Consider the following 288,358-nt stretch of genomic DNA (forward strand, 5'->3'; position numbering starts at 1 on the left):
AAGCGCTTGCCTGTGAAGCCTAAGGGCCCATGTTTGACTCCAGATCCGATGAAAGCCAGATGCACAAAGGTGAGGCGAGCACAAGGTTGCATATGCCCACTAGGTGGCGCAAGCCTCTGGAAGTTGATTGCAGTGGCTGAGGCCCTGGTGTGCCAATTTTCTCTCTCTCTAAAAATAAAAAATTTAAAATTAAAAATAAATTAAAAAAAAAGCCCAGCCTGTTGGGCTTGCCTCAAAAAAAAAAAAAAATACACCAACTAAGTCAGTACCTAGTGACATGAGAGTTGAAGCCACTCGGTAGTGACCTTGGACACTCTTCTTGAAGTTGCTCTTGGGAGCTGGCAGTGGGGAGAGGCTGACATGTGCAATGTCTAGTCCATATGCCTAACATTTTGCTCACGTTCAGGACGTGGCTCTGCTCCTACAGATGACTAGAGAAGGGTGTCAGAAGCACCCAACTGAACGTGCCGTCATGACGGGAAGGCCTGTGCTTTGGCCCTCTAGTCAGGGGGAGTGTCACCCGGCCTGAGCAGTCACAGCTAGATGGAGAGGTGTCTGCTGACCCTCACTGCAGCTTTTGGCATGGGTCCTTGTTTTCCCAGTGTGGCATTCCCTGCTAATACTGTCCTGTGTTCTAACAAGACTCTTGCCAGTTACCTGCTGGTCCAAGTGGCTGAGTCCCTTAGTAAGAAGGAGCCTGATTGAGTAGCTCCATATTCTTTTTTATTTTATTTTTTTTTATTTACTTATTTTTAATTTTTTTGTTGTTTTTTTGTTTTTCCAGGTAGAGTATCACTCTAGTTCATGTTGACCTCCTGGAAGTCACTATGTACTCTCAGGGTGGCCTTCAACTCACAGCAATCCTCCCACCTCTGCTGCCTGAGTGCTGTGGTTAAAGGCATGAACCACCATGCCTGACTTTTTATTTTTATTTTTATTTTTTTTAGAGAGAATTGGCACACCAGGGCTTCAGCCACTGCACTCAAACTCCAGAGGCTTGTGCCACCTAGTGGGCATGTGTAACCTCACGCTTGCTCACCTTTGTGCATCTGGCTTACATGGGATCTGGAGAGTCAAACATGGGTCTGTCCCTAGGCTTTGCAGGCAAGTGCCTAACAGCTGAGCCATCCCTGCAGCCCTGTATTCATTTTTTAGGCAAGAATGTGTGCTCTGAACTTCCAGGATACATCAAACTTCCTGCATGGATGGACACAAAGAATCTGATGCTGGTTGTAGCCTAGACTGCTGTGGGCTTGTCCCCTAAAAATAGTACTGTTCTTAAAGATTGACTTAGCCTTCCAAGAACTCATAAAAGGAAGAACAAGCTTCAGCTGAATGACCCTGCTCTAAAATCACAACTCCCTTGCATTTTGTCATTATTTTATTTGTTATTATTATTTGCTTGCTTGCATGTGTGTGTTGGGAAAGTGGTTGTGTACATGTGGTGTGTGTGGTATATGCATGCCTACGTGCCCTTGTGGTGACCCCTGTGCTCACCTGCGGTAGGGTGCACTCTCGCCTGTGGTAGCCAGAACGGATCGTGGGATGTCCACTCCATTCCTCTTCTGCCCATTCTTAGTTGGAGTCTCATGGGATACTGGAACTTGCTGTTTTTTTACAAGCCCAGGCAATCTCCTAGTCTTTTTGTTCCCCTTTACAGCACTGGCTTTACAGGCACACATGGCCATACCCAGCTGTTTATGTGGGGTCTGGAGATTTGAACTCTGGCAGTTCTAAGCCACTGCGGGCCCTCATACTTGCTTAGGAAGTACACTTCACCACTGAGCAATCTCTCCAGCCTTTTTCTTTTTTTCTTTTCTTTTCTTTTCTTTTCTTTTTTTTTTTTTTAGGTAGGGTCTCACTCTAGCTCAGGCTGTCCTGGAATTCACTATGTAGTCTCAGGGTAGCCTCAAACTCACTGCGATCCTCCTATCTCTGCTTCCTGAAGTGCTGGGATTAAAGGCATGAGCCAATACACCTGACTTCTCCAGCTTTTTTCTGTCATTATTAGATGCGTTACATCTGTGTGGGTTAGTCCAGTAGGATATGACATAGTTAGACTATTATATGTATGCGCCCATTCTCTCTTTCTGTCTGCCTCTTTCTCTTTCTGTCTATCGCTCTCAAATAAGTAAATAAAACAAAAAAATTTAAAAATGTTTTATTTATTTATTAGCAAGGAGAGAGATAGAGGGGAGAAGGGAGACAGAATGGCCATTCCAGGGCCTCCAACCACTGCAAATGAACTCCAGACGCATGAGCCACCTTGTGCATCTGCCTTACATGGGTACTGGGGAATTGAACCTGGGTCTTTGGGCTTTGCAGGCAAACTCCTTAAATGCTAAGCTATCTCTCCAGTCCCCTTTTATTTATTTATGAGAGAGAGAGAGAGACTGGAGAGAGAATAGGTGCACCAGGGCCTCAGCCACTGCAAACAAACTCCAGATGCATGTGCCTCCTTGTGCATCTGGCTTACATGTGCTCTGGAGAATTGAACTGGGGTCCTTTGGTTTTACAGGCAAACGCCTTAACTGCTAAGCCATCACCACTAAGCCATCTTTCCGGGCCCCTCTTTAAAAAATATTTAATTTATTTGAGAGAGAGAGAGATTGAGAGAAAATGGGTGGGATACACCAGGTTCTCTAGCCACTACAAACAAACTCTAGACGCATGCACCAAACTTATGCATTTGGTGCCTAGGTACTGGGGAATGGAATCTGGGTCCTTAGGCTTTGCAAGGCAAGGGCCTTAACTGCTAAGCCATCCAGCCTCATGGCAGGAGTTTTTGAAGTTGTCACGCTTAAAGACCAGCTGAGCAAACTTCCACCAGGACTCCGGAAGACGGAAGTGGGAAGAATCCATACTGACTCTTGTTTTAAAATTTTTATTTATTTATTTTAATTTTTTGCTATTTATTTATTTGGGAGCGACAGAGAGAGAAAGAGGCAGAGAATGGGCGCTGCAGGGCTTCCAGCCACTGCAAACCAACTCCAAATGCGTGCGCCCCCTTGTGCATCTGGCGTGCATCTGGCTAACGTGGATCCTAGGGAGTCAAGTCTCGAACCAGGTTTCTTAGGCCTCACAGGCAAGCGCTTAACCGCTAAGCCATCTCTCCAGCCCCTGACTCTTGTATTTCCTCTGTGGGTGATGACAGGCTTGCCCAGTGCCTGTCTGGTTGCCCACGGCAGCTTCATCTCTGGGCGGAAGGGGAACCGTCTTCCAATAATGGAGTGGGGGAAGCACTGGGATCCAGGTCTTCAGCTGTGCATGGCTTCCCAGCCATTTCTTACACTTTAAGACCCTGCCACTGCCCCACCCAGCTGCTTCCTACCGTAGTACAAAGAAGGGGGTGCCCTGAGAGCCTATAGTAGTTTGGAGCTGGGGAAGTCAGGGCATGCGGTGCAGGTGCAGCCTATGGCGGGTGGGCAGTGAGTGGAAGTGGCATAGCTGGCTTAGATGACCCCTAACACTCTTCTTTTTCAGTGGCTGCAGTTTAGTTTGCATAAGGGGGCGGGGCCTGGCACGGAGGGCGGACCCAGCTCGCGGCAGGGGGCGGGGCTGGCACGTGAGAGGGCGTGTCTATCTTGCGGCAGGGGGCGGGGCCTGGCACGTGGCCAGTGCGCAGGCGCGGGGCGTGCGCCCGGGTCGGACTTCTCTGTCGCTGTGGCGATGAAGCGCTCCAGTTGGCGGTTGTTGGTGGCGGCGGGCGCGGTCTTCGCGCTGGCCCTGGAGGCGTTGCCCTGCCTGGTGCGCTGGCTGCTGGCGGGACGGCGGCCTAGGCGCGAGGTGCTCTTCTTCCCTTCGCAGGTGACCTGCACCGAGGCCCTGCTGCAGGCCCCGGGCGCGGCGCCCGCCAGGCCCCCCGCGGGCTGCCCGTGCAGCCTGCCGCACAGCGAGAGCTCGCTGAGCCGCCTGCTGCGCGCCCTGCTGGCCGCCCGCTCCAGCCTGGAGCTCTGCCTCTTCGCCTTCTCCAGCCCGCAGCTCGGGCGCGCCGTGCAGCTGCTGCACCAGCGCGGGGTGCGCGTGCGCGTCATCACCGACTGCGACTACATGGCCCTCAACGGCTCGCAGATCGGCCTGCTGCGCAAGGCAGGTAAACCGCGGCTCCAAGTCGTCCCCGGTGGCCTGGTGACTGGGGGAAGGTGCACGGGCCGAGGAGTCGCGCTCCGTAGAGCAGTCGTCTGTTCTGTGGTGGAGTGCGACTTTTTTTTTTTTTTTTTTTTTGAGGTAGGGTTTCACTCTAGTGCAGGCTAAACTGAAATTCACTATGTAGTCTCAGGTGCCCTCGGATTTATTATGGTGGTCCTCTTACCTCTGCCTCCCAAGTGCTGGGATTAAAGGCGTGCGCCACCACGCCTGGCTGGAGTGTGACGCTTAAGGAGCGTTTAAAGTGGGGACCCCCACCGTCCTCAGGCTCCGATGGTAGCCTTGGGAGGCCAGATGATTGGGAACCCCAGATGAAAATAGCTGGCAGGACTTAAGGCATGAAGCTTTAAAAAGAACGCTGTGGGGAAAAAAAAAACACAAAAAACCCGCTGTGCCCAACCCTTGGCAGCCAGGAGTGAACACACAAGGGAGCCGCAGATGACCAGGGCTCAGTGTCAGTGACTATTGAGCGCCCCCACCCCCCGCCCCAGTGGGGGGCGGTGTTCCCTAATCACAGGAAAGCAGGCCCAGCCAGATAATGAATAAGCACTTGTTTCTTAGCTGCAAACCCTGGGTCCACAGGTATCTCTGCTCAGGCTACACCAGGAACCCCTGACCTAGTCTACCTGTGGCCACTATCCTACCTTGAGTCTTGGGCACTGCTGGAACGCCAATCTTGGTATCTGGATCCTTTAGACATGTAGGAGAACCTTGCATGTCCACCTTTGACCTGGTGGTGACTTGACAGGTGAGGGGAGCCCTTGGGAAGTCTTCAGGTTGCAGAGTGCTCTTAAAGCCCCCATTCCTTTGCCTGGCTTTCTGCTGCCTTGGGATGGTGGAGCTCGCTGGGCCTGCTCCAGGATGGTCAGTAGGTGGCTGTCCATCAACACTCATCAATAGGAACATTGTGTATATGGTAGGGCCAGGTGCTGGGGACAGTAGTGTCATGTCTTTGTGGAGAAATGCACAAAGCTGAAGGGTCTAAAAGACTTCAAAAAGGAGATCATGCAGGAGGAAGGGTGGTGGCCAGGACAACAGTCCAGAGGCAGTGACCTCCCCTGTCTTTATGGATGGAGAGGCATCTTAGAATCTTTTTTTTTTTTTTCTGGGAAAAAGAGATTTATTTTGGCTTATAGGCTCGAGGGGAAGCTCCACGATGGCAGGGGAAAACGATGGCATGAGCAGAGGGTGGACATCACCCCCTGGCCAACAGAAGGTGGACCACAGCAACAGAAGGGTGTGCCCGCATCTTAGAATCTTGAACTAGAGCAGCAGCAAGCGGGCCTTTGTGGCTTGTAAGTGCCAGGTTTTGTGGTGGGTTGAGCAGGGGCCAAAGGACAGTTTGTGGTAGTGGTGGGGGTAATCTGAGAGACCCTGGAGAAGAAAGCAGATGTGGCCCTTGCTGTGGGCCACAAACTAGGAATTGTAGGAAAGAAGTTGAGGGCTGGGGTTGAGGACTTGCTTAGCCCTGTGGAGGCCCTGAGTTTCATCCCTAACACCAGTGCTCCCAAAACATTTATCCCCTCACCCCCAAAGAAAGGAGCTTTCAAAGGCAGGGTTTGGGCGGGGGCAGCTTCTTTTCTGTCAGCTCTTTAGGCACCCTGGGGAGCAAGGCTGCACTCCCCCTGTCTAGGCCTCTGTCCTCCCACTTGTTGCTGAGCGAGATGACAGGCAGGGGGATGCCACATTCCTCTGCCGGGCTGCCTCGGAACCATGGGGGATGTGAAGCTGCATTTAGACTTCAGGCCTAGTGGTGCTGGTGGTGGAGGTGGGGGGTCGGTCCCCAGAGGAAAATGTGTGGTGCCACCCACAACCTATTCTCCTCAGGAGAGTCCCATGTGGGCTGCTTCTTGGATGACACACATTGCTTTCTCCCTGCAGGCCTCCTGGGTTCTGCCTCACAGCACCAGCAGGCCAGGCAGTGGCTGTGCCTGCGCAGGTGTAACGAAGGCTACCTTGGTCCCACAGGTATTCAGGTGAGACACGATCAGGACCTGGGCTATATGCACCACAAGTTCGCCATTGTGGATAAGAAGGTGCTCATCACCGGCTCCCTGAACTGGACCACACAGGCCATCCAGAACAACCGCGAGAATGTCCTGATCATGGAGGACGCCGAGTACGTGCGGCTGTTCATGGAGGAGTTCGAGCGCATCTGGGAGGAGTTCGACCCCACCAAGTACAGCTTTTTCCCCCACAAACAGCATGGTCACTGACTGTGTCCTGGCCAGCTTGCCCTGTCCCTGAGAACGCCCCCTCCCTCCTCTTTGGAGCAGCCTCTTCTGGCTGGCAGGAGCACTGGTCGTGTTGCTGGCCTTACTGCTGCTTCTGCACAGAAACCGGGGAGGCAGTGGCGTGGGTGGTGCTGCCGGCTATCTTAGAGAAGTTGTTTTGATAGGCAGGTTGTCCTCAAGTGCCTTCCTGGCATCTTTAAGACGTTCCTGGTGTTGCTCTTCGGCAATTGGCCTTCTATCTTCCCATGTAGAGGGAAGTACAGATGGCCAGAAGCACCTGTTGTGCTATTTTTTCCCTCCCCACCCTTACTTTTTTTTTTTTTTGAGACATGGTCTCACTCTAGCCAAGGCTGGCCTCAAACTTTCAGCGATCCTCCTACCTCACCCTCCCAAGTGCTGGAATTAAAGGCATGCATCATCCCTGGACTTTTTGTTTTTGACATCCCTCATGTTCATAATCAGTCTTATGTATTTAGAAATGCCCTCAGTGAGTTCACTGAGCAGCTTTCTGTTCATTGCAATGGATCGTGTGCTGTTCACACGGAGAAGTGTGTGGTTGTAACTGGGCATCCATAGGGAGATAAGGGGACCAATCATCTCACATGTTTGCAAAATATTTCAAATAATTTTTTAATAATGTGTATGTTATGTGCAGGCAGCTCAAATGACATTGGAAAGTAGTTTTGTCATCCGTCTGTGACAATTGTGTGGCTATCTTGAGGTCAGTCTGAATGGGCGAGGGTCTCTCCACCTCATGCCACCATTGGGTTGCTCAGTACATGTATTTTCCCTTAATGTGACTTTTGATTTAGTGTTATGCAAGTAAAGCTGATGTTGACTTTGCAAAAGGCAGTATGCACGGAAGTGGTTGCATTAAATACTCTTTTCCACATCTGGAGTCTGTGATTATGTTCTAGAAAGTGAGCAGGGGAATCATTGTCTCATGAGTGACAATGCAGTGGGCTCCTGGCCCATTTGAACAAAAGTTGTTCTGAAATGTGTCTGCTTCTGCCTATTTCATCCAGGGAGTGACTACTCATTGTTAGGGACAGTCAAGGGATAGGCACTGAGAGTCAAGACACAAACCCCTGAAGAGCACCAGCATTGAGTTACTTGGACAATGCATGGATTAGTGGTTCACAGAACATCTCAGCTTCTCTGATACTATTTTCAGACCTGCAAGATAGATGCACAATTTCCAGCCGTTTTTCTCTCTGCCATTCACACTCGCTTTTAGGAGCCTTCATCTTCAATGGAAAAATCCCTAGAACTAAAATGGTTACTTTCTCTCTAAGTGGGCTCTCGGCCTACACATGTCCCCCTAACAGGATCAGTACCAGCCTCCACAGGCGAGTATCCTGAATAAACACTGCTGTTGTGCTAAGCATCAAACTTGACCTGGAATAGTGTGCCTGTATGTGTTCCCCTGGGCTCCTTGACTCTTGTTCCCCACCCTCTGTCCAGAGCTATCAGGAGTAGAATAGCCTAGCTGCTTTCAGGGATATGTAAAGACAATACCTACTGTTTCCACCATCTTGGCAGCAGAAGGGAGTTGAATCTCAGTCTGCAGACACTAGTCTAGTTAAGCTTTCTGAAAAGTTTAAACCTCCTTTAAGGAAATATGGTTGTGTACCTAGGGCTGTTCCTCAGCTGTGGCATCAATGCCCAAGAGCCCTGAGCAGATCAAAGGCTTCAAGCAGAGCACAGAGACCCCCAAGGGTAGTGTCAGCAACAGAAGCCAGTACTTGATTAAAACATCCTTCAGGCAGCAGCAGCTGCTCAGTACTATTCTGGTGACAGCTCCTTGGAGAGAGGGGATACCTGGCTTCTGATCTGACCTACCTAAGGTGGTGACATGACATTCCACATGCAAGAAACTGGAGTCACATTTGAGCCTCCACCTTTGCCTTCAAGATTGTTTACCTTTAAAGAAACTTTAAGCCGGGCATGGTGGTGCACACCTTTAATCTCAGCACTTGGGAGGCAGAGGTAGGAGGATCTCCGTGAGTTTGAGGCCACCCTGAGACTACATAGTTAACTCCAGGTCAGCCTGGACCACAGTGAGACCCTACCTCGAAAAAACAAAAAAAAACTTAAATAACTTCTCTCCCCCAACTCACTTATTAACTTAGTGGTTAGGGCTGTGACCTCCCCCCCCCCCCCCCGAGGTAGGGTCTTACCATCCCAGGCTGACCTGGAATTTACTATGTAGTCTCAGGGCGGCCTCGAACTCACAGTGATCCATCTACCCTTGCCTCCCCAGTGCTGAGATTAAAGGCATGTGCCAGTACACCCAACTTTGTTTTATTTTTGGATGCAAAGTGTCATGTAGCTCAGGTTGGCCTCAAGTTTATTAATAGCTGAGGCTGGCTTTGCCCTTGAACTGTCTTCATCCCCCAAGTTCAGGGACTATAGGGGTGCGCCACCACTGCTAGCTATGATTCTCTTTGCAGTTTGTGAGTGGTGTGAGGTAGGTCTGGTGCATGTCTCAGCACCATTTGTTACAGGATTTCTCCCAGTGGATGGTACTGACTCTTGCTGAAAGTCAACTGACCATTCATTGAAGGCTTGCTATGTCAGTACCACATAATCATTTTGTATGTGTGCTGTGCATGCACATATGTACACATGAGCACATATGTAGGTGGAGGCCAAAGGTCAATGTTGGGTGTTTCCTGTCACTCTTTTCATGCTCTGAAGCAGGGTCTTTTACTGAACCCAGAGCTCATAAATTGAGCTAGACAAACTACCCAGCAAGCCTCTGAATCCTCCTTCTGCCTCATCAGTGCTGAGACTACAGGCATGTCCTACCATACCTGGCTTTTACTTGGGTGCTGGGAGTCTGAAACCAGGTTCTCATACTTATGTGAAGAGCACTTTGCCCAGCTTTCCAGCACCCTGTATCCGTATTGAGACCTGATGGCATTAACTAACCCTTTGTTCATTTCCAACAATGATTTAGATATTCAGGGACCCTTACATCTCCGTATGAATTTCAAGATCAGTACAAGCCAAACAAAAAAAAGCTAGAATTGGTGGGTGTAGCAGCTCATATTTTTAATTCAGGCGTTCAGGAGGCTGAGTTAAGAGGGTCTGCTATTAGTTCAAGGCCAACCAGGGGCTACAGAGTGATCAGGCCAGGGCTTCAAAACAAATGAAAAAAGAACTCTAGGATTTTGGTATGTTGTATTTATAGGTGAAATCAGGCAGTATTACCATCTTAAATCCTCTAGTCTGTGGACATGGGCTGTCTTTCTATTTACTTATACCTTTAATTTTCAATGCTTGTAGTTTATGATTATTGATGTTATTTACTATAAGTGAATTAATTTCAGTTTTATACTTCATAGAGATACAACTGAATTCTGTATCCTAATCTTATATACTGCAAACATTTTTTTTTGTTTGAGGGAGGGTCTCCCTCTAGTCCAGGCTGACCTATAGTCTTAGGCTGGCCTTGAGCTCCTAGCAATCTCCTGCCTCTGTCTCTGGAGTGCTGGGATTAAAGGCATGCACCACCACACCCTACAAAGAGACTCCTGCAATTTTTTTAACGACTTCCTTAGGAATTTTCACACACAAGATGATTTCATGCCAGCTCCCTCCAGCCAGAGACTGACATGAAGCCTTCAGGATCCCACAGTGAATACCATTAACCCTACTGAGGAGGGACCTCAGTGGAATAGGGGTGGGGGAGAGGGAACATAAGAGTACAACCTTTTGTAAAAAATACAATGTAATTTAAAATTTTTATTCATTTTTGAGCGAAAGAAAGATGGGTATAGGGTGGGGGGGAGGGCTTACTAGGACCTCCAGCCACTGTAAAGGAACTCCAGATGCATGCACCTGGCTTATCTGCGAATCAAACCTGGTCTTAGGCTTTGCAGGCAAGCACTTTAAAGGCTAAGCCATCTCTCCAGCCCATAAAATCTAATTGTAAAAAGTCATTTTATTTGTAAGCAAAGTTTTTTTTTTATCCCATCCCCCACCCCCCAGGTAGGGTTTCACTCTAGGCACCAGGACCTCTATCCACTGCAACTCCAATGCATGTACCCCATTGTGCATCTAGCTTTATGTGGGTAGTGTGAATTGAACTCTAGTTGTTAGGCATTGCAGGCAAGTGCCTTAACCACTAAGACACCTCTCCAGCCCTATATTTTATTTTATATTTATTTCAGAGAGAATGGGTGCACCAGGGTCTTTAGCCACTGCAAACAATCTGGAGACGTGAGCACCACCTTGTGCATCTGGCTTACATGGATCCCGAGCAATCGAACTTGGGTCCTTAAGCTTCGCAGGCAAGCACCTTAATGGCTAAGCCATCTCTCCAGCCTTCATTCTTTTCTTTTCTTTTTTTTGAGGTAGGGTCTTACTCTAGCCCAGATTGTCCTTGGAAATAAATTAATATAAATTATGATGGTTGTTATTCTAAAGCCCCTAAAGAACTGGAACACACTGAAAATAATTTTATATTTTAAAATATTTTTATTTGCAAGCAAAAGGAGAGAGAGAGAGAAGCTGGGTGTGGTGGTGCAAGCCTTTAATACCCAACACTCGGGAGGCAGAGGTAGGAGGATCACTGTGAGTTTGAGGCCACCCTGAGACTACATAGTGAATTCCAGGTCACCCTGGGCTAGAGTAAGACCCTACCTCAGGGGGAAAAAAATAAAAATAAAAAATGGGAGGGAGAGAATGGGCATGCTAGGGCTTCCCGCCACTGCAGATAAACTCCAGATGTATGTGCCACTTTGTGCATCTGGCTTTACATGGGTACTAGGGCATTCAACTTGGACCACAATGATTTTCAAGCAAGTACCTTTAACTGCTGCGCCATATCTTCAGCTCCCTATTTTATTTTTACATGTTTTTTTTAAAAAATATTTTATTTATGAGAGAGAAAAAGTAGGCATGCCAGGGTCTCTAGTCACTGAATAAACTTCAGATGCATGCACCATTACATGCATCTGGCTTACATGGGATCTGGGGTACCAAACCTGGGTCCTTAGGCTTCCCAGGATCTTAACTGCTGTCTCTCCAGCCCTTTACGTGGTTTTTAAATGTCCTTTCTGTCCCCTCCCTCCTCGGAGGTAGGGTCTTATTCTAACTCAGGCTGCCCTGGAGTTCACTCTGTAGTCCCAGGCTGGCCTCAAACTCAGTGATCTTCCTACCACTGCCTCCTGAGTGCTGGGATTCAAGGAGCACACCACTATGCCTGGCTTTAAATGTCTTTTTTTAAAATTTTATTTATTTATTTATTTGAGAGAGTAAGAAAGAGGTAGAGAGACATACACACGGAGAGAATGGGTGCGCCAGGGCCTCCAGCCACTGCAAAGGAACTCCAGATGCATGCGCACCCTTGTGCATCTGGCTTACGTGGGTCCTGGAGAACTGAATTGGGATTCTTTGGCTTTGCAGGCAAAGGCATTTCTCCAGCCCTTAAATGTCTTTTTGTTTTGCTGTGTTTAATAATGTCTTTAACTTGGTTTCTAATTAAGAGAGGTTTTTTTTTTTTTTTTTTTAAAGGAATTTACTATGTAGTCTCAGGGTGGCCTAGAACTCACAGTGATCCACCTAACTCTGCCTCCAAAGTGTTGGGATTAAAGGCATATGCTACCACGCCCAGCCCCAAGAGACTATTTTTAAAAAAATATTTTAATTTTATTATTCATTTATAAGACAAGGGAGGGATAGAGGGAGGGAGAATGGGCTTGCCAGGGCCTCCAGCCACTACAAATGAACTCCAGATGCATGTACTGCCATGTGCATCTGGCCTACATGGGATCTGGGAGATCAAACTTGGGTCCCTAGGCTTCGCAGGCAAGTGTCTTAATCACTAAGCCATCACTCCAGGACCCCTTCTCTGTTTTTCTGAATCAAAGATTTATTATTTATTTATCTGGCTTGGAATTCACTATGTAGTCTTAGAGTGGCTTTGAACTCACAGCAATCCTCCTACCTCTGCCTCTGCTGGGACTAAGGGTGTGTGCCACCATGCCTGGCTCTCCCCTCCTTTTTTTTTTTTAAAAAATTTTTTTGTTTTTTATTTGTTTATTTGAGAGCGACAGAGAGTGAAAGAGGCCGATAGGTAAGAGAATGGGCATGCCAGGGCCTCTAGCCACTGCAAAGGTCCCCCAGACATGTGCGCCCTTTGAGCATCTGGCTAACGTGGGTCCTGGGGAATTGAGCCTCGAACCGGGGTCCTTAGGCTTGACAGACAAGTGCTTAACCGCTAAACCATCTCTCCAGCCCTCCCCTCCTCTTTTTAAGACAGTATCTCGTTATGTAGCCCAGGTTAGTCGGAGACAGGCAAGAATGAGGGAGTAGTTGAGCCACCTGGGACTCTGCTTAGGCAGAAAATATGCTCTCTCCTACACAATGCACCTACCAACTTGTTGGGAAGCTGGCACCCCACCTGTACCTGCACTTATACCCTGCTCCATACAATTAACTAGTTTTTCCCCTCCCAGGAGAGACCACTGTTTGTGATAAGAACCTACTGAAGTTTGTTCTTAGATCCAGATCGGAACAGCAGGCCACCCAGTCTGGACTGGTTTTGGATTCATGCATGGTGAGGCAAACTGTGTTCTCTAAGTGAACTTTTATTTATTTTTTTTTAAATTTCTTTTGTTCATTTTTTATTTATTTATTTGAGAGCGACAGACATAGAGAGAAAGACAGATAGAGGGGGAGAGAGAATGGGCGTGTCAGGGCCTCCAGCCACTGCAAACGAACTCCAGACACATGCACCCCCTTGTGCATCTGGCTAACATGGGACCTGGGGAACCGAGCCTCGAACCGGGGTCCTTAGGCTTCACAGGCAAGCGCTTAACCACTAGGCCATCTCTCCAGCCCTCTAAGTGAACTTTTAATGAGAAAACCCTACTTACCATGTTATGCATTAGGTGTCATTTGTGTCCAGCTTACATGGGTAGCTTGGTAATTGAACCCTGGGCTGGCAGGTTTTGCAAGGCAAGCACCTTTAACTACCTAGTCATCTTCCCAACCTATTATTTGTTATTTTACATTTACTCTAACAATAATTTTAATAAACAAACAAGTCTGGACTATGATGTAGAATAGAATGCATTTTCCTTTTAAAACAAAAGGCCTATTTTTATGGCTGAAGATGAGGCCAACCTAAGTATATTTCAGGGCTTTGGGTGCAACTCAGGATTGTCTAGCATCCATGAGACCCTAGGTTCCATCCCCAGTATGTGGGTGTAGTGGCCCACATTAGCCCTAGTTACTTGAGAGGCTGAGGTAGGACTGCTGAGTTTGAGGTTGACCTGGGACTACATGGTGATTTCAAGGTTAGCCTGGACTAGAGTGAGACCCTCACCTCCAAAATACAATACCAAAACTTAAAACAAAACAAAAACACCCCAAACCATAAGAGGACTAGAGGCTGAGGGCCACAGTACCTTGATTAATGAAGGTATCACTATCAGTATTTTAGTCCCTGAAGTTCCAATAATCAAGTCATTGTTTCTTAGATTCTAGATATAAAATATTTGCTGTAGCTGGGCATGGTGGCGCACGCCTTTAATCCCAGCACACGGGAGGCAGAGGTAGAAGGATAGCTGTTAGTTTGAGGCCACCCTAAGACTACATAGTGAATTCTGGGTCAGCCTGGACTAGAATAAGACCCTACCTGGAAAAATCAACCAACCAACCAAACAAACAAACAAAAATTACTATAGCTTGTATGTGAACATGCAAAATGTGTATTTTTAGGTAAAATCTACTAATGCAAAAATGCGGAAAACTAATCCAAAAGTCTGAGAAGCACTAAAAAAAAAAAAAAAAAAAAAAAAGAAAGAAAATAAAAGCAGACTGAGGTGGGGGAATGGCTCAGCAGTTAAAGGCACTTGCCTTGTGGCCCAGGTTTGATTCACCAGTACCCACAGAAAGCCAAATGTACAAAGTGGCACATGTGTCTGGAGTTCATTTGCAGAGGCAGAAGGTCCTGGTATATCCTCTCTCTTATAAAAAAATAAAAAAAAAATAAACCAGCTTACCAAATTTACATAAAACCCAGCTCACTCCACCTAGTATCTCCAGGACACTGACCAGTTTGTGACTCAGGACTTTTAGGTTGAAGTTTGCACCTGTGATTCAACACCCCAGACACAGTGTGCAAAGGGCGATGCAAAAATAGTTTATTATGATATAGTTCATGTAAAATTAGGCAATATTTACACAATAAAAATGGTTAGCTATAGCCATGGGACTCTAGCAAAGTCACACAAAGGAATAAATATTTTGATGTTAGTACTTCAACTGTAGTGAATACTTGATCACAAACTTTGTAGGAAAAGTCACACCATAAAAATCTTGGACTTGAGAGGCAGTCTGAACTGAGCTCAGGACACTGTCTTCAGAAGGCCATACCCTGGGCCCATCATTCCAAGGCATCGCAGAGCTGAGGCCTGACCTGGTCCTCACTGTGCTCACAACCTCCGTGGCTCAGTGAGTCTGAGCCTGGTTTTATTTATTTTTTTCTGCACATAGTTTTTAGTTCAGAGATCAAGACTGATTACATCAGAACAGAAACTAAATTCCAACTATGATGATATAAGCCAGTAACTGCTGAAAGTGAGTGGAGTGGTCCTGTGAGATGTCAAGAGCTTCTATAGATAGGAGCCACCTGTGTTTCTTGTTATTCCTAAGACTGCACCTCCCTGGAAGACAGATGGGCAGCGGATCTGAGCCACTCACCCTGACCAAGAGTGATTGCTGAGGAACTCCTGGGACTGGAATACTGCGTACTTAATACAGTTCACTATGCAAAGCCACACGAGCTAATTACCACAGAACTGGTTCTGAATCCTAGCATTAAGACAGTAGGTAAGTGGTTAAAACCAAAGGCAAATCCTAAAATCATTTTAAATCCATTAACTGAAATTTTGTGGTAGAAATATAATAATGAATTTAGGTTTCCTTTACAATCTATTCCTAGCTAAAATAAAACTAGATATGTGACTAATTTATGAATGAGAAGAGCCAAGAGCACATCACCAGCAGGCTGGTGAGCTGTGTCTGATGACAGCTATGATTCAAGCTACATTTCCTTCTGGTAAACATGAGCGTACTGCTGGGGATGCCTCCCTCCACCATGGCAGCTGCACCCGAGTGCACCCGTGTCCTGCAGGGTGCTGTGGCGCCTCTACGCCCCTCAGTGCTGAATGCTAAGTCTCTTCAGTTCTTCACCTGATGAGCTAGCTCCTCGCCAACACCCACACATTGACAGCCCCTGTGGGGTCCCATGCCATCACCAGATACCTGGAGAACAGTGGCCCAGCTGCTCTGCAGAGCCCAGCTCCACAGGCTGTCACAGCCTGGAACCAGATGAGAAGCTGCCTGTGTCCTTAGCCATCACCCAACCCCTAACCAAGAGCCTAAAGGAGTGCCAAGAAGCAGTCAAATCCCTCACTTTCCTTTTTTTTTCCAAGGCGGGAACACCTGCAAAAAGAACCAGGCAGGGTGTCAGGGCTCGTTGTGACTCAAGACGTAGCACACACTCTTCAGAGCTCTGTTGAGTGACCAAGGCTTTTACAAGATGAATCCTTACTGATGGTCTTCCAATGATTGGGTGGGATACACTGTACCAACACCGGCCTATCCACCTTAAAAAAGTGTCCAGGAAATTTTTACAAATCCAAACACACTTTGACAGGAAACTCCCTGCTGTCTTGGCTCAGTAGTATTTACACTGACACTCTCAACCACATCCAGGAAAGTCTACGGCAGAGAAGTGCAGGTTGTGGGCCACACTGAGCGACCTATAGTGTGGTGAAGCAGCTTGCATTAGAAAGCTGTGTGCCCATGCTCTGGTATAGACTCTTAGGAGCTGGGAAGGCAGATGTTATCCCTTTAGCGTGGCAAGGACAGCCGAGCTTTCCACTCCCTCCTTCAGCAGAAGGTTGGAGCAGTGGCATTACCGAGCCTGCCCCAGGACTCATTCTCAAGATGGCTCAGGTTGGACACTCATAAGAGTGGGGACCCAAGCGTTCCCTGTGCTTCTCCTTGATATCAGACTGCATGGAGCCAAGGGATAGTTGAAGGTCAAGAGAAGAAAGCTCACTTGGTGTCGAGGATGTGTATGCAAGCCCACCTTGACAACTCTGCCCAGGATGCAGGCTGTGTGGTTCCGGCCACAGTGAGGAGCGTGTTCAATTTCAGCACAATTCTCTGTGGATGGAAGTCATTGTACCATCTCCCTTCAAAGGGAAGAAAATGGCAGTGGATGTTCCACCAAGTATCTTTCAAACTACTATTAGCTGTGTTTCCTGGATAAATCTCTTGGGGTTTCTTTTGGGCACAGTCTTAAGTTCACAACTGTGTTCTTCTTCTTCTTCTTGTGTTGCTACGGATTGAACTGGAGGCCTCATACATGCCAGACAGGGGCTTTACCACTGAGCTACACCCTCAGCCCATTTGTATTTTAAGACAGTCTTGCCATGTAGCCCAGGCTGACCTAAAACTGGTAATCCTCTTGCTTCTCAGCCCTGAGAAGTGGGAATGCAGCTGTACATACACCCAGTTCACAACTGTCCTACTTTGAAAGCTGAAACTTCCTCTCTTCCCAAGTCCATCAGTCAGCAAATGAGTGGCTGGATCCAAGGTCATGACCCCAGCAGTTTTGAGTCTACCCTTTCCTCCTAACATAGGCTTCCTGAGTGTTGTCTTCTGATGGGTCCGGGGAAGCTTCAGTTCACAGTTTTGTTCTTACTCAGTCAACTACACATTCCCAGCAGGCTGCCCCAGCTGCCCAAGATGCTCCCTACGTGTCGAGGCCCCAGCATCCTCTGGCCTCCCATTCTGGCCCTGTGGGCACAACTGCACAGACAGGCTATAGTCAGTGGCTCTGCACAACACAGGTGTTCCCTGCTCAAGTGCTGGACCCATGTGAGCAACTTGACCCCAGAAAGTGACTCTTCTGTGTTCAGAGGTACGGGTCCAGAGGCATGCATAGGATGTAATTCATGCAGACGTTCACAAGCACTGTTAGATGAAGCCAAACACTTTCCTCATGATTGGCAACTTGCTTGCAGGTGTTAGCATATTACAAAGGAATATTTACAGGAAAATAAAACTGGGCAGCTTTTTTCATTTTAAAAATATTCTCCCCACAAAGTGGGCAAAGTGCACCACTGCTTGTTTAGCTCCGAACAGCCAAAGACTCCTAGCCTACACAGCCCTATTCTCAGCCCAAGAATCCTTCTTTACTACCACAGGCGGACCCCACCTGCATGTCTAGTGCTTCCTCCTTTCCAAGGGGTGGGATGCCCAGCATAGGGGCTGGTGTGGGAGGGGTGTGCGTGGGGGCTGGACAGATGAAGGTACAAAGCAGCCCCACGCAGGCTCTGGTGCTCAGCCCACGTGGGTACCTAGGACACACTAGGGGCACAGGAAAAAACAGCTTCTTGCCTGGTTCACTACAGCCAGAGGTCACTCGCAGGAAATGCAATGACCCATGTGTTGTTGCTCAGAATTACCTGAGTAGCATGGGTGCCACAGGGAGGATGCAGGCTCAGCATCCAGTCTGTTTCTTGGTAAAACTCATCCACCAGATCAGCCTTAGCACAAGTATTGTGATGAATGAGGGACCTTTGCCAGGAGGCTGTAGTGATGGGACAGCTGCAAACTGGCCCATCTTGTCTTTGATCCCAGACACTGCACTCATTCAGCCCATGTCCTAGGACAGATCAAATGCTTTTCTGACCTGTGGGCACTGTCTGAAGTCTAGTGAAACCAGTCTACATAGCACCTGGGGGAGCACAGGGCAGAAAGCTAACTGCACCAAAATCAGAGAGTCTAAGGGGCAGCAGGAAAATCACAAAGGGAACAGGCAGTGGAGGTGTGGTGTGGGTAGCAATCTCCAGCAACATGAAACTGCAGCACCTCAACCCCAGCACCCATATGTTCCTGTGCAGTCCCACGCTAACAGCTCCAAACACCTCCAGTCTGAACAGTATTTTTATACAGATCCACTCTGCACGTGCCGTTGCAAACACAGCATGAGAACAAGAAGTGGCAAGTGCACGTGAGGACCTTCAAAGCTTATGAAAAGGGGAGGCCCAGAGCTTGAGTGTGTTTCAGTAAGGAGTGTGCATGGGATATTTCACAAAGCAGTCACCTTCAGGGCTTTTGTCCTGCCTGTCTACTTAGAGGCTAGACAGTATCAACTCTCTGGAACTGAGGAGATTCCTACATTTTTACCAACCCCACCGACACTAGGGCCGCAGGGACATTAAGAGTTGGTGGGTGGGGTCTACACAGGTAACCTTGACTCTCCTACCTGGCTCCTGCACGGCTGGGGCTTGACATACTGCATCTTACCTGATGAATGTGAATGGCAGAGTTGTTTTTTTTTTTTTTTTTTTTTTTTGGAAGTGCTGTAGAATGTTGTGGGCAGTGAGGGCCTATGCAGATGGATAGAAAAGCTAACTCTGTTAGCACAGGTTGACTGTAATGGCTGAACCAGAGGCAGACACTGCAAGGGAACTTTGCAGAACTCAGATGATCAGCTCTGAGCCTGGGCTGCTACTGTCATCAGTCCTACCAGCTTCTGACTGTCCTCCTGGCTTCATGTACAGGCCTCCTCTCAGCACTTTCTAAAGCAACTTGACAGCAGCTTCCTTTTCAGAAAGATTCACAACCAGCCATTGTCCCCTCTGGATAATCCCCAGAGGACCCCTCACACCTGGCAATTGGGTCTGATGCCCAAGGTTGCGGGTCACCAATCCCAGCTACCATAAGACCAGGGTGCATAGCAAGTGAGGCGCAGGTGGAGGAAGGAATGAGAGGGGCCGGGGGTTTTGTGCAAGATTTAATAAAAAAACAAACAAAAATAGGAATGGTTGCTTTCAACATTTTCCAGGTTGTGAAAGGTTTGCCAGGACTATCTGGGGCATGGCTCTAAGCTGCATTAGTGTGACAAGTACAAAATGCTGTCTTACTCTTGGGTCAAAAGGCAGTGAGGGCAGGCTGCGACACCACCCCAGACCCCGCCTTCTGCAACCAGGCCTGACTAGAATGGCCAGTGGCTGTGCTCTGATCGGTATGGGTCTGCAACCACCCGGTGCCACTCAGCCATGTGCAGCAGAGCGGAGCTGCAGGCAGGTCCTCAAGTGTGCACTCTGAGGCAGGGCTAGCTTATCAACAGGCTGCTGTGCCTTAATACTGACAGTGAGTGCGATAGGATACAGAGGTCTGCTCAGATGCTGGGCGGAGCAGCCTTCCCTACCCCGATGCTTGAGCTTGACTAATTTCAGAATACTATGGAAAAAAGCTGTGATAAAGACAATGGGCAAGTCAGAATCAACACGGCAGGAAACAGTGCGAACATCCCACACACCAGTCTCTCATGCATCCATACCCACAGTTAACGATGACAATAGAAAACGAAGGTGCAGATGAAAAACCACACTCAGGTTGTGCTGCCGCCAGTCAGGAAGGGGTGCATGTTGGGCGGACAGGACGCAGCTAGTCTTTCTTCAAGTCCCTGGATTCAAAGAGCTTCAAGCGTTCCTGCACCGTCAGGCCTTCCTTCAGACTCTAGTGGAGACAGAGCAGGGGAAAGAAGCAATTAGGTGCTAGGTGAGCAGCAGATGGTAGGTGGGCTTTGGTAGCAGGAACAGACACGAGGCAGAGGGCACGGAAGGCGGGCTCCTGATATTAGTGGGCATGCTAGGGCAGAAGGCCCCTGAGAAGTGGTGTTACTGGTAGAGAATGTTCTCTCCTGCAAAAGCTTACTTGGACAAGAAAGGGGGAAAAAGTCAGAGAAACAAGTTAATGTGTCTAAGTAGCTCAACTCTGCCTTAGGCATCTTCAGACTGACCCAACCAGGAAGCACTTGTGCCAAGAACTGGGTACCTACCTACCTATCACTACCCTGCATGTAGGTTTTATGTAACTGGCTCCTTTGTGCTCATGAACTCACAGCCTTAAGACAGACATTCTGTTCTCGTCGTGTATCCTGCTCTCCTGGCACATTCTGGTGGTGTCGCTGCCTCAGGCATCCCTGATCGGGCCTGCTGGGGCCACTGGATCCAGCTGTCAACACACTGCTGAGTGGGCAAAAGGTAGACCAGATAGCCTTTTACCTGGGATCTTGGTACATGGCATGTCAAGTGAAGGACATTTTACTAATGGGATGGATGATGTTTTACTATTTTCCTCAAAGCTTTCATTTCTGGACAAGAAGAGAAACCTCAGCTTCTCAGAGTGGAGCTGGCAGCTCATGTGAGCCACAGCCTGTCCATACCAGTCAACAGATACAGACAGTCTGAGGCACCCACACTGGATGCTGGCATTATGTGCCTAGAGTATGCTGCGACCTCAATCCTGGGCAACTTGCTGACAACATGGGGCTTCCAAGATTGGGGGCCCAGCCAGCTTCCTCCAGGGCTTGAAGAAAGGGCTGGGCTTTGGGTGGTGTTTCTGCCTACCAACTTCCCCCACAACAGTTAAGTGGCTTTTGTTTGTTTTTCGTTGAGACAGGGTATCACGTAGTTGAGGCAATCCTTGAATGAGTGCTGGTTCATACACTTAAAAGCTATGTGTGTATAAATCCACACCTGGCAGTCAGGGTCCTAGAGGTTCTATGGAGGACTTCTGGCCACCACCTGGCAGGTAGCTGAGCATAGGAGGAGGGTGACAGGGACTGGTGACACTGCCACAACTGCTCTGTTCTAGACTTACTGCCAGGCTGCTTTTAGATCTCTGTGGAAAGTGACACTCTGGGACTGCACTGTGTACCTCACAGGCGAAGTTTCTATGTGACAGCCCAGGCTGCAGCAGACCCTGAATGGCCCCTAACCACCAGGATGCATGTGGGTCCAGCTCTGTACTCCCATTCTCAGGGCAGAGAGCAGGTCAGACCCACTGACTGCCCCTTGTACCCTGGGAAGGGCCATCTCTCAGATGCCATTAGCCTCTCTCCTAGGGCTGCACTAAGTGCAGCCAGCTACCTCAGAGCCCAGTCCCCATCCCATGGAGAATCTTCTCTGCTCTGGGTCTCTTGCACAGCAGAGAGGCCACAGCACAGCACCAAGAAAAGGCTGCTTCTGGCCAACTTCACTTCCTGCTTTCTCCTGGTGGGGCTGGCTGAAGGTCCCAAACACATTCAAGGCAACAGTGTAACACACTGCCACTGTGGTTTGGCTGACCCCAATCTGCTCACTGAAGCACAGGATGTCCAGAGGACATTTGCAAAGCTCAGTCTTTCTGCTGGTCCGAGGCCTGCCCTGCACCCCCAGAAACCTGGCCACACCAATGTTGACAGTATGGCGAGTCCATGAGTCTCCTCCTCCCTCCATGGCTCTAGTGGTCTCATCAGCAGAGTGGCACTCTGGCTTCTCATGCAACCTTTGCACTAATGACTTCCAGTGCAGAAGCCTTCAGTATTTCTCATGCTTGCCTTTGACATAGGGACCCTGTCATCACAGAGGCTTCCCAGTATCACTTCCACCCAGGCCCTTTATGCTGGGCTTTGGGTCTGTCTTTATGTCCTGACATAAAGACACATATATGAGGCACACTCTTAATGTTCAGCTTCCTTGGGGTGCCTCAACCTGATCCAAAAGCCCCACTCACTCACAGTGACTGCCATGTTCCCGACAATGGCGGAGTTCACCCTCAGGTAGGGAGGAACATCTCCCATATGAAAACTATGAGTCTAGACATCTAGACTAATCACTATTTTTCATGCTAGGAAAAAGTTCAAACTATGTTTTCAACTATAACTAAACCATGTTTGTATTTAAGATTGATTTGAGACTGGAAAAAATAAGCACAAACAGATTGAGGTTCAACTCGGGCTTTCTCAGTACTCTTCCTAAGGCAAACCTGTTTCCCCTGAGCCTCAGGCTAGTGGCCTTTGATGGCCACCAGAAGGCCTTGGAAGGTGATGGTGGCTGGGCTCATATGCAATAGGAACTGGAAGTTCAGGAACTGAGCTGTTGTCACTACAAAAGGAAGGTCAACCACACAAGCTCAAGGTACAATGTCACTGGTACCACCCTCAGATGGCCACACCCATCTCCTTTGGTGGGAGAGACAGGCTTCTGTATAAAGAATAGTGTCAGTAGATAGTCAACCTTGTGTGTGAGCTGTAAGGCCCTGAGTAACCATCTTCGAAGATGCTACCCATACTGTATCGGTTGGTTCCATGGGGAGTGCAGCAATGGGGCCTGTTCCAATCTAGATTGGAGGGTCCCCCAAGTAGCCCTGCTACTAACTGGATAAATGAGGTCTTTCACAAGAGCAGACTCTGCTTGCCAGGGTATCTGTCAGCCCCGTCTTGACAGAGAGCAAGATGGCTTGTTTCTCAGAGATAGGGTGTGAGCTCAGTGCCGTGCAAATCACCCAGCATGCATGCTGGCTCATGCCCGCCCACCAAGCTGGGCAGGTCTGGGCAGGCCCAGCTTTGTGAAGAGGTTAGAATGCCGGTCAACACCTAGGACAGTCACTGAGATCTCATATGGACTGTGTGTGTGCTTGCCGGAGCAGGATGGATGGAAATAATTACACAGGCGTGTGCTATGGAGGTGTGAGCAGTGCATGCAGAGCTGCCCTGTGTGGGCAGTGGTGGAGTGAGAAGTGTTTTACCTATGTAACAGGGGACCTGGAAGCAGACGCGAGTCAGTTATCCCATGAGACCTGCTCAATTACGGACTGTCAGAGGAAAGAGCAAAATTAAGACAAACACAAAATCAGTCCTAAATGCAGCATGCTGGACATGCCCCTCCACCCACTCTCCCAGACACTCTCCTATTCTGGAAGCACACTGGGGAATTGGCTACTATGTTCCTGAGAAGGAGGGTAGTGGCTTCATATTTTCAAGGCTGGCAGTGTCAGTATGATGACAAGGTTATGCAGGGAACAGACATACTGTGGAGCTGATGAGAGGCCAGGCTAGGGTAAACCTGGCCAAAGGTGCTAAAGGCTCAATCCCTCCATGCACTGCTTCTTGCAGCCCTGGCCCTTTGTGGTTCATCAAAGAACACGGAGCTTGAAGGCACCAGAATCAGTCACCAGCATGGTGACTACACTGGTAGACTGCTGCCTGCACTGGGCTTGGGCCTTGATTTTCACTATTTATCCAGCATCCTTGAGCTCTCCCCCTCCCCACACAAACCAGAGATTGGACCCTGCTCACTCACCTTGGACCTGATGTTTCTGAGTTGCCGGGTGACACAGGATCTGTCTTTTTTCAGGAAGTCAGGGTTGCTTTTAGATTTCATTATGTCTTAAGGAATAAAAAGACTCATTACTTTTGCTGTGTACAAGCCTCTGAATCAGACTGAATGTGTTCAGTGAGTATCACAATGTTACAGTCAGTAACTGTAAGTCACTGATCCAAAAGCCCCACTCTGTAAGTCACAGTAAATCCTTAGAACACCACAGGCGCCAGGTCACCAGGGCGTCACTGGTAGCTACTGAGTCACATGGAGCTGTCAGCAAGGGACAGGGTCTCTCACTCTTGGGGTGGGCACACCCATGGCCCCATTATTCCTGTCTTATTCCTGACATAAGACCAGCATCAAGCAGAGTCAGAACCCTCCTCATGACCCACTCTAACAAGACAGCAGTCCTTTTACTGTTCTGAACAGATAATCCAGATGTATACTGGGCCTTATCACAGCATGGATCTTGTGCACGGGACTTTCATGTTTTCTCTTGCAAGTTTCATGCTATCTTAACACAAAATATCTCCTTGCTAAGTAAGAACTGCAATCTCTGCCACTGTGCACTGGGTTGTGGTTCACAAAATCCCAATCTGCACCGCATGACGGACTGCTTCTAGTTCCTGTCCTGAATGTTCAGAACCAGGTACACACCTGCTTCTTGAAGCTACCATGACAGGTCAAAGGCATACACATTTCTCCCTAACTTTAGGTCTTCCTCCCGCTGGCACACTTGCCCATTGGTCTTCTTCTGAGGCCACCACTGTCACTGCCATTACCCTTTCAGAGTTAGCAACTGTGCTACATACGCCTGATGACCTGAGAGAGAGAAGTTTGTCTCTCCAGAGTGCCAAAGACTTTTCTGTAGGCCTTGTCAGCTCGGCTGCGAGTATGCTTTCTGTGCTGAATGGTGAATCAAAGTTGAGTTCTTGGATATTAGGGAGCCTGAACAGATTTCATGTTTGTAGGGCTCTTGCAAATTTTATGATAAAGCTATTGGATCAAGGAAGAACTTCTCCTTAGTTGCCTGTTGTTCTAGAAAAACACACCAACAAGATCTACTGTTACTATGAAATAACTTCTCCACAGAGCAGTCAAAGCCCAGGGAAGGAGGTTACCTCTGCCAGGCAGCCTGTGTACGTGCACATGCACGTGGGCCCCAAGAAGAAATGTGGCCAAGGGCACCAGGACTCATCATGAGCAGCATGGAGGACTCACCATATCCTGACACGGCAGTGCCCTCGGGGGATTTCTCGCCCAGTGCCTCTGTGGCTGCTTTCAGCTGCTCTTTCAACCTGCTTATATCACAGTCAGCTTTGGCCTTTGCGATGCTGAGCTCCGTGTAGATGTCTTTGTACTTGTCACTTGCATATTTCTTATCCTACAGGAGAGACAGAAGCAAATGGCAGCTGCGGCTAGGAGAGTGCCGAACGAAGGTCTGGCCCCTTAAGGCTGAAGCACTGGGAGGACTGGCTGTGTCTGGAAAATGACCTCCTCCTCACAGAGGTTCAGACGAGATGGGACATTAGGACACATGGGACAGGCAGATGAGGCAGTGAGGGGGAGCACACAGGGCTCAGCGAACTTGCTGTGATCTTGACACTGTCTCATGGCCTTCAGTCAGGAAAGCTCCCTGTGGTGTGTGTCTAATATGTGGTGTATGTACACACTGAGTATATACACAGGCAAGGTGCTGTGTCCCATGCGTGGACACAGAGGCCAGAGAAGAACGTGGATATCTCTCTCTTATTGCTCACTCATGCTCCCTTGAGACAGGCTCTGTCCCTCAACCTGGAGCTGCTGTCCCTCAGCAGTCCACAGGTAGTTTCTGGATTCTATGCCCCCCACCCTGCAGACTGGGGTTACAGACATGCATGCTTTTTTTAAAAAAACAAACAAACAAACACTATTTATTTGAGAGACAGAAACACAAAGGAAGAAGGGAGGGAGGCAAAGACAGAAAGAGAGAGAGAGAGAGCAACAGCACCTGTGTATGGGCACACCAGGGTCTTCTGCCCCTCCAAACTTCAGACATATGCCACTTTGTGCATCTGAATTTATGTGGGTAATGGGGAATAAAACCCAGGAAATTAGGTTTTGCAAGCAAGTGCCTTTAACACCAGGCCCATGCCCAGCTTTTTCATGTGGGTTCTGGGGAACTGAATTTGGTGGTCTCTGGCCCAAGAGGCCCTCATGCAAAGTAGCAAGTGCTTTTAACCACTAAGCCATGTCCCTAGCCCCAATGTTTTGAATTTTTAGGAGAGAGAGAAAGGAGGAGGAGGAAGAGGAAGGAGGAGAAGAGAAACAGACACAGACAGAATGGGCACACCAGGGCCTCCAGCCACTACAAACGAACTCCGGACACATGTACCCCTTGTGCATCTGGCTTACATGGGTACTGGGGAGTTGAATCTGGGTCCTTTGGTTTCATAGGCAAGCGCTTTAATTGCTGAACCCTCTCTCCAACCCTGTTGTGGATTTTCTAAGTGACCCAAATATTTTATCACTTTCCCTTTCTGGCTCTAGGAAACATGGAGAGGAAATGGTAGACTAGACCCAACTGAACAGCAGAATTCCTCTGGGTATCACTGTTCCTGCTCAAATATACAGAAAATTGGAGAACACTACCACACGTCTAGGCAAGGTGGGTGCTTGCTCACTTCTAAGGTACCTGCTTTGCAGGCTGATGTTTTAGGAAAATCTGATTTTGGAAGCACAATCACCATGACAATGACATCTCCCTCAGAGTGGCAGTGTCAAGCTGAGCCCAGTGATGTCTAGAAAAGCCACCCTATGTTGACCCACCCTGCCACTCAGCAGTAGGGCCATTACCCGAAGTGCTGTCTGGAGCTCGTCCTTGAGAGAGCTGATCTCCTGTTTCAGGTACTGGATTTCTGATTCCTTGACCCGCAACAAGACCTGTAAGGAGAGAGAACACTAGCACCGACTCTCAGGAGCAGGAGAGAGCCCATCCTTGCTGACAGCAACAGAACACACGATTCAAACACTGCTCAAAGCAAAGCTTCCACATTACAAACAGAAATGTGAAGAAGGGAAAAACTTCTGTTCTTCTTCCCAGTCTTGAGAACCCTGGCCTCAGCCTGGGGACCAACGTGAGCTCCGCTACTGGCCTCCTGAGCCGTAGCTGCTAAGGCCTAGGACACAATGTTCCTGTAGAAAACACCTCCCAACCCTACTCAGCCCATTCTACTCACCCCATCAGTCTCACAATACTCATTAGAGAGCCACTTTTATGTAAGGTAAAATCTTAAAAATGGGGGATAATCAATGTGCCTTCTGGAGGCATACTAGAGCCAGTCTTCCCTCTTTCTTTCTTTCCTTCTTTTTTTGGAGGTAGGGTCTCACTCTAGCCCAAGCTGGCCTGGAATTCACTATGTAGTCTCAGGGTGGCGATCCTCCTACCTCTGCCTCCCAAATGCTGGGATTAAAGGCATGCGCCACCATGCCTGGCACTTGCTTTCTTTTTTTAAGACAGTGTCTCACTGTTGCCCAGATTGGCCTGGAATTTTCATACTCAAGCAATCCTTCTTCTTCAGCCTTCCAAGCAATTGGGACTACAGGCACATACCAGTGCAGAATCAGACATCCTGCCAATGTGAATTTAAAAATCTAACAGCCTGAACTCTGAAGTGGGGCATGCTACAACCTCCGGTAGCAGCACTGTCTTTCTAGCCATGAAACAGGACACTGTGAGTCTACTGTCTGTGCTCTGTGTGTAGGGGGAGGGGTGGGAGGCAGAGGAAAGGTGGGGTTGAAAATCCTCATAGCCTCCAGAGGGGCTCCTCCTCTTACTGACTTGCCTGAGGACTTTGGGCTACCTCAAAGTTAACGGCTAGCCTACCATCCAGGGACGGCTTTGGATCTTCTCACACACGTTCATACAGTCAAGCTTCAATGTTCCCCCTCCCGCCCCCACTTTCTTTTCTTTTAGTGCTAGACAGGAACCCAGGGTTTTGTATATGCTAGGCCAGAGCTCTGCCACACTCTAGGCCCTATGTAGCCTGTGTAGCACAGCTAAAAAGGGCAGTGCTTGGCTTATCACAATACCTCTAACTCGTAGGCGTCCTTGCCCTGCGTGAGGGGCAACCCAGCAGCCTCCCCATCACCATCCCCAGTCAGCAGCGTCCGCAACCGTGTGATCTCCGCAGCCAGGCGGTTATTCAGCTCCTGGGGGATAGCAACGTAACAGTCATCCTCCACAGCTGCCTGGGCGTGAAAGCGCATACCTCCTGGGAGGATCATTTCCAGTCAGCAGTGAGCAGAGGACCAAGGATGGAGGCCACAAGCCTTGTGCACACACAGTCCTATGTCTGAGGTAGACATCTGAGGTGGTCACTACCCTCTGAAAGGTACATAAAGGCTACTGTTTGTATGGATTATATAAGGATGATGGCACTAGGGATCTGTGGTGAAAATGGTTCCAGGACCCCAGGAGGCAACAAAATTTGTTCAAGTCCCATTATCATGACATAGTATTTTTCTATAATCTATAAACAACCTCTCTGTGATGGTTAATGTTGACTGTCAACTTAATAGGACTAGCACCACCTAGGACACAAATATCTAGGCCAAGTCTGTGAGGAATTCTAGATTAGGTTCACTGGGGAGAGAAGACCCACCTTAGCCATCAGTGACACAATTTCATGAGCTGAGATACTGGACTGAATAAAAAGAAGACAGTGAACTGAGCACCAGCAGTCGTTGCTCCCTGCTTCATTAAGTGTGGATGCAATGTGACCAGCCAACGCCAGTCCTATACTATGCCCCTCCCTGCTTCTTAGGTGTTCTCCCTTGACCCACAAGCCAAAATTAGACCTTTATCCCTTACTGCCTTTCTCAGGTATTTTGTCACAACAAGGAGAAAAATGACACACTCCCACATACAGGAAATTGTCTCAGGATCATGTCTAATACCCAGCACTACGTTAATCCTAAGTCCTCAGTCGCACTGTACTTAGTGGACAGAAATAAAAATGTTCCACATAGATGCATTTCCCCCCTGAACATTTTCCACTTGCAGGTGGTCAAGTGATGGTAAAGCCCGATGGGGGAGTCGGTGCTATCTACATAGCTGAGTATGATTTCATGGACCTCAACACCTTTCTGTTGTGGACAGTACCGCTTGTCCTACGGTTTCCCCCACTCGAGTTCCTACAGGAGTCATCCTCTTCTGTCCCTCCCACTTCCTGGCATCCTCTCTGGCTGACCAGTGGTCCCCTTGAAGCTACTGCAGCGGCTCACTGGACCAGAGCATCTTCATGGAATTTTGTATGGCATGGCCACGGTGCTGAGGGCCAGGATGAGGCCTGAGGGAGGCTAAAAACAGGGTGCTGCTGAAGAGCGTGTTAGAACTCAGCATCACAACTCAAATTCTTGGGTCAATGATGATTTAAGTATACTGTTTCTTTATTTTTATTTATTTATTTTTTTTTTAATTTTTATTAACATTTTCCATGATTATAAAATATATCCCATGGTAATTCCCTCCCTCCCCACCCCCACACTTTCCCATTTGAAATTCCATTCTCCATCATATTACCTCCCCATTACATTCATTGTAATTGCATATGTACAACATCAACCTATTAAGTATCCTCTTCCCTTCCTTTCTCTACCCTTTATGTCTCCTTTTTAACTTACTGGCCTCTGCTACTAAGTATTTTCATTCTCATGCAGAAGCCCAATCATCTGTAGCTAGGATCCACATATGAGAGAGAACATGTGGCGCTTGGCTTTCTGGGCCTGGGTTACCTCACTTAAGTATACTCAGTTTCTTAAGGAGCACCAAATTCTGAGAATGACCGTACAGAAAACAAGTAAGAGGGTGCCTTCTTGAATTTGGGTAGTGTAATTCAGCACCTATTGATAAACCTGAGTTATTCAGCAGAGGATCAGAGATTTAGAGAAGCCGTAAGAGTCTCAGTCTCAGGAAGGACTGACATGTAGTTCCAGGCTATGCATCGGTGGCAAAGACAAGCTTCAGCACTAGACAGCCACTGTAAGGGTAAGGCCTGGCCCCTCCCTGTCAGGCTCACCTGGTTGTGGGCGTTGAGCTCCTGGTTTTCCCGCTGGCATTGCCGCAGGGCCTGCCGCTCCGCCTCCAGTGCCTGGGCCAGGTGGGCGTTCTCCAGGCACTTCTGGGAGTACTGTTCCGAGAGGACCTCCAGCTCCCGCTGCACTGACTGCAGCTCCTCCCTGTGGAGAGGTAGTACTCAGCACTGCCCATGTTGCAGGCAGGCCACTGTGGCAGTGCATTGTCTGCCCATGAAGTGTCAGGAAACCTTTGCAGAAACGACTTGGTATTTCTCCTGGTCAACCCCCACCCACAGTCACAACTGTATGCTTTGGCGATGCCACTGGGAACAGAACAGCAGCATCTGTTTCTGAGAAGTCAGGCACAGACACTTCACGCTGCAGCACCGTGTCATCCTGAAACAAGCCCTTGTGCTAGTCTCAGCACATGGATCCAGAAGGGCTGGGCCCCCATCACAGAGCCAAGGAGGAGGGCCTTCAAGTGAACAGCCATGCCAGGGACTTGGTCTGAGATGCTGTGGCCTTGACTAAAATTCACTGAGGGCTCCTAAGCCAGGGACCTGGCCGCTGACACATCCCAGAGACCCCAGTAAGGTCTAAGGGATGGATGGCTCTTGAGGCCAATACAAGGGCCCACAGAAGTATCAATCTTACTAAGGGAAAAGCCATTGGGTACTACTCTGGTGTATAGCCTAGGTCCTCCTACTTGTGGAGTCATCACATGTGTGATATTTCAGAACACACTAACCAGGGTCACTCTTACCACATGCAGCCATGGAGCACTGGACTTTGGCTCCTTGCAAAGCTACTAGGACAGCAACATTGGGAGAGAACCACCTACAGAATGGCAGCTGCTGGCAGCCCCAAACAAGCTATACTTTTTTATTTTTGGTTTTTCAAGGCAGGGTCTCACTCTAGCCAGGCTGACCTGCAATTCACTATGTAGTCTCAGGGTGGCCTCAAACTCACAGCAGTCCTCCTACTTCTGCCTCCCGAGTGCTGGGATTAAAGGCATGCGCCACCATGCTGGCCTTGAATTATGGCAATTTTCCTGCCTTCACTTCCCAAGGGCAAGGATCACAAGATTACACCACCATGCCTGGCTTAAAACTATAATTTTGGTTTGTTTGTTTTTTTTTTTTTTGCATCTTTTCTTTTGTACTTTAGTGATTTGTTTTTGTTTGTACTTTCCTTTTAACGGGGGGGGGGGGAGTTATAGAGTTTGAGGTAGGGTCTCACTCTAGCCCAGGCTGACCAGGAATTCACTTTGTAGTCTCAGGCTGACCTCAAACTCAGCAATCATCCTACCTCTCCCAGGAGCTGGGATCAAAGGCATGCACCACCATGCCTGGCTGTCTTTTAATAAAGGAAGCTCTAGGTGGGGATAAGGCAGTGCAGACTGTCTCAGCACCAGTTTCCACTCCTCCCAAGATCAATCACAAGGATGTCACATCCCGGGAAGGCAGAGCTCCCCAACGCAAACCCTCTCCCAAGGGAGCTCTGCAAGGGCCAGGTGACTCACAGGTATTGCCGCCTCAGGGCTTCAATGTCGGAGTTGATGCTGCTGATCTGGGATCGCTGGCTCTTCTCCAACTCCCGCTCCATCTCCTCCCGGTGGGCATTCTTCATGGCTTCGATAGCTGTGGGAAGGACATATAGCCCTTAGTACCAAGGGCCAAGGCTCTAGGCTGACAGCAGCTCTACTACACCACTCTTACCACAGGGCGGAAGAGCACAGGCCAGTGTGACTGGTGCCTGTCCCATGCTGATGCTGACTCCAGCAGCAGTGGACTCCACAGCAGGCTGGCCTGTCACAAACTAGTTCTCTGAGATGGACAAGGGCTAAAAGGAGCCAGGCGTGGGGGCACACACCTTTAATCCCAGCACTTGGGAGACAGTGGTAGGAGGTTTGCTGTGAGTTCAAGGCCACCCTGAGACTACATAGTAAATTCTAAGTCAGCCTGGGCTAAAGAAAAACCCTACCTCAAAAGAAAAAAACAAACAAAAAGGCTAAAAAAAACCCAACAAACCCCAAAACTACTACCATTGGAGAGGGTAAAAAGATATGTATTTGTGTGTGAGTGTGGGCACACGTGTGTCACAGTGGCAGCTTCATGGGCAAGGCTGGCATTGTGTGAAAAGTCAGAGGACCACTTAGGGTTGGCCCTTGTGTGAGGTAGGGTTTCTCTTGCTCTCATTCTGCTTATTGGTCTTTGCTGTGTTTGTCTGGAGCTGCTGAGGAAAATCTCCTGTCTCTGCTTCCCATACTGCTGCCACCAGAATGCTGGGATTATAGAAGCCCTCCATAGCTTCTGGCTTTTTTATGCGGGCTCTGAGGATTGAACTCCAATACTCAGGTTTGAGCCATCTTCTCAGCCCCAGGTGTGTTATTTTTGATATTAAAGAAACTCCTACACTGATGAGGTAAATGTTGATTTATATTCATGCATGAGCCTGTAAAACAAAAGGTACAGGGCTAATTTACTGTCTAAGCGAAGAAAAGGAACCATGCTTCCCGCATCTTCATGCTGTGCTGATTGGGGAGCTCCAGCCAGAGGCCTCACACTGATGGGCACTGTTGGGGGAAATTCCAGCAGTGTTAGGGGCAGCTGGAGCAGTGGCTCTCAGCCTGGTAAGCTCTTGAAGGGCTCCTCATGGCAGACCTTGTCTGAGTTTAAATAATCAAATTAAAATTTTTTTTTCCTGTAAAAGAAGCTTAAGGGCTGGGGACATAACTCAATTGGTAGAGTGCTTGCCAAAAATTGCATACATTCGGTGTAGTGGTGCATGCATGTAATCCCCCAGCACTTGAGAAATACAAGGCAAAACAATCAGACAGGGAGTTCAAGGCCAGCCAGGGCTACATGAGATAACATCTTGCATAAAAACAAAACAAAACTGCCCTCAGGTTCTCAAGTCTCAGGGAAAGGTATTAAGAGGTCAGTCCTAATGAAACACTCAGGAGCCATAGATTATTGCTAGAAAATGTTCAGTGCCAGGGATGGGATACCTTCCAGTGAATTGTTGGCCAGGGAGGTCCCTGATATCCCCAAAACATTATAGGCCATTGCTGAGGCCCTTGGTTTCCCACCAGGTATAGATGGTAAGACCCTATTGGTGAAGACTCCACATACTTAGGCTGCAAGGCCACTGTGAAATCCTGTTAGAACTGAGCTGATAACCTCCTCCATGTAGACCAGCTGACAGAAAGCTGGAAGCCACTCTGCATGCGGTGTAATGGGAGAAAGAGAAATCACCAGTGAAGATACTCAGCAGTGGACACTACAAGCCTTATATTTGGCCAGCCAGGCCAAATGAGCCAACGGGTACAATAGTGGCACATCTATCATGGTGGAAACCAACTGCCCTCTAATTGGACTGGAGGCCTGCTCCATGGGACGAAATACATCCCTGATACTGAAAACTTAAAACGGGTAGTCATGAGCCCTACGGGTGTAATGTCTGCTGCTGTCTGGCTAAATGTATATACTATGCTTATCAAACTGCCCAGTAAGCACTTCTCTTAATGTTCACACCCTTACATTAATGCTATTCTCATTTTTGGTAGAGAATCTTCTCTTTTCAGATGGCAGTGACCTTGGGATGATTCAGAAGGTATCATGGTTCTGGAAAGAAGTGACAGGAGTGCTCAGCACTATAATATCTCTATCACACCTTCCAAGGCTCAAGGCCTATTGCAGAAGAGGTGATGGCAAGACTGTAAGAGCCAAAGGAAGGGTAGGACTCCTTACAACGTGCTCCCTCCAGACACAAAATGGTCTGGATATCCATGACCTCATAGTGCCTGACACTACCTACACAAGACCATCATAATAGGACGAAAAGATCATGACATCAAAATAAGAGAGACTGATTGAGATGGGGAGGGGATATGATGGAGAATGGAGTTTCAAAAGGGAAAGTTGGGGGAAGGAAGGTATTACCATGGTATATTTTTTATAATCATGGAAGTTGTTAACAAAAATTTGAAAAAAGGTCAGTCCTTTTGTGAACTGCAGGACCAGCCCAGGACTGACAGGTCCCCTGTGTCCTCGGGCCTCACCCCACCTGAGATGGTGGCAGCAGTCTCCTCAGCCAGGAGGCGGTCCTTCTCCTCCCGCAGCTTTTCTAGCTCCCGCTGGTGCTGCCTCTGCAGGTCCTCTATCTTCTTCTGGTGTGTCTCCTCCATGGCGGCAAAGCCTCGCTCACATGTAGCCTGGGGAATAAAAAAGGGCCCATGGGTTTCTCTCTGGCTGCACATGGCTGTTGTATGTAATAAGTAAGCTAGCACCCCTGCCCTGTCTAGGCAGTGACAACTGGCGCTCACTATCCATGGCCCATGGTGGAGCCCAGGATCTCTGGATGAAATCCTGTTTACTTCCTGGGGCTCTTCTGAACCCTATTTCTTCATTGGAAAGCTTCGCATTGTGGGTGGGAAGAGAGAGTGGTGGGATGTAAGCTAGCTAGTCTGGACCTATGTGGTGCCACAGCCATGAGACTGCCACTGGGACCACAGAGCACATGTAACACCTGTTTGGTTTGGGAGTGACAGGTGCACTGGGTGCTATCACAAACATGGACAGCTGTGACCATCTGTCAGCTGGAGAAAGTAAAGTCCATCGGGGCAAGGGGTAAGCCAGCTGGTGAATTTAACCTGCCTGGTCTCTGAACCTCAAGGGTGTCCACATGTGAGTCAGTTCTGCCAGCCTGCACCTTCTTCCTCCTGAAGGGGAGCAGAGGCCTAATACCTGAGGGCCTCACCACCTAACCAAACAGAACAGACACAGGTGAGCCCTAATCCCTAATCTTCCAGAGCCATAGGAGACCCAGGCCTGGCCTGTCAGCTGCTCTCCCCACAAAGCAGGAGTGTGCGTCCCATGCTGTGTCAGCTTTGCATAATGAGCACCGTGTCTAGACCCCCTGTGTTATGTACTTCAGGCTAGATTAGCTCTTTCCCAGATTTTGTTTGTTTGCTTTTGTTTTTCTAGCCCAAGCTGACCTGGAATTTACTATGCAGCTATCCTCTCCTACCTCTGCCTCTCAAGTGCTGGGATTAAAGAAAGGTGTGTGCCACCACATCTGCTCCTGATTTTAAAAAATTGGAAGAATGTGGCCATAGTGCATTTCAAATACAAGTAGGTGAAGCTTCCCCATTTAGAGCTCCTTACCTACAGTGTGATAATCTCTGGTTGTCAAAACTTGGCGGGGTTTAGAATCACCATAGAAACAAATCTCTGGTCATGTTGTGAGGGGTTTTCTGGATTAGCTTAGTTGAGGTGGGAGAGCCTACCCAAACTGTGGTGGCACCATCCTATGGCATAGGTTTCAGGGCTCATCATGAACAGTCATCCTCTCTACTTTCTCCCTGCTGAAGGGACAATGTGATGCTGTCTGCAAGTGGCTCTTGTATGTAATAAATACGCCAGCAGCCCTGCCTGTCCACTGCTCTGCCATGCTTTCCATGACAGAGTTCCCCTTGAAACAGGAAGCCAAAATAACCTCTTTCCTTCCCTAAGTTGCTTCTAGTCAGGTATTTGTCCCAGCAATAAGACAACTGGTATACATGGATTCAGGAAAAGACATCAAACATAACAATCATCATACTTCATCATTTTTCTTTGCATCCCACAGTCAGCCAGGGAGGCTTCTGGGAGCCTGTAGTTCAGTACCTTTAGATTCCTGCTAACAGCATGCACTTGACTGCGACCAAGGCACTACTGCTCAACATGAATAGGGCATACTTCCACTTGGGGGCACCACCTGGAAGTGCCTGATTCCTGGCTCCTCTCCTCTTATAGCTCTTACCCCAAGAGCACTGCAGGTTTGGGCCCCAGCTGGGTCTGAAAAGGGAGACACTGTGGAGCACCTTACCCTTGCTTGTTCCTGCATGCAGCTCTCAGTCAACATACTCAACTACAGATGGGCACCCCTTAGCTATGCACATTTTTTACTGTCTTCATTCTGAGATTCATCACAGGATGTCCACTGTGGAATTTATTCCACTTAGGACATTCTGTCGGTGCTCAGAATGCTTTGGATTTTGGGTTCCATATTATGGATGCTAACCCTACAGGAGGTCTTATCCATCTTATTTTAAGTACTCTGACTTTAGAATACATGAAGACAAGGGCCAAAATTCCTACCAAAAAAAAAAAAAAAACACCCACTGAGATACCTTTAAAGACTCTTGCCTCATTAAATGTATATATTTGAAAATGATTAGTTCATAAACAATTTTTGATGTAAATCCAACAGACTGCCTGTTTTAAATGAGACTGTCTCTCTCTCTCTCTCTCTCTCTGGGTGTGTGTGTGTGTGTGTGTGTGTGTGTGCATGTGTGTGTGAGAGAGGGGGGGGGGGAGAGGGGCATGCCAGGGTCTCCAGCCACTGCAACCAAACTCCAGACACATGTGCGACCTTGTTGGCTTACGTGGGACGTGGAGAGTCAACCATGAGTCCTTAGGCTTTGCAGGCAAGCACCTTAACTGTTAAGCTATCTCTCTAGCTCCATAAACAACTTTTTAATTTGTTTACAAGAATCAAAACAAGACCCTCAATGACTAACATGCAGATGCAGACTTGTGGCAGTGAGTAGAACGGTGACTTGTGGGTGTCAGAGGGCAGGGCTGTCGGGCCAACAACTCAGGTTCCTGACCTGGGCAGAAATCTGCAGAAAACTACTAACAGTTGGGCTCTATCAAGAGACAGTCTGAAGCCAGGCATGGTGGCACACACCTTTAATCTCAGCATTTGGGAGGCAGAGGCAGGAGGACTGCTGTGAGTTTGAGGCCACCCTGAGACTACATAGTGAATTCCATGTCAGAGTAAAACCCTACCTCAAAAAACTAAATAAAAAAAGAGGCAGTCTGGTCACACACAAGTTCCAGGTCATTCTGGGCTACAGTGAGACCCTGCCTCGATAACAACAACAAAACCTATTCCCAATGCCCATTCCAATGCCCTTTTGCCTTCAAGGAGCCTCCTCCTCTGGGCAACCTTGGGTCCAGCACAACTCTATAATGTCCTGCTAAGTGGTGATAGGATGCTACCACCCATCCATGCTGACTAACCTGGGACTAGAGCATCCCCCAGTGGAGAAGGCGAAGGGGAAGCAGGCAACCAAAGCCTCAAGTGCCCCAGGCTCCTGCAGGAAAAGCTCTACCAAGTGGGCTTGGGGATGGGAGTCAAAACTAAAGTCTGTACTACTTTCTTTTAAAGGCACACCTCGAGTCATCTGATACTATCTTAGTACACAGAATAGACACTGATGGAAAACTGCTAAAACTTTATCATAATTTAAATACTTGGACAGAGTAGGGAAAAGAATGGTAACAGTGTCTTAGCCATCTAAGAAGACCTTCACTACCGCCCCCCACCCTGCTTGTTTGGCCAGTGGCTATATTGTCCTACAGAGCAATGGCTAAGCCACAGGATGAGCTCTTCTCTTCAGTGTAGAGAAGTGAGGTGTTGGGAAATAGTCATGAGCATTCTGACAAGCAATATCTGTGACAATGTGGCAGGAGCCGTGGCTTGGGAAAAGCATAGCTAGGACCCAATGCATCATGCTCAGGGCCTGAGTACCTTTCAGGGAGGAGAGAAACAATGGCACCATGTCATCTCTATGGCCTAAGGGGTGGTGAGACCCTCCAGGATTATGCCAGGCAGCCACCCACATGATTTGTAGTGCAAAGTCACAAAAGGGTGGCCAGAGAAGCTGGTCCAATTCACCCACCAAATCCTGAGTAGCCCAGGAAGCCACATCTGCAACAAGAGCCTAGGAGAGAGAGGGGGCTGCACTTCTGAGAAAGCTCTTTCCTTGACAGTGTCTACCCAGTGCTAGGACAGGTGAGTTTTGTGAATACTAATACGTTGGGACATTCCCAACCTCACTCTCCAAAGACAATCAGGATGGTGACTGTCCTCCACAGAGTCCCGAATTGGTGACTCAGGTTTAAGGGTCAGAGGGGGTTTCTGGGGGTGGGGAGGTGAGGCTGGGACCCAGGAGATGCTCTAGGGCATGGAAAGGCCAGGGGAAGACAAAATTCTTCTCTTGCACAGGGATGCTGCTTTCCTTCAGCTAACCCCCCTTTCTAGGTGAGACTACTCAGTGGCCAGGAGTAGAGGGGCAGCAGAGTACCAACCCATTATGCCTGCATAGCTGTTGACAGACAAGGACCATCTCTAGCCCCACTCTGAGATTCCACATGCCCACGATGCCCCTCCCTGCATCACCCAGAAGAATCAGCTCTGCAAAGTGGTGAAGACCTTGAGACTCTCAAAGTCCTGCTGGTACTTCTCCCGCAGGGTGGCTGCATCGCCCTCCAGCTCCTTGTGGCCCAGCTCCTCACGCATGAGATCCATCTGAGCCTCCAGCTCCTGGATGCGCTCTCGTAGCCCGCTCATGGATTCGGCCTCACCCTCAGCCACCGGCACATCCCTGGGCTGGGATGGCCTGCAGGGGCTAAGGGCTGACAGGGCTTCGGATTGTGAGGGCTGGCAGAGGCTGAGGGCCCCCCGGAGGCTCCTCACATAGTGCTCCTGCAGTGCCCTCAGCTCCTCCCCGTGGACAGCCTGCAGCTCCCGGACCTTCAGCTGGAACCTATCCTCCAGTGTCTGCATCTGCTGCATGTGCTGTAGCTCCATGGCCTGCCTGTCTTTGACTGAGGCGTCCAGCTGGCTCCGGACCTGGCTGCGCTCAGCCTGTAGTGTGTTCTCGGTGCGACTCAGCTGCTCCACCATGCACCTGATCTCCTCCTCGTACCTGCCCTGCAGGGCGAACATACTCTCGCTGTGTTTGCTTTCTGCTTCTTCTAGGCACCTCTGCTGATGGCCCATCTGGCTCACCTTGGCCTTGAGCTCAGCATTTTCCCTTTCAATGAGAGTGATCACCTCCAGGTACTCACTCTTCTGCTTGTGGAGGAGCTCCTCATACTCCTCCCGTAGGGCCCCAATTGTATGCACCTGCTTCTGGCAAGAGGTCTCCCTGGCTTCCTGACAGGCCTCTTTATAGAACTGAAGCTCCTTTTCATACTCCAGTCGGATTCTGCAGGCTGCGTAGCACACTTGAGCCTGAATAATTGCATCCTGAACTAGTAATGAAGAATACTGACCAAGGCCTGCCAGACAAGCATCATAGGAGAGATGCTGCGACATTTGTAGAAGCCTTTGGCAACTCTTGAGTGGCTCTGTGGGAGGCAGGGCTGGCAAGGCAGCTGCAATCTCCTCAAGGATGCTGGCCTTCTCCTGCAGCTGCCGGGCCAACTCATCCTGAATGGCAGCAAGGGCTCCAGGGCTCTGCAATGTGTACAGGGGTTCTTGGGAGCCATCTGTGTCTGGCCTCAGCATATCTCCTAATGGGCTCAGGTGACACAAAGTCTGTCCCTGGTCCTCCTTGCTTGCTGGATGTCCAAGGGTTTCTAAGACCTGCTGCATGACTCTTGCAAAGTCTGGGGTTTGGTAGGCTCCCAAGATTTTCCCCAGCATGCACTTGTGCTGCTGCAGGGCTGTTTGGGTCCCCTGCAGGGTCTCCTGTACGCTCTGCAGCCTGTGATGAAACGACTCCCTTACTGACTGTGTGGCAAAGCTGAGCTCTGCACGAACCCATGTGGCATCAGCCAGACCTTGAGGAACATATTGCTGCTGCCTGTCTCCTGACACACAGGCTGCTGCTTCTCCCTGTGTCCCCAGGTGTGAACTCAGAGACTCAACCTGGCCCCAAAATTCACCATCTATCAGCACCTTCTTGGCCCAAGCCTCTGCTGGAGTCTCAGCAGAGATGCCAGCATCTCCCTTTGGTGGCCACTCTCCAGAGTGAGTGAGCTCACAGAGAACACGAGACACATTTGAGGTGGTGTTCTTTAGAGAATCGGCTATTTGGCCAATGAGTGAGGCCTCCAGGGCTATCTGAGCAGAAAGCAGCTTCATGTGTTCCTGCTCATTCAACGTGGGCTGGAGGGACAGCTGCACAGAGGATGCCACGCCAGTCTCCACAGGGTGCCCTTCCTCCCGCCCAGGCTGGGTCATGCTGTCTGCAGAGGCTGCCCAGGGTCTCAGGGCTTCAATGCCACTCATGAGCACACTCTCTATGCTGGCCAGGGAGGCTGCACATGCATCCTGCCCATCTTCCTGGCTGGCCCGCGGCAGTGACCTTAGCTGTTCCCAGCAGTTTTCTAAGCATATCAAGGCCTGGCTATTTTTGGCCTGGAAGTTCCCAAGCTCCCCAACATGGTTCTCGATGCTTGCAGCCCTCTCTTGTCTTTCCTGCTCCAGCTGGGAGGCCAGCGCGCCGGCTTGCAACAGGCTAGCTCTGAGCTGCTCTCGCAGCTGTGCCTCGGTGCCGGCCCACTGCTGGTGCAGGGCGAGCAGTGCCTCTTGACTCTGGCCCTGCTGGCTCTCCAGCCTCAGCGTCACATCCTTGAGCTTCTCCTCTGTGATGTAGAGCTTGGTCTCCAGAGAATGGATTATGGAGAGGTATGTCTCAGAATCTGCAGCAGCAGGTAGTGTGCTGGGGGTGGCCTCTGAGGACCCGCTGTCCTCTGATGGTGAGCGGTCCTGGCTAGTGTCTGATGATGTACTACTTGTCCAGGCCTTCGCACACCCCTCAGGGTGGATGTACCTTTGGCATTGAATTGTGGAGAACCGGATTCTCGGCCTTTTAAAAACACCAGTTGCTCCCTGGTCTGGTTTAGTTGTGCTCTGTGGATGCCCCTCCCTGTCAGACATATCCACAGACTTTGGGGACACAGTGTTCTCTTCTCTGTTGGGGCTGCTGTCACCACCTTCTTCTCCTAAGCCAGAGCCCATCATGTCCTCATCCTCCAACTGTGAGTGGGGAAAGACTGGAGGTGCCTTGCTGGCTGGAAACTGTTGGCCCAAGGGCAACATGCTACTGTCCTCTTCTGTTTCCTCTGGGGCACTCTGAGGCTTATCTGTGACCCTTGGAAAACTACTTGTAAACTTCCTTAGAAACTCTTCTTTTGCTTGCAGTTTAATCTCTGTTTCCTCTAAGCTGCTGCCCAACGCAGCCATCTTAACCAATGCTTCATTGAGGTCTTGGTCTTTTTGTTCCAGAACTCGCTTGTGTGCATCCTTAATGTGCTTCAGCTCTTCTTCCTTCTCTCTCAGCAGAGAGCACACACTCTGCAGCTGGATGGAGACCTTATGGTGCAAGTGCTCTAAGCTCTGGTAATCAGTTTCTTTTCCCCTCAGCTTCTCCTGGAGCTCAGCCACATCTCCACTGGATGTGGCCATGCGCTCCATCAGCTCCTGGAAACGCTGTTTGACGAGGTCCCGCTCATCACGGAGGCTCTGCATGTGCTGGGCAAGCTGGCGGAGGCTGGCTTCCCGGACTTCTAGCTGCTCTTCTAGTCGATGCACTTGCTCACTGCTCTCACATGTTGCATTCAGTTTCTCCTTCTGGAGGGCTCCTACCTGCTGTGCATGGCCCTGGAGCTGGTCCTCGTAAGCACTGGCCTTGTCTTCCACTTCCTTCAGGTTCTGCAGCAGGGCCTGCTTCTCCTGCTCGCAGCTCTCCAGCAGTAGCGTGTAGTTCCTCTGCAGCTTCTCTTCCATCAGATGCTGAGCCTGCTCACTGGCACCCAGCTGCTGGCTGAGCTCAGCAATGCGCTCCTGCAGCCGCTGCACCTCCTTCTGTCGGTCGCGCTGCAGGGCCTGTTGAGTCTCCAAGTCCCGCAGCTCCTGTGTCTTCTCCAGCAGCAGGGCCTCTGCACTCTTGAGCTTCTGCTCACTGGCCTTCAGCTGGCCACTCAGCACGGCCTCACTGTGCTGCCATTCCTCCAGTTGCTCGCGGACTTTGCCCTGCTCCAGCTTCAGCTCGCCCTTGAGCTTGGCCAGAGCCTGCTCCTTGATGGCCAGCTCTGCAGTGGCATTGCTGAGCCTCGCCTGCAGGCTCCGGATCTCGGCCTCATGGTGCCGGATCGCATCCTTGGCCTCCCCATAGCTACGTTTCAAGGTCTGAATCTGCTGCGTGATCAGCTCCTGCCGCTGGCACTGGGCTTCCAGCTCACTTTGGAGGTCTTGGTTGACTCTATGGAGCCTCTGCCAGGCACCCGATGGGGAGGTGGCCACTTCAGTCTTAAAAAAACCGATTAAATACTGGTTAGTAACACTCAGGCTACCCTGTTCTGAGTGTCACACCTCTGGCCAGGAACAACCACAGAAAAGCTCCTTGGTGGGTTTGGCTTTTATCCTTTGCACAATGTTTTTTTTTTTTCCCCATATAGAAGAAAAAAAAAATGAAACAATTTTTTGAGGGGGCGGGGAGGATAAGTAGCTGATTTCACGTAAACAGAAAACATGTACAAAAACACCAAAATACAGCTCTAATCACACAGCATCTAGAAGAAATAACCAAACAAAATCGAATAATGGAACACACTGAGAAGTGAAACGGAGACTAAAGGACGAAAGGGTGCTGGAGCGAGATGAGGGAGCACAGCGGCTGCACTGGCTGGTTTTGCAAAACGAGGTGTGTAGCTCTAGACCACAGGTCTAAACAAGCACAGGACAAAAGTTTCAGGGAAGTGATGTCACTTCCTTCCAGGAGAGGGAGAGAAGGAAGGCAGGCAACTATTCAAGATGTCAGTGAAGTAACACTGAAATGTTTCCTTTAGAAAGTGTAGTCACGCCTCCACGGTTAACAGGAAAACTAATCTCTACCTGCAAGAGGACAGAATGAAGGGAATGCAGACCATGGAGCAAAATGTGGCAAGTAACAAGCGAACTCTGGCAGAGGTCAAAATTAAGAGTGAGGCATGCAAAACCCAAAGCAAAACACACAACTTCCCAAACTGAGAGACACGCAGCAGAGACAGAACTGGTAGAAGGCAGAGGAAACAGCATGAACAAGAATGAGAGCACCACCTAGAATCAGGCCAGCCCCAGCTCCCTCAGTCTGCTGGTGGGGAAGCCACAGATGTGACACTCAGTTAGATTCCAGTTCCATGCTACGCTCACTGTTCAAAGCATGCAGGCCCCTCCCAGCAGTTAGCACAGCACCCACCCCAGAGCTTCTATGTATTGACCCTAGGCCTCTGTGTCTCCATTTTGGCTGTAAACATTTCCAAAGCTCAAGGGTGGTGCAGAGTCACTTATTCGATTCAATGGGAAGTCGGCCCAGTGATGACTGACAGGGCCTTTAGCACAGATACACATGATGGTCCACATAAGACACACAAGTTAGCAATGTGCAAAGCCCCTCAACAGTGTCTTTACCATCAGATCAGAAGTCTTGTAGGATGGGGTCCAACAAAGGCTTAGAAAGATGCTCCCCAAAGTAGGGAGGGCCTGCATGAATGACCCAAAGACTGAATAGATTATGTGTAAGGGGGATGTCTGCCATGGTCAGTTCCAGACCCTAGTGTGAACTGGGCGTGGCAGTTTGCTTTAAAGGAGGGGACAAGCACCAGGGAGTAAGTAAGGCCAGGACACGTGCAGCAGTGTGGGTTGGGGTGGACAGGAAGACAAGGTAGGATTAGATGGCAGCCAAACACCTTGGTCCAAATAATGCCAGGGATGATTCAGACTTAAGAAGCCAGTGTACAATGGTCTGCAGATGTGACCATCAACTTGCCAGAGTCCCTCTGAGAGCCAAAGGCCTTTGGAGAGCACTGGATCTAGATCACATAGGCAGAAAGTTGCTGCTGGTGGGGACAGGGACACTTGCTTCTGGGGTCAATGGCAGAATCAAGACTTGAACCCAGGACCCTGATTACAATGCCTCATCCTTGGCCTTTGCTGAGAGCTTCAATTCAGTTCTGGCTCACCATTCCATTGTCCCCAGCACCTACCGATTCTCCACCAGCAGGACCCCACCCTGGGGCAGAGCGTATCTTGTTCATGCCTCAGAGTGAGCAGAGTCTAGGATGCCACAGGACTGCAGTACATGCTGTCTGTTCTTGTGCCTTGTGACACACCAACAACAGGGCCACTGAACCCTGGAGATCCGAATGCAGCAGGACTTTGTGGCAGGCACTTCCAAGAAGGGGACAATGGGCTTGGGCTAGCAGTTTAATAACTAGCTGCCACTCTCTTCATCCCCCTCCTAGTTGGGTGACCATGTCTTCCTGAAACTGCAGCTTGGACAGAAAGTTACAAAGTGGTGACAGCCTAGGACTGCTGCAGGCATTGTAAAGTGGAAATGGGGATTACTTTTAGCTCTGCCACTAACTTGGTATTGGTTTTAAGAAGGCACTTGGCTTGCTCTGTGGTCCAATCTGTACAATGGGCCCAATCCCACTATGATGGAAACAATGAGAAATGGCATACAGGGATATATAAAAACACAAAAGATAGAGAGCTAAAGGGAAAGATCAAATGATTTCATTACAAAATAAAATAAAAGTCTTTAGATAGAGTGATCAATCAGGAACATTGCTCAAAATGTCCTACCTAGTAGCAGTGACAATGAACACAGAGCACCCCGGTTCCATGAGTTCTGGATCCTACTCAGAGCAGCTGAGCTGAGCTCTGCCATGCCTGCACATTGCACATTCCTAGCCTGCAGGCCTCAGCGGGCCCTGGACACTGAAGACCCTGGTGCTTTGCTGACTAGACAGCTGCCTGCCCTACCTGCAGCACGTAGCCCTCCCGGGCACTCTGCTCTCGGCCCAGGGCCACCCTCAGCTGGTCTTGCAGGAGCCGGTTCTGCTCCAGAAGGTCCGAGGCCTCCTTCTGACTCTGCTCCAGCTGTTGGCAAAAAGACAAGACATTCTGAAGCAACATGCTGACAATAAACCAAAGCAGCTGACCACAGCAAGGCTGGAGTACATGGGGTGGGATGCGGCCTAGGACTCGGGGATCTCCACGTGTCAGCGGACAGCTAAAGCACCAGGAACTGGGGGTCCAGCTCAAGCCCTTTAGGACATGAGCACAAGTGCTCCCCTCCAGTGGCTGAGGGACAGGCTTCCTGTTCCTGCCCCAGGCAGCTCTTAGTTCCACAGCTTTCACATCAGTTGCACTATGCAGTAGCCATAGCTCAAAAGGGAGGTCCATGTCTGGGGAGGGGGATGTGCCCCACTGTCAGAAGAAAGAGTACCTACAGCAACCTTGGCATGGCTACACAGGCATGGTGCTCACTCAGGCCTCATTCCAGGCCTTGCTGTGGCTTCTACTCAATCTATTCAATCTGACCAGTTTTTCAAGATGGATTCCACTTAAAGTTCTGTTTGCAAAAAGTGGTTCTGGGTGGGGAGAAGCTCAGTGGGTAAAGTGTTTGCTGCGCAAGCACAAGGATGTGAATGCAGATCATCAGAATCCAAGTTACAAACAAAACAAAACAAAAAACCTGTCAGGTGTAGGGGCACACGCCTTTAACCCCAGCACTCACGAAGCTGAGATAGGAGATCACTGTGAGTTTAAGGCCAGCCTGAGACTACATAGTGAATTCCAGGTCAGCCTGGGCCACAGTAAGACCCTACCTTGCAAACCCCCCTCAAAAAAAAAAAAAAAAAAAAAAAAAAAGCTGAACGCAGTGGTAAGTGGTATGTGCTTACAATCTCAGGGCTAGCAGGGAGGAGACAAGAGAATCTCTGGGGCTAATGGCTACCTTGTCTAGCCAAATGGCTGAGCTCTGGGTTTAGTGAGAGACTTAAAAAAAAAAAAAAAAAAGGTGGAAAGCAATTGAGGAAGACACCTGACACTGGACCTTGGCTTTTATCTGCACATACACGTAGGTGCACCCCCACACATGCACATACATACCTCATACACACACACGAAACAAATTCCTATAGTGTCATCAAATAAGACATGGAAACCTGCGAGTATGTTCTCTATACTCTTGCTTTCAATAGATTCAGTCTCACTCATTAACCCTCCATCTTTTTCTTAAACATTTCCAAGGTCCTCCTTGACGTTTGGCTGTGGGATTAAGGCTCAACCCTACACTGCTATCCAGATACAAACTAACAATTCAACGTGTGGCCTGTAAACTGGAAGGTTAATTTGGTAGCTAAAAGCCATGTGAATTTGCATTATTTTATCTTTCTGTTTTAAAATTGATTAATGAATACAGAAATGGAGAAGTCAAAATGTTGCTAGTGAGTGTCAGACTCATATACTTTATAAAGTAGAAGGGGGGGAAGATGTGGTGAGGCATGCAGGCATTTCAGTGGCTACTATGAAGGGTGTACACAAAGTGGGCAGGGAAAAGGGCAACAATCAGGACCCTGTATAGGCTGAATACCCTTACCCAAAATGCTCCACATGAGAAGTACTTTGATTTTCAAGGTTTTCATTTTTTATTTTGCTTTGCTAGCGTGTGTGTAGTTTGTATGCACCCTTGCAGTACCCCATATGCTCACATGTGGTGATCGGAGTTGAGCATTGGGTATCCCACTCCTTCTTCTACCCGGTCTCATCTCATTTGGAGCCTGCATTGCTCTGTCTCCCCCCTCTAGGTCTGGGGTTACAGACACACAAAGCCACACCCAGTTATTTTATGTGATTTTTTTTTTTCCCTCTTTTTACATGGTAGGGTTTCTCTCTAGCCCAGGCTGGACTGGAATTTACTAGGTAGCCTCAGGGTGGCCTTGAACTCGCAGCAATCCTCCTACCTCTGCCCCCCGGGTGCTGGGATTAAAGGCGTGCACCACCATGGCCGGTTCAACACACCCAGTTATTTTAAACGGGATCTGGACCTTTGAACTTGGACAGTCTCAGGCCCCTCAGGCCCTCATGCTGGTACAGGAAACACACTTAGCTGCTGGATATCTCTTTGGCCGTCAGGTTTAAAACAATTAGAAATAATTTTGGAATAACTGTATAGTAGATAATGAACAATTTGGAGGATGGGACCCAATCGAAACATGAAAACTACCTGTTTCATCTGCACATTACACATGTTGTCTAGAAGTCACTAAACATGGAAATTTTGTTTTGTTTTTTGGCAGTGCCAGGAATTGAACCCAGGGTCTTGCACAAGCTGGGCAAGTGAGCCACACTCCTAACCCGCTACAGTATTTTTGTACATGAAATCAAGTTTATGGTGAAAAATTTTCTGCTTGTGTCATGTTGATACTCAAAATATTTTGGAGAATTCTGGACTTTTCAGACTGAGCCTTTTGTAACTTCTTTGGCAACAGATCTTGCTAAGGAAACAATCAATGTACAGAGGTAACTTGGGACATATTCTGTGAGATCACTAAGCTACAACAGTGGCTGCTGGCTCATACAGCTCTGTACTCAATTCCTAGGATGCCTCCAGCTGAAAATGCCTGCCCTGTCCCAGTGTGCCACAGTGGTTTCACATCCTAAGTGACAGGACCCCGCCTTGGCCCCGTGCTGGCGCCCTGTCCCTCCAGGCCCTGTCCACTCTCAGGATGCTGTGCTAAGTATCGGGCTGTCCTGGCTTTGCTTTAGCCTCACGTAGAACACAATCTGCTTCTGCTCGCGCCTCCCACTCGGCACCTCTAGCTCACACTCTGTCCCAGGGGAATGGCCCGTGGGCCCTGCAACCACCCCCAGCCCGGTACGAAGCCGCACAACACAGCTCAACTCGCACCATGAGCTTCTCTATCCTTTTGGAAATGCCTGCCAGCCCTTCTGGCCACAAGCTGGCACTCTTCTGGGTCTCAGCTTCTGCTTGGATTTGTAGGAACCTGCCCATCCACATGCCCATCTCTCTAGAGGCCCGTTGAACCTAGAGGTTCCAAGGGCAGGTTGGGGATGCACTGGCTGTGTGCAGGACAGGCTGCTGGTAGGAAGGAGCTGCCCCACGTTACCTCCTTCTCCAGCAGAGAGGTGAGCTCACTTGTGGAGAGCCGCTCACTTCCATCCTCAGAGGAAGACAGGTGCAAGGGGGCAATGGGGACCTGCTTCTCCTCCCGGAGAGGAGTGGTCTCCACCTGGTGCCACCGCTGCTCGATTTCCACGTGGACATTCTGTGTCTTGAGGTCAGCGGGCCCTGGCAGCCCCGGGCTGCGGTCTACTTCCATGTGTAGGGTTACATCCTCAGCACCAGGTCCATCCACAGCATCCAGCATCCCAAAGCGCTTGCGGCGCTCTTCTCGTCGTCGAGCACGTTCCCGCTCCAGCTCCCCTGGGTCAGCTTCAGGACACCAAGGGTCACAAATATCAGGGGACGCCATGGTGCTGGCCCTTTCCTGAGCCAGGGCCTGCTGGATAGGGCGGAATTCAGCCCAGTCAAAGGTCTTGGAGCGGCCTTCCCGCCTGCGCTCCCGAGCGCGGCTCCTCTTCTGCTCAGGATCTGGCTCTCCTAGATCAGCCTCTTGCTTCTCCTTTGGCCGTGGGCAGGTCTCAAAAGAAGAACCACTCTTATTCTTTTCCTCAGGCAATGTGCTATGGGGCAGGGGGCAAACACAGCACCGGTTAGAGGGGGTGGATTGGTCACCCTGGCAGATCATGAGGCAGCCCATAACTGTTCTACATCTTTCTTCTGTCGCCAGTGCAGCTTCCAAATGCAAGGTAAAGAATGTTCCACCTGTGCCTGATGCCTCTTCCTCAGAGAACTCAAATCCAATTGAGGGGGAGGGGGAAGGGTCAAAAGAAAGAGCCTCAAGCATTTCTTGGATTTTAGCTCACATCTTTTAGGAAGAAGGCATTGTGGGGGGAATGTCAACATGTGACAGGAGTGTAATAACAGCCCTATCATGAGTGACAGGGCCAAGGGAACTGAGGGATTTCTCCAAGTCCCACAGGTGGGATGGGCTCAGCTCCTGATCAGACACATGATGAGGTTTTGTGAAGCAGACCCACACTGGTCCTCAGAAGGGCTCAAGGATTTCAATAAGCAGGTGACATTATCAATTTTGTTTTACAAACGTACTCTGGTCCCTGACATGACAAATGAGTCAGAGTAAAGGCTGAGACTACTTGTTTGTAAGTCAAGGGGACAAGCCCCCATAACCAAGATCACAACCTAGTAATGTGTCACTGTGATAAGGGAGGTGACCAGAGGTACAGCTGCACAGGCCAAGCTTGCTGATGCCTCGGCCTGCCTAACAGCAACAGGGAGTATGATGGTTGGCCTGAGGTTTTTCTGCCTTTTCCCAATCTGCCCCAAAGAAGCTGGGAATTCCTCTACTCCCAGCATGGGAAGAGGCTAGGATATCACAAATGGCAACATGGCAAGAGGCTAGGAGTGGGCTTGCCAGCAGAAAAGCCCCAGCAACTGTCAGCTAGCCTGAGGCCAGAAGAGTCTCTAACCTTGTTCAAGCCTCAGCAGAGATCTAGAAGTGACCTAGTAATAGAAGGGCCTGAGGGGGAGGACCACACCACCTGTGCTCATAGCTGGGGCACCGAATCTAAAGAAAGGGCACTACAGATAAGAAAAAGTGGCCCCCTTCATCTCGGGTCACCTGTCCTGACAACAAACAGCAAGAACTGGAACACCTCAGGGCAGCAGAATCTGTAACAGTCCAATCTAAGATACATGAACATGTAACTAAAAAATGAGCTGGACCCTGGTAAAGTGGGCACATGACTAACTCAGCATTTGGGAAGCTGAGGCAGGAGGACTGTTAGAAGCCAGCTTGGACTACATAGCAAGACCCTCCCTGCCATAAGGAAAATGAAGACAAAAACAAAAACAAAAATACATGACCCATAACAGGTCTTTCAGAATCATGAGCTAAGAGCTGGCACAGGCTCAAGACTGTGTGGGACACTGGGATGACACGTAGGAATCAGGCAGGAAGCAGGATTTCTAATAGATCCTCCCAGGGAAGAAAGCCACAGCCCAGAAGGCTAGCAGTTCCTTGAGACTTTCACATCTCTAACTATAAGGCAGCAGCAAGAAGAGATGAGACAAGGTAAACTTTTTCTGGCAATGCTGTCTCTGCTTCTAGCACCTTTTGGGTTTGGTTTTGTAAAAGCCATTCAGGTTTCCTCAACTCCTAAGAACTGACTTTAGAGAAACGCAGCCTCTCCCTCACTAAACTATCAAGTTGGGGAAAGGGTATTCTATTAGCTTAAAGTCATACTATATTGTAGATCAGAGTCAGAAAGACAGTGGCCTGCCCACTTATGCATGAAAGAAAATGTGTCACCTAGCCTCAATTACACAATTACAGAGGGACTCAATCCCTTGGTGGAGCGGAGCATGTAGGAAGTGGCCTCCCAGGCCATTTACAAATACATGGTGTACATTAGAGTGCTCTTAACACTGGACACCCCAACGCTGAGTGCTTATAGCTATAACTTTCTACTTGAGCATGAAGCCTGGGCCTTGCAAGAAAGCAGTGGTCTCTTTGTTGGCAGCTGGGCAGGGTAGCTCCAGTGCCTTTCTTACTTGCTGCAGGGCATCCTGTGGGCATTGTGAGAAGCTCCAGGTGCCTGGGGCTGCAAGCTTGGCTCTTGACTCATTAGCCCATTGGCTCTCACAGCTCTGGATAGGTGACAGAGAATCAGTCTCTGGCCACAACCTTCTGCCCATACTGTGTGCTGATCAATGAAGGAATGAACATATGGAGAGGTTGGAAAGGGGCTGAGGAAAAGTTCAGGTTTCCTTTCCTTCCCATTCAAAGGGTGGAATCAGCATTCCAGGAGTCGAAGGTCTGAACCAAGGATAGGCTCAACCGATGCTTCCACAGGTTAAGCATCCTTGGGCCACTGCTGCCTCCACATAGCCTAGCCTAACACCACAAACGCAGTTGGCAGCAACATAACCACCCAGCTGAGAAAGGCACCAACATTCAGGATGAGGCCTCTGCACATAGCAGAGGAGAACTTAGGACCACACAGCAGAGAATGTCCAGTGTTTTGAAGATGAACACTGGCAGGCCTAGAACAGAACCTTCAGGACAAGAGGGGGAGCGTGCGGTGTGTCTCAAAGGATACGCACCACAGCACGTTAACACAGGAGAGAATACACTTTTTCAACTTGGGCTTCAGCACCGACAGTGTCAGATAGAAGCTTTTCCTGGTTATACAGAAACCAAACATGCAGGAGTGCAAAAGTGCAAAGCTACAGTGGCCTGTGCAGCAGCACGGGCATGCCCTCACCAGCTAGGACACAGCCACCAGAGAAAGCCCACAATGAACCCGAGTCCAGACTGAGGGAGAGGCTCTGCCACAGACCCCTGTGTTGACAACAGGCACAATGCTGACCTGCGTGGTTGACCAGGTCACTTTACCAAAGTAAGCAGAGACAGAAAGCCCAAAGAAGCACAGTGGACAAATGCTGCCAGCTAACAGTGGGCCAGAAGGAGGGAAAGCAGCTATGCTGGGGTGTGGCTGACTCAGGCCTCAAGAACATCAGGTACCTTGGGCAGTTTGTAAGGCTCTCTCAGCATGGCTGCCAACTTACCTGGTCACATCAGGGGCAGGGGTTGGATGCACGTGTTTCACGATGGTCTGGATCCAGTTCCGCCGGATGCCAGATGTCATGGCTGACAGGGTGAACTCACCCTCTTTAGTCTACACAAAAGACACCAGTGTCTCAGTGGCTGCCTTTGGGAGTGATTGTTCTGTCCCACTTCCAAAGACAAAAAAGGCCCATGGGAGAAAGGGTGAGGCCAGACAACCTTCCTAGGAGTGCTGTGTGTGCTGTCTGGGACAGACAGGCAAACAAGACAGGCTGCACTCTGAGGGAATGATGAATTGGGCATGTCCTGTCCACAGGGTGGCATGTGCTAGCTGTTATGTAGCAGCTGCAGGCCACACACAGATGGACAATGTCATGTATCCCTTTCTTCCAGGGCTCCTACCAGAAGAGGATCAGGCTGGGCTCCCAGAGCACTCCTCTCACTGGAAGCAGTGGCAGAGCAATACTGTAGCTGAGCAGCAAGGAGCCATACTTCTCTCAGTTCAATAATTCACAAGATTGGGTGAAAAAATAAGCTTGTGAGTCAAGGAATGGATGAAAAGAATATACAAGGGCTGGGGAGATGGCTTAATAGTTAAGACCCTTGCCTGCAAAGCCAAAGAACCTATGTTCGATTTCCCAGGACCCACGTAAGCCAGATACACAAGGAGGTACATGCATCTGGAGTTCATTTGCAGTGGCGGGAGGCTCTGGCGTGCCCATTATCTCTCTCTTTCAAAGAAATACAAATTTTTCTAATACACAAATAAAAACATTTTTCTGAGATTTAAATAGTTAACAAACTCATTCTCATCCCCATACTCTACGTCCTTCCATTGGCCTCAATTCCAGACAAAAAAAGGAAAAGGAGTGACAACTAGCAAAACTCTTCCATGGTCTTGGGAAGGGAGATGCTCATGCCTATGCCTAGCTTTCTGCCTGCAGCACAGGTGGGGGGGATGGGTTGGAAGCCACAGTAGAGAGGTACATGTCACTGCTATCAGGAAAGAGAAGAGTATGGACCACAAACATTAAAAGGCAGGCAGGCAGGCCTGTAGGCCAGGCATGTTGGTGTAGACCTTTAATCCAAAGCACTCAGAAGGCTGAAGTAGGAGGGTTACTGTGAGTTCGAGGGCAGCCTGGGGTTACAGATTGAGTTTCAGTCAACCTGGGCTAGATTGAGACCCTACCACAAACAAACAAACAACCAAAAAACAGCAAACAAAAGTTAGGCTTGCCCAGAGGCAAGCCCAGCCAGGACCAGGACATCAGGCTCTTGGAGACACAAACTTATTGGTCAAGCCCCCCACCAATCCCCAGGCTCACATGTATCTGGAAGCCATAATTTCTCTGGACTGGATATTCTGTGACATCGTAACAAGTGGACAAGTCAATTTCCCCATCTAGGTCAGCTGCCTGCACAGAAACGAGAGTTTATAGATTCAGGGAGGGCTGGCATCTAGGTGAACATATATCCAGGAGTGATGTCTCCAAGGGACAAGACCTTGGAGATCTGTTCCATCACTGCTGGATCCAAGTCCCAACACCTGGGGTTATGTACACCACCATTTCTCCCTATATGTGGCCAAAGAAATTCCATACCAGTGGTTCTCAAATGTGATAGATGATGAAACTCTTACACACTTAAAAACTAAGGAGACTCCCAGTCTCATGCATGTGTACATTATCTATTGGTATTGTCACACTCAATTAAAACTAAACTACTTAAACATTCATTTATTTACTGAAGAATAAAAATTAAAGCTGATCATGGTGGTACACCTATTAATTCCAACACTTGAAAGGATAAGGCAGGAGGATTGCTGTAAGTTTGAAGTCAGTTAGAACTACATTATAGACCAATTTCATTTAAAAATATCTTTATTTATTTATTTATTTGAGGAAGGAGAGAGAGAGAGAGAAATGAATATGAGAATGACACTGCCAGGGCCTCTTGCCACTGTAAATGAATTCCAAACACATGCACCACTCTGTGCATCTGGCTTTACATGGCTGCTGGGGAATCAAACCAAGGCCATACAGCCATTGCAAACAAGCACCTTTAATTGCTGAGCCATCTCTCTAGCCTCAATTTTAAAATTAAAATTTGATTAGAAAAATCACGGTAAGAGGGCTGGAGAGATCTTTAGCAGTTAAAAGTCCTTGTCTGCAAAGCCTGATAGCCCAGGTTCGATTTCCTGGTACTCAAGTAGAGTCAGATGTACAAACTGACACATGTGTCTGGAGTTCATCTGCAGTTGCAAAAGGCATCTTACCTCCTTCCTTCCTTTCTACCCTCTCTCAAATACAGTATTTTTTTAAAAAAAGTATGCTTGTGTACGTCTTTAATCCTACCACTAGGGAAGCAGAGGTAGGAGGATCACTGAGTTCATGGCCAGCCTGGGACTACAATGTGAGTTCCAGGTCAGCCTGGGATAGACTGAGTGCCTACCTGGGAGGGAGGACTAACAAACAAACAAATCACTGGTAAGTATGACAGTGGCTTGAATTTCTGCAAGTTTTACATGCCTGGCTTCAGAGAAGAAGCTGGACTCTTCTATCTGTCCTGAATTCAGTTTTCCAGGTATTATTTTAAATGAAATGTATGAAGACAAGTGGTCTCACACAGATAACAGAGTTGGAAAGGAAAGGGTTATCAGGATCTGGCTGGTCTTCTTGGACAAATAGTGATGTTGTGAAACTCAACTGTGATACTTATGCCACAGTTCTATCAGTGACTTTTCCGCACAGTTACATTAAAACCTATGATTCTTCTATCTGTGATCATTCCTTTCGCCAGGCACGGTTCTGTAACATTATATATTGGTAACTAAGAAAACATCAGAGAACACGTAACTTTCAATGTCCACACAGCAAAATATCATTATTTTAAAAACGACCACGTGTCTCTGTGCAGGTCAAGCGAGGGTGCTTACCTCTTCAGCCATGGAGTCCCTGTAGTATCTCAGGCTCTGATCAGCCAAAACAAACCAGTGCTTCTTCCACTAAGAGGGGGGAAGAGATAAACACGTAACTACACAGGAGCACACCTGCTGCCTCAGGGTAACCCCAGCAGAGTCCAGGCATCCTGAAGAACACAGGTAAAGCAGGTAGCTCTAGGAGCCATGCCCTCCTAACCTTAGGGAGGTCCTGGTAAGCTGCACTCCAGCCAAGAGGGAGCAGAGAGTTGTGGGCCTCAGCTGGCTCTGGAACCTACCGTGCATGGCTGGAGATCCTGCTGTGCAGGACTCCATCTAAACTCCAGAGGCTGCAGACAATAGCTGGGTCCACTGCATGCAAAGGGTGCTGTAAGGAGGGCACTGGGCACCACAGCCACCTGACTAGCTCACGGGATGGGCGAATTTTAACGCCCCAGCGGAAGCGAACTATCTGCTAGAGCCCCATCTTTACTCCAAGAAGCACAGGAGGAGGCTTGAGTCTTCAGGCAAAGCCAAAGGCATCTGATAGAGCAGAAGGACAGGAGGATGTTCTGACACTGAAACTTGGAAGGCAAAAGGGAGCCAGAAAGAGAAGAGGTGGGTTTAAGAGTCTCTAGGATAAGGAACCAACAGGATTTTCCTCATGCTATCTCAGAAGGCCACGTGAGGTGGCAGGCCAGCTACAAATGACTCTTCTTGTTTGGATTTGATAACTTTGCATCACTCAGTACCCAATTGTGTCTCTGTAGTTGAGCTGGTCTCTGACAGAAGGATCTCATAGCTCTAGGCACTGCCTATGTGGCTGCCTTACATAGAAGCATAAGCCAGCCCCACAGCCACAGGCCTTTACTGCCTTTGGGGAAGTCTGGTCCCTTAGAGAAAGAACTCTTAGGAGTGACCACACCAGGCAGGGCTAGGGTTGAAGGATGTTGTAGAATGGCCCCAAGCCGGAGGCTGAGAGGTGTTTCCTGACCATGACAATGGTGGCTGTGAATCTGTAGCACCGAGCAAGGATCTCTGGTTTATAAGACAAGCAGGAACAGGAGGCAAAGACATGAAGCCAGGGTTCACAGACCCTGTCAGGTACACACACTCACCTGGCTGTCCTCGTACTGCTTGGTCAGCCAGCCTTTCTTGAAATTCAGCAGGTCAGGCTGAGAAGGAGAAAATAACAGCTTAGGAAATAGCATCAGTAGTCCCCAGTGATGAACAAAATGTGTCCAATGGGACTAATGTTTGCGTCCAGATGAAGCAGGCCCCAGAAATGGGTTTTTCCCCCAGCCAGACAACCCTGCCCATCTCCTTGCCCCAGCAATGCTGCTACTGACATGTATCCCTGAGGAGGGGATGCCTGGCAAGGAGAGACAGCACAGCCTCATGTGTTTTCTATGGGTACAGGAGCATGGAGTGTGGGGCTGCCTGATTGCCCCAAGATCTCTTCTCCCCTGTCTGGAGCTTACATGTGTCCTGCCTTTGGGCAGAGCACAGGCCCAAATGGACAGAGTTTGGGCCTTTTTGTATAGGGAGTCATCTGCAAGAACAGCAGAAAGGAGAATCCAAAGATGCTTGCTGAAGCTGCAGGAGGACTGGAGGCCAGAAGCCTGGGAGGCAGACCATGTCTGGAGTGGAAGAAGCAGTGGCAGCAGCCCTATCGCTCCTTAGGTCACTCCTCTAAAAAAGAAAGTTCAGTCTCCATTTCCCACACAGGAAGGCAGTCCCAGGATTTCCAGCAGGCCTGAGTGGGGCGTCATCTTCACCAAAGGGCAGCCCGCATCCTGCCCAGCTTAGGCCTTCATCTGCCACATAGTGTACCTGGGAGGCCAGGCCCTGGAGACCTTCACAACCCATTCTGTGGCCCCCAGCAGTCTCTGCTCTTCCATAGCCATACTCGTCAGAAACTGGCTTTGCAGTCTTGTTCTACTCCAAAGACAGGAGAGTCAGAAGTGGCAAGACAACAAGCACGGCAGGCATCCTGGGAGTTCATTTTCCATCATGGAGAGGGTAACAGTGGCCTGTTACCTTGCCCCAGCAGATCACGGTGGATGAGATATCCTTCCGCAGAGCCCTGTTACAATCCCTGCTTCACACCAGACCACCTTTCTGCCAGAGTTGTTTGAAGTCCCAATGGAAAGTAATGGTGACAAAATAGGATGCTCTTGCCCAGAGACTCTTAACGACCCTCTTCAGTACTCGTGCTTGTTGCTGCTGCATGAGACCTGGGATGCAGGGTGGCTCCCTGCTGAGCTGTGGGTCTGTACATGACACCAATCCTTAATCTTTCTGCTATGTTTATGTTACTGCAGCCATGTCTTCCCCCAAGGAACGGTGCAAGGTGGTCCCTGTGGGTCTGTTCTCTTCTCTGGGCCTCTGGTGGCTGCTGGGAGCAGGGGCTATCATTTGAGATGATAAACTACCTACTTAGGGGTGGGGGGGCGGTGAGAGCTAGTAAGTGTGCCATTGTCTCCTTGGGAGGCTAGAGAGACAGCACGGAGGAGCCAGGCTGGCATGCTGAGATGCCTTGGTCCCTCAGCTCTGCCAGTTCCTTGGCTACAGCTCCAAGCCTGATGGATGGGAGCTAAACAAGGCCTACTTCCCGAGACCCAACCCTCAAACAGGACCAATTGCTAACAAAATGTGGCTCCTAATTCTAAGTGCCACAAAAAAAACAAAACAAAAAAAAACATCAAAAGCAGGATAGCAAAGGTCACACTGCAGGCCTGACACTCCACCGTGGCCACGGCAGCCTCCTCCTGTGCAGGAATCCCCACATGATGCTCAAGGTGCCATATAGTCCTCAGTCCTGCTGGGCCAAGGTGGGGAAGCACGGCTTCTGATGGGCAGTGGACCAGTAGGCGGGGCACTCACAGGCATGAGAGCCATACACAGAGGGAGGGCTGGTGTGGATGCAAGAACACAAATGGACAGTGGCCCAGAGTGGCCAGAAGTAGCAGTGGCGGTGGCATGTATCTCCAGAGAACTTGGCACGTGGCCTGGGCTCACCGTCATGGAGGACTCCGTGGACCTCCTGTCCAGTGACTTGGCTCTTCGGTGTGGAGACAGGGGACAGGCTGAGGCATCTGCGATAGGAGATGTGGGGGCTTCGCTGGTGAAGTCCTGTAGCAGAGAGCAGCCGCCCATCAGTACAGCTCAGCACATCTCGAACAGGTGCAGGGGAGGCAAGCTGGATTGTCCATCCCACAAGCAGGAGGAGCCTTGCCCCCAGCAAGGAGCAGTGCTGTCTAGTCCCCACAGATGGACTAGGATGGCCAGGTCTTGGTATGCCTTGGGGTTGGTGGAACAACCTTTTCTTTTGGCCTCCTAGTCACCATTACTGTTCAGGCCCCACCCCATCCAGCTCCTTGGATTATAGAAGAAAAGAGCCAAGCTGGGCAGCAGGCACCTCAAAGAAGTCAGGAAGAAGGACTAAGACACAGCAGGTTACAGAAGAAGCATGCGGGCGAAAGCCTGGAGGAGCTTGGGAGGAGGAGGACCTCTGGGGCTGATGGACCTCATGGGCCAAGTGAGAAATGAGGGCACGGCTGCCACTCCAAAGACACAGAAGAAAGGAAGGTGTCATGTGAGGTCTTGTTGCTGGGCGGATTCAGATGAAAATGTGCTATTTACGACTGGGGATCTAAAAGTCATTCAGGCATCCTGCAGCAGAGAAGGCTGACGCTCTAGGAGGAAGATGCAGAAGACAGGCGGGTGCTCAAGAGGCTAACTGGAGGAGGAGAGCAGAAGGCAGACACCGAGCAGAAGCATGTCCCTGGCATGTGGGGACCTCAGAATACATGGGACAGTGTGTTGTCCAGACCCAAGCCCTGCCTCATGGCCCTGTCAGACTCAACCCTTGAGCTCACCCGTTTCCTAGGGATGGCCCGCTTCTCACTGCGGCCTTGACGAGTATCACAAGATGGGGCAGGAATGGTGGGCACACTGGTTTCCATGTGCTCTGCTTTCTCAATGTCCAAGGCCTCAAATTTCTCTATTACCTGGGACCTCCTGCAAGAGAAGACACAAAATAGCTGAGCCAGTCTTTTCCCGTTCCCAAGGTGGGCTGGGTCTCAAGTCAAACAGATGTTTACCCTACTGGGCCCCAGGGTCAGCCTTCCCCCAGCTTCCCAGCTGGACATATGAGGCATCTATCACACAGTATTGAAAGGGTTTTAGGCACAGGCTCAGTCCACTTGAGCTCCTGAGCCCTTGATGGTATGGTAAGTTGGAGCAGCTCAGAGCATGCCCTCCCTGCCAGGCTCCCTCACCCCAGGCCTGCACTGGCTCTGACCCCTCATCAGACTCACACAGCTTGGCACCTGGCAACCTCCCTGAGCCAGACACAATGAAGGGCAACCACCACCTCTGCATACAGTGCACCCCTCCAGTCACAATGCAGCCCTAACCCAGGGCACCCACAATTTAGGAAGAAAAAGACCCACAAATTAAAGAGTTTCTGCCAACAGTTAAAAGGAATCAAAATTCAAATTAAAACGAAAATAAAGCGGTTGATTTCATGTAAAAGGCCGGCGGCCTCATCAGGTGGTCTGCTGCTGAGACGGAGCTGAGATGGGAGCGAAGCGGGTGGAGGAGGCGCGAACGCCACAGCGACACAGCAGAGGGCGGAGAGGGCAAGACCTGAAAGAAAACAAGGCTGGGAAATGAATGAACAGAAAAGGACTGGTTTAAAAATCAAATTATGGTAAACCAAAGTTATCCGAAAAATTAAAGCAGCAAAACCCCAAGGTGATGGCCGAAGAGGGAGAAAACCCATGATTGTGCCACTGCTTGAGGAGTCAATGTGGAGGGGTTAGGCAAGAAGGCTGGGGCTCTCTGGAGCTGACTGAGACCTGCTGGGAGAGTAACCCCTTCTCACATGACTCAAGGGCGGCTCTTTTAGGGATATCTTGTTCACTTGAAGAGAGGGTGGGCATTACATGTGTTCTGGACAAGTAACATGGAGGTGAGGGGAAGTGATGAAGGAACTGCTCAGAAGACTGAGACCTCTGTAAGCAAGAGAACCCCCTACTCCAGGGGCCTCTTCTCAGGGCCGGTATAAATCTACCTTGAGAAGCCTCTTCCTCAAGGAAAGCAGAGGCTGAGGGTAGGCCTTGGGAGGACCCCTAGGTGCTCTGCCTTCACACTTCACATTGTTAGAAGCGAGCGAGCCTGCTGTACCCATAAAGCTGAAGTTCTAAGAGGTCAGGCAGGAAGCTGACTATGAGAGCAGGAAGCTAAGCAGCTGCTGGTTCCAGGCACAGGAGAAAGCCTTGTAAGTGTTACTGTGCTGCCAAGGTGTCTTACAAGGCCAGATGGCTGCAGGCAGATCTGGTCACCCACAGGCCTTGGTGCTGCTGCTTCCTTCGGGCTTGAGAGCCCCGCACCTGGCTAGCGGCCTTTGGGTCTCACAGCAGACCATGCCAGCCCAGGTGCGTGCATGCATGCTGCAGGTCTGTAAGACAGAGTAGTTGGCATGGACAATATTGCAGGCACTTGCCAAAGTTGCTTGACATGGGTGCCAGGAGATGTTGTGAGCCCACAGGCTTGGGCAATCTCTGCACAGCTGGATCCCTGTGCAGGGTGTGATGTCACAAACATGGTATTCCTGAATTAAAGGAATGGCAGCCAGTGTCACTCCAGTGGAACTAACTGAAAACAGGCATGGATTTTTTTTTGGGGGGGGAATCAGGACTGAGGGGAGGCAGCATTCTGTCAATCACTAACAGTGCCACAAGGACCAGAGCTTCCCTGCAGCCAGCAGCTGAAAATCCTGGCAAAGGCTATGAAGTCTGAAGAGTACAATCAAAGCCTAGTGTGTCTGGTACTCAGGACTGCTTACGGGCTTACCAAGATATGTCCAGAACTGACCCTGTGGTCCCAGCTGACAGGCAGACCTATCCTAGTCACCACTCAACATAGAGCAGCTGACTTCCTGTCACTCTAGTGTATCAGTGGCCAGGACCCAGTCCAGCAGAGTGAAATATTTGGGATCCAGGGAGCAGGCCCCAGAGAGTGACAGCAGCCAGTGAAGTCATTAGGATCAGCGAGAAAGGGACAGTCAGAGTTAGCATGCAGACGGAAGGAACCCTGTGGTGCAAACACCAGCTGAAACCCATCTCCACATGTGGTAGTGAAGGGCATGCAAGAGCGAAGCCTAGAGATTGCATCTATCTCAGGCAGGTAGATGAGAATGAGTTTGAAATTAACTTCTCCAAGAAGCAGCCCAGCCAAGCAGGTGTGTGAAATGTTAACTGTGGCCTGGTACTAACCCAGGGCATGGCTGAACCCACTCCAGAGCTACTGCAACATAGCCTGCCCGCCAGCCAGTGCAAAGCCTCTTCTGCCCACCCTGCAAGCCTCTTCAATTGTTAGCAAGACCCTTTACTTCTGTGTTTGCCTAAATGCTAAAAGGACAGCCTTGGCCATAGCCCTGGGTCATAGCAGGGGAGCAGGGGCTTCCAATTAAGGACCCACTAGCTATTCACCCTGAGGGGTAAGCCAATTTCTGAGCCTCGGTCTTAACATCCATGAACAGGAGGGCAACAGTAACAGGTATTTTATCGAGCCACCGATACAGTGTGTGCACAGTCAAGTGTGTGTGGCGTGGGGTGAGAAGGGGAGGAAAGGACGGTCAGGTAACAGTGTCCCCTGCTCCCCCTGGAAGTGGACAAGCTGCTTCCTTCCTCTCCAGAGCAACAGGGTGGGGCATCTTCCTCCACACAGCTTTCCCTTGTCTTCAAGGTCCATTTCAAGAGAGTCCATAGGCCCTACTGTCCAGGACATATGAACAAGCTGGGTGATCTCCTCTCATCTCTCCTCACCCCAGAGGGTCAGGGAACCATATCGCCTTCTCCTAGCCCTGACATCTGACTGAGCTTCAACCTGTACCCAGGGCAGGTGAGACATTCAGACAGTTCTGGAGCTTTTTTGGGACAGAAAATTTCTTTGGAATGAAACCTGTGTTTTCTTCATAGAAAAACTAAGAAAGGACAAGACTTCTAAACTGTCCTGGGGCAGTCATGGGCTTCCAGAAATCTCTTTCTGGCTTGGAGGCAAGACCTGGCTTACAGATACAATGGAGTAACTCTAAAGAGAGGCATTCAGATGGAATGTTCACCAGTCCTCAAGGTGTTCAGGTAAGGAAAGGGCAGGCAGGAGCCTTGTCTTCCCAGGCAGCAGTGAGCTTTGCATTTCTGCCTCCCATTTCAGCAAAGCTCAGAGGGCAAAGGTGATTCTGAGGCACTTGGACTTCACAGGCTGCCTTGAACACCTTGGGGAGGGGGAAATGGGACACTGACGGATGAACAGATGCACCTGGACCTGTGCTGTTCATACTTTCTTGGGCACAGTCATGTGTCTTAACACTTCCTCAGAGTCTTCTGCCCACCCCAGGAACTGCTAGGGTGAGGAAGACCTCTCTCTACCTGAAATTATGAACTCTTCCTGCCTTCAAGGTCACCTCAGAACAGAAGGGGCCAGGAAGAGCAAGATCCAGCCCACAGAGTCCATGGCACCGACCCATAGCCCACAGGCACTCAGAGCCTGCACCTGGCTGCCAGGATCAACACTGGAGCCACAGTCCAGGACCCAGAGGCAAAGTGCTTCATACTGAACAGAAAGCACCCTCCCCAGAAGAGCTCATGTGAGTGCGTGAATTCAGCCCTCTGGTTCCCTACTTACCTCCTTTCGTTGCCAAACAGACGGGCCACCTCTTCCCTTCCAGGGCTCCGGGCCCGAGTCCTACGCTCCAGCCGCCTTCTCTCCACCTGGAAGGCTTCTCGGTGGCTGATCCGGATGGCCTTAGGGATGTCGGCCAGGGCAGCATATTGCCTGCTGGCTTTAACAGCAAAGGTGCTCCCCAGTCTCTCTGTTCCCCGCCCCCCAGCACTGCTGGAGTCCATGAGGTCAGGGGGCTGGCCAGCCTCACCAAGGTTGTTGAGGGAGACACTGTAGACCATACGGCTGGGGGCTCGAGTACCTGGGGAGTGAAGGGGGCGGCCGAGTTCCTGCAAAGGTGATTCAGGGCAACTGTACCTGCTGTGGGGGGTGCTGGGACTGGGTGGGGAGAGTGGCGGGGGCAGCTGCTCCTCAGCCCTCAGGTCTTGCTTGGCCTTCTCCAGGGAGAAGTAGCCACTCTCCACCCGCACCTTCCGACCACCATCCACACGGTCCCCAATCATGGAGCTATCCTCTGGAAGAGAAGGAAGGGCCTTGCTCAGACTGTTGCCAGCTCTGCTAGGAGGATTTCTAAATGTCCACACAGGATCAGTCAGGAACCAACTCTCCATTCTCCATCTCTGCTGCCCACAGGAATGGCTCGAGGCAGGGGTGGAAGCAGAGAACTATGGTTGGAAACTGACCATCCACCTGTGCTGCCTTCCCACCCTTCCTCCCCTTCCCTACAGGTGGTAAGGAGGTTTCTACAAGTGTGAGGTGGAGACGTGTGAATGGGTATGCGTGGTGCAGAACTCAGATGAGGGAGGCAGAAAATCAGCATACTATGTGGAGAGGGTATGGTGATGCCAAGGTGCTAGGCAGGATGGGGACAGCGAGAAGATGGGGAGGACTGCTCAAACCACTGCCTCTTTCAAGACAAAAGGCAACACACTCAGGTGGGTACCAAGGGCAAATGTGGTTAGGCAAGGTCAGGGACACCCTCATAGAGGCGAAGTGCTTGTGACTCTCCTGACCCCACCTGGAGTGGGCAGAGCAGGTACTACCTTTCCCCCGGAAGGAGCCAGACCATAGTCCAGGGACCTCAATCTAAGCCGGGCTAGTGTAACCCAGAACTTACGCACAGAGAGAGGAAACTCCAGTGCCTATGACAGGAGTCTGAGGGCTCCACACCCCATCCCCAGGGCCAGTTCCTGCCCACTTGGATGGAGGGCCATCATAGCAATGTAAGACAGAGCACTAGGACAGCAGGCCTGCAAGGTGACCCACTGCTGCTCACCTTCTTTGCTCTCCGATTCTCGCGGGGAGGCAGCAGCAGGAGGCTGGGTTTGGCTGGGGCTTTGAGTTGGACCCAGGCTATTTCCATCAGGCTGGTCCTTGGTTCTCATTTCTTCCTGCCAGAGTGTGGACTTGGTGGTAGGGACTTTCTCTGCACTGGGGATGCTGCTGCTGCTGCTACTGCTAGTTACGGCCACCTTGGCAGGCCCAGGCTCCTGCAGAGACAGCAGTGTGTACATGTGGTGGGCAGTGTGTGAGAGCATAGCCCAATTTAGTCAGCAACATGGTATCAAGGACTGGAAAGCCCCAAAATGGAATGCTTGAAAGAGAAGTAATATCCTTCCTGAAAGCTTTCTGTGGCTCTATAGAACCTTATCCAAGGGTGAGCACAGAAGGAAGGTCCAGATTCCTACGGAAGTACTGTCCCCAACTATGGGCAAACTCTCCCCACACACAGCCAGATGATAAATGGTACCCAGAATAGCAGGAATTGGCTCAGAAGCTATCATTTCTAGACTTCTAGGTGTCTGAGACAGAAATTAGGAGAGACAGGTCAAGTGAGGGAAGAGAACACTCTTCTGAGCTGAGCCCACTGTTATCCAGATTCTTGGGGTGAATACAGAGTAAGTTTCCATAGCACCCACACTTGGCCAGCTTTACAGTGCTACTCATCCTAGACTTTCGGACTTAAGCTTAAATGGAACAAAAGACACCATGTGAAAGCGTCATTGAAATAAACCAAATGCTGTGGCCTAAAGGTTTGTGTCAGAAATCCTAACCCCCTGGATTATGGCATCTGGAGGTAGACAGAACCTTTGGCATATGGTTAAGTAATGAGAGTGGAGTACTTACGAGAGCAAAGAAGCCTCAGGAAGCTACTTTGCTCTGGACATGTTAAGACCAAGAAGTAAGCTCTCAGATACCAAATCTGCTGCCACTTTGACCTTGGACTTAGTTTATAAAATTATGAGAGAAAAAAAAAATAACGTCTCTTGTTTAAGCCCTTCCGTCAACGGCATTTTGTTACAGCAGTAGGAACACTATGAGAAAACATCCTGCTCAAACTGCACACCCACACATGCCACATGCACGTTCCTTGCTCTTGTACAACATGGTCCTCTCTAGTGGCTCAGATGGGAGTGGGACCAATTCCTATTTGTCGAAGGCTGAAGAAGAGGTATTGCCCTGGAGAGAATGCAAGGGGAGCTGCCCCAGACTACAACCCAAACACAGTTCTATCTCTCCCCTGCAGAAGCCCCATGTCATCCAACATGTCACTTGTGGGAGATAGACACATGTTCAGACTGCTGGAATCAGAATCCTCAAATGGGATGCCTTGTAACCAAAGGCAGAAAGGAGACCCACCAAATCAGCTCTGGACACTGGAGGAAGAGGCTTGCAACTCTGCCTCATCTGAGACACTTCTTGCGGGGAGGCGGGGAGACTTCCCTGATCTAGGATCATGGGGCTCCTTCTGACCAAAGGATAGAGTCTGGCCCCTTCAAAGGCAGCAGCATTAGTTGGGAAGAGGTCAAGGGAGGGGACATAGCTAAATTCCCAGCCTGGTCCAGGCTTTCTCCTGCAAAGGGAGTTACCTTATTTGGAGGCAGAAGCTCAGTAGTGCACTGTTTCCAAGGCATCACCATGGAAACAAGGCGTAACCCTAAACACTGTTATTCTGCCAGGACTTTTTCTCTCAAACAGGCAGCTTGGAGGATTTGAGCATTAAGTGCAGCTCTCCAGTAGAATACTCCATTTTCAGTGTCCAGAAAGCATTCTGAACACAAATCTTGCTGACTTTGCCTCCTGGGGCCCTTGTGGAGGGACAGAATGGAGGATGGATGCCGGTCAATGGGAGGGCAGCCCTGGGCTGTACACCAATGGTAGGAGAGCCTGTCTACAGTGTTCTCAGGGGAACTCAAGCCAGCACCCTCTGCCCCTTTCCTGCCTGTCCTACTTCCGTAGCCTAGAAAGCCAGACCAGCAACAAGTGAGGACTATCTATCCTTGAGGCAGCCTCTCTTCACTTCCACAGAAAAGCCCACTTCATCCTGCCCACTCTTGGAGCTGGTTTGATCTGATCCAGGCCAAAGTCCTAGTGAGAGTGAAATCTGGTGCCAAAGGAAGGATGAACACTCACCAAGCACGATGGTGAGCACAGTTTCCTTTACTATACTCACCCACATTAGCAGCAAGTCCATGCTGGAAACTAGCTAGCGAGGCTTAGGGGGGTGACCTTATCCTGCAGGGCCCAGGGATGTGGGGAACACAGCAGGGATGGAGGGACAGAGAAGCAGAGCTGGGCCCGGAGGCACCACCCCAGCCACCCGGCTCTGGTCATATGAAAGCCAGGGAAGGGGCCCTCCTCCCAACCCTGCCCTCTCTGCTACCCAACCTGTTGTCTGTGGGGCCACCTGCTTCAGGGGCTGTGACAGCAGAGGGTGCACCAGGTGCCCTTTTTGAATGCTATTCACTCCTCAGAGGCTTGCAAGGTGGTCACAAGAAAGACACACACATCTGTCTGCTGGCCCAAACCTTCCTGAAGTCAGGCCCATGGAGAAGATGTTGTCTGTGACTCACCCGGCCCAGAGTGTAGGCAGGAGGGAGGGGCGAGCAGACTGTGCCTTCCTCAGTTCTGGCCTTTTCCTACTCTCTTGCCCTCACCTGTCCCAAGCCCAACCCTACCAGGGAGCATGCCACTCAGCATACCTGTGGGGTTGGTGGCTCTACTTTCCGTTTCTTCTTCTGATTCTGCTTGTTGGTCCTTGGATACACCAGGAGCATCTCTAGCCACCTGAACGGGAGTAGGAGAGACAACACTAGGTAAGATCTTGGGTCTCAGGAGCCATAACCCTAGCCTTTGGTGAGATGGTCCAGGCCTCTGCCTAGAAATACCCATCAAGTGGCCAGGTCCCCAGTTTCAAGTAGGGTGGGACATGAACCCAGATAATGTGAAGCAGTCGGGCTATGCTCAGAACAGGCTAGGAGAGAGATGGGCTGTGCTACAACTATTCTGACAATGGCACTGCATGGCCACTGTGGGCTGAAGAGTATGAAGGCCCTACTTTGGCAAAGAGGCAGGCTTGCCCACAGGCCTCAGAGGATGGGGACACATCACTGTTCCCGTTACTGGCTCTATCACCAGGGCTTACACTTACCTGCCTGCCAGAGTAATTTAGAAAACACACAGATGGGCCAGTTAGGGCTAGTGAGGTAGATTCTGGCATGAGGAAAGACTAGGAGTCTTACCAGCAAAGTTCCCATTGTGAAGAGCCAGGCGTGGTGGCGCACACCTTTAATCCCAGCACTTGGGAGGCAGAGGTAGGAATATCGCCTTGAGTTTGAGGCCACCCTGAGACTACACCGTGAGCTGCAGTGAGACCCTATCTCAAAAAACCAAAAAAAGTTAGCCTTAAAGTTCCCATTGTGAGTCACCTCAGGGGTGAGAGACTGACCAACCAGATCACCTTTTTTTTTTGTTTTGTTTTTGTTTTTGTTTTTTTGAGGTAGGGTCTCACTCTTGCCCAGGCTGACCTGGAATTCCCTATGTAGTCTTAGGGTGGTCTCAAATTCACGGCAATCCTCCTACCTCTGCCTTTCAAGTGCTGGGATTAAAGGCGTGCGCCACCACGTCCAGCTTCAGATCACTCTTTATACAGTCAAAACACCAGGCACCTCAGCCTTGTACAAGGTCACATGGAGCTGCCAGGGTCCCATACTAGGTCCTGTATGCTAGAAGGGTCATTCTGAGTCAGCATCAGAAAGTGTGGAAAGACAGAGGGCTACCATCATCTGACCATAGCCGTGGGTGCTCTCAGCTACTTATTGCTCCTGTTTCCTCCATCTGAATACAGGGGCTAGAACAGGCTATGTTCAGAATCTTAGAAGGACAAAGGAACTATGATCTCAAGAGTAAAAGGGAATGCCTCTGAAACCTGGATCTAGCCCTAGTCAAGTAGGGCAAGGCAGCCAGTGTTCTCTCCAAACAAGCAGGAACCAGGGCTCCCAAACTCCCTAGAAGCACCAGGGTCCATTCTGGGTCCAGGCCTGGAGTGGTGACAGTACACACTCTATACCTACCAGCATCACTAGGGCAAGATAAACGACCCTCGAGGTGCTTCTATAATATGGAATTGCTGCAGGAAGGAGGGGAGAGACAGCCCTTTGACTTCTGAGACTGTCTCAGGAGGTGTAGACAGCCAGGAGCTGGAGAAGAAACCACACCGGCCGAGCCAAGGGCCACTCAGTCCACTTCCACCCATGCTCAACTTGCTAAGGATACAGGCCTTTGTTGCAGAACCAAACATCTGGCAGGTCACTTCTCTGTGGCCTCAAAGCAAGAAAGAGAAGCATCACTATACATGCGAGACCAGCAGGCATGTGGCTTTCCCAAGGTTCTGAACCCTTCTTCTCCTGCTCCGTCCTTTCTCCCCAGGAGCCCGATTCCCATGGAAGCTGTGACACTCTGATTATCTGTACCGGACGACACAGGCCTCTACAACTTCACCAGACCCCTACATTAAGGTTGCCCACTCCCCAGATATGTGAGGAGCATAGCAGCAGTTGCAAAAGACCCTAAGGCCAGCTAGAGCCATGAGAGAAGAGGAAAGGGCAGCACACAGCACCACCATTAAGTGGAGCTGCCAAGTGTTCCTGGACTGGCTGAGCTAATGATGTAGAAGGGGCTGGAGGAAGAGGCAGTCAAGGGCGGGACAGGTAATGGAGCAGGGTCTTTGGCATACATGTGTGTCTTTTTCTTTTCTCTCACACTTAGAAATAAAACAAAACAAACAAAAAAAAACCCCAAGGTCTTGTTTATGTAGCCCAGGATATCCTAGAATTCTTGATCCTCTTGCACTGGCCTCTATGTGTTAGGACTGTATGTGTGTGCTACCATGCTGGGCTGCATGTGGCCTTGCTATGAAGTCCAGTAGGAAGTCTCCAACATTATCCAGACGTGTTACAAATGCTAACAAAATAAAACTCCATGAAGAGAGGAGAGGAGGACCAGTAAGTGGACATGAGGATAGTAGTACCATGGCTCCCTAATGCTAGAAGGCAGACCTGGGTCAGTAAGAGTGGGGCAGCAGTCACAGCTGATGGCAAGACAGACAGAAGGGAAGCCCCAGTCCCTGGCCTAGCTAGCGAGCAAAAACGAGCCTCCATTCAATGTTGTCTCCTCTAGAAAAGCTGTGTCAAGTATGGCTCAACCAGCCTGGAAGCGGCTCCTGGCACATGTGAACTGGAGAGAGAAGACTCAACTTCCTCCAGCCAGTGTGAGAGAAGCGACTTGGAGGAAGGCTGCATGGATGGCTGATGACCCTGCTGCACGCACCCTCACCCTATTCAGACTGGTGGAAGCATCTGCTCCACCTTAGGAACCTAAACTTAATGTGACCAGAACATGCAGACCCAGCAGGGCTCAGGGATGAAAGGAGATGAGTAGATCAGGGCAAGAATACTGTTCCCAGAAACATGTGCTGTGCCCAATTTCCATGTGGACTGAGGGTCCCGGCATGCGAGCAAGGTGAGAAAGCCACTGCCCAGGTCAGGAGCACGGCTTCAAAATGAGGAGAGAGGAATAAGTGACCTGTTCTGGATGTGGCTGTACCACTGAGCCACCTCACCAGTCTCGGGCTCTAGGAAACACCAGCCTGCATGCAGGGTCCTTTTGCATCTAGTACCCTGATTTGTTAATGATCAATAATACCCATGTTTACCTAGCAGGCCTTCATGGTACATGCTGACAAGAGACAATGGAGAGGTGATCAAGGACAGGGGCTTGGTATATAGCCAGGACCTGAAGCTGACTGTCAGAGGAAATAGTCAGATGCTAAACATTACCCTTTCTGAACCACATGGCACCACCAACCTGGTTCTAGATACTTCCTATCTGCACTAGGGACTTCAGACACCCATAATGTCCTACTTGTACACAAAATATCCCTGGGTCCTAGTCTGGGAGGGCTCCTTAGGGGATCCATTTGGGCCAGGAAGGTTGGATGAAGCCAGGCAGCAGCATGTGTGCAACAAGTGTGCAGCCGGTCACTCATGCCTGATAACTCCTTGGGTCCTGGCTCTCGGGCTCCTCAATACAGAGCACAGGTTCTTTAGAAGCCCTGGAGGCCCTTAAATCCCAGGGTTCTGGGTTAAGCTCAAGGAGGCCCATAAAGTGCTCCTCTAGCTTTTCCCCAAGAGCTCAGGTGAATTCATGACCACCCAGCAGGGGGCGTCCCTTGGCTAGCGCTGGCTAGCTTCCTTCACAGCCTGGCCAGGGCAGCAGCTAGGATGCTGAAGCAAGGCCCCCGGCAGCCCTGTACTTCTCGACCAGTGGGCTTCATCTCCCCAGTTCCCTCTACCCTGCGCTGTGACCATCAGTCTGCTCTCCTCTGGTCCCCAGATGTGCCCCAATGTATCCGCTGCCTTCCAGCCTTAAAGGGTGGGTGGGAGTCTTTGAGTTCTGCTTCTGGCCAGGTTTGAGAGCCTGCTCACCGCATGGGCCATGCACAGCTGTGTATGTGGGCGAGGGTGTGCTGCAATGCATGTGTGGAGGCTAGAAGACAACTGCAGGGGTCAGTACTACCTTCCACCTCATCAAAGCAAGGACTCTTGCTCACTGTTGCATCTCTCTGGCTAGCTGACTTATAGGTGTCCAGGACATTCTCCCATTTCTACTTCCCTTCTTGCTATAGGTGCACGGGGATTACAGATGCCTACCACAGTATTTGCCTTTTACAATGATGCTGGGAATCTAAACTCCCAGCTGCATGCACAGCTTTTCACCAGTACCCAAGTCTTGGAGTACTGGTATCAAATGTCCTGCTACTAGACTGGGACACTCTGAAGTTCAGGAGCACAGAGCTCATGTCTGTCCCTCAGGATTTTCAGCTGCCTCAAAACCTAGCCCTCACTCCGCAGGGTTTCCCCAGGGAAGAGATTAAGCAAGAGGCTTGGCTGTTCTTTCTAGAAGCCAACCTTGCAGCAGCACAGTGTGGCCTATATGTGAGTCCTGGGGGATGTGACTGAGAGCTGCCTCTCCCCTAAAGGGCCATCAGAGCGGAAACACACAGGCACAGAGCTCATCCACAGCTTGCAACACTGCACAGCAAGGACATGGGGCTGATGAGGAGGCTGAAAGAAGGCTCACTTCAAGGGAGGGCATGCCAGCACTATGTAGCTCAGCTCCAGAGGCACAGAACAGTAGGAAACTGTGGGGCTGGGACTGGCCTGCTCCTTTGGTGATGAACTTGGGCAAGAAAGGGGCAAGGGTGGATGTGCCTTGAGGACTACCCTTCCTTGTGAGTCAAGAGGCAAGTGGGGAAACCAGTGGAGAGCCTTGAATAAGACCTGGCAGCTTCAAGTCTGAAGTCTGCAGGACACATGGAGCAGGCAAGGCCTGGTAAGGGGGACACAGCAGTTCTGAAAGCAGGGACTCTTATTCAGAGAAAGAGCCACTTGGGTAGGTAAATGGCAAGGTTGCAAATGAGTTAGCCTGTGGCCCACTCTGTTGCAGGCAAGTTTGGGACAGGCTTGCAAGGACCTAGTGGTAGCAGGTGCTAGCTGGGCAGAAGTGCCTACCAGGACTCTGGCCAACTCACCCACTAATGATCTCCTTGGTCTCTGCCCGGATGAAATGCTCCTTGTCGGGTGTCAGGATGCAGAGGGAGAATTTTTGCCCACTGCGGCTCTCCCCATCCACCACATCTGTGCACTGGTTCATGTTGATGGTGCCCTGAGGAAGGGTGGTAGGCTGCAAAGACAAGAGAAACAGTCATGCAAAAGAGGCAATGAGAGGTCCTACAGTTTCTGGCCCTGCCTGGCCCTCCCCCTCTCCATCTACCTTTCTAAGGTGGGATGGGCCTTGGTTGGGCTTTCTCAGAGAATACCCACCTGGACTTTCTTTTTTACTTTTAAAATTTAATTAATTATTAATTGGTGAGAAAGACAGAAAGAGGCAGGGGAGGGAGGAAGAGAATGGGCACACTGGAGCCTCTAGCCACTGCAAATGAACTTCAGATGCATGTGTCAATTTCTGTATCTGGCTTACGTGGGTACTGGAGAATTGAACCTGGGTCCTTAGGCTTTTCAAGCAAGCACTTTAACTGCTAAGCCATCTCTCCAGCCCTGGATTTTATTTCTCTCTTGAGCTTTTTTAGATGTAAGGAGGAGGCGGGTTAGAGCTGTGTGGTTGGGCACCACCTATGGGGCTGGAAGGAGCTTCAGCAAGTAAATAGTGTACTTTTGTAAAGACAAACGCACACACGTACACATGCACACATTCAGTTAGACACCGAGATGAGGAACAGAAAACCAATATAAGGAAAGGAAGGCTATAAGAAATTCCCATGAGGTGAAGGCCTGAATGAGAGGTCCTTCCTCAAAACAGCATGTTAGTTGCACTTTGTGTCCTGTGACTGCTCACTGCCCCCAAATGTGGACTTTCTGGGCAGATAGTGTGGTATGGCTCCCACATGCCAGTGTTCCTTCACAGTGTCACCTCCCACAGGAAATACTGTAGCAGGGTCCACCATAGGAGCTATAAGAAGCAGGCTCTGATTCGACCTGCTCTAGGGCAGACAACAGCTTCTCCAAACTACGCAAGGCTCCAACACTTGCTGGGCCTCCTTTCTGCAGCTTCAACTTGTAAGCAGTGAGTAGCAGCGTTCTGGCAGTCTGCGGCTGGTGGGTCTGCTTCCCCCTGCAGTTCCATCTGTCCATTCTTGCAACTATTCTGTTGTCAGCACCCCACTGACATGGGCTGAGGCTCCGCCTTGTCCCAGAACACAATGTGGAGCCTGGTGCCTAGGCTGAGCTCAGGAAAACTACCCCACAGGCTTCACCTGTCAAGTGCGGGTCAGCCGGCCATTCCTAGATCCCTTCTAGTCAAGAACATCAGGTAGATCTGAGAACTCTTCCGATTGCTATGTATGGCTGGGGGGAGGGGTCACCAGGACTGTAGGACCTTCACCTCACAAGGCCCAAACTGTCTGTCTTCCTCATGGCTGGGGGTGGGAGTCCCAACTCCCAGGAGCCTTCCTGTGACCTCTGAGCTCAACAAGAAGAGCTCACACAAGGACAGCCCAGCCCAGGTTCTCAGCAGTACAGTAACCTTCATGCATGTACCTGTCCTGACATTTGTGGTAGGGTCCATGAGAAGGGGAAGAAAAGGTAGTCAGGTGAGTGATTCTAAAGCCAAGTAGGGGGAGCCCTTTGGGGAGCAGAGGACAAAGGCAGGAAGTAGTCTAAGATGCTCATCTAACTGGGTGAGGTCCCAGGGTAGGGTCCTAATTTTTCCCTACGTCCTCTCTCCAGCACTTGTCCCTTCTAGTTGACATAGTCCTAATCACAGACCTCCTCTGGCATGCTCTCTGAATCAGCCTTGGACAAACTGTCCTTCCCCATGCAGAAGTGGGTGCACCCCTTGTCCCTTGATTAACAGCCTCACATCTCTGAGGCAGAGGAGTGAGGACTAACCAGGAGAGATCATGCAGAGGAGACTACAGAGGGATTTTACCGGGACAACTCATCCCTCCTAGCCCCTAGCAGCACCTTAATCCTTGGGCTCACTGGTCTTGAAACACTAACAGCAAGTGTACATGACAGGTTACCAACCTGTGCCAATAGATTATGAAATATGACACATATATCACACACAATGTAAGTGGGAGTGATAAAACATCAATTCTAGTATTTTCTTCTCAAAGGGCTGCCCACCAGGCCTGCTATGAGGTGACTGCTTGAGGGTTCAGTATCACCAAACTGCTTATATTCTCTGCAGGCCCGCGCCTCCCTCTTGCACAGCAATGGTCTCTTTTGGGAACTCAGCCAGAAGTTGAAGAAGCTGCCCCGTAACTGGGTATGGTCACGGTCTCAACCTCCCCAACACAGTGGAAAGCAATTGCTTCCAATTCTCGACCTCCCACACCTGATTCCTTATGTGTAAAACAAGGGTTCCTTCTCCTTCCAGAAAGGGTTTCAAAATGGTCAATATAAGGCAAAGATGGCTGGTTATGGTGGCACACACTTGCAATCCTGGCACTCAGGAGGTGGATGCAGGAGGATAATGATAAGTCTCAGGTCAACTTACCAATGAAACCAGTAAGTTCCTGCCCATTGAGGGATATGTAGGGAGACCCTGTCTCAATCCAAAATAAACTGAGCCAAGACAGAAGCAAATTATGATTTTTTGGGGGGGGAGAATGGGGAATTGGCACACCAGGGTCTCAGCCACTGCAATCAAATGCTTGTGCCACCTACTGCGCAATGCGTGACCTTGTGTTTACATCACCTTTGTGTGTCTGGTTTACATGGGATCTGGACAGAGATCAAACACGGGTCCTTAGGCTTCGCAGGCAAGCACCTTAACCACTAATCCATCTCTCCAGCCCTCTTTCACTTTTAACTGAATCTCTTTGATGGCCCTTTCCCCATTACTAAACATGAGGTGGCTTTACTGGACCCTACTGTACATGCAGTAAAGAGGATAAACACGGGAATGCCGCAGAAGGGGAAATAGCTATGGCTCCAGAGCCCTATCTACTCATAAAGTTTACAAAGAGGTGGGAAAAAACTGTTCCAAAATTTAATTAAATGGTATCACTCTTAGTTAATTTTTTTAAAGGTGTGTGCCACCATGCCCAGCCAAGAACATTTTTTTTTTTAACTTTACTTATTTATTTGCAAGCAGAGAGACAAAGATGAGAGACAAAGGGAGAATGGGCACGTCAGGGCCTCTAGCCACTCCAAGTGAACTCTATACGCACGTGCCCCTTGTGCAGCTTGCCTACGTGGGTCCTGGGGAATTGAACCTGGGTCTTTGGCTTTGCAGGCAAAAAATGCCTTTACCACTAAATATCTCCAGCCCTTAGTTAACTTTTGTTAATAGTAATTTTATGGAGAATATACATGATACACTTTACATGTTTAGTACAATTCAATGGCTTTTTAGCATGCACAGAGCTGTGCAATAATCATCCCTATAGACTACTGACCACCACTTCCTTCAACCTCCCTGTGATTTCTTTCTCTCTGAAGACTCACTTCATCCTTCAGCAGCTCCTCTTCCTTGTGCACACTGAGTCCAGCATGTGGCAGCATGTTACTTTTTTCAGAGCCAAAAAGCTCTGTAAATGGGTCATACCTTGGTTACCCACTCCCAACTGAAGGACACTTGGGTTGTTTTCACTCGGTGCTGTTGGGAACAACACTGCTATTCACGTTCAGGTGTTTGCATGGGCACATACCTTCCACTGCTCCTTGGTAGGTACCTAAATGAAATTGCTGGGTCACATGTGAACTGTATGCTTCAGTCTTTAAGAAACTGCCAGATTTCTTCCCAAAGTGACTATGCCATTTGACATTCCTTCCAGCAGTGTTAGTCTGCCATTGCCTTTCAAAACTGTATTTGCCCTAGGTTTGCAACCAGTGCTCATGGCAGCAAGTTAGTATCACAATTACAACCACTAAAATAACATATTTCTCCAACTGTCAACATACCACACAAAGGATTAAGTGCCAGCTGTGCTGGCAGGAAACTCTTCCACTGGTCCAGACCCTTCCGCTGCTACTTCCCCATCTTCCTGCTGAACACTCACTTCCCAAGAGGGCAGGTGTCATGAGCATCCCCATCTTACAGACAGGGAAGAAGGCCATCAAGAAGCTAACCGTGGGCTGGAGAGATGGCTTAGTGGTTAAGCGATTGCCTGTGAAGCCTAAGGACCTCGGTTCAAGGCTCCATTCTTCAGGACCCACGTTAGCCAGATGCACAAGGGGCTGCACGCCTCTGGAGTTCATTTGCAGCGGCTAGAGGCCCTGGAATGCCCATTTTCTCTCTCTCTCTGCCTCTTTCTCTCTATGTCTGTCACTCTCAAATAAAATAAACAAAAAATAAATAAATAAAAAAACAAACAAAAAAAGAAGCTAACCGTGCTAGGGACAGAGAGCAAGTCTCTGCAGCTACACTTGCTGCTTTAGGCTCACTGCACCAGACACATTCAAAGCAAGGCCAAGTATCGAGGCTGCAACCCAAATTCAAGCCAAGAGAACATCAGCCTCAGATGCTGTTGGCAAGAGGCCAGCTCCAATGAGCTCCCTGCCCTAGTTCATTACCTCCAGGTTAGTAACCCAGGCCCCTAAAGAGACCAGGCTTCACCTAGATATACTTGTCCCCAGAAAAAGAGTTTTGATGTTTGCCATTCAATGATACTATGGCAGTTATAAGCTCAGCCCCTACCCCGTCCTCCAGCTACCTGAAGCTTCCAGTCCTCTTCTGGTCCCTGTATTGCCAGAGGTAGCACAAAGAAGTTGTTAAAAGTTGGTGCTAATGGGCTGGAGAGATGGCTCAGTGGTTAAGGTCTTTGTGTGCAAAAGCCTAATGACCCCAGTTCAATTCCCTAGTACCCACATAAAGCCAGATGCACAAAGTGGTTTTGCATCTGCAGTTTGTTTGCAGTGGCAGGAGGCCCTAGCATGCCCATTTCCTTTCTCCACTTGCAAATAAATAAAAATATTTTTTAAAGCTAGCAATCAGCCAGGGATGGTGGTCCGCACCTTTAATCCCAGCACTTAGGAGACAGAGGTAGGAGGATTGCCATGAGTTTAAGGCCACCCTGACACTAAATAGTGAATTCCAGGTTAGCCTGAGCTACAGTAAGACCCTACCTCAAAAAAAAAAAAAAAATCATATAAAGGGTAAGATGGCTGCATAGGAGTCACACCAATCCAGCCTAAGGAGGGGCTTGAGGAAAACCACAGCAAAATACATTATCTGTCTGAAAAGTGAAGGTGTATAGGTTTTTACTGGCCACAGTGGAGAAATAGGAGAGACTAAGATCTATCAGAAAGGAGGAAACTGGCAAGAATCCCACTGAGGAGCGTGGGGAACCAGACCTGATCCGCCCACACGTGCCCCCCAGGTCAAACAAGGGGATTTTCCAATCTCATCAGCCTCCTTACAAAGTCAAGAAACTTGAAGGGGACACAGGCGGGACCATCTGAGCAGTTCCAGTACAACCCCAGGCTTCCTGCACTCTCCCATCCCCCAACTGACAGCACCGCCACCCTCCAGAGGCAGGGCATCCCGCACAGCTGATCAGAAAAACCACATTCACACCACAACTTGGAGGGATCGAGATGGGCACTCCACATTGGTGAGATTGGAAGCCATTCCAAAAGATAATGAGGCTGACTGACAAAACAGCAGGTACAGAGGCCTGCACTGGAAGTGCTAATCTTTCTTTCTATGTCAGGGCAGGTTTTGGGTTACATATTCATGGTTAGCTTTACCATTCTCAATTGAGCTGCATTTGGGGGCTGACGATTGTTGATGCTTTCAGATTCACAGGGCCTTTGTCTTTTTGAGAACAGAAATCTCAACCTCCCAGCTGACAGGATTAAGGGTGCAGAGCAACACACACCCTTAGGGATTTTGGCTTTATAAGGTTATCAGTTTATTTTAATCCCTACACTTGTATACTCTGTGATGGTTTTTATTGATTGTGTATATTGCTCAGCTGAATTTTAGAATTGCCAGTAAATTGTTCCACCCAGCCCTCTAAAATACTTGAGTAGCAGGCAAACTCAACACCTCAGATTACCTCTACAGTTTGGTTGGACAAGAGCTACACCTGGCACCTTAAACTCCTACTCTGAAGGTACATAAAGTTGGATTTCCAAATCTAGAAGCACTGCAGATTATTAGAAAACCCAAGCATCAAATTTAAAAATCATCAAACACTATTAGACTTAAGGTCACAGATATACCAAACAATTGTAGTGGGGGACTTCAATACCCCACTCTTATCAGTTGATAGGTCATCCCATCAAAAAATAAACAGAGAGACAACTGGATTAAATGATAGCATGGAACAAATGGACGTACAGATATCTACAGAACATTCCATCCATATGCTGCAGAATATACATTTTTCTCAGCACATGGAACATTCTCCAAAACAGACCATATATTAGGACACAAAGCAAATCTTTTTTTTTTAAATTTTTTATTTATTTATTTGAGAGCGACAGACACAGAGAGAAAGACAGATAGAGGGAGAGAGAGAGAATGGGCGCGCCAGGGCTTCCAGCCTCTGCAAACGAACTCCAGACGCGTGCGCCCCCTTGTGCATCTGGCTAACGTGGGACCTGGGGAACCGAGCCTCGAACCGGGGTCCTTAGGCTTCACAGGCAAGCGCTTAACCGCTAAGCCATCTCTCCAGCCCGACAAAGCAAATCTTAATACAGGAAAACAGAAATAATCTCTTGTATTCTATGTGACCATAATGGGATTAAACTACAAATCAGCAATAAGAAAATCTACAGAACATACAGAAATTCATGGCAACTAAACAATACTCTATTGAATGATGAAAAAGAAAGTTACAGACCAATCTCCCTCATGAACATGGATGCAAAAATTCTCAACAAAATACTGGCAAACAGAATACAGAAAGATTATTCACCCCAACCATGTAGGCTTTATCACAGAGATGCAGGGATGGTGCAACATACACAAATCAATAAATGTAATACACTGTGTAAATGAACTGAAGGACAAAAATCACATGATCATCTTAATAGATGCAGAAAAGGCATTTGACAAAATTCAACATTTCTTCATGATAAAAGTCCTACATAAGCCGGGCGTGGTGGCGCACGCCTTTAATCCCAGCACTCGGGAGGCAGAGGTAGGAGGATTGCCATAAGTTCAAGGCCACCCTGAGATGACAGAGTTAATTCCAGGTCAGCCTGGACCAGAGTGAGACCCTACCTTGAAAAACCAAAAAGAAAAACCAAAAAAAAAAAAAAAAAGTCCTACATAAACTGGGAATAGAAAGAACTTATCTCAACATCATAAAAGCTATTTATGACAAACCCACAGCCAACATAATACTAAGTGGGGAAAAGCTTGATGCTTTTCCACTAAATTCAGGAACAAGACAAGGGTGTCCATTGTCCCCATTTTTATTTAATATAGTTTGGAAGTCTTAGCTTAGCAGTAAGACAAGAGACACTCAAAAAAGGGATACAAATTGGAAAGGAAGAGATAAAATGATCTTTATTTGCAGATGATTCGATTCTGTATAGAAAGGACCCTAAAGACTCTGTTAGAGCTGATAAGCACTTTTAGCAATGTAACAAGATACAAAATAAACACATAAAAATAAGCAGCTTTCCAATGTACTAACAACAAACATGTGGAGGATGAAATCAGGGAATCTCTCCCATTCAAAACTGTCTGAAAACAAATAAAGTATCTTGGAATAAACCTAACCAGGGATGAAGGATCTCTACAATGAGAACTTTAAAACATTCAAGCGAGAAATTGCAGAAGACACTAGGAAATGGAAAGACATCCCACACTTTTGGATTGGAAGAATCAATACTGTGAAAATGTCAATTTTACCAAAAGCAATCTACACATTTAATACAGTTTCCACTAGAATTTCAGTGGCATCCTTCACAGCAACAGAAAAAACAACCCTAAAATTCACTTAGAATCACAAAAACAAAACAAAACAAAACCTTGAATAGCCAAAATAATTTTGAGCAACAAAAATAAGTCTGGTGATACTACCATACCCGATTTTAAGCTATACTGCTGAGCCAACTAACAAAAACAGCATGATACTGGCACAAAGACAAACACATAGATGAACAGAACAGAACGGAGGACCTAGATGCTAATCTAGGCAGGTATAGTCACCTGATTTTGACAAAAATGCCAAAAATATTCATTGGAGAAAAGACAGTCTCTTCAACAAGTGGTGCTGGAGAAATTGGAAATCTATATGTAGAAGGATGAAAATAGATCCTCCTCTTTCCTCATGCACAAGAATCAAGTTCAAATGGATCAGGGACCTTAATATCAGACCCGAAACTCTGAAACTGCTAGAGGAAAAGGTAGGGGAAACCCTTCAACATATTGGCATAGGCAATGACTTTCTGAATACAGCCCCAGTTGCTCAGGAAATAGAACCACTAATCAACCACTGGGATATCATGAACTTACAAAGCTTTTGTACAGAAAAGGACACTGTGAACAGAGCAAAGAGACAATCTACAGAATAGGAGAAAATCTTTGCCAGCTGTACATGTGACAGAGGATTAATATTCAGAATATTAAAAAACTCAAAAAACAAAACAATAAGGAATCAAACAACCCAGTTAAAAAATGGGCTATCGAACAAAATAGAGAATTCTCAAAGGAAGAAATACAGATGGTATATAAACATCAAAAAGTGTTCTACATCCTTAGCCATCAGGGAAATACAAATTAAAGCTACCTTGAGATTCCATCTCACTCTTGTCAGAATGGCTATCATCAAGAAAACAAATGACAATAAATGTTGGTGAGGATGTGGAAAAGGGGGAACCCTTCTAAACTGTTGGTGGGAATGTAGTCTGGTACAGCCATTGTGGAAACCAGTGTAGGGGTTCTGGAGACAGCTAAAAATAGATTTACCATATGCTATAGCACTCTTAGGCATATATCCTAGTGATTCTTCTCACTACCTTAGAGAGACTTGCACAACCATGTTTATTTGCTGCTGTCCTCATAATAGCCAGGAAATGGAACCTGCCTAGATATCCCTCAACAGGTAAATAAATAATAAAGATGTGGCACATTTACACAATGGAGTTCTATTCAGCAGTAAAGAAAAATTAAATAATGAAATTTGCAGGGAAATGGATGGATCTGGAAAAAGATTAAACTAAGTGAGGTAACCAAGGCCCAGAAAGCCAAATGTCGCATGTTCTCTCTCATATATGGATATTAGCTATAAATGTTTAGACTTGTGTGTGAGCTGGAACCAAAAATTGGTAGCAAAGGCCAGTAAGCTAGAAAAAAGGCTATAAGGGAGGGAGGAGAGGGAAGGACTTTAGGGGATGATATTATATATATGTAAGAAGAAAAACAGATTATAGGAAGTGGAATGGCCTAAGTGAGGCCAGTAGAAGAGACTGAGTGAGAGAAGGGTAGGGGGAGGGTCAATCAAAATTCAAGATATTCTGAATAAGACATATAAAAGGCTACTTTTTTGGATAATGGCACATCCAGAAGCCATAGATTGTTACTAGAAAATTTTCACCTTCCAGTGAATTGTTGGCCAGGGAAGACCCTGTTTTCTACAAAACATTATGGGCTATTGCCAAGGCCCTTGGTTTCCTGCAAGTAACAGATGGTAAGACCCTATGGCTGAAGACTTCATATGCCTGGGCATCAAGGTTACTCTGACAAATCAATCTGGTTCTGAGCTGAAAACCTTCTCCCTATAGACCATCCAACTGAAAGCTGGAAAAGCTGCACTGCATGCAGCCCTATGGGAGACAGAAGTCATCAGTAGTGAAAACTGTGGACACTGGAAGCCTCAAGTTTGGCCAGGTAGGCTAAATGACTGAACAGGTGCAATAGTGACTTGTCTGCTCTGGAGGAAATCAACTGCTCTCTCTAACTGGACTGGAGGACCGCTCCATGAGAGGGAATACATGCATGGTACTGAAAACCTAATCAAAAGCCTGATCTTATCTGGCTAAATGTATATATTATTCTCACCAAACTGCCCTGAAAGCATTATACTTAATGTTCATATTCATATATTAATGCTACTCTCACTTTTGGTTAGAGAAGCTTCTCTTTTCAGATAGTGATGGCCACTGGGATGACCCAAAAGGCAACACGGTGGTCTGAGAACAAGGGACAGGAGTGTCCAGCACTATAACATCTCTATCATATCCTCCAAGGCTCAGGGTCCTTTGCAGAAGAGATGACGGAAAGAATGTAAGAGTCAAAGGAAGGGTAGGACTGCTTAAAATCCAACTGTCCAGACAGAAATTGGCCTTAATATTCATGACCTCACAGTGCCCAGAAATACCTTCACAAGACCCTCATCATAGGAGAAAAAGATGATATCAAAATAAAAGACTAAATGGAGAGAGGGAGGGGATATGATGGAGAGTGGAATTGTGAAGTGGGGGGAAGGGAGTCATTACGGTTTATTGTCTGTAAGTATAGAAGTTGTCAATAATAAGTTAGTGATCATGTAAGGAAAGGAACAATAGAAGGGGCAGAGGGATACAAGGCTTCTCATCAAAGAGGGAACATAGCACTCTACCAACTGCTTGACCCCACCTGACTGAGACCAACAAAAAACGTTCACTTAGTGACAAATGCACACACATGTGCAATAAGTTGTTATAAGTCAACACTTTTACCATATACAATGTTCCAGAGGCTTTGTGAGGTGCTACAGAAATGATTCATTCAGGGTTTCTGGGGGCACTGTTAGGCCAGCTAAACTTGTTTTTTTAAGGGAGAAAAGAACTCAACAAGGAACCTTTCATACTCTGCCAAGACCAGGAAGTTCCTTCTCACATCTGCTGTGCCAGCCCAACCTGCTGGCTATGGTCCTGGCTGAGCAGCAAGAACTAAGGCCCCAGTAAGTAGCCAAAGGCTGCTGCCTGTGAAGCTTCCCTTGGGAACCCCGTATCCAACCATGGCTGATCTTTGTCCTGAAGTAAAGCCAGGGCCAGGGATGCTGACATCTTCCATAAGAACCAAGTGCCTAGTACAGTATATGGCAAGACACCATGTAAGAGCAAAAGTGCCTGGGCAAGGTGACACATGCCTGTGATCCCAGCACTCAAATAACTGAGGCAAACAATAAAATATTCAAGGCCAAGCTGGGCATGGTACCCTTTAATACCAGGACACAGAAGCAGGAGGATCACTGTGAATTCTAGGCCAGCCCACTGGGACTATGGAGTGAATTCTAAGGTCTGCCTGAGCTAGAATGAGCCCCTACAGTGAAAAAAAAAATTTTTTCCCCCCAGGCCAGAGTGGAAAGTTTGGCGAGACCCTGTCAGAAAAACAATAAATACACATGACACGTGGTGCACACCTGTAATCCTAGTACTTGGAAGGCTGACACAGGAGGATTTTAAGTTCAAGGATAGCCTGGGCTAGATGTCAAGATTGTGGTTCAAAAAAAAAGGATAAAATATCATAAGTCTTAAATCAAAAAGGGTAGGGCTAAGGTGATGGCTCGGTTAAAGACATTTGCCTGCAAAGTCTGCAGGCCTGGGTTTAATTCTCCAGGACCCATGTAAGCCAGATGCAGAAGGTGATGCACCTGTCTAGAGTTCTTTTGCAGCAGCTGGAGGCTCAGGAACACCCATTCTTTCTTTCTCTCTCCCTCCCTCCCCCATCACAAATAAATAAATAAAATTAAATTTTTAAAAAAGAAGTACCTTAAAGTGCTGGAGCAGTCCCTACATAAAGCCAGATGCATAACATGGTACATGTATCTGGAGTTCATTTATAAGGCAAGAGGCCCTGGTGTGCCCATCATTTCCCCCACCCTTCCTACCTGCAAATAAATTTTTAAAAATTAAAAACATTTATACTGAACTGGACATGATGGCACATGCCTTTAATCCCAGACCTGGGAAGGCCGAAGTAGAACAATCACTGTAAGTTCAAGGCCAGTCTGTATTACAGATTGAATTCCAGGTCATCTTGGACTAGAGTGAGACTCTGTCTCAAAAAAGAAAAAAAAGTGAGCTAGGTGTGGTGGCACATGCCTTTAACCCCAGCACTAGGGAGGCAGAGGTAGGAGGATCACTGTGAGTTCAAGGCCACCCTGACACTACCTGGACTAGAGTGAAACCCTACCTTAAAAAAAAAAAAAAAAAAGAAAGAAAGGAGGAGGAGGAAGACGGAAAAGAGAGGAAGGAGGAGGGAGGAGGAAGGAAGAGAAGGGAGGAGGAAGGAGGAGGAGGGAGAAAGGAAGAGGGAAGGAGGGAGGAAGGGGTGGAGGGGACAGGAGGATGGAGGAAGGAGGAAGAAGGAAGGAAGAAAAAGAAGAGCCTTGCTGGCCAGCACTTCTGTATGTAGGAGTGGTCATCCTGCAGATGGAGCTGAGCAGAGCTGACATGGCATCTGGCCAACTCTGGTTCTATCTAGCCAGAGGCCAATGATGGACATGGCCTCCTTTCCCAGCTGAATGGCAACAGTGGTAGCTGACAGAAGAACACTGTTCTGGAGTGTGGCAGTCCCAGGTCAAAGTATACACAAAGGTGGGCTGCCAAAGGCCCAGGCATTTCCACTCAGCTGGGCCAGGTCAGCATGCAGGCTACTCCCTGGGGCTAAGTATCAATATCCTCCATGGCAGAGCCATACAGATGGCCTTGTCACGTGGTACATGGGAGCTGGCCTTAGAGATCTGAAGGATGCCAACAGTAACATGACTGAGAAGGACCTGTAGCTGATGGTCTGTCCTTATGTCACTAACTCTAAAGGACCCACTGGCTGCATATTGGGGGCTACAGTGAGGAGGCAGGACACCTATCTCAGGTTGTACAGTGCAGAGATGAAGAAGGCACACATGGCTGCCACTGTCCAGTGAGATAAGTGCTTAAGACAAAGATATGTGAACAGGTCCATAGGCAGCAAGGAAGCCCGATGTGCAGAAATCAAGCTGCTAGTGACATCGCAGCTGGACTTGTCTGTGACCTGTTAAGTCCCAGCAATGTGTCCACTGAAGGCCTTCGCATGAACAGATGTCAGTGTTCCCAGAACACTGAAGTGGCATCATTTTCACTATTGAGAAGCCGCTCAGGGCAAAGCAACAGGCAAGGCTGATGCTGGCCACAGGCATGTCCTGACAGCAATGAATCAAAATAACAAAAGAACTGACTTCATGAGGCTGACCTGGAAGGTTAATCAGACAAGTGATAGACTGTGTGGCAAGAGGTGAAGGCCTCTGGGAAGGGGGTGCTCCTGGAGTAGGAGGGCAGCCAGGCACTAGGCCCTTAGGAAAAGCCTTCCTTCTCAGGAGGTAGGATGAAATAGCAGGTGCAGGGGGAACAGCCAGCCAGTAGCCAGTGCCTTCCATGGGCAACAAAACTACTCACAGATGGCCCATCCACCTCAGTTCAGCTTCTGTCCTATGCTGAACTGTTCAGAATCAGCCATATGCACAGCTGTGTGTTTCCACAGGAAAGAACTGTACCCCCAAGTGCTGCACTCTTGCACAGCTCTTCTGCTTTTCAGCCTCCACCATGTGCCACTCATGTCCAGACACACTTCTAGTCACACCATTCACTGCCCAGAATCTCTGGTGAACTCTGGAAGGAGAGTCTACCACCGCCCCTGTATGTCTAAGAGCTCAGCAGTGCATGGAATATCTCTGGCTAAAAGTTTGTATCTTTAGAATGAATCTTTTAGACTTTTCCAAGATGTGTTTAGATGAAGAAGGGAAGGTAACAGGGCAGTATAAAAAGAGGTGTGGGGCTGAAGAGATTGCTTAGCGGTTAAGTCACTTGCCTGCGAAGCCTAAGGACCCAGGTTTGATTCACAGAATCCATGTAACCCAGATGCATATGGTGGCACATGCGTCTGGAGTTTGTTGGCAGTGACCAGAGGGCCTGGTGCGCCCATTCTCATTCATTCATTCATTCATTCATTCATTCTCTCTCTCTCTCTCTCTCTCTCTCTCTCTCTCTCTCTCTCTCTCCCTCCTTTCTTCTCATAAATAAATTTTAAAAACTAATATATTATATATAAAAAGAGGTGTGCTACTCAGGCTTTCATTGCTGTGACAGAATACCTGGGGAAAAAAAATCAATTTGAAGGAAGAAAGACTTCTTGTGGTTCACAGCTTCAGAGGTCTCAACCTGTGGCCCACTGGCTCCATTGCTTTGAGCCTGAGGTGAGGCTGACTATCACAGTGGTCAGTAGGAGTGTGTGAAGGAGAGGTTGTTCAGCTTACAGCAGCCAGGAGAGAGGGAAAGGAGGGAGGGGAAGAGTGGAGAAAGAGGGCCAAGGAAATGATACTGTCCCCAAGGACCTGATCCCTTCAAGTAGGTCCTATATGTCCTAAATTTCTACCACCTTCTAAGAAACCATTAAATTGTGAACTTATCAATGAATGAATCCAAGCTGGCAACCAAGCCTTCAGCACATGGCTATTACTTAACCAGAACAAGTAGACACAGGGGAGGAGAAAGGAAAGGTTTAGGTCTTGTCAGGAGTCATCTATCCAGTCTTCTGGGTCTGTGTGCCATGAAGAGCTCCTTGCAGGGAGGAAGAGGCTGGTGGGACCCCAAGGCTGGAGAAGACAAGCTGCACATACAGGGTTCAATGCCTGCCTGCTAAATAAAAGAACCAGCTGGAAGAACTGAATGTGAGCCTCAAAGACTCCTTTGCATTCCCTGGGGTGAGACTTGGTCCTCTGGTGCTTCCAGAATCCAGCTGAGGTTGAAGCTACTGCCTCAAAAATTCTGAGACCCAGGCTGGAGAGATGGCTTAGCGGTTAAGTGCTTGCCTGTGAAGCCTAAGGGCCCCGGTTCAAGGCTTGATTCCCCAGGACCTACGTTAGCCAGATGCACAAGGGGGCGCATGTGTCTGGAGTTCGTTTGCAGTGGCTGGAAGCCCTGGTGCGCCCATTCTCTCTCTATCTGTCTCTCCCCCTCTCTCTCTGTCACTCTCAACTAAATAAATAAAAATGAACAAAAAATATTTTTAAAAAATTTCTGAGACCCCCACCCCACCCCCAGTCTCGGGCTCTCTCTCTCTCTCTCTCTCTCTCTCTCTCTCTCTCTCTCTCTCTCCCCCCCACCCTCCCAGGCCCAACTCCAGCTCTTTTCCAGGCTGGGTCATGCATCTGCCTGGAGTTACTCACAGCTTCTGACTGGGCCTCATAGGAGCTAAGGAAAGCAACGATGGCTTAAGAGTTGAGACAGAACACAGCTGAGCAGAGCTGATGAGCCATGTGGAGTGTAGCAGACAGGACTGTGCAGGCAGGTTGGGCAAGTACCCCAAGAGCCTCTGATAGCCATAATCAAGGAAAATGAAACCTGAACCTGAGGAATGGGTGCAGGGGCATATGTACAGGCATGGTATCCTTTGTGGAGTAGGCATGACACTGACAATCAGGGAAAAGTGGCAGCCATGCCAGTCAACTACCCCATCCATAGGACAATAGCCCCTTTCAGAGACGTGAAATAAGGGAATACATCCAGAGATGTGTACGGTGAGTAAACAGCTAGGCGTGGCCATGCATATCTGTAACTCCAATCCTATGGGCACTGCAGAGTGAAGTCACTAGGGCTTGTGTAAGACAAGCTCTGGAATCAGTAAGAAATTCTTAGATTTTTATTTTTAGAGAGCATGAGAGAGAGAGACAAATGGGGGAGAGAGAGAATAGGCATGCCAGGGCCTCAGCCACTGAAATCGAATTCAAGTTACTTGTGGCACCTAGTGGCTATGTGCGACCTTGTGCTTGTCTCTCCTTTGTGCATCTGACTTATGGGGGTTCTGGAGAGTCGAACATGGGTCTTTAGGCTTTGCATGCAAGCACTGTAACTCCTAAGCCACCTCTGCAGCCCAAGAAATACTTTCACCAGGAAAAAAAAGGTGAGTGAGTGATGATAAGAGCATACCCAATGTTCCCTCTGCTACTACAAATGGCACATGCATACACCACACACACAAAGCAATAACTGGTATACAGTGTTGGATGAATATCTGACAAGACAAAAGATAGAAACTCTTCAATATCACAATCCTCAGGAGAAAACAGGATCACAGTAGGTTTTAAAGTGTGTTCAACTCTTTAGAAAAGCAAATGGGAACCTCAGTGACAGGACATCCCATTCAGATGGCAGTCATGAGAAAGATGAGCCTGGTCAAGGACATACCAAAATAAGACCCTCATACCCTGCTGACCAGAATGGAAACTGGGGCACCACTGTGCAAAAGGGCAGTGGTTCCTTCAAAAGCTAAGCACTCCTAGACACATATTCAAGAGGGCCGATAAACAAATGTCCATATAGAAATTTGTATGTGCAGCCCAATTCATAGCTCCAGGGTGGCGCCCAGATAAAAGTCCATCACCAGATGAATAGATAAAAGGTGGTATATTACCATAAAATGGACTGTTTTTTGGTGCTAAAAAGGAACTTTTGACACATGCTGCAATGTGGATAAACACTGAGGACATTGTGGCAAATGAAAAAAGCCAGTCACAAAAAGATACGTAGTGCACAATTTTATTTACACAAAATATCCAGAACAAGTGAATCCACAAAGCAGAAAGTTGCTGGGCTGCCCGGGTTACGAGGATGAGGAGTAACTGCAAAGGGTGCAGGGTTCTCTGTGCAAGGGTGAAATGTTTTTAAATTGGCCACAATGATTTTACAGAATTCTGTGAATTTACTAAAAGCCGTGTAAATGATTGCTTTAAATGGTAAGTTGTATGATATGTGAATATCTCAAAATTACTACCAAAAACTCTTTTAAAACATAAATTCTAGTCTTATTTTATTTATTTACAAGCAGAAAGGGAAAGGGGGAGTGTGTGTGGGGGGAGGTATGGGCATGCCAGGGCCTCTAGCCACTGCAAATGACACATATACCAATCTGTGCATTGCTGCAGACAAGTACCTTAATCACTGAGCAATCTCTCCAGCCCCAAAAAACTCTTTTTTGGTTTTTTGAGGTAGGGTCTCACTCTAGCCAGGCTGACCTGGAATTCACTATGGAGTCTCAGGGTGGCCTCGAACTCACAGTGATCCTCCTATCTGTGCCTCCCGTGTGCTGGGATTAAAGGCGTGCACCACCACGGCCGGCTTCAAAAAACTTTTTTTTAACCACTCAAGTCACATGTGGAGCAAGGTTGAATCAGGCCAGGTAGTAAAGGCCCACCTGCTTACTAGAACCCCTCATCTCCCCTCATTCCTCAGGGGCTGGGCACAATGGCCTTACCTCTGACCTTTCCATGTACATTAGTGTGGAAAAATTTTCTCAGCCTATGATGACACTGTTTAAAATGCAACGTCTGAGCTGTGTGTGCATGCATGCCCACATCAACCATAAATTGATGCATCCTCATACCAGCCTGGAGGCTCCTGGAAGGCCATTCACACAGGCGGGACCCCCTCCACCCTGTGCTCCTGCAGGCTTCATTTGTACCTGGGCATTGCTGACAGCCTTCCCTTCCATGGGTGTCCAGTTTCCCAAATATGGTCATCAGCTCCCTGGGGCAGAGGAAGGTTCCCATTCTACTGACAGATGTTTGGGAGTCTGAGAAAGAGGCAATATTACAATCTTTGTTTACTTGGCTCTGTAGCCTTACATTAATTTGTATTTCATTTAGTCACTTACGGGGGGGGGGGGGGACGGTTAGCCTTAAGAGAAGGGGAGGGAGAAGGGAGAGAGAGCCTGTGGCGTAGGTGGGCGATGCCTGCCCTTGGCTGCAGGTGACTGGTTAAATGTGCCAGTAGGAAAGGGGAACCTGGCTGTAGGCAAAGTGGAGAAGGGAAGTAGCTGTGGCTTGGGATGGGAAAGGAAACAAGAGACCGGCCGTGTGGGAGGGTGTGTGCTGAGGTGTTCAGGGCCAGTGCAAAGGTGCTGGTGGCACAGCTCCTGCCACCACATGGAGAGAAGGAACTGCCAGAGCACACAGGCCACAAAGTAGGGTAGCTGCTGGCCAGGCTGTGGGAGAAGTGTTGTGGGGAGGGGACAGAGGAAGGTCGCCCATGAGCATCTGAAGCTGCGGTGGGCAAGCAGGAAGGTGTGCACACCTACAGTGAAGGGGATCAGGGTGCTTTCATGCCCCTGGGGAGAGAGAGAGCTGCTCAGGAGGAAGGGTCTTATGGAGGTCTGAACTCAAGAAACCAAGTGGCCTGGTCCCCAAGGGGCAGAGAGGGGAAGAGGACCCTTTGGAGGAAGATTTTAGGGGAGTGGGAGGGAGGCTGGGTCCAGGATCCTTTCTCCAGAGTAGATACTCAGAAGACACTTAGAGACCCCTGAAACAATGACAGCAAGGAGCTGCGAGAGAAGTCAAGCTCACAGGTCTGTTTAAAGCTGGCCACTGCTAGGCATGGTGGCGGTGCACACCTTTAATCCCAGCACTCAGGAGGCACAGGTAGGAGGATTGCCATAAATTCAAAGCAATCCTGAGACTACACAGAGAATTCCAGGTCAGCCTGGGCTAGAGTAAGACCCTACCTTGAAAAAAACAAAAAACAAACAAAAGAAAAGCACACGCTATGGGGGGCGGGGGCTAGAGAGATGGCTTAGAGGTTAAGACACTTACTTGCCTGCGAAGCCTAAGAACTCATGTTTGAATTTCCAGGTCCCATGTAAGCCAGATGCACAGTGAAACAAGCATGCAATGTCACACATGCACACAAGGGATCACACACATCTAGAGTTCATTTGCAGCAGCTAAAGGCCCTGCTATGTCCATTCTCTCTCCCTCTCTCTCCCTCTCTGTCCCTCCCTCCCTCTCATATAAATCAATAAATATTGTGTGTCAGAAGGGAGGAAAAAAATCCCAAGGTACTGGTTAGAATGGGAAGAGGGTACCACTGTCCGGAAAAATGTTTTTTGGAACAAAGGGGCCCAGAGAAAGTGCCCTGGTCTGGTACTGGATCTGTTGACTGATAGCCATCAGCAGATAATTACCTTAAGTTTCCAGGATACCCTGAAATGTATCCCAGGTACCAAACAAACATACATAGCAATGTGCCAGGTGCAGCAGCTATAACCCATGCCAACCTCAGCAATGGTGCCACTGATCTGCTGCTTCCTGGCATTTCAAACACTTTTCAAGACTAATCTATACAAAAGCCATTTCAAGTAGGTAGGACCCCAGTGTTAAAAGAGATGGTGATTTGTGCCTAAGAGAAGCTCTGGTTTTGATCTTTGCCCAATGAGCAACATCTGATCAGTCAGTAACCAGACATGTCACATCCCAGCTGTGTCCAGAGGGACTTGCCCCATCATGTTGCCACTGAGATCCTTTCTGTCCTATCAGAGGCCTCCTACCACACAAGTCTGCTGCTCTTCCCCAGCCTCACACATCCTACCCACCTTCTCTTCATTGACTTTAGTTTTAGGAGGTCTATACCTCAGAGGAGCTAAGGGGCTGTGAGAATTTGCTCTGAAATGTTGATCCAAAACTCCAGGATGTACTAAGGGTCATAGAAAACTACTTCTTTTGGGTTGAGCAAACCTAGAGGCCATGCCCAGAGATACTGGCAACACACAAAGCCCCTTTCTTCTTCTTCTTCGTCTTTTAAAAATTTTTTATTTTTTGGTTTTTTTGAGGTATGGTCTCACTCTAGCCCAGGCTGACCTAGAATTCACTATGGAGTCTCAGGGTGGCCTCGAACTCACCCTGATTCTCCTACTTCTGCCTCCCAAGTGCTGGGATTAAAGGTGTGCGCTACCACGCCCGGCTTCCTTCTTTTTTAAAAAATATTTTATTTATTTATTTGAGAGGCAGAGAGAGAGAATGAATATGGGTGTGCCAGGGCTTCTAGCAAATGAACTCCAGATGCATGCACCACCTTGTGCATCTGGCTTACATGGGTCCTGAAGAATCAACCCAAGATCCTTTGGCTTAGCAGGCAAGCGCCTTAACCGCTAAGATATTTCTCCAGCCCCCAGCTCCTTTCTTCTTGAGAAAAGCTCAATGATGCTCCAGAGAAAACACTCCTGGCCTCCATCCCAGGAGATGCCCCACTGCTAAAGGGAGCACAGACGCTTTACTTGAAGATTTGTTTCTTCCAACTCAAAACAAAGACATCAGAAATCAAGGAATCATTAGCAAAGGGCCACGGTCTGGTATAGGATATAAGAATAGCATATTGGAAATCAATCTGTTTTCCTGCAGAACATTAGCCTTCCTCCCTTCTTCCTGACCTCCCCCCCCCCACCATGTGTGCAGATGCATATGCCCATGCACATGCATGTGGAAGCAAAGAAAGAACACCGACTGTCCTCCCCATCCCTTTCTACTATGCTTCCCTGAGGCGGAGTCTCACCGTGAATCTGGAGCTGTGCGTGCGCGCGCGCGCGCGCGTGCGTGCGTGTGTGCGCGCATTTGGTTTTTGATCAAACTGGCTTACCAGCAAGCCCCAGCGAACCTCCTGCTCCACCCCTGTCAGCATTGGGGTTACAGGCGTGTGTGGCCAGGCTTTTTGGTTTTGTTTTTTTGAGGTAGGGTCTCAATGCAGCTCAGGTTGACCTGGACATTCACTATGTAGTCTCAGGGTGGCCTTGAACTTATGGCGATCCTCCTACCTTCGCCTCCTGAATGCTGGGATTAATTAAAGGTGTGCGCCACCACGCCTGACTTCCATGCTTTGCTTTTCATGTGGGTGTGAGAGCAGCAATCAGGTCTCCATGCTTGCACAGCAAGCCCTCTTAACCACACAGCCATCTCCCCAGCCCGTGCCTTCCTGTTTTTACAAGACAGCAAATATGTCAACTGCCTGATTAGAGAAATAATAAAGGCAGTGAGGACTTTGTGGCACCTGCATAGAGCCACTTTAAATCCACTCCAGTCTTCATGCCCTTCTCTTGGACAATCTTTTGAGAGGTTTGTTTCACTTTGCGAAATCTAAGTGGGAAAATTCAGTAACCCAGAAAAGAAAGAGTAACCCCCACCGCTATACACACACACACACACACACACACACAAACACACACACACACACACACACACACACACACACAATCTCTGCAGGACCCTGGGGGCACACATCATAAAGGCCTGCAAGGGTGAGAGGCAGTCACCAGCAAGCTGGCCATCTCAGCATGCATGTGCAGTGCACTGCTTGAGCCTCTGGCAAGACTAGTTTTGGAGTTCAGAGTGGAGTGGACAGAAAAGCAGCACTCGGCACAGCTAACTTCATGGGTAACTCCTTGGCCAATCTCTCCAGCCCCTCCCTGTGGAGCCACTCTGAGAGGAAGGAAGCAAACCCTAGTGCATTTTTCCTTCCCTTAACCCCTTGCAGCCTGCTTCCGCTGTGCTTCTAGAGGCTGTGTGAGCCTCACCCAATTGCCTGGAGATAAATAAAGCCTCAGTTTGGCAGGCATCCAGTGCTGGTGGAAGGGGGTGCGGGCAGGGAGGAGTCTGAAGCTCTGATGGAATCCAGGAATGCCTGTGAAAGTGTCCAGGGCCATTGGCAGTCTTGAGGTTGGAGACTTCCCACAGCCCCCTTAGGTCTGAGCTGACCAGGCGTGGTCAGGGCTGGGAGCAGCGCCATTCCCACACCCAGTCCTCTCGGCAGCCAGGCTTGCTGCACAGGTCCTAGCTGCCCTCACCATCCCGTATGTGGAGGAAGTAAGGTGTCTGGGCTCTCACAGCCTCACCTCCTTTCCCAAAGAGGAAAAGGGGGCTGTGGAGTATTCCGCCCAGCAGGAATAGCATTAGCCTGGCCAGACACTGTGGCGGCTTTCCAGGCACAACAAAGGTAGTTTTTTGCTTTTAACTTTCAAAACTCAAGTGTTTTATTTTCACCCCATTACAAAAGGCCAAATGGGTAATAGAGTCCGAGGTTAAAGGCAGAGGATATAGCAAAGATTCTGAGGGAAGTGCAGACTCCCTTGTCACACCCTCTGTACTGTGTTCTAGTCCATTTCTTTCATTACCAAGAGGGGTGGAGAGCGGGAGGTGCCTGCTCCAGTCTCACCGTCTTCAGCCTCAGGGGCACAGGGAAGAGGCACAGGCAAGGGAGGTGGGCAAAAGGCCTACTGATCTGCACCTTGGCTACTGGTTCAGATTTAATGATGGGAGAGTGAGGTGGATCTACAGACTTTTCAATTATCGTCAAAATTCATTGAGTCAGGCTACCTATGTGCTTGAAACCCACAAAACAGCGTGGAGTTAGGGCCACACGGGCCAGCAGTAGGATGTACAGAAAAGAGAGAAGATGGCAGCAGCAGTGTGGTGGCTGCTGCTGACAGGAGATGGGTAAGAGTGCTTGCTGCAGGCATGTAGGCTTCAGAGGGCCTGAGACCACCTGAGTTCAATTCCTCAGGACCCATGTAAACACCACATGTGTAGCATGACCACACGTCTCTAACCCTAGTCCTTGTACAGAGACCAGAGAATTTCTGGGGCCTGTGAATGAAAACTGCAGCTGAACATTCAGAAACAGACTCAATCTCAAGGAAATACACAGAACAGTGATAGGAAAAGGACACATGATGTTTTCCTCTGGCCTCTGTGCGTACAGAGACAGGCACAAACTCATGCATGTATTCCCCAACCCCACACCACATCATCACACATGCCACTCATACAAACAAAACAACAACTAAAAAACCCACCAAAATTAATAACCCTTCATGACTCCACAGTGAATACCATAACCCACTGAGGAGGGCCTTCAGGGTAATAGGAGCTGAGGTGAGGGGATGAAAGAGAATAACCTGTTATAATTTACATAAAATAAAAATTAAACCAGGCATAGTAGCACACACCTTTAATACCAGTACTCAGGAGACAGAAATAGGAGGATTGCTTTGAATTCAAGGCCACCCTGAGACTACATAGTGAATTCTAGGTCAAGCCTGGGCTAAAATGAGACACCTCCCTTGAAAAAACCAAAAAAAAAAAAAATTAAGGGCTGGAGAAAGGTTAGGTTAGGGTGAGGGTGCTTACCTGCAAAGCCTAACAACCCAAATTTGATTCCCCAGTACCCACATAAAGCCAGATATACATGTATCTGGAGTTCATTTACAATGGCTAGAGGCCCGGGCATGCCCATTCTCATTCTCTCTCTCTCTCTCTGCTTGAAAATAAAAAATTTTAGCCAGGCATAGTGGCGCATGCCTTTAGTCTGTGCACTTGGGAAGCAGAGGTAGAAGGATCGCTATGAGTTTGAGGCCAGCCTGAGACTACACAGTGAATTTCAGCCTGAGCTAGAGTGAGGCTTACTTTGAAAAGACAAACAAATAAATAATGTAACTTTTCTTTTTTTTAAATAAATTTTCTTTTGGTACTTTTATTTATTTGAGAGTGACAGACAGAGAAAGAGGCAGAGAGAGAGAGGGGGGGGGAGAAAGAGAGAGAGAGAGAGAGAGAGAGAGAGAGGGAGAGGGAGAGGGAGAGGGAGAGAATGGGCGCGCCAGGGCCTCCAGCCACTGCAAACGAACTCCAGACGCATGCGCCCCCTTGTGCATCTGGCTAACGTGGGTCCTGGGGAATCGAGCCTCGAACCGGGGTCCTTTGGCTTCACAGGCAAACGATTACCTGCTGAGCCATCTCTCCAGCCCAATGTAACTTTTCTTACTTCAGAAAATGATGGCACAATATATACCTTGCTGTTTATTACCAAAATGCATTTACATAATGTTGCTACATCCATGTCCTTGGAAAGAGTGAACTGACTATAACTACATGGCCATAAGAACTACTGTAACCTATTAGACACCAGCATTATCTTTTTCCAAATGATTTTGCAATTCAGTAAATATGCTTCTTCCTGAGAGAGAGAAAGGCAGACACAGAGAGAGAATGGACACACCAGGGCTCCAGCCACTACAAATAAACTCCAGACACATGTGCCACCTTGTGCATCTGGCTTATGTGGGCCCCAGGGAGTTGAACCAAGGTCCTTTGGCTTTGCAGGCAAACTCCTTAACCTCTAAGCCATCTCTCCAGCCCTACTTCCAGTATTCTTATAGATGAAAAATAAGTGAAATGTTATTTTCTTTTATTTTTTATCTTTTCACAATTTTTATTAACATTTTCCATGATTATAAAAAATATCCCATGGTAATACCCTCCCCACTTTCCCCTTTGAAATTCCATTCTCTAAATCATTCTACTTACATATATACAATACCAACATATTAAGTACCCTCCTCCCTTCCTTTCTCTTCCCTTTATATCTCCTTTTTAACTTACTGGCCTCGGTTACTAAGTATTTTCCTTCTCAGCAGAAGCCCAATCATCTGTAGCTAGGATCCACATATGAGGGAGAACATGAGGCGCTTGGCTTTCTGGGGCCTGGGTTACCTCACTTAGTATAATCCTTTCCAGATCCATCCATTTTTCTGCAAATTTCATAACTTTGTTTTTCTTTACCGCTGAGTAGAACTCCATTGTATAAATGTGCCACATCTTCATTATCTACTCATCAGTTGAGGGACATCTAGGCTGGTTCCATTTCCCAGCTATTATAAGTTGAGCAGCAATAAACATGGTTGAGTACTTACTGTTCTTTTCAATTTAATAAAAACTTAACAGGCTTGATAGAAAGTGAAGAAGGCATTCTTAAAAAAAAAAACAACAACAACCCAGTGTTACATACTTAATCCTATTTACTAGTCTTGCGCAGTATACAACTATACTATATCAAGTATGGTATGAACTGATTTCTATCTCCAGGTGGTAAGGTTTGCTGGACAATTTGTTTTCTGTTTCCCCCAAATTTCACTATGTGCTTGTTATACTTTTGGCACTGGTAGAAATTCTCATTTCTTTAGGCTTACCGCCGACGTCTACCTATTACTGCCTATCACAAAGAAACAGTTCCTTTCTAGAAGTTCTCACCCTCACGGTCCAGATTATTCCTCATCTGCTCTTGCCTGGAGTACTGCAAAGCTCCCTAGACGGCTGTTCAACTGGCTCCTGTAGATGGCAGGGTCACGAGGTCTGTCTCTGCCTGTCTTCCTCTCTTATAGATCACATACCCGGGAATGGCCAAGGGGAGCTTTGACAGCTAGACTGAGATTTATTTTCCATCGTTATTTCCCAGTTTTAACCTTCAAGGCACACAGCAAAGTGGCAGCACATGAAGAATGAGCTTGATCACTCTCTCTCTCTCTCTCTCTCTCTCTCTGAAATATTAAAAATTATTTTGTAAAAAAAGAGAAGATATTGGCTGGAGAGATGGCTTAGTGGTTAAAGCGCTTGTCTGCAAAATCTAAGGACTCATATTTGACTCTCCAGGTCCCATGTAAGCCAGAAAAACAGTGAAGCAAGTGTGAAAGGTCACACATGTGCACAAGAGAGCACAGGAGTCTGGAGTTTCATTGCAGTGGGTGGAGGCCCTGGCGTGCCAATTTTCTCTCTCTCTCATTAAATAAAAGGCAGAGCTGGGCATGGTGGCTCACACCTTTAATCGCAGCACTCGGGAGGCAGAGGTAGGAGGATTGCCATGAGTTCAAGGCCACCTTGAGACTACATAGTGAATTCCAGGTCAGCCTAAGCTACAGTGAGACCCTGCCTTGAAAAACAAACAAACAAACAAGGCGGGGCTGGAGAGATGGCTTAGTGGTTAAGGCACTTGCCTGTGAAGCCGAAGGACCCATGTTCAACTCTCCAGATACCACATAAGCCAGACACACAAAGGTGAGACAGGTGCAAGGTCACACATGCCCACTAGGTGGTGCAGCATCTGGAGTTAGATTGCACTGGCTGAGGCCCTGGTTTGCCAATTCTCTCTCTAAAAACAATTAACAACAATAATAATATAAAAATAAAAAAGTAGGGCTAGAGAGATGGCTTAGTGGTTAAAGTGCTTGCTTGCAAAGCCTAAGGACTCGTGTTTGACTCTCCAGGTCCCATGTAAGCCAGACTCACAGTTACACAAGCATGCAAGGTTGCACATCTGCTCAAGGTGGAGCACATGTCTGCAGTAGAATAGGTCAGGCCAGAAACAGGGTAAGGCTTCAAAATAAATGCAATTATTAGAAAGTACTATATCCATGAAACACAAAGAAGGCATGCCAAAAGCAGGTGCACAGAAGAAATAAAAAGTGAGCAAAGGCAAGAGTAACACAATCTCCACACAGTCCTGCAGACAGACAAGAGCACTGGACTCTGCCCTGAGGAACTAGAAGCTTCAGTGAGCCCAGAGCTCCAAAGGGAAAGACTGGGAACACAAGGCACAGGAATTCCCAGTGAAGACCAGCACATGCAAACAAACTTCTAGGACAGTCTTAAGAGAGACATACTGTACAAAGGCATCACTTGAAGTCATTTCAGAGTTTAATAAATAGACAAGCTCCATAAATTCTGAGGAAAACTTCACTTCATTCATAAAGGCCCAAGATGGAATGTGTACACATCAACAGCAATGGTTGGGAGTTAAAGATGAAAATGTCTTCAGAGGGCTGGAGAGATGGCTTAGTAGTTAAGGTGTTTGCCTGCAAAGCCAAAGGACCCAGGATTGATTCCCTAGGACCCACATAGGCCAGAAGCACAAGTGATGCATGCATCTAGACTTCTTTTGCAGTGGCTGGAGACCCACGCGTGCCCATTCTCTCTCTCTCATATAAATAAATAAATAATATTAAAATAAAGAAAAACGATGTCTTCAGAACCCCAGGGGAAAACAGTTTCCCACCTCATATCCTGCAAGGAACCAAGCACAGTGGTGTCAGACAAGCAGGGCCTCAAATGCCTTTCTTCCTAATGCTTCTCTCTGCCAAATGAAAACCAGAGCAAAGAACAAAGGAGCCTACCACACTGGACAGTGGGAAGTCCCAGAGTGGTGGTGCAGGAAGAGCCCAGGCCATGAGCTGGGTAACAGCCGGAAGAAATGGACCATTTTGGGACCAGGGAGCAGAAGGGCCCTGAGGGGGCTACCACAACAAAAAGAATTTAAAAAATCCTAGGCTTCTGTCCATACCAGAAGATTTATAATTCTGTCAGGAAGCTTAATGTTATATTTATAATTTATTTATTTGAGAGAGAGAGAGAAAGAGGGAGATGGGGGGGGGGCATACCAGGACCTTCAACCACTGCAAACAAACTCTAGATGCATAGACCAGTTTATATATCTGGTATTATGTGGGTACTGGAGAATCAAACTCAGGTCCTTAGGTTTTATAGGCAAGCACCTTAACCACTGAACCATCTCTCCAGCCTATGCTAGGAAATGTAAAGTTCCAATTAGAGATAAGTAGAAAATCAAATCAAGATGGGGAAAGGTGATTATTAACAGCAAGAAGTATCAAACTGTATTATGAGAAAGGGAATATAATCTGGGTTTATTTCTTGGCTTGAATATGCATACTTTTATATGCTCATACTAATGTAACTGTACTGACATAACTCCAATACTTAACTCAAGGTAGCTATTCTGAAGGATGAAGGCTGAGAGATTCATGCCTGCTACCTGTGTGTGCCATGCATGTAGGGAGACAGGTAAGGCAGCTGAAAACAAACAAACAAACTTCTACTTTATAGTACATAAAATCAATACATAGCATCTTGTGAAATTAAAGAAATAGCAAGCAGGGTGTGGTAGTGCACTTGTGAGGCAGGGTTAGGAGGACTGCTGTGAGCTGGAGGCCACCCTGAGACTACATACATAGTGAAACCCAGGTCAGCCTGAGCTACAGCACGAGACCCTACCTCGAAAAACAAAAAAACAAACAAACAAACAAAAAAAGGTAACAACAAGAATGTTATTATAGGGCTGTAGAGATGGCTTAGTGGTTAAGTGCTTGCCTGTGAAGCCTAAGGACCAGGGTTCAAGGCTCCATTCCCCAGAACCCATGTTAGCCAGATGTACAAGGGGGCACATGCGTCTGGAGTTCGTTTGCAGTGGCTGGAGGCCCTGGCGTGCCCATTCTCTCTCTCTCTCTCTCTGCCTCTTTCTCTGTCTGTCACTTTCAAATAAATAAACATAAAACAAAATTTTTTTAAAAAAAAGAATGTTGTTATAAAAGCAGACAGCTATAGGTGCAGCTTAGTGGTAGACTGCTTATCTAACCTGTCTGTGAGCCCAACGACCTGGGTCAATTCCTCAGTACCCACGTAAAACGAGAGGCACAAAGTGGCACATGTGACTGGAATTCATTTGCAATGGGAAGAGGCCCTGGGGCACCCATTCTCATTTATATTCTCTCTCTGATAAATAAAATAATTAAAAAATAGTAGCTGGGGGCTGGAGAGATGCTTAGTGGGTAAGGCGTTTGCCTGCCAAGCCAGAGGACCCAGGTTCAATTACCGAGGACCCACGTAAGATACATGCACAAGGTGGCACATGTGTTTGGAGTTCATTTACAGTGGCTGAAGGCCCTAGCATGCCTTTTTTCTCTATCTGCCTTTCTCTCTCTCAAATAAATATTTTTTTAAATTAAAATAGATAGTAGCTGGGCATGGTGGCACATACCTTTAATCACAGTACTTGGGAGGCAGTGGTAGGTGGATCACCATGAGTTCAAGGCCACCCTGAGACTACATAGTGAATTTCAGGTTAGCCTGGGCCAGAGTGAGATCTTACCTCAAAAAACAAAAAAAATAAAATAAAATGAGCATAATCACGCCTATGTTTTTTGTTTTGTTTTGTTTTGTTTTTTTGTATAATCCAATGACCAGTGTATGCCCCAAATGGGATCAACTGGGCTTCATCTGGCACATCCTCATAGTGCTCCTCTCTGAAGATCTAGTGCTGAGCCATTTAAAGAGATCTTTCCATGAGACTGTGACAGGTCTGAAATATGAAATATTAGCTCAGGTCTAAGTCTCTGCCACAGCACTCACCTCCAGAGGAGGGGAGGGAACATGGAGGGTATCACAGACAAGTGATGGGATCACACAAGTAACAGAAGTAGAGAACCGGGCAGGACTGCAGGATTTCCATAAACATTTCCTGCTATGCCCAAAGGAACACCTAGCTCAGCACTCCCCGCTGCTGATGTGACATGGTGAAGCTCCATTTCCATAGCTGCCTGCACTTCATCCACCCAAATATCAGTGTCCCCACAGAACAATGGCCGGTGTGCCTGGGCCAGCTGACCCTTCCTAATCTCTGCCCCACATCCTGGAATGGAGCCCTCCCCAGATAAGAACCCCAAGACACTCTCACCACACCCGGCAGCTCAGGGTACAAGGTTACGAGGTAGCTTGGTTCTCGGTGCTTCTGTGGCTTTCCTGGGCCACACGAGCTCACAGAAAGCATTCTTCATGCTTTCAACAGATGCCAGCCACACAGTAGCAGTAGTGTTCATCTACGAGGACATCCAGACGCAGAGTTCTAGCACCTCCAAGCACAGCAGTGTGCTTCACACATTAACTGGGAGTATTAGTTACTTGCTTGTTGTGACCAAATACTAGACCAGAAGCACCTTAAAGAGGGAAGGCTTTACTACAGCTTCCAGTTCAAGGCTGCAATTCCTCACAGTGGTGAAGGTGTGGTGGCAGGAATTTGAGGCAACTGGTCACATCCAGTCCAATAAGGAAGCAGAGAAAGAGGAATGCTTGTGCTTAGGCAGCTCTCTCCTTTTATCCAGTCTATGACCCCAGCCATGGAATGGCAAGGCCCAGTTAAGGTGAGTCCTCACACTCTAATTAACTTAATCAAGATAATCCCTCACAGGCACACCCAGGGGCTAGTTTCCTAGGTGATTCTAGGTCCTGACAAATAATCAATATAAACCATCATACCAGGGTGAGGCTTGGAATATCCAAACTATCAGGCCTGTGACCCAAGGCTCCAGGCAAAAAAAATGCCAGGCCAGCCTGAAAAAGCCTCAACCTTGAGCAATTTCCTGTCTCCCCAGCAGAACAGTGAGAAGAGCAATGCTATGGCTGGTGCACGTGCCTTTTGCTTCTGCATCGCTGAGGTTAGCTTGTCAAGTAACACGAAGGTATGCAGAGGTGAGCTCTGGCTTCTACCCCAGTGACAGCGGCATTCACTGTGGATGGACTGTCACCGTGCCACTGATAAGCATCCTGACTGAAGACCTCAGGGAGAGAATGACTTGCCAACTATTATCCTCTGAGTTGCAGAAATACAAACAGAAGCTCAGAAGCAAAGACACCTGAGGAGGGACAGAGTGGGAAAATTATGCCTTGGAGACTCTTCTGCCCAACACAAACCTGCTTTGAGGCTGGGTAGACATGAGGCATCGCTGGGACTACAAGAACCTTTCCAGGCCCTACCATTTTGGGGACATGTCTTCCTCCTCCATCTGTCTCTTCTCCTTCGTGTCCCGGACTTGTTCTGTACTTTGTTTTTGAGAAATAAGTACAAGGCCAGGCTTACCTCCAGGACGACAGACTCCTGAGAACATAACAGGAGTCTTTCCTTCCTTCCTCTCTGCCTCCCCTAGTGGCAGCTGGAAGAACAGTCCTCAAAGGCAAGCTTGCCTCCCCACCCCATGAAAGGCTGCTTCTTCAAGTCCTTCACCGACAATTAGATACGGGCCCAGGTGGGGCTAGTGACATCCATCCCTATGGCCTCCTCCTCCCATTGGTCACAGCCAGCACATCCGTCGCTGAGCAGCCACTCCTCACTGCAAGCCACGCCCTCCACTCACACAGAGGTGGCAGACCTGCACTGAGGAGTCAGCCCTTCCTGCTTGCTCTCACAAGCCCGATCAGCGCAGCCCTCAGTCTGACCAGCACTTCTTTCCAGAAACTGCCGAATCCACTGGCCCTTCTGTTTCTGCAGTGGCTCCCTCCAAGGACACTCTCTTCAGAGGACTAAGTAACAGGCCCCAAAGATACGCATGGATCTCTTTGGGGGTCTCGGAATTGCACTGGGAGGCTTAGGGTGAGATGACACAAAAGAAGACAGACACAGAGATGAACGAGTAGCTGTGGGTACGAAGGAAGGGACATGCACTAAGGACAGCAGGCAGTGGGACTGGGGTATTCAGAAGGCAGAGACAAGGATCTGAATGCCCCAGAGCCTCAGGGAAACAGACTCTTGGACTCCAGAACTGAAAGAGACGAAGTCAGTCTAAGCCACTAAATTTGTGGCAACCTGTTACAGTGGCATCTGTAAAAGTGCACACTCAAGTGCGTGAGTGACACCTATCCTACAAAGAAACTGTTTCAAGGTTCTTTCTCTTAAGTTTCCCCACAGGTCAACACATGGCACAATGTAAGGAGGCTACTTCTTCGTGGTTCCCCCACACTGCTTTACATCTGAGAGCTGTTCCCTGGCACCTGTAAGCTGACTTGTCCTAAATCCATCCCCTTTGCCTTCCTCTGCCTCTGGCCACAGAGAAGGCTCTTGCGCGAGTGCGCTTGGAGGAAGGAGAGGCAGAAGACTGACACTAAACTAAACTGCTGGCTCGTGAGTGCCCGTGGTGTACAGGCGTGTCTGGCTGTGTTCCCGTGGACAGCACCACCTATTTCATGCAAAGCCCAAGACTAAGGGCATGGTCAGATGGGTCAGGTTCAATGGCAGAAAACGCCTGTGTGGGGCTGTGTTGGGCTAAATGAGGAAATGGAAGGGTAGTTACCCTGGAGGACACGGGAACCTCCCTGCAAGCTCCTTTGTGAACACACTGGCACTAGCCATTTAGTTTTGCTCCTTCTACCCTGAAGTGCTTTCTGTCATGAGGCCCTAAAGTGACTTGTTTGGCAGTTCTTCTCTCTGCCACTTAAAGAGTCAGTTTCCTAGCAGATGCTGTGCACTGCTGCCTTTTTAAGCACTCCTCTCTACAGGAAGGAGAGGCCAGGTATCTCGCCGCCTGCAGGACACCCTGGGCCTGCTGTGGGAAAGTTCACCCATGTCTGCAGGCAGGGCCAGGTGCCAGTTAGTCTCCTCCTCTCCATGCTTCCCTGGCAGAAATCCCCACCACGCCATAGACTGCCACTTCTACAGTTACTCTCACTTCCATGCAACCCTAAGAGCTGTGTGACACTCCTAGGCTCTGGTACAGATGAGGCTGAGTAGTGTGTACAACAAAGGGCTGGACTGCGGTGTCCAGGGCCCCCCTGCTGGAGAGCAACAGACTCACTGAGGCAGAGAGTTGTGACAGGAAGGACCTAATTATGGCCTTGAAACAGGTGGGCTGCTAATTACTGTTTCTTCCCTTGCTTTGTCATTTGTAGAACTGAGGAGGAAGATAAGGCCACTAGATGAACCACAAGACAGAAGGCACCCAACGGACCTGAGGCCACCACTCCTCTCAGCATCAAAAAGGTGGATACTAAAGTGTTTGCAACGAAGGCTCAGGAAGACAGCAGAAGGCTCACCACCACCCACCCTCACACACTAGGTGTGCTCTCAGTAGCGCCTTTCCACACAGAAGCACTCGCCGCACTGTGGGGACACCCACACGGAAAGCAGCGCACAAGCTCCTCATGCTCCACTGGGCTCTGGAGATGAGGGACCTGGAGGTGGGGCTCATCTGACCTACACAACTTGTGTCCTCTCCCGGCTCTTGTGGTCTACCTACACAGGCTGACCTGAGCCCTTCCAGCTGGCCCTGCCTGCCCACCTGACAACCCCTGCTGCTCTTCTCTGATTCTTCCCTCTTAACAGTCAGGCTATCATGTAAGACTGCTATAACAGAGACACATGTATCAAGAGCTTCCCACACTGCAACAAAATCCCTGACACAGGCTACTCTTAAGTAAGAAAGGTTTGCTTTGGCTCATAGTTTTGGAAGTTCATTAGTTTAGACCTCTGGTGAAGGCAACACATAACGGCACGAATTCTGTCAGAGCCAGTATCACAACTCTAGCCAGGAAGCATTGCCCTTCTTGTGCCATTGATAAGTGAAACATAGTAAAGCTGTGACTGCAGCTTTGCTAATCCAGATGGAAACATACCTAGGCTCCTGGGCCATCTTGATATGGGGGGTGGTGTTGGAGGAAGCCCATTAGAGTATGTTGTTATAATATTCTAGTTTTAGTACTGTTAATTTCTGATTAAGCCTCATCTCAGGAGAGCAGGGGAAAACAACAGTGAGTACAGCCTCATTATAGCATGGCTTTGAGCACCCACTGAGCGGTCTTAGCGTATATCCCTCAAGGACAAGGGTGGCCACTGCAAAGCCTCTGCTCTCATTCTCTGTGAAATGAACATGATGGCCATCAGGCACTGTTGCTCAAACAACCAGGTCACAGAATGTGCACAAAAACCAAGGGGAGGGCCGGCAGCATCTCTGTAGACTGCTCGCCGCCACATGTCCCCCTGAGTCCTCTCAGCCTGAGCTTCCCAAGAGCTATGTGTCCTTCCCCCACTGGAGATGGACCCCAGAGCCACTACAGTGATTAAAGAAAGACAAAGCTGGTGTGGGGGGAGGTTGGAGAGACAGCTTAGTGGTTAAGGCTTGCCTGCAAAGCCTAAGGACCAGATTCAAGGCTGGAGGCCCTGGGGTGCCCATTTTCTCCCTCTCTTTTTCTCTTTCTAAAAAATAAATGTAAATTTTTTTAAAAAAAGAAAGAATCCAGGAGTGGTGACACACACCTTTAATTCTAACACTCAGGAGGGAGAGGTATAATAATCACCATGAGTCCGAGGACACCCTGAGACTACAGAGTGAATTCCAGGTCAGCCTGGGCTACAACAAGACCCTAGTTCAAAAAAAGACAGAAGACAGCTGGGTGTGGTGGCGCACGCCTTTAATCCCAGCACTAAGGAGGCAGAGGTAGGAGGATTGCCGTGAGTTCGAGCCACCCTGAGACTCCATAGCGAATTCCAGGTCAGAAAAGAAAAGAAAGACAGACAGACATAGCTTGGACTGACTGGAGAGATTGCTCAGTGGTTAAAAGTACTTGCTTGCAAAGCCTGATGGCCTGGGTTTAGTCCCCCAATACCCACATAAAGCCAGATGCACGCAGTGGTGCATGCATCTGGAATTCATTTGCAATAACAGGAGGTCCTGGCACATTGATACTCACACTCTCTCTCTTTGCCGGCCTCTTTGTCTCCCTCCCACTCTCAAATAAACAAAAACATTTAAAAGAAAGAAGGGGGCTAAGAGATGGCTTAGCAGTTAAGACGTTTACCTGCAAAGCCAAAGTTCAATTCCCCAAGACCCATGTAAGCCAGATGCACAAGGTGGTGCATGCATCTGGAGTTCATTTGCAGTGGCTGGAGGCCCTGGTGCATACATTCTCTCATTCTCTCGCTCTCAAAAATAAATAAATAAATAAATAAATAAATAAATAAATAAATAAATAAATAAATAAATAAATTTTTAAGAAAGGGATGGAGGAAATTACCATGGGATATTGTTTATAATAATAGAAGTTGTCAATAAAAAGGGAGGAACAGGAAGGGAAGGGGGAGAGGAGAGGAGAGGGGAGGGAAGGGGAAGGGAGGGGAGGAGAGGGAGGGAACAGAGGAAGAGAGGAGTGAGGGGAGAGGGGAGAAGGAGGAGAGAGGAAAGGGAGAGATAGAGGGAGAGGAGGAGGAGAAGAGGAGAGGAAGAGGGGATAGGAAGAAGAGAGAGGGAAGATGGAGAGGAGTGGGAGGAAGGGAAAAGAGGGGAGAGGGAAAGGAGAGGGAGGGAGAGAGAGAGGAGAAAGGGAAGAGGGAAAAGGAAGAGAGAAGAGGGAGAAGGAGAAGGAGGGGAGAGGGAGAAGGAGAGGAGAGGGAAGGGAGAAGAGAATGGATCATGGGGGGGTCCTCTCCATCTGAAGGGATGACAAACCCACAGGCATACCAAGTAGTCCCACAAAAAAAGCACACGCCCCTGTGCTGAAAGGGCTTTACCTGATACTTTAAGGGAGCTCAGAGTCAGCACAACTCAAAAGTCCCACAACTCCTGTCAGCAGGGCTCTTTCTGGCTAAGGAGAAACTGCAGACCTTGGTGCTGTAGCTAGTATAAGTCTAGGTCTCACAGGCCCCATGGCCTACAAGAATAGGGCGCAGGTCATCTCAGGGTAGGTTGGTTCAATAGCAATAGACCTAACAAAATGAAAGGGCAGGAAATCCTGACCTATGCTGCAATTCACCTCAGGGTAAACCTAAGAACACATACTAAGTAAAATACGCCAGATACAAACAAACAAATGCTGTGAATCCACTTACACAGGGGAAGTAGTAACCCTGAACCCAAAGTCTGGGATTTAAATGTTCCAAATTATGGTTCTGAGCTCTGACATCAAGATGACACAAGTGGAAAATTCCATAGCTGACCTCATGATGGGGCAGTCAAAATATAGGTACAATAAAAATCTTGGATATCACTACTGTTAGGCTATGTGTATAAGATACAGGTGAAACATAAGTGAACTTCCTGCTTAGACGAGGGTCCCATCCCCAAGACATCACATTGTGTGTGTAAATATCCCCAAACTTTTTGAAAACAATCCAAAATATCATCTGCCCCAAACCTTGCTAGTAAGGGACACCAAGTTACCTGCGGCTTCTGTGAGACAGAAAGAAGGCTGCTGTCAGCAGTGGGAGCAGTCAGGGTATTATAGGGAAGTTGCAGTTGAGGTGACAGAGCTCAAAGGTGGATGGTGGTGATGGCTGTACCAGCAGTATCAAATGCCTCTGAACTGTATGCTTCCTTAATGTGTCCAGGGAGGAGGTTTTATGTCATGCATATTTTATTACTGTTAAAAAAAATACAACATGCCAGACGTGGTGGCACACGCCTTTAATCCCAACACTCAGGAAGCAGAGGTAGGAGTGTGAGTATGAGGCCAGACTGGAACTACAGAGAGAGTTCCAGGTCAGCCAGGGCCATAGTGAGATCCTACCTCAAAAAATCAAAAGCATCAGATGGCCTGTTTTCCTCACTTTCAGGAACACAAAGGAGAAAATAGGCCCATCATGGGGCTTGAAGCCTCTGGGCAGATGTCACTATAGCCCCTTCATTTCTACCAGTCCCCATGAGTTCCTGCACGAGGGTGAAAAGCAGAGGTAGCAGTAGGGTTTCTAGGTCCTTTCTCTGCGCCCCCCCCCCCCCCTTTGCAAAGTAGGAGGCACAGGCAGTCTCCTCAGGCTCCACCTTGTCTATGGGCCACCCACGCCCACCTCACCTCAGCCAACACTCTGGAAATTTCTCTTCCTTTTTAGGGAAATCTGCCTCGCCTCCACGCCCACCACTCATGCTATGCAGGAGTATCAAGAAAGAAATTTCCCAAAAAAGGAAGAGATTCCCCAAAAGAAAGTGCCATCTCAGAGCTGCCTGGAAAGGCAATGGTCAACCTTGAGGGCTGAACTGGCCAACTGTCCAACCAATCAGGGTCCTTAAGCACTCAGAGCCATTACCACTGTGCCCTCAGAAGGAGGGTACACTGTGATCCTCAAATACTCACCTGCCTCTCTGCGACCTAGGCAGGGAGGCAGAGATGCCCTTTCCTTGCCACTCCTTCAAAGTCTGTGGACAAAATCATTTCTTCCTTCTGTGGAAAGCTACTTAGTCCCTGCATTCCTGATCTCTGCAATCACCTCTGCCCACCTTCTCTGTCTGACCTATCCTCTCCTCTTTCCAAACTGGGACTGAACTTCTTCAGCAAATGTACCCATATATCATATCTTAGTAGGTCTGGTATACTGAGCCCTATATCAGACAGCATACAAAGAGACAGGATTATAATAGACTGAACTACAGGGGAAAATAAATCATAGTCCAGTAAGACAGTATTTAAAGGAAGGAAAAAAAAAAAAAAGAATAGGGCTGGAGGGATGGCTTAGCTGTTAAAGCGCTTGCCTGCAAAGCCAAAGGACCCAGGTTCGATTCCCCAGGACCCACCAGGGGGGCGCATGCGTCTGAAGTTCATTTGCAGTGGCTGAAGGCCCTGGTGTGCCCATTCTCCCTCTCTCTCCCTTTCTCAGTCAAATAAACAAATAAATAAAGTACTTTTTTAAAAATAATAATAATGTTTAATAATTTGGAACAGATTGTCACTAAGTACTAAGGAACCAGACCAACAATAAAATCTACAGTGGAACGGTACAGCAGGTAGCTGGGGAGGGCAAGTGGGCTGTATTACCACTGAGGGCTACAGTGGGGTGGGGCAAGACATTAGGACCAGAGGTGGCCACAGGCTGCTCAGAGCTGCTGCTTTTATCAATATGCTCTGATTAGGGCTACTTCAACAGGTGATAGACTGAGCATGCCATGGGTGCTGATATAGACGGGCTCCCTGGGCAAGAGCACAACATGGGAAGTTCTGCTATCCTTGGGCTGGCCTGGGGCCCCATAGAAAACCCTTAAGAACAGATCAGATCCATGCTTGTTCTACTGCCACTTTCCATGTGGCCACAGAACAACCCTGGCCTACCATCCATTCTGGCAGGAGTCCTGTGTTAAAAACAATATTATGCTTACATTTTAAAGTCTTACAAATAAAAATGTATGGGTGGAGAGATGGCTTAGTGGTTAAGGCACTTGAGTGTGAAGCCTAAGAACCCAGGTTCAATTCCCCAGGACCCACATAAACCAGATGCACAAGGTGGTACATACATCTGTAGTTTGTTTGCAGTGGCTTAGGACCTGGTGTGCCCATTCTCTCTCATAAATAATAAATATTTTTAACGTAAGTAAGCTACTAACAAAGACATTCAGGGGTTCTTATCTGGGGCATGTGAAAATCAAAGCAGATCCTTCTTTGCTGCCAGGGAGCTGTGTGTCACGGTAGACCACCTACTCTAGTTATTATCCAAGATGGTGTTAGACAATGCCACATGGTCCCAAGCAAACAAACCCCACTGAGGACCGTGGTTCTTCTAGTCACTCAGAAAAAACACAAAGAAGGTGTTTCTGCATCCTTGCTCAGCCATATGGGAGCCACCATAGAGACGTCTCCTCCTATAAATCTCAGGACCCTGCCCACTTGGACAGGATGGAGATCTGGTGATAGAAGACCGCCATGGGGTTGGTGTTTCTGGATGCTTAACTGACTACTCATCATGCAGAGCAAACCCTGATGTGAGGAAGATTAGAGGGCATGAAGAGTCCTACCTACCTGTTTCCTCAGCCCTAGCAATAAGAGTCCCCATGATTCCTCCTACATTACCTTCCTCCTACCTGACTTTTACTCTGATGGATTCTTCCTGCCCTAGCTCCCTTCCTCTTACCTGATCTCTACCCTAGCTCCCTTCCTCTTACCTGATCTCTACCCTAGCTTCCTTCCTCTAACCTGATCTCTACGCTAGCTTCCTTCCTCTTACCTGATCTCTACCCTAGCTCCCTTCCTCTTACCTGATCTCTACCCTAGCTCCCTTCCTCTAACCTGATCTCTACTCTAGCTCCCTTCCTCTCACCTGATCTCTACCCTAGCTCCCTTCCTCTTACCTGATCTCTACGCTAGCTCCCTTCCTCTTACCTGATCTCTACGCTAGCTCCTTCCTCTTACCTGATCTCTACCCTAGCTCCCTTCCTCTCACCTGATCTCTACCCTAGCTCCCTTCCTCTTACTTGATCTCTACGCTAGCTCCCTTCCTCTTACCTGATCTCTACGCTAGCTCCCTTCCTCTTACCTGATCTCTACTCTAGCTCCCTTCCTCTCACCTGATCTCTACCCTAGCTCCCTTCCTCTTACTTGATCTCTACGCTAGCTCCCTTCCTCTTACCTGATCTCTACGCTAGCTCCCTTCCTCTTACCTGATCTCTACTCTAGCTCCCTTCCTCTTACCTGATCTCTACCCTAGCTTCCTTCCTCTTACCTGATCTCTACGCTAGCTTCCTTCCTCTTACCTGATCTCTACCCTAGCTCCCTTCCTCTTAACTGATCTCTACCCTAGCTCCCTTCCTCTTACCTGATCTCTACGCTAGCTCCTTCCTCTTACCTGATCTCTACCCTAGCTCCCTTCCTCTTACCTGATCTCTACGCTAGCTCCCTTCCTCTAACCTGATCTCTACTCTAGCTCCCTTCCTCTTACCTGATCTCTACCCTAGCTCCCTTCCTCTAACCTGATCTCTACTCTAGCTCCCTTCCTCTCACCTGATCTCTACCCTGGCTCCCTTCCTCTTACCTGATCTCTACGCTAGCTCCCTTCCTCTTACCTGATCTCTACGCTAGCTCCTTCCTCTTACCTGATCTCTACTCTAGCTCCCTTCCTCTCACCTGATCTCTACCCTAGCTCCCTTCCTCTTACTTGATCTCTACGCTAGCTCCCTTCCTCTTACCTGATCTCTACGCTAGCTCCCTTCCTCTTACCTGATCTCTACTCTAGCTCCCTTCCTCTCACCTGATCTCTACCCTAGCTCCCTTCCTCTTACTTGATCTCTACGCTAGCTCCCTTCCTCTTACCTGATCTCTACGCTAGCTCCCTTCCTCTTACCTGATCTCTACCCTAGCTCCCTTCCTCTTACCTGATCTCTACGCTAGCTCCCTTCCTCTTACCTGATCTCTACGCTAGCTCCCTTCCTCTTACCTGATCTCTACTCTAGCTCCCTTCCTCTTACCTGATCTCTACCCTAGCTCCCTTCCTCTTACCTGATCTCTACCCTAGCTCCCTTCCTCTTACCTGATCTCTACGCTAGCTCCCTTCCTCTTACCTGATTTCTACCCTAGCTCCCTTCCTCTTACCTGATCTCTACCCTAGCTCCCTTCTTCCTGTCTGTCTTCCGCCCAGACAGCCTCCTGCTTTCTGGCTTTCACTCCAACTGTCTCCTCCTGCCTAACCTCCATTGAAATGGTCCCATCCTGTCTGGCCCTCACCCTTAAGGGCCTCATTGTAGCTCTTCCCTAAGACCCTAAGTGAGCTTCCAGATGCAACACGGAAAGGCCTTATAAGACCAAAGTGATACTTTAAAGACATTTCAACATGATTAACCCCTGCTCTTTTCCACAAACATCAACTGGCTACCTGACTTTTAGCTCCAAGGCTAACTGCCACAAAATGCCACATGTACAAAAAAAATTGGCTCTGGGTATCCCATCAATACCTATCTTAAGTCCAAGTCTTTCTTGGGGTTTGTTTCTTTTCCCGCAGCCCTAACAGGCAGCCACCTCTGCCCCAGCCCACATCCAGTTTGCTTGAGCACACTGGGAGCCATGACATGTCAGCACCTCTAGCTCACTCAATGAGAAGCAGTTCTTGCTGGTTCCAGCTCAGAGGGGCTTAGCAACCACTGTCTTTGTACTTGTTCGGATGAATCAGGGAGAATATGGATCCTGCTGGACTTACAAGATTTTCTTCCTTCCTGACTTCTTCCCTTTCTCCCCCCCCCCCCCCAACCCAAGGTAGGGTCTCACAGTAGACCCTGGAACTCACTCTGTAGTCCCAGGCTGGTCTCAAACTCTCAGTGATCCTTTTGCCCTCTGCTTCCTCAGTGCTGGGATTAGAGGCATGCACCACCCTGCCAGCTCTTTTTTAAACAGGTATTTTTATCTATTTGAGAGTGAGTAAGTGAGTGTGCATACAGGCATAACAGGGCTCTTGCCACATCTGGCAGTGTTGAGGAATTGAACGCTGGACCAGAAGGCTTTGCAAACAAGCTCCTTTAACCCTTGAGCCATCTACCCAACCCCTAAAGAAAAATTTTCTGACTGCAGCCATCAGTCATCCAGCAAAGTTCAGGGAGCACTGATTATCCACATGCTTTATGGCCTAAGCCAGCTAGAATGCAACCCAAATCCTTGAGGCTTTTCTTCACTGTAAGCTAGCTGTAAGATTTAAGAACAGGTTAGCTAGATGTAGGGAAGTCAAGGTAAACCTCAGGACTTAGAGAAACCCAACCCCCAGACTCCACCCAGGACCACTGCCCATGTGAAGCCAGGCCAGGAAAATTTCTTCAAGAACAGAGTGTGGTCTGTCCTACAGGCCTGCTGCCTGGGTAAGAGGAGTGTCTTACATGCCTCCTGGTTCCTGCCATGAGTTGAGTCACTACCAACAGTACTCACCTTAACTATTCTGGTCAACAGATGACTCCTCAGCTAAATCTTCAATACAATAGTCCATTCTTTTTTTAGTTTTTCGAGGTAGGGTCTCACTCTGCCCCAGGCTAACCTAGAATTCACTATGTAGTCTCAGGGTGGCCATGAACTCATGGTGATCTTCCTACCTCTGCCTCCCGAGTGCTGGGATTAAAGGCATGCACCACTACACCCGGCTTCAATAGTCCATTCTTGTAGCAGAAATTTGTTCATCAGAAAGAATAAGAAGTCTTAAAAGCAACTAATGGGCTGGATGTGGTGGCGCACTCCTTTAATCCCAGCACGTAGGAGGAATGCCATGAGTTTGAGGCCACCCTGAACTACATAGTGAATTCCAGGTCAGCCTGGGCTAGAGTGAGACCCTACCTCAAAAAACCAAAAATAAGAAAAACAACTAATGAAGTGACAGCTAATATGAGAATACATGTGTGTGTATGAGATAGTGCAACCAACAAGTACAGTATCATGCCTGCTAATGATATGGAAGCAAAGGAGAAAAGTGTCACATCACAAAGAACAGGCACAGGTACACAAAGACCCACTGGGATGGTTTTGTACACGTGAGTGTTAATGATCACTCTGAAATCCCAGTGTCTTGACATTCTGGAACATCTTTGGAGACCCAGTCATCTCACACTCCAGATTCTCACCACACTGCTAAAAAGAAACAACCTCATGTCCAGCAGTTGGGCCAACTTTTTTGACAAAGTATGGGATGTGCCCCAGTTTTCAAAGACTGCCTGCATACACACACACATATGTACATACCTGCCTACTCACATGGCACATGAAGAGGTAGCCAGAGAGCCTATTTTCCCTTTATTACTACTGTGATACTCCAGTCAGAGAGGAGCAACCTCCTTGACAGACAAAGGCAGATGACATAGGGAAAGAAAGAAAAGCAGTCCTGGCTGACCAAGAAACAGGTGGGAAACCACAAGGTGACAGAGGAAGAAGAAGCCTCTATGGTCTGACCTGGAATGTCAGCTAAAAATAAATCTGTCCCAAGATCTAGTGGGAGAGAAAGCAATTACTGCCAGAAACTGTGAGGCAGCCCTGGAGGAAGAGTGTGAACCTGTCTGTCCACACCCAGGCCTGCAGGGCCACAGTCTGTGCAAGCCCTCACCGAGACCCAAGACTTCATCCTCACTTTTCCTAACGTCAATTCAAGCTCCTATCAGCCTCACAGAAAAGTGGCTTCCTCCCTCAGTATTTCTTCTCCCCAATGTTCACTGAAGAAGCCTCAAGCCCAAGTCTGAGTTTGCAGAACATTTTCTGTCAGTAAGTCCTTCCAAACACTCCCAACTTCAGACCAGAAGTGTGCAGGGCTGTCCCCACACATGATATAACCAACAATGACACAACAGAGGGGCCTGGTGAAAGCCGGAGACAAGGAGCAGCAAGGACACTTACCATCTCATCCAGGGCATAGCGCAGGAGGCCGTGCTCATAAAGGATGAAGAACCGTCGCTGCCATTTCTGCAACAGAGCAAAGAGTGGTGGTCAGGGGTGGCAGCCCCAGATCACACTTGGCAAAGCCAAAAAGTCTGGACACATCTGAATCTAAGGAATGTTGGTTACAAGACCTTAATTTCTGGGAAGATGGCAGAAGGAGAAGGATTTAAAACTTGAGCATAGCAATTCAGTAGACAGTGGGACCAGGAAAGAGGCCCAGTCACCACCGATGTGTGGTTTCACGGGTTACATCAAGTCTCTTGTTAAAAACTGAACACTCAGCTGGGCGTGGTAGCTCACACCTTTAATCTCAGCAGAGGTAGGAGGATTGCCATAAGTTCGAAGCCACCCCAAGACTACATAATGAGTTTCAGGTCAGCCTGGGCTAGAGTGAGACCCTACCTCGAAAAAAAAAAAAAAAAACCAAAAAACTGAGCACTCCTTGGGAACAGAAATTTTGTAAGTCTGCCTTTCTATATCCCATCTGGAGTCCAGCACAGAGCTGGCATGCGATGTGTGCTGTGTGCTGATTATTTTCCAGGGGACTACAGAATTCAATAAAGGTGGAAGCTGGATGCAGTGGTGCATACCTTTTGTTTTTGTTTTCTGATGTAGGGTCTCACTCTATTTGAGACTGACCTGGAATTCACTATGGAATTTCAGGGTAGCCCTGAACTCATGGCGATCCTACCTCTGCCTCCCAAGTGCTGGGATTAAAGGCGTGCACCACCGCGCCCAGTGTGGAAGGCTGGGCGTTGAGTTTGAGGTCAGCCTGAGACTAGACAGCAAATTCCAGCAAGGAGACTCTAACTCAAAAAAAAAAAAAAAAAAAAAAAAAAATCAGGGCTGGAGAGATGGCTTAGCAGTAAAGCGCTTGCCTGTGAAGCATAAGGACCCTGGTTGAAGGCTCGATTCCCCAGGACCCATGTTAGCCAGATGCACATGGGGGGCACACGCATCTGGAGTTTGTTTGCAGTGGCTAGAGGCCCTGGCGTGCCCATTCTCTCTCTCTCTCTTCTTTCTTCTCTTCTCTCTCTGTCTGTGCTTGCAAATAAATAAAATAAATTTTAAAAAATCAGGGTTGGGGAAAGGGCTTAGCAGTTAAGGCATTTACCTGTGAATCCTAAGGATCCCGGTTCAATTCCCCAGGACTCATGTAAGCCAGATGCACAAGGGAGCACATGCACCTGGAGTTTTGTTTGCAGTGGCTAGAGGCCCTAGCGTGCCCATTCTCTTTTTCTCTCCATCTGCCTCTTTCTCTGTCTCTCAAATAAATAAATTAATTAAATATTTTTTTAAAAAATCAATAAAGGTGGGGCTGTAGAGATGGCTTAGTGGTTAAGCGCTTGCCTGTGAAGCCTAAGGACCCCAGTTTGAGGCTCGATTCCCCAGGACCCACATTAGCCAGATGCACAAGGGGGTGCACCCATCTGGAGTTCATCTGCAGTGGCTGGAGGCCCTGACATACCCACATTCTCTCCCTCTACCTCTCTCAAATAAATAAATAAAAATAAAAACAAAAAAAAATTTTAAAAATCAATAAAGGTTGAGTGAGTTAACAGAAATAAAGAGAGGAAGAGTGAGGTTAGTGGACAGAATTTCTCTCTCTAGCACAGGCCAGGACACCAGGGGTACTGCCAGTCACTCCCACAAACGGGAATGAAAAGGACTATGAGGATGAATGTCTTCCTTTTGTGTGAAGGGCCTTGTCAACCACATGAGGCTGTGGCCTACATCATGATTCACAGGCCTGGCTCCAACTCCCAAAAGTTGATGGTCGTCATCACCATTGCCCTAGTCTCAACACTTCTAAAAGTCCAAAATGTGACTCATCGTTAACACTAAGGCCACAGAGCTGTTTCTTTGTTCTGGAACAAAACTGTACAGTTTACTCCCCTCAGGAGCAAGAAACGGCAGCTTCATACAACCTCAGTAGAGACTAGGAGGTACCAACTCTCTGGGAACTGCACTCTTGCTGGAACCACTGGCCACCCAGGGGACAGGAATAGGATACATGGGGGTGACCCACTAAGGACCTATAAGGGCTACTTCCAGGTTGGGGGTCCAGAGAAGATTGCTGGAACCTGTTTCCCAGAAGCAGTTCCCAGGTTCTTATGTGTTATCTGTGTAATTAAAACCCACTTCAGAAGGAAGCCTAAATACCAGGACACAATGGGCCAGACCATGAACTCCTGAGGCTCTGGCCTACCCAGGCAGGGAGGCAGAGACAAAGAAAAGGGGAAATGGGTCCCCAGAATGAAAAATAGGCAGAGCTGGGGCAGTTGTAATGGACACACCTAGAAGAGCACAAGGAAAAAGCAGTGTGTTCACTGGGGCAGAGCCCAAGGGGTGCCCAGGAAAGGAATAAGCCTCTGGACAGCTCAATGTGTGTTCAACCATTCTGCTGCCCCAGCAGAGACCTACCATCCAGGGCATCCCAGGAGACAGGGGCAGTGACAGTCTTGGTGAGGGGTGTCCCAGGCCTTCAGGCCCCAGCTCTTCACTAAGGCTCAAATGCTGAGAGCTCTTGGCTAGAGTAGGAGCTGTAAGAGACAAGGCCTTACGTCTCAAGGACCTGGGAACCATTGGCATCCAGCAAACAAGTATTCAACTGCTCTTTTGTTTTTCCAATTTTAGTTTTGAAATAGCTTTGCTGACCTACTCAACAGGTAACACCCATGAGAGCAGCTCAGGAGGAGCAGACTGTTAACTATGTGTAAGCTACAGACTTTTCCTGAGACCTGTAAGTTTACCAAATGTGGGGTCTCTGAAGAGCCTACCATATAGCTACTGGATCACTTCCTGCCTCCCTGTCCCACTCTACCAATTTGTTCTCAGGTGGGCCTCCTCCACTTCCTCTGCCCTTAGGAATTCCCTCTGATGCCCTTACCCGAGACCGGTGCACTGGGTTGTCAAAGTCGGTCCCATCTGGAGCCAGAAGCAACCAGCCACCATAAATGGGTTTTGCCTAGAAGAGAAAAAGAAGGGCAGGTCATCAGAAGTCTTGGACAAGAGAGGAGACCAGGGCAAGTTGACAAACAGGAAGGTGCCTCCTACTCCCCAGCAGTGGGTTGAGTATCCAAGACAGATGCTGGAGGATAAGAGGCTGACAGCTTGTGATGTGCAGAAGGGAACATAGAACAGTAGTCTAACAACCCACAAAGCAAAAGAACCCTGAAAACATGGGCTACCTCCTTCTTCAAGTTCCTCACCAATAAATTTATCAAGATAGGGGGATGGCATTTTACTCAGTAAATATAACAGACCACACACATTGAACACCAGGAATTCAATGTTAATGGCATAGTCTCAAGCCTTTATTCTGAAGACACAAAGCAGAGTGTGGGAAAGATCAAAGTCTGTACCAGCTAAACAGTCATCAGAGGGTAGCTGCAGCCCAAAGCAGACCTGGGTGCTTCAATCTGCCATTAAGCTGCTGAAAAGTGTGATGTCAACAGTTCTAGCTACACCTTAGGAAGTTTCTGTGAAGACTGATAAGATAATGCAAGTAAAACCCAACACAGAAGCCAGGCTTGGTGACTCATGCCTGTAATTCCAGCACTGGGGAGGCTGAGTCAGGAGGATAGGCATGAATCTGAGATCAGTCTGGGCTACCACAGTAAGTTCCAAGTCAACCTGAGCTATGTTGTGAGACCATCTCAACAAAAGAAAACAAACTAGCATGGGAAGGTAAAATGGCATGGACACTTTGCAAAACAACCTGGCAGAAGGCTAAACATACTATTACTGTGAGCCCAGCAATTCCACTCCTAGGTAACATGCACCGAAGGAGAATTGAGCAAGTGAAACCTACATCCCAATCCCACAAAGATACAAGCAATCAAAATGCCCACTGACAAAAAGGCAAGTGGATAATCAACCTACTATCTATCCAAACGTGTTGCTGCTTAGCATGACAAACATAGAGGTTCTTGTGTGCACACGGCACGGGAAGCCATGAGAACTCTCTAAGAGAAAGAAGCTAACAGAGAAGCGCACATACTGTAGAATTCTTCCCACAAGAACTATCTAGAGCAAGGAAATCCACTGAACCAAAGACCAAATGGTCCCCAGGGGTAAGGGGGAAAGAGAGAGGGATGGGAGTGTGAGTGATAAAAATATTCTGGAATGAGATGCTGGAAATGGTTGCACAATGCTGTGAACTTGCTAAAACCTACTGAATTTTACATTTTAAAGGATACATTTTATGGTATGTTTATTATACCTCAATAAAAGCTGCATAAGGAAAAAGCACTGAGCACACTGTCTGGCCTATAAAATCTCAAAAAATGCTACATATTATTGTATTTGTACTGTCCAAAGCACCTCCCACTCTGAGACCCTGGTAGCAGGAGCACAAGGTAGTTACAATGTGGAGCAGACACTCTGGCACCACCCTCCCTCTGCAGCTGTACCCAGCTGGTGAGAAGAGCTGCCAAAGGGACAATCAGGCCAACTTACCAGACCTCTAGCCTTTGGAGGGCAGTGGAAAGAAGGAACCCGAACCCTCTGGCTGCATCCACGTGATTTCTGAATGAGCCTGAGTACCTCTTCTTATTCAACACTCTCCAAACTAGGAGGCCTGTCAAGCCCCCATTTAGTTGCAATATCTGTGAGTCCAAGAGGACAGACAGCTTGCTAGAGGCCACATATCCTTGGGTAACCTAAGAGACATCTCAGTTCTTGGTTTCTTTGCACGGGGTCCTTAGGTCCTGTGGTCAGAGTAGAGGGCCAAAAGCTAGATAAGACACCTACAATGTCCCGGCCAGTCCCCATGTAGGGGAGCATGCTTGGTCTCTCACAATACCACACCCTAACTGGACTCCACTGAAGCCTACCCACAGTGTGGGAAAATCAGAGCTGAGGCCAAATGACTCCCTGACCTTAGGCATCCTGACCAGCTTGGGCCTCACTTGGCTTCCCTCTCCACCAGACCCATTTGACCAGGGGCCACTTTTTCCAGCCTGTGGCTGCAGGGTTTGGGGGCTACATCAGCTTGACACTCCTCAGAGGGAACAGTGGGGATCTAAGTGACTAGTACAAGTTTCCTGAGTACAGGTCACCCTGGCTTAAATTCATAACGGCTTCATTATCTACTTAGCAAATGTCTGCCCAGGCCTACTGTGCATAGCTTGTGTACTGCACACTAGGGACCTGCCAACACCCACCTGCTGGGCCACAGACCCTGACATACCACAGGAACGTGATCTAGACAGGCAGTTGGGTGGGGAGAGGGCTGCAGGAGGAGCTGGCAGGGAAGTCTGGCTGTTCAGAGACACCGGCAAATCCCAAGGGACTAAGAACAGTTTAGTGGCTGCTGCCTGGAGACAGGGCTGGGGTGACAGCAAAGGGTCTATGTAGAGAGTTTTCAAAACAATGACTCTACAAGTGACTGTTGTTGACTGCACCTCTGGAAATAACTAAAAACTGAGTTGTTCACTTTAAACACATCAGTTAAATGAATTCTACCTAAAGCTGTTTTTAAAAATCATTTACCAGTATAGACTACATAGCAAGACTCTGTCTCAAAAACAACAGTCACTTACCAAAGCAGGGAGAGCTCTCTTTTGTCATACTGTCTGCAGGCCACTGAGAGTAAACTGGGTTCTCCTTCCTATTTATTCTAAGGAAGCTATGCTTCTGGGGGCCCTTAGTTTTAGGTGATTCTGTCCCAATCAGCCAGGGGCAAAGATCACAAGGGCTGTGACCCGATTCACTGTTTAGGAGGAAGGAGCTGGGATGGGCCAGACAGGTAAGAAGAGATCAGATCAGAGCGGAGCAAGCCATACAAAGCATAGGGTGTGTGACAGCCACTGAAGGCTGATCTGGTACATGTAGTCCATCACCTGGCAGGCCACCACATGGGCCTACATGGCCATCCACAGGAGCAAACTGTGAAGGAGAGATGTGTCTCATGCCCCCCCATAACCAGCCATCTTTAGCTCTTCAGTGCCTCCCACAGCTCTCCTACACTATCCCTCCAGCTGGCAAAGCTACTTATCCCTCAGGGCTCTGTGTCTCTTCCTCAAGGGCCATGCTGACCACTAAGGCCAGTATCTTAGTGATTTGCCTCCATTACAACAACAATAACATTTCAGAACTAACATGTGGGCCAAATATGCCAACTGGTGCAATGAGAGCATGTCTGTTTGGGAGAATCAACTGCTCCCTGATTGTGCTGGAGGCCTGCTCCACAGGGGGGAGTCCATAGCTACTGAAAACCCAGTCAATGCCTAGGGCCAGGGGGTCATGAGACCTCAGCAGGAGCTACTACTGTTGCATGGCTACACGTTTATATTATGCCCACCTAACTAACTTCTGAATACTTATGTTCATACCTATATATTAATGCTACTCTCACTTTTGTTTAGAAAATCTTCTCTTTTCAGATGCCAGTGACCACTGCAGTGACTCAAAACTCAACAAAGTGCTAAGAAGTGACAGTGGAAGATTCAGCACTAAATGAGACATCTCTATCACACCTTTCAAGGCTCGGGGACCATTGTGGAAGAGGTGGCAGGAAGAATTCAAAAGCTAAAGAAAGGGTAGGACTGTTTACAATGCTGTCTTCCAGACACAAACTGGCCTAGATATTCATGACCTCACAGTGTCTGATACTACCTACACAAGACCTGCAGGAGGAGGAAAAAAAATGATGACATCAAAATAGAAGAGAGACTGACTGGAAGGAAGAAGGGACTCAGTGAAACGTGGATTTCATAGGAAAAAATGGGGGTGGTGGGAGAGGATTTTGATCATTGTCTGCACTTAATATGTGTCTCAGGAAGGCAGGGCTAGTCCAGGCCAGGCCCAGCTGTGTGTCAAGGTGAGGTGGGTGTGTCAGGGGAAGGAAGCACCACCACAGTTAGTCAACGGCAGCCAAGCATGAATGCACTGTGCCCTCTCCTTGAGCTTTTCCTTGGAGAATGCACAGTCCTGAGTGGTCACTGTCATTGTCCTCAAAACCCAGCAAGGCCAGCTAGGAAAGTTGCTCTTGTTCTCCACTATCTAAAACCATGCGTTCCCCAGTCACAGCAGAGCAGCCGTGTCTGTACACCTCAGTGTCCACAGCTAGACACAGACACACGGGAACATGGCCCACACAGAAGCCGGGATGGAAGTCCTGGATAGAGCGCTGTGCTCAGAGAAGCCTCTTTCTGGCTGGGTGTTCTGGAGGAGCAAGAAAGAACAGGAGTCTGTTGTCCATGTTGGAGTGGAGCTGGGTTGGAAGTAACCTGTGGTGGCTGAGTAAGATGTCCCCCATAAACTCATGTGTTTCATGCCCCAGCTAGTGGCAACTTGGGAGGTGGAACCTTGCTGGAAGAGATGTGTTGCAGGGAGTTTCCCCCTGGCCAAAGCTCAGCTCACCCTCCAGCTATTGCTTTCCCCCTGCTGTGGCAAGAAGGTGATGTCTAGCCTCTGCTCTACCATCTCACCCCTGCCATCATAAAGATTCCTCTTAAGACTGTAAGCCAAAATAAACCCTTTCCTCCCATCAGCTGCTTTTACTCAGGTGCTCTGTCCCAGCAACCCAGAGGTAACAACACTGCAGCAGACCCAAAGGAAAGGCTTGGGTTTTGTTTCCGACAACCCTGAAGGCAGGCCTTATTTCAACACAGGCCCTCAGGGAAAGAAGGCACCACACTCCTAGTGACCTCTCTAGCCTGCGACATACAAACCAGACACTGGACCTCAGGCTGGGCTCTGGAGGACTTACAGTGCCTAGGGGCACAAGTCAGCCCAAAGTCTGTCTCCCTTCCTTCATTTTTTTATTTTTTATTTTCTGACAGACTAACTATACGACACAGCCTTGCCTCGATTTCTACAATCCTCCTGCCTTAGCATCCCAGGTAAACATCAGCACGCCTGGCTTCCAAAACATCTCAATACCAGTGACCAGACACCTCTGGCTCTCTCCTGATTTTTTAAGATATACTTTATTTGGGGCTGGAGAGATGGCGTAGCAGTTAAGCGCTTGCCTGTGAAGCCTAAGGACCCCGGTTCGAGGCTCAGTTCCCCAGGTCCCATGTTAGCCAGATGCACAAGGGGGCGCACGCGTCTGCAGTTCGTTTGCAGTGGCTGGAAGCCCTGGCGCGCCCATTCTCTCTCTCTCCCTCTACCTGTCTTTCTCTCTGTGTCTGTCGCTCTCAAATAAATAAATAAATAAATTTTTTTTAAAAAAGAAGATATACTTTATTTATTTGAGAGAAAGAGGGAGGGAGAGAGACAGGCAGAAACAGAGAATGGACACGCCAGGGCCTTGGACCATTGCAATTGAACACCAGATGCATGCGCCCCCTTGTACATCTGGCTTATGTGGGTCCTAGAACTGGGATCCTTTGGCTTTGCAGGCAAGCACCTTAATCGCTAAGCCATCTCTCAAGCCCTCTCGGCTAATTTTTTGCCAAGTATGCCTAAAACCCTAGACATCAGGCTGAGGCAAACATGAGAAGACTCTGAAAAGGGACAGTCAACAGGCCAGGAGGGATCTCAGGATCCAAGGAAGGACACAGTGACAAATTCCTCAGGCTTTCTTTTTACCTCATTGTCCCACAACAGGTATGGGGAAAGACAACCATGGAGAAACACCAAAGGACACAGACAAAATCCTCTAATGACTGAAGAATCAGAAAGGAACAGCCTGGCAAGACAGAAAACTACCCAGTCCAGCCAATGGTATGCTCAAGTCTACAGCCCTACTCCAAGTGAGCTCAGGACAAACGTGAACCCTGATCTGGCTAGGACAAGGTGCCAAAAACACCCTATCCAGGCTGATGTCAAAAGACGCCAAGTAGGAAGCAATATGAAGTCTTCTTCCCACCCCATGCCAGGATGGCATGAAAGAGACAGCATAATTAGTCATTGCCCAGATGTAATAAGGTTAACCTTACCTAGCAAAAATGAGGAAACTCTGCATCAGTAGTCAAAGGCCAGTGGGGTTCATGTGGTCCCTTTACCCTACTGCATCAGTGTAAAAAAAAAAAAAAAAGCCAACTAAGAGATGGTTCAAGTGAGGCACAAACATGCTCAAGAGAATGTGAAATCATTCAGATGGGTTCTGATGAAAACCAAGAACCAAAAATTCTCAACAAAATATTGGCAAACAGAACACAAGAATATATCAGAAAGATCATTCACCCTGACCAAGTAGGCTTTATCCCAGAGATGCAGGGATGATGGTTCAACATACACAAATTGATAAATGTAATACAACATATAAATGAACTGAAGGACAAAAATCACATGATCATCTCATTAGATGCAGGAAAACCACATGAAAAAATCCAACATCCCTTCATGAGAAAAGTCTTACAGAGACTAGGAATAGAAGGAACATATCTCAACATTTAAAAAAAGTTATTTATGACATACCTACAGCCAACATAATACTAAATGGAGAAAAACTGGAAGCTTTTCCACTAAAATCAGGAACAAGACAAGGGTGTCCACTGTCCCCACTTTTATTTAATTTAGTATTGGAAGTCTTAGCCATAGCAATAAGGCAAGAGACACACATAAAAGGGATACAAATTGGAAAGGAAGAGATCAAGTTATCATTATTTGTAGATGACATGATTCGATACATAAAGGACCCTAAATATTCTACCAGCAAACTATTAGAGCTGATAAACACCTATAGCCATGTAGCAGGTTACAAAATAAGCACAGATCAGTTAGCTTTCCTATAAACTAATAACAAACACACAGAGGATGAAAACAGAGAATCACTCCCATTCACAATTGCATCAAAAAATAAAAAATAAAAAATAAGGTACCCTTAGCCAGGCGTGGTGGCGCACGCCTTTAATCCCAGCACTTGGGAGGCAGAGGTAGGAGGATCACCGTGAGTTCGAGGCTACCCTGAGACTCCATAGTGAATTCCAGGTCAGCCTGAGCTAGAGTGAGACCCTACCTTGGAAAACCAAAAATATAAAAATAAAAAATAAAAAAAATAAGGTACCCTGGAATAAACCTAACCCAGGAAGGGAAGGATCTCTACAATGAAAATTTTAAAACACTCAAGCGAGAAACTGCAGAAGATGCTAGGAATGGAAAGACATCCCTGTTCTTGGATCTGGAGAATCAATATTGTGAAAATGGCAATCTTACCAAAAGCAATCTACACATTTAATGCAATCCCCATCGAAATCCAAATGACATTCTTCAAGGAGATAGAAAAAAAATCCAAAAATTCATATGGAAGTGCAAAAAAACCTCGAATATCTAAAATAATTTTGAGCAACAAAAATAAGGCTGGTGGTATCACCATACCTGATTTTAACCTGTATTACAGAGCCACAGTAACAAAAACAGCATGGTACTGGCACAAAAACAGACATGTTGATCAATGGAACAGAATAGAGGACCCAGATGTAAGCCCAGGTAGCTATAGCCACCTGATTCGACAAAAATGCCAAAAACTATTCATTGGAGAAAAGATAGCCTCTTCAAAAAATGGTGCTGGGGAAACTGGATATGCATCTGTAGAAGGATGAAAATAGATCCTTTTCTTTCTCCATGTATAATAAATAAATAATAATAAAATAAAATGGATTAAAGACAGACCTGAAACTCTGAAACTGCTAAAGGAAAAAGTAGGAGAAACCCTTCAACATATTGGTATTGGCAAAGATTTTTGAATATAATCCCAATTCCTCAAGAAATAAAGCCACAGATCAACCACTGAGACCACATGAAATTACAAAGCTTTTGTATGGCAAAGGACACTGTGAATAGAGCAAAGGGGCAATCTACAGAATGGGAGAAAATCTTTGCCAGCTATACATCTGATAGAGGATTAACATCTAGGACATACAAAGAAGTCAAAAAATTAAATAATATGAAATCAAATAACCCAATTAAAAAAAGGGTCATGGCTGGGCGTCTTTAATCTCAGCACTGGGGAGACAGAGGTAGAAGGATCACCATGAGCTCAAGGCCACCCTGAGACTACATGGTTAATTCCAGGTCATATTGAGGTAGAGACCTTACCTTGAAAAACAAAACAAAACAAAACAAAACAAAATAAAAGGCTATGGAACAAAATAGAGAGTTCTCAATAAACATCTAAAAAAGAAAATGTTCTACATCCCTAACCATCAGGGAATTGCAAATTAAAACTAGATTGAGATTCCATCTCACTCCTGTCAGATTGGCTACCATCATGAAAGCAAATGACCATAAATGCTGCTAAGGATGCAAAAAGAGAGGAACCCTTCTACACTGTTGGTGGGAATGCAATCTCGTCCAGGTACTGTGGAAATCAGCACAGAGGTTCCTGAGACAGCTAAAAATAGTTCTACCATATGACCCAGCTACACTACTTCAAGGCATATATCCTAAGGAGTCGTTTCACTATCTTAGAGAGACTTGCTCAACCATGATTACTGCCGCTCTATTCACAATAGCTGGGAAACAGAACCAGCCTGGATGTCCCTCAACTGATGACTGGATAATGAAGATGTGGCACATTTACATAATGGAGTTCTACTCAGTGGTAAAGAAAAAATGAAGTTATGAAATCTGCAGGAAAATGGATGGATCTGAAAATTATGATGCTTAGTTAGGTAACCAAGGCCCAGAAAGCCAAACGTCACATGTTCTCTTCTCATATGCGGATCCTAGCTACAAATGGTTGGACTTTATGTGAGTAGGAATAAAACTTAGTAGCAGAGGCCAGTAAAAAAGAAAGGAGATATAAAGGGAATCGAAAAGGGGGGAGGACGACTTAATAAAATGGTATTTATATAGAAGAACAGATTAATGGGGTGAAAAAGCCTAAGTGAGGTCAGCGGAAGAGACTGAGTAAAGGGAAGGTGAAGGGAGGGTTACTCATATGGAAACCTACTTTTTGGACAACGGAACACTGGGGAGACATACATTGTTTCTAGAAAATTTTCAGTGCCAGGGATTGGATACCTTCCAGTGAGTTGTTGGCCAGGGAGGTCTCTGATACCCCCAAAACCTTATAGGCCATTGCTGAGGCCCTTGGTTTCCCACCAGGAATAGATGGTAAGACCCTACTGCTGAAGACTCCACATACTCAGGCTGTAAGGTCACTTTGAAACCCTGCTGGAGCTGAGCTGAAAACCTCCTCCACGTAGACCAGCTGACAGAAAGCTGGAAGAAGCCATTCTGTATGCAGTTCAAAGGAGAGAGAGAGAGGGAAATCACCAGTGAAAATAGTCAACAGTGGACATTGCAAGCCTTGTATTTGGCCATTCAGGCCTAATGAGCCAATGGAAACAATAGTGGCATGTCTGTTATGGGGGAAACAAACCGCCATCTAATTTGACTGGAGGCCTGCTCCATGGCAGGGAATATATCTGATACTGAAAGCTTACAATAGGGGTAGTCATGAGCCCTAGGGATGTAACGTCTGCTGCTATCTGGCTAAATGTATATACTATGCTCAACCAACTACCCAGTATGCATTTCTCTTAATGTTCATGCACATATATTAATGCTACTCTCACTTTTGGTTAGAGAAGCTTCTCTTTTCAGATGACAGTAACCTTGGGATGGCTCAGAAGGTACCATGGTGAGAAGAAGTGACAAGAGTGCTTAGCACTAAAATATCTCTATCACACCTTCCCAGGCTCAGGGTCCATTGTAGAAGAGGTGACAGAAAGAATGTAAGAGCCAGAGGAAGGGTAGGACTCCTTACAATATGCCTCTCCAGACACAAAATGGCTGGATATCCATGCCCTCACAGTGCCTGACACTACCTACATAATTCAATCATAATAGGAAGATCATGACATCAAAATAAAACAGACTGATTGAGAGGGGGAGGGGATACGATGGAGAATGGAGTTTCAAAGGGGAGAGTGGGAATTACCATGGGATATTGCTTACAATTATGGAAATTGTCAATAAAAAAAGGAAAAAAAAAAAAAAACAAGAACCAGGTAGTTTACAGGTGAACAGACAATTGGCAAATGCCACACCACAATAAAACAAGTGACAGACTTAAACTGATTCTGCAAGATTTTCAAAGTAGCCATGATGCAATGCTTCAGCAAGACACTGAGGCTGTATCTGAAATAAATGGAAGAACAAAGAAATAGAGGATGCTGTAGAGACCTTCTCACTGCTAGGTTAAAGAAGCAGAGCAAAAGCACTAATGAAAGGAAAGTTCTGTTACTTTGACTTACATTCTCAAGGGGAAGCTTCATGATGACAGGGGAAAGCATGGCATGAGCAGAGGTGGGACATCACCTCTGCCACAGCAGGGGGAAAACAGCTGTAGGAGAGTGAGCTGAACTCTTGCAAGGGGGAAGCTGGGTCCACTCCTAGCAGCCTCCTCCAGCAAGGTTCTACCTCACAAAATGCCATCAGGTGGGGACCAAACATTCAGAACGTGCAAGTTTATGGGGGACATCTGACTCAAACTACCACAAAGGATTAGAACCAATAGAAATTCTGCAACTGAAAAATATAATACTGAAATAAAAAGCTCAGCAGATGGGCACAACAGGAGAAGGTGGAGATCACAGAAAGAATCGGAGAAGTGGCTAGAGGTCCTGGCATGCCCATTCTCTCTCTAAAATTAATAAAGTTGAAAAAAATATTTTAAAAAGGTGTGGCTAGCCAGGTGTGGTGGCACATGCATTTAATTACAGCACTCAGTAGGCAGAGGTGGGAGAATCTCCAAGAGTTCGAGGCCACCCTGAGACTACATAGTGAATTCCAGGTCATCCTGAAATAGGGTGAGACCCTACCTTGAAAAACCAAAAAAAAAAAAAAAAAAAAAGTGTGGCTGGAGAGATAGCTTAGCGGTTAAAGTGTTTGCCTGCAAGACATTAAGGACCTATGTTCGACTCTCCAGAACCCACAAAAACCAGATGCATAAGGTGACACATGTGCTAGGTACACCTGTGTTTAGACTTTGTTTGCAGTGGCTAAGGCCCTGGTGTACCAATTCTCTGTGTCTGTCTGTCTGTCTCTCTCTCTCTCTCTCTCTCTCTCTCTCTCTCTCTCTCTCTCTCTCTCATAAAATAAAAAGAATCAGAAAACTAGAAGATAGAAAAGAAATGACCCCATATGACAAAAAAGAAAACAGACTGGAAATACAGAGAATATATAGAAGAAAAGAGCCTCAAGGCCTGTGGGACAATGATGAAAATCTAATGTTCTTGTCATCAGAGCCCCTGAAGGAAGGTGAGAAAGGGAAGCATTCACAAAGGCAAAATGACACGAGAAGTTAAGAAGGCCTGATGTTCAAAAAGCTGAGTGGGAGCTAGAGAGATGGCTTAGTGGTTAAGGCACTTGCTTGCAAAGCCTAAGGACCCATGTTTGCTCTCCAGATCTCACATAAGCCAGACACACAAAGATGAGGCAAGCACAAGGTCGCACATGCCTACTAGGTGGCATAAGCGTCTGAAGTTCGATGGCAGCGGCTATGGCCCTGGCATGCCAATTCTCTTTCTCTTGATCAATCTCAAAAAAAAAAAAAAAAAATCAATAAACTGAGTGGGGCTGGAGAGATGGCTTAGAGGCTAAGGCACCTGCCTGCAAAGCCTAAGAACTCATGTTTGAATCTCCAAGTCCCACATAGCCTGACACATGGTAATGAAAGCACACAATGCCGCACATGTGCCACAAGGGGATGCACACATCTGGTAGTTCGTATGCAGCAGGCTGAAGGTCCTGGTGTGCCCATTCTCTCTCTCTCTCTCTCCCACCTCAAAAATAAAAATAATAGGAAAAAAGAAGAAGAAGAACAAAAGCCGGGCATGGTGATGCACCCCTTTAATCCCAGCACTCGGGAAGCAGAGGTGGGAGGATCACTGTGAGTTCAAGGCTACTCTGAGATTACAGAGAGAATTCCAGGTCTGCCTGAGCTAGAGTGAAACCCTACCTCGAAAAACCAAAAAAGCTACAGACAAAATAAAAAAAAAAAAAAAAAAAAAGAAGGAAACTTCTGAAAGATGACATCTCATGAAGAGAAGGAGACAGAATTCCCACAGGTTACCAGAACAGACAGAATACTCAAAGGTTACAATGCACTAAGAAACTGGCACAGTGCCTTTAGGGTGCTAAAGAAAGCAATCATCAACATAGTATAACAAATCCAATAAATAATACCCTTCAGAAATGAAAGAGAAATAGACACATTCATTATGAGGAAGGAAAACTAAAGGTAATTTTAAAAATATTTTATTTTTATTTATTTATTTGACAGAGAGGGAGAGGAAGAGGAAGAGAGAGAGAGAATGGGTGCACTAGGGCTTCCAGCCACTACAAACAAACTCCAGATGCATGCACCACTTTGTGCATCTGGATAATGTGGGTCCTGGGGAATTGAACCTTTGGCTTTGCAGGCAAACACCTTAACCACCCCTCCATCCCCCTTTTGTTTTTACTAGATTTAGCACAAAAAAAAAAAGTTCGAAGATGGCTGAGAAATTAGTTCTTCCAGTAGAGTGGCTGCTTATTATGTGCAAAGCCCTGGGTTTGATTCCCAACACCAGATTAAAGCAGTAACGGGGGCCGTGGAGATGGCTCAGCAGTTAAAGGCACTTGCTTGCCGAGTCTGCCAGCTATAGTTCAATTCCCCAGCCAGTTGTGTAGAGCCTAATAGGCATCTGTAGCAAGGGGCCCTTGCATGCCACCCCAACACACACACACACACACACACACACACACACACACACACACACACCCCTACCTGGGAGTGGTAGCATAGCACTCAGGAGGCAAAGGTAGGAGAATAGCTATGAGTTCAAGGCCAACCTGAGACTACACAGTAAATTCCAGGTTAGCCTAGGCTAGAGCAAGATCCTACCTCGAAAAACCAAAAAAGAAAAAAAGTATGGTGTTGTGTACCTGTAATACTGGCATGCTGGGAAGAGGCAGGAGAACCAGTAAGCCATCCTCAGCTACACAGCAAGCTGGTTTACAGCTTGAGATACATATGACCGTCACCAAAAAGAAAGAGAGAGAGAGAGAAACAGTATTTGGCATACTTTGCTCATGGAATGGAGGTTCTGAGATGCCAATTCTCCTCAAACGGATACAGTTTTGGTATCTATCTATTTTCACTACTGTAGTCCAGGCTAGCCTAGTGCCTATGATTTCTCTTGCCTCCTCCTTGCTTAATGTTGTGATTACAGATGTGTGCCACTCAGCTCATAACTAGGGTTGAGCAAGATTTTTCTTGTAGATATAGATAGGATTACTCTAGAATTTACAGAAGGGCAATGGAGACAGCTCAGTCAGAAAACTCCTTGAAAGTTTCTTGAAAGCATGAGGACCTGAATTTGCACCACAGAACCCATGTTTTTAAAAAAATCTCATAGTGATGCACGCCTTTAACTCCAGCACTCGGGAGACAGAGGTAGGAGGATCATTGTTGAGTTTGAGGCCAGTTTGAGACTATATAGTGATTTCCAAGTCAGCCTTCAAGGCTCGACTCCCCAGTACCTATGTAAGTCAGATGCACAAAGTGGTGCATGTATCTGGAGTTCATTTACAGTGGCTGGAGGCCCTGATGCACCCATTCTCATTCATATTATCTCTCTCTCGCTGTCAAATAAATAAATAAATATCTTTAAAATATTTGGGGGGGCACACCCTCCTGTTGCTGTGGTCCACTTTATGTTGGCCGGGGGTGATGTCCATCCTCTGCTCATGCCATCATTTTCCCCCGCCATCAGAGAGCTTCCCTTCGAGCCTGTAAGCCAAAATAAATCTCTTTCTCCCAGAAGCTGCTCTTGGTTGGGTGATTTCTACCAGCAATGTGAACCGGACTGCAACAAGGTCACATTTTATTATGTAGTTTGCCTATGTATTCCTTTTGCTAGGAGACATTATTTGATTTAAATTTTTAGCTACTAAAAAGGAATGTTTGGCTTTGGACAAAATATTTAAAATATACATATATATATTTTGGTGGACATGGTGGTACACAACTTTAGTCCCAGCACCTGGAAGGCAGAGGTAGGAGGATCGCTATGAGCTCAAGGACAGCCTGGAGACTACAGGGTGGATTCCAGGTCAGCCTGGGCTAGTATAAGACTCTACCTTAAAACAAAACAAAACAAAAAAAAGATTTTAGACAAAACGGTAACGATACCAAGTGCTGGCAAGATGCAAAATAAGTGGACACTCACAAGATACCAATAAGAATCAGTTTGGCAGTTTCTTTAAGTTCCCATGAACATGAGCCAGAAGTGAACTGGACATGTACCTGAGAGAAAGGAAAGCAGTCACACAAAAAGTACAAATGGTGGCAGCAGCAGTCCACGAGAACAAACGGCACCATCCACTCCAGGGGCACCAGTCAGTCAGCAATGGGAAGGAATCCTCTATGGACACACACTTCTCTGGGTCAGAATTAAGATAGTGGGAAAGAGACCCCATTGCCCTGGTGACACTGCGGAATTCTGTTCACAAAACCTCTGAGATGGGAAACCGACAGGAAACCAGGACTTGGTTGGTCAGGTGAGGACTAGACAGCGTGTGGGTGTGGCAGGGAGGGAGAAAGATGCTGTTTCCTGCCTGTACCAGCCTCAGAGTCCTGCTGTGACTGTGACTGCCGTGCTGCAGGCTGTCACCACTGAGGGACTGAATGAGTGTACCGGGATCGTGTTACTTTACAACTGCATGGGATATACAATAATCTAAGTATAAAAGATCTCATTTTAAAAAGTAAATATAGGGCTGGGAGATGGTAGTTCAAGGTGCTTGCATGCAAAGCCTGCCAGCCCCGCTTTGATTTCCCAGTACCCACATAAAGCCAGATATATAAGGTGGCACAAGTGTCTGGAATTCATTTGCAGTAACAGGTCCTGGCATGCCCACACTGTCTATCTGTCTCCCTCTCTCTGCCTGCAAATTAAAAAATAATTAATAGATAAATATAAAATTTTAAAATTACATAAACACCAAGCCTGCTGCTTCCTAACAGCCCTGTCTACCCCATCCACACAAGGTGTGGAACACTGACAAGGAACCTGCCACAGCCCCAGAGCCCAAGCTAAAAGGCCTCTGAGGTCAGTCCTCAGGATCCAAAGCCAGTGACCTGTGCTTTCAAGCCTGCATGGCCCCTGAGCTGCATGCAAGAGCTCAACTGGCCTGGCCACTGGCTTGCCCTGGAGAGCACCAGTGCACACACTCCTGCTTGCAGGACTGCCTATTTCACTAGCGCAAGACTCCCAACCACCCTTCTACAGCTAATCTGGGTTGTCAGGAAGCCAACTCTCAAGTTAGACCAAATGAGTAGGGCAGGGGCAGAAGCCAACACCCTGTCTGCTTCACACAGTGCCATCAAGCTTCCACATGAATGCTTCCCAGGCACACTTGGGCTGCTGGACACAGCCATCCCATCACAACCAGCACCAATGTGTATAGAACAGACACTTCTGTCTCCAGCTTCACACCATCAATCTGTTTCAAAGAGCAAGGAGGGAGCAGTACGAAGATTCCAGTTCCCTAGAATTCAGAGGACCAAATGGGCATAGGACAGAGAGGGAGGCAGTAGGACTGGGGTTACATGGTGTGGTAGAAAGCAATGAAATAATCCATGCAGCTAGCCCACATCATCATGCTCCCCCAAAGGCCTTAGGTCCAATGCCCCTCACACAGGATAGAGTGATTCAATGTCCTACTTGGAGCCCCTAAGGCCCCATGCCCCTGGGGTATAGTAAATAACCACAGGCTAAGTGCCTTTACAGTATATGCCAGGCCTGATCTGCTCTTCAGACCCCTCTGTTCCACTCCTTCCATGCACTCTGGCTTCTGGGCTTGCACAGCAGGATGCACGGAGGGACTGGCTCTGTGATCCCCTCTGTGGCAGCCCTCTCCAGCAGCTCCTGCTCCCCTTGGAAGCCTCATCTTACAACACGCACCAGCCCCGCTCCTCTTATGATAGCATATCCGCTGTAGAGGCAAGAGTACCTCCCTCACCTGGCCCAACATCCAGTCGGGAGAGGAGTCCAGGGACTGAGGACCAAACACAAGAGTGGATGACTCCAGGGACACCCAGGCTTCATCATCAGCAGAGCTGATCTCCAAGCTTGTAAGGAATACTGCTGATAAGGTCCCCTCAAGATCAAGTACGTATCTTCCCAAGATAGGCGCTCCAACTCTCCCACATGAGCTCTCTAGTCACCAGGGCAATACAGGTCAGCCAAGCACCACAAGGAAGCACACGGAAGAGCAAGCACACACCTGCACAGCAGAGCTTCAACTCGCAGTTCTCCCTCCCGAGTGCAAGTTCCTAACTGGGCCACTGTGTGCATCACACTAACAAAGACAATAGGCTAAATCCTCATGGTTGCGCATAGAACCGATGGGAAGGCCCTAACCACCACTTGTTTCAGTTGCAAGACACAGTAATCAAGTTTGAACTGAGCTAGTAGCTGCCTCTCTGCTGTCAGTGCTGGAAGGTGCTATGCAGGCTGCTGGTGAAGCAAAGTCATCAACAGTCTTATCCAGCAGTGAATCCTGATCAGGCAGGGTCCTGATCACACATAACTAATCAGCCAGGCAAGATGTGTGTAAGTGGCATGACTGTTTATGGGGATAACCAGCTACTTTCTGACTGGATATGAAGCCTGCTCCATGGGAGGGAATTCATGCTTGGTACTGAAAACCTGGTCAAAAGGGAGGCTAAGGTAGGAGAATCATTGTGATCCTGGAGCTACAGATGAGTTCCAGGACAGCCTGAGGTAGAGTTAAGACCCTACCTTGAGAAACAACAAATAAGTAACAACAAAAAGCCTATAGCTAGGGAGGTCAGAGGCTCTAAGAAGGAAGCTACGCACCACTGCTGTTTGGCTAAATGGATGCGTATGCCCATCAAACTGCCCTCTAAATATGTTGTCTATGTCCATTGTCACCTATGGTCAGAGAAGCTTTTTTGCAGGTTGTAATGACTACTGAGGAGACTCAAAACTTGTCAAGGTGAGACTAAGTCCCCTGAGTGCTCAACAGGTCAATAAAACAATGTGGCTCAAGGAGCAATGTGGAAGAAGAGGCAGGAAGAACTGAAGAAGAGCCAGAGTTTGGGGAGAAGTGCTACTGGAATGTTGCTGCCCCGGCATGATGCAGGTGATGCATCCATAACTGCACAGTGACTGCTGTAACCTCCACATGACCCACACAATTATAAGCACATCAGCACTATCATCCATGATAAAGGGCATAAAGTCTCGTTCCTACTTTAGGAATTACAGGCAGTTAATACTGGCTGGGGGATTGGGAGACATGTTATGCAGTAGGATAGTCACTGGTAGGACCCAAATAACTCCCACCCATGCCTAATGCAGGCAGTCAACCCTAAACTCGGTGGGCCACACTCACATGGGGGAGAAGGGAATCCAGCCAGGTACAGTGGTGCACTCCTTTAATCCCAGCACCTGAGACTACACAGTGAATTCCAGGTCAGCCTGGGCTCGAGTGAGACCCTACCTTGAAAAATGAATGGAAGGGACGGGAGGGGAGGGGAAAGAAGAGAAGGGAAGAGGGAAGGGGAAGAATGGAAGGAAGGAAGGAAGGAAGGAGGGAGGGAGGGAGGGAAGGAAGGGAGGTCAATCAATTAGAAGACAAGAAAAGAGGCTAGCTAGCTGGAAAGAGGGTCCAAAAAGGGGAGTGACACCAAGACCTGCAGTCCCATAACTCAGTTGAGAGGCCACCTCTATCCTGCTCCATAGCCTACAATCTGCTCACCTTCTCCAGGCAACTGCTCTTTGCACAATATGTGCTGTCCAGAGCCATGAAACCAAGTCCACAAAGCCACTGAGAATAGACAAAGGCATTCAACATACAGCATGGGACAGGAAGTGACCCTGGAAACAGAGGGATTGAGGAGACTTCTGTGGAGTGGGAAGGGGGGGGAAATCAATGGACAGACTTCAGAAAGAAAAACCAGGAAGCATGACCCTGAGGAAAACTGACACTGGGTTGAGGAGGCGTGCAGCAGGACAGAACCAGCGGTTCAGGCAATGCTGGGGTGGGGGTAAGAAGGAGAGAGTACGGTGCAGCCCATGAGGTCCACCCCCTAGAGCTGTTGCAGACAGACCTCCCCTCCTCCCACCTTTTCCGAGACAGAGCCTGACTCTGAAGCCCTAACTAGCCTGTAACTAACTATGTACACCAGGATGGGCTCAAACTCATGGTGATCCTCCTGCTTCAACCTCACAAAGGCTGGAATCACAGACATGCGTCACCATGTCCTGTCAGTCGCATCACTCCAGCAGCTCGGGAACAGCAAAGGGTGGGGATGATGATGTCTGAAGGCACCTGACACAGCTGCACTCAGGCACATGATGGCTGGGTGCAGGAGGGCAAGCTGCCCTGATAAATCCCGTCCGCCGTCTACACCGCATGTGCCATAACCTCCTAAGACTTGCCCATTAAGATACTTGTTCACCTTGGCCTACAGACTCCATGCACTCTGTTGACCAGTTAAAAATGGTGGAATTCCACACAGAATGAGAGACAGGCTGTATGGAAAGCTTTTGCACCAGCATGAAGTCCAAAAACCTCATACTGAACTGCAGTAAAGCAGGACCTGGCTGTAATGTTTGGCAAGATGTGAATTGGGGCTCAAACCTTGAGTGCAGTAAAGGTGGCAACTGAAGGTATTCTGTGTGCGTGCATGCATGTGGAGGCCAAAGAGTAATGTCAGGTACATGCTTCAATAGCTTTCCACCTTATTTTTTAAAATATTTTATTTACTTAATTCAAGAGAGTAGAGAGGGTACACCAGGGCCTCCTGCCACTGTAATGAACTTCAGATGCATGCGCCACTTTTTGTATTTGGCTTATTAAGAGTGCTGGGGAATCAAACCCAGGTCAAGAGGCTTTGCAAACAAGCTCCTTTAACTGTTAAGCCATCTCCCCAGCCCAGTCCGCCTTATTTTTGAGACAGGGTCGCTCACTCAACCTGAAGTTCACTGATTCAGCTGGACTAGCTAACTAGCCACAGGGATCCTCCTGCCTCTGTTTTCCCAGCACAGGGACTCCAGGCACTCAGTGCCACGCCTAGCTCTCACGTGGTGCTCTGAACCCAAGTCCTCATGCTTATGTGGCAAGCACCATTTTTAAATGAATCTGCCTACTTTCTATGTCTTTTTAAATTAACTTATTTGCAGAGAAGAAAGGATGTGTGCTCCAGGGCCTCTTGCCACTGGCAAACAAACTTCAGACACTGTGCATCTAGCTTTTCACGGGTATGCCTGCCATCAGGCTTTGCAAGCAAGTGCCTTTAACCACTGAGCCATCTCTCCAGCCGATGGCAAGCACTTTTATGAACTGAGCCATCTTCCCAGCTCCTGGAGGTACTCTTGTAATTAATGTCTTCTAGGTAATTTACACAACATACAAGTCATCCACTGAAGGTCTACAACTCATTATGGTCTATAGCATGATACTGCCAATGTTCGAACATTGTTGTCATCCCCAGAGACCTGCGCTTTAACTTCTCACTCTTCAAACCCTCTCTCTCCCACCCCTGCCCCTGGCAACTGCTACTCTACTTGCCATCTCTACAGACTGGCCTATTCTGGGTATTCAGTGAGTGGAATCATACATTTGGTCTTATGTGCCTTGCTTCTTTCACTAGGCATACTGTATTCAAAGTTCTGTCTTCACATTATAGTATGTGTTGAAACCTCATTCCTTTTGTGAACAAACATTTCTTTGAATAGACAACCCATATTTTATTTTTTTTAAATTTTTATTAACATTTTCCATGATTATAAAATATATCCCATGGTAATTCCCCCCCCCACTTTCCCATTTGAAATTCCATTCTCCATCACATTACCTCCCCATTACAATCATTGTAATTACATATATACAATATCAACCTATTAAGTAACCTCCTCCCTTCCTTTCTCTACCCTTTATGTCTCCTTTTTAACTTACTAGCCTCTGCTACTAAGTATTTTCATTCTCACACAGAAGCCCAGTCATCTGTAGCTAGGATCCACATATGAGAGAGAACATGTGGCACTTGGCTTTCTGGGTCTGGACAACCCATATTTTAGAGCATTGAGCAGACTCCAAAGCTCCTATGGTGGTTTGATCCCCATAAACTTATTCTGTTCTGAATGCTAGGTCCCCAGCTGGTGGCAATTTGGGAATTGGCGACTCCTGGAGGCAGTGTATTGTTGGGGATGGGTTTATGGGTGTTATAGCCAGCTTCCCCTTGCCAGTGTTTGGCACAGGGAGTAATGTCCACTCTGCTCATGCCATCTTTTCCCCCTGCCATCATGGCGCTTCCCCTCAAGTCTGTCAGCCAAAATAAACTCTTTCTTCCCATAAACTGCTTTTGGTCAGATTTCTTGTGCAGCAATGCAAAGTTGGCTGCGACAGCTCCCTCCCCACTTTTTCTTTTGGCTTTTTGAGGTAGGGTCTTGCTCTAGCCCAGGCTGACCTGAGATTCACTATGTAGACTCAGACTGGCCCCAAACTCACAGTGATCCTCCTACCTTGGCCTCCTGAGTACTAAGATTAACAGGCCTGGCTTCCACTCTGCCTTTCAACATCCACACAGCCTGAGCCACTGAACTCAGCCACAGCAACACAAAGCTCCTGGTCAGGATCTGGATGTCATCCAGAACCCCTACCCCTGGTACAGATGAACACCAGGAAGTCAGCTGGCTTTTGGTCTGCAAAGCTGAAGAGGACAGTCTGCCCTACCCAGCTGCTCTAGGAGTGCCCCTGGCTCCAGCCTCCATTCCAGGACATGCTAGGTATCTGAATCTGAGCCCTCCCTGCAGGTAGGTAGCTCCAGAGCATACTAAGTCAGTGTAAAAGCAAAGCTGTATCCTACCCACACCACAGACTGTGTTTTCACATGGAGTCCTTCCTGAATGCCACTCATCTTGCCTGTGCTTCACTGAGCTCCAGGAGCGCTGGAACAGGCTGGAAGCAAGAGCCAGTCTGGAAGATGCTAGTGACCAGAGGAGCACCATCCACAGTGGCTGCTGACACCCATGCTCTGCGACCTCACTCATCTGCCACCTCCCTTAGGTGCTTCCCTGTCTCTACCCATATGGCTGTGGAAAGGAGGAAGATCAGGCTGCCACTCATTAGGACAGAGACTGGGAAAAAACTAACATAATGTAGCTCTTCTTAGCAGACTTTTTGTTTTAGAAAAGTTATTTTCAGAATGTATGTTTATGTGACCATGTAGGCAGGTTTATTTTTAAACTGCTTTATAAATATCCCAAAACAACTGTTTTAATGTCGAATACAATCAGTATCAAGAGACATAACCACATACACTGTCTTGGGGGGGGGGGCGGCTGTAGAATCCAGAGTAGGAAGGGCTACCAAACCAAAGCTTGGGAAGCACTGGCCTAGCTTGCCACTCCCACTAGCCAAGAATGCCTCCCTCACTGTACTTTAGGCCAAACAAACACAAACATTTAAAACCATCTCCCACTCTTCACTCAGAGACCTTCAACCTTACAGCATTATCCGCACTACCTTAAAAGGCAACATACCCGGGACATGCTCCAGGCAGTCAAGGATAGGACAAGCTTCCTCTTCGTGACAACAGCTTCTGCTTTGAAGAGGTCAGGACAGGTGCCAGGCATATGCAACCAGCAGCACCTGCTCTTGGGCCCGGAGGCCAGCTTGGGTGTACTTGGGGCCCAGCTGCTAGAGCTGACACCCCACAAGTAGGTATGTCACAACTGTGTGACAGGAACCATTGCCCTGGCCTTGGGAGGACCAGGAGAGACAGTCAGAGCAGTCAGTGGAATGTCCTCTTGCCCCATGTGCCTGGACCTGTTCAAATGACACTCAAAGGACAATGCCAAGGTCTGGCCTGAACTTTAGCTCAGGCCTCTACTCATCCAAGGTGACCTCTGATGGAAGGGATGCTGCCTGGGACACAATCAGAGGATGTACCATGGCACCAATGCTTTTCACAAGCATCCATTTTAGTGTGTGTATGTGCACCTTCTGTGTATCACAAATACTTAGCCTACTAAAAACATTAATACAGGGGCTGGAGGGATGGCTTAGCGGTTAAGGTATTTGACTGCAAAGCCAAAGGACCCAGGTTTGATTCCCCAGGACCCATGTTAGCCAGATGCACGAGGGGGCGAACATGTCTGGAGTTTGTTTCCAGTGGCTAGAGGACCTGGCGCACCCATTCTCTTTCTTTGTATCTCTCTCCCTCTCTCTCTCTCCCTCCTTCTCTGTCAAATAAATAAATAAAAATAAATATTTTAAAAAATATCAATACAGGATTGGAGTACATCACTGTTTTTCAAGGCATAAAGCCTGACAGAGGTGGTCACTGGGGCCTCTGGTGTATCAAAAAAAGGGATGTGGGAAGGTTCATCTTACGTGAAGCGCCTCCCTCACTGGACTTCAACACAGGACATTTTATGTATCATTCATGTGAGTTCCATGTTTTGTTTTCAAGGAGGAAGTGTTCAGTTGCCAAAGAAATAAAGTATGAAAACTGAACCCAATAGGACAAGAAGCCTTTCCCTCCAGCAGATCCCAAGATCCTCTAGGGACCAATGTTGGACACCATGGACTCCTGTCAACAGCTCCCAGGCACGTTCCCTAAGTTGTCCAGTCTTTGAGTCCTGTCCCCTCCCCCCCCCCACACCCTTAGCCTTCTTAAGTCCATCCTGGTCTTCTCTATAGTGCAGCAGGTCATCAGATTAAGTGAAAAGGGGAAAGTAAACATCTCAAAATGAGCTGGGCGTGGTGACACACACCTTAAATCCCAGCACATGGGAGGCAGAGGTAGGAGGATCACTGTAAGATCAAGGCCATCCTGAGACAACATAGTGAATTCCCGGTCAGCCTAGACTAGAATGAGACCCTACCTCAGGAAAAAAAAAAAATCTTAAAATGGTCAGGCTATCCCGCATATGGCATGGCCCCCACACCAGTACCTCAAAACTCAATCCGAGCCAGGTATGGTGATACACACCACTAATCCTAGACTGAGGAGACAAAGGCAGGAGGATTGCTGTGAGTTGGAGGCCAGCTTGAGACTACATAGTAAATTCCAGGTCAGCCTGAGCTACACTGAGACCCTACCTAAAATAAAGTAAAATTCTTTTTGCTTGTGTGTAGGGGATGGTGTGTGCATGCCACAGAACATGTGTAGAAGTCACAGGACAATTTTTGGGTCAGTCCTCACTGTCCACTTCATTTGAAGCAGAATTCCTCTCTGGAGTTTCTCTATGAGCTTCCAAGAAATTCTCCTGTTCATTCAGCCTCCCATCTCATCAGTGTCAGCATGCTGGAATCACAGAAGTCCACCATAGCTTCCAGTTCTTTATATGGAGTTTGGAGACTGAACTCAGGTACACCAGCTTGAATAGTGAGTGCTTTATTCACTGAACCAACTCTCCAGCCCACGTGGTTCCATTTTGATAAAATTCCCATAGACAAAGAAAGCAGATGGGCTGGAAAGACGGCTTATCAGGTAAGGTGATTGCCTACAAAGCCAAAGGACCCAGGTTTGATTCTCCAGGACCTACATAAGCCAGATGCACAAAGTGACACATGCATCTAGAGTTCATTTGCAACAGCTGCAGGCCCTGGTGTGCTCCTTCTCTGCCCCCTTCCTCCCTCCTCTTTCTTTCTTAAATAAATAAATGAATGGCAGAGTCGTGGAAGCAGGGGTCTGGGTGGGAAGTAGGAAGACTGCTGAACAATTATGAGGGGTTCTAGGGTACAGACAGTCAGCTAGAGCACAGCAGTGGTTTCACAGTCCTGTGAATATGCTAAATGCAAGCAAACTGTACACGTGAGAATGGTGAATTTTGTAAGAATTTCACCTTGAAGAACAAAAACAAATACAAAACACAATAGCTCTCTATAACCCTGGCACATAGCAGGCAGGCCCACCTAGTCCAAGAAAGCCCAGCCCATGCCAGAGATGGCAGTGGGGCAGTTTTTAAAGCTTCTTCCCCATTTGGTCTTGACAGCCCAACCCACGGCCATAGGGTTTTGTAATGTGATGCCATTCACAGAAAAGAGGAATGCTGAAGAAGCACTGGGAAAGCCTCCTGGGCAATAGCTTTGTAGGGAAGTCATGCCATCACACAGAGCTATCCCTCCCAGTAAGAAACAGGGCAGGGGAGTGATGGGAAGAGGGTCACTGGAAGTCCGAAGGCAGCCCAAGATCCCAGCCTCCAGCCCACCTCTCCCACACGCGGGCTGACACCTTCGGCCATTATCCACTCAGGGCTGTGTGATGAGGGTTTGGGCCAGCTTTCCCACTGCCAAGTCACACCACTTCTCCATACTTAGTCCTTTTCTCTGCACTTGCAGGATTGCTGTGAATCTGAAGCTAACAGTGCCCTAGAACAGTGGTGCTGTCAACTATAAATACTGTGGGGGCAGCAATGCTAGAACAAGCTCTTACTGCAATTTCGGGCAAAAAAAAAACCTGTGAACCACAGGAGTTACCAGATGACCATGGCCCCACAAGAAGTGGGATACCCAAGCCTCCAGACTTTTGCTCCCAGGTAGGAAGGCAGATAGGGTCTGGCAGGTAAGCTCTTTTTGCCCAGGAGATGTGTGTTTGTAAAAAGGGACCTTGGTGGCTTCCAGATGGCCAGACATTTAGAAGGGTTCTGAAGTTCCATCCCTTACAAGAGCAGTGGACTGTAGGGAACAGAAAAACCAACCACAAAGACAGTCTACCAGCTGAGGGCCTAACTCAATGCTGGACATCAGAGGCCATGACCTACCCTCTGGCCACACTGTCTCCCCAGCTAGTAATTTGGACCTGGCAGAGCCATGGCTCTGGACTGTCTGCTATTCATCCTCCTTGGTCTGTTTACGCAACCTGACACCTGTGAGTCTGGGAGTGACCCTGGCTCCTCTACCTCTCCAATCCGTGCTGGTTACTTCTCTAAGTAAAGGGATTCAGAAGCAGCCTTAGGTGAAAGCCTAGCTGATGGCACCTGGTCTTCTTAAAATAGTTCAGTCTTCATACTTCCACACAAGCAGACTAACCACAGCCTCCCAGCCCCTCACAGGCAACATGAAGCTGACTTCAGAAGATGACTAGTGGGCTAAGATAACTAGCAACATGTCTGAGGGTCACCACGTGCACAAAGTCACAGTGGCAGGCCCCTTCTCTGGGTTCATTTTTTCAATTACAGATTCAATTTTGAACTCAATGTTTCTAAATTCTCTCCAGCCTAAACCTCAAACTGTTTAGAACCAGGAGGTACAGGAACCTAGCCACTCTCTTCATGGCACCTGCCCTCAGTGACCCAAGGCCCAGCCAAGACAGGCACACAAGGGCAGATGGACCAGGCATGGTAGCACACACCTGAAATTATAGGACTCAGGGGGCTGAGTCAGGAGGATCTCAAGTTTGAGGCCAGCATGAGCTACACAGTTAAAAAAAAAAAAAAAGGCTGGGCATGGTGGCACACACCTTTAATTCCAGCAGTTGGGAGGCAGAGGTAGGAGGATCACCACTGAGTTCCAGTCCACCCTGAGACTACATAGTGAATTCCAGGTAAGCCTGAGCTACAGTGAAACCATACTTCAAAATAATAGAAAATTATATATACACACACACACACACACACACACACACACACACACACACACACAAACAAACAGAGCAGAGCAGACAGGCTGGCATGCTAACCAACATCCCAACAGCAGAGCCTACGTGGGGTCTGCACTATGTGGTCAGTGCTTATAAAACACACTGGTTACTCTAGCTGGTGATTATGAGCTCAGCCCTTCCTGTGCCACTGAAGTTACTCCCATCATTCTCTAGATTTCTAAGTGTTACTAAAACCTGGGTTTCAGTTAAAGTGTAGACACTTAACCTGAAGAAACCTGCTCAATCTTTGGGAAAATACTGCATGTGAACCCAAATCTGAAATGAAAGCCTGTTCTCCACTATTCCAACTGCCTTATGGAGCACACTGAAATGGAAAAGTACAGCTGTCAGATTTCTAGGTCAGAGCACATCCCCAATGGAAGCCAGGCACCTTGATCCAGAGAGCCCTGAGTGTCTCCTCCAGTCCTAGTAGCAAGGCTCCGGGCGGGAACCAGGGATCATGAAGATGTGGCCCCTTTCTCTGCTCAGCTGGGGCTCTCAGCAGCTGCTCCCACTCCCCATGGCCCATTCAGCCATGGGAAGAGCCAAGCGGAGGGAAGCATTCACATGTGGAGAATACCACGGAGCCACCAGATCTGTTAAAACCAGCACCTTAGAGGGGCTCTCAGCAGCTGCTCCCACTCCCCATAGCCCATTCAGCCATGGAAGAGCTAAGCGGAGGGAAGCATTCACATGTGGAGAATACCACAGAGCTACCAGATCTGCTAAAACCAGCACCTTAGAACCACAGAGATCAAGGACATGGTTATTTCCTGATTCTGAATTCCTCTGTCAGAGGGGGGGAAAAATAGCATTTCCTGTTCAGATCTGTGCTAAAGGTGTGGTTATTGCCACAGCAACAGCCTGTCTGGGGACCTGGGACTCCTGGCAGCTCCCAGCAGCTGCAGAAGAGTGAAGACATCACGAAGGACCTGCCCATCCCGCCCTGCAACACACAAGCCTACATACTACTCACTACACACCCCAGAACTAGGGATTCCAAGGCCTGGCTCCTGATAGCAAAGGTTAATACTTATCAGGGGCAGGAAGACCAAACAGGACTTTGGAAAAACCCACAATGACTTGCCTGTGACCTAGGCAGGGCCCTGAACCTCTCGGTCTTGGCTGCTCCCATCTGTTAAATAGACAACTCACCTGCTTAATGGTGCTGAGGGGTAGGGCTGGGACAGGCCCCTCCTCCCAGGGCTGGGACCTGGAAGTCCATTAAACAGCTATGATTTATACTACAACAGCTCCTGACCACAGACTCGCCCCAGACAAAATGCCAAGTTGACACGTCAAAGTGGCCTATCCCAGGAAAGGAATACACATTCACAGCCATTCTGGTGGCTGCCTAAGGAGTCCCATGGACTTGAGCTCTGTGAAACAACTTGAAGATCATGAGTGGGCCACTCAACCACTGTGAAACCCAATATCTCGTTCTCTGCAGGGGGCCACAAAGCCACCAGGCCTCTTGGCCCCTGTCTCTGAGGACTGTGTGGGATCACAGATCTGACAGATAATTCAACACGTGCAGGATGTTGTGGACCCACCCCTACAGACTCTCATTGCAAGCTGCCCCCTCCAAGCCCCTGTCCAGGGCAGCATCTCTTAAGCCAAGCAAGCCCAGGGAGAACAGAGCTGGAAGAGTCACAGGCCCAGGGGCAAAAACCAGGCTGTGGTTTCATGTGAACTAGGATGACCTTGACAGAGAAAACCAGTGAGTGGTTTGGAAGATTCCAGTTCCAACCTCCAGAGACAAAGTGCCAGCAAATCAACCCACTAGGCTCTCTGTTGCCCTGAGGAACAGACACTGTGGGACTAGAGGAGGGACAAGCAGGACAGTGGTGGTCTATCCCAGGGCAGATGGGAAATGGCTCCAACTGCTAAAACTAGAACAAGAATACAATCTAGGGCAGAGTTTTCAAATCTACTTTTCTTGCCCCCAGGGACGACCACAATCCCCCATCACCCACAGCACTGCAACTTTCCTAGCATCATGCATTTCCATATGAGATTCCTTTAGAAAAAGGATCTGAGATTTACTAAAAGGCTAAAAACCCACTGAGCTGGTCCATGTGTATCACGCAGATGGGAAAAGGGCAGCCTGCAGAACAAGGTTCCCAAGATAAAGAAGGGCCTGTTTTCTAAGGTCTAATGTTTCAAATCAACACCAGGCACTCCCTCCCCCAACAAAAGTGAGGCACTAGGGTACAGGCAGTAGACTGTGTGTCCCTAGCCTAAAGAAAGGCTCTCTCTAAGATTAAATTTGGGCTGGGGAGATGGTGCAGTGGTTAAAGCCTGCTTGAGTTCAATTCCCCAGAATCCACGTAAAACCAGATGTACAAAGTGGCACATGCATCTGGAGTTTGTTTACAGCAACATGCCTTAGCTCACACATTCTCTTCCTTTCTCTTTCTCCTCCTCCTCTCTCTCAAAAAAAAAAAAAATTAAATATTTGTTTTTTAAAAAAAAGACTAAATTTAGGCAGCTTGGGAACCATTTAAGATAAACATTCAAATCAAACTCCTTATTTCAGCTAAATGGTAACAGGGTCCTAAGAGTCACAATGTAGCCCAAACAAAGGCTCCTGACCACAAGAGAGGCTGCCAGCATGCTATCTAGATAAGTCACCATGTGGATGCTTGGGGACTCAGTGGTTCCAATGGCACATTATACCCTCCCTGTGAACAGAAGGCACATTCCCCACTTCACTGAATCACTTTGCTGTGTCACCCTGCACACTTGTGCTAAGGAGAACATAGGTCTGGGACTGGGACTGTTGTCCTGCGTGACAAGGGAAAGTGAGCTCTGAAGACTTCAGCCTAGAAAGCAACCCAGAAGGCAACTGCACACATTGGGAGAAGACGCAGTGCAAAAAGTGCTGAAGCGCAGTAACTGCACGTATGTAGTGTTTGCAGCAAAGCACACTCCTGCCACCTCCCAACTCTCACTTGCTCCCCATGGGCCAGTCCTGAGGACAGTCACACTGATCCCTAACCAGAACCCTCCCCTTCCTTCTGCCACCAAATCTTGCCTCTGGACAGTGTTAGGGTCTGAGGCCAAAGTCCAGAGAGAGCTTCCAAAACAACAAAAGGGGCTGAAGAGATTCTGGCTTAGAGGTTAAGGCGCTTGCCTGCAAAGCCTAAGGACCCAGGTTCGACTCTCCAGGACCCATGCAAGCCAGATGCACATGGTGGCGCATGCATCTGGAGTTCATTTGCAGTGGCTGGAGACCCTGGCACACCCATTCTCACTCACTCACTCACTCTCTCCGTCTCAAATATATAAATAAATAACAGAAGAAAATAATTACTAAAGATATGATGTTCATATAAAGAACCCCCAAAAGTTGGTAAAGACATCAAGGATAAGAAAGACAGGGACATAAACAGAAGTTGCAGGGACAAGAGAACCAGCAAGGCAAGAACTCTCCAACCAAGAGCCATTCTCAGCATACTAGTATGGGGAGAAGGGCACAGCCTTCCCACTTCCCACCAGTCATCCAGAGGCTCTGGTGTGTCCAGTGTGCCAGAACTGGTGGCTTCAGTAGCCACATGTGTCAAAGGCACTGAGTCAAGGTGGCTATGGAAACTGAATCTAGTTAGAAGGTGAAATACCACATCGTGACGCCTTAATGTGTTAAAATGATAGCATTTTGGATGTGTCAGGTTGTGGTGGTTTGATTCGGGTGGCCCCCATAAACTTAGGTTATCTGAATGCTAGGTTCCCAGCTGATGGAGATATGGGAGCTAATGCCTTCTGAAGGTAGTGTATTGTTGGGACAGGCTTATAGGTATTATAGTCAGTTTCCCCTTGCCAGTGTTTGGCACACTCTCCTATTCCTGTTGTCCTCCTGATGTTGGCCAGGAGGTGATGTTCACCCTCTGCTTATGCCATCATTTTCCCCTGCCATCTATCTTGGAGCTTCCCCTCGAGTCTATAAGCCAAAATAAACCCTTTTTCCCCAAGCTGCTCTTGGTTGGACAGTTTATGCCAGCAATGAGAACCTGACTGCAACAAGGCTAAAGAAAACATAAAGACCAGGCATAGTGGCTCACATCTGTAATCCTAGCATTCATAAAGGCAAGGCAAGTGGCTGGAAAGATGGCTTAGCGATTAAGGCACTTGCCTGCAAAGCCAAAGGACCTCGGTTCAATTCTCCAGGACCCACGTAAGCCAGATGCACAAGGTGGCATGTGCATCTGGAGTTTGTTTGCAGTGGCTGAAGGTCCTGGTGTGCCCATTCTCTCTCTCCCTCCCTCTGCCTATTTCTCTCTCTCTCTCAAATAAATAAATAAAAATAAACAAAAGAAAGTCAAGGCAAGAGGATCACCAGTTCAAGGCCAGCCTGGGCTACATGAGACCCTGTCTCAAAAAAAATCACAAGGTTGGCCTAGCATGGTGGCTCATCCCTTTAATCCCAGCACTGGGGAAGCAGGTAGGAGGATCACTGTGAGTTCAAGGCCACCCTAAGACTACATAATGAATTCCAGGTCAGCCTGGGATAAGACAAGACCCTACCTAAAACATTTTTTAAAAAAGTAAATAAGAAGAAAATACAGGGGTCGGAAGCTGATTAAAGGTACATGTTTATAAAAGCCCGCCAGCCTGGGTTTGGCCCAGGTTCAAATACCCAGTATCCATATAAAGCCAGCAGCAACAGGCTCTAGCACTCCTCCCTCTCTGTACAAATAAAAAATAAATTGAAAGAAAACAGAACATAATTAAAACTAATTTTGCCCCTTCCTTCTACTTGGCTGTCAGAGCTGCTTGCTGCCTTTCAGGGTGGACTGAAGACCAGCGGCTCCTCAGGAAGCCTCCAGGCCTTCAGTGCTGGATCAGGACTGCTGAGGTATCTAGCCACATGCACTGAGCAGCTACAGAGTTCCTTAATTCTCTCGGGCTTGCAAGTGCTATTGGACTGCTAAAAGCTAATACAATAGATCCCATTTTAATATTAAAAAACTAATTACACACACAAGACAGGCTTGTGGTACATGCCTTTAATCCCAGCACTCAGGAAGCAGGGAAGCAGATGTAGGAGGATCACTGTGAGTTCGAGGATTATAGACTTGAGTTCCAGTTCAGCGTAGGGTAGAGTAAGACCTTGCCTCAAAAGTACTATAAACTAATTTTATTTGTTATTTTCTGAGTTTTAAATTTTAAATTATGATGTGACTTCCATGACAGTTCTGCTAGGAATTCATGTTTATTTTAGATTCAAATTCTAGAATAGCTGACATTTTTATTTTTGAAGGTCATATGTTTTAGTCCAGGCTGGCCTCAAATTCATTATGGGGCTGGAGAGATGGCTTAGCGGTTAAGCGCTTGCCTGTGAAGCCTAAGGACCCCAGATCGAGGCACGGTTCCCCAGGTCCCACGTTAGCCAGATGCACAAGGGGGCGCACGCGTCTGGAGTTCGTTTGCAGTGGCTGGAAGCCTTGGTGCGCCCATTCTCTCTCTCCCCCTCTATGTGTCTTTCTGTGTCTGTAGCTCTCAAATAAATAAATAAATAATGGGAGGGGAAAAAAAATTCATTATGTAGCCCAGGCTGACCTCAAACTTGAGCTCCTCCTTCCTGCCTCTACCTCCCAAATGCTTGGATTATAGACATGTGGCACCCCTATGCCTTTTATATTTTACATTTTTAAATGGTTATATAAGTAATTACATAAACGCCTTGACTGCGCTGGCCTACACCACCTGAAATATTTACTGTCTGGCCCTTTAAGAAAAAAAAAAAAATTCCAGACAGGTTTGGTGGCACACACCTTTAATCCCAACACTCAGGAGGCAGATGTAGGAGGATCACCTTCAGTTCTGAGTTTGAGGCCAGCCTGGGACTACAGAGTAAGTTTCAAGTCAGCCTGTATTAGAGTATGACCCTGGCTCGAAAAAAATCTTCCAATCCCTTGTTTAGATTCTAGAGACAATCAGATTACTCCAAGTTGTGAGGTGATTCATGTACATTATTTTCCTTTTTTATTGAAGTAAAATGCACAGAACATAAAATTAACCATTACATTGTGCATTACACAATGTTATGCCACCAATATTGCCTTCTAGTTCTAAAATGTTTCATCACTCTCAACACAGAGCTTCAACGTCTTTAGCTTTCACTTACTGTGGTCCCTTTCTATTGATTGACTTATTTGGGACCTTTACCTGTAGGTGAATACATGTGCACACTATATGACCTCTACATGTGATTTTTTTTTCACTTGGCATCATGTTCTCTTGGTACATTTAGGTTGCAATATTTCACGCTGCTTCTTAATAGGCCAGAGGGCACTGGAAGGGTTCACAAGTTGTCACCTGCTGCCCACTGACAGACATCCCAATGGTTCCATCTCTTGGCCACTGTGATAGTGCTGTCATGAAAATCCACATTAAAGTATTCATTTGAATAAACCTGTTTACAGTCTTATTTTCTTTTTCAAATGTGTAATGTGCACACATGGGAATTCCAGGAGCCAACACAGGTGTCTCCGTCTGTTGCTCTCCACCTTATTTTCTGAGACAGGGTCTTTCACTGAACCTGGAATACCACTTGGTTAAACAAGCTAGCCAACAAGCCCCCAGAGATCCTCTGGTGCTAGGATTACAGGTGGGTGCTGGGGTTCCAAACTCAGCTCTTCATGCTTGTGAAGCAAGTACTCTACTGACTGAGCCATCTCCCCAGCCTCCTATTTTCAATTCTTTTGGGCATACCCTCTGAGTGGAACTCCTGGCTCACATAGCCATTCTACATTTAACTTCTTGAGGAACTGCCAAACTGTTTTCCATTGCAGCTGCACCTGCAACAAATGCCCAATGGTATTTTCACCAATACTTGTTAAATTGTTTTTAAGACTATAGCTATTCTTATGAGGATGAAGTAGGATCTCAAATCTCAATGCAGTGGGTTTTTTTTTTAATATTTTTATTTCTTTGAGAAAGAGGCAGAGAGAAAGAGAAAATGGGCATGCCAGGGCCTCTAGCCAGCGCAAATAAACTCGATGCATGAGCCACCTTGTGCATCTGGCTTACACGGGTACTAGGGATTCAAGCTGGGTCCTTAGGCTTTGCAGGCAAACACCTTAACCACTAAGCCATCTCTCCAGCCCTCAATGTAGTTTTGATTTGCAATTCTCTGGTGACTAATGGTGCTGAGCATCTTTTCATGTCCTTGTTGGCCATCTGTAAAGGAACTTTGTAAGGGACTTATGACACATGCTCTGATAAACAAGGCATCAACCACATGTAAGTTACCAGTCTTCTAAAAATGGGGGGGGGGAGGGAGATGAAACATTTCCCCATTGTTCCTGAGATAAAACTGTAAGTCAGGCAACAAGTTCTGTGCCCTGGAAGATCAAAGATCAAAGGACCAAAGGGAACCCTGGTGGAGAGTTCCATAGAGACCTAGTCTGAGCCTAGCCCTCTGTGTTAAGGATTCCCATCCTGTAATTCCAACAACCATGGCAGTAGGGTAAGGTCAGGGCACAGAGAGAACAGAATAGAGAGGACAGAATCAGCTTAGGAGGACCAAGAGACAGACACAGAACTGAACATATCAATCTCACTTCCAGATGGGAAAACCAAGGTCTAAGAAAAGACACAACCCAGTCTAGGTCCCAGGACAAAACAGGGAGGAACCAAAATAGTCCAACCCAGTAGCTTCTTCCACACCAAGAGAGGAGGAGGGTGGGAAGATAACAATTAAGACAACAATTAGGTCAACACCCACTGAGAACCCTACAGATCCACAAAGACTGGACCACTGAAGACTCTGAACCCAGACCTGCCTCTCCCACTACTCAGCCCTCTCTGGTCCATTTTTATTTCCCTCAGGGTTTTCCTCTTCTGCCTTACCACCACACAGAGGTCCCTCCACTCACACCAGTGACTTCAGTTCTAGGTGGACAGCTCCACTTAAGAGCCGCATTGGACATTGGACATCAAACACCAGAGTCAGATTTATCTCCTGTGGTTTTTTGTTTGTTTGTTTTTTTGTTTTTTTTTTTTTTAGGTAGGGTCTCACTCTAGCCCCGCTGACCTAAGTTCACTATGGAGTCTCAGGGTGGCCTTGAACTCTTGGCAGGCCTCCTACCTCTGCCTCCCAAGTGCTGGGATTACAGGCGTGCGCCACCATATCCGGATCAATCTCATGATTTCCGACCTCCATCTCACAAGTGTGCTTTAAATTTTATTCTCCATCTCTGCCTCAGTTTCCTCAACCTCACTTCTACTCAACCTCCAGCTCTCTTCCCTGGTCTCCCAACAAACACTGATATGGAAAGATGGCTTCCTAACCATCAACTTGGCCTACTCCCAAGGCTTCTTCTAGATCTTTTTCCTTTAGCCACAGTGATTTTCCTGGAAAACAAGTCTGATGAATTACAGCCGCATAAAAACAAGTGTAAAAGAATTAATATTAGAGGTAATGTTATAAAACTTGGGGAGAAGGCCTTCTTACACATTAAAACTGCGAACTGTAAAGGAAAACAGATAAAACTGTGTTCAATGTATTTTACTATTCTGGTTCTGGTATACTAAACATGTGTTTTACCATTGTGCTACATCCTTAAATGTCAAGTGCACCCATTTTATTTTACTTTTTAAAAAAATTTTATTATTTACTTATTTATTTGACAGAGAAAGAGGAGAGAGAGAGAAAATGGGCACATGTCAGGGCCTCCAGCCACTGCAGACAAACTCCAGACACGTACACCCCCTTGTGCATCTGACTAACATGGGTCCTGGAGAGTCAAACCTGTGTCCATTGGCTTTTCAGGCAAACGCCTTAACCACTAAGCCATCCCTCCAGCCCTTATTATACTTCTCACTGACAATCTTCATACGTGTACACTGTGTTTTGAGCATAATCCCCTCCCATTGCCTTTTGTCCTCCCTCCCCAATTAGTCCTTCTATTTTGATGTCTTTTTCTTTTGGTCCTCCTCCGTCATCCGTGACCTGCTAATGGACCCAATCTGTGTAGGTCTTGTGCAGGTAACCAACAGCTGCTGTGAGGTCATAAATGCAATGGCCACTTTGTACTAGGAAGACAGTGTTCCAAGGAACTCCTCCCCACCCTCTCACTTGTTAATTTTCTCCACCATCTCTTTTACAATGTTCCTTGTGCCTTGGAGGACATGATAGATAAATTTAGCCACTACATACATTTTAAACCTATTATATAAAAATGGCCACACATAAAGAGACAAGTAATACTTGGAAAATATATCTGCCATATATGATAGGCATCAGAGTACTGTCTAGAAGGAGACAAGCAAGCCAGTCCTTCCAGCTGCCTGTTTCTGAAAATAACTATTTACTAGAACATAGCTACACTATGTCTACAGCTCACTCTGCACCACAATGACAAAGATCCATAGCTGTCAGAGACCAAACGGTCCACAAAGGCTAAAATATTTACTAGCTATCCCTTTATATGCAGTTTGTAGATCTTTGACTCAATCAAAAAAATCAGTGGAGGAGACCCCAATGGGAAATATTTGAACAATATAAAGAAGCAGTCCTCAGGAAAAATGTAATAAATGTTATAAAGGAAGAACCAGGAATGGGGAGCACACCTATAACCCCAGCAACTGGAAAGCAGAGGCAAGAGGACCAGGAAGTCAAGGCCTGTTTCAGCAATGTAGTAAGTTTGAGGCCAGCCTGGGTTACATGAGACTCTGAAATGGTGCATGCATCTACAGTTTGCAATGGCAAGAGGCCCTGGCACGCTCATTCCCCCCCACACACACCCTCTCTCATAGCTCATTCTCTCTTACCCTCTCTCTCAGCTTGCAAATAAAGAAAATAAACGCCACTAGAAATTAGGGAAACTATCAAAGAACTAAAATATTTGACAATATTCATTCCAAAAAATGTTATGACATGGCTTTTTTGGAAAGCAATTTGGTGATATCTATAAGAATAAATAAATAAATAAATAAATGACAATTCAATGTTAAAACCAACATTCTATTTTTAGGTATCTGCCCCAGAGAAATACTTGCATTCATGCATGCACATAACATACCCCAAGCGTTACAAAGCTGCTCACTGGGGCATTCACTATTTATAACAGAAAACTCAGTAACCTTGATGCCCATCAACAAGGGAACGGGTTAAATTATAGTATATCCCAAATAGTTTATTATGCAAAGCAAGTTTGATGTTTTTGTATGAAACACTATAAAAAGAGCTCTAGACATATTGGTAAACAGGTATTTTAAAAATGCACTGTAGAGCAAATACAAGCATGCAGTTTGGGCCTTAAATGTTTGGATATTTTCAAGTCCAGAGAAACGTACAAGAGGACAGGTAAGATGGCTCAGTGGATAAAACACTTGCCATGCAACAGTGAAGACCAAAATTCAGACCCTTGGTTCCCATGTAAAATGCTGAGTGTTGGTGGTTAGCCTGTAATCCGAGGGCTGGGGAGGTGGAGACAGGGAATCCCCAGGACTCACCGGCTAGCTAGTCTAGATGAATGGGTTAGCTCTAAGGTGCACAAGAGACCCCGCCTCAAAGAACAGGGTAGAAAGCAACTAAGGAAGACTCTAATGTCAACCTCTGACTTCTGCATGCACCTACACAAACACAAAACACACACATATGCCAAAGTAAGAGAGGGAAGAAATGCTAACCCAGAGCAAGAGCCAGGGACTGCTAGGTGGAGTGACTCTGGCTTGTTACTTATCTCAGTTTACTCTGAATTCCAGGGGTGGAAAGGCAAGACTCCTGGGACTAAACCAACTCTCTCAAGGCACCTTCCCCAACACAAGCACCTTGGGCCTTGCTGTCCTCATGCACTCCTGAGGTGGCTACCAGAGATTCTGAACAGAAGGGAACAGAAAAGCAGCCTAGGGAATCCCGGTTCTGCTCTTGCCATGGGCAAGTCCTTCCCTTTTCTAAGTTTTGGGTTTCTCCCCAGTGAAAGGAAGTGGTTAGATGAGCTGACCTCCAAATGCTTCCCAGGTCTTATGCCACAACACAGGAAGGCCCTGGAAGAGGTCTCCTATCTCTCTAGGGAAAAGCAAACAAAACTCAAACTTGAGGAAATACAGCTCCAATCAGAAGGCTCAGAGTAATGTGTGCTCCTGGGAAGATGACATCCTGAGTGGAAAAGCGTCTGCCTCCCAGGGCTCATGTCCACGCCTATTACAGAGGGGGTGGCCTTGATGATGGCTGATGTATCTTCCAGCTTGGACAGTCTAAAATAAGCTCTGGGCAGGGAGGGGCAGCAGGAAGCAGGGGCTTGGGGGAGACTGATGCAAACGGATTGGTTGAGGTTTTCTAATGGAGTCATAAGTATGAGAGCAAAAGGGGGGGGGAGGCCGGATGCAGAAAGCAGCAGTGAATGCTGTTGGCAAGAACCCCGCATCTCCCTCCTCTCCTTTCAAGAGCAGTTTCTTCCTGAAAGATCCCAGGAGGTAGAAGGCTGGGCTAATCTCTCCACACAAATAACCCAACTCATTATTTTAGAAACTACCATTCCAGTTGTGCCCTGGAGGTCTCAGGCCTGTTTCAAAACTCACAATTCAACTCTGAATCCAGTGAATGAGTACAGTACTTTCAATTTGCCTCTCCTCTTGCATTCAATTAATAATCAACAGATTTTTTTTCCATTTTAACAGTTTCGACTCAAACATGCTAATTCCACAAGTTTATCTATATTTAAGAATCAAAAAACAGCCTGTGTGACTTAAACACCTAACTTACCAGTTTTGGCAATTACTAGAATAACCTGGAAACTAACAAACCTCACTCAAAACATCCCTTGCCAACTCCAGAAACTTCTTAAATCAAAGTTGACTATTCTATGGGTGGGGTTTTTGTTTTATTTATTTATTTTTGGTTTGGTAAATGCTAGAGAAAAAAGTGTATCATTCCTTGATACTCAACAGCACCATGGGGGAAATAAGCCAGCACACGCTATCGCCAGGTCACAGATAAGAAAATGAAAACACAGAGGTAAAGGGACTTGTTCAAGGTCATACCTAAGAAAGCCACAGACAAGACTAGAAGCCATCACTTCATAAACTGCTTCCCAGAAGAGTCTCCATGAGAAGAGCAATCACATTTCTCTCCCTTAGACTCCCACCCTACCCTCCAGAACACCTTACGAGCTATGCTCTTCCCGAGTGGACAGGTTTGTAAGGCCCTTGGTATCCTCATAAATCGATAAGTCAGAGGCTTGAGGAGTTTGGTTAAGCTTCTTGATTGTTTCCTGGCTATTGGAAACCCGACCTCAGACAGAGAAAGGCACCATGGCCTGGTCCCATTAACCCCTGCCCTACCACCCCACTCTAGTCTGCCCTGTAAACAAGTCAACCCCTGCCTGTGTAAAATGGCATTAAGAACAGGCATTAAAAACAGCTAGCCGGGGCACTTCAAAGCAATGTGTTCTGTTTAAAGGGTTCTTTCCCAAAAGGAGTGGCTACAACTAGGTCACACTGCGCTGGAATGTACAGGGAGCTTGGCTGGCCTTGGGAAGGCAGGCATAGAGGCAACTCTTAAAGAGGACTAGGGGAGAGGGTGAGCAGGGTTCACAGGTCCATGCCAAGTTAGTGCAAATAAAGCCCAGACTCTCTAACACCGGGAGCCTGGACAGCGAGCAAGTACAGGGTTCCGGGGAGCCATGGGGTGGCAATCAAAGCTTGGGGATGTTGTATCTACACAAGTTCTCCATCTCCATCTCCTACATCACTCAGGGGTGGGGGCGTAGGCCTGTGTTTTCGGTGACAGCGACTCTCAAGCAGGCTGGGAAGCTGGGGGGGGGGGGGGGAGACCTGCTCCAAATCCCCAACAGGCAGACGAGGGAACCAATTCGACCCAGGACGCCCAGGTCTCCTGGACCAGACAGCAACGAACTGGGAAGGGCAGGGTGATAAGAACAGACCCTCTCCTCAACGAAAGCCTTCGCTCCCTCCCTCCTTCCCTCCCTCCCTCTCTAATTCAAGAACAAGGCCCTCCTCCCCAGACTTGGAGACCTTCCACCTCTCTCCAATCCCTGACGGTGACAACGACTTAGGGAGGACAGGCTCTGCTCCACAAGATGGAAGCCCGTGGCCCACGCAAGACAGGCCAGTCCCCGGGGCCACTTAGGTAGCCAAGTGAGAGTCCAGTCCCAAGACGGACTCCGAGGAGTGGGGTTCTGACAAGCGGCAAGCAATCCCGAAGGCGCTTTGTTCCTAATCCTGAGACACCAGGCTTTTTTTTTTTTTTTTTTTTTTTTTGAGTCACCCAGAAAGCATGAATCACACGGCAAGGGATATGGGAACGGGAAAGGATGTTATTTTTCGACATACTTGAGGATTTTCCCTTTGTCCCCACTCTATCAATACTCTTCCCGCCCCCATTCCAGCCCCATCCCTCCCCCCCACCCTTTCCCCAGCTCTCACGCATTTTTTTTTCCCCCTGCTCCATTTTTATTTTCCCTGTGGCCTTTAGAAGGCGCGTCGGCGCGCCCGAGGGGGGACCGACTCCCGCAGGGTCAAGAGCTCGGACTCCGCGTCCCCCGCCGGCCGCTCACCTGCGTCAGGTCCTCGTCGTTGAGCAGATGCGACTCGCGGGGTTTGAAGCAGTTCTGACACTTGCTCTTGTTGAAGATGTTGGCCTGGAATTTCCGACACGGGTTCTCCTTGGCCGCCGACATGGTCGGAGCGGCAGCGGCGGCGGCGGCGGCGGCGGCGGCGCGGCCCGGCCCAGCCCAGCCCGCTAGCGCTCCCGGAGGGCTCGGGGCTCAGCGCGGCCGCCGCCGCATCTCTAAGCCGGCCGCCGCAGGCCCGGCCCGGCCCGGCCTTTCCGCGGGATCCCCGCGCGCCGCCTGCTCCGCCGCGGCCTCAGAGCGCACGCGCCACCCCGCGCCCGGCCACCCCGCCACCCGGCCGCCCCGGGCCCATGGACGCGGCCTCGGCTCGCTGCCTCCGCCGCGACCGCCTTCCCCAACAGCGGCGGTCTCCGCCGGGCCGCTCGCTGCCGCAGCCGCGCTGCCCTGGGCGCCCGCGGCCGCTGCTGCGAATGAGAGCCCGGGAGCCGCGCGCACTCCCGGGGCGGGGCGGGGCGGGGCGGAGTGAGGCGGGGGCGGAGCTGCGCCCACGATTGGCAGCCGCGAGGGCCAATGGAGATCGCGCGCTCCCTCTAACAAAGAAACCCTTTGGCCAATGGCCTCCAGGGGGTGGGGGCTAAACTAGGCTGGGCGCAAGGTAACTTGTGAAGGCCGGGGAAGGTGGGGGAGCCGGGATGGGACGTTTCAGGTTTGGTGGACTGGCGCCGGGGCAGCTGGCCTGACAGCTGCAGGGCGGGGCGGGGGCCTGGGTGTGGGGAGCGGGAGGGCGGAGAAGACCTCCAGCCCACTCTCCGCCAGCCCCTGGCTTTCAGCGTGGTCACCTTCCTGCGCCTGGCATGCTTAACCGAACCCGGCCGATTAGTTTAGCACCTACTATGTGCCAGGCCCACTATCGCCCTAAGTAGCCCTACTACGGCTAGCTACTGTTTCAAGCGCTCCATTAAGCCCATTAAAATTTCACAGCTTTCTCGTGACCATCCCCATTTTGCTTGAGAACACTGAGGCACACAGCAGTCCGATAATACGAGGTAGTATTTCGGGATGGCTAGACGATGTCTCAGCACCCTTGGAGGAGCTGTCGTTTCTGTTAAGGGAGGTGAGTGACGCCAACCCTGCTAGGCCCTCAGCTAGGCATGCTTACCTTCATTTGGTACTTGAGTAAGTTAAGGCTAGGACAAGGGGGAGTCACCTCCAGACAGGGGTGGAACCATCACTCCAGATCACTGTTGTCCAGTCTCCCAGCCAGAAGGCCACCTGAGTAGGGAGGGCAGAAGGGTGAAGGATAAGGGGAGGAGGGGACAGCCCACGCTTCTTATGAAGCAGAGTGGTTTCCAGCAGCCGTGGGAAGGATCCAGAACAGATAGAAAGTTAAATGTTCCCAGAGGCTGGAGGTGGAGGTGAAAGAGAAGTGAGAAAGAAAAGGGAGGCCAAGTCATGATGACTGAGAGTTTGAGGCTAACCTGGTACATAGTGAGACCCTGTCTTCAAGGAAAAAGCAGCCTGACATGGCACTCGCCTTTAATCCCAGCACTAGGGAAGCAGAGGTAGGAGGATGGCTGAGAGTTGGAGGCCAGCCTGGGACTACAGAGTGAGTTCCAGGTCAACCTGGACTAGAGTGAGACCCTACGTTGAAAAAAAAAAAAAAAAAAGGAAAAACCAAAAAGTAGATGGATTAAGGAGGTTTGATGACGTCCATTCACCCAGGTCTGGGATTCAGGCTCAACCTGCTGGAGTTGAGAGTCATCTTGAGTTTTTAAACAGGCCTTAAAGTAACTCAGCCTTCACAGCCGAGGTGACATTGGAGCAGGTGGTAGCAGCAAGTGACAGCAGCTGTTGCTCAGGGCATGGGAAAGCTTCAGGAGCGAAATACCTCCAGAGCTGTGTACTTTTCCACTGATCCTCTGGTGACAACCTCGGGGAGGTGCATTTCCACTTTGAGTAAGAAATGCTTTCCTGCATGGAGAAGCAAGAACCCAGGGAGGTGGATCAAAGTCCTCCTGCAGCCTGAGGGGAAAGCCCGTTCCACCCTGTGGGCAAGTCCTTTACCCCGATAGTGCTTCTGTGACCACATGCATGAAACGGACGTGAATATGTGGTGTTGCAGGCATTAGATGGTATAATGCTTCTAAAATAGTTCCCATAACATGGCCAAACAGTAATTGGTGAATCTAGGCAAGGAAGGAGTATTTACTGAATGATTCCTGCAACTCTCTTACTGTGTTTAAATTTTTTGCAAATTAAAGTAGGAGAACCAGGCATGGGTTTAATTATGCCTTTAATCCCAGCACTCGAAATGCAGAGGTAGGAGGATCACAGTGAGTTCAAGGCCACCCTAAGACTACATCGTGAATTCAAGGTCAGCACCTGGGCTGGAGTGAGACTCTACCTTGAAAAACCAAACCACAAAAAAGGTGCATGGGTAAGGGATACTGACAGTTCTTGCTGGCATAGAATCTTCAGAAAGCGACCCCTGGAGAGGAGAACTGAGTGGTTGGGAGATGATCTACTTGTAATTTTCTTTGTAAGCCCTTTTTGTTCCCTTTGGAGTTTGTATTATATGAATGTACACCTTGTTTTAAAGTGGTTTTCTTTTTTAAATAAAAACTTTAGGGCTGGATAGATGGCTCAGCAGTTAAGGCGCTTGCCTGCAAAACCTAAGGACCAGGGTTCAATTCCCCAGGGCCCACAGAAAGCAAGATGCACAAAGTGGTACACAAGTCTGAGTTCATTTGGCTAGAGGCCCTGTCGTGCCCATTCACTGTCTATCTGCCCCCATTCCTCTCATAAATTAAATAAAGAAATAAAATATGTTTTTAAAGAAACAACTTTAGGGCTGGAAAGATGGCTCAGCAGTTTAGGCACTTGCCTGCAAAGCCAAAAGACCCAGGTTTGATTCCCAAAGACTCATGTAAGTCAAATGCACAAGGTGGCGCATGCATCTGGAGTTTGTTTGCAGCAGCTGGAGGCCCTGGTGTACCCATTTTCTCTCTATCTGTCTCTCTCTCCCCTCCCGCCCCCCCCAAATAAATGAAAGTAAAACTTAAAGCTGGGTGTAGTGGCACACACCTTTAATCCCAGCACTTGTGAGGCAGAGGTAGGAGAATTGCTGCAAGTTCATGGCTACCCTGAGATACATAGTGAATTCCAGGTCAGTCTGGGCTAGAGCAAGACCTTAACTTGAAAACCAAAATTAAATAAATTCGTTAATTAAAGTAAATTAAATTAAAAAAAAACCCACAATTTTAAAATCCTATCCATGCTTCTGACCCAACCAAGGATACCCCAGGAAGAAATACTTGGCATACTCTGCCAGGGCCTGCCACAGACTGTGAGTGTGGAAAGTCATTTAGAGATCCCAAGGCTGCCTTCCCTACAAGAGGCCTCCACGCTCAAACAAATGGCCACACATGGAAAACAGGAGCAAAGAGGCAATTTCCATTCAAGTTGCTGGGGGCGCCGCTGCCCCATAGGCAGCTTCAAGAGAGGCTCCAGGAGGAGGCAGTGTCTGGGCTAGTCCATAGCTGAGTAAGAACCAGCCTGGAAAAGGAAGAAGGAAAGGTATTCCAGACCAGGACAGGCTCCAGCCTCCAGGCCAGTCTGTGTTAAGGAACAGAAGAGCCTGGCTATCATCAGGATAGCGCAGAGTGTCCTCAGGAGGCAGCTGTGCTGCTGGTGGAACTATTTCACGTCCATTTCACAGAAGACACCTATAATGCTCTGGCCATCCTAGAACCTTGTCTGGGTTCACATTTATGGACTTGGTAAGTGAGGGTTTAAGCCACTGCAGTCTAGCATCATAACTTCCCCGGGGGAAGTTGGGAGCGAGCAACTTTGGGTGGAAATGAATTATGTCCCAGCCCAACTTCGGATTCTTTTGACTAAGCACTCACACAGGGACCTTCATCTGAGGAAGGAATGGCAGAAATCTGGAAACAGGATCCGTCAGGAAATGACCATGACAGACCAGAAAGTACAGAAGCTGGGGCCCGAACAAGAACGGAATCAGTGGGAGATGCCAGGAATGAAACGGAACAATGTTGAGGAGGAGGAATAAGTGGCACATTGTTCACAACTCCAGTAGCCTATAAGCCTTGGAGGGTAGGGCTAGATCTTGGTTACAACTGTATTCCCCACCTACTTCAGTGCCTAAAACATAAAGTACGTTCACAAGACCCCCAACCTCCAAGTGAGTAGATAAAAACATGATTCCATCGCACACTGAGCCACCTTCCCCTATTAGATTATAAAATTCACCTAGCCAAGCCTGGGTCTCATAGCCTTGGATTCCCTTCCCAAGGACCTAAAATGATACATTGTGTTAGGTTCAATAATCAGTCTAAACATGCAATCACTTTTTTTTAAATTTATTTATTTGAGAGTGACAGACACAGAGAGAAAGACAGATAGAAGGAGAGAGAGAATGGGCGCGCCAGGGCTTCCAGCCTCTGCAAACGAACTCCAGACGCGTGCGCCCCTTGTGCATCTGGCTAACGTGGGACCTGGGGAACCGAGCCTTGAACCGGGGTCCTTAGGCTTCACAGGCAAGCGCTTAACCGCTAAGCCATCTCTCCAGCCCACATGCAATCACTTTTTTTTGCAGTGGTTGGAAGCCCTGGTACATCCGTTAGGCTGTCCATTTACGATTGGTTCTCTACGTGTGCAGCTCAGTTGCAGAGCATTTGGCTAGCATGCATGAAGCTGTGAGCTCAATTTACAGCACCGGCCCCCAATAGGCATTTTAGCCACATCTGATAGCACATGCCTGTAATCTCAGCACTGGGGATGCTGAAGCAGGAGGATTGGTGTAAGTTTGGGGCTATTCCAGACTTCAGAGAATTTTCCAGGCTGGCCAGAGATGTATAACAACACCTTGTCTCTTTTTTAAACACTTTTTTAAAAAATATTTTTTATTTATTTACTTGAGAGAGAGAGAGGCAGAGAACTGGCATGCCAGGGCCTTCAGCCACCACAGAGGAATTCCAGATGCATATGCCCCCTTGTGCATCTGGCTTATGTGGGTTCTGGAGAGTCAAACCAGGATCCTTTGACATTGCAGGCAAATGCCTTAACCGCTAAGCCCTCTCTCCGGCCCTGTAAATAATTTTTTTTTTTAGTGTTTAAAAAAGAGGGAGACCCTACTTCAAAAAAACTAAAAAAATATATATGTATTTACAAGCAGAGTGAAAGAGAGAGGGAATGGGACACACCAGGTCCACCTGCCACTGCAAACAAACTCCAGATGAATGTGCCACTTTGTGCATCTGGCTTTATATGGGTACTGGGGAATCACTCATGCCATCAGGCTTTGCAAGCAAGAGCCATCTCTCCACTTGTGACCCTGTTTTGGCTTACTATACTATTTACATGTCAATGTGTAACCAGTACCTCTACTAAGCAAGCCAGAAAAGGCTGCTCAGGTGCACCTTAAAGGTAAGTTAGTCTTACTCTATGGTCTGACTGCCACCCTTGAAAGCTTCCATTGACAGAGAGGCAGATACAGAGAATGGACACACCAGGGCTTCTAGCCACTACAAACAAACTCCAGATGCATGCACCACCTTGTGCATCTGGCTTATGTGGGTACTGGGGAATCAAACTTGAGTCCTTAGGCTTCTCATGCAAGTGCCTTAAACACTAAGCCATCTCTTCAGCCCACACACATGAATTTTCTCTTACCCACACACACGTAACCACTGTTAGGTTAGAGAGATGTCTTAGCAATTAAAGTACTTGCTTGCAAAGCCAAAGGACTCCAGGTCTGATTCCCCAGCACCCACATAAAGGCAGATGCACAAGGTGGTGCACCTGTCTGGAGTTCATTTGTAGTGGCTGGAGCCCCTGGTATACCCATTCTCTATCTGCCTCTCTCTCTCTCTCAAATAAATAAATAAATACTTTTTTAAGAGAAAGAGGGCTGGAGAGATGGCTTAGTGGTTAAGGTGTTTTCCTGCAAAGCCAAAGGATCCTGGTTTAATTCTCCAGGACCCACATAAGCCAGATGCACAAGGGAGTGCATGCATCTGAAGTTCATTTGCAATGGCTGGAGGCCCTGGCACACCCATTCTTTCTCTCTCTCTTTCTCCCTCTGCCTCTTTCTCTCAAATAAATAAGTAAATAAAATGTATTTTTAAAAAAGAGCCAGGTATGGTGGTGCATGCCTTTAATACCAGAACTCAGGAGGCAGAGGTAGGAAGGTAACTGTGAGTTCAAGGCTAGCCTGAAACTACATAATGAATTGCAAGTCAGCCTGGGCTAGTAAGGCCCTACCTTGAAAAACCAAAAAAAAAAAAAAAAAAAAAAAAAGCAGGGCTGGAGAGATGGCTTAGTGGTTAAGGCACTTGCCTGCAAAGTGAAAGGACTCAGGTTCAATCCCCCAGTACCCCAGAAGCATAAGGTGGCACATATAACTGGAGTTCATTTGCAGTGGCTGGAGGCCCTGTTACACCTATTCTCTCTTTCTATCTGCCTCTTTCCTACCCTCCCTCAAATAAATAAATAAATAAAATATTAAACAAAAATGGCAGCCACTCTTTAGATCCTCATCATCCTGTCTAACCTTGAACTTCACATAAGTGGAATCTGTTCCATATGCCTGATTTTTCTCACTTAACAATATATCCACGAAATTCATGTGCCTACCCTGGTACTATGTGCATTACTTTTCTCACTGCTGTGACAAAATGCCTAATAAGAAGCAACTTAAAGGAGGAAGGATTTATTTTGGTTCAGAGTTTGAGTGTAGTGTCCATCGCGGTGGGAAAGGCATGGTGATGGGGTGGCTCGTGGTTGTGGCATCCTGTTCACATCTCCGTAGATCAGGAAGCAGGGAATGGTGAAGGCCGGCACACAGCTGGCTTTCTCCTTCTTCCCTTTTTGTTCAATTCAGGACCCAGCTCATGGGATAGTACCACCAGCATTCAAGGTGGGTCTTCTCTTGGTTAAAACACCTTCATGGGAGCTGGGCGTGGTGGCGCACACCTTTAATCCCAGCACTTGGGAGGCAGATGTAGGAGGATCGCCATGAGTTCGAGGCCACCCTGAGACTACATAGTGAATTCCAGGTCAGCCTGGACCAGAGTGAGACCCTACCTCAAAAAAAAAAAAAAAAAAAACAGGGCTGGAGAGATGGCTCAGCGGTTAAGCACTTGCCTGTGAAGCCTAAGGACCCCGGTTCGAGGCTCGGTTCCCCAGGTCCCACGTTAGCCAGATGTACAAGGTGGCGCACGCGTCTGGAGTTCGTTTGCAGAGGCTGGAAGCCCTGGTGCGCCCATTCTCTCTCTCTCCCTTTATCTGTCTTTCTCTCTGTGTCTGTCACTCTCAAATAAATAAATAAATACTTAAAAAAAAATGAAAAAACCCCACCTTCATGGGAGCTAGAGAGATTGCTTAGCAGTTAAGACATTTGCCTGTGAAGCCTAACGCCCTAGATTTGACTCCCCAGGACCCACCTAAGCCAGATGCACAAGGTGGTGCATGCGTCTGGAGTTCCTTTGCAGTGGCTGGAGGCCCTGGCATGGCTATTCTCTCTTGTTCTCCCTGTCTCTCAAACAAATAAGTTAAAAATAAATAAATAAGTAAATAAATAAATAAATAAATAAATAAATAAAACACCTTCATAGAGCCAAAATTGTGCCACACAATGCCCTAGGCATTGATTAATCCGGTCAACTTGACCATGAAGATCAACCCTCACGCTGTGTGGGTCTTTTGTTTCCATTGCTGCCCTGCTGTCCATTATTCAGCTACAGTACTACTTCCTACCCAGGCTCCTGTGGACGACCATTGGTGATGTTCCCAGTGTGCAGCACTCATAAATAAGGTTGCTATGGAAATTTTGGTGCATGTCTTTTGATGGGTTATCCGTGGCTTTCTCCAGTGGGAATACACAAGACAGGCATGGGACAGCTGGGTTGTTTGATGATTCTCACCACCTTCCCCCTCAAAGCTGCCAAACAGTCCTGCACACCAGAGGGCTAAACTCTTTTCTCACTTTGTCTTTGCTAATAATCAATCATAGGATTCTGGGTTTTAAATAAGTATACCTAGCATTCCTTAACTTTAAACAAGTTCTGGGAACAGTGGAATAACCTTGTTTCTCAAGTCCTGGAGCATTTTTTTTTTTGTGGTTTTTTTTTTTCCTCAATTTTTATTAGCATCTTCCATGATTATAAAAAATATCCCATGGTAATACCCTCCCCTCCCCCACTTTCCCCTTTGAAATTCCATTCTCCATCATATCCCCTTGTGGTTGTTTATTTTTATTTATTTGAGAATGACAGACAGAGAGAGAAAGAGGGGGAGGGAGAGAATAGGCACACCAGAGCCTCCAGACACTGCAAATGAACTTCAGACGCATGCACCCCCTTATGCATCTGACTAACATGGGTCCTGGGGAATCGAGCCTCCAACAGGGGTCCTTAGGCTTCACAGGCAAGCGCTTAACCGCTAAGCCATCTCTCCAGCCCCAAGGAGCATTTTTAATAATTCCTTTAAAAAAAATTTTTCAAGGTAGAGTCTGGCTCTAGCTCAGGCTGACCTGGAATTCATTACACAGTCTCAGGGCAGCCTCTAATTCACAATGATCCTCTTACCTCTGCCTCTTGAGTGCTGGGATTAAAGGCATGTACCACCACATCCAGCTAATAATTCCTATTCCCAGATATTTTTATTTAGTTGGTGTATTAGTTAATTTCTCATTATTGTGACAAAATACCTAACAAAATCAACTTTGAAAAAAAAGATTCTTTTTGTTTTCTTTCTTTCTTTATTTTGGTGTTGTTGAGGTAGGGTCTCACTCTAGCCCAGACTGACCTGAAATTCACTTTGTATTCCCAGGTTGGCCTTGAACTCACAGCAATGCTCCTATCTCTGCTTCTTGAGTGCTGGGATAAAAGATGTACATCATCACGCTTGGCAGAGTTTATTTTGGCTCACCATTTGAGGTTATGGTCCAGCATAGTGGGGCAAGGCACGGCAGCAGGAACATGCAGCTGGTCACATGGTACACAGACCAGGACGCAAAGCGAGGTGAATGCTGGTGCTCAGCAGCTTTCTTTATTTTTTTTGCTTCAAGGTAGGGTCTCACTCTAGCTCAGGCTGACCTGGAATTCACTATGTAGTCTCAGGGTGGCCTCGAACTGATGGTTCTGCCTCCCTAGTGCTGGGTTTAAAGGCATGCACCACCATACGCAGCAGCTTTCTTCTTTTATATAGTCTACAAACCCACCCCATGGAAGGGTGCCACCTAGAGTTGAGGTGAGTGTTCCCACTTCAATTAATCTAATCAAGATAATCTCTCACAGGCCTGCACAGAGGATAATCTAATATAGATAATCCCCTTCAGGTGATTCTAGGTCCTATCAACTTGATAGTCAGTATAAATCATCATAAGCCCACTCCTTGTCAACCTGACACTCCAACATAATACTTTCAAAGCATAACCTTCTATCTTTGGTTCCCATAGGATCATGGCCATCTTGTAATGCAAAATGCATTCAAAAATTCAACTTCAAAAGTTCCCATATCTACAATAGTCACTGAGACTACCGAGTGAGTTCCAGGTCAGCCTGGACTACAGTGAGACCCTACCTTGAAAAACAAAACAAAAACAACTCCAAGTGTCATCTGAGACTCAAAGCAATCTCTTAACCATGACTCCCTGTGAAATCAAATCAAACTATATACTTCCAACATAAAACATTTCCATTTCAACCTGGAGGAATGGGGATACAGCAAGGAAAGACTGACTAAAGCAAGACTAAAACCCAGCACTGTAATCATCAAATCTTACAGCTCTATGTCCAGTATCTGAAGTGAGTGATGACATGGTCTGGTCTCCAGAAGGCATGAGTAACTCCAGCCCCCCATCTCTGTTGCCTGTAGCACACTATCTTGGCATGTTTGCATTCTCTGCCAATAGCTTTACTTGGTGGATGGTCCTGGCACCTCCAACATTTTGGGGTCTTCACAGCAATTTAGACTTCATCTTCACAACTCCATGAAGTATCCTCTCAGGGCCTCATTGCAGAAATCTGACCCTGCCTCCCATTGCCTAGACTCCGCAGCTCTCTGAAACTATGGAATAAGACACCAGGACCTCTCAATCTTCCATCTTTAATGCATATTAAACCAGTACTTTATGGATGACATTGCCAACTTCTGCTGCCTGCTTAGGATGGAGTATGACCCCTTTCTTCAGGTATTTTCCCTTCAAAAGATATCCATTCTTATATGCTGTAGCCTTACATGTGTTGGGTTTATTTATTTATTTATTTGTGAGAGAGAGAGAATAGGTGCACTGGGGCCTCCAGCCACTGCCAACAAACTCCAGATGCATGTGCCACCTTGTGCATCTGGCTTACGTAGGTCCTGGGGAATCAAACCTATGTCCCTAGGCTTTGCAGGCAAGCACCTTAACCACTAAGCCATCTCTCCAGCCCCATGGGTTGCGTTTTACCCTCAGGGCATATTTCCTATTATCCCAGGACAGAATAATAGGCTTCTTTATAATGGTGCTAATATCTTTAACAAGTCTCATTGCCCAGGACTTTAAACTGGCTCAAATTTCTTTCTTTCTTTCTTTTCTTTTCTTTATTTTTGGTTTGTTTGTTTTGGTTTTGGTTTTTCAAGGTAGGGTCTCACTCTAGCTCAGGCTGACCTGGAATTCACTATGTAGTCTCAAGGTGGCCTCAAACTCATGGTGATCCTCCTACCTCTGCCTCCTGGGTGCTGGGACTAAAGGCATGTGCCACCACACCTGGCTTTTTTTTCTTTAAAAAAAATTTTGTTTTTATTTTTATTTTATTTTTAACTTTTTTGTTAACTTTTATTTATTTATTTGAGAGAGAGAGAAAGAGGGAGAGAGAGAGAGGGAGAATGGACACGCCAGGACTTCCAGCCCCTGTGCATCTGGCTAACATGGGTCCTGGGGAATTGAACCTCCAACCGGGGTCCTTAGGCTTCACAGGCAAGTGCTTAACCACTAAGTGATCTCTCCAGCCCTTTGTTTATTTTATTTTATGTTATTTATTTGAGAGAGGGAGAGAAAGAGGCAGATAGAGAGAATGGGTGTGTCAGGGCCTTCAACCACTGCAAACGAATTCCAGACACATGAGCAACCTCGTGTATGTGGCTTACGTGGGTCCTGGGGAATTGAACCTGGGTCCTTTAACTTCACAGGCAAATGCCTTAGCTGCTAAGCCATCCCTCCAGCCCATTTTAAACATTTTTTTATTGACAACTTCCATAATTATAGACAATAAACCATGATAAGTCCCTCCCCTCCCCCACCTTCCCCTTCACAAATCCACTCTCCATCATATCCCCTCCTTTTCCCCCCATTAGTCTCTCTTTTATTTTTAAAAAATTATTTATTTACTTATTTATTTGACAGAGTAAGAGAGAAAGAAGTAAAGGGAGAGAGAGAGAGAGAGAGAGAAGGAGGGAGAGACTGGTCATACCAGGGCCTTCAGCCACTGCCAACAAACTCCAGATGCATGTGCCACCTTTTGTATCTGGTTTATGTGGATCCTGGGGAATTGAACCAGGGTCTTTTGCTTTGCAGGCAAATGTCTTAATCACTAAGCCATCTCTCTAGCCCTCTCTTTTATTTTGATGTTACCATCTTTTCCTCCTGTTTTCAGGGTCTTGTTTAGGTAGTGCTAGGCACTGTGAGGTCATGGATATTGAGGTCAATTTCTGTCTGAACGATTGCATTATAAACGGTCCTACCCTTCTGTTGGCTCTTACATTCTTTCTGCCACCTCTTTCGCAATGGACCCTGAGCCTTGGAAGACATGACAAATATTTCAGTGCTGAGCACTCCTCTGTCACTTCTTCTCAGCACTATGGTGCCTTTGGGGTAATCCCAGAGAAGCTTCTCTAAGCGAAATTGAGAGTAGCATTGATATATGGGTATGGACATTAAGTAAAGTGCTTACAGGACAGTTTGGTGAGCCAGACCAGAGCAAGCATTACACTCCTAGGGCTCATGTCCTCCCTCACCATAGGCTTTTGATTAGGTTTTCAGTGCCAGACATGTATTCCCTCCCATGAATGGGCTTCCAGTCCAATTCAGGAGTAGTTGGTTTTCCCCATAACAGATATGCCACTCTTGCAACTGTTTGGACTTTGGTCTGGCTAGCCAAACTTGAGGCTTGCAATGTTCACTGTTTTTACCACTGGTGACCTCTGTCTCCCATAGGAATGCATGCAGTGCACTTTTCCCAGCTTTCCATCAACTGGTCTATAGGGAGGAGGTTCCTAGCTTAGTCAGAGTTTTATTTCTCAGTGACCTTATAGTCTAGACATGTGGAGTCTTCAGCAATAGGGTCTTGCCATCTATTTCTTGTGGGAAACCAAGAGCCTTGGAAATGGCCTGTAATGTTTGGGGGTATCAGGGACCTTCTGGCCAACAACTCATTGGAAGGTATCCCATCCCTGGCACTGAAAATTTTCTAACAGTCTACGGCTTCTGGGTGTTCCATTATCCAAAAAAAGTAGGTTTCCATATGGCTTATTCACAACATCTTGAACTTTGATTATCCTTTTCCCCACTCTTTCACATTTCTTTTCTGGCAAATCTTTATATTTTTCATATCCTTCTACTCTACATATTTTTAAGGCTTTTTTTTTCTTCTTTCAAAGTAGGGTCTCACTCTAGCCCAGAATGACCTGGATTCACTGTGAAGTCTCAGGCTAGCCTCGAACTCATGGCAATCCTCCTACCTCTGCCTCCCAAGTGCTGGGATTAAAGGCGTGCGCCACTGTGCCTGTCACATATTTTTGTTCTTTCACTTCAGATCGAAATAAAAACAGTCAACAAGCCAAGTGTGGTGGCACATGCCTTTAATTCCAGCACTCAGGAGCCAGAGGTAGGAAGAGTGCCTTGAGTTGGAGGCCAGTCTGAGACTACATAGTGAATTCCAGGCCAGCTTGGGCTAGAGTGAGACCCTACCTTGAAAAACAAAACAAAACAAACCAAAACAAAAAACAAAACATACAAACAAACAAAAATAGTCAACAAGGAGGGCATGGTTTCCTTGCCAGAATATCACATGAACTGCCTCTAGCTCAATTCCCAACAGAATCTTTGTTTCCCTCTGAAACCTCTTGAGTTTGATCTCCATGGTTCACATTTCTCTTGGCTTTCTGGTCTTTCAAACTCCCACCAGAATGGCCCATTAAGATCTCCTTACAGTATTTCAGGACTTCTCTAGCCCAAAATTCCAAATTCTTTCACATTCCTCCTGCAGATCATGGAACCTGCAGATCCAAAGCTTACAGACCATATAGTCAGGTCTAGAGCAGTAATGGCCCCATTTTTCAGTACCTCGCTTGCTGTTGTGTCAAAATACCTGATAAAAGCAAACCTAAAGAAGTAACGATTTATTGTCCCTTACAGTTTAAGGTTACAGTCCATCATGGTGGGACAGCCATGTCAGCAGGAGCGTGAGCCAGATGATCACTTTGCACACAGACCAGGAAGAAAACAAAGATGAATGCTGGTGGTCAGCCATCTCTGGTCCTCTAAAAAAATTTTTTTTTGGTTTATTTTTATTTATTTATTTGAGAGCGACAGACAGAGAAAGAGGCAGAGAGAGAGAGAGAGAAAATGGATGCGCCAGGGCTTCCAGCCACTGCAGATGAATTCGAGATGCGTGCACCCCCTTGTACATCTGGCTAACGTGGGTCCTGGGGAATCGAGCCTTGAACCAGAGTTCTTAGACGTCACAGGCAAGCGCTTAACCGCTAAGCCATCTCTCCAGCCCATCTCTGGTCCTTTTTATACAGTCTATGACCCAAGTCCATGGCATGGTGCCACCCACAGTTGAGGAAGGTCTTCCCTCAATTAATCTAATCCAGGTAATCTCTCACAGGCATGACCAGAGGCTAATCCAATGTAGATAATCCCTCACAAATTATTTCAGATCCTGTCAAGTTGACAGCCAGGGTAAACTATCACAGCTGGTGTCTGTAAAAACTTCTCAGAGAATTCGGATGTGACAGGGAGTTTCAATCCCTGGCTGAAGGGGTGAAAGGAAAAGGCTTTGAGGTCAAGGAAACCAGTGATCACCTTGTAGTGAACATGTGTCAGTTGGCTATGGCTGCATGAAACTGTCCCCACTCCTACTGAGTATATTTGACGAACATGTTTCAGTGCTGCTCCTGTATCTATGAGCAGCCAGGCTCAGCTGAATGCTGCTACTGGTCTCCTGGGGAGTCTTTCTGGCAAGCTCAGTAGGGTGACAGCTGGTGCTGGGTCACGTGGAGCCTGGGCCAAGAGCAGCAGACTGGGCTATAGCCCATCCTCACAGCCTCATAGCCGCTCATTTTGATTTTGATAAAGCCTTTGAAAAGGGGGCTCTCCTTTTGCTCTGCTGACCGCAGGGTGTTCTAAGAACCAGGAAGCTAACTCTGGCTGCCTTTCAGAGCAGAGCTTTCTACCCTGCAGCACACCAACAGTTAGCCTTGGCCCAGGCCTACCCAGCTTCTCTCGGCAGAGCTGCCAGCTTCATGAATCCCAACAGATGACCACCATTAAGAGTTGCTGCTGCGGGGCTGGAGGGATGGCTTAGCAGTTAAGGTGTTTGCCTGCACAGCCAAAGGACCTTGGTTCGATTCCTCAGGACCCATGTAAGCCAGATGCACAAAGTGGCGCATGCATCTGGAGTTTGTTTGCAGTGGCTGGAGGCCCTGGTGCACCCATTCTCTCTCCCTCTTAAATAAATAAATAAAAATGAAGTAAAAAAATTTTTAAAGAGTTTCTGCTGCTTCTTTTTTTTAAAAAAAAAAACACATTTTATTTTTACTTATTTTTTTATTTGACAGACAAAGAGGGAGAGGGAGAGAATGGGCGTGCCAGGGCCTCAGGCTGCTGCAAATGAACTCCTAACATGTATGCATCCTTGTGCATCTGGATAATGTGGGTCCTGGGGAATTGAACCTGGGTCCTTTGGCTCTGCAGGCAAACACCTTAACCGCTAAGCCATCCCTCCAGCCTTTATTTTTATTTATCATTTTTTTGGGGGGTGAGGTAGTGTCTTACTCTAGCCGGGGATGACCTGTAATTCACTGTATAGTCTAAGAGTGGCCTCAAACTCATGGCAATCCTCCTATCTCTGCCTCCCATGTGCTGGGATTAAAGGTATGCACCACCACGCCCAGCTCTTTTTTTTTGGGGGGGAGGGTTTCAAGGTAGGGTCTCACTCTAGCCCAAACTGACCTGGTATTCACTATGGATTCTCAGAATGGCCTCAAACTTGTGGCAATCCTCCTACCTCTGCCTCCCAAGTGCTGGGATTAAAGGTGTGCACCAACATGCTCAGCTTCTTTTTTTTAAATTTACACTTTTATTGACCACTTCCATAATTATAGACAATAACCCATGGTAATTCCCTCTTCCCCCATTTTCCCCTTTGAAACTCCACTCTCCATCATACCCCTTCCCCCTCTCAATCAGTCTCTCTTTTATATTGATGTCATCATCTTTTCCTCCTATTATGATGGTCTTGTGTAGGTAGTGTCAGGAATTGCAAGGTCTTGGATATCCAGGCCATTTTGTGTCTGTTGGCCAGGGAGGTCACTGATGCCCCTAAAACATTACAGGCCATTGCCGAGACTCATGGTTTCCCATTAGGAATCGATGGTAAGACCTTATTGCTGATGACTCCACATACTTGGGCTACAAGGCCACTGAGAAGTCCTGCTGGAGCTGAGCAGAAAACCTCCTCCATGTCGACCAGCTGACAGAAAGCTGGAAAAAGCTATGCTGCATGCAGTTCAATAGGAGAAAGAGAAATCACTGGTGGAGATACTCAACAGTGGACACTGCAAGCCTTAAATTTGGCCAACCAGGCCAAATGAGCCAATGGGTGCAATAGTGGCACATCTGTTATAGGGGAAACCAACCACTCTCTACTTGGACTGGAGGCCTGCTCCATGGGAGGGAATATATCCCTTATACTAAAAATCTACAACAGGGGTAGTCATGAGCCCTCAGGATGTAACTGCTGCTGTCTGGCTAATGTATATACTATGCTCATCAAACTGCCTGGTAAGCACTTCTGTTAATGTTCATACCCATATATTAATGCTACTCTCACTTTTAGTAGAGAACCTGCTCTTTTCAGATGGCAGTGATCTTGGGATGACTCAAAAGGCATCATGGTGCTGAGAAGTCACAGAGGAGTGCTCAGCACTGAAATATCTCTCTTACATCTTCCAAGGCTCAGGGCCCATTGCAGAAGAGGTGGTGGAAAGAATGTAAGAACCAGAGGAAGGGTAGGACTCCTTACAACATGCTCCTCCAGACACAAAATGGCCTGAATAGCCATGATCTTGCAGTGTCTGACAGTACCTACCTAAGACCATCATAATAGGAGGAAAAGATAATGACATCAAAATAAAAGAGAGACTGATTGAGAAAGGGAACGGGTATGATGGCTGGTGGAGTTTCAAAGGGGAAAGTGGGAGGAAGGAGGGAACTACCATGGGTTATTGTCTACAATTACAGAAGTTGTCAATAAAAAATAAATTAGAGCCGGGCGTGGTGGCTCATACCTTTAATCCCAGCACTTGGGAGGCAGAGGTAGGAGGATCGCCGTGAGTTCAAGGCCACCCTGAGACTACAGAGTTAATTCCAGGTCAGCCTAGACCAGAGTGAGACCCTACCTCAAAAAAGAAAAAAACAAATAAAAAATAAATTAATAATAAAAGGTATGCACCACCACACCTGACTTCTTTTTTGTAATATCTTATTTTTATTTATTTATTATTAAAGAGAGAGACGGTGAGAGGGGGAGAGGGAATGGGCATGACAGGGCCTCTGCAAACAAATTCCAGATGCATGTGCCACCATGTGCAACTGGCTTACATGGGTTCTGGGGAATGGAACTTGGGTCCTTAGGCTTTGCAGGCATGTACCTTAATCACTAAGCCATCTCTCCAGCCCTTTATTATTTATTTATTTAGATAGAGTCTCATTTAGGCCTAGGCTAACCTGGAACTCACCCTCTAGTCCCAGGCTGGCCACACACTCACAGTGATCCTCCTACCTCTGCTTTCTGATTGCTTGGATTAAAGGTGTGTACCACCACGCCTGGTTCTCGTTGTTTTTTTTTTTTTTTTAAATATTTTTGTTCATTTTTTATTTATTTGAGAGCTACAGACACATAGAGGGAGAGAGAGAGAATGGGCGCGCCAGGGCTTCCACCCACTGCAAATGAACTCCAGACGCGTGCGCCCCCTTGTGCATCTGGCTAACGTGGGACCTGGGGAACCGAGCCTCGAACCGGAGTCCTTAGGCTTCACAGGCAAGTGCTTAACCACTAAGCCATCTCTCCAGCCCCTCATTGTTGTTTTATTTCTTTCTTTCTTTCCCTTTTTTTTTTTTTTTTTCAAGGAGGGAGAGGAAGAGAAGGAGAGAGAAAGAGAATTGGTGAGCCAGGGCCTCTTGCCTCTGCAAATGAACTCCAGATGCATGTACCATTTTGTGCATCTGACTTATGTGTGTACTGGGGAATTGAACATAAGCCATTAGGCATTGCAAGCAAGTGCCTTTAACTGGTGAACCATCTCTCTAACCCCTCCTTGTTCTTTTTTTTTTTTTTAATTTTTATTAGCATTTTCCATCATTATAAAAAAAATCCCATGTTAATTCCCCCCCGCAACACTTTCCCCTTTGAAATTCCATTCTCCCCCTCCTTGTTCTTAATAACAGAATATTGGGCACACTCCAGTTGTTCACCATTAGAGCATCAGATCAATAAATGATGGTTCTGTGAATCATAAGACTGTTAAAAACAGGGGCTGGAGGGATTGCTTAGTGGTTAAGGCACTTGCCTACAAAGCCTAAGGACCCATGTTCGATTCTCTAGAACCCATGTAAGCCAGATGCACAAGGTGGTGCATGTGTCTGGAGGTCGTTTGCAGTGGTCTGCTTCTTTCTCTCTCTAGAAATATATCTGAGCGTGGTAACACACCCCATTAATTCCAATACTCGGGAGGTAGGGAGGAGGACCCCTATGAGTTCGAGGTCAGCCTGGAACTATAGAGTGAGTTCCAGGTCAATCTAGGTTAGAATGAGACTCTACCTCAAAACAAACAAACAAACAGAAAAACAGACAATATTGGAATGACCAATATAGTCTAGAAAATATTGTGAACTTAAAAGTGGAAGCCAGGACAAAGAGGATGCATAGGAGAAGGAAGAGGAGGAGGAGAGAAAGTCAGTAGAAAATGATGTGTGTGTGTGTGTGTGTGTGTGTGTGTGTGTGTGTGTGTGAGAGAGAGAGAGAGAGAGAGAGAGAGAGAGAGAGAGAGAACATCATTTCTGCTTGAAGAATAGGTGGTTTTGCAAAGGTCATGATATTCACAGCCTCACGGTGGCTGACACTACCTACACAAGACCTGCATTATAGGAAGGGAAAAATGATGACATCAAATTGAAAAGAGACTAGTTGGCAGGAAGCAGGGATTCAGTGTAGGGAGGATTTTGGAGGGGAAAAGTTGGGAGGGGGATTATGATGATGGTACATTATCTATATTTATGGGAGTTGTCAATAAAAAGTTAAAAAAATAAAAATGCGTGTGTTTGTAAAATTCATGGTTCAAATGTGTCCACGGGATGTCAAGGGCACGTGCACCGAACAGTTCCTTGTGGTTAACGTCAGAAGGTAAAAGAATGAGCGCTCCCAACTCTGTTATAAATTTATATCACACTTAACATGTTTTAAAGGCGCTTTCCTGCTCTTGCTCACTTAGAAAGCTCACACAGTGAGGGTGTTGTGCCTTTGCCCAGTCCCAGTGGCAGCAGCAGCTACTGTCAGACTTGTTTGGATGTCCTGCTGTGCCCAGACCCTCCTCCCTCTTTCACTAGGGCAGGTCTGAAGTCACACAATTTCCTCCATAAATACTGCAGTGTGTGTCTGTAAAAGATAAGGACTCTTTTCAAAAAGTAGCCATAATACCATTATCACACCTAAAAAAAAAAGCCAAAATATAATTCTCTGATATCATCAAATGTCCACAAGTAATTTCCAGCTATCTCAGAAAAACATGAATTATTTTTGTCTAGACAAAAAAAAAAAAAAAAGGTTGAGAAAGAAGGAAAATGCCAGTCCAGGGGGTAGATTGGTGCAACTTTCCTGGGGCTTTGTTCAGTGATACTTATCAAATGCCTTAAAAAATGTGCTTATCTTTTGCCCTAGTTATGCCAACCCACAAATTTATATCAAAACAAAACAAAAAGCAAAGAGGCACGAGCATTGTTCAGCAGAGTATACTATGCCTGTTGTGGAGAAGTTGCTGGAAAAATATTTGCTGAAGTGGCGTTATAGCACTTTAGTCCGTGGCTTTGTCTATAAAGGAAAAACTAACAGTACAAGAAGTGCCAAATTCAGTAATGATGACAGGCCCGTGAGCTGGAATGCTGCCTTTTGATTCAAAACGAGATCCAAGAATGCTGTAGAAACCACCCCTCCTGAGCACTACAGCTTCTTTCTTGTTTCCCTGTTCCCCGAGTCACAGTGGCAAAGACACTTGTCTCTAGTCTTTTCTCCCTAATCCATAATCTCAGTCTCATCCTGAGAGAAAAGTTAGCCCAATCCAAGCGAAGGGCATTCCACAAAATACCTGAGTGCTATGCTCAGTTTTCCACATATCAGTGCTCTGCAAGCGCCCGAGTTCTCCAAGTACCCGAAGTTTTGTGAAGTCTTCCAAAGACCTGAACCCTCTGCTCCATTCCCACAGTTAACCTATGCACTCTGCACAGTTTCTACAAATACCTGAGGGCTCTGAACAGTTCTCTCAACGTACAGAGCACTGTGCATGGTCCCCCCCAAAATATCTGAGTGCTGTGCACAGTTCCCCCAAATACCTGAATATTCTGCACAGGTCACCAAATACCTGGAACCTCATTTTGACAACCGTATCATGATCATAAGGGACCTTCTCGTTAGAGGAAGGTGTACACTGTGTATTTCTTGCAACTCTGCTCTAAGTCTAAAACGTTCAAAAGTGAGAAATTTGGGCTGGAGAGATGACTCGGTGGTAGAGGTGCTTGCCTGCAAAGCCTAACGACCTGGGCTTGATTCCCCAGTACCCATGTAAAAGACAGATGCACAAAGTGGTGCATGGAGTTTGTTTGCAGTGGGTAGAGGCCCTGGTGTGCCTATTCTCTCTCTCTCTCTTTTTCTTCTTTCTGTCTCTCTCTGCTTGCAAATACATACATACATACCAATTGAGAAATTTGGGGTGCTAGGGAGATAGCTCAGTGGGTAAAGTGCTTGTGTACAAGCATGAGGACCTGCATTTGGGTCACTTACATAAAAACTGGGCATGCTGGCCTGTGCCTCTGATCCCGGTGCAGGGGAGGTGACGGCAGCAGGGTAGCTAATGCTCACTAGCTAGTGAGTCTTGCCAAGTCAGTGAGCGATAGTTTCAGTAACAGACCCCATATCAAAAACAGGTAAGGTGGAGAGTGGTTGAAAATTTCCTGGTCACTAACTTCCTGCCTCCACATGCGCTTATATGCACAAGCATTCCCCCCGCACGGGTCCACACACATACACATGTAAAAATGATAAGGTAACCGGGTGTGGTGGTGCACGCCTTTAATCCCAGCACTTGGGGGGCAGAGGTAGGAGGATCGCCATGAGTTCAAGGCCACCCTGAGACTACAGGGTGAATTTCAGGTCAGCCTGGGCTAGAGTGAAACCCTACCTTGAAAACTCAAATCCAATAAAAATAAATAAAGAAAGAGTTTAGAGGTTAAGGTGCTTGCCTGCAAAGCCAAAGGACCCAGGTTCGATTCCCCAGGACCCATGTAAGCCAGATGCACAAGGTGGTGCATGTATCTGGAGTTCATTTGCAGAGACTAGAGGCCCTGATATGCCCATTTTCTCTCTCTCTGTGTCTCTCTATCAGATAAATAAATGCAAATACAATATATAAAAAGAGGGCAGGAAAGATGGCTTAATGGTTAAGACATTTGCCTGAAAAGCCAAAGGACCCAGGTTCAGTTCCCCAGGACCCACATAGGCCAGATGCACAAGGCTGTGCATGCATCTGGAGTTCGTTTGCAGTGGCTGAAGACCCTGGTGCATCCATTCTCTCTCATCTCTCTCTCTCTTTCTTAAATAAAGTTAATAAGAAAAGTTACAAAAATACATAAAAAGAGAAAAACAAAAAATAAGATAAATAAGTAAAATGAGAATTTTTTAATAATTTAGTTATTTATTTTATTTGAGAGAGACAGAGAATGGGAGCACCAGAGCCATCAACCACCATAAATGAACTCCAGACACATGTGCCAACTTGCGCATCTGGCTTATATGGGTCCTGGGAAATTGAACCTGGGTACTCTGGCTTCGCAGGCAAACACCTTAACTGCTAAGCCATCTTGCCAGCCCCCAAACTGAGAACTTTATAAGGCAGTCTAGAGGCTCACATTTGTGATATTAGCACTCGGTGTGCTTCGGCAGGAGGATTGTGGTAAGCTTGGGCTATAGAGTGAGACTGTGCTAAAAAATCCTAACCTGGCTAGGGAGATGGCTCAACCATTAAAGGTGCTTGCTTGCAAAGCTTTCTGGCCCATTTTCAATTCCCCAACACCCATATAAAGTAGACCAGACTTGAGTGCAGTGGCAGAGACCCTGTCTCAAAGAAGGTGCTGCACAGGCCGCTGACATGCACATTCCTATGCAAACACATATATACATAAAAAAATTTAAAAACAACTAACCCAGCTGGGCATGGTGGCACACGCCTTTAATCCCAGCACTCGGGAGGCAGAGGTAGGAGGATCGCTGTGAGTTCAAGACCACCCTGAAACTCCATAGTGAATTCCAGGTCAACCTGGGCTAGAGTGAAACCCTACCTTGAAAAACAACAACAACAACAAAAGAAACCAACTAACCCAAGGCTAGCCTGGGCTACATGATACTCTATAACATAAAAAGAAGGATAAAAAAAGGTAAAGATGCAAGTCTTATATTTTGCCAGCCAGGCCAAATGGGTGCAATAGTGGCACGTCTGTCATGGTGGAAACCAACTGCCCTATAATTGGACTGGAGGCCCACTCCATGGGAGGGAATACATCCCTGATACTGAAAACTTAAAGCAGGGGTGGTAGTCATGAGCCTTAGGGGTGTAACGTCTGCTGCTGTCTGGCTAAATGTTTTTACTATGCTTATCAAACTACCCAGTAAGCACTTCTCTTAATGTTAATACCCTTATATTAATGCTACTCTCATTTTTGGGAGAGAACCTTCTCTTTTCAGATGGCAGTGACCTTGGGATGACTCAGAAGGCATCATAGTGCTGGAAAGAAGTAACAGGAGTGCTCAGCACTGCAATATCTCTATCACACCTTCCAAGGCTCAGGGTCCATTGTGGAAGAGGTGGTGAAAAGAATGTAAGAGTCAAAGGAAGGGTAGGACTCCTTACATCGTGCTCCCCCCAGACACAAAGTAGCCTGGGTATCCATGACCTCACAGTGCCTGACACTACCTACACAAGACCATCGTAATAGGAGGAAAAGATCATGACATCAGAATAAAAGAGACTGATTGAGAGGGGGAGGGGATATGATGGAGAGTGGAGTTTCAAAGGGGAAAGTGGGGGAGGGAGGGCATTACCATGGGATATTGTTTACAATCATGGAAGTTGTTAATAATAATAATAAATAAAAAGGTAAAGAGGAAGCCGGGCATGGTGGCACACTCTTTTAATCCCTGCACTCAGGAGGCAGAGGTAGGAGGATTGCTGTGAGCACGAGGCCACCCTGAGACTCCATAGTGAATTCCAGGTCAGCTTGAGCTAGAGTGATACCCTACTTTGAAAAAAGAAAAAAAGAAGGAAAAAGGTAAAGAGTGAGGAAACAAAGACACATTTACTTAGGGTGTGAATACAACTCGGTGCTAGAGCGCTTGCCTGACTTGTGCTGATGCCCAGCACCATAAAATAAAACAAACAATATGGTGTGAAAAATTAGATCTCCCATCTGGGCTGAGCCAGTAACTAGGATCACTGAAGGATATCGGCTGCGGAATTTGTAACTTGGACAAAGATTGAAATCATGGCAGGTGCAGAATCTGATGCTCAACTCCAGTTCACTGGTATTAAGAAATATTTCAGCTCTTACAATCTCACAGGTAGAAGGAACTGTGTACCGGCCACAAATGGAAGCATTGTTTTGATGGTCTCATACTGCAAGTTAAAGCCTAAAAAAGCTGTTAAAGCAACATAATTGGATTTGCACATTCTGACTTCGTCTATTAAGTTGCCCTGACTGGAGAAGCTAGTGTCAATTCACTCAATTGTACAAAGAATTATGAACCTGGAAAAAATAGCAAACAAGCCAGGCCTTGTAGTGTAGGCCTATACCTCCAGATACTCGGGGAGATGAGATTGGGGGATTGCTAGTTCAAGGCCAGCCTGCACAGCTTAGATGCTGTTTCAAAATAAAAGTCAAAAGAGAGCTGAGGATACAGATTAATGGTGTAGCATTGCCTAGAGTGTGAAAGGCATGGATTTAATCTCCAGAATCGCACACTCAAATTAGGAAGAAGACACTTACGAGCGTCAAAATCTTTTCATGATGGTGGATATGGTGGCACATGCCTTTAATCTCAGCAGTTGGGAAATAGGGGTAGGAGGATCACTGTGAATTCAAGGCCACCCTGAGACTACATAGTGAATTCCAGGTCAGCCTGAGATAGGGCAAAACGCTATCCTGAAAAACAAAACAAAACAAAAAATCATGAGGGGCTGAAGAGATGGCTCACTGGTTATAGGTGCTTACTTGCAAAGCCTGATGGTCTGGGTTTGACTTCCCAGTGCCCATGTAAAGCCAGATGCTCAAGTGGCCTTTAATCCCACTCTCAGGAAGGAAGCTGAGGTAGGAGGAGAGCTGTGAGTTTGAGGTCTAGAGACTTTAACTCAAGTAAAACAGACAAAAAATCACGTTGGGCAGGGTGGCTCATACCTTTAATCCCAGCATTTGGGAGGCCAAGGTAGGAAGATCACTGAGTTTAAGGCCAACCTAGGACTATGTAGTGAACTCCAGGTCAGCCTGGGCTAGAGTGAGACCCTACCTGAAAAAACCAAAACAAATAAATAAATAAATAAAATTAATTAATTAATTAAAAGAAAAGAAAATCCCCCCACAGGCCACCTGAGACTGCGCAGACCATATTGTGGTGGGAATAGCCCCATGTGGCTGGTTAGCATAATTTGCAGTCACAGCGGCTGACTGTTGGTGCTTTTAGCCTGTGGTCCGTCAACGCCAAGGCACACAGAGAAGGCGTGTTTACTGCACACTGCCCAGATGCGCGCAGCTGGATGGCCAAGGAAGAGGCTGGCACCTGAACAGCCCTGCTGAGAAGGGATTGGCCCCAGCGCAGTGCTGGGAGGAGCTGTGAAGTAGGGAGGAGCAGAGAGAACTCTAGAGGCCAGAAGGACTAGTCAGTGAGGGGAGGGAGAGGAGTTCAGGACTGGAGGTCTGGGTGGGGGCGGCGGGGGTGAGGCCTTGATAGAAGCTTTCTTTCTTTTTTTTTATTATTTTTTATTTTTATTTATTTATTTGAGAGCGACAGACAGAGAGAAAGAGGCAGATAGAGAGAGAGAATGGGCGCGCCAGGGCCTCCAGCCACTGCAAACGAACTCCAGATGCATGCGCCCTCTTATGCATTTGGCTAACATGGGTCCTGAATCGAGCCTCGAACCGGGGTCCTTAGGCTTCACAGGCAAGTACTTAACTGCTAAGCCACCTCTCCAGTTCAGAAGCTTTATTTCAAGGACATCTAGAATCTAGAGGGCAGGTGTTAAGCGGGAGTGTGGTATGGCTTGTAGCATCTGTGCAGGATGGACGAGGGGGCACAAGAGTGCAAGGGGAAGGCCTGCGAAGATGCTGCCGAGCTACAAGAAGTAGTAGGACGGAGAGGTGGGTGACGTGGCGAAGGCAGGAGAGCCGCCGTTCACATGCGCTAAACTAGTGTCCTGGATCAGGCTGTGCCTGAGGCTGACTCACTTGAGTCCTGAGCTTCCTTCCTGTCTCCTCTTGGTGACTAGGCACTGACTTGAACATCTCATCCTCAGTGCCAGCACTTGTACTTCATCTCCCATCCCCGGCAACCTCACTTGCTGCCCTAGTCTGTTGCCTTTTCCCAAGCCTCAGCCCTGTCTCCTTGGAATAAGCCAGTTCTGACTGGTTGCCTTGGCTTCGTGGAAAGATTCCTTGGGCCAGATGTTGTTCCATGAGTCTTCCCCACCAGGATCTTTTTCTGGGATCTGGTGGGGAAGAGGCAGAAGGAAGGAGCTTGCTCTGGGGTTGGAGAAGTCTAAAAGAGAAGGCTTGTCTTCAGGTGTACCTGGAGAGACTTTGATGTGATGGGAGGATGAGCTCCCCTCCCCCTCTCTGAATGTTCGCATGCTAGCGTTGGCGCACGGGCTGATGCGGCGCCCCGTGCGCTCACCCGCTGTGGCTGGAGGAGAACGCTGGGTGTCCTTCCTCCATCATTCACCCACCTGTTTTTTCCTTGTAATGGAATATTTTACTAATTCCAGAGCCTGCCATGGGTGAGCCCCAGCGAGTCTCTGGCTTTTGCTCCCCAAAGGCCTAGGGTTACAGACATGCCTCGCCATACCTAGCTATTTATATGGGTTCTGGAGATTCAAACTCAGATGGTCTCAGGGGCTCATGCTTGTGCAGGAAGAACATTTAACCACTGTGTCATCTCTCCTGTTCTGAATTCCTTCTCTTTAAGGGGGAAAAAAAAAAAAGGCCAGGTGTGGTGGTGCACACCTTTGATCCTAGCACTCAGGGGCTGAGGTAGGAGGATCACCGTGAGCTCAAGGCCACATAGTGAATTCCAGGTCAGCCTGGCTAGAGCGAGACCCTATCTCGAAGAACAACAACAAAGAAAGCTAAGCCTGACATGTGATGCAGGCCTAAAATTTCAGCACTCAGTGCACTGCAAAACGATTGCACAAAGTTTAAGGCCAGCCTTGTCTACCAAAAAAAAAAAAAAAAAAGAAAGAAAGAAAAGAAAAAAAAAAAGCCGGGCGTGGTGGCGCACGCCTTTAATCCCAGCACTTGGGAGGCAGAGGTAGGAGGATCGCCATGAGTTCGAGGCCAGCCTGAGACTACAGAGTGAATTCCAGGACAGCCTGAGCTAGAGTGAGATACTACCTTGGAAAACAAAAAACAAAACAAAACAAAACAAAAAGCTAGGATGTAGCCCAGCAGTAGAACATTTGTGTAACATGCACAAGGTCTGGGTCCAATTCCAGGGAGGAGGTTCCCTAAGACCCAAGAATGTGATGGTATACCCACTATTTGGATGGGCACTACCAAGGCCTGTTGTCTGTGGCTCAGAAGACTCTTTCCCAGCCCTTTCAAAGCATCTCTTTTCCCACTTCAGCTCATGTCTCCAAGGTGACAGTCAGTCTAAGCAGTGTGTCGCCCTCTGAAGTCATCTTGTGTGTCCCCTGCAGTAGACTGTCAGCTCCACAGGAAGAGGTCAGCTGTTGTGTCCCCTTCCCCCATATCTTAGAGGGGCCTGGCATGGGTCGGAGGCTCCATGAGGCTTAGGAAATGTGTGGCTGGCTGGGTTAGACCCACACAAGGCTGATAGCATCCCAGCCTTACTCACACCAGAGGCAGGGGACTTGAAACAGAGGGAGCTGAGGTCACTCACCTGGGCTTAACTGGCCTGGAGAGGACTCCAGAGAGGCAGATGTTGGGCACAGGCACACTGCCTTTCCACATGCCAGCTTCCCATTCGTGCACAAGCCTCTGCCTATGTCATGCCCCACAGCTCTTGCTCAAGGACAGGCGCCTGCATTGTAGAATGGGCAGGTGCTGCAACCCAGGGCCACACGGGGACTGAACAAACCAGGGATAGCTGAACTCTTGCTGGTTATCAGCTCAGCCGGGCCCAGCCCTGGGCATACACGTGGTTCCACCCAGCACGGAGCCTCCAGACCTGCCTTTACCGATGCTCCCAGCACGCCTGGACTGACTTCAGCTGGGTGGACTTGGGCAGCCTGGAGAAAGAATGCAGTTCCTTGTTGCTGGGCAGGTGCTGGCATGGATGCCTTACCTGGCTGACCCCACCCAGAGGCCAACCAGCCCAGCTTCAGCAAGACTGGAAAGATGGACTAAATGCCTCTTATAACCCATGAGGAGCTCAGGGAATAGGGCCTGAGTAGACATCACCAAAATACCTTGCCACATAAAGCCATTTGCACAAAGTGATATATGTGCCTGGAGTTCATTTGCAATGGTAAGAGGCTCTGGCACACCCATACCCTCTCCTTCCCACCCTCAATTAAATACATAGTTTTAGGATTGGAGAGATGACTCAGCATTAAAGGCACTTGCTTGCAAAGCCTGATGGCCCAGGTTCAATTCCTCAGTACCCATGCAAAGCCAGATGCACAGAGTGGCACATGCATCTGGAATTTGTTTGCAGTGGCAGGAGGCCATGGCACACCCATACTCGTTTCTCTCTCCCTGTCTGCCTCCTTTTCTGTCTCTCTCTCAAATAAATAAAAATTCTTTTTAAGCCGAGAGTGGCGGCACACACCTTTAATCCCAGCACCTGGGAGACAGAAGTAGGATGATCACTGTGAGTTTGAGGCCAGCCTGGGACTACAGAGTGAGTGACAGATCAGCCTGAGCTAGAGTGAGACCCTACCTTGAATAAATAGCAACAAATATTTTTTACCAAAAAAAAAAAAAAGTCCGGAGAGATGGCTTAGTGGTTAAGGCATTTGCCTGCAAAACCTAAGGACCCCATTTGGATGCCCCAGTACCCACATAGCACTGGATATACAAGGTGGCTCATGCATCTGGAGTTTGTTTGGAGTGGCTAACGGTTCTGGAATGCCAATTCTTTGTCTGCCTCTTTCTCAAGCAAATGAATAAATAAATAAATATTTTAAAAAATCTTAAGCCAGGAGTGGTGGCACATGCCTTTAATCCCCGCAGAGGAAGGAGAATCACGATGACTTTGAGGCCACCCTGAGACTACATAGTGCATTCCAGGTCAGCCTCATCTAAAGTGAGACCCTAACTTGAGGGAAAAAAAAAAATTAAAAAAGAAAATAAAGCTAGACATGGTGACACATACTTTGAATTTCAGCATTTGGGAAACAGAAGTAGGAGGATCACTGCGAGTTTGAGTCCACCCTGAGACTACATAGCGAATTCCAGGTCAGCCTGGGGTAGAGCGAGACTTTACCTCGAAAAAACAAAAACAAAACAAACAAACTATATATATGTATATATTTGCTGGGCAGAGGGGCAGGTCAGCAGTAGAGCTCAGCATGTGAGAAGCCTTATGAGAAGACAGGTAGACAAGTCAATAGTCACCAGGGATGGAGTTTGGCACATCATGTTGACCACAAGAGACTATCACCAGTGCATGTGCACGGGGCGAGGATTTCAAGAAGAGAAAGGAACATTTGGAGCAATATGGGAGAACCGTGAACACCTCTGGGAGAGGGTACCACCAGGGAAGCAAAAGCTGGGGTGCTGGGTGAGTACACTGCATCCAGGACAGAGTGTGCCATGAGAGGAAACATCTTTTTTAAAACTTTTTGCTTGTGGGCTGGAGAGATGGCTTAGTGGTTAAGCGCTTGCTTGTGAAGCCTAAGGACCCCGGTTCGAGGCTCGATTCCCCAGGACCCACGTTAGCCAGATGCACAAGGGGGCGCACGCGTCTGGAGTTCATTTGCAGTGGCTGGAGGCCCTGGCGCGCCCATTCTCTCTCTCTCCCGCTATCTGTCTTTCTCTCTGTGTCTGTTGCTCTCAAATAAATAAATAAATAATGAATAAAAAAAATTAAAAAAAAATTTTTTTTGCTTGTGCGTACGTGTAGCGTGTCATGTGGTGTGTGGGGCGTATGCACGTGTATGTGCCCTTGCCGTATCCCATGTGCTTGGCCTGCTCCCGGTGTCGCTCACCTGCAGGGGCTGGAGTGGAAGTCTGGAGACCCCTCCATCACTCTCCCACCTGGTCTTGGAGCAGGAATCTCCTTATTAATTCCAGATTCTGGGCTCTCTGTTTCATGGTGGGATGGGGCTTCCAGTTGTTTTATGTGAGATCTGAAGATTAGAACGTGAGCAGCCCAGACCACCCCAGACCTCCATGCTTACGCAGAAAGTGTGCTTAACCGCTGAGCCATCTCTCCAGCCCAAGGCATAGTTTTTTAAATGAGTCAGGCTGAAAAAAAAAAAAAGGACAGTCTGGGTTAAGTCTCAACCTCCGCTGCTTCTGAGCAGAGTGACCTTGGTTACTCTTTTTTTTTTTTCTTTTTCCTGTGTCTCCTGAGAACAATGGCGCTGTGAGAATAGCGTCAGGACTGTGGAGGAGAGAGCTGAGCGTCCAGGACTCAGCACAGGAGGTCCTCAATACTTGGCAGCTGTTATCAACAATGAAAGATTGACCTCGCAAACCACAAATATTTACCAAGCGCTTCCTGTGCCAGACACTGGGCTGGCTCTAGGTATGAAGCAGGCCTGACTCTTTTTTTAGTTAATTAATTTACTTGCAAGCAGATAGAGACAGAGAGAACACACACACACACACACACACACACACACACACACACACAGAGAGAGAGAGAGAGAGAGAGAGAGAATGGTTGGGTCAGAGCCTCTAGCTGCTGCAAGCAAACTCTGGCTTTACATAGGGAATCAAACCAAACCTGGGTTTTAGGCTTTGCAGGCAAGTGCCTTAATCACTGAATCATCTCTCCATCCTCTGATTCTTTAAAAAATTATTTTGCCCATTTTCATACATGTATATTATACTTATAATATTTTTATTATTTATTTATTTGAGAGGGAGTGAGAGAGAGGCAGATAGAGAATGGGTGCACCAGGGCCTCTAACTGCTGCAAATGATCTTCAGATGCATGCACCACCTTGTGCAGCTGGCTTATGTGGTCCTGGGGTCCTTTGGCTTTGCAGTCAAGTGCCTTAATCACTAAGCTATCTCTCCAACCCTATAGTATATTATTATCTTATTCCTTCCAATTACTCTCTCTTATCTTCCCTTCCATTAATGCCCATTTGCTTCCCCATTATTCCTCTTGCTTCCCACCCCCTCCCCCCCGAGGTAGAGTATCACTTTAGCACAAGCTGACCTGGAATTCACTATGTAGTCTCAAGGTGGCCTCAAACTCATGGTGATCCTCCTACCTTGGCTTCCCAAGTGTTGGGATTAAAGGCGTGCGCCACCATGCCCGGCTTCTCATGCCTTTTTAAAAACTGTTTTATTTATTTATTTGCAAGCTGAGAAAGAAAGAGGGAGAGAGAGAAAAAAAATGGAATGGGCATACCAGGGCATCTTGCCACTGCAAACAAGCTCCAGATGCATGTACCACTTTGGGCACCTGGCTTTACATAGGTATTGGGAAATTGAACCTGGGCCATCAGGCTTTGCAAGTAACTGCAAGTAACTGCTGTGCCATCTCATCTCTCCAGCCCTCGTGTCTTCTTTTTTTTTTTTTTTTTTTTTTTTTTTTTGGTTTTTCGAGGTAGGGTCTCACTCTGGTCCAGGCTGACCTGGAATTAATTCTGTAGTCTCAGGGTGGCCTTGAACTCATGGCGATCCTCCTACCTCTGCCTCCCGAGTGCTAGGATTAAAGGCGTGTGCCACCACGCCCGGCTCGTGTCTTCTTTTTAAAAATATTTTACTTTACCTATTTGAGAGAGAAAGGGAGAAAAAGAGAATGGGCATGACTGTAGATGCATGTGCCACTTTGTGCATCTGGCTTTATGTGGGTCCTGGGGAATTGAACTAGGGCCAGAAGGCTTTGCAAACAAGCACCTTTAACCACTGAGCCATCTCCTCAGCTGGTCATGCCTCTTATTAACCCATTGAGTTAAATTGTGTGATCACGGGTGGAAGGTGCTTTATCATAGAATGGGCAACTTGCTAGTGGCTATACCACTGACGAACCTCACTCTCCTCTCCCAGCAGCCATTAGCTACTCTGGGAGGTCTGCGGTCTCATGTATCCTTCCTCCACTGACGATGGTGTGTTACCAGGCTCCATCTTGTGCAGGAAATCACAGCTGCTGTGAGTTCATGAGTGTACTGGCAATGTCATATCCAGAAGAAACATTTCACAACCCTCCTCCCCCATCATTCTCCTGCTCTTACATTCTTTTTTTTTTTTTTTTTTTTTTGAGGTAGGGTCTTGCTCTACCCAGGCTGACCTGGAATTCACTATGGAGTCTCAGGGTGGCTTCAAACTCATAGTGATCCTCCTACCGCTGCCTCCTGGGTGCTGGGATTAAAGGTGTGTGCCACCACGTCTGGCAAAAAAATATTTTATTTTTCTTTATTTGAGAGAGAGAGAGAGAGAGAGAGGGAGTGCTCCAGGTCCTCTAGCCACTGTAAAGGAACTCTGGACTCATGCACCACCATGGGCATCTGGCTGGGTACTGGGGAATTGAACCTGGGTCCTTAGGCTTGGCAGGCAAGCACCATAACTGCTAAACCATCTCTCCAGCTCTTCTTACATTCTTCCTACTGCCTCTTCCATGAGTTTTCCTGAGCCTTAGTAGGTTGGTTGAGAAGTCCTATTTGAGGCTGAGCACATAAGTAGCCACTTACTCTTGGCAATTTTGCCAGCTATGCAATTAACTGTTATCCTTTACAGTAAACAACTTCTGTGACCAAGGCTTCAAGTACTATATTCATTTTGTTGTTGTTGTTGTTGTTGTTTTTTCGAGGTAGGGTTTTGGTCTAACTCAGACTGACCTGGAATTCACTATGTAGTCTCAGGCTGACCTTGAACTCACAGTGATCCTCCTACCTCTGCCTTCCGAGTACTGGGATGAAAGACACGTGCCACACACCCAGCTAGTAGTACTAATTTATGGGAACAAATACAGATATTTAAGAGGTAGCTTGACATGCTGTCCATTTAGCATAATCACACTAGTAGGATCTCCCTAGGACCTAGGTCCCTAGCCATAGACTTTTGACTGGGTTTTTAGTAGCAGTACCGTGAAATCATTCCTGAAGAGTGGGCCTCAAATACAATCAGAAAGAGGTTGGTAGCTGGGTATGGTGGCGCACGCCTTTAATCCTAGCACTCGGAAGGCAGAGGTAGGAGGATCGCTGTGGTTTCGAGGCCACTTTGAGGCTCCATAGTGAATTCCAGGTCAACCTGAGCTAGAGTGAGACCCTACCTCAAAAGAATAAAGAAAGAAAGAAAGAAACTAAGAAAGAAAGGAAGGAAGGAAGGAAGGAAGGAAGGAAGGAAGGAAGGAAGGAAGGAAAGATAGAAAGAGGTCAATTACTCCCATAACATCCATGCTATCATTGCACCAGTGGATTTATCTTGCCTGGCAGGTGGGCTGTAAAGTCTACAGGCTCCCCTTCTGGGTAGGACTCTTGGATGACTTTTCTGGCCTAGCAGCTTACATTGCACCTTCTGGCATGAAAAAAGCTAGCCAGCAGAGAGGAAGCTTCCAGCTCAGTTCCACTTTAGTTTCTCTAGGTTCTGCAATCGAAATGTGTGGTGTCTACCACAACAAGGACATTCTGTCTAGTTTTGTTGGGCAACTAAGAGCAGTTGCAATGGTCTATATTGTTTTAGGGGCCTCTGTAGTCTCCTTGATGAAAACTCACTGGGAGGTATCTCGTCCCTGGCACTGGAATTTATGATTAGTAATCTAGCCAGGCATGGTGACACATGCTTTTAATCCCAGCACTTGGGAGGCAGAGGTAGGAGGATCGCAGTGAGTTCACGGCCACCCTGAGACTACATAGTGAATTCCAGGTCAGCCTGGGCTAGAGTGAGACCCTACCTCGAAAAGATCAAAACAACCCGCCCCCTCCCCCGCACACACAAAAAAACCTGGACATGAAGGAGAAAGGTACCAGGTATGGTAGCACACGCCTTTAATCCCAGCACTTTGGAGGCAGAGGTAGGAGGATTGCTGTGAGTTCGAGGCCACCCTGAGATTATACAATGAATTCCAGGTCAGCCTAGGCTAGAGTGAGACCCTACCTCAAAAAAACCAAAATCATCATCATCTATGGCTTCTAGGTATAGTTTTATCCACCCACATAGGGAATCTTTGTTTAAACCCCTTTAATTTTCTTTTGTTTTTTTTGTTTGTTTGTTTGTTTTGTTTTTCGGGGTAGGGTCTCACTCTAGCCCAGGCTGACCTGGAATTCACTATGGAGTCTCAGGGTGGCCTCGAACTCATGGCGATCCTCCTACCTCTGCCTCCTGAGTGCTGGGATTAAAGGCGTGCGCCACCACGCCCGGCTTAATTTTGTTTTTGATTTTAATTATCTTACCAGGTATAGCTTTCGTATGGCTTATCCACATATCTATCATTTTGATTCTTTTTCTCACCTCCTTCTCCCACTGGTCCCCCCCAACCCTTGCTACTTTCACGCTCTGTGTGTTCTGGTATTCCCCAACACCCCAACAGCACCTTCCCCCGTGGCCTCTTTGCAGTTTCTTGCATTCGAGCTTCTTGCTCTCTGGTTTTCTTGGCCTCTGCAGAACATTCCGATTTATGGCCCGCTAATTTAGAAACTCCAAGCTGGGATCACATGTATGAGAGAACATAGTGTTGGCTCGCTTCTCTGAGCCTCTGTGTTACCTCACTTAGTTCACTTAGTAGGACATGTTCCTGTTCCATCCATTTGCCTGAAAACTTTGTAATTCCATTTTTCTTGACAAGCTGAATAAAACTCCATTCTAGGCCATGTCTTCATGATCTGTTCATCATTAGATGGGCATCTAAACTGATTCCATTTCAAGGCTATCGTGAGTAGAGTAGCAATAAATATGGCTGAACAAGTATCTTTGAAGCAGAGTGTAGCGCCTTTAAGGAATGTGCCAGGAGTAATATAACTGGCTCATAAGGTTGCTCTATTTTTTAGCTTTTATTTTTGTCCTAGGTAGGGTCTCGCTCTAGCCCAGGTTGATCTGGAATTCATTATGTTGTCTCAGGTTGGCCTCAGACTCACAGTGATCCTCTCACCTCTGCCTTCCGAGTGTTGGGATTAAAGATGTGCGCCACCATAACCGGCTTGCTCCACCATGTTCTGTGCTATGCAAAAGCTTTTTAGTTTCATGTGGCCCCATTTGATCTTATTTACTGAGTGATTGGAGTCCTATCCAGAAAATCTTTACTTATGCCTGCATATTATACTGTGCTTCCTACTGTTTCCTTTAGCAATTTGAGGAGTCAAAGGAACATTTCTAGAGTCTTGGGTCTTTGATCGGTTCGGAGTTGATTTTGTGCAGAGTGAGAAAGAAGGGTCTAACTTCAGTCTTTTATATGTGTCTGGTTTTTTCCAGAACCAGTGAGTATTTTTTTAAAATCTTTAAATGTGTGTGTGTGTGTGTGTGTGTGTGTGTAAAATTTTTTGGCTTTTTGAGGTAGGGTCTCACTCTGGTCTTGGCTGACCTGGAATTAACTATGGAGTCTCAGGGTGGCCTCGAACTCTCAGCATTACTCCTACCTCTGCCTCCCAAGTGCTGGGATTAAAGGCGTGCACCACCACGCCTGGCAAAATTTTAAATATTTTTATTTTATTTATTTATTTATTAGAGGGAGAGAGAGAATGGGCACATTAGGGCCTCTAGCCACTTCAAACAAACTCCAGATGCATGAGCCACCATGTGTATCTGGCTTATGTGGGACCTGGAGAATTGCACCTGGATCCTTAGGCTTCTCAGGCAAGCGCCTTAACCACTAGACCATCTCTCCAGCCCCAGTGTGTATTTTTTAATATTTTATTTATTTATTTGAGAAAGAGGCAGAGAGAGAGAGAGAGAGAGAGAGAGAGAGAGAGAGAGAGAGAGAGAGAAGTTCACCCGGGCCTCTACCCACTGCGAAGAACTCCAGACATATGCACCATCTTGTGTACCTGGCTTATGTTGGTAGTGGAGAATCAAACCTTGAACCTTAGGCATTGAAAGCAAGTGCCTTAACCACTAAGCCATCTCTATAGGCCTCCAGTGAGTATTTTTTTGGTTTTTCGAGGTAGGGTTTCACTCTAGTCCAGGCTGACCTGGAATTCACTCTGTAATCTCAAGGTGGCCTTGAACTCTTGGCAATCTTCCAAACCTCTGCCTCCCGAGTGCTGGGATTAAAGGCATGTGCCACCACACCAGACCAGTGAATACTTTTTGACATAATTGTAAAAACGTGGGTGGCTATAGTTGCATGGACTGACACGTGGGTCCTTTATTGAAATTCATTGATCTATGTGTCGGTTTCTGCGTTACTACCATGTTGGTTTTTACTGTGGCTCAGCAGTATAACTTGCAATCAGGTCTGGTGATTCCTCCAGCTGTGGTCCTGTTGTTTAGGGTTGTTTGGGCCATCCAGGGTCTTTTGTGCTTTCTTTGTGTACAGCAGTGTGTTGGGCATGTTGGCTGAGCATCAACACAGAGATGTGGGAGCTTCTTCCAGCCCACGTGTACTTCATCCTGCTTTAACCTTCCCCAGTGCCTTGGCTGGCAGTAACTGTGCTCTGATGGGATCATTTTAAGCACTGTGGCTGGAATGCATCCTTGCCCCAGAGAAGAGGCCATTTCTGACTCCCATGTGGTCTGGAGATGAGGAAGGGAGGAGGGGACTGGAGAGGTGTCTTAATGGCTAAGGTGCTTGCCTGCAAAACCTAAGGACTCAGGTTTGAGTCCCCAGAACCCACATAAGCCAGATGCACATGGTGGTGCATGCATCTGGAGTTCATTTGCAGTGGCTAGAGGCCCTGGTGCACCCATTCTCTCTCTCTGTCTCATAAATAAATAAAATAAAATAAAGAAAGGGAGGAGGACAACTCAGCCCCACTTAGTAAGTGGGCCATGCCAGGCCTCAGTTTTTCACCCAGGGCCCTGACTGGAAGTGTATGTGGGTCCTGTTTGCTTTTCCTGTTTAGGAGCAAAATTCAAGAGCCAAGATCGGGGGTGTTAGACTCAGATTCCACTTTTATAAAGACTGAATTCTTTCCTTGAGACCTTGCAGGAAAAAAACAAAACGAAACAAAACCCCTGTGGCCTCCCTGCTGTGGCTTGGGTACTCCTGGCATCATTGAAATGCCAGGAAGGCCTAGCACCCCTGCCGCCTGTGGCCCAACAGCTGCTGCCCGCCACCACCCCCCCACCCGCCGCCCACCCAGGGCCCTGAGCTCTGTGCTGTGAGCAGGTGGCCCCTCCCACTTAATCTGAGTCCCAAGAATGTTGTCATCTGGCCACCCACGGTCTTATCAGAGCGGCTTTTCTCAGGGTGGCTGGGACAAAGGGCGTGGTTGATTTCAGGACTCCAGGGGATTCTGGGAATGTGTCTCTGACTCCTCAAATTGCCAGCTGTTTAGAGCTGGACAGAATCCTCATCCACCTCCTCACTGACCTCCTCACTGACGGGAAACTGAGGCCTAAGGGCAGTAGCCAGGACATGCCGCAGGTCCTGAGTGCTTTATTGCTGGGCACTGGACCTGAATTAGTGCCTCTTCCCTTGACCACTAGAAGAATGTTCTAGACTGCCACTCAGATGCCTGACATAAAGCGGTGGAGTGACCTGGTAAGCAGGGTATGTCCAAAGCCTCAGCCCATCTTAGCAAGGGTATACTGCAGGGCTCCAGACCTGCTATTTTTTTTTTCCCAAAGAGACCAAGATTCTGCATTTCTCTGGGAAAACTGCTGATTTTTCAAATGTTGGCAATGAATTAAAATTTCAGAAGTTCAGATTAAATACATCTGTTGGCCAGATGCAGGCTGGGGACCACCAGGTTGGGACACTGGCTCTCAGCCTGTCCCTTGGAAAGGGTACATCCCACACCCGAGCCTGGGGATCTGCAGCCTTGTGGCTGGTGGTTATGCTGTGGCCGCAGGTTAGAGGTGACTGGGCCAGGAGTTGCAGGCTGGGCTTTGGCCTCTGCTCGCCCAGACTTGCCAGAAAGAACTCGAAGGATAGTCTCATTCCAGAGTAGGAGCCCAGAGCAGTTAAACAAGCTGTCCAGGCAGCTCCAGGGGAGCCAGGAAGGAGGAGGAGGAGGCGATGAGGTCAGAGCGAGGAGGGGTTGGCTCTGAGGTCAGCCCATAGGGCCTCTGGGCAAGGGGAGCATAGGAGATGGTAAGCAGAAATGGCTCAGTCCAGCTCTCTTCTTAACTTATTTCTTAGTTGCACAGAGCCCTGTCATTGGCTCATGTCTAGAGTTAGAGAGTGACTAAAGTACAGCAGTCCCTCAGTGTCTGGGAGCGCTGGTTCTACAGCCCCTTTTAGACACTCAAACTCATAGAAGCTCAAGTCCTTTGTCTACAATAGCATAGTGTTTGCACAGACCACCCCCCACGTATTCCCATGGACTTCACGCCCCTCCTCCCATTGCTTATAACACCCAGTACAATGTAAACACCATGTGAGTGGCTGCTATGCTATATTGTTTAGCTAATAATGTCAACAAAAAGTCCGTCATATTCAGCACAGTCGTGGTTATTTTTGGTAATATTTTTCCTTCTTCCTTTTCTTTTTCTTTCTTTCTTGCTTTTCAAATTAAGAACACATTTGTACGGATCCATCATGTGTTGGCACCGTCTTTTTCCTCCTCCCTGCCGTCTCGCTCAAGCCCAGGCTAACCTGGGACTTATGTCGTTTCTTAACTGTATTTTGTTTTTTATGTATCCCAGGCTGGCCTCAAATTCAGTATGTAGCCGAGGATGACTTGAACTTCTGATACGTCTATCTGCCTTTAGAGTGCTGGGATTGTGGGCATATGTCACCATAGCCAGGTTTTATTTTAATTTATGGGCATATGCCACCACTCCCAGCTCCATAGTCAGCTTTAGGAGATGCCCGAGATCAAATCTTAGGCAAGCACTCTACCAACTGAGCTATACCCCTGGCCTTCTTAAAAGGCTTTTCGAAAGCCCGGCATAGTGGTGCACACCTTTAATCCCAGCACTCGGGAGGCAGAGGTAGGAGGATCGCCATGAGTTTGAGGCCACCCTGAGACTACATAGTGAATTCCAGGTCAGCCTGGGCTAGAGTGAGACCCTGCCTTGAAAAACAAACAAACAAACAAACAAACAAACAAGGCTTTTTGGGAAAGGGTTCCACCCTGTAGCCCAGGCTAGCCATTCCTTGGAGCCAACCCCCTGCACACATGTCTCTGCCCTTGGCCTGCTTGGCTGCCTTTTTCTTCCCTTCCCTTCCCTTCCCTTCCCTTCCCTTCCCTTCCCTTCCCTTCCCTTCCCTTCCCTTCCCTTCCCTTCCCTTCCCTTCCCTTCCCTTCCCTTCTTTTCTTTCTTTTTTTGCTTTTTTTTTTTTTTTTTTTCTTTTCTTTCTTTTCCTTTCCCCATACTCTAGCATTTTGGGACCTCCCTGATTTTTCACTTGCTCCTTATGTCCCCTCCCCTGTGAAGTCAGAAACTCTACCAGGTGGGACAATGGATCCCAGAGTGACCCATGTCCTTAGGCCCTGCCTAGTATCCCGTACACTAGGATGTTCAGGGTCCATGAAGAAAATTTTGAATTTAGCTTGGTTTCCGATAAAAGCCAAGGACTGTCTCCCTGGTCATGAACTGGAACAGATCTGGAGACCCTGTGCAGGGTAGGACTCTGGATTGGAAAAGCCACTGTGACCCTGAGCTGACACCACCAGCCCCAGAGCGGGAATTTTGGTCCCTGTGGCTCTCTCTACACCAGCTAGACAGGTTCCCCATCTTGTCTGGCAGGATTGCTAGGCCAGACATAGTGGCCTGTCCTGACACCTGTGGGCTAGCTACCATGCAAAACTCAGGGGGCCCTGGCTGAGGACCCCTAACTAGCTCTGTGTGGATGGGATGAGGCTCCCCCAGCTGCTCACCAATCACTCTTACCAGCTACCAGTACAGGGCTCTGCTCAGCCCGGGGCCCAGCCTTGTGGAAGCTGCTCTCAGATCACTGAGCAGCCTGGAGGGGCTGAGGAGTGGAGTGGGGTGTGTCTAGGTCTCCTGCTCACATGGTCCTAGTGCAGGCCCCCCAGCTTGAGGGCAGGTGGCTCCTGTGGGGTCCAGAAAGCAATAGGAGTGAGTGGGAAGTGATGGGAGGGCAAGGAGGCAGAGCGCAAGGAGCCAGGTGCCTGCAGGAAGGCCCTGGCAGAAGCTGTTTCCCTTACTTAGAGTGTTCCCACCCCCCTCAACTCTGCATTTTCCATGGTGTTGGTGAGGGGACAGTCTCTCTTAGTACCCTCCCTGCTGATCTCCTATTTGAAGTGGCTGGTCCTCTCTGCATACCAAATGCTTGTGGATAGAGTGCATAGGCACTGGCCAGTGATCCAGACCAGAGTCCTCAGACCTTGTGTGTCCCTAAGGCAGTGACCTACACAGTCTCCTCCTCCCACTGTGAGAACCAGACCCTAGCTTCCCAGGGTCTTGCTGCCTCTGACATTTGATGACTCTGGCATAGCTTCAAGAGAGATCCACTGCCCACATTCCCAGAGCCACTTGACGACTTGTCAATGGCATCTCCTTCCAACAGAAGCAAGCAGGGCTTCTACCGGAAATATGAGGATAGGGTAGAGGGGCTGTGATGCCCTGGCACTATGCTGGCTAAGAAAGGTATCTATCTAGTCACCTGGACTTGGAGAACAGGGGAACCAAGAAAAATCAGGGATGCTTTGCTGGAGGAGGAGGAGGAGGAAACCACCACTCAGATCCTTCTCAGAACCTCCATGCAGCTTGCCACACTGAAATCAACTCTGGCTAAATTCAAGCCAGGACAAAACAGGCAAGGAATATACAGGCAGGTATAAGTTCATTCACAGGATTAGAAGACTAAACAAAGGGGCTAGTGGCACTGTGTGTGGTAGAACCTGTACTCCCTGGGGCGCTGGGTTACGTCCCTAGCACTGACAAAGAAAAGAAAAAAAGAAATAAGTAAAGCCAGGTGTGGTGGCGCACACTTTTAATCCCAGCACTTGGGAGGCAGAGGTAGGAGGATCGCTGTGAGTTTGAGGCCACCCTGAGGTTACGGTAGTGAATTCTGGGTCAGCCTGAGCTAGAGTAAAACCCTATCTCAGAAAAAAAAAAAAAAAAAGAAAGTAAAGAACTATGGTGTCGGGAAGGACTGGTCTGGACGTGAGGGTTAGGCTACAGAACAAGTACGCAGAATGCTGAATTTCTTCTGTCACTCTCCACATGATTCAAATTTCCTTGGTATGTAAAGAGCCTTACACGTCAATAAAACAAATAAAAGGGTAATAGAAAAATGTGTATGAAACAGTTCACTGACCAGGAAATGCAAATAGCTTGTAGACTTATGAGGACTGTTTAGTCATTTATAATTGGAGAGGGCAAATCGAAACTATAGTCCAAGACCATTTTACACTTATCAGATTGGCAATGGTCCAGAACTGTGATAGCACCGTGTTGGTGGAGGTGTGAGGGACAAGCACTCTCATATGTTACTGGTGGGTGTAGGAACTGGTAGAGCCACTATGAAAAAAAAAATTTTTTAATGCACATGCCTTTTGACCTAATAGACATTTAGGAGCATTTGTCCCACACGGATATTTGCATATATGCTGGTGTCAAACTAGTGTGAGGTCATTATAATAGTAAGATTGGGAACAAATTCCCATCAATGGAGATTAGTAAACTTTATGATACTATATCCAATATATGAACACTTTAGCTATACAGCCAGGTGTGGGGGCTCACACCTTTAATCCCAGCACTCAGGAGGCAGAGGTAGGAAGGAGAAAGCCATGAGTTTGAGGCCACCTTGAGACTACGTAGTGAATTCCAGGTCAGCCTGAGCTATAATGAGACTCTACTTCAAATAAAATAAAATAAATAGGGCTGGAGAGATGGCTTAGCGGTTAAGCGCTTGCCTGTGAAGCCTAAGAACCCCAGTTCGAGGCTCGGTTCCCCAGGTCCCACGTTAGCCAGATGCACAAGGGGGCGCACGCGTCTGGAGTTCGTTTGCAGAGGCTGGAGGCCCTGGCGCACCCATTCGTCCCCTCTCTACCTCTCTCTCTCTCAAAATAAAATAATAAATAAACAGGAGAGAGGTTTTGGAATTGTCTGGATATTGTCTTAAGTGAAAAGGACAGAAAATTGCTGGGCATGGTGGCGCTCACACCTTTAATACCAGCACTCCGGAGGCAGAGGTAAGAGGAGCGCTGTGAGTTCAAGACCCCCCTGAGGCTACATAGTGAATTCCAGGTCAGCCTGTAGTAGAGCGAGACCCTACCTCAAGAAAACAAAACAAAACAAAATAACAGAAACACACACACCAAAAAAAAAAAAAAAAAAAAAAGAAAGAAAGAAAAGAAAAGAAAAAGAAAGAAAGAAAGAAAGAGAGAGAGAGAGAGAAGGCCAGAAAATTAAAGTTGTACACATATCAGTTTCTTGCTCTATGAGGACCATCCTCCTTTGTCCTGTGCCTACTCTCTTTGCTGGGTCCTATCCGACCCTTAGGCCACTCCCGTGTATTCCTCTAGCCTGAATGTACTTTTGCCTCCACAGTCCACACTAGTGACTGTCCCCCGGGGGACCACTGCCAGCTCCCAGAATCCGTTCTCTAGGGAAGGCCCTAAAGCCTGGAAGGACAGTATGAAAACCCAGCTTTGAGGCTGGTACACATTCTTCCTTCTCAGAGGAACTTGCTTCAGAGGTATCCTCCACTTCTTCATCTTAAAAAAAAAAGTTAATTTGATTTACTTATTTATTTGCAAGGAGAGAGAGAGAGAAAGAGAGAGAATGGGCTCACCAGGGCCTCTTGCTGCCACTAATGAACTCCAGATGCATGTGCCACGTTGTGCGCTTGGCTTTATGTGGGGGCTGGGGGATTGAACCCAGGTTGTCAGGCTTTGCATCATATAGGTAAGGAAACTCAGGCTCCCTAAGCGCCAGTTAGATATGGCAAGTGCTTCAATACTACGCAGTCTGTCTCCAGTGTCAAACTCATCACCGCTGTAACACTGAAATTGGCACCGAGGAGGAGGAAAGCCTTAGTATGAGTAAAATTTCACAGCAGGCTACAGAAAGAAAGGTCATTTATTTTTCCCAAACATTCACCCTTTTGTGGTCTTCTCTTCTTTTTTTAATTAAATTCAATTTTTTTCCTCAATTTTTATTAACATTTTCCATGATCATAAAAAGTATCCCATGGTAATACCCTCCCTCCCCCCACTTTCCCCTTTGAAACTCCATTCTCCATCATACCCCCTCCCCATCTCAATCAGTCTCTCTTTTATTTTGATGTCATCATCTTTTCCTCCTCTTATGATAGTCTTGTGTAGGTAGTGTCAGGCACTATGAGGTCATGGATATCCAGGCCATTTTGTGTCTGGGGGGAAGCACATTGTAAGGAGTCCTACCCTTCCTTTGGCTCTTACATTCTTTCTGCCACCTCTTCTGCAATGGACCCTGAGCCTTGGAAGGTGTGATCGAGATATTACTCAGTACTCCAGTCACTTCTTTCCTGCACTATGATACCTTCTGAGTCGTCCCAAGGTCACTGCCATCTGAAAAGAGAAGATTCCCTACCCAAAGTGAGAGTAGCATTAATATAAGAGTTTGAATATTAAGAGAAGTGCTTGCTGGGCAGTTTGATAAGCATAGTATATACATTTATCCAGACATCAGCAGATGTTATACCCCTAGGGCTCATGATTACCCTTGTTTTAAGTTTTCAGTATCAGGGATGTATTCCCTCCCATGAAGCAGGCCTCCAGTCCAATTGGAGGGCAGTTGGTTTCCACCGTGACAGACATGCCACTATTGTACCCATTGGCTCGTTTGGCCTGGCTGGCCAATTACAAGGCTTGCAGTGTCCACTGTTGAGTATCTTCACTGGTGGCATCTCTTTCTCCCATTGAACTGCATGTAGAATGGCTTCTTCCAGCTTTCTGTCAGCTGGTCTACATGGAAGAGGTTATCAGCTCAGTTCCAGCAGGATTTCTCAGTGGCCTTGCAGCCCAAGTATGTGGAGTCTTCAGCAATAGGGTCTTACCATCTGTTCCTGGTGGGAAACCAAGGGTGGTCTTCCCTTCTTAAACACGCATCCCTCTTTCAGAGGCACACCCTAGGAGTGGAAGTGCAGCCTTCAAGGCAGGCAGAGCTCAGGAACAGAACAGCGCCTTTGCAGAAGTGGGATGGGGACCGGTTCCTGGTTTTGCTGCCTTGGGAAAGGCCACCCTGGCACTGCATCCCCGCGCACTGGGATGGGATCCCTCCGGGGGCTGGAGCTGTGCGTGGATTGCAGCTGGCACACTTTCAAACTTAGTGGAGACACAGGGCCTTTCAGTTCTGTTCTCTTCCCCTCACCATATGACCCCACTCCTACCCCGGGTCTGTGTCTGGGTGCCTGGCCAGCCAGGGAAGTCAGCCATGGGAGGGAGAAAGATCCTTGGCAGCTGCCCCTACCTGGGTACACAGAAGCAACCCATCTACACACCAAAATGTGGCCTTCTCAGTCTGCCAGACCCAAGCTCTGGCTTGTCTCCACACAACCTGGAAGCCCACAAGAGAGGAAGGTGACAGGGGTGAGGGATGCAGACAGGCCGGGAAGTGGCAGTGGCCTCCAGCAGCCGGGTTGGGTGTCCCTCATACACAGATGCACACAAGTGAACCACTGCCAGGGGCCTCGGGAGGCTCCCTCACACACAAGCTCCAGCCTTTCCTTCTGAGAAGTGTGCAAAACGCACAGCCCCTGCCGAAGAAGGAGCACTTGGCCAGGTCCTTCTCACAAATCCAGCCTTGTGCCTTGGCAATCCCTCCGCACCCGGCTCTGCTGACCCACCAGTCCAAAGCCTCCGCTGTTCACAGGCCAAGTATCCTAGCAGGCGCTCTGGCTGGAAAGCTCTGCCTGAAAGGACTGTCACCTTAGATGACTGGCCACTCAATACGCTCTGCTCTATGGGACAGTGGTGGAATTTGAGACCCTCCAAAGACAGGGTGGAAAAACAAAGGCCACCTCTTAGTGAGCTGCGGGTGGAGAGAAATGCAAGAGAAATAGAGCTGCATTTCATGAGGGCTCTGTGGGGAATGCCAGCTCTCTCAGCGATGACAGAAAGGTCACCCTACACTTGGGCCATCCATTCTCCTCAAGACCTGGCCAGCCACATGCATTCTAGGAGGGCTCTACATTCAGTGATCCCATGAGAAGCCCCAGGAAGCCCGGTGTGGTGGCACACGCCTTTAATCCCAGCACTCAGGAGGCAGAGGTAGGAGGATCACCATGAGTTCGAGGCCACCCTGAGAATTCACATAGTGAATTCCAGGTCAGCCTGGACTAGAGTGAGACCCTACCTTGAAAAACAAACAAACCAACAAACAGAGAGAGAGAGAAGCCCCAGGGAATAAGATACCTGCATTTAGCTGGTAACCAGATGGCTGTGATGCCACACACAGGATCTAGAAGGACTCTGGTCACACTTCCCACCTGTTCCCACTGCCTATTTGGCCCAGAACCCGGCACGAAGTCAGGCGCTTGGCTGCATTTTCCAGTAATAACTATCGTTCAGTGGAGAGCAAGGACTATGAAATACCATGAAGGAGAGCTGTCGTGAAGCCCATGGTGAGAATTTTCTGGGTTAGCTCTCAGAAGGCCCATTTGCCAGACGAGTTCACTGAAGTATGTCAGTCAACCTTCCCTTACTGTCACTGATGCTTGAGATGAGCAGCCCAGAGGCAAAGCACATTGATTCTGGCTCGCAGTCTTGGAGGTCACTTGGTGAGGCAGCTCCTGTGTGGCAGAAGCAGAAAGAGAGGAAACCAGCTTCCCACAATCCCCCAGGACATCATGGTACGAGTGTCTTGTGTAGCAGAACCATTCACATCATGGCCAGGAATGAAAGAGAGAGGAAGGAAAAGAGGCTGGGGCCCACTATCCACTTCAAGGACATGCTTTCAACTTCTTATTTTCCTCCTTCTAGGTGCCCTCTCAATTATTTTATTTATTTAGGTTTTTTTTTTTTTTTTTTGAGGTAGGGTCTCATTCTAATGTAGGCTGACCTGGAACTCACTCTGTACTCTCGGGGTGCCCTCGAACTCACAGCAATCCTCCTACCTCTGCCTCCCGAGTGCTGGGATTAAAGGCATGTGCCACCATGCTCAGTTTATTTAGGTTTTTTCTTTTTTCTTTTTTTAGTTTTTCAAGCTAGGTCTCACTCCAGGCTGACCTGGAATTCACTATGGAGTCTCAGGGTGGCCTTGAACTCACGGTGATCCTCCTACCTCTGCCCCCTAAGTGCTGGGATTAAAGGTGTACGCCACCACGCCCGGCTTCATTTAGCTTAGGTGTTTTGTTTTGTTTTGTTTTGTTTTTGAGGTAGAGTCTCACTCTAACCCAGGCTGACCTGGAATGCACTACATAGTGTCGGGCTGGCCTCAAGCTCACATTGATCCTCCTACCTCAGCTTCCTGAGTGTTGCAATTAAAGGCGTGTGCCACCACGCCTGGCTAGGCGCTCCCTCTTAAAGTTCCCACCACCTCCAACAGCACCATAGGCTAGGGACCAGGCCTTCAACACGTGGCCACTCATCCAAACCAACAACACATTCAGAAAGATTACACTTGTCCATGGTTTCAAGGAACGGTGAGGCAGGGATGTGAACCGCACTGTGTATGACGTGCCACTTCATTTAAAAAGGTAGGAAAAGGAGCCAGTGTGGTTGGCACATGTTTGTAATTCCAGCACTTGGAAAGCTGAGGCAGGAGGATTAGGGGTTTAAGATTGGTCTTAGCTACGTAAGAAGTCTGAGACCAGCCCGGGCAAGCAGGACAACTTGAGTTCGGAGCCCCAAAACCTCATTCTGCAGGGGAGCCCCAGCATTCTACTCCTTCTAAGCTCCTGCACTTTGATGCCTGTTACCCAGCCCCCCCTTACTGTTTTGACAAATTCAAAGTAAGTTAAGGGTATTAACATGTGCTTCTCCAAATGCTTCTGCAGGAATGTTATTATTTTTTTATTATTTTATTTTAGAGAAGCAAAGGTGGGGGGAGAGAGAATTGGCCAGGGCCTCAGCCACTGCAATCAAACTCCAGATACTTACACTACCCAGTGGGCATGTGCAACCTTGCACTTGCCTCACCTTTGTGCGTCCAGCTTATGTGGGACCTGGAGAGTCTAACATGGGTCCTTCAACTGCTAAACTATCTCTCCAGCCCCAGTAGGAATATTATTTATTTTTATTTTATTATTATTTTTTTGAGGTAGGGTCTCACTCTAGCTGAAGCTGACCTGGAATTCACTATTTAGTCTCAGGGTGGCTTTGAACTCACAGCGATCCTCCTACCTCTGCCTCCCGAGTGCTGGGATTAAAGGAGTGCGCCACCACGCCCGGCTAGGAATATTATTAATCAGAGCCAAATAATAACTTTTCTTCTTTGAGGTAGGGTTTGGCTCTAGCCCAGGCTGATCTGCAATTCACTGTGTAGTCTCAGGGTAGCCTTAGATTTATGGTGCTCCTCCTATCTCTGCCTCCCAAGTACTGGGATTAAAGGCATGCCTGGAGATAATAACTTTTTAAAAAGCCTTTTATGAGGGCTGGGGAGATGGCTCTGCAGTTAGAAGTACTTGCTGTAAAAGCATGAGGGCAAGTCTGAGAGGGTCTAAGACCTCCTGAGCTTGATTTCCCAGCATTCATGTACACATCTGGGCAGAGCCATGCAAATCCGTAACCTTAGTCCTGTTGAGGGTGTGAAAAATTGCTATTGATCCCCCTTAAAAAAAAAAAAGAAAAGAAAACAGCAAAAATAGAGCTGGGTGTGGTAGCACACATCTTTAATCCCACTGGGAAGGCTGACATGGAGTCACCATAAGCTCAAGTCCAGCCTGGGCTACAGAGCAAGGTCCAAGACAGCAGTGAGATGTTGCCTCAAACAACCAGACAAATAACACAAAACAATGAAAGTCTAAAATGGCACTCGGGGTTGAGTGAGAGACTGTCTCAAGGAAACAGGTAGAAAGATGCCCAATGTTGTCCTCTGGCCTTAGAACGCATGTGCACAGGGCACATGCATCTTGCACACATGCATACACTATATACACATGACATCACATATGCTATACACACACTCACACCCCTCAAAAAGAAGGGCTGGAGAGATGGCTTAGTGGTTAAGGTGCTTGCCTGAAGTCTAAGGACCCATGTTCAATCTCTCTCCAGATCCCACATAAGCCAGGTGCACAAAGGTGAGGCAAGGGCAAGGTTGCACATGCCCACCAGGTGGCGCAAGTATCTGGAGTTTGATTGCAGTGGCTGAGACCCTGGTGTGCCAATTCTCTCTCTCTCTCTCTTTCATTTGAGAGATTGCCATGAATTCGAGTACCTTAACCACTAAACCATCCCTCCAGGTCCTCAGGGTGACTTTTTTTGTTTTGGTTTTTCAAGGTAGGGTTTCACTCTAGCTCAGGCTGATCTGGAATTTGCTATGTACTTTCAGGGTGGCCTTGAACTCATGGCATTCCTCCTACCTCTGCTTCCCGAGTGCTGGGATTAAAGGTGTGTACCACCATGCCTGGCTGTTTGATTTTTTTTTTATTTATTTGAGAGAGAAGCAGTGAGAGAGAGAGAGAGAGAGGGGGGGGGGGGAGAAAGGTGTGGCCTCCAGCCATTGCAAATTGACTCCAGACTCATGTACTACCTTGTGCATCTGGTTTACGTGGGTCCTGGGGAGTCGAACCTGGGTCCTTTGGTTTTTTTAGGCAAGTGCCTTAAGTGCTAAGCCATCTCTCTAGCTCTGTTGTTTTGTGCTTTGTGGTAGGGGCTAGCTCTAGCCCAGGCTGATCTAGAATTCAGTATGTATTCTCAGGGTGGCCTCACACTCATATCAATCCTCCTCTCTCTGCCTTCCGAGTGCATCCTGGGATTAAAGGTGATAGACACCACACCCAGCTACCTTTTTTTTTCTTCTGAAAAACCATGTACTCTCAAAAAAGAAGTTTAAATTTAAATTTAAAAAGTGACACTGAGCCGGGCGTGGTGGTGCACACCTTTAATCCCAGCACTTGGGAGGCAGAGATAGTTTGAGGCCACCCTGAAAGTACATAGAAAATTCCAGATCAGTCTGAGCTAGAGTGAAACCCTACCTCGTAAAAACAGAACAAAAAAAGTCACACTGAGGACCTGGAGAGATGGTTTAGTGGTTAAGGCACTTGCCTGAGAAGCCTAAGGACCCAGGTTCGATTCCCCATTATCCACATAAACCAGATGAACAAGGTGGCGCATGTGTGACCAGAGGCCCTGATATACCATTCTCTCTCTCTCAAAAAAAAATAATATTAAAATAAGTAAGACATCTTATTAAAAAGTCACAAGGATAGTACAATATGGCATTGGTCGATGTTGAGCTCTGAGGAGAGGCCTGATGGAGACAGGATACTCAGATGAAGGTGCTCACAGATGGTGCCTGTGCAGCCAGAAACCTGAGACACCGCCTTGCCTGGCCCCGAGGTTCACGTTACTGACGAGGACAAGCTGGCCCTGACCCTGGGGAACATGCTCCGTGAGCTCGCCGTCGCTTCTGTGGGGTCCAAAACTGTGCAAGCAGAGTCACACTGACAGGTGCTGCTGCCCAGAACTGCTGTGTGTGCCTTTGCAAAAGGTCATGGCAAGCAAAGAAAGGCCGAGGGACAGTTCCAGAAGAAGGGGACACTGAAAACTGCACAAGGACAAGACAAGACAGAGACCATGTTAGGTTGTGGCTAGGATCATGGACTGGAACATCGGGACTGTACGCTAGCTGAATGCGCGCTGAGGGTCTCTGGGTTAGGGAGGTCACACGGAACTAATCAGGGATGCAGGCCTGCAGTTTTCTCTCAAACGCCTCAGAAAACTTCAGATACAAACACATGTTATGGAGCTGGGGAGATGGCTCAGTGGTTAAGGCACTGCTTACAAAGCCTGCTGATCTGGGTAGGATTACTCAGTACTCACATAAAGCCAGATGCACTAAGTGGCACATACATCTGGAGTTTTTGTGCAGTGGCAAGAGGCCCTGGTGTGCTCCTCCTAAAATAAATAAATAAATAAAAATATTTAAAATAGGGCTGGAGAGATGGCTTAGTGGTTAAGCGCTTGCCTGTGAAGCCTAAGGACCCCGGTTCGAGGCTCGATTCCTCAGGACCACGTTAGCCAGATGAACAAGGGGGCGCACACGTCTGGAGTTCGTTTGCAGTGGCTGGAGACCCTGGCACACCTTTACTCTCTCTCTCTCTCCCCCCCACCTCTCTCTCCCTCTTTCTCTTTCTGTCTGTCTCTCTCAAATAAATAAATAAAAATAAACAAAATTAAAATATATGTATATATTTAAAATAAACCAGGCGTGGTGGCATACGCCTTTAATCCCAGAATTTGGGAGGCAGAGGTAGGAGGATCACCATGAGTTCAACACCACCCTGAGACTACATAGTGAATTCCAGGTCAGCCTGGGTTAGAATGAGACCCTACCTCAAAAAACAAAAACAAAACAAAACAAAAAATTAAAATAGCCAGGAATGGTGGCACATGCCTTTAATCCAGTATTTGTGAGGCAGAGGTAGGGGGATTGCCATGAGTTTGAGGTCATCCTGAGACTACATAGTGAATTCCAGGTCAGCCTGGGCTAGAGTGAAACTCTACCTCAAAAAATAGTGGGGGAAGGGGCTGGAGAGATGGCTTAGTGGTTAAGGCACTTGCCTGCAAAGCCAAAGAACCCAGGTTCAAGTCCTAGGACCTACATAAGACAGACGTACGTGGTGGCACATGCCTTTAATCCCAAAACAGAGGTAGGAGGATCGCTGTGAGTTCGAGGCCACCCTGAGACTACAGAGTGAATTCTGGGTCAGCCTGAGTTAGAGTGAGATTCTACCTTGAAAAATCAAAAATAAATAAATAAATTAATTAAAATAAGAAATATTTAAAAGCTTTTAAAAAATTCAAATAAAAACAAATGCACATTATATTAAAATATATACTGATAATAATCACACAATCACATCGTGTATGACCCATAATATATTATTATGTATAGAATCACAAAGAGTGGGAGAAGGAAGAAATGTAATAAAATGTTATTAATGTGTTAATCCAGGTAAAAATATATGGCAGGCTATTATTATTCTTGCAGATGTTCTGTATTTGTTTATCGTGTGTGTGTGTGTGTGTGTGTGTGTGTGTGTGTGTGTGTATTTATTTTGGAAACAGGATTTCACCTAGGGCAGGCTGGTCTTGAACTTTATATGCAGCTGAGGATGACCTTGAATTTAAGATCTTCCTGCCTCTATCTCTTGAGTGCTAGGATTACAAGCATGTACCACCCTGTCCCATTGGGGTGGGCTGGGGGATCAAATCCAGCGCTTTAGGGCTTCTTGCATATTAGGTTAGCATTCTATCAACTGAGCTACACCCCCAGCTCACCGCTCTTTTGCTTGTTTGTTTGTTTTTTGTTTTTTAGTTTTTTGAGGTAGAATCTCACTCTAGCCCAGGCTGATCTGGAAGTCACTATGTCGTCTCAGGGTGGCCTCTTGCACTGGGATCCTCCTACCTCAGCCTCCCCAGTGCTGGGATTAAAGGCATGTGCCACCATGCCCTTCCTGAGGCTTCCTTCCTTCCTCCCTCTCTCTCTCTCTCTTTCTTTTAAATATTTTATTTATTGGCAAGCAGAGAGAAGAGGGGGCAGAATGGGCATACCAGGTCTCTTGCTGATGCAAATGAATAGATGTATCACTTTGTGCATCTGGCTTTATGTGAGTATTGGGGAATCAAACCCAGGTCAGTAGGCATTGCAAGCAAGTGCCTTAACCTCTGAGCACATCTCCAGGCCCTGGCATTTCTTAAAAAAAAAACCACTAAAAGTAAAAAATATGCCAGCCGTGGTGGCACACACCTCTAATCACAGCACTTGGGAGGCAGAGATAGGAGGATCGCCAAGAGTTTGAGGCCACCCTGAGACTATATAGTGAATTCCAGGTCAGCCTGAGCTAGACTGAGATCCTACCTTGAAAAACAAAACAAACAAAAAAAACCTAAAAGTAGGGCTGGAAAGATGGCTCAGCAGTTAAGGCATTTGCTTGCAAAGCCTAAGGATCTCAGTTTGATTCTCCAGTTCCCATGTAAATCCAGATGACAAAGTGGTGCATGGACCTGAAGTTTATTTGCCATGGCTTGAGGCCCTGGTGCCCCCATTCTCTCCCTCTCTCTTTCTCTCTGTCCTTGCAAATAAATAAAATTTAAAAAACCCTATAAAATATACCTGTTATGTGAACATCCCATAGAGATATACACTTAACCATGTTTAATACTGGATTGCTCACAATGGCCAAGTCATGGGCACAGCTTACTTATTTAATTTATTTATTTGAGAGAGAGATAGGTAGGTGAGAGAGAATAGGGATACCATTGCTAATGAACTCCAGATGCATGTGCCACCATGTGCATCTAGCTTACGTGGGTATTGGGGAAATGAACCTGGGTCCTTAGGCTTCCAGGCAAACATCTTAACTGCTCAGCCATCTCTCCAGTCCATGGAAGCAGCTTAGATGTCCATCAGCAGAAGAATGAATAAAGAAAATGTGTTATATGTACACAATGAGTATTGTTTAGCCACAAAGGAGAATGGAATTCTGGCATTTGCAGAAAAATGGATAGAACTGGAGATCACCATGTTAAACCCGCTAAGCCTAGCTCAGAAAAATAGCACTTTCTTTTTCTTTCATATGTGAAATCTATACTTAAAAGAACAAAAAGGAGAGGAAGCTGGGCGTGGTGATGCATGCCTTTAACCCCAGCACTCAGGAGTCAGAGGTAGGAGAGACTCCTACGTTCAAGTGATCCTCCTGTCTCCCCCTGCTGAGAAGCTGGAACCACAGTTGTGAGCCCCAATACTTGACTTGCAGTCTCAGAAGGATACACACCAATTCCCACTGGCTTCTAAGAGCCTGTGGTAAGTCCCACCCTTCTGCATTCCAACATTCCAACAACAAGACACTCACAGCTGGCTCTGGAGCCCTCTGAAACCCCCACCTTGTATAGACCACGATCACATCTGCCCAGGCTGGGTGTCCCAGAAGCTCTCATCACTTGCTTTGCCTTTTTTAAAATTTTGTTTATCTATTTTATTTATTTATTTGAGTCAGGGAGAGGGAGAGAGAGATAGAGAAAGTGAGAATGGGCACACCAGGGCCTCCAGCCACTGTAATCGAACTCCAGACACATGCGCCACCATGTGCATCTGGCTTACGTGGGTCCTGGGGAATCGGACACGGGTCCTTAGGCTTCGCAGGCATAAGCCTTAACTGCTAAGCCATCTCTCCAGCCCTCATCACTTTGATTCCAGAGAAACCATTTCTCTTCCTTCTGAATATCACGTGCTGGCACCCATCACCCATGAACTTAAAGAGGCACAGTGGCTTTCTTATCAATCAGAGGTGACCTTGATGGCTAAGGTGAGTTAATGTTCAGCACCCACTTGGGCCTGAGCCCTGCGTTGCTGCAGCCGGCTGGGCTGTGTTCTCTGGAGAGGGCTCTGCCTCATGGGGTCAGGGCAGGAGGTAACCCACATAAAATGCTATGGGCATCTTAAGGAAACCAGCCTTTGCCTTGCTGGCTTTCTCCCCCACCTGAATCAGAGGATCACGGTATGGCTGCCCAGAAAGCCACCCCACAGTCACCTGAGGAGGAGAGAAAGCAGCTAAGGCTGGCCGCCGCTCAAGTCCCCAGTGCCTGGCACCGCGGATATTCCCGAGCAAGGTTAGGGAAGGAATGTCTGCCAGTCAAGTTTACTCAGAGCCATAAAGATAGCCTGGGTTGGCCTCAGACCAAACCCCAAATTTGTCCCAAGGAAGATTTTGCAACTTCCTTTGAGAAAGGCCTCCTGTGGTTGCCCAGCTTGGGCCAGGAAGTCTTTCTTGAAAGCTCACCTCATTCCTGTCTGCTGGCCCCGTGTTCCCCCACCCTCCTCTTGCTAAAGAGTGGAGCAGGGATTCCAAGGAGGGGCCTCTGTGGACGGGCGCAGGACTCACCTGTCTCAAGGGCGAGAGAGGGCCTCTCTCAGCTTCACCCCATAGCCTGTTTCATTCCCTTCCTGTGACTCAGCAGGGGAGAGGCCCCCCCCTGCCCTCTTCTGCACCCACCCGCACCCCATGCCTGGTTCCTGGACACCCTGCCATTCCCGCCTATGCAAACAGAAATTCAGGGCCAAACCACGGTGAGTCATCCCTCAAAATTGGGACCTAGAAAGGGCTTGAGAAGGTCACATCTTCCCTGGCTGCTGGGGGATGCTCACTTCCCTGGGTATGGGATGGCATGTGGCCCAGCCTCTGCTCCTGGCTCTAGGCGCCACCTTCCTCTAACACAACCCTGTCTTGGCACTCAGTCAGTTCCACTCGAGGACTCAAACCTCATCAGTCTGCTTCCAACATCAACCAGCTGTGGGCCTTAGGAGACCTTTGCCTGTTTGAAGATTGTGCTGACAGCTGGCAGCCGTCATCTGTCATGGAAAAAGGCATTTCTCAAGCCATCGCCATGCACAAAAGATCCCCGTGGCCAACGCCCCCAGATTCCAGAGATGGCACTGGTGGAATGCCATCTGCCTCAAGTGTGGTTCTCAGTGCCCGGCTGGGGTAAAGCCACACCCCTTAGGCCTTCTGAACCACTATGCCCAGGGCCCTGGCCTGGCTTGGTTCCAGTAGGCAAGGCTTGATTGAGCTAGCTAAACTGGAAGGACAGCTCCCTCAGCTGGGAGGGATCTGCCCCTGCTGGGCCCAAGCCAGTGATGCTAGGCGCTGGCTGTGCAGCGGGCCAGGACAGTCAGGGAAACAGCCTCCCCCCAACCCCCCAAGAGTTCAGAAGCTGGTGTCAGAGAACATGGGAAAGGGTCAGACAGCTAAGAAAAATAGCTGCTGCTCTCCAGTTTGTAACAAACAGTGTAAAAGCTGGTCAGTGCTAAATGCTAGCCAATGGTGGACTCCATTAATTGGATTATAGTCACGCCAGATCTTACACAGTAAGAAAAAGATCAAACTGTTTTGCATATGTGTGGTGGTTTGATTCAGGTGTCCCCCATAAACTTAGGTGTTCTGGATGTTAGGTTCCTCAGCTGATGGCAGTGGGAAATTAAAGCCTCCTGGAGATGGTGCATTGTTGGGGGTGGGCTTATGGGTGTTGTAGCCAATTTCCCCATGCCAGTGTTTGGCACACTCTCCTGTTGCTATTGTCCACCTTATGTTGGCCAGGGTGTGATGTCCACCCTCTGGCTCATGCCATCGTTTTCCCTGCCATCATGGAGCTTCCCCTCAAGCCTGTAAGCAAAAATAAACCTCTTTTTCTTTCCCCCCACAAGCTGCTCTTGGTTGGGTGATTTCTACCAGCAATGCAAACCTGACTATAACTGTAAAGTGGTACCGAAGAATGGGTTTGCTTCTAAATACCTGACTGTGGGTTTTGGCCTTTTAGAGCTGATTTTCAAAAAGAATGTGGAAGGATTTGAAACCTTGGCCTAAGAGACGCCTTGCAGTGCTGTAAGTACAGCTTGATGGACTGTTCTGGTCAGGGTTGAAAGACCTGAATGCAGTAAGAACTATAGATTGTGAGGTTTGGCTTATGAGGATGAGAAAGAGATTTGCCTGTACTGGGCTAGCAGTTTGTATGAGAAGCTTGCTGTTATGCCTGGGTCCTGAGAAGTTGTGTAGGGTTGCTCTGCATAGAAATGAACTGGTGTGAGCAGAAGGATATGGCGTGCGTACACACACACACACACACAAATCTTTGGGTGAACTGCTGCCCATTCAGCTGCTATTGAGAGATTATAACCTTTGAGATTGGGCCACCTGATTTACACTGGGGCCACAGGAAGAATGTAGACTCTTTTGAAGGGGCCTGAGTGCTCAAGGAGTGTCCTGTTCTTCAAAGTCTGCTTTATTCCCCCCTGGATTAACAAATTGGCACTCTACATGATATTGTGGAGTATAAGAAATGCAGGAAAGAGAGGGTTATTGAGTTTGCAACACAGTCTTGTGTTTTGAAATGGCCATGGGCAGTATGAAGCAGGCTTGCTGGAGCATGAGGATGAAATGTGGGTTGCAGTGGAGACCCAGTGGAGATGCCAGGACCATGAGATGGCTGCTAAGGAAAGCTGCCGGCCCCGATGAAGTTTTCCAGGACTGTGAGTAGCCTAGCTGGAGGGGTGGAATTGGAACTCCAGAGACTTGTTGCTGGTTAGAATTATTGGACTTGGAGATTTGTCACTGGCTAGAGTTGTTGGACTTGGAGCTACAGAGTTTGGTATCTGCTCTGGTTGTTTTAAACCATGTATTGCTTGCGTATTTCTTTGCTATGCCCAATGCCATCTTTTGTAGTGTGAATGTTTATTCTGTGTCATTATGGTTTTGGGGGGGATTTTTTGGTATTATGGCTCAGTTAAAAGACCTTGGACTATGAGGATGTATGAACATCATTGGGATTGATAAAAACTATGGGGGCTTTTAAGTTGGACTGAATGCATTGTATTTTACATTATGTATGGATATTGGTTTATGGGGGACAGGGGCGGAATGTGGTGGTTTGATTCAGGTGTCCCCCATAAGCTTAGGTGTTCTGGACATTAGGTTCCCCAGCTGATGGCCATTAGAAATTAAAGCCTCCTGGGCTGGAGAGATAGCTTAGCAGTTAACCACTTGCCTGTGAAGCCTAAGGACCCTGGTTTGAGGCTCGATTCCCCAGGACCCACGTTAGCCAAATGCACAAGGGGGCACATGCCTCTGGAGTTCATTTGCAGTGGCTGGAGGCCCTGGCATGCCCATTCTCTCTCTCTCTCTCCATCCCTCTTTCTTTCTTTGTCACTCTCAAATAAATAAATAAATAATAAAAAAAAATTAAAAAAAAGAGAAATTAAAGCCTCCTGAAGGTGGTGTATTGTTGGGGGCGGGCTTATGGGTGTTATAGACAGTTTCCCTATGCCAGTGTTTGGCACACTCTCCTGTTGCTGTTGTCCACCTTTATATTGGCCGGGGGTGATGTCCACCCTCTGCTCATGCCATTGTTTTCCCCTGCCATCATGGAGCTCCCTCCACCAGCCTGTAAGCCAAAGTAAACCTCTTTTTCTCTCTCACAAGCTGCTCTTAATTGAGTGATGTCTACCAGCAATATGAACCTGACTGTAACAACATGCACCAGAGAACTTCAATGGATCTCAAAGACAAAGTCAGACAAGAGAAAACAGTACACACAGCTTGGTATTATTTATGTGGATTTCAAAAATGGACAAAACTAATGCAAGACCATGAAGACCAGGATCATGATTTGCTTGGGGGACATGTGGAGGGTAGGAATGCTGGCTAGGAGGAGGCAGAGGAAGCTTTTGGTGGTGTGAAATTATTCTACATGTTTATGTGGGAAGTAGCTACAGGAATGCATTTGGTAAAAGACATTGAATTATAAAACTGACTTTGTACATTTTGTTGTAAATTTTTCCTCGATTTAAAAAAAAGAAAAGAAGGGCTGGAGAGATGGCTTAGTGGTTAAGCGCTTGCCTGTGAAGCCTAAGGACCCCGGTTCGAGGCTCAATTCCCCAGGACCCACGTTAGCCAGATGCACAAGGGGGCGCACATGTCTGGAGAATGGCACACCCATTCTCTCTCTATATATGCCTCTTTCTCTCTCTGTCACTCTCAAATAAATAAATAAAAATAAACAGCAAAAAAAGAAAAATTAAAAAAAAAAGAAAAGAAGGCTGGAGAGATGGCTTAGCGGGTAAAGCACTTTTCTGTGAAGCCTAAGGACTCACATTCAACTCTCTGGATCCCACTTAAGTCAGACACACAAAAGTGAGGCAAGTGCAAGGTCGTGCATGCCCACTAGGTGGCATAAGTGTCTAGAGTTCAATTGTAGTGGCTGAGGCCTGGTGTACCAATTCTAAAATTACAAAAAAAAAGAAAGAAAGAAAAGAGAAGTCATATGTGATGATACATACCTATAATCCCAGCACTCTGGAGGCTGAGGCAGGAAGATCATGAGTTCAAAACCAGCCTGAGATACTAAGCAAGACATTTCTAAAAAAGGCAAAACGAGCCAGGCGTGGTGGCACACGCCTTTAATCCCAGCACTCGGGAGGTAGAGGTAGGAGGATTGCCGTGAGTTCAAGGCCACCCTGAGACTCCATAGTGAATTCCAGGTCAGCCTGGACAAGAGTGAGACCCTACTGCGAAAAACAAAAAAAAAAAAAAAAAAAAAAAAAAGGCAAAACGAGGGCTGGTGAGATAGCTTACTAGTTAAGACGCTTGCCTGCAAAGCCAATGGATCCAGGTTTGAGTCCCCAGGAGCCAGGTAAAGCCAGATGCACAGAGTGGCTTATGCATCTGGGGTTTGTAGTGGCTAGAGGCTCCGGCACACCCATTCTCTCTATCTGCCTTTCTTTCCCTCAAATAAGTAGATAAGTAAAATATAAAGAAGCCAAAATGATAGATTGATAGATAGGTAGGAGAGAGAGATGGGAAGTAAATAGGGGGGCACTGGGGAGATGGCTCAGTGGTTAAAGGAGTTTGCTCCACAAGCCTGTCAACCAGAGTTTGGTTTTCTAGCATCTACATAAAGACAGGGACACTGATCTTACATCTTTGTAGTCATTTGTCCTTGCTTGGTGTGAAGGCTGATCTCACTAATCCTTGGGGTCTAGGACTCAGCATCAGCGTCTCTACACCCCAGGAGCCTCTGTGCCATGTGGTCACTGCTCTCCTCGGGGACCAGGACAAGGTGCCGCTGCTTGCCCACATTCTCCCCGTGGAATATGTACAGGATAGCTTAGTCATCACCCTGCTGCCCCTCAGGTCCACACTGGGGCTTCCAGCTGGGGCACATGGGATGTTAGATGTCCTGTTCTGGATTCTGGATTCTCCCCTCCAGCAGACCTCTGGAGACCATTCTGGGTGGGTGGTGGATTTGATGTTCTTGGCGAGATCTGTCATTTTCAGGTCTAGTCACAGCACCTCCTCAGAGTAGCCTAGGAACTGTTGCAGCCCAGCTGGGACATCTGTATCCCCGGCTGGTAACAAAACCCTTTGGTACTGTTGGGATTTTCTTTTTTTTTTTTTTTTAATTTTTTTTTTTTTTGGTTTATTTTTATTTACTTATTTGAGAGCGACAGACAGAGAAAGAGGCAGAGAGAGAGAGAGAGAGAGAGAGAGAGGGAGAGAATGGGCGCACCAGGGCCTCCAGCCACTGCAGACGAACTCCAGACGCGTGCGCCCCCTTGTGCATCTGGCTAACGTGGGACCTGGGGAACCGAGCCTCGAACCGGGGCTTCACAGGCAAGCGCTTAACCGCTAAGCCATCTCTCCAGCCCTGTGATTTTCTATTCTTCCAGTCTACTCCCTCTCTCCTAATTATTAACAAGTATCTTTGCTCTTTTTTATTTTTCCCTTTTCTTTTTCCTGTTTTTCTAATACTTCTTTGGTACTAGTGTGATTTTAAAAAAAAGTATAATATGTTGGAGAGATGGTGTGTTATTTCTTGGGCAGTTTTTTATTCATGTTTTCTTTCGTCCTTTAAATATTTTTTCTAAAAACTTTGATAATTATAAATAATATCCCATGGTAATTCCCTCCCTCCCCTCCCCTTCCCCTTTGAAACTCCACTCTCCATCATATCCTTTCCCCCTCTCAACAGTCTCTCTTTTATTTTGATGTCATCATATTTTCCTCCTGTTATGATGGTCTTATGTAGATAGTATCAGGCACGGTGAGGTCATGGATGTCCAGGCCATTTTGTGTCTGGAGGAGCACGTTGTAAGGAGTCCTACCCTTCCTTTGGCTCTTACATTCTTTCTGCCACCTGTTCAGCAATGGACTCTGAGCCATGGAAGGTGTGATAGAGATATTACAGTGCTGAGCACTCCTTTGTCACTTTGTCTCAGCACCATGGTGCCTCCTGAGTCATCCCAAGGTCACAGCCATCTGAAAAGAGAAGGCTCTCTAACCAAAAGTGAGAGTAGCATTAATATATGGGTATGAACATTAAGAGAAGTTCTTACTGGGCAGTTTGATGAGCATAGTATATACATTTAGCCAGATAGCAGCAGATGTTATACCCCTAAGGCTCATGACTATCCCCGTTTTAAGTTTTCAGTATCAGAGATGTATTCCCTCCCATGGAGTGGGCCTCCAGTCCAATTAGAGGGCAGTTGGTTTCCCCCATGACAGATGTGCCACTACTGCACCCGTTGGCTCATTTGGCCAGGCTGGCCAATTATAAGGCTTGCAGTGCCCCTTGTTGGATATCTTCACTGGTGATTTCTCTCTCTCCCATTGTACTGGGTGCAGTGTGGCTTTTCCTAGCTTTCTGTCAGCTGGTCTACATGGAGGAGGTTTTCAGCTCAGATCCAACAGGGTTTCACAGTGATCTTGCAGCCCAAGTATGTGGCGTCTTCAGCAACAGGGTCTTACCATCTATCTCTGGTGGGACACCAAGTGCCTCGGAATGGTCTGTAATGTTTAGGGGGCATCAGGGACCTTCCTAGCCAACAACTCACTGGAAGCTATCCCATCCCTTGCTCTGAAATTTTTCTTCAATTTTTTTTGTTCATTTTTATTTATTTATTTGAGAGCGACAGAGAAAGAGGCAGAGAGAGAGAGAGAGAGAGAGAGAGAGAGAGAGAGAGAGAATGGGCATGCCAGGGCTTCCAGCCACTGCAAATGAACTCCAGACATGTGCGCCCCTTTGTGCATCTGGCTAATGTGGGTCCTGGAGAATTGAGCCTCGAACCGGGGTCCTTAGGCTTCACAGGCAAGTGCTTAACCACTAAGCCATCTCTCCAGCCCTGTTTTAAATATTTAAAAAAAAATTTTTTTTGCACTGAAATTTTTCTAGTGACAATCTATGGCTCCTGTGTGTTCTAATGAGCAAAGAAGTAGGTTTCCATATGACTTATTTATATCCTCTTAAATTTTGACTAGCCCTCCCTTCACCTTTCCTTACTCAATCTCTTCCCCTACCTCAATTAGACCTTTTCACCGCCATTACTCTGTTAGTCTACTTACATATATACAATACCATCCTATTAGGTCCTCCTGTCCCTCCCTTTCTATTCCCTTTATATCTTCTTTTGAGCTTACTGGCCTATGCTACTGAATTTTCTTTTTATTTTATTGTATTTATTTATTTTTTTAACTTTTTTATTAACAACTTCCATGATTATAAAAAATATTCCATGGTAATGCCCTCACTCCCCCCACTTTACCCTTTGAAACTCCATTCTCCATCATATCCCCTCCCTCTCTCAATCAGTCTCTCTTTTATTTTGATGTCATGATCTTTTCTTCCCATTATGATGGTCTTGTGTAGGTAGTATCAGGCACTGTGAGGTCATGGGTATCCAGGCCATTTTTGTGTCTGGGGGGAGTATGTTGTAAGGAGTCCTACCCTTCCTTTGACTCTTACATTGTTTCTGCCACCTCTTCTGCATTATACCCTGAGCCTTGGAAGGTGTGATAGAGATATTGCAGTACTGAGCACTCCGGTCCCTTCTTTCCAGCACCATGATACCTTCTGAGTCATCCCAAGGTCACTGCCATCTGAAGAGAGGATTCTCTACCAAAAGTGAGAGTAGCATTAATATAAGAGTATGAACATTAAGAGAAGTGCTTACTGGGCAGTTTGATAAGCACAGTATATACATTTAGCCAGACAGCAGCAGACATTATACTTTAGGGCTCGTGACTACCCCTACCCCTGTTTAAGTTTTGAGTATCAGGGATGTATTCCCTCCCATGGAGTGGGCCTCCAGTCCAATTAGAGGGAAGTTGGTTTCCACCATGACAGATGCACCATTATTGAACCTTTGGCTCATTTGGCCTGGCTGGCCAAATATAAGGCTTGCAGTGTCCACTGTTGAGTATCTTCACTGGTGATTTCACTCTCTCCCATTGAACTGCATGCAGATTAGCTTCTTCCAGCTTTCTGTCAGCTGGTCTACATGGAGGAGGTTTTCATCTCAGTTCCAGCAGGATTTCTCAGTAGCCTTGCAGCCTAAATATGTGGAGTCTTCAGCAATAGGGTCTTACCATCTATTCCTGGTGGGAAACCAAGGGCCTCAGTACTGGCCTATAATGTTTTGGAATCAGGGACCTCCCTGGCCAACAACTCACTGGAAGGTATCCCATCCCTGGCACTGAAAATTTTCTAGCAACATCCATGGCTCCTGAGTGTTCCATTGTCCAAAAAAGTAGGTTTCCATATGATTTATTTATATCCTCTTAGATTTTGATTAGCCCTCCCTCCACCTTTCCTTTACTCAATCTCTTCCCCTGACCTCACTTAGGCCTTTTCACCCCCATTAATCTATACTTCTACTTACATATATACAATACCATTCTATTAAGTATCCCCCTTCCTTTCTCTTCCCTTTATTTCCCTTGACTAGCTTACTGGACTTTGCTACTGAGTTTTTTTTCCTGCTCACACATAAGTCCAGTCATCTGTAGCTAGGATCCACATATGAGAGAGAACATGTGACACTTGGCTTTCTGGGCCTGGGTTACCTCACTTAGTAAAATCCTTTCCAGATCCACCCATTTTCCTGCAAATTTAATAACTTCATTTTTCTTTACCACTGAGTAGAACTCCATTGTGTAAATGTGCCACATCTTCATTATCCACTCATCAGTTGAGGGATATCTAGGCTGGTTCCATTTCCCAGCTATTGTGAACTGAGCAGCAATAAACATTGTTGAGCAAGTATCTCTAAGGTAATGAGATGAGTCCTTAGGATATATGCCTAGGAGTGCTATAGCTGGGTCATATGGTAGATCTATTTTTAGCTGTCTTAGGAACCTCCACACTGATTTCCACAATGGCTGGACCAGATTACATTCTCACCAACAGTGAAGGGTTCCTCTTTTCCTACATCCTTGGCAGAATTATGATCATTTGTTTTCATGATGGTAGCCAATCTGACAGGAGTTAGATGGAATCTCAATATAGTGTTAATCTGCATTTCTCTGATGACTAGGGATATATAACATTTTTTTAGATGCTTATATGCCATCCATATTTCTTTTTTTGAGAACTCTCTATTTAGTTCCATGGCACATTTTTTTTGTTTTGCTCTTTCCCACTTTTTTTTTTCCTCAATTTTTATTAACATTTTCCATGATTATAAAAAGTATCCCATGATAATACCCTCCCCCCCCACTTTCCCCTTTGAAATTCCATTCTCCATCATATCCCCTCCCCATCTCAATCAGTTTCTCTTTTATTTCGATGTCATGGCCTTTTCCTCCTCTTATGATCTTGTGTAGGTAGTGTCAGTCACTATGAAGTCATGGATATCCAGGCCATTTTATGTCTGGAGGAAGCACGTTGTAAGGAGTCCTACCCTTCCTTTGGCTCTTACATTCTTTCTGCCACCTCTTCTGCATTAGACCCTGAGCCTTGGAAGGTGTGATCGAGATGTTACTCAGTACTCCAGTCACTTCTTTCCAGCACTATGATACCTTCTGAGTCATCCCAAAGTCACTGCCATTTGAAAAGAGAAGATTCTCTTCCCAAAGTGAAAGTAGTGTTAATATAAGGGTATAAATATTAAGAGAAGTGCTTACTGGGCAATTTGATAAGCATAGTATATACATTTTTCCAGACAGCAGCAGATGTTCCAACCCTAGGACTCATGACTACCCCTGTTTTAAGTTTTCAGTATCAGGGATGTGTTTCCCCCATGGGGCAGGCCTCCAGTCCAATTTGAGGGCAGTTGGTTTCCACCATGACAGATGTGCCATGGCACATTTTTTAATTGGCTTGTTTGATTCCTTATTATTTAAATTTTTTGAGTTCTTTGTATATCCTAGATATTAATACTCTATAGATGTATAGCTGGCAAAGATTTTGTCCCATTCTGTAGGTTGCCTCTTTTGCTTTATTCACTGTGTCCTTTGCCATAAAAATCTTTGTAATTTCATGAGGTCCCAGTGGTTAATCTGTGTTTTTATTGCCTTAGCAATTGGGGTTGTATTCAGAAAGTCCTTGCCAAGACCAATATGTTGAAGGGTTTCCCCTACTTTTTCCTCTAGCAGTTTCAGATTTCAGGTCTGGTGTTAAGGTCTTTAATCCATTTAGACTTAATTCTTGTGCATGGAGAAAGAGAAGAATCTATTTTCATCTTTCTACAAATACATATCCAATTTTCCCAGCACCATCACCATTTGCTGAAGAGGCTGTCTTTTCTCCAATGAGTATTTTTGGCTTTTTTTTTTTTTTTTTTTTTTAATATCAGTTGGCCTTAGCTACCTAGACTCACATCTGGGTCCTCTATTCTGTTCTATTGATCTACAGGTCTGCTTTGGCGCCAGTACTATGCTGTTTTTGTTACTATGGCTCTGTAATATAAGTTAAAATCAGGTATGGTGATACCACCAGCCTTATTTTTGTTGCTCAGTACTGTTTAGATATTCGAGATTTTTTGTGATTCCAAATGAATTTTTGGAAAGTTTTTTCTTTTTCCGTGAAGAATGCCATTGGAATTTTTTTTGTTGTTGTTTTATGTTTGTTTATTTATTTGAAAGTGACAGACAGAGAAAGAGGCAGAGAGAGAGAGAGAGAGAGAGAGAGAGAGAGAGAGAGAGAGAGAGAGAATGGGCATGCCAGGGCCTCCAGCCACTGCAAACGAACTCCAGATGCGTGCGCCCCCTTGTGCATCTGGCTAATGTGGGTCCTGGGGAATCGAGCCTCTAACCAGGGTCCTTAGGCTTCACAGGCAAGCACTTAACTGTTAAGCCATCTCTCCAGCCCCAGCCATTGGAATTTTGATGGAGATTGCATTAAGTGTGTAGATTGCTTTTGTTAAGCTTGCCATTTTCACAATATGGATTCTTCTGATCCAGGAGCAAGGGATGTTTTTCCGTTTCCTAGGGTCTTCTGCAATTTCTCGCATAAGTGTTTTAAAGCTTGCATTGTAGAGATCCTTCACTTCCTGGTTAGGTTTATTCCAAGGTACTTTATTATTATTTTTTTGATGTAATTGTGAATGGGAATGATTCTCTGATTTCATCCTCTGTGTGTTTTTTGTTGGCATATAGTAAGGCTACTGATTTCTGTGTATTTACTTTGTATCCTGCTACATGGCTGTAGGTGTTTATCAGCTCTAACAGTTTGCTGGTAGACTCTTTAGGGTCCTTTATATATAGAATCATGTCATCTTCAAATAATGATTACTTGATCTCTTCCTTTCTAATTTGTATCCCTTTTATGTGCATCTCTTGCCTTATTGCTATGGCTAAGACTTCCAGTACTATATTAAATAAAAGGGGGGACAGTGGACACCCTTGTCTTGTTCCTGATTTTAGTGGAAAAGCTTCCAGTTTTCCCCATTTAGTAATATGTTGGCTGTAGGCTTGTCATAAATAGCCTTTATTATATTGAGATATGTTCCTTCTGTTCCCAGTCTCTGTAGGACTTTTATCATGAAGGTATATTGGATTTTGTCAGATGGTATTTCTGCATCTAGTGAGATGACCATGTGATTTATCCTTATGTCCATTTTTATAATTTATTACATGTATAGATTTGTGTATGTTGAACCATCCCTGCATCTCTGGGATAAAGCCTACTTGGTCAGGGTGAATGATCTTTCTGATATATTTTTGTATTCTGTTTGCCAATATTTTGTTGAGAATTTTTGCATTCATGTTCATAAGGGTCTGGACTTCTCTTAGTTGGGAGACTTTTGCTAAGTGCTTGGATTTCCATGCTTGTTATAGATCTATTTAAGTGGTTAATTTCATCTTGGTTTAATATAGGTAGGTCATATAAATCAAGGAAATCATCCATTTCTTTCAGATTTTCAAATTTAGTGGGTGGAATATATGTTCTTATACTAAGTTCCTATGATTTTTTTTAAATTTCTAGTACCTGTTGTGATGTTGCCCTTTTCATCTCTAATTTTATTAATTTGTGTCTCTTCTGTCTTTCTTTTGGTCAGATTTGCTAAGGGTTTACCAATCTTGTTTATCCTTTCAAAGAACCAACCCTTTGTTTCATTGATTCTTTGGATTTTTTTTTTTTTTTTTTTTTTTGGTTTCTATTTCATTAATTTCTGCCATTTTCTTTATTATTTCTTCCTGTCTATTGATTTTTGGTTTGCCTTGTTCTTCTTTTTCTAAGGCTTTAAGGTGAAGCATTAGGTCATTTACTTGAGACTTTTCTAATTTCTTAATATAGGAACTTAAAGCTATAAATTTCCCTCTTAGGACTGCCTTCATTGTGTTGCAAAGGTTTTGGTATGTTGTGTTCTCATTATCATTTGACCCTATGATTTTTTTTATTTCCTCATTGACCCATTCATCATTTAGTAGTGTATTGTTTAGTTTCCATGATTTTTTGTATGCTCTATAGCTTTTCTTGCTATTGATTTGTAGTTTGATTCCATTGTGGTCAGATAGAATGCAAGGAATTATTTATATTTTCCTGTATTTGTTAAAATTTGTTTTGTGTCCTAATATATGGTCTATTTTAGAGAATGTTCCATGTGCTGCTGGAAAGAATGTATATTCTGCAGCATTTGGATGAAATGTCCTGCATATATCTGTTAGGTCCATTCCTTCTATGACCTCATTTAATCCAGATGCCTCTCTGCTTATTTTTTTTCCCTAGGATGACCTGTCAATTGATGAGAGTGGGGTGTTCAAGTCACCCACTACCACTGTGTTTGGTGTTATCTGTGAACTTAGTTGTAATAGCATTTGTTTGATGAATTTGGGAGCCCCCATGTTAGGTGCATATATGTTTAGGATTTTAATGTCCTCCTTTGGAGTATGACTTTAATCAATATAAAGTGACCTTCCTTATCTTTCTTGACTACTGTTGGACTGCAGTCTATCTTGTCAGATATTAGGATAGCAAGCCCCACTTGTTTTCTAGGCACATTTCCTTGAAACACTGTTTCCCAACCTTTCACCCTAAGATAGTATCCATCCTTTACAGAAAGGTGCGTTTCTTGCAGGCAACAAATTGAAGGATCCTGCTGTTTAACCCAGTCTGCAAACCTATGTCTTTTGGGGGGGCATTGAGGCTGTTGCTATTAAGAATTATCATTAAAAGTTTTCTACTTATTTTTGCCATTTTTTCTTGTTTTGTTGTTTTTCCGGTTTTTCCTTTGCTCTCTTGTATTAAGTTGTATTTGAGTATTGATTATCTTTTCCAGGTTCCTTATATGTGTGTTTTTCTTTCTCTTCAGCATGGAGAATCCTTTCAAGTATTTTCTGTAGGACTGGTTTTATCTTCAAATATTCCTTTAGCCTGCTTTTTTGGTGGAAGGTCCTTATTTCTCCATCTATTTGAATGGATAGCTTTGCAGGATAAAGTAACCTTGGTTGACAGTTGTTATCTTTAAGAACTTGGAATAAATCATTCCAAGCACTTCCGGCTTTGAAAGTTTGTGTTGAGGAATCGGCTGTGATCCTGATGGGCTTGCCTTTGTATGTAACTTGATTTTTCTCTCTAACTGCTTTTAATATATTTTCTTTGGTTTATATGTTTGGTAGTTTAATTATAATATGGTAAGGAAAGGTTCTTTCCAGGTTTCTTCTTTTTGGTGTCGTAAAGGCTTCCTATATCTGCATTCACATCTCTTTCCCAATTTGGTGGAAGTTTTCTTTTATGATTGTATTGAAAATGACTACTATGCCTTTGGAGTGAATTTCTTCTCCTTCTACTATACCCTGAATTTTTATATTTGATCTTTTCATAGTGTCCCAAATATCTTGAAATTCCCATTCATACTTTCCTATTAGTTTGTCTTTCTCCTTGGAGTGTATTAGATCTGCCACCTGGTCTTCTAGTTTAGATATTCTGTCCTCTCCTTCATCCATTCTACTGGTGAGATTTTCTACCGAGTTTTTTATTTCACTGACTATGTTCCTCATTGCTAGTAATTCTGACTGGTTTTTATTTATATTCCATTTCCTTATTCATGTCTTTTATTGACCTTCTCATTTCATTAAATTGGTTTCCTGTGTCTTCTTTGATTCATTTGATTTCCTCCCTGATTTCTTTGAACATGGTTATAATCATTCTTTTGAAATCTTTCTTAGGCATTTCCTCTAAATCAGTCTCACTGGAGATCCTTTTTGGTAGATTTATATTGTCTTGATTTTTTGTGTTTCTTGTGTTATAATGTACATATTTTTGCATCTTGGATTAATTTAATGTTTGGAAGTTACCTACAGTATTACTAGATGTATCAATCAATCTGATGTTCTATATCTTCAGGGTAGGAGCTTAAGGTGCTAGATGTTGCTCTTAAGACTCTCAGAGTAACTGCAGAAGTGACCCTAGATGTTGGGTTTGCCTGCTATGAGAGTATTCAAGAAGGCTGAGTGGAACAAAATATAGGCCGATTCTAAAATTTAACTAAACAATGTACACATTCTATGAAAAATAGCATAGAGTATTTATGCAAAACTAGGTATTATGACTACCAGCTCCTCAAAGTCACAGTCCCTTAGGGTGTGTGTTGCACCACACCCTTAATCCTATCAACTAGGTTAAGATTTCTGGTCTGCTGAGGGTTCCAAGTCAGCTTGTGACCATGTGAGACCCTTCCCTAGTGTAGTCCCAGTTACCTTTTGGGATGATTTTGGTCTCAATTATGCTGCGCTCCTGCTTGAGTCCCTCCTTGCTCTGCAGTGGGTTTAGGTAGGCTCGCTGGGTCGCTGGATCGCTGCTCTGATCACCTGTCGGGTGCTACGTAGGTGAGCTCCCTTCCCCAGGTCTCTGCTGCTGCTGGCACTTCCGCTGGCGGTGGGGGAGGGGAAGCTGTGGATGGTGGCCGATGTTTTCCCACTGGTCCTCGCAATCATCTTCCTCACGAGCTGCTCCTCCATTCTTCCCTGCTGTCTTCCCTTCCCGTTTGAGTTTGCGAGGAGGTCCGGTGTGAGTGGAGAGTCTCCTTACCTGGCTTTTCCTAGGGCTCAGGCTGAGCCTTCTGGCTGGTGCCATGTGGACCTGATGCTGCCGCTGCTGGAGCAGCTTCTGCCTGCTTCTGTGGGCTGTAGACACCCTGGATCTCTCCTACTTTTCTGCTGACATGGGTAATTTCTTTTATTTATTTATTTATTTATTTTAATTTAATTTATTAGTTTTCATTTCAGTGAATACAGGCAGTTTGGTACCATTATTCAGGCTCATCTGTGATCTACCCCCTCCCATTAGACCCTCCTTGTTAATGAAAATGGGTCGTGCATTGTGGAGTTAGCCCCCAGTTATTAGTATGATAAATGTCTCTGCAATACATGACCCAACATGTAACTCTTTTATTTTTAAATTTTTATTTATTTATTTGAGAGTGACAGACAAAGAGAGGAAGAAGCAGTTAGAGAGAGAGAGAGAGAGAGAGAGAGAGAGAGAGAGAGAGAGGGAGGGAGGGAGGGAGGGAGAGAATGGGCATGCCAGGGCCTCCAGCCACTGCAAATGAACTCCAGATGCATGCACCCCCTTGTGCATCTGGCTATCGTGGGTCCTGGGGAATTGAGCCTAGAACCGGGGTCCATAGATTTCACAGGCAAGTGCTTAACTGCTAAGCCATTTCTCCAGCCCTGGTAATTTCTTATACACCTCACTTTTTAGTATAAGAGTGTATTTTGCTGTTTTATTTATTTTTTTCTTTTGACTTCTTCTCCCCCAGGCTGCTTTGGCGTGGATCCTACGCCACCATCTTAACCGGAAGTCTGCTCATGTTTCTTCCTTGAGCAGTTGTTTTATTCATGTCCATGTGACCTAGGTACTTGGGAGGCCAGCTGCCCTTCTGGCCTTTCAGTGTCCTTGAAGGATGCTAGGCATTACATGAACATCGAGGACAGTATTGGTACGATTCCAGAGACTTGGCAGAGATCAAGCTTTGCCACACATGCATCAGGCCAGGTGAAAGGCCTAGATATCTGTGGCTAGTGATGTAAATATTTTGTACAGTACATAAATGTGCAAAAGAAAAAAAGAATAAAGGCAGGCACAAAGTGACACACATATTTGTATTTTCAACGCATATGGCAATGGGCGGCAGTGTTCAGAGAATCCTGAAGCTTGAAGGCCAGCCAGTCGACAAACAACAAGAAAGACCATGTTGGGCTGGGAAGATAGCTCAGCAGTTACAGGTGTTTGCTTGCAAAACCTGACAGTCCAGGTTCGATTCTCCAGTACCCATGTAAAGCCAGACACACAAAGTGGTGCATGTGTTTGGAGTTAGTTTGCAGTAGCAGGAGGTCCTGTCGTGCCGTTCTCTCTCCCTCTCTCCTCATTTCCCTCCCATATAAATAAGTATTAAAAAGACAGAGAGGAGAGACCCTGTCTCAAACCAGATGGCAGGAGAGCACCAACTCTTCAAGGTTGTCATCTGACTCCACATATGTGGTGTGGTATGCACATCCATATACACACAGCATACAGACAATATACATACATGCACACAAATAATAACAACAATAATAACAAATAGGGGTTAGGGAGATGGCTAGTCAGTAAGGTGCTTGTCACACATGCATGAGACCTGAATTTGGATTCCAAAACGCACATAAAAGCTGGCTGTGACGGCCCATGCCTGTAATCCTAGCACCAGGGCAGTGGAGACAGTATAATTCTTGGGGATCACCTGCTAACTAGCTGAATGGATAAGCTCCAGGTTCAGTGAAAGGTCCTGTCTCAAGAAACAAGATGGAGGGCTGGAGAGATGACTCAGCACTTAAGGTGCTTGCCTGTAAAGCCTAAGGACTGGAGTTCAGTTCCCCAGTACCCACATAAAGTACACAAAGTGGCACATGCGTCTGGAGTTCATTTGCAGTGGCTAGAGGCCTTGGTGTGCCCATTCTCTTTCTCTGTCTATCTCTCAAATAAATAAATAAAATATTTAAGAAAAAAAGAAACAAGGTGGGAAGTGATAGGGGAAAACACAAGAAACCGACATCAAATTCTGGCCTCCACACCTGTACACATGCGCGCACACACAAATACACACATGGGCACACTACATGCACATATACATATAAGACAAACAAATAATAAATAAATGAATAAAATTAAGTGAAAAAGAAAAGATGTTGGGTGCAGTGGTGTGGATCTGTGGTCCCATCTTTTCAGGAAGCCAGGACACAAGAATCATCTGAGATCAGGAGTCTGAGCTAACATATTCAGACCCATTTCAATAAATACATAAATAAATAAGCCGAGCATGGTGGCTCACACCTTTAATCCCAGCACTTGGGAGGCAGAGGTAGGAGGATTGCTATAAGTTTGAGGCCATCCTGAGGCTAGAGTGAATTCTAGGGCAGGCCTGGGCAGCTAATATATCTTTTTGAGTTCATAAAGAGTAGCTTTTTATTTTATTTGAGAGAGAAGAAAAAGAGAAAGAGGGCAGGCATGCCAGGGCTTCTTGCCACTGTAAATGAACTCCAGACACATGTACCACCTTGTACAGGTGGCTTACATGGGATCTGAGGAATCAAACCTAGGTCCTTAAGCTTTGTAGGCAGGTGTCTTACCTGCTAAGCCATCTCTGCAGCACAAAAAGTAGCTCTTTTTTTTTCCCACCTCTCCTAAACCTCCAGATATCTCCTCAGCCCAGCTGGGCTGCGATGGGAGGACACTTACTCCCGTGTGCGCTCCTTTCCCCTCCCTGCCTTCCTCATGGCAGGACCTCTCTGAGCCTTCTTTTCTCTTTCCTTCTCTCTCTTTTTTAAAAAATCTTTAAAAAATTTTTATTTTATTTTTATTTATTTATTTGAGAGTGACAGAGAGAGAAAGAGGCAGATAGAGAGAGAGAATGGGTGCACCAGGGCCTCCAGCCACTGCAAACGAACTCCAGATGCGAGCGCCCCCTTGTGCATCTGGCTAACGTGGGTCCTGGGGATCGAGCCTTGAGCCTGGGTCCTCAGGCTTCACAGTCAAGCTCTTAACCACTAAGTCATCTCTCCCCTAATCTTCTCTTGATCTAATAAAGTCTATCTGAGTCTTAAAAACAAAGTAAAATGTAAAGGGAAGGAAGAACTCAATCCACATCTGTTGGTTTCTGGGCACTTCTTTTAGAGCCTTCTGGGCATTCATGTTGCCTCTAAGGAGCTTGGCAGATCTCGAAATATCTATGCCAGTAAAACACAGATTGCTGCCCAGCCCTGAGTTCTGAGTGAGGAGGTCCAGGATGGGCCTTGGAACTGGTAATGTAAACAGGCCTGTGGGCCCCCCCAAAGCTGCTGGTCTAGGAAGACACTCTGGGATGGAAGCTGCACTGTGGCGGGGCTCCAGGAACATTCCATGGTAGATCAACAAGACCCAAAGATGTCAGATGAATGGGTGCTGGGATGAGAGAGAGAGAGAGAGAGAAAGAGAGAGTCCAGGGGGAGCTTGAGCAAAGCCTGGGTGATACAGTTCCTAGGAGTGCAGGAGAAAGCTTGAAAATGGAAAGAAGAGGTTGCAGAAATGGCTTATCAGTTAAAGGCACTTGCTTGCAAAGTCTTCCAGCCTGGATTCAATTCCTCAGTGCCCACATAAAGCCAGATACACAAAGCAACGCATGCATCTGGAGTTCATTTGTACTGACAAGAAGGCCCTAGCATACCCATTCATTGTTTCACTCTCTCTCCCCTTGCAAATAAATAAATAACATATTAAAAAATAAAAATAGGGCTGGAGAAATGGCTTAGCAATTAAGGCACTTGCCTGTGAAGCCTAAGGACCCATGTTCAGCTCTCCAGATCCCATGTAAGCCAGATGCACAGTGAGGCAAGCACATGGTCGCACATGCCCATGAGGTGGCACAAGCATTTGGAGTTCAATTTCAGTGGCTGAGTCTCTGGCATTCTTTCTCTCTCTCCAAAATGAAAAAAATAATCCCAGCACTCAGGAGATAGAGGTAGGAGGACTGCCATGAGTTGGAGGCCACCCTGAGACTATGTAGTGAATTCCAGGTCAGCCTGGGCTAGAGTTGAGACCCTACCTCAAACAATCAAAAATAAATAAATAAACAAAACAAAATAAAAATAATAAATAAATAAAATAAAAAATTAAGGGCTGGAGAGATGGCTTACTGGTTAAGCACTTGCCTGTGAAGCCTAAGGACCCTGGTTTGAGGCTTGATTCCCCAGGACCCATGTGAGCCAGATGCACAAGGTGGCACATGCATCTGGAGTTTGTTTGCAGTGGCTGGAGGCCCTGGTGCACCCATTCTCTCTCTCTCTCTCTCTCTACCTCTTTCTCTCTTTGTTTGTATCTCTCAAATAAATACATAAAAATAAATTAAAAAAAAAATCAAGCCAGACATGTGGCACTTGTCTTTAATCCCAGCACTTGGGAAGCAGAAGTAGGATGATCACTGTGAGTTTGAGGCCAGCCTGGGACTACATAGTGATAGTGAATTCTAGGTCAGGCTAGGCTAGAGTGAAACCCTACCTTGAAAAAAAAGACAGGAAAACTAAAATGGGAGGAAGGTCAAAGTCCTGTGTAACCGCTCCTATGGGAATGTGTTATGTTTCAAGGTCAGGAGTGGAAACAGGGGTATGGCTCAGTGATAATTACCTTCTTGTTGCTGGGACAAACTCCCAACCAAAAGCAGCTGATGGGAGGAAAGTTGTTGATTTTAGCTTACAGTCTCAAGGGGGAAGCTCCATGATGGCAGGGGAAAGGATGGCATGAGCAGAGGCTGGACATCACAGCAGCAGGAGAGTGAGCCCCACTCTAGCAAGGGGGGGCTGCCTATAGTATTCCTAAGCCCTCCTCTAGCAAGACACCACCGCCCAAACTGCCATCAGCTGGGGACAAAGCATTCAAAACCCATGAGTTTGGGCTGGAGAGATGGCTTAGTGGTTAAGCGCTTGCCTGTGAAGCCTAAGGATCCCGGTTCGAGGCTTGGTTCCCCAGGTCCCACGTTAGCCAGATGCACAAGGGGGCGCACGCGTCTGGAGTTTGTGTGCAGAGGCTGGAAGCCCTGGCGCGCCCATTCTCTCTCTCTCCCTCTATCTGTCTTTTTCTCTGTGTCTGTCTCTCTCAAATAAATAAATAAATAAATAAAATTAAAAAAAAAAAAACAAACCCATGAGTTTATGGGGGACATCTAATTCAAACCAACACATCTAGTGTGTTGTGTGAGGCCTTGGATTCTATTCCCCGCACCACCAAGGGAACAAAACAAAATGGACCAAAATGACAATAGCAACCTCACTCAAAATCAGGAGTACAGGGCTGGAAAGATTGCTCAGTGGTTAAGGTGCTTGCCTGCAAAGCCTAAGAATCCGGGTTCAATTCCCCAGTGCCCACATAAAGCCAGATGTACAAGGTGGCACATGCATCTGGAGTTCATTTGCAGTGGCTGGAGATCCTGGCATGTCCATTCTCTCTCTCTCTCCCTCTTTCTGTCTCACAAATAAATAAATAAATAAAAACTCAGGAGTGTGGCTAGAGCTGGCAGGGGTCACTAACAACCATGACAGCCTCTGAGTGGCCAGGAGCCACCACCTGTAGGTAAGTGGAAGGAGGAGACAGCACAGAGAGCCTGTAGGGCCCAGCCTGGGGGGAAGGGGGCAGGGCAGGCTAGAGCTCAAGGGAGCAAGATGGGCTGGGGTGGGAAAAGGGTACTAACACAAACTGCTAAGAAAGTCAAAGAAGGAGAAAAATATTGTTTTGGCTCACAGCTTTGGGGTTTCTGTCCATGTTTGGTTGGCTCTATTGCTTGGGCCTGTGGTAAGACAGCCCACTGGGGAAGGAGCACATGATGGAGAGATCCATTGTTCTTTCTTGCTGGGAAGCCAGAGAGAGAGAAGAGACCTGGATGCCATACTCCCCCAGATGGCCATGTACTCAGTGACCTCTGACCAGGTTCTGCGACTTACAGATTCCAACAGCTGTGACTGCTCAGTGGTTAAGGCACTTGCCTGCAAAGCCTAACCACCTGTGTTCGATTCCCCAGGACCCACATAAAGCCAGACGCACAAAGTGGTGCATGCATCTGGAGGCCCTGGTACGATCATTCTCTCTCTCTCTCTCCTTCTTCCCCTCTCCACCTCCTTGTAACTAACTAAATAAATAAAATATTTTTAAAAAGCGTCGGGGCTGGAGAGATGGTTTAGCAGTTAAGTGCTTGCCTGTGAAGCCTAAGGACCCTGGTTTGAGGCTCAATTCTCCAGGACCCATGTAAGCCAGATGCACAAGGTGGCGCATGCATCTGGAGATCATTTGTAGTGGCTGGAGGCCCTGGCATGCCCATTCTCTCTCTATTTGCCTCTTTCTCTCTGTCTCTGTCGTTCTCAAATAAATAAATAAAAATAATAAAGAAAAGAGTCCGACATCTCATAGTGGCACTATTGTGAGGGTTAGATCTTTATCACTATTATTATTTGGCTTTTCAAGGTAGGGTCTCACTCTGGCTCAGGCTGACCTGGAATTCACTAGGTAGTTTCAGTGTGGCCTTGAACTCATGGCGTTCCTCCTATCTCTGCCTCCCGAGTGCTGGGATTAAAGGCGTGCGCCACCAGGCTTTAAGTTGTTCTTCTAGCTATCATGTCAGGATAACATGTGAAGAACTAGTTTAAAAGTTATCATGGGGGCTGGTGAGATGGCTTAGTGGTTAAGACGCTTGCCTATGAAGCCAAAGAACCTCAGTTCAATTCCCCAGGATCCATGTAAGCCAGATGCACAAGGTGACACATACATCTGGAGTTTGTTTGCCGTGGCTGGAAGCCCTGGTGCTCCCCTTCTCTCTCTCTCTCTTCTCTCTCTGCCTCTTTCCCTCTCTCTCCCTCTCAAAACAAGAACCAACTCTTTGTTAAAAAGTTATCATACAGAATTAATATAACACAGAAATTCTATATCTACCTACATTCCTGAAAGAATTAAAATCAGAGCCTTAATGCCAGGCGTGGTGGCACACGCCTTTAATCCCAGCACTTGGGAGGCAGAGGTAGGAGGATAGCCATGAATTCGAGGCCACCCTGAGATTACCTAGTGAATTCCAGGTCAGCTTGGACTAGAGTGAGACCCTAACTCCAAAAAAACAACAAAACAAAACAAAAAACAGAGCCTTAAAGATGCTTATAGCAGAGCTGGAGAGATGGCTTAGCGGTTAAGCGCTTGCCTGTGAAGCCTAAGGACCCCAGTTTGAGGCTCGATTCCCCAGGACCCACGTTAGCCAGATGCACAAGGGGGCGCACGCGTCTGGAGTTCGTTTGCAGTGGCTGGAGGCCCTGGCGCGCCCATTCTCTCTCTCTATCTCCCTCTTCTCTCTCTGACTGTGGCTATCAAATAAATAAAAAAAAAAAACAACTAAAAAAAAAAGATACTTATAGCAGCATTATTTGCAACAGCTAAAAGGCAGAAACAGTTCAATATTTATCCATGGTTGAATGGATACACAAAATGTGATATATTCATACTGCGGGATATTATTCAGCTTTTGAAAAGGAAGACAAGGTCTGGGAGATTGCTAAGTGGTTAAAGTCACTTGTTAGCAAAGCCCATTCAATCCCCTAGTACCCACGTAAAGCCAGAAGTACAAGGTGGCACGTGCATCTGTAGTTTGTTTGCAGCAGCTAGAGGCACTGGTGCACCTATTCTCTATCTGCCTCTCTCTCTCTCCTTGCAAATAAATAAATATTCTAAAAATATTACGATGGGGTTGGAGAGATGGCTTAGCAGTTAAGGTGCTTGCCTGTGAAGCCTAAGGACCCAGGTTCAACGCGGCAGATCCCGCCTAAGCTAGATGCGTGTGCAAGGTCACACGTGCACACAGGCAGCACATGTGTCTGGACTTCGATTGCAGTGGCTGGGGGCCCTGGTGCACCAATTCTCTCTCTCTCACTTGCTCCCACTTTCTGTCTCATAAAAAATAAAGTGTTGCTCCTGCAGTAAAATTTGAATTTTCATATTTGCACATATGACTACTTTTTGCTTAATTATAGTATTTAAACCTAACTTTACTGTGATCTTGTAAAGCAAAGGTTATACTTAAAAGAAATTATTGGCTGGATTTATAAAAAGTGAATTTTTAAGATAGCATGATTTTGCTGCTGTTGTTTTGTATGTGTGGTAGAATGAGTTAGGTAGTTGTGCCCGTTGTTATTCCTCCAAGTCAGTTGAGTTTTCTCTATAGAGCTCTCCAATGGAAGGGGTTAGCCCTGCACGTCTTCCATTTATCACCTTTATGATGGTCCTAGGAATTAATTTGCCTTGATGGTATCCTAAAACTTCATTCCTATATGGGGCAGAGGAGTTTTGTTAAGATCTGTAACACTGATCTCACTTCAATGAGGAGAAGAGCAATGGTTACTGACGAAGCTGTGCTGTGTATTGTGACATAGATGTGACTGATTAGTTTTAAGTCATACTGTTTGTTTTTAAAGGCAATCTTGTACAAATACGTCTGAATCTGTTTGTCTCTGGGAAATGAATTTTTTTTTAATTTTTTAAAATTTTTATTAACAACGTCCATGATTATAAAAAAAATACCCCATGGGGATACCCTCCCTTCCCCTGCTTGCCCCTTTGAAACTCCACTCTCCATCATACCCCCTCTCCCCATCTCAATCAGTCTCTCTTTTATTTTGATGTCATGATCTTTTCCTCCTCTTACGATGGTCTTGTGTAGGTAGAGTCAGGCACTGTGAGGTCATGGATATCCAGGCCATTTTGTGTCTGGAGGGAGCACGTTATAAGGAGTCTACCCTTCCTTTGGCTCTTACATTCTTTCCGCCGCCTCTTCCACATTAGACCCTGAGCCTTGGAAGGTGTGATACAGATATTGCAGTACTGCGCACTGCGGTCATTTCTGGGAAATGAAATTTTAAAGGAGGAATAATAAACTTGGAAAATTTGATCCCCAAAAAGTGCTATGATGGCAAATTCTGTGCGGACTGCCGAGCAGGACCTTGTGCTTGGGATTTAGAATAAGCTGCATGGGATTCACTTCTCTGTACATGTCTACAGTGGTGTGCAGGGCTCTGCGGCGAAGACTCCGGAGATAGCTTTACCTCAGAGTAAAGAAAAAAGGGAAGGAGGGGCAGACTTCTCTGTGAAGAGCCAGCCTGTGAGCCACTGTCCCAGAGGAGGGTGCAGTTGCTGATCTGTTTCCCATGTCCCCAGCAGGATGTTAGCTCACTGTATTTTTATTATTATTATTATTTAGAGCTAGGGAAATGGCTTAGCGGTTAAGGCGCTTTCCTGTGAAACCTAAGGACCCACGTAAAGCCAGATGCACAAAGTGGCGCATGCTTTTGGAATTCATTGGCAATGGCTGGAGGCCCTGGCATGATCATTCTCTCTCTGTATCTCTCTCTCTGTTTGCCTCTTTCACATACACACTCTCTCTCAACTAAATAAAAAAGTAAAATACATACACACACACACACACACACACACACACACACACACACACACACATATATATATATATATGCTTATTTATTTATTTGAGAGAGAGAATGCACCAAGGCTTCCTGCTGCTGCAAACTCCAGATTCATGTGCCCCTGTGCAGCTGGCTTTACATAGGTACTGGTCAATTGAACCCAAACCACAGGCTTTGCAAGCAAGTGACTTTAACTGCTGAGCCATCTCTCCATGCCTGAGCTCACTTTATTTCTATTTCTAAGGGCTACCACAGTCAGCTTGCGACTGTCTCAGGATTCTCTGTGCTTCTTGCCTGTCTCCTGGTAGCGCTGGGTCCCCACGGGCATCAGTCAGTCCTTCATGGGCAATGTGTTCTTTCTGTCCCCTCCACCCCCTTCCTCTTGAGAGGAAGCCTCCCTTTAGCACATACCTGCTTCCCAGACTGATTGCTCTGGTCAAGGCCATGGTCCCTGCGCATACAGACTTAGCGCCTAGCAGGTGCTCAGTGAGCTAACGCAGCAGCTGTCTGATAATACTGAGTGCAGAGCTGAGCGGCTGGGGACCTGACGTTGCGCACGTGCCTGAGTGAGGAACTGAAAGTTAGAGGCAGGACAGCTCAACACAACCCCTTCCTGCCATCTGCGAGGTGGGTCTTCCAGAGCCTGTGGAAGTCACTGAGGGAAACATCTGGCCCAGGCCCTGGCATGGGTATTGAACCCCCCAGTTCTGGGGAGCCAAGAACAGCTGAAGGTACTGTGAGGCCAGGATGGGATGCAAGCCCATGTGGAATAGTACGGGCAAGATCCTGACTTGGCTAGATGCTTGTTGGTGGTGACCTTTTGGGCCTGTACCAGTGATTTCAGTTGAGGAATTATCTTTGCGTACTTTTATTCTCTTTGCTGTCAGCCCCCAGTGAGGAGAGCAGGCTGGCTGGTTATAATTTAATAATACATTTTCACAGGTTTTAAATGTCACACTTAAATGATAAAGCATAGAGATCCTAACTTGAAAAACCAAAGAAAAAGAAAGAAAATGACACCTCTCAAGAACATATTTATTATCATCCAATATTAATTTTGACTATCAGTATCTTATGTCCAAACCATCTCTCCAGCCCTATTTTTTATCTTCTTATTCCAGGGAGATATGGGGGGGCAGTGTGGAGAATGGATGCTCCAGGGCCTCCAGCCACTGCAAACAAACTCCAGATGTATGCACCACCATGTGCATCTGGCTTACGTGGGTACCGGGGAATTGAACCTGGGTCTTTAGCGTCACAGGCCAGTGCCTTAATGCTAAGCCATCTGTCCAGCCCCTAGGCCACTTTTTAAAATATTACTATAAGCAGAGCAATATTTAAGACGACCTTATTATTGTAAACATAGAATCAGCCATTAGTTTTATTTTAGATTATTAAAATATTTTTATTATTTATTTATTTGAGAGAGAGAGAGAGAGAGAGAAAGAAGCAGAGAAAGAGAATGGGCATGCCAGGGCCTCCAGCCACTGCAAATGAATCCAAAATGCATGTGCCACCTGGTGCATCTGGTTTATATTGGTCATGGAGAATCGAACCTGGGTTGTTTGGCTTTGCAGGCAAGTTCCTTAACCACTAAGCTATCTCTCCAGCCCCTAGATTATTAAAATTTTGACACTACAACTTTAATAATGAATTAGTTTCACAATGTCATCTTTCTTTTAACTTTTATAATTTTAAAAAATATACCTTAACTCTAAATATAGCAACCTTTAATACAACCTTTTGTTTAACCTTTTTTTTCCCAAGGCAAAGTAGCCCAGGCTGACCTGAAACTCACTCTGTAGCCCCAGGCTGGTGTCAAACTCATGGTGAGCTTCCTGCCTCCGCCTCCTGAGTGCTGGGACTAAAGGCATGTTACCATGGCCAGTAGTGTAGCCTTTTTCAAAACATCAGAAATAAAGTTATAACTTTCATACCTCTTTTTACTTGATGATACCTTCCTGTGTTATTACTAATACTCCAAAATTTAGAAAAATACTTTAAAAAATTTGCAAGTATATGAATATTGGGGGATCAAATCCATGCTGTCAGGCTTTGCAAGCAAGCCCAGGAAGCTGTACCTCAAAGACAGGAAGTATGTACAGTGTATCTGAAATAGCTGATAGTTATAACTACAGACAACACATATCAACTGTTCTGTGTTTTACTAGTAAACACAAATTATTTGTTAAAATATAAGTATTATTATAGTAAGTATTTAGAAACCATCTTTATTTTTGAAAAATATTTTAGCTGGGCATGGTGGTGCATACCTTTAATCCCAGCACTCGGGAGGCAGAGGTAAGAGGATCATTGTGAGTTTGAGGCCATTCTGAGACTACATAACTAATTCCATATCAGCCTAGACCAGAGTGAGACCCCCCCAACCTCGACAAACCAATAAAGAAAAAAAAGTATTTATGTATTTGAAAGAGAGAGGCAGGAGAGAAAGAGGCAGATAGAGAGAACAGACACACCAGGGTCTCTAGCCACTACAAACGAACTCCAGATGCATGGGTCACCATGTGCTTCTGGCTTTATGTAGGTACTGGGGAATCAAACTTGGGCTCTTTGGCTTTGCAGGCAAGTGCCTTAACCACTAACCCATCTCTCTAGCCCCTAGAAATCACTTTTAAAAGCATGACTTTTTAGCTGGGGTCTGTAAAGCAGGATTGAAATTTGGCATTTGGGTTTAGGGTTTTTTGTTGTTGTTGTTGTTGTTGTTATTTTTTCAAGGTAGGGTCTCACTTTAGTCCAGGCTGACCTGGAATTCACTATGTAGTGTCATGTTGGCCTTGAACTCATAGGGATCCTCCTACCTCAGTCTCTGGAGTACTGGAATTAAAGGCATTCACCACCATGCCTGACTGAATTTTCTTTTATGAAACATCTGTTTATAAGTGCAAAGATAAATCGTTGTCTTAAATACATTATGGAAATGAAGTCTGAAATACTTACACATTCTAAAATCAGAATACTTGATGGTCATAGGGTTTTGTTATACTACAGTTTAAAACTATTTTTATTTGCCAGAGTGGTGGTGCACGCCTTTAATCCCAGCACTCAGGAAGCAGAGGTCGGAGGATTGCTGTGAGTTAAAGGCTACCCTGAGACTCCATAGTGAATTCCAGGTCAGCCAGGGCTAGAGTGAAACCCTACCTCGAAAAACCAAAAAGAAAAAAATTTTATTTGGGCTAAAGAGATAGATTAGCGGTTAAGGCTCTTGCCTGTGAAGCCTAAGGACCCATGTTTGACTCTCCAGATCCCACATAAGCCAGATGCACAAAGGTGAGGCAAGTTCAAGGGCACACATGTCCACTAGGTGGTGCAAGCATCTGGAGTTCAATTTCAGTGGCTGAGGCCCTGGCATGCCAATTCTCTCTTTCTAAAAATAAATATATATTTTTAAATTTATTTACAGAGAGAGAGGAGGGAAGGAGAGAGGGGTGGGGAGAGAGATAGGGGGAGAGAGAGAGAAAGAGTATGGGCATGCCAAGGCTTCTTGCCACCGTGTGATGGTTGGAATCAGATGTCCCCCATAAGCACATGTGTTTTGTGTGCTTGGTTCCTAACCCATGGCAACTTGGAAGGTGGAGCTTTGCTGGAGGAAGTGTGTTGCTGGGGTGGATCCTGAGGTCTTAGCCCCTAGCTTGCCAGTATTAGTTTATCTCACCTCCTGATGCTGTTCCTACCTACTGTGGCAGAGGTGATGCCCAGCGTCTGCTCATGCCATGCATTTCCCTGACATCATGAAACTTCCCCTTGGAGACTAAAAGCCAAATAAGCCCTTTCCTCCCATTGGCTGATTTTGATCAGTTGTTTTATCCCAACATCACAAAGTCAACTGAAACAAACTACAAACGAGCTCCAGACACCAGCACCACTTTGTGCATCTGGCTTTACTTAAGGAACTGAACCTGGGCTATCCGGCTTTGCAAGAAAGTCCCTTTAGGCCAGGCATGGTGGTGCATGCCTTTAATCCCAGTACTCCGGGAGGCAAAGGTAGGAGGAGCACATTGAGTTTGAAGCCACCCTGAAACTACATAATAAATTACAGGTCAGCCTGAGCTAGAGTGAGACCCTACCTCAAAAAAAAAAAAAAAAAAAAATAGTGCCTTTAACTGCTGAGCTATCTCCCTAGCCCCTGTTAATGTTGATTTTGGACATAAAGACAGACTGTATTAAAAAAAAAAAAAAAAAAAAGCAACCATGAACATGAACTGGAGAGATCGCTTTGCAGTTAAGGTACTTGCCTATGAAGTCTAAGGACCCAGGTTTGATTCCCTAGAATCCACATAAGCCAGATGCATATGTGGTACATGCATTTGGAGTTCATATGCAGTGGCTAGAGGTCTTGGCATGCCCATTCTCTCTCTCACCCTCCCTCTCTCTTTGATAAAATAATAATAATAATAATAATAATAATAATAATAATAATAATAATAATAATAAAGAGCATTTAGGGGCTGGAGAGATGGCTTAGTAGTTAAGCGCTTGCCTGTGAAGCCTAAGGACCGCGGTTCCCCAGGACCCATGTAAGCAGATGTACAAGGTGGCTCATCTGGAGGTCGTTTGCAAAGGCTGGAGGTCCTGGCACACCCATTCTCTCTAAGCCTCTTTCTCTCTCTGTCTATTGCTCTTAAATAAATAAATAAAAATTAAAAAACTAAGAAAAAAGAGCATTTGAAAAAAACTACTTTCATAAATAGTTAAAAAATAACATGAGCACATGACAGAATCTGACCAGGCTCAGATCATGACATATGATAAGGAACATGTAACATGAGCAAAGGAAAAAGAGATGTCTTGTGATTAAATTTTGAGTCCTTCAGTAGGAAGAGGAGTGAGGAGAAAGTTCAGGTGTGACCAAGCTGTATGCAGACAAGAGCTGTCTGGAGTGGGAAAGAGAAGCTTCATTTATGATTCACTCCCAATCCTCAGCAAAAGCTGTCTGGGTGGGCCGGTGTGGTGACACACGCCTTTAACCCCAGCGCTTGGGAGGCAGAGGTAGGAGGATCACCATGAGTTCAAGGCCACCCTGAGACTCCTTAGTGAATTCCAGGTCAGCCTAGAGTGAAACTCTACCTTGAAAAGGAAAAAAAAAAAAGCTGTCTGGAAAGTATGCACTATCTATAGTTACACAATACAAAAAAAAAAAAAACCAAAAACCTCTTGTAGAGGAGCTCAGGGGTAGGGAAAGTGTGGCAGTTTGAATTTTAAAATGTCACTTTTCCTTTGTGGGAAGACTCAGCCTCCACAGTGCAGTGGGTGGCAATGTGAGGGGCCCACGTGTCTAGGCCTGGAGGGTTGCTGGGATACCTTCCGCCCCCACTGACTTTATGTGGTGAATCAGTTCACATGGCTGTCACCATGACGGCTCATTAATGCGGGCTCTGGGCTGGAGAGATGGCGTAGCGGTTAAGCACTTGCTTGTGAAGACTAAGGGCCCTGGTTCGAGGCTCAATTCCCCGGTATCCACATAAGCCAGATGCACAAGGTGGCATATGCATCTGGAGTTCGTTTGCAGTGGCTGGAGGCCCTGGTGAGCCCATTTGCTCTCTCTCTATATCTGCCTCTTTCTCTGTCAAAGAAATAAAATAAAATAAATATTTCTTAAAAAAACTAAAAGTGGTTGGATGTGGTGGCACACGCCTTAATCCCAGCACTTGGGAGGCAGAGGTAGGAGGATCACCCTAAGTTCGAGGCCAGCCTGGGACTCCATAGTGAGTTCCAGGTCAGCCTGAGCTAGAGTGAGACCCTACCTTGAGAAACCAAAAAAAAAAAAATTATTAATTTATTAAATTAATTAATTTATTTATGACACAGAGAGAGAAAGAGAGAAAGAGAGACATGAGAATGCACCAGGGCTTCCTGCCATTGCAAATGAACTCCAAACACATATGCCATTTTGTGCATCTGGCTTTATGTGGGTACTGGGAAATCAAACCTTGATCTTCAGGCTTTGTAAGCAAGTGCCTTTAACCATTGCACCATCTCTCCAGCCCCAGAGTCATCTCTTAATGTCTAAATGTTGCCTCATTTCACCTGCCTTGTTCTTCCCCGATAAGTTATGTTTGATTCTTCACATGGCCAGGCTGAGAGTTTCCCATGTCCCTCTATTCTGCTTCCCTTTCAGCCCTGTCTTTAGGACATTTCTCCCCTTTGCAGTTTATTGACTCTTTCGGTATTCTGCTGCTTAGTGATTTCTTCTACCAGATGGTCTAGTTTGTCACTCCCAAGTTCTGCCCTCCTCAGATTCAACTGGCCGAATTCTTTGCAACTGCATCCCAAGGGTGCCTTCACATGGTTCCGTGCCTCACTCCTCACTTCAGCATGACCTCAGCAGAGTAACTGGAATGCTCCCCACATTTCCCTTAACATTCTGATCACACCCGAAACCTTCCCAGGGAGCATGTCTGTAACCCCAGCACTCAGGAGGCAGGATTGTGAATTCCAGGCCCACCTGAGCTACGTTGTGAGACCTTGTTAGGAAATAAAAACAAAACTGCTGGGAAGGCTCAGGGTACTACAACCCTGTGCTTGCCTCACCTTTGTGCGTCTGGCTAACGTGGGATTTGGAGAGTGGAGCATGGGTCCTTAGTCTTCGCAGACAAACGCCTTAACCACTAAGCCATCCCTCCATCCCTGTCCTGACTTTTTGATGAAAGTGGTTATCAGATCTAAAAGTTTTCTGGTGGCCCAGGTCACTATGTGTCCTAGATTGGTGGCCTTAGGGTCTTTGCAGTGTAGGGTCATGTCATCTGCAGACAGGGCTATTTTGATTTCTTCCTTTTTCTTTCTTTCTCTTGTCTTATTGCTCTGGCTAAGACTTCAAGCACCATATTGAGGAAGAATGGAGAAAGTAGACATCCTTCTCTTATTCCTGATTTTCTTTATTTTATTTTCTTTATTTACTGGTTTTTCAAGGTAGGGTCTCACTCTAGCCCAGGCTGACCGGGAATTCACTATGGAGTCTCAGGGTGGCCTTGAATTCACAGCGATCCTCTAACCTCTGCCTCCCGAGTGCTGGGATTAAAGGCGTGTGACACCATACCAGGATCCTTTTTTTTTTTTTTATTCCTGATTTTCTTATTCCTTTTTCCCAATTTAGTAAACTGTTTGCTATACGTTCATCATGTATAGCTTCTTCTGTGTTAAGAAAATGCTCCTTTACTCCTGATTTCTTCAGAAGGTTTTTTTTGTTTTTGTTTTTGTTTTTCAATTTTTTTGAGGTAGGGTTTCACTCAAGCCCAGACTGACTGAAATTCATTATGTAGTCTCAGGGTAGCCTCAACTCACTGTGATCCTCCTGCCTCTGCCTCCCAAGTGCAGGGATTAAAGGCATGTACCACCCATTCCCTGCTCCAGAAGTTGTTTTTTTTTTAATTATGAATTATTGAGTTTATTTAGGGAGAAGTCATAATTTGTGAGGTTTATTGAGAGATAATTATTATCCGGGGAAAGTCTGGGGAAGTTTCACACACACACATGGGAGATTGAACATAGAAGCCCCTTCAAATAACAGACAGGAGGATTGACAAATAGTGAAGGACTCAGAGATCAAAGATCAACCTTACATATGATGCAAGTGAGAGGGTGCCCCCAGAGCATGGCACAGACAGATGGCGAGAAGAAAAATACCCAAGCCAATGTAAGTATTCTCCCCTTCCCAGACAGGCTGGGGAGAAGGGACAGACTCACGTGGATGTTCAGGCCAGGTCATCCGACAAAAGGAAGAGAGGAGAGGCTGGGACATGTGGGTAACCTTTATAGGGCTCAGGCATCCAATCAGGGGTGAGCCTCATCATGCTCAGGTGTGTCAGCAGAGACCAGATTGCTTTGGACTCAGGGGGCTGAGCCAGGAGGGACCAAGATCAAAAGCTTTTATCATGTAAGCACAAAAGCTTAAAAAAAAAAATCTAGGGGCTGGAAAGATGGCTTAGTGGTTAAGCACTTGCCTGTGAAGCCTAAGGACCCCAGTTCGAGGTTCGATTCCCTAGGACCCACGTTGGCCAGATGCACGGGGGGGGGGGGTGAGGGTGTGCATACGTCTAGAGTTCGTTTGCAGTGGCTGGAGGCCTTGGCGTGCCCATTCTCTCTCTCTCTCTCTCTCTCTCTCTCTCTCTCTCTCTCTCTGCCTCTTTGTCACTCTCAAATAAAAAAAAAAAATTTTAAAATCTACTGAGGTGGTCATGTGGCCTATCCTTGAATCTGTTCTTGTGATGTAGTAGGCTCATTGTTTTTTGCATATCAAACCATTCTTCTGTTTCTGGAAGGAGCTCAACTTGATCATGGTATATGACCTTTTTTAAAAAAAATTTATATTTATTTATTTATTTGACAGAGAAAGGAGGGAGAAGGAGAATAGGCACAACAGGGCCTCCAACCACTGCAAACAAACTCTAGATGTGTGCCCCCCCTGTGCATCTGGCTAACATGGGTCCTGGGGAATCGAACCTCGAACTGGGGTCCTTAGGCTTCACAGGCAAGTGCTTAACCACAGGCAAACACCTTAACTGTAAGCCATCCCTCCAGCCCAGGTGTATGATCTTTTTAATGTGATGTTGAATTTACTTTGCAAGTATTTTATTGAGGATTTTTGTTATTGTTTTTGCTTTTTCGAGGTAGGGTCTCGCTCTAGCCTCGGCTGACCTGGAATTAGTCTTAGACTGGTCTTGATCTCATAACAATCCTCCTACCTCTGCCTCCAGAGTGCTGGGATTAAAGGCGTGCACTACCACACCAGGTTTATTGAGAATTTATTTATTTATCATTTTTTCGAGGTAGGATCTCACTGTAGCTCAGGCTGACCTGGAATTCACTATCTAGTCTCAGGGTAGCCTCTAAGTCTTGGCGATCCTCCTACCTCTGCCTCCCAAGTGTTGGGATTAAAGGCGTGCGCCACCACGCCCGGCTATTATTGAGGAGTTTTGGCATCCATGTTCATCCAGGTCTTGATCTTTAGTTGTGTCTGGTTTTGGTATCGGTGGTGGTAGCTTTGAGGGCTGTGTCAAAGTATTCCTTCCCTTTCTACATTAGGGAGCAGTGCTCTCCCTGATGGTGTGGTGAGATTGCACAGGGACGCCATTCTGTCACACACTTCTCTCTCTCTCTTTTAATTTAATTTATTTTATTTTTTGTATTCAGCAAACAATTTTATCAAATATTCTTTAATTTCACAGATGACAATATGAAACAAGCACAACAATTTTGCAGTACAGTTTCAAGGTGTATACAAATTAGAATACAGAGTTTAACACTTGTGTAACTGACATTTTGAACTTTAGATTTCCATATAAAACTTACAATTTCAAATATTAGCCAATCTGATAACTTTCTCATAATATAAAAAGGATGAGATGCAGATTTTTACTAAACAAACTACATAAAATATTTAAAATAATCATTAAAACTCAACATTAATTTATTTTATTTTTGAAAAATATTTTTTAAAGGTGCATGAAGGTGTTTTTTCTGATTTATTTATTTATTAGAGACAGAGAGAGAGAGAGAGTGGGCATGCCAGGGCCTCCAGCCACTGGAAACAAACTCCAGATTCATGTGCTACCACATGCATCTGGCCCATGCATCTGGCTTACATGGGATCTGGAGAGTCGAACCTGGGTCCCTAGGCTTCCCAGGCAAGGGCCTTAACCACTAAGCCAGCTCTCCAGCCCTGGATTCTTTTCAAAGATCCAGCTCTAGAGCTGGAGAGATGACTGGATGAAGTGCTTGCCATGCAATTGGGAGTACCTAAGTTAAAATCCCCAGAACCCAAGGAAAAGCTGGACACTGTGGGAGGTGTCTGTAATCCCAGTGTACCTACAAGAGATAAAGGGGGCAGTAGAGACAGGAGGAGTTTCCAGAAGTCTTGAGTCAGCTAGCCTAGTGAATGTAGCAGTGGTCAACTACAGACCCTGCCTCAAAGTGGAAGGCGAAGAACCGGAAGTTGTCCTCTAACCTCCACATATGCGCTGTGGCACACGTGCACCCATCCTCGAAAGCATGAACACACACACACACACACACACCATATACACATATGCCAGAAACCCCTGGCTTTTTTTTTTTTTAATTTAATTTATTAGTTTTCTTTTCAGTAAATACAGGCAGTTTGGTACCATTATTTAGGCTCATCTGTGATCTACCCCCTCCCATTAGACCCTCCTTATTATTGAAAATGGGTCGTGCATTGTGGAGTTAGCCCCCAGTTATTAGTATGATAAATGTCTCTGAAAATCATGACCCAACATGTGACTCTGACATTCTTTCCGCCCCCTCTTCCGCAAGATTTCCCTGAGCCATGTTGGGTTCATTTTTGGTCTGCTTCAGTGCTGAGGTGTTGGGGGCCTCTGAGGCTCTGGCTCTCTGATTTGGTAGGAGTTGATTTTTCTCTGCGTTGATCTCCTTCCCCTTTGTGCTGGTATCCGGTTCACAGGAAAACATCACCCTTGCTTGTTTCGCCAGTTGTCCTTCGTTTCAGTTGGGCCCCTTCTGAGGTATGTTGGGGCAGCTCTCTTCTTAGGATCTGCATCTATCTTTCTTTCCCTCGTTGTTTGTAGTGCAGCTAGGCGGTCGCCATCTTGACCGGAACTTTCTAACTGGAACCCCTGGCTTTTTGTTTCATTGATCATTTTATTATTGAATTAAGTTCGCCTCTGGGTTTTCAAGATTCACTTTTAGGTTAGCATACAAAGTAATGGGCTTCCTCACAGAATCCCCATGCACGAGTCATTATGCTTTGTTCTCGTTAGCATGCACCGCCACTCCCATTTTATGGAATGCTGGGGATTGAACCTGGCCACTCCGAATACGTAAAACCAAGGTTCTGTAACTAAGGAAGGAGAGACTACTGGACAAGCAATAAACAGGCTCTTGTTCAACACTCAATGTCACTTTTTTTTTTTTTTTGGTTTTTCGAGGTAGGGTCTCACTCTAGCCCAGGCTGACCTGGAATTCACTATGGAGTCTCAGGGTGGCCTCGAACTCACGGCAATCCTCCCACCTCTGCCTCCCGAGTGCTGGGATTAAAGGTGTGCGCCACCACGCCCGGCCTCTTTTTTTTTAGACATGTAAAGTTTAGGGACAAGACACTCTAATAATACAGCAGTTGCTTCAGAAGCAGAAAACATTAGCAGAGACTTCACACAGCCCCAGTTCTGCATCTTTGCAGATGGGGTGGGGCAGGAGGTCTTTATTTCTGTTTATGTTTTTTTTTTTTCTTTTTTCTTTTTTTGATTTTTTGAGGTAGGGTTTCATTCTAGCTCAGGCTGGCATGGAATTCACTATGGAGCCTCAGGGTGGCCTCGAACTCACGGTGATCCTCCTACCTCTGCCTCCCGAGTGCTGGGATTAAAGGCGTGCGCCACCACGGCCAGCTAGGAGGCCTTTTTTCAACAGTGGCAAGCAAGCGTCACACCCTCCCACTTCCTAGCTTCCATGTCTCCTGTTGACAACAGTGGTCCCAAGCTCTGCAAGGAAGTCTTGAGCCTCTGGATGATTCTAGAAAGCAGGCTCTGAGGCCCTGATAACTCCCACTGCCTCATACGCAAACCTTCCTTAGCCTTGGATGATTGATTTTTTATTTTTCCATTTTTGTTTTTTACTTGATAAGATTGTATCTTTTTTTTTTTTTACAGTCATTTATACAATTTGTTACAAAACCATAGACAACTACAGCTTGTTTCAAATCTTTTTTTTTTTTTAACCATATGCTGAGATTCTACTCATTCATCAAGACCTGGTGATGGACCAGGCTATGTGAAATGGTTTTGCTCACCTGTAGGCCAAGGTGAGTGTGTGTGTATGTGTGTGTGTGTGTGTGTGTGTGTGAAGGTGGTGATGAGCCACAGTGCTTCATGCTCAGGAGGTTGGAGTACGTGGTGCATTTGTGGTCTAGGATGCTTTCAAAGGATAAAGGTGCTGGGCATGGTGGCGCACGCCTTTAATCCCAGCACTCCGGAGGCAGAGGTAGGAGGATTGCTGTGAGTTCGAGGCCACCCTGAAACTACATAGTGAATCCCCAGTCAGCCTGGGCTAGAGTGAGACCTTACTTCACATAACAAACAAACAAACAAACCAGATGCAGGTTTATCAGGATGGTACCCTGTCCCAGGCCAGGGGCAGATGTTCCTCATTTATACCCACACACATGTCGGATGGAAAAACTGAGGTCATGGGAAGGAAAACGATTTGTTCATGTCAGTGCTGGGATTCCAAGCCAGAACTGAATATTACAAACAACAACAACAAAACATGATCTAGCTAAGGTTACATTCCTCTGGTGAAGGTGGCAGGCAAAAAGGCATGAAGGCTACGGGTGGGCTGTCTGCATGGGCAGAGCCTGCCCCAATGATCCTGGGCACCGTGGGCTGTGAGGGAGCCTCACTTCCACCTGTGCATGGGAACCTGCTACTGCAGACATTATCAAAGTAGTCAGGTCTTGGGGCTGGGGATGTAGTTCATTTGGCGAAGTACTTGCCTGGCACTAACTCAGCCCTGTATAAAATTCCCAGCAACACATAAACCTAGTGTGGTGGTACACCCCCGTAATACCAGCAGTCAGAAGGCAGGAGTAGGTGGATCAGAAATTCAACATTGCCGGGTGTGGGGGCGCACGCCTTTAATCCCAGCACTTGGGAGGCAGAGGTAGGATGATCGCTGTGAGTTAGAGGCCAGCCCAAGACTACATAGTGAATTCCAGGTCAGCCTGGGCTACAGTGAGACCCCACCTTGACCCCCCTCCAAAAAAAAAGTTCAAGATCTTCCTTGACTACACGGCAAGTTCATGGCCAGCCTAGGTAACATGAGACCCTATCTCAAAAAAACTACCACCAGGGCTGGAGAGATGGTTTAGTGGTGAAGGGGCTTGCCTGAAAAGCCAAAGGACTCAGGTTCAATTTCCCAGGACCCACGTAAAGCCAAATGCTCAAGGTAGTGCAAGCATCTGGAGTTTGCAGTGGCTAAAGGCCCTGATATACCCATTCTCTGTTTCCCTCTATTTGCTTCTCTTTCTCTCTCTCAAATAAATAAAGAAAAAAAATAAAAACCTACTATCAACAATAAACAGCAAAAGTGGTTGGCTGTGTAAGCAGGGGTCCCCCTGAGACAGTCACGGGATTGGGAATGAGGTGCAGGAGGCCATGTCATCTAGCTAGGATCAGTTTACCCAGGAAGGAGGCATGGTGTAACATTGGCTACATTGATCGATAGTCTGGAATTCAAGAAGCACTTAGGGGAGAGGATACGGGAAATGTTGGAGCCTGTTGTAGCAGAAGTAGGGGTTTGGTGCAGTTTGTATGGGCACACAGAACTTGGGGGAGCCTCCCAAGCCCCAGCTTTAGTGAGATTTCATCATTTCCTGTTTAATGGCCCATTCTGAGCCTCAGTTTCCTTCTTTGCAAAATGGAAGGAGACCTTCTCCTCTGTTAAGAGTGGGCTGGTGAGATGGTTAAGCGCTTGCCTGCAAAGTCTAAGGACCCCGGTTCAAGGCTCAATTCCCCAGGACCATGTTAGCCAGATGCACGAGGGGGCGCACGCGTCTGGAGTTCGTTTGCAGTGGCCCATTCTCTCTATATATCTGCCTCTTTCTCTCTCTTTCACTTCCACTCTCAAATAAATAAATAAATAAAAATGAACAAAAGCAGTGTCCTGGTGCACAGCCATCACTCTGTGGGGTCAATGAGATTCCATCAGGGAGTGCTGGGGGCCCAGGTGTGGTGGTGCACACCTTTAATTCCAGCCCTTGGGAGGCAGAGGTAGGAGGATTGCCTTGAGTTCGAGGCCACCCTGGGACTACATAGTGAATTCCAGGTCAGCTGGAACTAGAGTGAGACCCTACCTCGAAAACCAACAACAATAATAACAACCACAAAACAGCCAACAGGGAGAGGTTGGGAGGGCACTGCAGGGCGTCTGCCTGTGACTTTGGACAGTTTGAGTCACCTTCTGCCTTCAAATGGGGGCAAATAACCCTCACAGGGACCAGCGTTCTTGGCTCTGTGCATTCTGGGGCTCAGCCAGAGCTCCTTGAAGCCCAGGCCACAAGCCCAACATGCTGGGCTCCACCCTGGCACCAAGTCCCTGGCAAGCATCCAGCAGGGCTGAGAGAAGGTGACCGGCAAAGGAGTAAAGGGGAGGGACAGGTGTCCACAGATGGCCTCACTTGGCTTTCATGCTTCTCCAGAGTTTCCCCCGAGTATACCAGGCCATGTCCATCCAGTGAGCAGGGAGGCGAACAGCAGGTGGGTGGCAGAAATGTGATGACTTGAGGCCCTCCTGCCCTTTGGTTGATGCGCTTGGGGCACCCACAATGTCTCCCAGAGTTGTGCCTGTACCCAGGTAATGGCTTAGCATGTGCGCTGTCTGCAACCTGCCTTGCCTCTTACCCCTCACCTAAGGTGCTACCTTCGACCCTGAAGCCAAATGCGTCCCTGATGCTCTGTCCCTCGAGCTAACCTGAGACCTTGCCCAGCCCCTGAACAGTGCCAAAGCAGCTTAGCTGAGGTGTCAAGGCCTGTCTGTGGTAGTCTGAATGGCTGGCTCCCAATAGATTCAGTGTGTGTGTGTGTGTGTGTGTGTGTGTGTGATTTTTCAAGGTCAGGTCTCACTCTAGCCCAGGCTGACCTGGAATTCACTATGTAGTCTCAGGGTGGCCTTGAACTCATGGCGATCCTGCTAGCTCTGCCTCCCGAGTGCTGGGATTAAAGGCGTGTGCCACCACACCCTAGATTCAAGAGTTTTCTTCAAGCTCGTAACCTGGTGTCACTGGAGATGGATCCTGGGGTCCAGCCCTAAGGTGTGTGGGAAGATCTGGAATTCCAGCCTAAAGATATACAGAATGGTTTGAGAAGCTTCTCTTATAGATGGCAGTGACCTCTGGGATGACTCAAAAGGCACTATAGTGCTTAGAAGTGACAGAGGAGTGTTTAGCACTGAAACATCTCTATCGCACCTTCCAAGGCTCAGAGTCTATTGTGAAAGAGGTGGCAGGAAAAATGTAAGAGCCAAAAGAAGGACAGCACTCCTTACAATGCATTCTTCCAGACATAAAATGGCCTGGATTTTGCACTGTCTGGCACTGCCTACGGAAAAGCAGCTTAATAGGAAAAGATGATGACATCAAGATAAAAGAGAGACTGATTGAGGGGGGAGGGGATCTGATGGAGGGTGGAGTTGTGAAGGGGAAAGTGAAAGGGGAGGGAATTACCATGGTTTATTGTCTATAATTATGGAAGTTGTCAACAATAGAAAGAAAGAAAGAAAGAAAGAAAGAAAGAAAGAAAGAAAGAAAGAGAGAGAGAGAGAGAGAGAGAGAGGGGGGGAGGGAGGGAGGGAGGGAAGGAAAGAAAGAAAGAAGGAAGGAAGGAAAGAAAGAAAGACAGGAAGATATACAGGACTTGTGAAATGGCTTAGTGGTTAAAGCATTTGCCTGTGAAACCTAAGAACCCCAGTTCGATTCCCCAGGATCCACGTAAACCAGATGCACAAGGGGGCGCATGCGTCTGGAGTTTGTTTACAGTGGCTAAAGGCACTGGCGTACCCATTCTCGCTTTCTATCTGCCTCTCTCTCTCAAATAAATAAAATATATTTTTTAAAACAGCCAGAGCCGGGCGTGGTGGTGCACACCTTTGATCCCAGCACCCGGGAGGCAGAGGTAGGAGGATCTCCATGAGTTCAAGGCCACCCTGAGACTACATAGTGAATTCCAGGTCAGCCTGAGCTAGAGTGAGACTCTACCTCGGAAAGCCAAAACTAAATAAATAAAAAGATGGGCTGGAGAGCTGGCTTAGCGGTTAAGTGCTTGCCTGCGAAGCCTAAGGACCCGGGTTCGAGGCTCGATTCCCCAGGATCCACGTTAGCCAGTTGCACAAGGGAGCGCATGCATCTGGAGTTCGTTTGCAGTGGCTGGTGGCCCTGGCATGCCTATTCTCTCTCTCTCTCTGCTTCTTTCTGTCTGTCGCTCTCAAATAAATAAATAAAAATAATTTTAAAAAAGATGCAGAGTACTTGAGCTCTGCCTGGGGTTCCTTGACTATGGCGCTGCTGGTGGCGTTTCTCTCTGCATGGACCTGTGAAAGGAGACCAGCTTCTTCTGCCATCATGGAGCTTTCCCTGAATCTGTAAGCTTCAAAAAATTCCATTCCTCCTATAAACTGGTTTGGAGGTTCATCCCAGTGAGGTGAAGCCGACTGCTCCAAGGCCCCCCGAATCTCCATCCTCAGCCATAGGGATACAGCAACCCCCCCTCCAAGGGGACAGCACAGAAGCCCCGCAGTGATGTGCTCAGCTTGGGACGTGAATGGCTGCTGCTGGGTCTCCTGCCTCCCAAGACACATCCAAGGACGTGTGGCCAGCGCCGAGCTCCACCTTGGTCCCCGCGCAGCCGCGTGGCGAGCTGTGTTTTCAGGAATGGACGGTCAGTGTCCGGGAGCAGAGGCTTCCTGCTGCGCACTGTGGGTGTGATAAGCCCATGAGAGGCAGCCGGGTGTGGTGGTCACAAAGTCACCGCAATCCTTCTCTCAAGTGCTGGGTTAAAGGTGTGCGCCACCATGCCCAGCCTGATCTTGCACTTGTAAGAAATGTCTCCCTTGGACAGGACAAAGTGTTTGACAAGGACCTGGGTGTGGTGGCGCACACCTTTAGCCCCAGAATTTGGGAGGCAGAGGTAGGAGGATCAACTTGAGATGGAGACCACCCTGAGACTACACAGTGGATTCCAGATCAGCATGGGCTAGAGTGAGACTTGGGAGGCAGTAGGAGGCGGATTGCCGTGAGTTCGAGGCCACCCTGAGACTCCATAGTGAATTCCAGGTCAGCCTGGGCCAGAGTGAGACCCTACCTGGAAAAACAAAACAAACAAACAAACAAACAAAAAGTTGATAAGGGATAGATACAAAATGTCCCGGATTCTGAGGGTCAATCAACATTCTTCCAGCTCCCACCCTCAGCTGGTCTCACAATATCTACCACAAAGCATCTTTTAGTTTCTACTTGTGTATCTCCGGGGATTGGGAGCTCCCTATCTTTCAAGATTACTTCAGCCCATGTCTGTCTCGGGGCTAGCCTGGCATACTGGGAGGCAGTGGAAATCTTGGTGTGGGAGAACAGTCTTTGCAACGGGGGGCTCCAGCCAGCTGTCACTGCTCCTCAGCATCTCCTGCCCTGCACCTCAGAACAGGCTCTGTGCTGGTCCCATTGTCCCCTCAGCACACACGTGTCCTGCCCCAGATGCGACTCCAGGCAGCCTTGGCTATTGTGCCACAGGAGCAAAGTACATAAATATGACATTGGACATGTGCATAGCTTCGAAGGTCTTAAATGCTGAGGCTCCAAGGTGAAAGGATGTGTCTTTGGAGGAGGAATAAAGGGGTTTTAGTGTGAAATGTGGGCGAAGAAGAGTGACAGGTGTAGGTCGTTTTGTTTCGAAAAGTTTCCTTCTAGCTTCTCTTTTCACAAGGCGGCAATCTCTGGGGTGACTCATAAGGCACCATACTGCTGAGAAACAGTGACAGTGGAGTGTCATTCTTTTGCATTGCTGTATGTTTTATTGCACAAAGATGCCATTATCTACTGATGCTATCTTTGTTTCATAGTTTGTGATGCTGTTTTTTTTTTTTTTTAATAGAGAGAGAGAGAATTCCAGGGCCTCAGCCACTGCAGTCAAACTCCAGACGCTTGCAACGCCTAGTGGGCATGTGTGATCTTGCTCTTGCCTCACTTTTGCGTGTCTGGCTTACTTGGGATCTGGAGGGTTGAACACGGGTCCTTAGGCTTTGCAGGCAAGCACCTTAACCACTAAGACAACTCTCCAGCCCCATAAATAATTTAAAAAAAATTTAAATCTTCTTACTTATTTATTTGCAAGCAGAGAGGGTGATAGAAGAGAAAAAGAAAGAATGAGTGCCCCCTTAAAAATATTTTGCTGGGGCTGGAGAGATGGCTTACCTGTTAAGCACTTGCCTGTGAAGCCTAGGGACCCTGGTTCGAGGCTTGATTCCCCAGTACACACGTAAGCCAGATGCACAAGGTGGTACATGCATCTGGAGTTCATTTGCAGTGGCTGGAGGCCCTGGTGTGACCATTCTCTCTCTCTTTCTGTATGTCACTCTCAAATAAATAAACAAAATTATTATTATTATTATTTTTTGCTGGACTGAAGAAATGGCTCAGCAGTTAAGGTGCTTGCCTGAAAAGTTATAGGACTGGGATTTTATTATCCAGCACCCACATAAAACCAGATGCACAAGATGGCACATGCATCTGGGATTCATTTGCAGTGGCTGGTGGCCCTGGTGTGCTCATTTTCTCTCTCTCTCTCTCTCTCTCTCTCTCTCTCTCTGCCTCTTTCTCTCTATCAAATAAATAAATAAAATATCACACACACACACACACACATATTTGCAAGGACAAGCAGAGAAAAATAGAGAATGAGTGTGCCAGGACCTCTTGTTGCTGCAAATGAACTACAGACGCAGATGCAGGCACCACTTTGTGCATTTGGGTACTAGGAACTTGAATCCAGGCTGTCAGGCTTTGCAAGCAAGCACCTTAACCACTGAGTCATCTCTCCAGGCTTGCATTTGTCAGTTCTGGGTATCGTTTCCTGTACTATTGGAGGCCTTTTCAGAAAATCCTTGTCGATGCTTCTATCTTGAACTGTTTCACCTCTATCTGCACCTGCCTTATCTGCATTTGTAAGCTTGCTCCAGCTCATTTCCTTGCCAAACTGCACAACGTTCATATCTTTCTTTTCCTCTTGCTGTGGATCAGACTGAGAGCAGTGAGCAGTAATCACGCCACAGCCTGGATGTTTCACTGTTGTGAAAACTCTTCTGCCAGACAACTTAGTGAACTGCTTTTGCATTGGACCTCACTTGTCTTATCAAGACAAGGCAGAGTGGAGACAAATCCTTTTCCAAAGTGTAACACAAGTAGCTTCTAGCCTGAAGCGTCATGAACCAGGGCGTCATTACCCTGTTTCTATCTGCACTTTGGGTTTCTAAACACCCACCGAAATGTCCTATTGGGTTTTGTTTACTGCATTTTAGGGTTTCTCATAACTCTAATCTCTTCCTCATTCTTCCCACAATGGCTTATGCAATACACAAGTGAGTTTTATTACAGCAACAACTCCACTCCTTGTAATGAATTTAGTCTATTGATTACTGTTCTCATGGCTGTCATCAAATGCCTGATAAGAAGCAACTTGAAGGAGAAATGGTTTATTTTATTTTATTTTTGAGGTAGGGTTCTCATCATAACACCAGTATTCACGGCAGTCCAACATCTACAGATGAATATGGGCAACAAAATATGTTCCATGCACACACTGGAATATTATTTGATAACAAGGAAGGAAACTGACACCTGCTCCTATAGGCGAACTTGTAAGACATTATGCTGAGTGAAGTAAGCCATCAGAGAAGGACATATATTTTATGATTCCAGTCCTAGGAGGTTTCTAGAAGCTTCACACTCACAGAGTCAGAAAGTTGACTGTTGAGTGCCAGGGGTAGGGGAGGGGAGATTGGGGCCTTAGTGTTTAAGGGAAGCAGAATTTTAGGTTGGGAAGATGAATAGTGATGACAGCTTCATGAAGAGTGTACACAATGCCACTGAGCTACTCATTGAAGGAGGGTTGATAGTAACAACAGAAAACTTGGTCCAGGCCAGTGTGGTAATGTAGAAGGTTTCCCAGGAGGTATTCCAGGCCAGCCTTGGTTGCATACTTATAACAATATAAAAAAAAAAAAAAAAAAAGAAAAAGAAAAAAAAAAGAAAAAACAAAAAACTAAGCAATCAACCCTAAACCCCACACAAACGAAAGGGACAAGAGCCAGGCTTGGTGGGTCAGGCCTGAAAACTCAGCACCCAGGAGGCAAAGGCGGTAGGATTGATGCCAGTTCAGGCCAGCTTGGTTGACGCAGCAAGTTCTAGGCCAGTCAGGGCTATGTAGCAAGACCCTGTTCAAACAAACAAACAACAACAAAACAACACCACAAAGAAACTAAACCCCCATAACTCAACCTCAAACTGAAAAGCAAACACAGTGGGAGAGGTTGCTGTGAGCCTTTTCTGCCATCCTGGCCAGCTCACACACCAGTGAAGAGGCAAGCTGATGAGCCCATTTCACAGCCAGGGAAAGTGAGGCTCCTCCACAGGCGGGACGCACAGATGGCGAGGGGCAGGGACCCGGGGCGCCACCCCAATCCCAATCCGTGGTCATTCGGTGCAGCATCTCCTCTCTCCGTCCCCGCTCCAGGACTGGTCCCCACCAGCTCAGCCTCTGCACGCCACGGCGGCGGGAGAGGACAGGCTGGGTTTTGGAAGCGGCAGTCACTGGGGTACCCCGGGGTGTCTGACATCTCAGGGCCTCCAGCATGTCCCGGTGCTCTCCTGGGCGGTGACCAGTGGCCTTGGAGCTGCAAGAGTGGCGCATCAGAGCCCTGTCACCTGCGAAGGGCCCGGGCGCCCCCTGCCGCTGTTACGGGGAGAAGCATGCTGGTCGCAGCGTGGGCACCCAGGCAGGTCCACCCACCCACGGAGGGGACGCATGATTTCATCGCAAGGTCTCTCGGGTTCGCCCTGACATCGCTGTGCAGACGCTTCGAAAACTAGAACTGTGGTCAGGGCTGCAGCTCCGTGGAAGAGAGCTTGCTGTGTGCCCAGGGCCTGTGGCCCGCCCTGCACCATAGAGCCAGATGCACAAGGTGGTGCATGTGTCTGGAGTTTGTTTGCAGTAAGAGGCCCTGGCACTCCCATTCTCTCTCTCTCTCTCTCTCTCTCTCTCTCTCTCTCTCTCTCTCTCTCTCTCTCTCTCCCTCCCTCCCTCCCTTCTCTCTCTCTCTCTCTCTCTTTCTGTTTGAAAATAAATTTAAAAGATATTAAGCTGGGTATCGTGGCATATGCCTTTAACCCCAGTACTTGGGAGGCAGAAGTAGGTAAGTGGATCTCATGAGTTCGAGGCCAGCCTGAGACTATATAGTAAATTCCAGGTCAGCCTAGGTGAGAGAGCAAGACCTTACCTTGAAAACCCAAAACAACAGCAACAGCAATAACAAGGATACTAATAATAAATATATTTTTTAAGTATAAAATTAACCAAGCAACAGAATTGTATTGTCTCCCTGTTCTTTTTTTTTTTAAATTTATTTATTTGATAGCAACAGACACAGAGAGAAAGACAGATAGAGGGAAAGAGAGAGAATGGGCGCGCCAGGGCTTCCAGCCTCTGCAAACGAACTCCAGATGCATGCGCCCCCTTGTGCATCTGGCTAACGTGGGACCTGGGGAACCGAGCCTTGAACCGGGGTCCTTAGGCTTCACAGGCAAGCGCTTAACCACTAAGCCATCTCTCCAGCCCTGTCTCCCTGTTCTGAAGGCAGCATTGTGGCAAAGTGACATCCTTCCTGCCCTCTTTTCAGGCTCCAGGCTGGCCCTGGCAATCCTCTGAGGCTCTGGTCTTATAGGTAGGCCCACTGTCCTAGACTCTATGCCTAATTCTTTGGTGGCCTTTCCTCTGTGTCTCAGTTAAATTTCTCCTTCTACAAGAACATCGGATCATTAGATTAGGACCCCTAATCCAGCCAGGCCACCTCTTAACTTGATTGTAGTTGCAAGGACCCATTCACTGGTTCTGACGGTGGAAAATCAGTGCAGTGGCCCAGCACCAAGGCTGCCCCTTTGCCTTGCCCCACAGCCTGGGCAGTCTTCCGCCTCTAAAGCCCAGCAGTGCCCCATAGGGTCTGCACCACAGGGCTCTGGGGGTATTGGCAGCAGAGCATTTTCTCCTCTAAATCCTGCCCTTGAACTTGGCCAGGCCTGGGACCACTTGTTTGCGTTCACAGAACTGGTGTTGCCTTCAATGGCGAAGCTGTCCATGTGGCTGGTGCCTATGTGACAGGCCCCAATGTAGGTGTCAGTGGCAGTAGGATTCTGTTTTCTTCTTTTCCACATACCCCAACGTGGAGCTAAGGATCCACAGGGTGAACCCTTGGAAAACAGGGCCGAGTGTCCACGGAAAAACAGTGCTGTGAAAAGCGGCCTCAGGAGGAAGCGCAAAGTGACCTCTTGTGGCTTAGAGTGGGGCTATCCTTAAACAGCCTTGTGCTGGGTGCCTTAAAGAGGGGCTACCACTTTGATGGCCTAGAAGAGAGCACAGTGCTTCCTGTTGTCAGTGAGGAGCAATTCTAGGAAACATGGGGGTCCCTTGAGTCCCTGGCATCCAGCAACTTCGAAACCATGTTCAAGGATTTTTTTTTTTTTTTTTTTTTTTTTTCTTTCCCAGCATTCAGGAGATTGAGACAGGAGGATGGCAAGTTCAAGGACTGCCTGGGCTACAGAGCCAGACCCTGTCTCAAATTAACAACACCACAAAAAAGGATGGTTTAGAGCCGGGCATGGTGGCACACCCCTTTAATCCCAGCACTCAGGAGGCAGAGGTAGGAGGATTGCTGTGAGTTCAAGGCCACCCTGGGACTACATAGTGAATTCTAGGTCAGCCTGGGCTAGAATGAGACCCTACCTTGAAAAAGAAAGAAAGAAACAAAAAAAGATAGTTTGAATTAAGTGCTTGTAAAACCTTCCACTGTGTTTGGGGATAGGAATGCATTCCTGCCCAGGTGTGAGAGCAGCGAGTCTGCGGAGTCCAGGTGCCCAGTAAAAGGGGGGAGGCTGCATTATGGAAATGTGCTTCTGAGATAAACATGTTTAAATGTAGCTCAAACATTAAAGATGCAACAGAAGGGCTGGAGAGATGGCTTAGCGGTTAAGCGCTTACCTGTGAAGCCTAAGGACCCCGGTTCGAGGCTCAGTTCCCCAGGACCCATGTTAGCCAGATGCACAAGGGGGCGCACGCGTCTGGAGTTCGTTTGCAGTGGCTGGAAGCCCTGGTGCGCCCATTCTCTCTCTCTCTAGCTACCTCTTTCTCTATCACTCTCAAATAAATAAATAAAAATGAACAAAAAAAATTAAAAAAAAAAGATGCAACAGAAAGTACATCTGGATGTCCCATCAAATGTGGAGCAAGAGAGGTGGGCAGCACAGGAAATGCCTTACTGTCAAACCAACCTGGCCCAGAAGGCAGGGGAAAACTTGGAGGTCGGTTTTTTGTCGTGAGGGAAATGTATGTTCATAAGTGATGACAATTATCGTCATGTTTAAGACAGTTGTTAGTGTTGTATCTCCCACATCTATGGGTGACATCCTGAAGGCTTTGTTAAAATAACACAGGGTCTGTAAACATAACCCTGTTGTAACCAAACACCACACTCCTCAGGGCCCCGCCTCTTTCTTTCTCTCTCAAAGATAAATAGATAAAATGGGAAAACTGAAAAAATTATTATTTTTTATTTTAATTGTATTTATTTATTTATTTGAGAGTGACAGACAGAGAGAGAAAGAGGCAGATAGAGCAAGAATGGGCCTGCTATGGCCTCCAGCCATTGCAAACAAACTCTAGATGTGTGCGCCCCCTTGTGCATCTGGTTTACGTGGGTCCTGGAGAATTGAGCCTCGAATGGGGGTCCTTAGGTTTCATAGGCAAGCGCTTAACCACTAAGCCATCTCTCCAGCCCCTGAAAAATTATTTTAAAAAATCCTTTGGGCTGGAGAGGTGGCTCAGTAGTTACGGTACTTGACTGCAAAGCCTAAAGACCCAGGTTTGGTTCCCCAGTACCCATGTAAAGCTAGATGCACAAGATGGTACATGCGTCTGGAGTTTGTTTGCAGTGGCTAGAGGCCCTGGTGGGCCCATTCCCTCTTTCTCGCTCTCTCTTTGTGTTTCTCTCTCTCCTCTCTGTGTCTCTCTGCTTGCAAATAAAAAATTAATTATTAAAAAATTCCCGCTGGGCATGGTGGTGCACGCCTTTAATCCCAGCACTTGGGAGGCAGAGGTAGGTGGATCACCATGAGTTTGAGGCCACCCTGAGACTACATAGTAAATTCCAGGTCAGCCTGGGCTAGAGTGAGACCCTACCTCAAAAAATAAAAAAACAAAAACAAAACAAAACAAAACAAAAATTCCCAATAGCTGGGTGTGGTGGTACATGTCTTTAATCTCAGCACTAGGGAGGCAGAGGTAGGAGGATCGGTGTGAGTTTGAGGCCACCCTGAGACGACATAGTGCATTGCAGGTCAGCCTGTGCTTACCTGGGCTGGAGAGATGGCTTAGTGGTTAAGGCACTTGGCTGCAAAGCCTAACAACCTCGGTTCAATTCCCCAGTACCCATGAAAAACCAGATGCACAAAGTGGTCCATGTGTCTGGAGTTCATTTGCAGTGGCTAAAGACCCTGGTGTTCCCATCTGTCTGTCTCTTTTCTCTGTCTCTCTCTCTCTGCTTGCAAATAAATAATTAAAAAAAGAGATTAGGACTGGAGAGATAGCTTAGTGGTTAAGCGCTTGCCTGTGAAGCCTAAGGACCCCGGTTCGAGGCTTAATTCCCCAGGACCCACGTTAGCCAGATGCACAAGGGGGCGCATGCGTCTGGAGTTCGTTTGCTGTGGCTGGAAGCCCTGGCGCGCCCATTCTCTCTCTCTCCCTCTCTCTCTCTCTCTGTCTGTTGCTCTCAGATAAATAAACAAAAAATTTGCTGGGCGTGGTGGCGCACGCCTTTAATCCCAGCACTTGGGAGGCAGAGGTAGGAGGATCGCCATGAGTTCGAGGCCACCCTGAGACTACATAGTTAATTCCAGGTCAGCCTGGGCTAGAGTGAGACCCTACCTCGAAAAAAAAAAAAGAAAAAAAAAGAAAAAAAAAATTTTAAAAAAAGAGATTACATGAAATCGCTCAATTCTTGAAAGAATCCTTCATGTTGAAGAGACAAGCACACACATGAGGCCACAGGAAAGAGCAAACCATGCTTGAATAACAGTTAATGCAAGAGAGGAGAGGAAAAACATCAGTAAGTCTTTTTTTTTTTTCATGGTAGGGTCTCACTCTAGCTCAGGCTGACCTGGAATTCACTCTGTATTTTCAGGGTGGCCTCGAACTGACAGTGATCCTCCTACCTCTGCGTCCCAAGTGCTGGGATTAAAGGCGTGTGCCACCATGCCCAGTATGTGTGTGTGTGTGTGTGTGGATAGATAGATAGATAGATAGATAGATAGATAGACAGACAGACAGACAGACAGACAGATAGATAGATAGATAGATAGATATAGATATAATTTTTTCTAATTTTAATTTTTAGGCTTTTGGTTTTTTGAGGTAGGGTTTTACTCTAGCTCAGGCTGACCTGGAATTCACTATGTAGTCTCAGGGTGGCTTGGGAACTCAGGGTGATCCTCCTACCTCTGCTTCCGGAGTGCTGGGATTAAAGGCATGTGCCACCTTGCCCAGCAAATATATCTTTATATAACTTTAAATCATTACTTATTTATTTATTGGTTTTTCAAGATAGGGTCTTATTCTAGCCCAGGCTGTCCTGGAATTCACTATGTAGTCTCAGGCTAGCCTGTAACTTACAGCAATCTTCCTATCGCTGCCTCCCGAGTTCTAGGTTAAATATATATATATATATAATTTATTTTTATTTGATTAATTAATTTACTTGAGAGAGAAAGAGGGAGAGAGAGAGAAAGAATGGGCACACCAGGGCTTCCAGCCACTGCAAACGAATTCCAGATGCTTGTGCCTCCTTGTGCATCTGGCTAACGTGTGTCCTGGGGAATTGAACTTGGGTTCTTTGGCTTTGCAGGAAACCACCTTAACCACTAAGCAATCCCTCCAGCTCTTAAATATATTTTAAAAAAAAACATTTTATTTTTATTTATTTGAGAGTGAGTCAGAGAGAAAGAGGCAAACAGAGAGAGAGAGAGACACAGAGAGAGAGAGTGTGTGTAAATGGGCACACCAGGACCTCCAGCCACTACAAATGAACTCTCTGGAGGAGTATTTGAAATTTTACAGATTGTAATTGAGAGGAAATAAACTTGACTATCATATTGAGAATATAAGGGCCAAATAGAAGGACCATGAAGAGTTATAGGAGGAAGCCAGGAAATGGAAGAAGCTAGCATCCTTACCATGTGTCTGACTCATAGAGCTTAATAGGGCACAAGCTGTTATAAGAAGCAGATAATTTTCCCAACCAAGCACAGCAAACACCAGTAGGGCTGGTGGACATTGTGTTCACGTTCCCTGGCGTCCCGTGTTGAATTTCTCAGGCTTCTGCCATGCAGGGACCAGTCAACTTTCAGGCTTGTGACCTGAGCAGGGCTGTAATCTCCTTGTCAAGGGCAGGTGTCTCTGGATCTTGACTTTGGAGGGACTTTCTGGACCCCTGGTAACTTGTCAACTGTCACAGCTGGCTGAGAACACTGTCCTCTTGACTCTGGTGTGATGAATCTATACTGTGTCTCTAAGCTGGTAGGTATGAGATCAACTTCCTAGGGGTATGTAGGTCCCCTTGTGTTGCAGATTTTTAAAAAAATATATTTTATTTATTTATTTGCAAGGAGGGAGGGAGAAAAAGAGAGAGAGACAGAACGGGTACATCAGGACCTCCAGCTCCTGAAGATGAACTCCAGACACATGGGCCACCTTGTGCATCTGGGTTATGTGGATCCTCAGGAATCAAACCTGAGGCCTTTGGCTTTACAGGCAAGCACCTTAACCACTAATCCATCTCTCCAGTCTGTGTTGCAGATTTTAACGGAACACCATCAAGGGCAGACGAATCTGGCTCATGTCTATAAATCGAAACAAAGAGACACCATAAACCAGTGACATAAATATCAGCAAGCACAAACACACACAGTTCTAAATTGGTTTTATATCTGAAGACTGGGTTCCAGATTTGTCCTAAACGCGCCTTAGGGTGGGCCTCTGAGATTTGTTCCAGTTTGATATGCCTCTTTCTTGGTAGGGATTTATCTATTGGAGACTTCAGATTTAAGCCCGATTTTATGGGCCTATATATTTAAATCATCATAGTTCATCTCCCCCTGCATAGACTCATGGCCATTTCATATAAATTGAATTTGGTTTAACGTTAAAGGTCCCCATAACCTTTATCAAATTTAAGATTGTTTAAAGTCCCAAGTCTCATCTGAAATTTAGGGCTGTCTGATAACTATAAATCCTGTAAAATCACAAGTACATATTTTAACAGTGAAGACACAGTAAACATTTCTATTGTAAAAAGACATAACAAGAAGTGATTGGACCAATACAAATCAATAACCATCAGGTAAACATAATCAGTGAGGACAAGTTCTGGATTTTTTTTTCTAAGGTAAGGTCTCACTCTAGCCCAGGCTGAACTGGAATTCACTATGTAGTCTCAGGGTGGCCTTGAACTCACAGCAATCCTCTACCTTGGCCTCTTGAGTGCTGGGATTAAAGGCATGCACCACCACTCCTGGATCTCCCTTCCTTCCTTCCCTTCTTTTTTATTTTAATTTTTTTTGTTTTTTGTTTTTTGTTTTTTTGAGGTAGGGTCTCACTCTGGTCCAGGCTGACCTGGAATTAACTCTGTAGTCTCAGGGTGGCCTCAAACTCATGGTGATCCTCCTACCTCTGCCTCCTGAGTGCTGGGATTAAAGGCATGTGCCACCACGCCCGGCTTTTATTTTAATTTTAACATTTATTTTTATTTATTTATTTGAGATAGGGAGAGGGAAAGAGAGAGAGAGAGAGAGGGAGAATGAACATGCCAGGGCCTCCAGCCACTGCAAAAGAACTCCATATGTATGCGCCCCTTGTGCATCTGGCTTATGTGGGTACTGGAGTGTCTAACCAGGATCCTCTGGCTTTGCAGGCAAACACCTTAACTGCTAAACCATCTCTCCAGCCCTTTTTCATTTTTCTCAGAACTCTCTGTTCAGTTCCATAGCCCGTGGTTTGATTGGATTGTTTGTTTCCTTGATGCTTTTTTTTTTTTTTTTTTTTTTGAGGTATTGTTTCACTCTAGCCCAGCCTGACCTGGAATTCACCCTGTAGTCCCAGGCTGGCCTCAAACTCACATGGATTCTCCTACCTCTGCCTCCTGAGTGCTGGGATTAAAGGTGTGTGCCCCCATGCCCAGCTAATGTTTAGTTTTTTGAGTTCTTTGTATATTCTAGATATGAATTCTCTCTTTGATGTATAGCTGGCGAAGACTATCTCCCATTCTAGTGAGATAGAAATTGGGGAAAGGAAATTTAGAGGCCCCTATGCCCAAAGTTAGGTCTTGTCTTGCAGATTTTTGTATTGGTTATGTCTTGTGCTGACGCTGTAGTTTTCCTACTGTTTCAAGACCAGGATGTGTATTGCAGCTTCTGACCTGTACTGGAAATCATCTTGCGTTCCTTTTTACCTCCACAGCACAGCTGCAGGCATCTGTCTGCCCACTGACCATTTTTCTGTTTCTGCAAAACTAGCCTGTTTCATATTCAAGGTGGCTGACACTACGTCAGGGCCTTGGTCTCTGAGACTCACCAACAATAAGACTAGACCAAGATAAGATATATGAGCTCGGAACCACCAAGAATCAGGGCCCAGGCTTTGAAAGAGATTCCCCTGGGCCCACGCTGGCATAAAAATAAACTGATTCTCGACTCAGTCTTTGGTGCTGGTTCTGTGAGCCTCAATTTCCTCTATCACTAAAGGCTGTCTCCCCACTTGAAGAGCAGTTTCCTTTGCCTTTTAATATCACGAGGTCCCATTTGTGAGTCGTTTGCTTTATTTCTAGGGTGACTGGAGTCCTGTTCAGAAAGTCCTTACCCATTCCTATGTTCTAGATGGTGTTCTATACTTTCTTTTGTTTATGTTTTTGGTTTTCGTCTTGTTTTGTTTTGAGGTAGAGTCTCACTCTGATCCAGGCTGACCTCACTATGGAGTCTCAGGGTGGCCTCAAACTCATGGCGATCCACCTACCTCTGCCTCCCGAGTGCTGGGATTAAAGGCGTGCACCAACACGCCCGGCTTATACTTTTCCTTCTAGTCATTAAAGAATTTCAGGTCCTACATTGAGGTTCTTTATCTATTTGGAGCTGATTTTTGGACAAGGGCAGAGATAAGGATCTAGTTTTTGTCTTCTACATGTGGAAATCCAGTTTTCCCAGCACCATTTGTTGAAGATGTGTTTTTGGTGTGTTTGTGAAAAACCAGGTGGCTATAGCTATGTGGCCTTATGCCTGCTTATTCCATTCTACCCCAGTCACCTGTGTATCTCTTTCTCTGCAGAACCATGCTGCTTTTCTAAAGTCTCAAAGATTTTAAAAATATTTTATTTTGTTTATTTATTTGCCAGCATATATCTATCCTCTATTTATCTATTGATAGATGGATACATTGGAGGAGAGAAAGGGAAGAGAGAGAGAGAGACAGAGAGAGAGAGAGAGAAAGAGAGAGAGGGAGAGAATGTGCATGCCAGGGCCTCCAGCCTGTGTTCTCAGGGTGGCCTCGAACTCACTGTGATCCTCCTACCTCTGCCTCCTGAGTGCTGGGATTAAAGGTGTGCACCACCATGCCTAGCTTTAAATTTTATTTTATTATATTTACTTTGAGAAAGGGAAAGAGGCACTTTGTGCATCTGACTTACATGGGACCTGAAGAATCGAACCTGGATCTTTAGGCTTTGCAGGCATATGCCTTAACCACTAAGCCATCTCCCCAGCCCCCAACCTAGCTTTTTAAATTAATTAATTTATTTTCATTTCATTGATTGCTGCCCTGATCTCAATTTCTCAGTATTCATTTTTACTACTTAAAAAAAATATACTTATTTGTGATAGAGAGAGGTAGAGAAAGTGGGTGGAGAGAATGGGTGTGCCAGGGCCTTCAGTGAACTCCAGATGCATGCACCACCTTGTGCATCTGGCTTACATGTGTACTGGGGAATCGAGCCTGGGTCCTTAGGCTTCTCAGGCAAGCACCTTAACCCCTGTGCCATCTCTTCATACCCCCCCACTACTTTTCTCTAAGGTTGGGATTATTCTTCTTTTCCAAGGCCTTCAGATGTATCCTTAAGTTGTTCATTTGTGATTTTTTTTTTTATTTTGTACTCAGAGATATCAACTTCCCTTGTAGGATTGCCTTCATTGTATCGCATAGGTTTAGGTATGTTGTGTTTTCATTTCATTCAGTTCTAGGAACTTTTTTGATTTCCTTCTTGACTTCTTCAATTCATTGTTCAATAGTGTGTTGATAGTATGTTGTTTTATCTCCATGCGTTTGTATATTTTCTGTTCTTTTTCTTGTTGATTTCTAGCTTTATTCTGTTATGGTCAGATAGAATACAGAGGTTATTTAAAGTTTCTTAAATTTGTTGATCTTGCTTTATGTCCTAAAATGTGATCTATTTTAGGGTAAGTCCCATGGGCTGCTGAATAGCATGTGAACTCTAGTTGTGGGTGGAGTTTTCATTTGTTGATGTCATTTAACGCTATCTCTCCATTTATATTTTTTGTCTGAATGACCCATCTGCTGGTAAGAGTGGAGTATTGGAGTCTCCACTACTGTGTCGGGGCTCACCTGTGACGTCATACCTAGTAGCATTTGCTTTATGAGGTTGGGTGCTTCTCTGTTCAAAGCATATATTTAGAATTGTAATGTACTCTTGCTGGATTGCTCCCTTAATCAAAATAAGATGCCTTAGCAGTTAAGCGCTTGCCTGTGAAGCCCAAGAACCCCGGTTTGAGGCTTGATTCCCCAGGACCCACGTTAGCCAGATGCACAAGGGAGCACATGCATCTGGAGTTTGTTTGCAGTGGCTGGAAGCCCTGGTGCACCCATTCTCCCTGTCACTTCCAAATAAATAAATAAAAATAATTAAAAGAAAAAAGAATCACAGATGCATGGGAAATTGAACATGGGCTGGCAGGCTTTACAAACAAGCACTTCTTTTCGATGTAGGGTCTCACTCTGGCCCAGGCAGACCTGGAATTCACTATGTAGTCTCAGGCTGGTCTCAAACTCATAGAGATCCTCCTACCTCTGTCTCCTGAGTGCTTGGATTAAAGGCATGTGCCACCATGCCCAGCTGCATTCTATTTTTTTTTTTCAGTTTAGAAGCCATGTTTACTTAGTAACAATTTGCATCTGAGCAAATGCATTACGTATATTCATTTCCCACTTAGCTCAAATAAGCAGTTTGGTTACACAATGGTTTCCTAATGTAAGTTTGTCTACAGCCAGAGAAAAGTGCTGTGTGAATCATTCATCTTTTCAAAACGAGGTGATGTTCTAAACATTTAGAGCAGTTGTCAAGACTGTTTATAGTTAATGCATAATTACTATGAAAAATAACAAAAAAAATCCCAAATCACAATTATAAAACAGGAAATTATAGATCTATATAAGCTACATATAGTCTTATATAATTTCATTTTATATAGATGATAGATAGATAGATAGATAGATAGATAGATAGATAGATAGATGACCAAAATGCCTTTTCTACTTTGGTAGCTACATTTTTTTGGGGGGGGTAGGATCTCACACTAGCCCAGGCTGATCTGGAATTCACTATGTAGTGTCAGGGTGGCCTTGAACTCATGGTGATCCTCCTACCTCTGCCTCCCAAGTGCTTCCACCACCATGTCCAGCTCATAAGTACATTTTTTTTTCTTTTTTGGTTTTTGGAGGTAGGGTCTCATTCTAGCTCAGGCTGACCTGGAATTCACTATGTAGTCTCAGGGTGGCTTTGAACTCTCAGAGATCATCCTACTTCTGCCTTCAGAGTTCTGGGATTAAAGATGTGTGCCACCTTGCCCGGCTTCATGACTACATTTTTAAGATTAAAAATAAACTAGAAGGTGGATAACATTGTGCTTAGAAGCCATAGTTCGTTAGTAGAAAAATTTCATTGCCAGGAGTGTGATACCTTCCAGTGAGTTCTCGGTCAGGGAGGCCCCTGATGCCCTCAAAACATCACATGCAATTGCCAAGGCTCTTGGTTTCCCACTAGAACTAGATGGTAAGACCCTATTGCTGAAGACTCCACATGCCTGGACTGCAGGTCACTGAGAAATCAAGCTGGAGCTGAGCTGAAAGCCTCTTCCCTGTTGACTAGCTGACAGGATTTGAGAAAGAGCTATGCAGCCTGTTGGGGAAGAAAAGTCATCAGCATTGTTAGCCAGCAGCGGACCCTACAAACTTCAGGGCTGGCCAGCCAGACTAAATGAACCAACTGGTGCAATGGTGACATGTCTGCTAAGGGGGTACTCAACTGCTCTCTGATTGGACTTGAGGCTTGAAGAGTTCATAGCCCCCCAAATGTAACAGGACATACTGACCTAAACAGACAAACCTGACCTCAAGGGCTGTGGTCACCAGGCCCCCTGCAAAACAAACCAGTTTCCATTTTTAACTTCCCCAGCTTCTCCCCGTTTGCTTTTTCCCGCCTCTGTTCCTTTAAAACCCAATCCAGCTAAGTCTGAACACAGCAGTTTCCCATTCCCGGGGGAGAAAGACAGTCGTCGTTCTTGGTCCATTGCTCTGAATGAAGGGCAGACAGTCTGTGCTGTAGAAATCTTCTCTTTTTTTCATTCCCATGTTGCCTCTATTGGTCTCAGTCCTGGTTTTGATCTAACAAGTCCCACTCCACAGATGGGATTTCCTGCATGGTACTGGAGACCTAATTACAAGCCTATAACTGGGCTGGAAAGATGGCTCAGCTGATAAGGTATTTGTCTGCAAAGCCTAAGGACCCAGGTTCGATTCCCTAGTACCCATGTAAGCCAGAAGCACAAGATGGCACATGCATCTGGAGTTTGTTTGCAGTGGCTGGAGGCCCTGGCGTGCTCATTCACTTTCTCTCTATCTGATCCTGTCTCTCTCTCAAATAAATTAATTTTTTTTAAGCCTATAACTGGGGAGGCCATAAGCCCTAGTGGAGGAAACTACTACTGTTGTCTGGCTGAGTGGATATATATATATATATATATATATATATATATATATATATATATATGTATATATATATATATATTTTTTTTTTTTCTGAGTGGATATATTATACCCACCAAACTGTTCTCTAAATACCTACATTTATGTCCATATATTAATGCTGCTCTCACTTTTGGTTAGAGAAGCTTCTCTTTTCAGATGGCAGTGACCACTTGGCTGACTCAGAACTCAGAACCACAGTGCTGGCAAAGTGACAGTGGAATATTCAGCCCTAATTGAGACCTCTCTATCACACCTTCCAAGGCTCTTCCAAGGTCTGTTGCAGAATAGGTGGCAGAATAAATGTGAGAGCCAATGGAATGGGAGGGACTGCTTACGGTATTGTCTTCTAGAAACTAAGTGGTCTTGATATTTATGACCTTCCAGTGGATGCTGCTTACACAAATCACCATGTTTAGGTGCTTAAAAAAAGTGTCAGCAGCTAGTTGAGAGGTGAGTTAGGAAGCACATAGATGCACAGATCGCAGTATCATCATGCGAGGGAATGCTACTGAGTAATCAGAAGAAAAAAGAGCCTGGGGTTCAGCTCCCTGGAGCCTGAGGCAGGGGGATCCCATGAGACCAGGAGTTTGAGGCCAGCTTGGCTACAGAGTGAAACCCTGTCTCACAAAGGGATAGGCTGGTGTGTGGGGGGGATTAGCTCTGTGGTAGAGCACTTGCCTAGCATACACCAGACCCTGAATTCTATTCCCAGCACTGCAAAAGAAAAAAAAAAAAAAAAAAAACACAGGAATGAGGATGTCCTGGAGGGGACGTGTCCTCCAGAACTGTGACCTATGACCGGCTGTTCTGTTTTAGAGATGGTCAGTCAAGTTCTCCCTGCTTTCCCAGGACCTCATCTCAGAAGAAACAAAAACAAAACAAAACAAACAAAAACAGGGGGCTGGAGAGATGGCTTAGCGGTTAAGGCATTTGCCTGCAAAGCCAAAGGACCTAGGTTCAATTCCCCAGGACCCACGTAAGCCAGATGCACAAGGGGGTGCATGTGTCTGAAGTTTGTTTGCAGTGGCTGGAGACCCTGGTGTGCCCATTCTCTCTCTGTCTCTCTCTTTTTTCTCTCTCTTTCTGCTTGCAAATAAATGAATAAAATTAAACAAACAACAAAAAAACCCAAAAAAACAAAACACAGGGGCTGGAGAGATAGCTTAATGGTTAAGGCACTTGTCTGCAAAGCCAAAGAACCTCAGTTCAATTGTCCAGTGCCCACATAAGCTAGATGCACAAAGGTGGCACATGCATCTGGAGTTCATTTGCAGTGACTGGAAACCCTGGCACACCCATTTTCTCTCTCTCTCTCTCTCTCCTTCTTTCTCTCTGTCAAAATAAATAAAAATAAAATAAAAACACCTTTTCACAATGACCCAAGTGGGTTCTCCTCACATAACTCCAGTTGCCTCATCTTGGTCCTGTCCCCGTTTGCTGGCCTCCTTGCAACCCCAGAGCACTCCAGGCTCCCTCCCTTTACTTTTTTTTTCTTAATTTTATTTATTTATTTGAGAGCAACAAACAGAGAGAGAAAGAGGCAGATATATAGAGAGAATGGGCACGCCAGGGCCTCCAGCCACTGCAAACGCACTCCAGATGCGTGAGCCCCCTTGTGCATCTGGCTAACGTGGGACCTGGGGAATCGAGCCTCGAACCGGGGTCCTTAGGCTTCACAGGCAAGCGCTTAACCGCTAAGCCATCTCTCCAGCCCACCCTCCCTTTACTCTTGCGGGTGGTTCCCTCAGCCAGGAGCATCTCAGCAGAGACCCCTGGGCCCCGGGCTGCCTGCTGCGCAGCTTCATTCAGACTCCATGTTGTTGGTGAGATCTCTTTACCCTGGCAGGTTTAACAATGGCCCTCAGGACAGCCAGACACGGATCCCCAGAACCTGTGAAGTTTTCCTACATGACCAGAGGGACTTTACAGGTGTAACTAAAGCCAGGGCTCCTGAGATAGGGGCTATGTTTGGTGATCCAGGTGGGTCCTAGGTATGATCATAAATATACTTAGAAGGAGAAAGCACAGGGAGATGTGACAGGAAAGGTGACGGTACTTTGTTGGCTTTGCAACCGGAGGACGGAGCCACCAGCCCAGAGCATGGAGTGTCAACCGTTGCAGGAGGCAAGGACCGCTTCCTCCCCCTTATACAGGAGGAATCTGCCCGTTTAACCCAGCGAAGCTGATTGCGGCATTCTGACAGCTGTAAGAGCAAGCCTGAGCTGTTTCCAGCTCTGTGTCTCTGCTGCCCTACCCCAGCCGCATGGGAAATTCATGTCTTTCCTGAAGTCTCCCTTCGCACCCAGACCACCTGGTGATCTCACGGTCCTCAGCACATGTGACTCGGGACCTCGTTCACTTATTTACATATTGACTCCTGGAGGGCAGAGGGACTTCTCCTCTATTTGCTTCTGTGCCATAGGACTCCAGATCGTGGGCATATAACAACACCCAACAAACTCTTTAAATCCATACTGGAAGATATGCAGAAAAAAAAATAATAATAAGGGGCCAGAGAGATGACTCAGTGGTGAAGGCTCTTGCTTGCAAAGCCAAAGGACCCAGGTTCAATTCCCCAGGACCTACATAACCCAGGTGCACAAGGTGGCATATGCGTCTGGAGTTCATTTGCAAGGGCTGAAGGCTCTGGGGACCCACTCTCTCTCTTTCTCTCTCTCTGTCTCTCTTCCTCTTTCTCTCACAAACTAAATAAATACACAGTTAAAAAATTAAGTTAGGGGCTGGAGGGATGGCTTAGCAGTTAAGGTGTTTACCTGCAAAACCAAAGGACCCTGGTTTGATTCCCAAGGACCCACGAAAGCCAGATGCACACGGTGGCACATGTGTCTGGAGTTCATTTTCAGTGGTGAAGGCCCTGGCATGGCCATTCCCTCTCTCTCTCTCTCTCTCTCTCTCTTCCTCTTTCTCTCTGTCAAATAAATAAATAAAAATAAAATATTTTTTAAAAATTTAAATTAACATTCAGAAGAGTGAGAAATGATTTAATAAACATCCCAATGGGTCTTATCCACAACGGATAGAGTTTAACTCTTTCTTTCTTCTGTAAGATGATTAAACAGGGGCCGTGGAGACGGCTCAGCAGGTAAGAGTGCCTGACATGGAAGCATGAGAGCCTATGATTGCCTGAGTTTGTCTCCCTAGAACCCAGATAAATACTTGGGCATGGCCATGCATGTCTGTAACCTCAGTCTTGAGGGAAGCAGATAGGGGAGAATCTCTGGGGCTCAAGGAAACACGTGGATGACCAATAGAGGAAAATACACACTGTTCTCCTTTGGCCTCCCCATGTGCGGACACAGGGTGTGTATATCTGCATATACATTTGCATACAACACAACCCCCCCAACCATATGTACCACACATGCAAAAAGTAAAATAAAATAAGGTAAATTTTACAAGAATTGACTAAACAGCACATACAAAGCACTCCACTCCCTCCCTTCCTGCGCTCCAGCCCATCTTAATCTGTATTAAGTCCGAAATTCACAAAACACACAGAATCCTGGCGCATGGCTCTTTTACTTTGCAGATAAAATTCACATCTACCAGTTCAGTTCCCAGTCCTAGAGGGAAGCAGGGCTGGGAATCTGGTCTGGACTTTTCCACCGTGGTTTTTTTTGTTTCCTTTTTGAATTTCACTACATAGGTAGGATAAGTTGATATTTAGTGCTATTTGGAATTTGTGTTTAAGTCTACGTAAATTGGATCCACACAGTCACCTGCCTTCCCTCTCATTTTTTATTTTATTTTATGTTTTGAGACAGAGTCCTACTGTGTAGCGCAGGCTGGCCATGACCTCATGATCCTCTTGCCGCCTCCTCTCCAGTATCCTGGGGTTACAGATGCCCCCATGACCAGCTTCTCTTATTTCTGAGTTGTGGTATAATGTTCTTCCCGACAAGTGTCTCACATTCCTAACCTTGTTGTTTGGACTTGGTGGAGTCTGGGAAGGAAATACATGGACGTGTGAACTGAAGTTCCCCCAGTGAACCTAAAGTTCCTCCAAAAGTGCTGCATCTACTTAGAACAAGGATGATTAGACTGATGGAACTCCTGTGATCTGGACTGGAGAGATGGCTTAGCGGTTATGGCACTTGCCAGCAAAGCCAAAGGACCCAGGTTCAATTCCCCAGGACCCACATAAACCAGATGCACAAGGTGGTGCATGTGTCTGGAGTTTCTTTATAGCAGCTAGAGGCCCTGGCACACCCATTTTCTCTCTCTCTCTCTCTTTCAAATAATTAAATAAACAAACAACAGATCACCAGCTTCCACTCACCCAAAGGCTAAGGAATGTCACCGGAGAGCACCTGAACCCTAAGCACAGGCCTCCCTGCTTTGCTGTAACTCACCTGATGTTTCCACCAGAGCATTTGAAAAGTGGTTTACAACTCTTCTTTTGTTCTGTAACTATAAAACCTTCAAAAACGAGCCGGGGCGTGGTGGCACACGCCTTTAATCCCAGCACTCGGGAGGCAGAGGTAGGAGGATCGCCTTGAGTTCGAGGCCACCCTGAGACTACATAGTGAATTCCAGGTCAGCCTGGGCCAGCGTGAGACCCTACCTAAAAAAAAAAAAAAAAACCCAAACCTTCACAAACTTGTTAACACACTGGATATAGAATTTGGGCTAACCTAAATCTGTTCCCGGGCCATGCTCACTCATATTGGGCTCCACAAGCAGCCGTCTCTTATTCCCTTTGAGGCAAGAGTTGGGTTTTCCGTGGACAGGTATTTGAGGTGGGGCAGGACAGTATGGACAGCTCAGGCAGGGTGAAGGAGGTGGCCCTTACTGGCTCCCTGCGCTTCTGCCCTTTTATTTATTTTTTTAAACATATTTTTTAAATTTTTTGTTGTTTATTTATTTGAGAATGACAGATACAGAGAGAAAGAGGCAAATAGAGAGAGAAAGAATGGGCGCGCCAGGGCCTCCAGCCACTGCAAACGAACTCCAGACACGTGCACCCCCTTGTGCATCTGGCTAACGTGGGTCCTGGGGAATTGAGCCTCGAACCAGGGTCCTTAGGCTTCACAGGCAAGTGCTTAACCGCTAAGCCATCTCTCCAGCCCCGCTTCTGCCCTTTTAGATAACACTGCTGTGACTCTTTTACTCCAGTGTCCCCTATGGGGCATTCTGGGCACCAGGCTGTCCTCAGACACTAACACCTCCAAAGCCAGTTTGCCTAACAGATGCATGTTAGTTGCCTGACCTTCAAGCTAATGCATCCAACCAAGGAAAGGGACCCTGGGCCCTCCTGCAGGCCACTCAGTCGTTCCGCTTGAATGTAATCTGAACACTCTAGATTTTTCTGTTTGAACACTTAGTTCCCAGTTGGTGGCGCTGTTTGGGAAGGTTGTGGAACGTTTAGGAGTTAGAGCCTTGGTGGAGGAAGTGGGTCAATGAGAGCTGTCCTTAAGGTTTTACAGTCTGCCACTACTTCCTATTGATTCTCTGCTTCCTGACTCGGCTTGCAATGTGACAAACTGGCCTGCCACGCCCCCACTTGAAATGTCAACTGAAATAAACTCCTTCCTTAAGTTGCTTCCGGTCAGGTATTTGTTCATAGAAAGTAACTAATATGCCCAGCCTCCCCGGGGGAACTGGTTCGTCCCAAAGCACGCCCTGGTGGCAGTCCATGGGACAATGTAGCCCAAAGACTCCTGGTGCACACACAGCTAATCCTCTGTGACAGCCTTCCCCTGCCACACCCAGTCACTGAACTGAGCCCTGTGGAGGCCCCCAAGGGTAGAGTCAGGAGCTAGGTCAGCAGGGCCTGGGGGAGTGGCCCACCATCACTAGGAAAAGCCCTGTCCCTTCCATTTGGGCCTTGTGAGGGGCCACCTGCTATTTCTGGCCTCCCACTCTGTGGGTGAAACCCCGGCCTCTCCCAAGAGGAAAGAGGGTGGGAAGAGGTCACCAGATGACACTGTCCAGGCTCGGTACAGTCAGTCCAGGTGCAAGGCTGCGGTGTCAGAGCGAAACACCCAGGAGGTGGCTGAGAGCGGGCAGTAGCTGTCTGTTGGGTGACAGCCCTTGATGTCTCTGATTTTGACAGTAAGGAAACCAAAGCCCAGAGAGGCGGTGTCCCTGGTCTGAAGGCACACGCTGCGCTGGTGGCACTCTTGGCCCAGTTCCTCTTCTCAGGGGCAGCGGGCCCCGGGAACAGAATGCGATGAGTCATCGTAAGGGTCACAGAGTGGAGGAGCATCGGTTTCCACCCTGGCCCCTCTCAGGGCCCTTGGTGGCAAGGGTAACCTCCTTGTCCCAGAACCCAGATGAGCAGGCAGGGTTTAGAGGTGGAAGAAGAGTTGTTGGGAGGGACTGGGAAGGGACTTCCCAGAAGTGACACTCACACATCTAGAGTTTCAACATTTGCATCGGAGCCGGAGCCAATGAATGCAGCAGCTGCCCTCCGCTGACTTTCAGTCATGCCGGCCTTCTTGTCTCTTCTGGCTTGCTCTTGAGTATGTATGCACTGACACCAATTTCCCTAGAATAAAAATGGCTGTATGGGCTGGAGAGATGGCTTAGCGGTTAAGCGCTTGCCTGTGAAGCCTAAGGACCCCGGTTCGAGGCTCGGTTCCCCAGGTCCCACGTTAGCCAGATGCACAAGGGGGCGCACGCATCTGGAGTTCGTTTGCAGAGGCTGGAAGCCCTGGCGCGCCCGTTCTCTCTCTCTCCCTCTATCTGTCTTTCTCTCTGTGTCTGTCGCTCTCAAATAAATAAATTAATTAATTAAAAATATATATATACATATAAAATGGCTATATGGGGGCTGGAGAGTCGGCTTAGTGGTTAAAGCATTTGCCTGCAACGCCAAAGGATCCTGGTTCTACTCTCCAGGACTCATGTAAGCCAGAGGCACAAGGGGGCTCATGCATCTGGAGTTCGTTGGCAGTGGCTGGAGGCCCTGGCGTGCCCATTCTTTCTCTCTTGCAAATAAATAAATAATAAAGTTTAAAAAATGGCTGTATGGTCCAGGCAATCCCAGCACTGAGAAGGCAGAGATAGGAGGATGGCTGTGAGTTCGAGACCACCCTGAGACTACATAGTGAATTCCAGATCAGCCTAGGCTAGAATGAGACCCTACCTCGAACCCGCCCCCTCCCAAAAAAAAGGTTTTGTGGCTTCCTTCCTTCCTTCTCTTCTCCTTTCTTCCTTTTGTCTATACTTGTTGGGCCATGCACGGATGGACAGCAGACAGGGACATCTGGCAAAGTGAGATTTAAACAAGATTTATAGGAGGTGATGGATTATCCCAGCAGATTTCTGGGAAATGTAGTCCAGATCCAGGGACCAGCATGTGCAAAGGCCTTGAGGCATAGTGTGATAGACGTGTTTGAGGTTCAGGGGGAGTCTTGTGTCTGGAGTGGGGTGAATGGCAGGGAGGTGGGGGTGGGAAGAGGAAGTTTCCATAAAGTTACCGATCTTAGTCGGGTATGGTGTCACACCCCTTTAATCCCAGAGTCACCGTGAGTTTGAGGCCAGCCTGAGACTACATAGTGAATTCCAGGTCGGCCTGGGCTAGAATGAGACCCTACCTCAAAAACCCAAAACCCCAAAACCAACAAAAATAGAGTATGGATCTCAGAGCAGCTGGAGGGGTGGGCACAGCAGAAGGTCCTATAGAGGATTGCTAAACTGGTTGGCTCTAACAGGTCAGAGAGAAGGGAATAGGCCACAGAACCTCAGGGAGGAGCCCTGGCTGATCCAGGTGAAGGAAGAGGGCGGCTGTGGACGATGGGAATGGGCACGCCAGGGCCTCCAGCCACTGCAAACGAACTCCAGACGCATGTACCACCACATGCATCCGGTTTACGTAGAACCTGGAGAGTTGAACCTGGATCCTTAGGCTTCGCAGGCATGTGCCTTAACTGCTAAGCCACCTCCTCCAGCCCTTATTTTTATTTTTATTCATTTATTTTATTTTATTTTTGTAATTCTGTATTATTTAGTTATTCTTACAAAAGACATTTAGAACAAATAAATATAAAATGGTATGTGTCATATTTAGTAAGGGCCAAAGCATATTCTTTGTATTCCTCACAGAAATATACTCATCCTTTTTACTTTCACTTTTTAATTAAAAAAATCAATTATTTTAACTCCACAATTTTCAACAATGAATTATCAAAATAAGTAATCTAAGACTACTCAGGGACTAAGACATTTAAATCAGTAATTTAAAAAAAATACAAGTGTGTGTATACATACACACAATATTGATACAAGTCACAACTCTTTAGAGGTGTGAGTAAACACCAGAAAGCCCAGAGCACAGAACCAGCACATCCACATGCACAGCCGGGAATCCTATGAAAGTCCCAAAGCATTGGGACTTAATTCACAAATCCATCTCTTCACAGGAAAAGACAGTATTTCATAACAATGCAGATTACACCCACTGCTCAGGAGACACACACACCACTACTGCTGAGGTCATACTGAGTGACAATTTAGGAATCCAAATTTACCTCCAGAACCTATAAACCTGGAGTGTAAATTTGAAGATACACAGTTTTTCCTTTAAGGTGAAAGAAAATCTGTACACAAGCAAGGAATTAAGTCTCATAATAAAACATCCCCTACAGAGAGAGAGTCCAGGGTGAGAACATGTATCACATTCTATTCCACAGCTTTACTTTCTTGTGAATCTCCAGGTTTGGAATCCATTCTCTCTGGAAATATTAGCTTCTCACAGACTGCTTCCTTGATTGGTAAATGCTGTGATATTTCATCGGGTTTCGTGAAGAGGGAAGGTGGAGCATGCATTAAATTAGCAATTTTGCTTTCTCGTGAAGTCTATTCTCGTAGCGTGTTGGTCTTGTCAGCCTCATGGTAAAGTCTTGTGTCATTCATTCTGATGAGGACCCCATCAATTCTCAAGAAAAACCGCAACAGCAGAAAAAAGCTCGAAGGCATTACTCTAATTTTCACACTCAAGCTTGAAACTCCATGATCATGCAGTTCATCTTCAAACAGGAGAACTTCTTCAAAAAAAATTTAATTTGTTCTCTGGCTTTTAATTTTTCTGTGTCTATATGATCTGTTGTAGATACAACCTTTAACGTAAGAGATTCTCCAAGCAAAGTTCCCTTACAGTCTGTTGTATAGGTCCAATCATGCGGCTTAATAACTTCTTCGGAGTGTTCACCTTCCGCCCTGCTTTCCTGCCACTGTTCAGCACAAGCTACTTTAAGCATTCCTTGGTAGTTGTTTTACACATCTTAGCGCATCTGTAGCATTGAACTCAATCCCAAAGCCAGAGCCATGCTGGATCCTTAGAACGTTGTCTCCAAACATCATTTCAGGGAGAGACGGCATCAGCTAACTTCTCCACATCCGCCGACTTCATGATGTGGGTCTTGGACGCTGTCAGCTTCCAGGGCCCGAACGAGAAGTCCTGGTGGCTGCTCTGGTCGCCGTGGATCATCATGGTGACGCGGGGGCCACACGGCAGTCACCGGTCCGAAGTCCCCCGCAGCCCAGCTCCGCAGCTTACCATGCCCGGCAAGCCCCGTCCCAGGCCGCCTTTCCGCCCTCGTCCCCGCCCCTTGGCCTTTTTCATTTTATTTTTTTAGAGAGAGAGAATTGGCATTGAACTCCAGACGCTTGCACCACCTACTGGGCATGTGCAGCCTTGCACTTGCTTCACCATTGTGCATCTGGCTTACGTGGGATCTGCAGGGTCGAGCCTGGGTCCTTAGGCTTCTCAGGCAAGTGCCTTAACCACTAAGCCGTCTCTCCAGCTTGCCTCACAGTCCTTTTGAACATGATACCTACATGAATTGTTCATGGACTGGGTGAGGTGGAGTGTGGAGGGGCTGGGCCAGGGGATCATTTCCATGGTCCCCATGTGTGGCTCATTTTCCATGTGGCCACCTTTGGGCCTCTGTACCATGGCTGGGACACACTGATTTCTAGCATGGCTAGGAGTCAGCTGTAGGCTTCTGTGCTATGGCTGAGCCCAGGCCCCACCCGTGAAGGACTGACTATGCTGGGGTTCCAATCCTGTGTCCGGGATCAGCTCAGCACATGGTGAGTGCCAGCTGGAGTCCTTGTGCGTCCAATAGTCACCATGCATGTGACCTTAGCAGGTCTCTTGTGGTCTCCAAACTTATCTTCTGCTTTTTTTTTTTAAATTTATTTATTTATTTATTTATTTGAGAGCGACAGACACACAGAGAAAGACAGATAGAGGGAGAGAGAGAGAATGGGTGTGCCAGGGCTTCCAGCCTCTGCAAACGAACTCCAGACGCGTGCGCCCCCTTGTGCATCTGGCTAACGTGGGACCTGGGGAATCGAGCCTCGAACCGGGGTCCTTAGGCTTCACAGGCAAGCGCTTAACCACTAAGCCATCTCTCCAGCCCTATCTTCTGCTTTGAGAAGTGGATACTCAGACACCAGGGACGCTCTGAGTGGTCACAGCCTGAAGTCGCTGTGAGCTAGCTTCAAAGGGGACAGTCAGGGCTCTAAAGTGTGGCGATGCCATACACGGGGGCTGGGGGGGGATGCACAAGTGGCCAGGAGAGGCCTCCCCCAGACTCAGAGCTGAGAGGTGATGGTGGAGGAAGTGGGAGGAGGAGGAACAGCATGTATGGTTTTGAGGGGGGCTCAGCACCTATGAGGGGTGAGGTGGGGCGCGGGGAACCTGCAAGCGCTGGGAGAAGCCACAGAGGGGTCTGCTTGTGGAGATGTGTCGTGAGGTGCAGTTGTGTTCACGACGGACGTGAGCACTGCGTGGTGCACAGAAACGGGCATTGGTTGTTACAGATGTGGTGATTGTATGTGCTTTGCAAAGGTAGGTGGCTGTCATCACGCATGAGTGGGCAACGTGCATGTCTTGTCCCCAAAATGATTCACAATACAGTTTCGTGTACTCTCATTCTCAGCAAGCTAATTGCAGGAACAGAGCAGAAGAGAGAGTCACGTGTTGCGCCTCAGCGCTGGAGCCCTGGCCTGTAGTTCTTTACTGAGATAGGGGTGCTGTTGGCGGCTAGGGGTGGGATACTGAGGGAGACCACTCTATATAGGTCTCAGCTGGGCTCTAAATCAAGCAGGGAGGTGTCCTCCCACTAGAAAAGTACCCTGGTTAGTGAGACACGAGCTTTGGAGAATTGAGAGCTATCTTGATCTCAGAGGTGGAGGTTTCTAGAAGCAATGACCTAGGATGACCCAGGACGTGTTGGTCCATTTTCTGTTGCTATAGCAAAATGCCTGAGGCAGGCATATTAGTTAACCTTTCTCATTGCTGTGACAAAAGCAACTTGTGAAAGAAGGGTTTATTTCAGCTTACAATATGAGCTAGAGTGTGTTGTGGCAGGGAAGGCGATGGCCTCGGTCACGTTGCTCTGCAGCCAGGAATCGGAGAGATGAATGCTGGGGCTCAGCTCCCTTTCTCATTTTTATTTTTATTTATTTATTTGAGGGGAGGGAGAGAACGGGCACACCAAGGCCTCCAGCTGCTGCAAACGAACTCCAGGTGCATGTACTGAAAGGCCCAAGAATTCAGAAGCTCAGAAATACTATCACGCTCCAAGGGGAGCTTAAGCGGGCTCCCTGCATACCTCAAACTCCAGGCTTTACTCTCTGTTGGAAGCAAGTAAAGAATCCCTCTTCTCATTATATCAGAGCCCGCTCCTAATATAAAACTAGGTAAAAGGGCATGAGATAGCCCTCGAGGATGGGAAATGAGTAATGAAGTGAACCACTTATTTGGTTTCTGTAAATAGCCTGCACTATAAGCCTTACACTATAAGCCTTAATAGCCCACACTGTTAGCCTTAGTAGCTTGCACCATAAGCTATAACAGCCTGCCTCAGACCACCAAGGTCACAGGAGGCTGATACCATACTCTGCTACTCCCACCTAAGGACCTGCGCAAATGCTGACCACCAAGGTCATAAACTAATTGGCTTAGAAACTATGGGGTGGCACAAACTGACTGGCTAACACCCTGCGGGGCTCCTAATATTAGAAAATGATTGGTCTAATGCACAGGCTTTGTTAGAAACCCTATAAAAACTGTCCTGTTCCTGCATTCGGGGCTCTGCAGTCCTCTACCCCTGTGAGGTGTACGACTGTGGGCCCCAGCGCGCTTGGAATAAAATCCTCTTGCAGTTTGCATCAAGACTGCTTCTCGTGAGTGATTTGGGGTGTCGCCTTATCCGGGCAGAGCGTGGGGGCCCCCTGCGGGGGTTTTTTCCTACAGTACCACCTTGTTGCATCTGGCTGACATGGGTCCTGGGACTTGAACCTGGGTCTAGGTACCAGACATCTGGATACCAGAGGTGGATGTTTCTAGAAGCAATAACCCAGGATGACTCGAGATGTTCTAGTCTTTCTTCTGCTGCTACAGAAAAAAAAAAAAAAAAAAAAAAAAAAAAAAATCCTGACACCAGGGAACAGGTTGCCAGGGAAATCTGGGCCACCTGAAGTTATAGCTTTGGGTCCTATCTAGTGGCTCCTAGCATTAAGGGTGGTGAGTCATGTGGAACAGAATTTTTCCCCTCTTGCTCCCTGATAGTTACAAAAACAAGAAGCTGGGCTGGAGACATGGCTTAGTGGTTAAGTGCTTGCCCATGAAGCCTAAGGACCCCGGTTCGAGACTCAATTCTCCAGGACCCAAGTTGGCCAGATGCACAAGGGGGCGCACGCGTCTGGAGTTGTTTGCAGTGGCTGGAGGTCCTGGCACGTCCATTCTCTCTCTGTCTCTTTCTCTCCCTCTCTCTCTGTCACTCCCAAATAAAGAAATAAAAATTAAAATTAAAAAAAAAAAACACAAGGGCTGGAGAGATGGCTTAGCGGTTAAGCGCTTGCCTGTGAAGCCTAAGGACCCCGGTTTGAGGCTCGGTTCCCCAGGTCCCACGTTAGCCAGATGCACAAGGGGGCGCACGCGTCTGGAGTTCGTTTGCAGAGGCTGGAAGCCCTGGCGCGCCCATTCTCTCTCTCTCCCTCTATCTGTCTTTCTCTCTGTGTCTGTTGCTCTCAAATAAATATATAAATAAAAATTATATAAAAAAAAAAACAAGAAGTTTCCTTTGTTCTTTGAGAGCTAACTCTCTGCCTTTGCCGATCCCATCATGCTCTGCCACGACACACTAACCCTTTCCAATACACCGTTTCCCCAGAATGAATCTGTCTTAGTGGTTCTCTTTTTTTTTTTCGAGGTAGGGTCTCACTCTAGCCCAGGATGAACTGGAATTCACTATGGAGTCTCAGGGTGGCCTTGAACTCACAGCAATCCTTCTACCTCAGCCTCCTGAGTGCTGGGATTAAAGGAATCTGCCACCATGTCCGGCTCCGTCTTCCTTCCTTCCTTCCTTCCTTCCTTCCTTCCTTCCTTCCTTCCTTCCTTCCTTTCTTTTTGTTTTTTTTTTTGAGGTGTGGTCTCACTCTAGCTCAGGCTGGAATTCACTATGTAGTCTCAGCATGGTCTTGAACTCACAGCAATCCTCCTCCCCCAGCCTCCCGAGTGCTGGGATTAAAGGAGTGTGCCACATGCCCGGCTCCATCTTTCTTTCTTTTTCTTTTTTTTTTTTTTTTTGGTTTTTCGAGGTAGGGTGTCACTCTGGTCCAGGCTGACCTGGAATTAACTCTGCCATCTCAGGGTGGCCTTGAACTCATGGCAATCCTCCTCCCCCAGCCTCCTGAGTGCTGGGATTAGAGGCGTGCGCCACCACACCCAGCTCCATCTTTCTTTTTAGCATTTTACACCTGTCACATCACACAGGATGCGGGACAGCAGTCTTGCAAGACAGTCATAAAAGTGATGTGCAAAAGGGGAAGTTAGATTTCCTGGTCAGTGTGTTATGTGTGCTGACAAGTAGCAAGTCTATTTTGGTTATTTTCAGAGAAATAAATTAGGAAATCTGTCTTCCAATTCCAACATGGTCACTGTCAGCAGGGTAACCCATAAGATGGCAGCTTACTGGGATCTTCCATTTGGCTGGAGTCTCGTTAGGGGTCCCTGTAAAGATCCCAGGAGGGCAGCCCACACCTGTCGTCTGTACCCTCCATCCGGTTTCAAAACCCACCCAGATCCTCAGTCCTTGAGAACTTCTTGCAGGGGGAATAGGGCTCAAGAAGAGCCCCACAGAGCAGGGGAGGAGCCTGGCTACAGAGAAGCTCTGGGACAGCCACAGTGGCAGGCCCAGAATTCTGCATAATGGGGACTTTCCTGTCCTCACCTTGCAGCTCCTCCAAGTAGTCGGGGTGAGGGGGATCCAGGGGGGTGACCAGCAGATGGCGGTATTAACTCACTGGGTAAAGTCTTGTGTGGGATCCTGCAGCTGTGCGCCCTGTCCTAGAAGCTTTAGCCTGGGCAAGTAGAGCTTCAGTCCATATGCTCAGGGGCACAGGGCAGAGTCAAAGGACAAAGTTATAGCCTTGTCATGGCCTTGGTTTTGATAAGTGTTAAAAGCTTGGTGGACAGTATTAAGAGGTACTGGATTCTTGACGGGGTGGAGCCAAGTAGGAGGTCTTTTGGTCACAGGGACACGCTCTCTAACGCAGTGGTGGGGCCCCTTCTTTTTCTTCCTCTTCTTTCCTTCCCAATATGATGTTCAGCCAACCATAGACCCCAAGCAGTGGGGTAGATGGGCTGTAGACTGAAACCTTCAAAAGCGTGAGCCAAAATAAACCTTTCCTGTTCACATGTTGATGCGCTAGGCATTTTGTTACAGTAATGGAAAACGGACACACTCACCAGGAAGGTAGCATTTGAGCATGAGGGAGGGCATTGAGACAGATACTGGCCAAGAGTTTTCCCTGCAAGTAGAGAGAGTGGCAGGTGCCATGGCCTGAAGCAGCAGCAGCAGCAGGTCTGGCTACTTTAAAGAATCACAAAGAAGGGCTGGAGAGATGGCTTAGCGGTTGCGCGCTTGCCTGTGAAGCCTAAGGACCCCGGTTCGAGGCTTGGTTCCCCAGGTCCCATGTTAGCCAGATGCACAAGGGGGCGCACGCGTCTGGAGTTCGTTTGCAGTGGCTGGAAGTCCTGGCACACCCATTCTCTCTCTCTCCCTCTGTCTTTCTCTCTGTGTCTGTCGCTCTCAAATAAATAAATAAAAATTAAAAAAAAAAAAAAAAGAATCACAAAGAAGCCGGGGACGGGGGAAGAGTGGCAAAAGGGATGTGGTAGAAGGTCACGGTTGTGGAGGGTCTTGGTGCTTGGTGAGGGCGTGGGCTTTGGCCTGAATGAGGTGACTACCACCAGGGGCCGTGTTTTAAGCCAGGCAAAGGGCTGGCTCAGTGTCATGGCAGGAGGCAGCAGGGAAGTCCAGGGACTGTTCAAGTTCAAGTGCAAGGACTCGGGGAGCAGTGAGTGACCGGAGGCAGGCCTGAAGGTGTTGAGAAGCAGGACATCATTTGAAGACACAAGCAACAGGGGCTGTGGATGAGTCTCTTGAAGGGCAGGGGGTGGGGAGAGGCCCAGGAACATTCCAGATTTGGAGCCTGAGCAACGGGAGGACAGGGCAGCCAGCCACTGGAACAGGCCCCTGGGCAGTGTGGAGGGGAGACCAGAAGTCACTGTGGTGACACCGTGTGAAGGCTGAGATGGCTGTCTGCTGAGACCCCGGGGGACGCAGTGAGGAGGCCAGTAGATGCCCTAGCCTGGAGCAGACACCTTTGATAGGTGGTCCCCACCACAGGATCATGTCTTGAGCACTTGTTCCCAGCAGGTAGCACTGTACTGGGAGACCACCCTTCAGGCCTCAGGAGATGGGGTCTGGTTGGCAGAAGATCACTCAGGGTGGACCTACAGGTCCATCTTCTAGTTGAACTAGCTGTCTGTGCCTCCTGGTCTGTCATGATGTGAGGAGTATCTGCCACAGGCTCCAGCTGCCGCGAAGGTCCCCCCACCACGATGGACTGAAACCCTCAGAAACTGTGGGTCAAAACCAACCCTTTCGCCTTGACGTTGTCCTTGCCAGGTATTTTGTCACAACGAGAGAGCAGCTCACTGGTAGAGTGTATGCCTAGCATGTAAAAGATTCTGAGTTCCATGCCCAGAGCAGAAACAACAAAAAAAGCAAACAAACACAAAAACATACTTTGAGAGAGACCAAGGCAAGACTGCAGATATGAATTTGGGTGTCGTCACTAAACACAGGCCAGGTGTATTAGCCAAGGTTTTATTTTCTTATTTATGCGTGTAGTATTTACTTGTTTATTAATTGAGGTGTGTGTTGATGACGCCATGGGGGTACTGAGGACACAGATGAATGTATCACTTTGCATCTAGCTTCCTGGGTGTGCTGGAGAACTGATCCTGGGCGAGCAGGTTTTGCAAGCAAAGCACCTTTGACTGCTGACCTATTTTCCCAGTCCCAAGTCAAAGTTTTCTAAAGAAGCAGAGATGTCAGATGTGTCTATCAGTTTGTGTGTGTGCATAGATGTATGTATGTGTGTGTTTGTAAGCATGTGTGTATGCATGTATGTGTATATATGTGTACACATGTATGTATGTGTGTATGTATATGTATGTATGCATGTATGTATCTATCTGAAATTCTTTTAAGGCTTTGGCTCACATCCAACTGGCAGATCTGAACTATCCTGGCTACACCAAGGACTCAGAGAAGAGCTGGTGCTAAAGATCCAGTTCAAAGGCATTCTGGGAGCCATATCTACGTTTCCTTGGAGATTTTGTTTTGCCCAGTTCTCGGCACCCCCAGTGACCACCAAGGAGAACCACACACGTGTGCAAGGGCAAGGAGCTTTATTTCGGGCTTAAGCTCAGTCTCTTGACTTCACCAACTCAGTGGATCTGTACAAGAGCCCCGAGTGGCGGGAGGGCAGGGTTTTCATAGGGATTTGAACATAGAAGAAGGGGATGGGTACGTGATTGGTTGATTTAAACAGTGTACTCTTCTGGTTGGCTTAGGATTTTGGCGGGCAAAGTTGGCGGGCTGGGGCTAGGGGAATTGAACTTGTCTATGTCTACAGAGAGGTATGGCATAATCAGTTTCCAGTAACTGTTAAACCCACCCTTACCAGAAAATAAAAATAACAGATCTTGCCAGGAAACAGAAACTTAGGCCTACTGAGGACTCTGAAGGCTGTCATGTGTCCATCTGGTTCCTGAGCCCTTCAATTTCATTCTCTTTCTCTCTCTCAAGGCCTTCAGCTGATTGGATGAGACTCACTTGCATCCCAAAAGGCAGCATACTTTACTCAGAGCCAGCTGATTGAAAGGTTTCTCTCACCTCGGTAGTAACTTCATAGCAACATCTGTCTAGACTGATGATTAGCCAAATACTTGGGTGCCGAGGCCCTTCCTGAGCTGACACATCAAATTAACCATGACACCAAAGAAAACGGGGTTGGGGGTTTGGGCAGAGGCCTTCAGGCCTTGGGTATGAATTTTACACCTGTGCCCAACTTCGCCATGGGGCTGAGCCGTGGCTGCTCACCATGGTAACTAGTGCAAACACACACACACACAAACACCCTTTCTACTCTGACCTGAAATTCCCAAATCCAATTAAGTGCTTAATCTCCATGTCAGCCTTTGTTTCGAGGAGAAGCCAAAACCAGCACAGCCCTGTCTTCACGAGACTCCAACCAGCCTGAGATACACAGAGGAAAGCAACGGCACAGGTTGAGAGCTTCCCAGATCAGAAAACTCAAAAACTGCTCCCAACTTGGATCCCATAAATTCCCCAGGAGAAAGAAAAAGAAACATCTACTTATGTGGCGAGGAGACCAAAGAACCGCTCAGAGACTGGCGTGGCAAGAAGTGAATTTATCCGTGGGTTACTTATAGAGCGTGGCTGCAATGAAGCTGGCCATCCTTCATTTGGGTCCCCTTTTCCTCTGCGTTCAGGAGCTCTGAGCCTCTGAACTCATGTCAGCAAGCAGGGAAGGCAGAAAGGTCCCAAGGGAAGGGTGGTTGTTCCTGTAACTGCTGTCAGGAACATGCAACAGGGCCGAAACCTTTTATTTTGAGGTAGGGTCTTACTCTAGCTCAGGCTGACCTGGAATTCACTATGTAGTCTCAGGGTGGCCTCGAACTCACGGCGATCCTCCTACCTCTGCCTCCTGAGTGCTGGGATTAAAGGTGTGCATCACCACGCCCAGATCGGTATCCACTTTTTTACTTGTTTATTCTGTTACATTAGCAGTAGGTCAACATAGGCCCTGTCTCTGTGCCCCGACCACAGTTATGATGCCCATCAGGCCTTTAGATAGGTGCTGGGGATCCGAACTCCAGGCCTCACACTTGCGCGTGCAGCGAATGCTACACTGAGCTGTCTCCCCAGCCCCTTGATCACTTTGTCAAATATTTATTGGCCATTGTGTTTTCCTCTTCTGAGAACTGTCTGACACAATGTGTATTGTGCACTGGACCCTTTGCTGGTTATGAGCCCAGATGCCTTGATACCCTTGAGCAGCCAGAGCCCAGAGGTTCCATATCCTCAGCTGTGGAGACTGGAAATCCTGAAGATCCAACCACTTATATAAGTTTCTTAGAGTCCCAAGGATGCTGGAAGAGGCAGCTTCCTCAACCTCACATGTATAATGGAGGACTTAAGAAAGACAGAAAGAGGGCTGGAGAGATGGCTTGGCAATTAAGGCATTTGCCTGCAAAGCCAAAGGACCCAGGTTCAATTTCCCAAGACCCACGTAAGCCAGATGCACAAAGTGGCGCATGTGTCTGGAGTTCGTTTTCAGTGACTGAAGCCTTGGCGCGCCCATTCTATCTCTCTCTCTCTCCCCTTTCTCTTTCTCTCTCTCAAATAAATAAGAAAAAGAAAGACAGAAAGAGACCAACGAGGAGAAAGATAGACTCTTTCTCCTAACTTAAGGTGTAAAAGTTTCTGGAGTGTTCAGTCTACCTACACTGGCTACAAACGACCTAGGAGAGACCACAAGCTTCTACCCCAGCTTCAGCAGAACTGCCTGGGCTGCTTGCAAAACACTTCCTAGCTCAGAGCCTTGGAGGTCAGAGGGGCGGAGCAGGAACACCAGATCCTGCTTCTTTTAGTGAGAGATCATCTTATTCTCCTGAGAGGTGCCTGGGCATGTGGGAAGAGAGCAGAGAGCCCACTGGGCAGGAAAAGGGCTCCGGGCTCTGGAGGAAGAACATTTGAAACTCAGTGACTAGCGAATCCCCGGGCCTCTCTGCTCCCCAGTCTCTTCTCAACACAATACCAATCATAGCAAGTGAATTTCTTTTTTTTTTTTTTTTGGTTTTTCGAGGTAGGGTCTCACTCTGGTCCAGGCTGACCTGGAATTAACTCTGTCATCTCAGGGTGGCCTTGAACTCATGGCAATCCTCCTACCTCTGCCTCCCGAGTGCTGGGATTAAAGGCGTGCGCCACCACGCCCGGCTTGCAAGTGAATTTCTATATGCCAGAACAGGTAGTATCACCATTTGTATACAAAGAGGCCCAAAAAAGAGTTGCGAGTATGTGACACGCCCTTCATGCTGGCCACCTCATTTGGTAGCTGATGTGGCACTTTATGGCTTGAGAACCCCAGGCATGTCAAGAGGAAAGCTGCAGCAGGCACCAGCAGTTCAGACCCAGGAGCAGGGTACCCCAAAATCTCATTGTATCCCCTTCCTCCAGGTGAGTACTGGCAAACCCTTAGAGAAGGGGGTGGGTGTGCTGCTTCCTGGTAACCTTCAGTTGAACTCAGCCAGCTGGTTCATGGGAAATGCAAAGGAAACATCCAGACAACACTCTCACCTTTAGCTTGGCAGTTCCCAGGCCACACCCTCTCCCATGCGACAGACACCGGCAAGCGGGAGAGCTGCACACTGCTGGTGGGTGAGTGTGTTATAATGGTCACTAGGGTCGTATCTAGTGAGACAGGGAAGAATCTATGGTGCAGACCCTATTTAACCCTCCTTCCTACGGAAACTTGTGCCCAGAAGTGTGCACTACACAGGTCAGTGACCCCAGAGTTACCCCTCACAGCCCAAGCGCTCCTCCACAGAGGAAGCGCAGGCCAAGTGTGACCCCCACAGCGGCTACAGGGATGAGCTGGCGAGGGGTGATGTCTCAGCAGCAAGATGCATGGCGACATATGCAGGATATAATTTACACTGAAGAAATTAGAGCCAGGCGTGGTGGCGCAGGCCTTTAATCCCAGCACTCGGAAGACAGAGGTAGGAGGATCGCTGTGAGTTTCAGGCCAGCCTTGAGAATACATAGTGAATTCCAGGATGGCCTGGGTGAGAGCGATACAGCAAGAACCGTCCTCAAAAAAAAAAAAAAAAAATTAGGAGGCAAGCGCGGTGGCACACGACTTTGATCTCAGCACTCAGTTCTCTCTCTATCTGCCTCTTTCTTTCTCTCTGTGTTACTCTCAAGTAAATAAATTAAAATAAACAAACATTTTTTAAAAAAATAAAAAGGGCTGGAGAGATGGTGTAGCAGCTAAGCGCTTGCCTGTGAAGCCTAAGGACCCCGGTTCCAGGTTCTGTTCCCCAGGACCCACGTTAGGCAGATGCACAAGGGGGCGCACGCGTCTGGAGTTCATTTGCAGCGGCTGGAGGCCCTGGTGTGCCCATTCTCTCTCTCTCTGCTTCTTTCTCCCTCTGTTACTCTCAAATAAATAAATTAAAATAAACAAAAAAATTTTAAAAAATAATCTCAGCACTCAGGAGGCAGAGGTAGGAGGATCATCATGAGTTCGAGGCCACCGTGAGACTACATAGTGAATTCCAGGTCAGCCTGAACTAGAGTGAGACCCTACCTCAAAAAAAGAATAAAAACAAAAACAAAACAAACAAAAAAACACCGCAGTTTGACAATCTGGGTGCGGTGGCACAAGCCTTTAATCCCAGCACTCCTGAGACAGAGGTAGGAGGATCACTGTGAGTTCGAGGCCAGTCTGAGACTACAGAGTGAAATCCAGGTCAGCCTGAGACCCTACCTCAAAAAATAAAATAAAATTAGGGCTGAAGCTGTAGTCCAGTGGCAGAATGCTTGCTCAGCATGTGCTGGGATTCCATCCCGAGCAACCAAATTAATTTTATTTATTTCTTATTTTAGAGAGAATGAGAGAGAGAGAAGGAATTGGCATGCCAGGGCCTCAGGCACTACAATTGAACTCCAGATGCTTCTGCCACCCAGTGGGCATGTGCAACTTTATGCTTTCCTCACCTTTATGTGTTTGGCTTATGTGGGATCTGGAAAATGGACCATGGGTCCTTAGGCTATGCAGGCAAGCACTTTAACTGCTAAGCCATCTCTCCAGCCCTCCCCCTAATTTTTTATTCTCATGCAAGTAATGGTGCCTGTGGTTTTGACCCCATATAAACACATGCTTATATAGTATTAAGGAGGCCTTGGAGCTGGGGCCACATTTGTTATGGTGGCTTTTTAAAGGGGAAGGAGAGGGAGGAAGCTATGGGCACATTAAAGCTTTGACTATAATCTTTTTTTTTTTCTAGTTTAAAAAATTTTATTGATATTTTACTCAAGGTAGGGTCTTACTCTAGCCCACGCTGACCTGGAATTCATTCTATGCTCCCAGGCTGGCCTTGAACTCATAACAATCCTCCTACCTCTGCTTCCTGAGTGCTGGAATTAAAAGCGTGCACTACCATACCCAGCTGCTTTTTTTTTTTTTCTTCACATCTTTATGCTTCACTTTTTTTTCTTTTCAATTTTTTTTTTATTAACAACTTCCATGATTATAAAAAATATTCCATGGTAATGCCCTGCCTCCCCCAACTTTCCCCTTTGAAACTCCATTCTCCATCATATCCCCTCCCCCTCACAATCAGTCTCTCTTTTATTTTGATGTCATCATCTTTTCCTCTTATTATGATGGTCTTGTGTAGCTAGTGTCAGGCACTGTGAGGCCATGGATATCCAGGCCATTTTGTGCCTGAGGGGAGCACATTGTAAGGAGTCCTACACTTCCTTTGGCTCTTACATTCTTTCTGCCACATCTTCTGCAATAGACCCTGAGCCTTGGAAGGTGTGATAGAGATATTCAGTGCTGAGCTCTCCTGTCACTTCTTTCCAGCACCATGATGCCTTCTGAGTCATCCCAAGGTCACTGCCATATGAAAAGAGAACATTCTCTACCAAAAGTGAGAGTAGCATTAATATAAGGATATGAACATTAAGAGAAGTGCTTACTGAGCAGTTTAATAAGCACAGTATATACATTTAGCAAGAGAGCTGAAGACGTTACGCCCCTAGGACTCATGACTACCCCTGTTTTAAGTTTTCAGTATCAGGGATGTATTCCATCCCATGGAGTGGGCCTCTAGTCCAATTAGAGGATAGTTGGTTTCCACCATGACAGACGTGCCACTATTGCACATACTGGGCCTGGCTGGCCAAATATAAGGCTTGCAGTGTTCACTATTGAGTATCTTCACTGGTAATTTCTCTTTCTCCCATTGAACTATATGCAGAATGGCTTATTCCAGCTTTCTGTCAGCTGGTCTACATGGAGGAGGTTTTCAGCTCAGTTCCAGCAAGATTTCTCAGAGTCTTCAGCAATTGGGTCTTACCATTTATTCCTGGTGTGAAACCAAGAGCCTTGGCAATGGCCCATAATATGTTGGGGGCATTAGGGACCTCCCTGGCCTGAACAACTCACTGGAAGGTATCCCTTTTCTGGCATGAAAATTTTCTAGCAGCAATCTATGGCTCCTGAGTGTTCCATTGTCCAAAAAAAGTAGGTTTCCATATGATTTATTTATATCCTCTTAGATTTTGATTAGCCCTCCCTCTACCGTTCCTTTACTCAATCTCTCCCCCTGATCTCACTTTGGGCCTTTTCACCCACATTAATCTATTCTTCTACAACACCATCCTATTAAGTACCACCCCCATCCTTTCTCTTCACTTTATATTTCTTTTCTAGCTTACTTGCCTTTGCTACTGAGTTTTCTTCCTACTCATACAAAAGTCCGGTCATCTGTAGCTAGGATCCACATATGAGAGAGAACATGTGACACTTCACTTTCTGGGCCTGGGTTACCTCACTTAGTGTAACCCTTTCCAGATCCCTCCATTTTCTTGCAAATTTCATAACTTCATTTTTCTTTACCACTGAGTAGAACTCCATTGTATAAATGTGCCACATCTTCATTATCCACTCATCAGTTGAGGGACATCTAGCCTGGTTCCATTTCCCAGCTATTGTGAATTGAGCAGCAATAAACATGGTTGAGCAAGTATCTCTAAGGTAATGAGATGAGTCCTTAGGATATATGCCTAGGAGTGCTATAGCTGGGTCATATGGTAGATCTATTTAGCTGTTTTAGGAACCTCCACACTGATTTCCACAATAGCTGGACCAGATTGCATTCCTACCAACAGTGTAGAAGGGTTCCTCTTTTTCCACATCCTTGCAAGCATTTATGGTCATTTGTTTTCATGATGGTAGCCAATCTGATAGGAGTGAGATGGAATCTCAAGGTAGTTTTAATCTG

At 47.1% G+C, this 288,358-nt stretch overlaps 4 protein-coding genes and 1 pseudogene across 11 annotated transcripts; 3 read left to right on the top strand and 2 right to left on the bottom strand.

Annotated features, from left to right (window-relative positions):
- The first annotated feature begins 3,669 nt into the window (after window positions 1-3,669).
- On the top strand, window positions 3,670-6,680 carry Pld6 (phospholipase D family member 6). 2 transcript variants are annotated; one of them, XM_004668991.2, is made up of 2 exons: window positions 3,670-4,093; window positions 6,115-6,680. In XM_004668991.2, exons 1-2 carry the CDS (start codon window positions 3,670-3,672, stop codon window positions 6,360-6,362), a joined length of 672 nt encoding a protein of 223 aa, XP_004669048.1. In that variant the 3' UTR covers window positions 6,363-6,680. The 2 variants fall into 2 exon arrangements, with proteins under 2 accessions (XP_004669048.1, XP_044987573.1); XM_045131638.1 differs by having other exon boundaries at window positions 3,670-4,089; window positions 6,115-6,267.
- A 12,519-nt stretch (window positions 6,681-19,199) lies between these two features.
- Window positions 19,200-154,853, bottom strand: LOC101600100 (myosin phosphatase Rho interacting protein). 7 transcript variants are annotated; one of them, XM_045130679.1, is made up of 25 exons: window positions 154,692-154,853; window positions 115,486-115,563; window positions 112,554-112,619; window positions 70,392-70,543; window positions 65,503-65,587; window positions 62,796-63,009; window positions 61,523-62,033; window positions 57,709-57,850; window positions 56,849-56,962; window positions 54,946-55,002; window positions 53,846-53,914; window positions 52,236-52,325; window positions 50,913-51,022; window positions 47,368-47,944; window positions 44,216-44,332; window positions 37,892-41,719; window positions 33,695-33,842; window positions 31,149-31,266; window positions 29,629-29,788; window positions 27,641-27,760; window positions 26,405-26,491; window positions 24,791-24,953; window positions 23,549-23,634; window positions 22,995-23,060; window positions 19,200-19,940 (listed from the first exon to the last, which is right to left on the bottom strand). In XM_045130679.1, the coding sequence occupies exons 1-24, from the start codon at window positions 154,812-154,814 to the stop codon at window positions 23,028-23,030; spliced, it is 7,248 nt and encodes a 2,415-aa protein (XP_044986614.1). In that variant the 5' UTR covers window positions 154,815-154,853; the 3' UTR covers window positions 19,200-19,940; window positions 22,995-23,027. The 7 variants fall into 7 exon arrangements, with proteins under 7 accessions (XP_044986614.1, XP_044986616.1, XP_044986613.1 ...); XM_045130681.1 differs by having other exon boundaries at window positions 22,995-23,010; window positions 61,877-62,033; window positions 154,692-154,852; XM_045130678.1 differs by lacking the exon at window positions 22,995-23,060 and having other exon boundaries at window positions 154,692-154,852.
- On the top strand, window positions 154,813-155,235 carry LOC123453557 (arabinogalactan protein 1-like). Its single transcript, XM_045130579.1, has one exon. The coding sequence runs from the start codon at window positions 154,813-154,815 to the stop codon at window positions 155,233-155,235; it is 423 nt and encodes a 140-aa protein (XP_044986514.1).
- A 22,569-nt stretch (window positions 155,236-177,804) lies between these two features.
- On the top strand, window positions 177,805-177,975 carry LOC101600981 (ATP synthase membrane subunit K, mitochondrial-like). The gene has a single exon (XM_045130653.1). It carries the CDS (start codon window positions 177,805-177,807, stop codon window positions 177,973-177,975), a length of 171 nt encoding a protein of 56 aa, XP_044986588.1.
- Window positions 177,976-273,571: 95,596 nt separating this feature from the next.
- On the bottom strand, window positions 273,572-274,384 carry LOC101607492 (annotated as a pseudogene).
- Between the last annotated feature and the right edge of the window lie 13,974 nt (window positions 274,385-288,358).

The sequence above is a fragment of the Jaculus jaculus genome, chromosome 12, assembly GCF_020740685.1.
Source record: "Jaculus jaculus isolate mJacJac1 chromosome 12, mJacJac1.mat.Y.cur, whole genome shotgun sequence".
NCBI classification, from domain to species: Eukaryota; Metazoa; Chordata; class Mammalia; order Rodentia; family Dipodidae; genus Jaculus; species Jaculus jaculus.

Coding starts and splice junctions, on each gene's coding strand:
- Pld6 (XM_004668991.2), top strand. CDS start 3,670: ATGAAGCGCTCCAGTTGGCGGTTGTTGGTGGCGGCGGGCGCGGTCTTC. Junction 4,094..6,114: donor CGGCCTGCTGCGCAAGGCAG/GTAAACCGCGGC, acceptor TTGGTCCCACAG/GTATTCAGGTGAGACACGAT.
- LOC123453557 (XM_045130579.1), top strand. CDS start 154,813: ATGGTCGGAGCGGCAGCGGCGGCGGCGGCGGCGGCGGCGGCGCGGCCC.
- LOC101600100 (XM_045130678.1), bottom strand. CDS start 154,814: ATGTCGGCGGCCAAGGAGAACCCGTGTCGGAAATTCCAGGCCAACATC. Junction 63,010..65,502: donor TAGAGCCACCAACCCCACAG/GTATGCTGAGTG, acceptor CTGTCTCTGCAG/GAGCCTGGGCCTGCCAAGGT. Junction 57,851..61,522: donor CTGTTTGGCAACGAAAGGAG/GTAAGTAGGGAA, acceptor CTTCTCTTGCAG/GAGGTCCCAGGTAATAGAGA.
- LOC101600981 (XM_045130653.1), top strand. CDS start 177,805: ATGGCAGGTGCAGAATCTGATGCTCAACTCCAGTTCACTGGTATTAAG.